We start from the raw sequence: 288,358 nt of genomic DNA on the forward strand, positions 1-288,358 counted from the left end.
TTTGAAAAAAAATTGTCAGCATTACAGTCTCACAACAGGACAAAATCATAGTAATAAATTAGAAAAATAAAGAAATAAAAGTTCAGAATAACAGTCCTCCACAATAATGTAATTAAAACAATAAATTAAAAGAAAGAGAAAATATGAGAGGTTTTCCAATCCTCACTCAATACAGTCGAGGTCCCCGAGACTGGAACTCTGCAAACATTGTACCATTATTGAAAAAAGATGTGAGGGCTAGGCTCAATAATTAGAGGCTTGTCATTCTGACTTTGATGGTGGGCAAATTATTAAAATCAAGACTGAGAGATAGAATTAGCTGTTATTTGGAAAGGCACAGATTAATCAGGGATAGTCAGCATGATTTTGTTAACGGGAGGCTGTGTCTTAGAGGCTAAATTGAATTTTTTGAGGCAGTAACATAGAGGATTTGATGAGGTCATGCAGTGAATGTTGTCGACCTGGATTTGAGGAAACTATTTGACAAGGTCTGGTATATCAGAAAAATTAAAGCCAAGTGCATACAGGGGAATGTGGCAAAATGGATCTGAAATTGGTTCAGTGACATGAAACAATGGACAATGTTTGACAATGTTTTTGCGAGTGGCAGGTGATTTGCAGCATTGTTCTTCAGGGATCAGTGTTGGATCTCTTGCTGTTGTGATATATATGTGGTACAGAGGTAACATTGACCAGGAGGCCCAGGTTCAAGTCCCACCTGTGCCAGAGGTGTGTAATTATTTCTCTGAACAGGCTGATTTAAAAAATTGTTCAGATTTAAATATGAGAGGTGTGTAACTTTTTTATTGTTCTATGTTCCTTGCTGAAATCAATGGTTTCAAAATTAGACAGAGGGGAGACTGCCTCTCCTGAGGGGAAGGGGAGAGGGGGGGAGATGGGGAGGGAAGACTGACCACTACCCCCCCGACCCATCCTGTGGGAGGCCACCGCAGAGGCCCTGCCATCTGTGGGCCTGTACACATCATCCAGATCAAGAGCAAATGCTCTGGCCTCAGACTCATAAAGACCTGTAGTGTGCATGTCAGGTGGATTAGCCACAGTTAAAATGCGGTTATGGGGATAGGGTGAAGTCTGGGTGGAATGCTCTTTGGAAGGTCAGTACAGATTCAATGAACCAAATGGCCTCTTTTCACACTGCAGGAATTCTATGATTCCTATCTGCCCAAGTATTCCAAGATCTCAATGGCCTTCCTTGTTCAGAGTAAGAGTCTAGAGTAACAAAAGAAATAGAAGCAACACTGCAACAAATAACCATATTCTTCTCTTTAGGATCTTTCAGAAAGCGATCCCAAGCTGGATTTAGTCACAAAAATATCATCAGGTTCAATGAAAGAGGCAGATCATCCAATTCTGAAAAAGGCCTTAAAGCACAAGGTAATCCTTCAGCCTAAGCTGTGCCTGCAGCTGATGAAGGCAAACATCCTGATCCAATGGGAAGGAGGCAGTGATCCCTGATTATCCAAAGTTGGAAGGATGGGAAAGCTGTGCAGTGATTCTGTACATTCAAGCTCAGCTTTGTCCCCAGGTGTGATTTTGGACTTTCCTCTCCTTTGGTGAATTTGGTTTATTCACGATGTCTCGATCTATTGCATCAGGGCATCTGATTGTGACCAGAAATGGACAGTAAGGAGGGGGACACAATCTGCACATTCCAATTGGAACTGACTCAGGAATCACAGCATCTTTTAATGAGTGGGGTGTGCAGCCAGCACTCCCACACTGCTCAATGGCTACACACGGTCTCAAAAGCATAAATATGGCCTCGATCTGATGGCTTTGTCTTGGTCATTGTAGCAGGAGTTGTACAGTCAGAGAAATCTACATGCAGCATTTCTGAAACTTTCTCTTATCACTGCAGATACGTTCAGCAAGACGTCACAGTCTGGAAAAGAAGGGATCTGACAAGGACCAAGATAAATCTAAATTCACTAAACTGACCTCAACGTCTAAGGTAATCACAGAACTGCCCAAAACTGGGGCCACGCGTGTAAGGGCTCAGCAATCCTTGAGTATTAAAGGTTGAAGGGGTGGGAGTTTATTTATAGAACATAGAAAATAGAACAATACAGCACAGAACAGGCCCTTCGGCCCACGATGTTGTGCCGAACATTTGTCCTAGCTTAAGCACCCATCCATGTACCTATCCAATTGTTGCTTAAAGGTCGCAAATGATTCTGACTCTGCCACTCCCGCACCACTCTCTGGGTAAAGAACCTACCCCTGACATCCCCCCTATACCTTCCACCCTTCACCTTAAATTTATGTCCCCTTGTAACACTCTGTTATACCCGGGGAAAAAGTTTCTGACTGTCTACTCTATCTATTCATCTGATCATCTTATAAACCTCTATCAAGTCACCCCTCATCCTTCGCCGTTCCAATGAGAAAAGGCCTAGCACTCTCAACCTATCCTCGTACCACCTATTCTCCATTCCAGGCAACATCTTGGTAAATCTTCTCTGCACCCTCTCCAAAGCTTCCACATCTTTCCTAAAGTGAGGCGACCAGAACTGCACACAGTACTCCAAATGTGGCCTAACCAAGGTCCTGTACAGCTGCAACATCACTTCACGACTCTTGAATTCAATCCCTCTGCTAATGAACGCTAATACACCATAGGCCTTCTTACAAGCTCTATCCACCTGAATGGCAACTTTCAAAGATCTATGAACATAGACCCCAAGATCCCTCTGCTCCTCCACCTTACTAAGAACCCTACCGTTAACCCTGTATTCCACATTCTTATTTGTCCTTCCAAAATGGACAACCTCACACTTGACAGGGTTGAACTCCATCTGCCACTCCTCAGCCCAGCTCTGCATCATATCTAAGTCCCTTTACAGCCGACAACAGCCCTCCTCACTATTCACAACTCCACCAATCTTTGTATCATCTGCAAATTTATTGACCCATCCTTCGTCTTCCTCTTCCAAGTCATTAATAAAAATTACAAACAGCAGAGGACCCAGAACTGATCCCTGTGGAACTCCACTTGTAACTGGGCTCCAGGCTGAATATTTACCATCTACCATCACTCTCTGACTTCGACCGGTTAGCCAGTTTTCTATCCAACTGGCCAAATTTCCCTCGGCCTCCTGACCTTCTGCATATGCCTACCATGGGGAACCTTATCAAATGCCTTACTAAAATCCATGTACACTACATCCACTGCTCTATCCTCATCCACATGCTTGGTCACCTCCTCAAAGAATTCAATAAGACTTGTAAGGCAAGACCAACCCTTCACAAATCCGTGCTGGCTGTCCCTAATCAAGCAGTGTCTTTCCAGATACTCATAAATCCTATCCCTCAGTACCCTTTCCATTTCTTTGCCTACCACCGAAGTAAGACTAACTGGCCTGTAGTTCCCGGGGTTATCCCTATTCCCTTTTTTGAACAGGGGCACAACATTCCCCACTCTCCAGTCCTCTGGTACCACCCCCGTTGACAGTGAAGATGAAAAGATCATTGCCAACGGTTCTGCAATTTCCTCTCTTGCTTCCCACATAATCCTAGGATATATCCCGTCAGGCCCGGGGGACTTGTCTATCCTCAAGTTGTTCAAAATGCCCAACAAATCTTCCTTCCTAACAAGTATCTCTTCGAGCTTACCAGTCCGTTTCACACTCTCCTCTTCAACAATACGGTCCCTCTCGTTTGTAAATACTGAAGAAAAGTACTCATTCAAGACCTCACCTATCTCTTCCGACTCAATACACTTCCGTGCATTCCCAGTGTTTCCTCCTTTACTATTAGTTGACCTATTCAGATATCTTGATCAACTGATTTGGGATCATAAAACAGAGTTGTGATCACCAACGATATGTATAGACAGCGAAATGGAAACCCTGGCTATCCAAACATTTCAGAATTGAAGGCATACAGAGGATGGGGTATCGGAGTCCTCACTTTCTCCTAGAGGATGGGGTATGCACTGCACCCCCTGGTCAATTGACTCAGACAGCTAGTTCTACTGGTTGTATTGAAGAAATGAGGAAGTGGAAATGAACTGAGACAATCATAAATCTGCAGGTGAACAATGACAGTCATTCATAAAAAGTGGTATCACCCAGTTATTGTAAAGAGATATTGCAGAGAGCACATAGATTTTCTAAGGCAGAACATGTAGGAATACAGGAAACACAGGCATTAAACACCACTATGTTACATGGCCAGGACTTCATAAAGATGTCATGCGGTTCTGTAGAACATACCATATATATGTCAGATGGTAGGAAAACTTCAACATGTAATCAGACCAGCCCCTTTGACATCTCCGCGAATTTTTGAAGAACCATTTGGTCGAATGTCAGTAAACTGTGTCAGATTATTCCCAAAAATGAAAACAAGACATCAGTTGTGGATATGACTGCCCAAATTCCAGAAGCTATTTCTTTGAATTACAAATATAGTGAGGATGGTAGTGCAAAGGTTAGTTCAGCTCTTTACTCTTTTTTTCATTCATGGGCTGTGTACATTGCTGGCTGGACACTTACGTATTGCCCACCTCTAGTTACCCTTGAGAAGATGAAAGTGAGCTGCCTTCTGGAACTGCTGCTATCCGTGTGCTGGAGATATACCTCAAATGCTGTTAAGGAGGGAGTGCCAGGATTTTGATTCAGAGACAGTGAAGGAATGGCAATATATTTCCAAGTCAGAATGATGTGTGGTTTCAGGGAGGGGATCTTCCTGAGTGTTGCTCTCGCTGCATCCACCCAGGCAAGTGGGGAGTATTTCATCTCAATCCTGACTTGTGCCTTGTAGATGGTGGACAGGCTATGGAGACAGAGGAGTGAGTTACTGACTGCAGTATTCCTAGCCTCTGACCTGCTTGTGTAGCCACTGCATTTATATGGTGTGTCCAGTTGAGGTTCTGGTCAATGATAACCTCAATGATGTTGATAGTGAGGGATTCAGTGATGATAACACCATTGAATGTCAAGGGGTAGTGGTTAGGTTGTCTCTTAGTGGAGATGGTCATTGTCTGGCATTTGTGTGGTTGAAATGTTACTTGCCATTTGTCAGCCCAAGCCTGGATGTTGACCAGATCTTACTGCATTTGAACATGGACTGCTTCAGTATCTGAGGAGTCATGAGTGGTGCTGAACATTGTGTAATCATTGGTAAACATCTCCACTCTGACCTTATGATGGATGGAAGGTCATTGATGAAGCAGCTGAAGATGATTGAGCCTAGGACACTAACCTGAGGAACCCCTGCAGAGATGTTCTGGAGGTGAGATGATTGACCTTGAACAATCATAACCAACTTCCTATGTGCTAGGTATGATTCTAACCAGTAGAGAGTTTTTCTTTGATTCCTATTGATTCCTTGATGATACATTTGGTCAAATGTAGCCTTAATGTCAAGGCCTGTCACTCTCACCTCACCTCTGGAATTCAGTTCTTCTGTCCATGTTTGAACCAAGGCTACAATGAGGTCAGGAGCTGAGTGACCCTGGTGGAACCCAAGCTGGGCGTCACTGAGCAGGTTATTAACTACCACTTAAGATACCATTTATTCAGGGTTCTAACTTTATGCCCAAAATATTCCAGGAAATCATTAGCAATTTGTGAATAAAACAATCATAGTGAATTGGGTATCATCTGTAAACATAGGGCACTTTGAAGAGATCGCACCTCTTCAAAAACCTCCAAAGGATCCATCCACATCTGGCAGAGATTTTTCTGCACATCCAAACACCTCATCTACTGTATCCATTGCTCCCAATATGGTCTCCCCTACATTGGGAAGACAGGACAGCAACTCATGGAACGCTTCAGGGTACATCTCTGGGACACTGGCACTAACCAACCCCACCGCCCTGGGCCGACCACTTCAACTCCCCCCTGCCCCCCACATTCAATTCCTGGGTCTCCTCCACCACAAGTCCAGCCTGGAGGAAGAACACCTCATCTTCCGCCTTGGGATCCTCCAACCACACGGCATCAATGTCGACTTCACCAGTTTCCTCATCTCCTCTCTCCACACCTCCTTCCAGATCTGACCCTCCAATTCGATACCGCCTTCAGGACCTGTTCTACCTTTTCATCTTCCTTCCCACCTATCCGCTCCATCCTCAACTCCAACCCATCACCATCACCCCCCTACCTGAATCTAACTATCGCCTTCCCAGTTACCTTTACCCCAGCCCCACACCCATCCTTCTATTTATCTCTCAGCCCTCTTCCCTCCCAGCCCACATTTCTGATGAAGGGCTTATGCCCGAAACATCGACTCTCCTGCTCCTCGGATGCTGCCTGACCTGCTGCGTTTTTCTAGCACCACATTTTTCAACTCTGATCTCCAGCATCTGCAGTTCTCACTTTCTCCTAACCACGTTTAAGGCACATTATCACGAATACCCACACCAGTGAGACAAAAGATTACATTTTTTTATAATTTCTTGCTTCTCACAATAGATTCTGCAAATGAATCTACGAGGTTTTGCTTATTGAATGGATTTATGGCCATGAGATTAGAGGTCCATTAAAATTAATTCAGGAGAAGTTCTTAAATCAAAATAATGAAGTCTCATTGTTGAGTTATGTGCCCATGTTTCAGGGAAGACTCATAGGAACATGTAGTGTATCACAAGAGCATTTCAAAGTTTCACAAGTGAAAATAAAAGAATAGATTATTAAACATTCAATAACTAGAATATTTCCAGCAGGAGATGAATATTGTTACTTTAGCAAAGTGAAACTCTGAAAGGAAAGTTTAGTAGTCGACACAAGCTAGCTGAGGGAATTAGTAGAGACTTATCTAATAAATACTTCTGATAGTGGGAAGAAGAATTGGTGATGCTGAAAAAAGGAATTAAGAGTCCACTGCCAAATATAATTACCTTTCTGCTTTCAAACAGAAACCTTTAGGGAAACGTTTCAGCCTTGATTTATTAAGCTATAAACCTTCATTGACATCAATTCTAAGTGTCGAGAGTGATCACGATCTAGATGAAAGGAAAAGCCTCTCCACGTTATCTGCCTCTGATGTTACCGGACAACATTCCAAAACAAAGGCCACGGCTGAGGAAGGCGAGCACCAGGGGAGTTCCCAGCAGGAACAGGTCAGTGATGTGTTAAAAGTTAAAGAGTCTTATGATAACTCATACATACACAGCACAATGGAGTTTGTTTGTACCCTGCGCGTGGTGGAGGAGTCATTTTCGTTTTTTGATGAAGGTTGAGTTATTTAGGATTTAGGGCCTTGGTTCTTCAAGCACCTTAGTATGGCCAGCAATAATGAGAGATGGCAGTTCGAGAGACTTGGATAGCATGCCCAGGAATGGGGACACAGGGCATGGGACACAGACTGCATACTGTGTTGTAATTGACCCAGGTAATACATAATATTTGCACCACTGTATCGTTATCATGAGTGAAGCAGACAGTGTCTCCTGCACTGCTTGTTCGGATGTGGGAGATACCAGATTGCAGTGGTCCCACTTCTGTCTTCATCTGTCCCCCTCCTGTGCTAGCAGCTTCTCTGCCTTTGGACAGCTCAGCTTCTCCATCTTCCTCTCACGCCCATCATTGCTCCTGTAATTTTGTCATTGTCCAGACCATATCCTTGAAACAAATTGAATTCCTTGTCAAAACTACTTCATCCTTCCCTCTCTCAGCCTCTGCACGGGTCAATGCCACAGTTTCAGTGTTTTCAACCTCCATCTTAACTCATCATCACCTCCCCTCGTTACACTCCTACTCTCTCTTATCTGTCCCTTCTATTATAAGGTCCCCTATGCATACAAATGATCATACACTCCTGCAGCTCTCTACTGACACTATCATTTCATGTGGCCCTGCTCTACAATTGTGACGATCACAGATAAAGCCAAAACTATAATTTCTGTACCTCTCGAACATATCCCTCTGCTCCCTCTCAACTCCATTTGCTTTGATGCCATTCACAAGTCATTTACAGCAGCACTAAAAATTCCCAAACATTTTTTGTACTACTCCCCTTTTACCCTCGTGTGCTCTCGGCTACATTTGCTCCTGACTGGTCCAAGCCTCGGTCTTAAAATTCTCAACCCTGCCTTTGAAACCATCGATGGCCTTTCCCAATCCTTTGTCACCTCCTGTGAGCCGCTAACCCTCCAATTCCTCTGATCTCTTCCAATGCTGGCCTTTTGCATCTCCCCAATTTCATCACTTCACCACCAGGGGCTGTGACTCCAGCTTCCCAGATCTAAGCAATGGAATCCCTTCCCTAAAGCTTTCCAAGTGTTCCTCCTTCTTAAAACCCACTTCTTTGACAAAGGTTTAGATAATCCATCCCTAGCATCTCCTCACTTGTCTCTCTGTCCAATGTGTTCGCAAATACTTCTCTGAAGGGCCCGGGGGTCACTTTACTGCAGTGAAGATGCTACACAAATGCATGTTGCTTTTGTAAAGGCAGTGTAGAGTGATCGATGAGGAGGACTGTGTTTGGCAACGCTGGGTATATCATTTTAATCTCAATACAGAAATACGTGGTACAACATCTCAGCCTGTATTTGGCAAGAATTTGGCCTCATTCGTATCAATCGCAAACTCAAAGAATGGAAGTTTGAAAGAATGGAATCACGACACCATTCTTGGCTTCTAATTTTAAAAAACCTGGCCAATGTCAGGGCCGAAAATGTGTTGCTGGAAAAGCGCAGCAGGTCAGGCAGCATCCAAGGAACAGGAGAATCAACGTTTCGGGCATAAGCCCTTCTTCAGGAATGAGGAAAGTGTGTCCAACAGACTAAGATAAAAGGTAGGGAGGAGGGACTTGGGGGAGGGGCATTGGAAATAGGTGGAAGGAGGTCAAGGTGAGGGTGATAGGCCGGAGTGGGGTGAGGTGGGGGCGGAGAGGTCAGGAAGAAGATTGCAGGTTACGAAGGCGGTGCTGAGTTCGAGGGATTTGACTGAGACAAGATGGGGGGAGGGGAAATGAGGAAACTGGAGAAATCTGAGTTCATCCCTTGTGGTTGGAGGGTTCCTAGGCGGAAGATGAGGCGCTCTTCCTCCAACCGCCATGTTGCTATGGTCTGGTGATGGAGGAGTCCAAGTGGAGTGGGAGGGGGAGTTGAAGTGTTGAGCTACGGGGTAGTTGGGTTGGTTTGTCCGGGTGTCCCAGAGGTGTTCTCTGAAACATTCTGCAAGTAGGCGGCCTGTCTCCCCAATATAGAGGAGGCCACATCGGGTGCAGCGGATGCAATAAATGATGTGTGTGGAGGTGCAGGTGAATTTGTGGCGGATATGGAAGTATCCCTTGGGGCCTTGGAGGGAAGTAAGGGGGGAGGTGTGGGCGCAAGTTTTACATTTCTTGCGGTTGCAGGGGAAGATGCCGGGATTGGAGGTTGGGTTGGTGAGGGGTGAGGACCTGACGAGGGAGTCACGGAGGGAGTGGTCTTTTCGGAATGCTGATAGGGGAGGGGAGGGAAATATATCCTTGGTGGTGGGGTCCGTTTGGAGGTGGCGGAAATTCCTTGGTGGTGGGGTCCGTGAACCCGTGAAGAGAATGGCCAGAAGGAAGATGTTGTTCATCCTAAAGGGGGGAAGCAGGAGGAGGCCATTCGGCCCCTTGAGCTCGCTTTGCCATTCAATAAGATCATGGCTGAGATTCCAGCTGAAAGTGCACTTTCCAAACGGACACCCATACCTCAATCCCCCAAAATCCAAACACTGGATCAACCTCTCTCCTGTGTATAATCAGTGAGTGAGCATCCCTTGCATCCTGGGGTAGAGATTTCAAAGATTCATCAATTATCCCCTTAGGTTAATGGAATCATGAGGGACATGGATAAGGTGAATAGCAAAGGTCTTTTCCCTTGGAAGGGGGAGTTCAAAACTAGGGGGCATATTTTTAAGGTGAGAGGGGAAAGATTTCAAAGGGACCTGAGAGGCAACTTCTTCACACAGAGAGTGGTTTGTGTGTGGAATGCACTGCCAGAAGAAGTGGTTCATGCACGTACAGTTACAATATTTAAAAGACATTTGGATAAGTACATGAATAGGAAAGGTTTAGAGGGATATGGGCCAAATGCAGGCAAATGGAATGAATTTAGTCTGGGAAATTTGGTCAGCATGGACGAGTTGGACCGAAGGGTATGTTGCCATGCTGTTTGTTTCCAAGACTCTAATTGTCCAACCCTTTATCCTGAGACTATGGCCCTCGTCCTGTAGACACCAACCAGAGTTACAGATCAAAAACATCCATCTATCAGATTCTATCTGAATCTTCCATGATTTGGTGAGGTCATCACGAGTTCTTATAAACTCTAGAGAGTTTATCCTACCAAATTTCTCCACATGGAACAACTCTCTCACCCCAGAGTACACTGCCCCTAATGCAAATATATCCTCAGACTCCAATACCAAATTAGTATTTCAGGCCTGGCCTTACCAAAGCCCTGTATATTTGCAGGAAGATGCCATAACTTAAAGTCTTGAATTCTAGCCCCTTCCCCACAATTAAGTCCAACAGACCATTTGCTCTCCTAACTATTTGCTGTGCCTACAAGTTACTGTTCTGTGTTCCATAGGCAATCCCTCTGTATGCCAACATGTGTAATTGGTTTTATAAAATAGTCTGCTTTCCTATTTGTCTTGCCAAACTGAATCATCTCGCATTTCCAATTTAATACACTAACCGTCACCACTCAGTTATCTATATCCCCTCAATCAATATGCTTCTCATAGCTTAACTTTCCACCTAAATTTGCGACATGAAATTTGAATACATTATGCATGGTCCCACTGTCTGAGGCACACAATAGACTGTAAATAGTTGAGACTCCACTACAGTTCCTTCGCAATGGTTTGTTTAAAATTGTCAACCTGAAAATGGTTTGTGCTTATTATTTTCTGTCTGTTAATCAATTCTCTGTCCTTGCTAAAATATTATGCTAACACAGTGAGCCCTGGTTTTATGTAGTAACATTCCATATAACGTATTTTTGTTTGCATTTTGAAAATTTGAATATTTTCCATGCAGTTGTTCCATTTGTCTGGCAGTTACATCCTCAAAGAAACAGTAAACCAATTACCAAACGTGATTTCTCTTTCATGTTGCTTCTGCCTAATTATACAATGATATTTTGAATGACTTGGTATCTCTATCTGTATAATGGATCCCAACAGGTTCCTGGTGACTGCTGCCAGTCCGAATTCCCCTGGAGTTTCCTGTTTTTTTTTTACCTTCTTCCATTTCTGAAAGGAATGAGTGTTACCTTTGCCGACTTAAAATTGCCTTCCAGAGAAAAAAAAAGGGAAATTTGAAAGATCACAATTCACTGTGTAGGAAATTAGTGGCACCAGTGCATATCAGTGGTACCAGTAATAGTGGCACCAGTAGATATGGCTGGTACCAGTAACACGGGCCATTACCTGCCTAACCAGTAGTCCAGTAGGGACTGCCAGTAATACTGGTTATATGCTATCTTTCCAGTTTATCCAGCGGTATTCATTGCTGCTGCACTTTTGTGTTGCAGGATCGAATGAAGGCCAACTGATGTCAATACACAACTGAAAGTACACAGTTCCTTTCTACTTTGCCTGCGTGCGACAGTGCGGGTGAAATCTTCTGGATTAGTAAACACGATTTAGCAGAATTTGAGGTTATAGCTTTCCGTATGTCCAGTCAAAATATTCAAAATAAAAGTTTAATTCAAAGCTGTGCAAATGTTATTGTGCCGGGGGGAGAGATAAATACAGGCATGGAAATACAGGCAACAATGAGATTGAAACTGACATCAATCAATGAGGAAGCCCAAAACACTCAGAGTAAAAGTTTGGGTGGCGGCAATGCAAGTTTTTTGTGTGTGAATGAGAACCAATGAGCCAGGTTTTCCTAACACTGGCCCCTTCAATCGGACTGACTTTCGCTAACCTTTTATTTTAATCAAACACGACAGAAGATTTCCGCATTTCCACCAGGAGGTACCAGTCGGGAGTCCTTCAGAAAGGCGAAGCTGCACTTGTGTTCTGATAGGTTCCCCCATACTGCCCCCATTCCCCGTTTCTAGCGGCAGCCGCCTGCCTCCTTGTGAAATGTGAAGGTCTGGGAATCTGGGAGAGCCGCTGTGACAGCTCGCGTGAAAGGGTCAGTGTGGAAGGCAGGTGTGAGGTGGGAGAGCTCCTGGGAGGTTACCTGCAATCCATTAACCTGCTGCCACCTTGACTTCTGCTGGTGGAAGCTGCTGCTGGGGACTTACCTCGGAGGTCCCTGCAGCACCGAACACAAAAAAATCATTCAGGTGAAACGTTGGGGGCTAGTGTGCCAGGTAGGTACAGTGCCAGGAGGGTAGGGGTCAGATGCCAGTGAGTAGGGTGCCAGGGGGCAAAGGGGAATGGTGGCTTGCACAGGGCAGATCGGGATTGGATGGGAGATATCAAGGCGGGCTCCTGTTTGAAGAGGGGAGTGTGGGGTCCGGACTATAGGAGGAGGGGTCACAACCAAGGTGGGTGTGGGGTCCGCTGATGGGAAGTTACCCCTGGGGCAGAGTGGGGTTTGCAACTGGGGAGGGGGGGGGGGGGGGTGGAGAGGAGAGGGAGGTGTGGTAGGTTGTGTGCAGACGCAGGGCACATGCCCAGTGAAATCTTCAATGCCAACCCTGGTAACGAAGTCTAGGTGAGGCTCATTTACAATTCAGAAATGATTCTGCTGGCCGCCAAAGTGTAGGCCCATGTGCCTGGCAGTTGTGCAGTAGCTTCACATATAAACAAGGACATCCCAGCCATGACAGAACTCGCCAGGGATGAGATGCTTCTCAAGTGATTATCCAGAATTTAAAATTGGAAGAATAAACCTTAAAGTGGGCTGGAATGAGCTAAGATAGATTTAGCAATGATCTGTTTTTTTTAAAAAAAACTAACTTCGAGTGAATAAGAGATGAAGGGGCTCAAGTTAGAAGAAAAGCAGAGGGAGATGGAATTATAAGAATTTGAATTCCAACCGATAGAGAAATGAGAGAAAATGTTGGCCATGTAACATCTCGGGGGGAAAAAGTGGATGGTCAAGGTGCAATTAGGTTTAGAAAGCAGAAAGTAATGAAGGAAAAAGGGTAGAACCAAAATGTGCTATAAAGAGACATGATTCTGTTGTAATAAGACTAGACATACCAAAACCAATGACTGGAATTTAACTGGAAGACCAATTGCAGTAATAGGGATGTTTAAGGAATCCTCAGAAAAGGGGTCATTAAGAAAAGAAATAGTTATTAAAACTGGAGCAGGAACATGAAAAGGACATGTGTCCCTATAATGCACTAAAAGAGAGAGATGGCTCAAGAGAGTCATGATGATTCCTTTTTGAAGATTGACAATGAGAATGAGACCCCTGGATGTTCTGAGTATTTCATTGCAAAACAGGAGGTATTTCTTTACAGTTTGAATCAAGGAGGTAGGCCAATAAAGGTATTGAGAGATGCAGGAGCAAGTCAGTCCATGATGCTGGTTAATGATATTATTTCGGAGAAAGTGAGGACTGCAGTAGCTGGAGTTCAGAGTCGAGAGTGTGGTGCTGGAAAAGCACAGCAGGTCAGGCACCATCTGAGGAGCAACAGAATCGACATTTCGGGTGTAAGCCCTGATTCCTGATGAAGGGCTTATGCTCGAAACGTCAATTTTCCTGCTCCTTGGATGCTGCCTGACCTACTGTGCTTTTCCAGCACCACACTCTCAACTAATTATATTATTTGTCTTCCTGAGGGGTTAATGGAGGAGAAATATTGATTGGAGTACACTGAGGTTCCAAACTAGTCTCATTATGCAGTGTTCAGTTAAAAAGTGACTTAGTAAATGGAGAAGTTATAGTTGGAGTAATGCAACAAATTCCTGTAGAAGAAGTTGCTTTTATTTTAGAAAATAGCCTGGCAGTTTGAGAACAGTTGCAACACTAAGAATGCTAGAAAACCCAGTGGGTGGGAACAAGAAACTGAAATGTTACAGGAGAGACCTCCTGGAAAGCTTTCTTTCCATTGTTAAATCAAACAAAGAATTGCAGATCTGAAACAAACAGAAACAGAAATTGTTGATGAAACTCAGTAGGTCTGGCAGCACCTGTGGAGAGAAACTGGATTTGAAATGTTAACTCGGCTTTCTTTCCACAGATGCTGCCAGACCTGCTGAGTTTCTCCTGTTTGTGTTTCAGATTTCCAGCATCTGCAGTTTTTTGTTTCCTATTTCAAAGCTCAATCCACAAAGATTGACACCAAGTGGGGAAACGGATTACATTCACGATAAACAATGACAGCGTTGAACCACATCGTAGTAGCTGGAACTCACCTATCATGATTGTGCTGAAACAGTCTGGCTCACAAAGTATCTGTATTATTACAAAATCAACATGGTACCAAAAGTGGGCTCATATCCTGTTCCAAGATTGGAGGATAGCACTAAACAAAGTGGATATGTACAATTTGTCACAAATGTCGACTTGATGTTATTGGAGGAGAGAGTGAGGTCTGCAGATGCTGGAGATCAAAGTTGAAACTTTATTGCTGGAACAGCACAGCAGGTCAGGCAGCATCCAGGGAACAGGAGATTCGACGTTTCGGGCACAGGCCCTTCTTCAGGATGTTATTGCCAAGTTTCGTTGACTGATTTGGTATGGAGTGTCATCTTTTGTAACATCAGGTGGACTTTATCAATGCAAAGTCTTGCCACTTGGAATGAAAAAATGTACAGCAACATTCCAATGATTAACCAATAACGTAATTGAAAGACAACATAAATGTATTTTCTTCATCGACATTTCATCTGTTTTTAGCCAAACTTAGGAAAAACATTTACACCACTCAACTGTTAGGCTACAAAAAGTTAAACTGTTAGGCAAAGAATCTAACAGTGAATTTGCAAAAGCAAAACTGACTTATTTGGGTCACACCATGGAACAATACCATGTACCATCTGGGAAAGTGAAAGTGAGGGCTAGTTTGGATTTTCTTGAGTCTAGAACAAAACATGAAGTTTACATTAGATCGGCATGAATGGATTTTATTGAAAGGTTGCCCAAAATCTCAGCACTATCATTGCATCTTAAATGAATCTGTTGAAAATTTGAATGGAGTGTCAGAGGTGCCTTTGAAAGCCATGCTGACAGCTGCACGTATTTTAGTCACACCAGATTATGAAAAGCCATTCAAATTAGCTGTCGATACCCATGACAGTCATGTGGGAACTGTTTTATTACAAGATGACGACATGGGGATTGAACAGCCTATCAGTTATTTCTTCAAAGAAACTGACTGCAACTCAGCAAAGCCATTCAGAGGTTGAGGAAGAGACATTGAGTCTTATTGTTGGCTTCACAACATTTTGAAATGTAGATCACCAATATAATGTTGAAGAAACTTGTTATTGATACAGATCATCACATGTTGATTTTCTTGGATAAATTTCAAAACAAGAACTTATGAATATCTCAGTGGCGTTTGGTACCCTATTGATGTGATTTTCAAATTATTCATCTGTCTAGAAAACAAAATGTTATAGTGGACAATTTATCAACAGCACTTATGAAGGACACAGTGCCCATGGACACTTGTAAAACATGCTTGCTGTGTTACTCATTGTACTCATTAATGCCAATACGTTTTTACTGTTAATGTAACATGAGGTAATATTAGGATAATTTTGAAAAATAATGAAAATACCTCTTAAGGATACATTTCATGCTTTTTTGGGCATAGGTGTGATGTAAGGTGTGTGATTTATATTTATATTTATATATTCATATAATTTATTTTAGAATTCAGATTTTCAATAAATAACTTGTGGATTTTGTTCTGCATGTATGCAGGGTTCTAATGATTAACTTATCAGTATTTTTGGAGCCACAGAAAATGAGTGTTTTTTAAGCCAGAAAATGAGTGTGTGTGTGTTTCTGGGGTATTCATGGGAATTTATTTGCACTGTGAGACTTTTACAAGCAGATAGAATAAAAAATAGAATAAATATTGAACAGCATCGGCTTTTTTCCAGTTTAAATAATCTGGGATTGATTTATTTTTGCTCCAGTAAAATATCCATAGTTTGGAACCTTTTTGTTTTCAGTTTGCAGATGTTCTAGTTGAATTTAGATGAATAAAACATTTCTCCTGAAGCAAGGAGTTAGTTTAGAAAAGGTAGAAATAGGTTACCTCCGTGTGAAAGTTTAGTTTGTAAGTTTCAGACCAGATGTGTTTGGGAAACACCCTGAAGGGCTATTTGAAACTAAGAAAATCCAAGCTCAGTTGTGTGAATATTTAAATAACAAGCTTTCAGACTCTGAAGACCAGGAACTGAAAGCAACAGTTAAGTCAAATCTATAGACATGATAGAGAAAGGAATTCACTCTGGTGTTGGAATAAAGATATACTCCTGAATTAGATAGGATTCTTTTTTACTATGTGTTTTGACATTTTTCAAATTCTGTTAAATGTAAAATAACTTAGTTTATTCTAATTGATCCTTTTTTGCGTCTACTAAATGTCAATGATCTACATCACTGCATTGTTGTTCTAGAGAAAGATCACCTTGCTAAATAATTTTTTAAAATCTATTAAGCCAAATTTCAGTCTGGAATCTGATTTGTCCAATAATAACATCAGCTCATATCACAACACTTTACGAAGCAAAGTAATGGTGACAGAAAGAGAAACTCATTCACTAGAAAGGTTTAAAATTGATAAGGAAGTGGCATTTGACATGCTGTCAGTACTTAAATTTGATAAGGCCCCAGGACTGAATAAGAAGCACCTAAAGATATTAAAGGAAGTGACAGTGGAAATTGCAGAGGCACTGGCAATATTTTTCTAATCTTCTCCACACCCACAGGTGGCTCTAGAGATCTGAAGGATTGAGAATGTAACATCCCTGTTCAAATAAGTAATTGCAGACCAGTTCATTTAACTTCAGTGGTGGAGAAACTTCTTGAAATAGTTATGCAGGATAGAATTAATAACCTGGAAAAAATGTCTTAACTAGAAAATGCTGGCAAAGATTTCTTCAGGGAAAATAGTGTTTAACTAACTTACTGAATCTTTTTTGAAAAGGTAACAGCGAGAGTTGCTGAGGGTAATGCTTTGATGTCCTATGCCTACATTTTCAAAATGCCACACAACAGATTTGTGAGAAAACTAATAGCTAAGAGTAAATGGGACAATAACGATATGGATAACAAAATTGGCTTTGGGATAGGAATCAAGGAGTAATATGAATGGATAATGTTTGGGTGGAGAAACCTTTCCAGTGGAGCTCCCATGTGGGCCCATTTTGGGACAGTGCCCTTTGCTGATATATATATAAATGACCTCGAACTTGGTATGCAGGGGCTCAATTAGCAAGTTTAAAGATGATTCAAAACTTGGGAGGCACTATAAAAGGTGAGGACAGTGCAAAAGTACAAAAGGATATTAATAAAGTTGATTAAATGGGCAGAGCCATGGCGGATGAACTTCAAAGCAGAAAAGTGAGGTGATATAAAAAACGTGGTGAGACAATACAAAATAGAGGGAACTACCCTAAAGGGTGTGCAGGAGCAGAGAGACTTGGGTACATACACATGTAAGTTACCCAATGTGACAGGACAGTTAAACTGAGCAATTAATAATGCAGATAGTATCACTGGCTTTGTTAGTGGGAGAATTGAGTACAACAGCCGGGAAGTGATGCTGAGCATCTATGAGACACTGATTAGACCTCAGCTGTCTACTGTTTCTGGACACTACACTTTTGGAAGAATGAGAGGCTTTGAAGAAAGTGCTGAAGGAGATTTTGAGAATGTTTCCAGGGATTTGAAACTTCAAGATATTTGGATAGATTGTAGAAGTTATGATAGTTTTTCTTGTAGAGGAGAAAGCGGCAAACAGATATAATAGAAATTTTCAAAATCACAAGGGAGCTCGACAAAGTTGACAAGGAGAAACTGCTCCTGCTCAAAAGGATGGAGAACCAGAGGTCACAGAGGTAAGGCAATTTGCAAAAGGAGCAAATGCAATACGAGAAAAACCTTTTTCACACTGTGACTATTTACAGTCTTGAGTGCTATGCCTGGAAATATGGTGGGGGAGGTTCAATCAAGAGGACATTGGATGACTGTTTAAATAGAAACAGTATTCATGGTTACGGGAAAGACAGGAAGGTGGCATTAAGTCACAATGCCCATTCTGAAGGCTGATGCAGCATGGCCCCCTTTCTGCACCTCAACAATTCTGATTCTGTGAAACAGCCTCTCACTGAAATTTTTACCTATTTCTTGCTAGTTAACCATCAAACTCCACTTTCCCCTACTTACCAATATTTTCACCTCCTTCCCAAAGCATTGCAACATTTGCGGCACAGACCCCTGTTCACTAAAATTTGTACTGAAATTCCCAAGTTGCAGATATTCAATGTAGATGTAGGTGACCGGGGATTTCCTAACATCCAGCAATTTGTGCTCTCAAACAGCAGTTAATTTAAAATACCTATCCTGCCATCCCTACCTAACCTGGTTTGATATTGCTAGTTATAGACAGTTTACTGACTTGACAAATTTTAGTTCAGTTCTATCACTTACAACTAAACTACAGTTTCCCAATGATACAGATTTTTCGTCAATAAGGGAATCAGAGAGAGAGGGGAAAAGGCAGGAAAGTGGAGTTTAGAATTATGGGATCAGCCATTGACTGGTAGAGCAGCTGAATGGCCTACTTATGCTCCTATATCTTATGGCAATTAATTTCTCCACAGCCTCCCAGTACCTGCACCCAACCTATCAAACTCACCACCACTTCGCCTTTTTGTTGGCCCAATGTAGTTGGTTAAATCTACATTCCTGCTACTGGAAAACTATGCTCCAAACTTATAGAATCGTACAGAAGAAGGCATCCAACTCATGCCTGCGCTGGCTCCCATACGAGCTACCCATCTAGTCACACTGTGCAGCCCAATCTCCACAGCCCTCTAAATTCATCAGTTTCAAATATATATCCCAGCTCTCTTAAAACCTCCAACAGAATCCACCTCCATACTCTCCCAGGCAGCACATTCCAAATCCTCACAACCCTGAGTAAAGACATTTCTCCTCATCTCACTCCTCGCTCTCTTGCTGACAATCTTGAAATCGTGACCCCTAGTTACTTATGTAACTAATGGAAATAGCATATACTTCTATAACCTGTCAAAATTGTTCGTAATTCTGAACAATAAAGTCATCTCTTAATCTTCTCTGCTCCAAAGAGAATAAACCCAATTTCTCTAATTTTTCCTCATATCTAAAATCCCTCATTCCTGGTATCATTCTAGTAAATATCTTTTGCACTCTCTCCAGGGCTTTAATGCCTTTTTTTTAAATAAGGTGTCCAGAACCGAACACAATATTCCAAATGTGGTCTGACCAATGATTTGCACTTCCTTGCTTTTATACACTATGTCTCGGGTTTATAAACACAAGGAACCTTTAAACCAAATAAAAACCAAAATAACTGTGGATGCTGTAAATCAGAAACAAAAACAGAAATTGCTGGAAAAACTCAGCAGGGCTGACAGCATCTGTGAAGAGAAATCAGAGTCAATGTTTCGGGTCCAGTGTCTCTTCCTCAGAACTGATGGTAGCTAAGACCTTCCTAGTGTTAATTTTCTCCCAAACAGAAGTGACACAGGGTTCTCTCAGCAGTTCTCCAATCAGTGCAGAAGACTTTGCAGCATCACTGAAACAAAATTTCACCAATGAAATAGTTCCATCTTGGATTTTTAAAATTCTTTTCCTCTGTATATATTACAGCTTTTCACAAAGCCCTTTTATTTAATATATACACTCACCACTGAATCGCCTACTTCAATTAAAAGAATAATTAATAATCACTGCCTTCCAGGGCAATACAACAACAAAAATAGGGAGGGTAGGAACTAAATTAAAATGGAGTTGGAGGGATAAATTATACACTCTAATCCCTGTATTGACCATCTCTTTCTCTAAATCTTTTGTCTTGAGATGACTTGACTTGACATAATGTGGGTTCATTAGCTTGTAGGATTCCTACTCGACTGCTGCAACATTGATTGCAGATGGCAGAGGGTTTGCAGCTTTTCCATATTTCCCTTGTGCTCAGTGTTAAATCTGGCAAGACAGCCAGTAAAGCTACAATCAGCTCATATCGACAAGAACACCAAGAAGCTGTCCCCAAACTTTCAAGCCAAAGTTCCAACAAGTCAAGGGAGCGAATGACCATGAATGACACTCGGTGCTTAGGATTCAATGGTGAGTCTAACATCTCTCTAGGTAACATGATGTAGATAGTACTCTTTGTTTCAGTGCCTGGCAAAACATTATTATATAGCGAAAAAAATTAAACTTCAAAAGTAAAGAATATTCTTCCTTCCTGCCAGTATTAATTGCTCCTCCCTTCATAGGCCAGCACTTCTCCTGAATTGAATTTTACCTAAACAGAAAATTACAAGGTAGCCCTGTCCTACTTAAAGAACAGACAATATTTAGAACTTAATGCTAATCACTAGTGGTCAGGGATTAGCAATGAGAATCATAATTTTAAAAAAACATGAAAAAAGTAATCTTTAGTTAATTTTATTTTGCTAATCCCTTCCAATAATCCTAGTTTAGTTGGTTTAGTTCAATCAGTAATCTCTAAACAATGTTCAAAGTTACAGAAAAGCCAGGCATCGAATACATTTTAGTCACATACTTTTTCTGTACTCATTATGAGGTGAAAGAGACAAAAAGAACTTCAGTACTGATTATTATTCCCTTTATTTAAAAAAGAAAGGGATAATTTGAAAACTGGTAACAGATGTAGAAAAGTGATTTTATTTCCTGAAGTAGTGGTGACAGACCGAAAGCACCCTGGGCTTTAAAATGCACAGAAGTGTATTAGGACAAGAGAAAGCAGCCGATAAAAAAACATCGCAAAGCGAAGGCAGGATCCACAAAGGGGCACGCCTGATTTCCTGATGAAGGGCTCCGGCCCAAAACGTCGACTCGCCTGCTCCTCGGATGCTGTCTGACCTGATGTGCCTTTTTAGCAACACACTCTCGACTCTGATCTCCAGCATCTACGGACCTCACTTTTTCCCACTCCCAATAACAGACAATGTGCAGATATGTATGAAAGGATGAGCCTTCTGTGGAAAGGCCGGATTTGGAACGCATTGAATATGCTCTGTATAGATAATACAGTCTGTGCCTGCAGTGCTGATGCAGAAGGTGTAGCTAGCATGATACCTCACAAGCAAGTTACCCAGCGAAGTGATGACAAAGTGGTAGCCCAGAAGACATCATTACAAAAGCCGTTCTAAAAAGAAAGACGCCCAAGATGATGGAATAGAGTTACCTGCAATACAAGATAGCTGCCAAGGAGGGGGCAGATTTTTGCTGAAAACATAAGGATACACTATGACTTAAATTTCTCTATGTAATCATTTTCTGAGATAGGGTGGTGTCTTGTGTTAGTATTTTGACTTTGACAAATCTACAGGGTGTAATGTTAATTGTAGCTTGAATCTTGAACAGAATGTAGTTTTGAATCTTGTTGAAAAGACAGAGTTGCTGGAGCTTTTTCTTTTGTACTTGTCAGGACAAAAGTAGGAATGTATAAATTTAAAAGCTTATTACAACAATTTATAGAATAGCAGTACTAATTGGCTAAGATGCTGACTTTAGCCAAGGCATGGCAATGCAGAAAATAATGTAACAGGCTTCCTAAGCTTGCAGGTGATTCATAAAATGCACAAGGCTTGAATGTATTTCATGTTTAAACAGGTAGAAAAGCAACTTTGTTACCAACTATTCCATTTAGTTATTTTACTTACGAATGCTACGCTAAATGCTTAAGCAAAGCATTCTGTTATCTTCAACTGCTTAAGATATACTTGAGACATTAAAATTACATGCATTCACCAATTACTTTGTTTGGCAACTAACTTCCTAATGGAATAAATACCTGGCTGTGGAAAATGCTCTTGTATCATTCAACTGTTGACTTTAATGGGGAGGATGGAGGCTTCCGTCATCTGTATGTTTCTGAAAAGATTGGCAGAGCAAGTGATAAATAATTGCGGTTAGTCACAGCCATGGTACAATAGCAGACTTGCAAATACCAACATTTGTCAACTGTGACTATTTAGCACAGGTTGATCATGTTGGCTGGCTAGCTCAGCAGCATGGTGCTGACAGCAAGGTTGTAGATTCAATTACCTCACTGGAAATATTGTTGGCTTCCATGCCAGACTTTAATTATAAAGTCTGCTTTCGTGGTGCAGTCCTTGTATCCCTACCTCTGGACCAGGAGCCCCAGATTCAAGTCCTCTAGAGGTGTGTAATAAGACCTCTGAATTGGTTGGTTAGAAAATATATCAATACTGAAAATCAAGTCCAACTCCAGAGAATAAAGTACAAAAATTAACATATGATACTCCCATAATTAGGAAATCTTTTACCGTCCAAGTTGCCATCTTTTGGCTGTGATATTTAACTGAAGTCCTGTCTGCCCTCTGAGGTGGGTGTGAAAGATTACATGGTACAACTCGAAAAGTGGGAGTTCTCAGAGTGGCTTGGCAGTGCACTGATTTGCCTGCTCCTCGGATGCTGCCTGACTTGCTGTGCTTTTCCAGCACCATTCTAATCTAAACTCTGATCTCCAGCATCTGCAGTGCGCACTTTCGCCTAATGGATTGAAAGGTCTGTTGCTATGCTGTTTGACTCTCGGTACTTATAGCTCAATCAACATGCCAAAAACATTATCTATCATGTTGTTTGCAACTGCTTCCTACATTCAAACTAACTGCAAGGGTTTCGAATGCAACATGTCAAAAGTGCTTCATTGGTTATAAAATGTTTTGAGGCATCCTGAGGTTCTAAAAGGCATTAAATAAACGCAACTCATTGTGGAATAGCAGCCAGATCTATTTATACAATTGGACCTTTGAGATAGTAATAATTTTAGATAATTCTCTGATTAAAAGTAGTATAGTGAACTCCTAGCACACTGACAAATGATCACAAGCAAAGAGATTGCAGTTCAAACCATTCAATCACACCAGAATACAACAAGTGTATTAGGTCATCTCTACCAGGAAAAAAATGGTTACCACAAAAAAAAATCATTTTCAACAAACCGACTGTGCTGTTCTTCTTAGGGAATGGACTAAATATATATGAGTGTAAAATTAAAATGTTTAAAAAGGTTCCTTTATCTCTCACCAAAACAAACAAAATTGACTGAAACTAGATGCTTTTGTTTTAAAAGTCAGGATCTTAAGCACTTGTCAAAAAACACAACCAGCATCATGACATGTCTCAGACATAAAGCAGAGGAGAGGCCATTTGGCCCATTGAGATTATGCTGACCTATCTATACTAATCCCACTTTCCAGCACTTGGTTCATAAACGTGAAAGTTATGACATTTCAAGTGCTCATCCTTGTCCTTTTTAAAAGGTTGAGGCTACCACTGCTCCTACCCTCCCAGGCAATGCGTTCCAAATTCCCTCTAGTGTCTGGACGGAAAAGACTTTCCTCAAATACACTCTTAAACCACTGCCTTTCACTTGAAAATCATGCCCCTCATTACCGACTCTTCATCTAAGGGTAACAGCTACTTCCTATCCAACCTGTCCATGTCCCTATACACCTCCATCAGGTCCCCTTTCAATCTCTGCTTCAAGAAAATGATTTGGATGTACCTAACTTCTTCATTGCTAAAAAAAAATATTATTCTGCTTTCACGCATCAATCACCCACAGCCAGTCATGAGTTTAGCAACACATTCCACAAGTTGTTTTATTGCATTTATACAAGTTATATATTGTGCTTACAGTAATACATTTATACAAGAAAAAGAAGTGGTCCACAGCAAGATACAAACTTCAGCATTACTTGTGTTGATCCTGGAATAAGTTTCCTTTTTAAAGTGCAACTTTCCATAAGCTATCACATTAAATCATAGCAAAATTTTAAGGCACTTTCGTTTGCAGAATAAAATGAGCAAAGCTTAAATTTACTTTTCAATTTAACAGTTTTGAAATATAAAACATAGTCGACAATTAGGTTTACATATCTCCAACAGAAGGGGCCCATTGGACACAAAGTTAACAACTGAAATATGTTATATTGAATCATTCCAGTAAATAGGCCTTCATTGAGTATCAGTGTTAAATATAAATTCCTTCAGGCTTGTGTGAAGGATTTGTCCCTTTATCTACAAATTTATGGCGTACACAGAACTTAAAAGTTGTAAATGCAAGATATTCAAGACGAAGTCAGATTGCTCTTAAGTTGAAAACAGTCTTGTAAACAAATAAAACATTTGTGTGTTTTATCTGCTTTTCAAAATTTGTTTCCTTTCACTACATATCACCAGGTGCGTGACAAATAAAATTATATTTGGCAGTAAAATGTAGAATACATCCTACTCACAAGAACCTCTGTGACACCCTGTTTATCTGGTCCGTCTTAAGCATGTATGCCCTAAATATCACAAGCTATTATCTAGTACTCTTTATCTACTGGAAGCCTACTATGATAGTTGTTATAGCTTAACCCTATTACAAATACTTAGCAACACAGTGTTGCTGCATATTAAAGTTGTTCAAATGCCTTTGATGTTTTACTGATATTCGAGAATACTCCAAATGTTAGGTTGTTTCCTAATGATTGAAGATTACAGTACTTATTCCTATACTGACTACACTTGGAAAATGAGACAAGTAAGCATTTTGAGATACATGGTGGTTGTGGAAGGTGCTATTGATGAAAGCTTTCAGCTCTGTCATAGATGTGTCTGTTTGATTAGAGGTAGGGATGTAAATATCTTTGAGGGTGACCACCCTCAAGGTGGTCTGTCCTGGACTGTGGATGTGATGGTGTTGGAGCAGCAGCAATGGTGGGTGAACAGTCTTTCTCATTTCAAGATTTCTGATTTTTTTTTGTTTTTCCAGTTTGCTGGTTGGAAGGAAAAAATATATATTGTGCAGAACCAACTGTCCTGTGACAGTAAAATGGCTTATCCACTTTCTACCACAACTGGTAAATTTGAAGAGGCCTCGGGGCAACAAGCCAGCTCATATTCATTAAGATTTTGTGGCAGAAATGAAGTAAAAGAAAGTTTAAAACAACTTGCAGCAGCATAAATACAAAGGTCAGGTGCATGCAACTGTTTGGGGAAGTGATGACCCCATCATGAGGAGGATAGACAAGGGACAGAACACCTGCTGGACAGGTGGGGGGGATGAGTCTGGGAGTACTGAGTGGGACAGGAAAGATGACATTCACCCCTTCACTGCTCCCAAAGCACTGCAGTCAACACATCTCAAAAGTCCACAAAGTGTGTATAGGAGAGCAACAGTGTGTGTAGAAAGTGAAGGAGTGAAACTGTGCATGCTTGTGCAAAAAAGAGGGAGTGAGTGTGTTGTGTGGGAAACGGCATGACTGAGTGTATGAAAGCACGTGCAGGAGAGTGTGTGTGTGCGCACAGAAGGGAATGTGCGCATACAAGCATGTGTAGATAGGAGTGAGTGGGAATATATGCTTGAGGTAGAGCTTATGTTTCTCTTCAGCTCTGTTTCTTAATCAGAGTGGCAAAAAGAATTTTATTAGTTACCTCTGCTGCCTAATACTTTCCAATGGCCAATTTTGTTATTTATTCAGTTATTAAAATTATTAATGCATTGCTTTAGACATTTTCTTCAAATGTCACATTTACTGCTATGCCAAATCTTATCTGTCTGAAATTTGCTGACCAGCCCTCCTGAATAAGACAAAAAATTGAAACATGGCTCTCCAGTTGGATAGCACCACTCTTAAATATAATTGGGGAACATATTTTAATGAGTGTAAGATAAATAAACTTTAATACTATAATATACTGCCTGGTTGCATTAGTTCGTGTACAACATGCACATGAGCTTGACCAGAAATTTGCATTGTATATTCTTTTTCAAAAATTAGTCCAATTTTGACTGCAATCTGAACCAAAGTGGAATGTTCACTCCATGGTACTTACAAGAACTACCACCAACACTGTTTAACAGCAAGAAGTCTCACATTTAATATGGATATCAGCAGAAATGTTTTAACTCAGAGGGTCACTGGACTGTAGATTTGTCTTTAGAAAGCTCTAGACTCTGGTCACTGAATTTACTTGAATCTGACAGAAATACATTTTCGATAGGCATCGCAGTCAAGGTTCTGAGGGGATGCAGATAGGAGGATGGAATGGACACAATAATCAGATCAGCCACGATCTTACTAAGTGGCAGAGTAGGCTTCAAATATTAATGGCCTACTCTAGCTGAGTGTTTATCTGAGATGCTAAATATTCTTTACTGGACAGAGAATAAGATTACATTTGAGACCAGTAAGTTTTTTGTTAGCAATCTGTTTAAAAACGTCAATAGTAACCTCAAAAAAGATAGAAAAACATTTATTCTCCGAACGAAATTCAGCATTTAACTAGGATACCAAGATACTTGGAAGACCCTGATTTCACAAAAAGAGAAAATAAAAAATCTTTTAGAAGTACTATACTAAAGGTGAACCCATCTACAAACTTCAAAAGGAAATGACTGAACTATTTATCGGTAAGACAGTTCAGTTATACATAAAGTTAAACAATCAGGAACTTATTTTACTTTGGTAAAATATAAAATGTGAATAATTCCTGCTCCTTTGACAACTGATAGCGGAAAGGCTATTTTACTGGTGTTAAACAACAGAGACACTTCAGGCCACACTTAAAGTTAGCCCCATTAGGTTATGATTACACACCCATTAGTTCAAACTTCAACCATTTAAACTGAACAGGTTACAGATAGGTTTATGCAATTTAACCCCAATTTCCTCTTTTAGCCCTAGATCTTTCTGGTGATTCTGCATTGAACTAGTTCTAAAGCCAATTTTATATCTTTCCTGAGGTTATGACAAATGCCCAAATCTCAAAAGTACAGCAGATGAGACTTCAAGTTTTATTCAAGTGAAGCCTCACTTTTGAATTCCAACCCTTGTGAAAAAGACTAACATTCCATTAGTGCTCTTTTACCTTCCAATTAATTTTTAGTTATGTGAAAATGGACACCGAAATTCCCTTCCTCCTCCACATGTAATATGCCCAATTCCAAAAATATTCTGGTGACTTTCTCAAACCCAATGTGAATGGCCTCACTTCCTCAACTAAATTCTTGTCTGCCTTATGGTTATTTGCAACTGCCCTTTTCATCCTCATCTGTACAACATATCTTGCTAATCAGGTGTAGCATCAGTATAGGTCCTGCAAACAAAACCCTTCCACCCCCAATCAAACAATCTAGTCATTACTACGAATCAACTGGGTTGAACTGGTTAAATACCTTATTTTTAAATAAAGTACTTTGCTCATGAAGATGGGTTCCACTGGAAAAATCAGCTAGTGGTATTAACCTGAAAAAAAAAATCCGCATTAATTTCAGGTTTGTGTTAAAAGGGAGGGTTTGAACCCAAAACCAAATTTCAGGACCAATTGAAATTCTCATCCTTCCACACAATATCCAATAATAGCCAGGTTTTACAGTAATTTACATCTCACATTAAGGACAGATTGAAGGCACTGTGTACACTCTTGTTAAACAATGCAAAATATAGTGTAAACACAATGTACACGTCTTTAAAGTTTGGGTCCCATTTCAAACAACAGAAGCACAAAGTACTAACACTTTGTAAACCTCTTCTTCCACTAACTTAGGAGAAAAGGTCCTCACCTAAGCAAATAGATGAGAATGCTTCAGTGTAACCTTCATTTGCACTCCTCTCTCTCAACTTCTGCTCAGTGTTTTTCTTGCTGTGCTTAGTGCCCATCTCAGCCTAATACTAAATTCCAAGAAAATTAGAAACCCAACCGGAAACTGCAAATTCAAATCTGTATTTAATCGTCTAGGGCATAGAGAGCTCACTAAAGCATCAAATCAGCATGCTCTCTAACACATTCAGCCTTAACTTTACCGTTAAACCTGTAAAGAAAATACAAAGATATGTTCAAAAATATATTTATGCACTTTTACATGCAGCCAGTTTCAAGGCAATAATCTAACATTGAACTAGAAAATAAATCCAATCTGATTGAAGGATCAATTTGGATTAAGCTGTGTAAATGTATAGTCTATTTACAGAAGAGAAGGAGATCAAGAACATTTTGTACAATGTACAAAGTTACATACATGGGTAGTAATGACAAATACCGAATTTAATACAAGATAATTTTCCACACTTTCAGTCACCTTAATGGGCAACTGGCTTAAGTTGTCTCCAATTCAAGCCCATTTTGCTTTTTTCATATGTATGAACAGGGAGAAAAGTTGGAAGATAACAAGAAAATTCAAAATTCCCAGCCACCATCTAGCTCTTGTAAGGGACTGACTGAATCATCCACCTGCGACTGTGGCACTTCTTTGGCCGGAGAACCAGACAGTGGCACTGCTGGTTGAAGCAAACTAATCAGCGTCTTCCTGGTCTGTTTCTTAACCTGTAGAGAAAGAGAGAGAGCGAGAGAGACAGAGAAAAAGAGGGAAAATTAAAGCCAATTACAGTGAGATACTCTGCAAAGGTTTGGGCTTTCAAAATGACAAAAGCAAGTCACCAATGCAAGAGATAAAGTTCTCTAGATTCAAACTTTCGCACTAAGTAAAACATTTGTCAGCATTTTCCAATGAGTGGAGGAGGAGGCTTGTACAATTACAACATTTAAAAGGTACCTAGATGGGTACATGAAGAGGAAGGGTCAAGAGAGAGATGGGCCAAATACTGGCAAATGAGACTAGATTAATTTAGGATATCTGGTCGGCATGATGAACTGAACCAAAGGGTCTGTTTCCATGCTATACATCTGACTCTCTCCAGCCCTTCAGCTTTATGAAAAAACATTACTATGAGGAAAATCCAATCATTGCTCTTTTGGAAGTGTGCAACCATGCTTCCATTTTGATACCTCCTTTGTAATGCAGAGATGTCAGTAGAAAGCAAACCATTCTCCATTTTTACTGCAGTCAGCCACAATATTTTTACACTTAAAGGTTCAGACAACCACTTTGACAGTTGCTATCAAACACAAAGTAAATCAGTTAAGTATGATGTTAGGGTGCTAGCTTGAGATTCAGCAGTGTTTAGGTCAAGTCAGAGCAGACAGAGGGGTTCTGGTGTGACAGCACGGGTTGTGGTTGGAAGGGGGGTTTTTGGGTTGTGTTGGGTCCAGTGATGAAGAGGTGCAGTGGCAGGGGGTCCATGTCTGATTGGTTCTGGCAACAGGGATTTCAAGTCAGATCTGGTCTGGTAGCAATGAGGGGGCAAGTTGGCTTGAGTGAAGCAGGTGGGGTAGTAGGTCCAGAATGGTCCAGTACAACGGCAGAGGTGATTGGGGCTGTGCTTGCATCAGATCTGATGGCAGTTTGGTTGCAGACCAGAAAAAAACAGGAGAACATGCTGGGTTAGGTGGTGTCTATTAAGGGCCAGAGTGGCAAAGGAGTGTTGGATCAGGATCTGAAGGAACGTAAGGGAGCTGAGGGAGTTCTAGATGGGGGATGACAGAGCTAAGTATGGGATCAGTTGATTAATTTCTCAAGGTTAGTCCTAATTTCATTAGAACTCTGCAAGTTCTTCAATTTAAATGGAGACTTTGCGGGTTCCACACAAAGGAATTGCCCAATGCAATCCCTTCAAAGTCTGCTAAGATGGGAATTCCGCATGCACTACTTCGATCTATGCTGGAATAACAACAGTCTGGCCAGTAGTAAATCCAAGCCAATAAGTGGTGAAGAGCAAAAAGAGTGCTTGCAATAATGAATATTGAATTGTACATCTGCTTCTGAACCACAGTAGTTAAATTCAACACAATTTATTGATATTCATAAGCCACACTCACGGCCCTCTCTTTATAAATTGTGTTTTATTCACCAGATGCATTCTTTATTATAAATTAACTAAATTATGACAAATATCTAGAAAGGTATTTATTTTGCCACAGATGGATTAGCCATGGCAAATATGTCGTTATTCTCATAGTATGGATGGGGTTGGGGGAGCAGTGGAGGAGCTGGGTGTGGGTATAATGCTCTTTCAGGGGTTAGTGTAGACTTGATGAGCTGAATGACCTCTTTCCACCCTGTAGAGATTCTATGATTATCTTTTAGTACTCTGGGATGTAGATCAATTCCAGGGAATTTATGTATTAAATCTCATTAACTTGTCTATTCATTTGCTAATATTGATGTGTTGCAGATCCTGATTTTCCCTATTTGCTTAATCCAATGGTACGTTTGAGAAATTTCTTGTGTTTTTAACATTCTTTGTCATTTCTAAAAGCCACATTACAGATTCTCCCAATTCCCCTTACTAATCATTTTAGATACCTATAGAAGTTTTTCAAGTCTATTTTTATTTCTCAATACTTTACTCTTGTCAGTTTTCCCTTTTCTTGATACTCTGTCTTCCTTTGTAGAATTCTAGAATGTTTTTGAATCCTTGAGTGTGCCATTTCTTTTGGCAATTACATAGGCTCTTTTGATCTACTGAAGCCCCTACTTTCCTCTAATATATTTTTCATTGGATTTCTGCATATGTTTGTATGCAATATGTTCTTCAAATGACAATAGTTTCCTATCTACTTTGTAGCTTTTTTTTTTATTTGCTGGTCCACCATTGTTCATTTGCACCCCCTTAGCGGCTACATTCATGGTCTCTTTTGTCCAGATTTAAAATTAGATTAAATTCCCTACAGTGTGGACAACAAGTTCACACCGACCCTCTGAACAGTAATCCACCCAGACCCATTTCCCTCTGACTGATGCACCTAACACTATGGGCAATTTAACATGGCCAATTCACCTGACCTACATATTTTTGGACTGTGGGAGGAAACCGGAGCTCCCGGAGGAAACCCACACAGACACGGGGAGAATGTGCAAACTCCACACAGTCGCCAGAGGCTGGAATTGAACATGGGACCCAGGTGCTGTGAGGCAGCAGTGTTATCCACTGAGCACCCATGCTAAACCTCATTTCTTTCAAATATCACAAGGATGTTGGGAAACTTGAAAGGGTTCAGAGAAGAATTACAAGTTGCCAATGGTTGTAAGGTTTGAGTTATACGGAGAGGCTCATATATGCTGGGACTATTTTCCCTGGAGTGTTGGAGGCTGAAAGGTGATCGCAGATGTTTATTAAGCCTTGAGGGGCAAGGATAGGATAAAATAGACAAGATCTTTTCCCTGGCGTGGTGGGAGGAAGAAAGAGTCCAGAACTAGAGAGCATAGGTTTAAGGAGAGAGGGGAAAGATATAAAAGGGACCGAAGGGGCAACTTTTTCACATGGAGGCTGGTTCGTGTATTGATTGAGCTGCCAGAGGAAATGGTGGAGACTGGTACAATTACAGCATTTGCAAGGCATCTGGATGGGTACATGAATAGGAAGGGTTTAGAGGGATTTGGGCCAAGTGCTGGCATATGGGACTAGATTAAGTTAGGATACTGGTCAGCGTGGTTGAGTTGGACCAAAGGGTCTGTTTCCATGCTGTACATCTCTATGATTCTATGACTCGATTACAAAAACTGTTATATACTGGAAATCTAAGAGCTGTCTTAACCCAGTTATATTCATCCCTCTTTTCTCTTTCTCAGGATTCAAGCCACCTCCCCTGTCTCCTTTCAACATTTTTTCAGTCCAGAATAAAGCCAGAGTCAATACTCACCTGTCTAAAAAAGGGGTGGGTCAACAACATACTTGCTGATGGCCTGGAATAGATGAGATAGTTATTATTCATTGAATACAAAATAAGATTATCATATTAGTCATTGCAAAAAACAATACGCAACAGCCAAATATGTTAAATGATGAACATACAAAATCAGAACAGAAGGAAGACTGCATGAGCCCACTGAGACTTCTTCATTATTTAATATGATCTAGATTCATTTTAGCAAGAGAAATTAACCATGATGTAGCAGACAGTTAGATATTTACAATGCAAACCGCTGTAGTGTCCACCAGTTCCTCTGGAAAGTCGCTGACAGATGGTTTAATTTACTTTACTTGAATTCAAGGGACCAGTTGCACTTGTCAGAAGGATTTGGTGCAACTGATTCTAGATACACAAGTGCAATTTTTTTTCAATTACATGATATGTTTAAATCTATGACAGTCATGGCGTTATGTGTTTGAAATCTTCAAAATCAACCCTTATCGTAACAGCAAACAGAGGCAAGAAACCTAGCTGCTGGCAAAGAATACAGGCAGATGACATCTAGCTAAAACACATCAAATGTGTATGGAAGAGAAATATTGAAATGGATTTAACCTAAATCAAAAGTTAATATACACACCGATTTCCAGGCTCTCTCTGTAGGCAGAGCTCCACAAAGCTGTGAAAGGCTGAGGAGAATGTTTTCTTCATTGAACTCCGAGATCCTTCCTTTGCGCTTGTCCTTAGCCTGCTGCAGGGTGCAACACTCTCCCCAATTCCAGAATCCACTCCGCAGCGATAATTTTTCATCATTACATCCTCTGGAGGAAAACTGAGGTCCACTAGACACAATGAGCCCTTCAGTTTCTGAAGAAGCATCTGTGAGGAATGAAATGGAAAGTTGAAAGTATTTTTCTTCTCTCTCTTTCCTCTACATCCATTGGTCAAGCCCCATCATATGTAATATAAAAGTACAATGCTCTACATTAAAACTTAATTGGTTACCTGTGTGGGCAGCATATCTTGAAAGGGAACTTGGCCTCTAGCTAACTCACACGCTGTGATACCAAGGCTGTAGATGTCAGACTTTGCATCATATCCATGCAAGTCCTAATATGGAAGAGAAGACAAGTGTATGACGCTCAAAAAGGAGCAGTAGTGGACATTACTTTGTATGCTGCAACTCATTCGAAGTGTAGATATTGAAAAGCAATTTATCATAAACCTTAATCCAGTGAAAACATGGGCTCCTGTCTGAAATAACTTCAGAGGCTGGCATTCCATCATCAAATCAACCTGTGTTTATATGTCAAGAGACCCTGACATTGACCCAATTCCCTCAGAACCAGCTCTCAGGGTGGACAGAATCTCTGACACTCCGTTTATATCTGTCAGCAGGAGCTTCCTGACTGGATCAGATTAACAGCCCCAATCAGGGAACTCATTCTATGAGGTCCACCTGACTGACCTCATTACTATCACTACACTGTCTGCACTGAATCAGTCTCCTTTGGCTTTGTTAGACATAGGAGAAAGTGAGGACTGCAGATGCTGGAGATCAGAGCTGAAAAATGTGTTGCTGGAAAAGCGCAGCAGGTCAGGCAGCATCGAAGAAGCAGGAGAATCGACGTTTCGGGCATAAGCTGAAGGCCTTATGCTCGAAACGTCGATTCTCCTGCTCCTTGGATGCTGCCTGATCTGCTGTGCTTTTCCAGCAACACATTGTTCAGCTTTGTTAGACATAGTTGGGATCATGTTCTGCTGAACTGTTTTTATCCTAATTGACTTGTTTTGATTTTACTATTGTCACATGCATGGAGATAAAGTGAAAAATATTGTTTTGCATGCTATCCAGGCAAATCATACCTTAAGTATATCATGGTAATAGAACAGAATGCAAAAGATAGGGTTACAGCAACAGAGAAGGTGCAGAGAGAGAGATCAACTTTAATATTTGAGGGAGTGAAGGTTCATAGCTCCTTGAAAGTGGAGTCGCAGGTAGATAGGATAGCGAAGAAGGCATTTGGTATGTTTTCCTTTATTGGTCAGAGTATTGAGTACAGGAGTTGGGAGGTCATGTTGCGGCTGTACAGGACATTGGTTAGGGCACTGTTGGAATATTGCGTGCAATTCTGGTCTCCTTCCTATCGGAAAGATGTTGTGAAACTTTGAAAGGGTTCAGAAAAGATTTACAAGGATGTTGCCAGGGTTGGAGGATTTGAGTTTTAGGGAGAGGTTGAATAGGCTGGGGCTGTTTTCCCTGGAGCTGAGGGATGACCTTTTAGAGTTTTATAAAATCATGAGGGGCATGTATAGGATAAATAGGCAAAGTCTTTTCCCTGGGGTCGGGGAGTCCAGAACTAGAGGACATAGGTTTAGGGTGAGAGGGGAAAGATATGAAAGAGACTTAACGGGCAACATTTTCACGCAGAGGGTGGTACGTGTATGGAATGAGCTGCCAGAGAAAGTGGTGGAGGCTAGTACAATTGCAACATTTAAAAGGCATCTAGATAGGTATATGAATAGGAAGGATTTGAAGGGATATGGGCCAGGTGCTGTCAGGTGGGACTAGATTGGGTTGGGATATCTGGTCGGCATGGACGGGTTGGACCAAAGGGTCTGTTTCTATGCTATGATTCTCTATGACTATATAGGTCCATTCAGATGTCTGATAACAACAGGGAAGAAGTTGTTCTTGAATCTGTTGGTATGTGTCTACAAACATGTTAGTAGGCAAGAGACAAAAATTAGACCATATCCATGCCAAATGTCTTTTTTTTTCAAATTGACCTCTTCAGACATGTGATGGCAAAGCTCTGGGACAGGTGGAACCTGAACGTGGGCCTTCTGGCTTGGAGGTAGAGACCATCACTGTGCACAAGAGCCCCAAAATACCAAATTTCGACGCTTTCCCCCCCCAAGTCAATACTCAAAGCTCAGTACACTACACTCACTGAAGAAACTAAAAAAAACACCACAGAATCTTTTCATAGGGCTTTACTCTCTTAGCGAGTACCTAGAGTTTTAAACTTTCTAGGTAATTCAAGATGGAGGACGGGAAAAATTTCTGACTGTAACAGCTGCTCCTTTTTTTGAGATATTTTAGGTGCTGGAGGTGATTTCCTCGAATTCCAGGAGCAGCGATTACTGTTTTATATGCTATTGCATTGTTTTGGAACTTTGGGAAAAAAAAAGTCAAATAAACAGCAGTTTTAAAAGGGAGAAGAACAGACAAAGGAAGCACATGGTGAGGACAGTGCAGGAGAGAGAGAGAGAGATAGCGAAAGAGAGAAAAAAACCTGTACAGTTACTGCCTTTGCTGTTTTGAATTCATGTATCGCTGGACATCGGAGTGTGTCTGGGGAAACTAACAAACAGTGAAATGCACAACTAATCTTGGAGGAACCTGTTTGGGCCAAGTTCACAACACAGAATCAGATAAGTTCATCATTGTTTTAACTGTGTCCAATAGAAAGGCTGCAGTAGTGAGTAGAGTGGGTTCTTTCTTAATTATATGTTTTTGGAGATAAGTCTCTTGATTAAACTTAAAATATAAGCCATAACTATTAATTTAACCTGGGGCAGTGTTTTGTAGAGGAATAAGACAGTGTTATTTTCTGGGTCTGTAGATTGTGAAGGAGCAAAAATGGCCTGTGCAGTGATATGTACGACTTGTCAGATGTGGGAGTTTAAAGAGAGTTTAAGGGTTACTGCGGATTATATCTGCCATAAATGCTGTTGGATGCAAATCTGATCAGATCGAATGGAGAGACAGTTAGAAGCGATGAGGAATTTGAAACAGCAACAGTATGTGATGGATGGCAGTTATAGGAAGGGGGGAAAGTCTCAGATACAGTCATAGAGATGGGTTAACTCCAGGAAGGGTAAGAGAGGTACGCACGTAGGGCAGGAGTCTTTTGTGGATATATCCATTTCAAACAGCTAAGCTGTTTGGAAAATGTAGGGGAGAAAGTGAGGTCTGCAGATGCTGGAGATCAGAGATGGAAATGTGTTGCTGGAAAAGCGCAGCAGGTCAGGCAGCATCGAGGGAACAGGAGAATTGACGTTTCGGGCATTAGCCTAGGGGGTGAGGGATTCTCAGAGGAACGTAGCCCGAACTGCCAAGTTTCTGGTATTGAGACTGGCTCTAATGCAATGAGGAGTACGTCGGCTTCCAAGAGATCAGTTATGTTAGGGGATTCTGTAGTCCAAGGTACAGACAGACGTTTCTGTGGCCAGCAGAGAAAAAGCAGAATGGTGTGTTGTTTCCCTGGTGCCAGAATCAAGGATGTCTCAGAGAGGGTGCAGAATGTTCTCACGGGGGAGAGGGGCCAGCAAGAGGTCATTGTCCACATTGGAACCAACAATATAGGAAAGGAAAAGGTTGAGATTCTGAAGGGAGATTACAGAGAGTTAGGCAGAAATTTAAAAAGGAGGTCCTCAAGGGTAGTAATATCTGGATTACTCCCAGTGCTACGAGTTAGTGAGGGCAGGAAGAGGAGGATAGAGCAGATGAATGCATGGCTGAGGAGCTGGTGTATGGGAGAAGGATTCACATTTTTGGATCATTGGAATCTCTTTTGGGGTAGAAGTGACCTGTACAAGGAGGACGGATTGCACCTAAATTGGAAGGGGACTAATATACTGGCAGGGAAATTTGCTAGAACTGCTCAGGAGGATTTAAACTAGTAAGGTGGGGGGGGGGGGTGCCCAGTAAGACAGTGAGGAAAGAGATTAATCTGAGACTGGTACAGTTGAGAACAGAAGTGAGTCAAACAGTCAGGGCAGGCAGGGACAAGGTAGGACTAATAAATTAAACTGCATTTATTTCAATGCAAGGAGCCTAACAGGGAAGACAGATTAACTCAGGGCATGGTTAGGAACATGGGACTGAGATATCATTGCAATTACAGAAACATGGCTCAGGGATGGGCAGGACTGGCAGCTTAATGTTCCAGGATACAAATGCTACAGGAAGGACAGAAAGGGAGGCAAGAGAGGAAGGGGAGTGACATTTTTGATAAGGGATAGCATTATAGCTGTGCTGAGGGAGGATATTCCTGGAAATACATCCAGGGAAGTTATTTGGGTGGAACTGAGAATTAAGAAAGGGATGATTACCTTATTGTATTATAGATCCCCTAATAGTCAGAGGGAAATTGAAAAACAAACTTGTGAGGAGATCTCAGACATCTGTAAGAATAGGAGCGTGGTTATGGTAGGGGATTTTAACTTTCCAAACATAGACTGGGACTACCATAGTGTTAAAGGTTTAGGTGGCGAGGAATTTAAGTGTGTACAAGAAAATTTTCTGATTCAGACTGTGGATGTACCTACTGGAGAAGGTGCAAAGCTTGACCTACACTTGGGAAATAGGGCATGGCACGGGACTGAGGTGTCAGTGAGGGAGAACTTTGGGGCCAGTGACCATAATTGTATTAGTTTTAAAATAGTGATGGAAAAGGATAGACCAGATCTAAAAGTTAAAGTTCTAGATTGGAGGAAGGCAATTAGGCAAGAACTTTCAAAAGCCGATTGGGGACAGATGTTCGCAGGTAAAGGGACGGCTGGAAAATGGGAAACATTCAGAAATGAGATAACGAGAATCCAGAGATAGTATATTCCTGTTAGGGTGAAAGGAAAGGCTGGTAGGTGTAGGGAATGCTGGATCACTAAAGAAATTGAGTGTTTGGTTTAGAAAAAGAAGGAAGCAAATGTCATGTATAGACAGGATAGATAGAGTGAATCCTTAGAAGAGTATAAAGGAAGTAGGAGTATACTTAAAAGGGAAATCAGGAGGCCAAAAAGGGGACATGAGATAGCTTTGGCAAATAGAATTAAGGAGAATCCAAAGGGTTTTTACAAATACATTAAGGACAAAAGGGTAACCTTTGTGTGGAGCTGCAGAAAATGGGGGAGATACTAAATGAATATTTTGCACCAGTATTTACTGTGGAAAAGGATATGGAAGATATAGACTGTCGGGAAATAGATGGTGACATCTTGCAAAATGTCCAGATTACAGGGGAGGAAGTGCTGGATGCCTTGAAATGGTTAAAGGTGGCTAAATCCTTAGGACCTGATCAGGTGTACCCGAGAACTCTGTGGGAAGATAGAGAAGTGAATCCGGAGGGACAGGATGTACATGTATTTGGAAAGGCGAGGACTGATTAGGGATAGTCAACATGGCTTTGTGCATGGGAAATCATGTCTCACAAATTTGATTGAGTTTTTTGAAGAAGTAACAAAGAGGATCGATGAGGGGGATCGATGAGGGCAGAGCAGTAGATGTGATCTATATGGACTTCAGTAAGGTGTTCGACAAGGTTCCCCATGGGAGACTGATTAGCAAGGTTAGATCTCATGGAATACAGGGAGAACTAGCCATTTGGACACAGAACTGGCTCAAAGGTAGAAGACAGAGGGTGATGGTGGAGGGTTGTTTTTCAGACTGGAGGCCTGTGACCAGTGGAGTGCCACAATGATCGGTGCTGAGTCCTCTACGTTTTGTGATTTACACAAATGATCTGGATGCGAGCATAAGAGGTACAGTTAGTAAGTTTGCAGATGACACCAAATTTGGAGGTGTAGTGGACAGCGAAGAGGGTTACCTCAGATTACAACAGGATCTTGATCAGATGGGCCAATGGGCTCAGACGTTTAATTCAGATAAATGCGAGGTGCTGCATTTTGGGAAAGCAAATCTTAGTAGGACTTATACACTTAATAGTAAGGTCCTAGGGAGTGTTGCTGAACAAAGAGATCTTGCAGTGCAGGTTCACAGCACTTTGAAAGTGGAGTCACAGGTAGATAGGGTAGTGAAGGCGGCGTTTGGTATGTTTTCCTTTATTGGTCAGAGTATTGAGTACAGGAGTTGGGAGGTCATGTTGCGGCTGTACAGGACATTGGTTAGGCCACTGTTGGAATATTGCGGGCAATTCTGGTCTCCTTCCTATCAGAAAGATGTTGTGAAACTTGAAAGGGTTCAGAAAAGATTTACAAGGATGTTGCCGGGTTGGAGGATTTGAGCTATAGGGAGAGGCTGAACAGGCTGGGGCTATTTTCCCTGGAGTGTCGGAGGCTGAGGGGTGACCTTATAGAGGTTTACAAAATTATGAGGGGGATGGATAGGATAAATAGGCAAAGTCTTTTCCCTGGGGTCAGGGAGTCCAGAACTAGAGGGCATAGGTTTAGGGTGAGAGGAGAAAGACATAAAAGAGACCTAAGGGGCAACTTTTTCACGCAGAGGGTGGTACGTGTATGGAATGAGCTGCCAGAGGAAGTGGTGGTGGCTGGTACAATTGCAACACTTAAGAGGCATTTGGATGGGTATATGAATAGGAAGGGTTTGGAGGGATATGGGCTGGGTGCTGGCAGGTGTGACTAGATTAGGTTGGGATATCTGGTTGGCATGGACGGGTTGGATGGGTATATGAATAGGAAGGTTTTGGAGGGATATGGGCTGGGTGCTGGCAGGTGTGACTAGATTGGGTTGGGATATCTGGTCGGCATGGACGGGTTGAACTGAAGGGTCTGTTTCCATACTGTAAGTTGTAGAGAGAGGAGGAAAACTTCTTCAAGGCAGATATCCTTGCAAGAGGATTCGCAGTAGGGTTAAAATCAACGAGGTAAAAACAATGACTGCAGATGCTGGAAACCAGATTCTGGATTAGTGGTGCTGGAAGAGCACAGCAGTTCAGGCAGCATCCAAGGAGCTTTGAAATCGACGTTTCGGGCAAAAGCCCTTCATCAGGAATAAAGGCAGTGAGTCTGAAACGTGGAGAGATAGTTGCAGTGGGAGAGGGACTCCCTGAGATATCCTCTTGCAAGGATGCCTGCCTTGAAGAAGTTTTCCTCCTCTCTCTACAAGAATCTCAGGGAGTCCCTCTCCCACTGCAACTATCTCTCCACGCTTCAGGCTCACTGCCTTTATTCCTGATGAAGGGCTTTTGCCCGAAACGTCGATTTCGAAGCTCCTTGGATGCTGCCTGAACTGCTGTGCTCTTCCAGCACCACTAATCCAGAATCTGGTTTTCAGCATCTGCAGTCATTGTTTTTACCTCCATGCTGTAAGTCTCTAATTCTCTATGACATAATACACCTTACAATAACAGTAATTTTAAAAGGTCATAACACTGTCAAGTACTTTGCAGGAAGGTGGTCTGGATAATGGGACCCACTCAAAGCCCTTCCTCCCGTTCCACTTACAGAAGAAAAACACAAAGCCAGCCAATATCAAATTCTGCAGCTCAGTGAAATGTTATTTCTCAACAAAATAAATTTGATGTACCTAAATTGGATTGCTCAAAATCCATAGCAACAGGCAGAGAATTGTGCTTAAGTATACTTGTGAAAATAAGCTGTATTATCTCAGCTTTTATTTTTATTAAGGGGTGATATAACTGAATTTTGACTAAAGAATCTGTTCGGGTAGATACAGAGACCTACTCTAATGTAGGAACGAAGAAGGGATAACACCTTAAAATTAATGTGAAGCCATTCAAGAATGATACATATTTCACACAATGTATGAAGTGATTGCAAACACTGATGAATTTCTTGGTCACGAAAAGCACTATAAAAATTCAAGCCCTTCTTATTTATATAAAACTCAAACATGCAAAACAAGCTAAATTTATAGGTTAACACATTATCACTGACATGGATAGAGGACTGGCTAACAGGAAATAAACAGTATAAAATTAGCTGGCCAATAGGATGCAAAGAGTAGGCATAAATGGCTTTTTTTGCCTGAGTGGTGTGCCATAGGGATTGGATTTGGGGAATTAACTTATAAATTACATAAGTGACTTGGATAAAGGGACTGAAGGTATGGTAGGTAAATGTGCTGACGACACAAATGTAAGTAGGAAAGTAAGTTTTGAAGAGGACATAAGGATGACACAAAAACAAATATAAGATAGATTAAGTGAATGGGGAAAAGATCTAGTAAATTGGAGCATAATATGGATAAATGTGAAATTATCCATTCCTGAAGAATGAAAGGAAGCATATTATCTAAATTATATAAGCTTGCAGAGGTCCAAGATGCAGAGGGATCTGGGTGTCCTGGTGCGTAAACTACAAAAGGATAGAATGCACGTAGAGCAAGTAATTAGAAAAGCTGAGTAAATTTTAGTGGTTATTCTAAGAGTTATGAAATGCAAACATGGGGAGGTTTTGCTTGTTATACAAGGAATTGGTGACACCACATCTGGAGTACTGGGTAGAGTATGATTTTCCCTATTTAAAGGAAGAATGCAAATGTATTGGAAGAAGTGGAAAGATTGTTGGAGTTTAGAACAGTTAACAGATGACTTGATGCAAGATGTGTTGCATGAAAATCCAGATTAGGCATTACTGTTTAAAACAAAAAAGGAATTGTCCACTTAAGACAAAGATGACACAACAATTCTTTTTGCAAAGGTTGAATGTCTGTGGAACACTTTTCCTCAAAAGACAGTGGACGCAGAGGCCTTGGATATTTTTAAGGCAGAGATAGATAGGCTTTCGATCACAAAGGACTTGGAATATCATGGCTAAGTGAGAACGAGGATTAATCAGATCAACCATGATATTGTTGAATAGTGGAGCAAATTCAGGCAATTCCTGCTCGTAACTCATCAGCTCATATATAATTCTCCCACAAATAGTTGTTAATGTCACAATAATTGGAAACGTGAAAACTGGACTTGATAAAATTTCACTAAATTTTAGGAAGTAAAATGGAAATAAGGGACATTGACAGGCTCAGGATGATTTCACAATGGAGATTCAATGGAGAGGTCTTGGCTCCTGGCTGCAGAGCTGGAGACAGACCCACATTTGCTCTCTTTGTTGAGGGCCAACACATTAACAGCTAATCAGGTAATTAACGGTCACTAGCAAGGCAGGATATCCTGTCTGTTGAGAGCTCCAGTTTGAGGCATAGGATAGGAAATAGTTCAGATGAAAGGTAAATAAGGGCAAGAAGGATTTTGCATGTTTGGGTTGTAAGGGAGATCACAGAATTATAGAATCCTTACAGTATGGAAGTAGGCTATTTGGTCCGTTGAGTCTACTTGGGCCTTCCGAAGAGCACTCCACCCAGACTCACTCCCCTAACCTACCCCTGTAACCCTATATTTCCCATGGCTAATCCATCCAGCTGCACAGCGCCAGACACTACGGGCAACTTAGCATGGCCAATCCATTTAATCTGCACATCCTTGGTTTGTGGGAGAAAACTAGTGCACTCAGAGGAAACCACGCAGTCACAGGGCGAACGTGCCTGCTCCACCTAGTCACTCGCCCAAGGCTGGAATCAAACCCATGCCCGTGACACCATGAGGCAGCAGTGCTAACCACTCAGCCATCATGCCACCCCAAATACAGATGGTGCAGAGATCAGCAGCAACAGTAGAGGACTGGGTGGTGGCTCTCGTTCCCAATGTCAAGTCCTCAATCAGCCAGTTATGCACTTTTAATGAGGCATCTCCCACCTCACCCTACCAACCCACCCCCTCTCCTTATCAACACCTACCTCCTCCACTGCATAAGCAACAGCCACAGATTTGCTTGTTATCTGCCCTGCTACTGATGGCCTATCAGTGGCAGCAGGAAGAGTCCCTTAATTGAGCATTAATTGCCCACTTATGGGCTTCAATTTGGTCCAGGGCAGCAAAGCAGTTCAATGGTGTAATCAGGGTAGAGATGGGAAGGCGGCGGATTGCCCAACCATCGCTATCCACCCAATTGGATACCCTCTCCGCCTCCAAATAAGCCTTGGAGGAAGGACATAAAATACTGCCCAGAGTAAAGAAACAGAAATCAGCCATGAACGAATTGAAGAGTGGGACAGGCTGGGGGGGACTGCATACCTTCTTCCTTTTCTTTTATTTGTGAATACAGTTATTCCAAGGAAGTTAAAAAATATTGTTTCTATTATATCACACTGTTAACTCTATTTGAAACCCAGCATCCAGATCAACAATTGCAGACATTGCATTCTAAATGGTGCAGTAATACCATTTGCAAAATACAGTGCTCAGTTAGATAAATCAATTATTCTGTATCTTTCATACAAAGTTAAGTGAGTAGTCAAGATAGTAAGTTGTGATTACACGCAAGCAGACAACTAAGCAGAAAATGTACCTGCTGGAGAACCTCAGGGCTCAGCCAAGGTAATACAGAAGCACTGAACTCTGGGAAGTCGTACACAACCTTTAACCTTTGTCCATCTGTGATCATATTGCAGAGACCATGCAGACCAGTGAGATAAATGTGACCCTCCCCAGATATTAGCATGTGGTTGGGTCTAACACATCTGTTGAAGAGAAAACAACATTTTTGGAACCTGATGAGCTTAGCTTGACTGCATCTGAAAGTATTTTCTGAAGAAACGCAGGAACACAGAAAGTGGGAGCAAGAATAAGGCATTCGACCCTTCAAGTTTGGTCTGCCATTCGTAGCTGATCATCCTACTTGGAACTCTATTTCAGTTTTCCCCTCTTATCTTTTGATCCCTTGAACCCTATAGTGATTTTAGTGTAGAATAAATGTAATACAACTCTCATAATGCCTATCAAAATTCACAGATTGGTCCATACCAGTTCTGTCTCTTGCACTTCTCAACAGAATTCAAGCCTGCACCGCACTATCCTCGAAGTTTTACATCAGCAGACTGCTTCAACAGTAACCAAAAGGAAACTATACAAACTCAGTCAGTCAATGTGAAGGATGTTTTTTGGGATTTTTAAGAAGTTTTTTGTGGGTTATGAGCACCCCTAACAAGGCCAGCATTTGTTACTGCTCCCTAATTGCCATCAAGATTATGATGAGCTGCCTTGGATGTCATGTAGTATAGATATACCTGCAGTGCTGTTATGTATGGAATGCCAAGATTTTGAATCAGTGATCATGAAGGAATAACAATGCATTCCCAAATCAGGATAGCTGTAGGAGAATGATGGTGCAGGGTAGATCTTTCCTTGTACCTTTTGCCTTTACCCTACTAGGGGTAGAGCTCTTGGGTTTGGAAAGTGTTGAAGGAGCCTTGGTGAGTTGCTGCAGTGCATAATGTTGCTGGTACATACTGCTGCCATTGTGCATCTGTGGTGAAGGGAATGAATGTTTAAATTGGTGGATGGAATGCCAGTCAAGTGATCTGCTTTGTCCTGCTGGGTAACTTGACAATTCCAAGCCTTGGACCTGCTCTTAGTCATACAGCATGGAAACAGGCCCTTGAGTTCAACTCGTCCATGCCAACCAGGTTTCCTAAATTGAACTAGCCCCATTTGCCTGCGTTTGGCCCATATCCCTAAACCTTTCCTATTCACGTACCTGTCAAAATGTCTTAAATGTTGTCATTCTACCCGCCTCTACCATTTCCTCTGGAACCTCATTCCATACATGCACCACCCTCTGTGTGAAGAAGTTGTCCCTTATGTCCCTTTTAAACCTTGCCCCCTTACCTTAAATCTATGCCCTCTAGTTTTGGATTCTCCGACTGTGAGGAAAAGATCTTGGCTATTCACCTTATCTAATCTGCTCAATTTTATAATCCTCTAAGGGTACCTCTCAGCTTCCTATGCTCCAGGGTAAAAGGTCCCAGCCTATCCAGGCTCTCCTTACAACTCAAACGACTGAATCAGTAGAGACAGACAGGTTAGATCTGACTTATTGCACAGCAATGGAAACAAATATTAAACAACTATGCTATAATACAGTACATGCAGTTTGCATTTTCAAATAAGGCAATTGTTCAAACCAGGAAGACAAGTGTTACCAATGCACCGTTACAAAAATATGTAAATGTATATTAATAGACACATGCTGTTTTTGGTCCTGGGAAAATAGCAATGCTTAAACTGCTTGAGAAAAAACATACACTTATTCTGCCTGAGGCAAGAACATTGGTTTAAATGGGATAAATTCAGATTTCATTGGCTCCTGACCCAAACTGAACATTCTCCATGATCTTATTGCTCTTATTTCTGTGACCTCCCCCCCCCCCCCCACCCCGAGTCTCTCAATCCTCCGAGATCTTTGTGCTGATGTTCAGCACTCCACCATCAGCAGATGTGCCTTCAACTAACTCCCAAGCTTTCGAATCCACTGTTTAAATCTGTGCCTTTTTCAGAGCTCTTTAAAGTGCTCCTAAAAACCTCTCTTTGACCAATCTCTTAGTCACCTGTATTAGCATGATCTTAGATGCCTTGGTGTCAAATTCTGTTTGCAAGCTACTTTAAGGTATTTTACTATGTAAAAGATATTAAATAAATGCAAATTGTCATTGATTGAGCAAGGTTAAGGCTGCTCACCACTTCTCTGCGGAGCTATTACATACCATTTGTCTACTGCATCACTTACCAGAAGCTTTTCTTTGTAATTTTAGTCTAAAAATCTTTATAATGGACATCCACAAGAACACATGATAGGGCAATTTGTATAACTGTCTCTAAAGGGTAGAAGTAACATCATAGAGATGTACAGCACGGAAACGGACTCATCCATGCCGACCAGCTATCCCAACCCAATCTAGTCCCACCTGCCAGTATCCAGCCCATATCCTTCCAAACCTTCCTATTCGTATACCCATCCAGATGCCTTTTAAATGTTGCAAATGTACTAGCGTCCACCAGCTCCTCTGGCAGCCACTCCACACACCATTGTTTCTCCTCTCACCCTAAACCTATGCCCTCTAGCTCTATTTACGCTGATCATTTTATAAACCTCCATAAGGTCACCCCTCAGCCTCCGATGCTCCAGGAAAAACAGCCCCAGCCTACTCAACCTCTCCCGATAGCTCAAATCCTCTCATCACGGCAACATCCTTGTAAATCTTCTCTGAACCCTTTCAGGTTTCACAACATGCTTCCGATAGGAAGGAGACCAGAATTGCACGCAATATTCCAACAGTGGCCTAACCAATATCCTGTACAGCCGCAACATGACCTCCCAACTCCTGTACTCAATACTCTGACCAATAAAGAAAACCATACCAAATGCCTTCTTCGCTATCCTATCTACCTGCGACTCCACTTTCAAGGAGCTATGAACCTGCACTCCAAGGTCTCTTTCTTCAGCAACACTCCCTAGGACTTTACCGTTCAGTGTATAAGTCCAGTCCTGAGTTGCCTTTCCAAAATGCAGCACCTCACATTTATCCGAATTAAACTCTCAGCCCACTGGCCCAACTAATCAAGATCCCACTGTAATCTCAAGTAACCTTCTTCCCTGTCCACTACACTCCAATTTTGGTATCATCTGCAAACTTACTAACTAGATCTTTTATGCTTGCATCCAAATCATTTATGTAAATGACAAAAAGCAGTGGGGCCAGCACCGATCCTTGTGGCACTCCACTGGTCACAGGCCTCCAGTCTGAAAAACAACCCTCCACCACCACCCTCTGTCTTCTACCTTTGAGCCAGTTCTGTATCCAAATGGCTAGTTCTCCCTGTATTCCATGAAATCTAACCTTGCTAATCAGTCTCCCATGGGGAACCTTGTCGAACACCTTACTGAAGTCCATACAGATCATATCTACAGCTCTGCCCTCATCAATCCTCTTTGTTGCTTCTTCAAAAAACTCAATCAAGTTAGTGAGACATGATTTCCCAAGCACAAAGCCATGTTGACTATCCCTAAATTGCCCACAGTGTTAGGTGCATTAGTCAGAGGGGAATGGGTGGGTTACTCTTCAGAGGACCAGTGTGGACTTGTTGGGCCAAAGGGCCTGTTTCCACACTGTAGGGAATCTAATCTAATCTATTCTAATCTAATCAGTCTATGCCTTGCCAAATATATGTACATCCTGTCCCTCAGGATTCCCTCCAACAACTTGCCCGCCACCGATGTCAAGTTCACTGGCCTATTGTTCCCTAGCTTGTCCTTACCATCCTTCTTAAACAGTGGCATCATGTTAGCCAACCTCCAGTCTTCTGGCACCTCACCTGTGACTTTCAATGAGACAAATATCTCAGCAAGAGGCCCAGCAATCACTTCCCTAGCTTCCCACAGAGTTCTAGGGTACACCTGATCAGGTCCTGGGGATTTATTCATTTTTATGCGTTTCAGGATATCCAGCACTTCCTCCTCTGTAAAATGGACATTTTTCAAGATGTTGCCATCTATTTCCCTACATTCTGTATCTTCCATGACCTTTTCCACAGTAAATACGGATGCAAAATATTCATTTAGTATCTCTCCATCTCCTGTGGCTCCACGCAAAGGCCGCCTTGCTGATTTTTGAGGAGCCCTATTCTCTCCCTAGTTACCTTTTTGTCCTTAATGTATTTGTAAAAGCCCTTTGGATTATCCTTAATTCGATTTGCCAAAGCTATCTCACGTCCCCTTTTTGCCCTCCTGATTTCCCTCTTAAGTATACTCCTACTTCCTTTATACTCTAAGGATTCACTCGATCTATCCTGTCTACACCTGACAAATGCTACCTTCTCTTTCTTAATCAAACCCTCAATTTCTTTAGTGATCCAGCATTCCCTACCTACCAGCCTTTCCTTTCACCCTAACAGGAATATACTGTCTCTGGATTCTCGTTATCTCATTTCTGAAAGTTTCCCATTTTCCAGCCGTCCCTTTACCTGCGAACATCTGCCCTCAATCAGCTATTGAAAGTTCTTGCCTAATTAGCTTCCTACAATCTAGAACTTCAACTTTTAGATCTGGTCTATCCTTTTCCATCACTATTTTAAAACTAATACAATTATGGTCACTGGCCTCGAAGTTCTCCCTCACTGACACCTCAGTCCCGTGCCATGGCCTATTTCCCAAGAGTAGGTCAAGCTTTGCACTTCTCCAGTAAGTACATCCACAGTCTTAATCAGAAAAGTTTCTTGTACACACTTAAATTCCTCGCCACCTAAACCCTTAATACTACGGTAGTCCCAGTCTATGTCTGGAAAGTTAAAATCCCTTACCATAACCACCCTCCTATTCTTACAGATGTCTGAGATCTCCTCACAAATTTGTTTCTCAATTTCCCTCTGACTATTAGGGGTTCTATAATACAATAAGGTGATCATCCCTTTCTTATTTCTCAGTTCCACCCAAATAACATCCTTGGATGTATTTCTGGGGATATCCTCCCCCAGTACAGCTGTAATGCTATCCCTTATCAAAATATGCCACTCTCCCTCCTCTCTTGCCTCCCTTTCTGTCCTTCCTGTAGCATTGGTATCCTGGAACATTAAGCTGCCAGTCTTGTCAATCCCTGAGCCACGTTTCTGTAATTGCTGTGATATCCCAGTCCCATGTTCTTAACCATGCCCTGAATTCATCTGCCTTCCCTGTTAGGCCTCTTGCATTGAAATTAATGCAGTTTAGTTTATCAGTCCTAACTTGTTCTCTGCTTTGTCCCTGCCTGCCCTGACTGTTTGACTCGCTTCTTTTTCTCAACTGTACCAATCTCAGATTGATCTCTTTCCTCACTATCTCCCTGGGTCCCATCCCCACCTTACTAGTTTAAATCCTCCCGTGCAGCTCGAGCAAATCGCCTGCCAGTATGCTAGCACCCTTCCAATTCAGGTACAATCCGTCCTTCTTGTACAGGTCACTTTCTACTCCAGAAGAGATTTCAATGATCCAAAAGTGTGAATCCTCCTCCCATGCACTTGCTCATCAGCCATGCATTCATCTGCTCTCTCCTCCTATTCCTGCCCTCACAAGCTCGTAGCACCGGGAGTAATCCAGATATTACTACTCTCAAAGACCTCCTTTTTAAACTCCTGCTTAACTCTATATTCTTCCTTCAGAATCTCATCCTTTTCCCTTCCTATGTTGTTGGTTCCAATGTGTACAATGACCTCCTGCTGCACCCTTTCCGAGACATCCTTGATCCTGGCACCAGGGAGGCAACACACCATTTTGATTTTTCGCTGCTGGCCACAGAAATGTCTGTCTGTACCTCGGACTAGAGAGCCCCCTAACACAATCGATTCCTCTTGACACAGCTTTTTCAACCATTCTAATCCACAAATGCACGCTTGAAAATGAAAATAAGATCACCATGTGGTTCGGTACCTAAAACATGCTCATGAAAAGCATAAAAAATGGTGACAGTGATGAAAGATGTGAGACAGGAGACAGGAATGAAACATTAAGACTGACCGCCTTAAATTCTAAACTTACCTGTGAATGCATCCCATTCGATGAATATAATCCAGTGCCTTCAAAACTCCATGAAAAATATGCGCAATGAGACTTTCACTCATGCCTTCAGTAAAATACATCTTTAGGAGACTGCTCGCTGAACCTACACAAATACAGAAAGGCAAGCTTACAGAAAACATATGCATGTTGATTAAATATGGCTTTTAAGTACAAAATGTAAGACATGGAAGATCGTAACAGAGGAAGCGGTGTGTCCACATTTTCTCTTACCGTAAGCTGTGAATGCCATAATGACCCATAACTCACAGCCCTGTGTGAAAACGGCTCTGTGTGGCAGAATGTTTGGGTGCCGGAGTAAGTGCCAGAGAAGAAGCTCATTCTGAAAACAAAGTGTAGATTCTTTGGGTCAAAAGCAACATGCTGGGCACTGTGGCTGTGGTCAAATGAGCACATATCATCTCTGGTTTGCAGCTTATCTGGCGACAATACAAATCATGGTCACCATTACAGTGGTTCAGTGGTTAGTAATGCTGCTTCACAGTGCCAGGGACGATTCTCACCTCGGGTGACTGTCTGTGTGAAGTTTGCACATTCTCCCCATGTCTGTGAAGGTTTCCTTCCAGGTGCTAAGGTTTCTTCCCACAGTCCAAAGATGTGCAGATTAGGGGGACTGACCATACTAAATTGCCCATAGTGTCCAGGGATGTGCAGGGTAGATGGATTAGCCATGAGACATGCATGGTTTCAGGGAAAGGGGTTTGGGTCTGGATGGGATGCTGTTCAGAGTGTTGCTGTGGACCCGATGGGCCAAATAGCCTGATTTCACACTGTAAGGATACTGTGATTCTATCAGGATAGTCTCTAACTCATTGATTGAGTAAGGAATAAGTCTGATAACAGGTAGTTATTTTGGTTTAGCTCAGGATAATGGCAATTATGATGCGAAGATTGGCTTCAACACTCTTTTATGAGGAGCAGTTTCCATACCCTGGTCACCATTCAACCATTGCCAGCTATAAAGTTGGCATGTCAGCATCTTCTAAGTAAACAGCCATTGCTCCATGATCAAATAAATCACATCACTCATTAGTGGGCCTCAGAAGTTACATCAATAGAGGTAAAATCCTGCAATTATTTAGTGAACAACTGAATGTTCAAATGGGAAATTTGAGGTTATGGATGGTTGAATTATGTGTGAAGGGGATAAATTCACCATTTGTAATTATCTTACCATGCAAAGTTTTGCATTCTATTCACCCATAACAGCAACAATAATTCCCATTTATTTTGGTCAGTTAATGCTGGAGAAGCTAGAGGCGCTCTCCTTACAGCAGAGGAGATTGAGGCAAGAGTTGATAAGGTGTGCCAATTTAGATAAGGTTTAGGTATACAAAAGCTGTTTGCATTAGCTGATGGTACAAGCACCAGGAGGCAGGTTTAAGGTCTTAGCAAGAGATACAGGGATCTTGTGAGGAAGAATTTTAAACAAAGTAAGTGGTGGTGGCCTGGCATTTGCTGCCTTTGAAGGAGGTGAAAGTGTAGAGAAAGAATTATTTCAAACAGTAACTGGATAGACACGCAAGGGAAATAAACTTGCAGGGAGTATGGGAATACTCCAGAAAGTGGCTGACTGGATTTCCATGCAGAGAATCAGCATCAACTCGGTGGGCCAAATGACCTACTTCTATGTTGTGATGACTTAATGTGACAAAGGGTCACTGGCTTCAGGGAAGAGGCAGCGGGGGACAGTTCAGAGTACTTATTCAATCTACCAAACTATTCAATAAGTTTTAAAAGATATGAGCTCAATTAGCCAATATTTAGCACACTTAAAATATATATTTTTTCTAAGCATGTCCATGATACTGACCTGCAGGGAGACTAGATTATCTTCAGAACAGGTGTCCATATTAGTGCGTTTCACAACCACCATTTTACCTGATGGGATGTGTTTAGCCAGATTCACTGTGGTTAAATTACTAAAACTCTTGCCTACCACAGAAAAACAAGAACAAAAAAAAAACAATGTGATAATCAGATTCTTAGTTTCCATTGTTGTAGTAAAACTAGAGGCAAAACACTCTGCATAGACATATGTATATTGTCCCTAGAATGATTTCACAATTCTGTGTCTTGAACTGACATATTCTGCCCAGCAGAGTACTGAGAGAATGCTGCACGATCAGAGGTACAGTTTTTTGGGTGACACTAAAGCAAGGGCCACATTCACCCACTAAGTAAAACAATCCCATGGCATAATTCAAAGGTAAGCTGCAGCATTCTTTAGTCAGGTTCTTTATTCAAAGTGGTAAGGGCATGGAATGCCCTGCCTGCCAATGTAGTTAACTCAGCCACATTAGGGAGATTTAATCAGTCCTTGGACAAGCACATGGATGATGATGGGCTAGTGTAGCGGGATGAGCTTAGATTAGTTCACAGGTCAAGGCAACATCAAGGGTCTGTTCTGCGCTGTATTGTTCTATGTTCTATTCTCACCACTATCATAGAGTCATAGAGAGGTACAGCACAGAAACAGACCCTTCGGTCCAACCCATCCATGCCGACCAGCTATCCCAACCCAATCTAGTCCCACCTGCCAGCACCCGGGCCATATCCTTCTAAACCCTTCCTATTCATATACCCATCCAGGTGCCTTTTAAATGTTGCATTTGTACCAGCCTCCACACTTCCTCTGGCAGCTCATTCCACACACCACACCACCCTCTGCATGAAAAAGTTGGCCCTTAGGTCTCTTTTATATCTTTCTTCTCTCACCCTAAACCTATGCCTTCTAGTTCTGGACTCCCCCACTCCAGGGAAAAGACTTTGTGTACTTATCCTATCTATGCCACTCATAATTTTGTAATCCTCTATGAAGTCACCCCTCAGCCTTTGATGCTCCAGGGAAAACAGCCCCAGCCTGTTCAGCCTCTCACTATAGCTCAAATCCTCCAACTCTGGCAACATCTTTGTAAATCTTCTCTGAAATCTTTCGGGTTTCTCAACATCTTTCCGATATGAAGGAGACCAGAATTGCACACAATATTCCAAACCCCTGTACTCAATACTCTCACTAATAAAGGGAAGCATACAAAACGCCGCCTTCACTATCCTATCTACCTGCGACTCCACTTTCAAGGTGCTGTGAACCTGCACTCCAAGGTCTCTTTATTCAGCAACACTTCCTAGGACCTTACCATTTAGTGTGTAAGTCCTGCTAAGATTTGCTTTCCCAAAATGCAACACCTTGCATTTATCTGAATTAAACTCCATCAGCCACCTCTCAGCCCATTGGCCCATCTGATCAAGATCCTGTTGTAATCTGAGGTAACCTTCTTCGCTGTCCACTACATCTCCAATTTTGGTGTCATCTGCAAACTTACTAACTATATCTCTTATGCTCACATCCAAGACACTTATATAAATGACGAAAAGTAGTGGACCCAGCACCAATCCTTGTGGCACTTCACTGGTCAAAGGCCTCCAGTCTGAAAAACAACCTTCCACCACCACCCCCATCTTCTACCTTTGAGCTAGTTCTGTATCCAAATGGCTAGTTCCCCCTGTATTGCATGAGATCTAACCTTGCTAACCAGTCTTCCATGGGGAACCTTGTCGAACACCTTACTGAAGTCCATGAAAGACAGAAAATGCTGCATAAACTCAGCAGGTCCGGCAGCATCTGTGAGGGAAATCAAAGTTAATGTTTTGGGTCCAGTGCCCCTTCTTCTGTTTTCCAGGGTTGGAACTCGCCTGGGTACCCTCCCAGATACCAGTCTCAGAGTTAACGTATTCAATTTAGGTCCAGTAAGACTCTTTTGTTGTCTCAAGTCTGCATACAATTGCTTGCTGGCCAGGATCTTGAAGACAATTTTAATCATTTGGACAAGCCTTGGCTTTGTTTTGGGATTTTGCTGTGGGCTGACCTCGAGTTCTTCTGATCAGGATATACTCTCTGCGAGGCTATGTACTTGCCTGCACTCACATGGTGGTCTTCAAGCTCAGTCGGACTGGCGAGGGGGTCTACTTCTATCGGAATTCCCTGCATCTCAAGTTCCACGTGCCACATTTACAGTGATAAAGCCAGCTGTAGCACTGTTTGTAGTCCAGTTGGGGTTCAGCTAGTAGGAACTTTTACATACTCACCTCATTAATCCCACATATCAAATCATCTTTTTAAGAATTAAACCAAAGTCACAAACTTCTGCAAGTCATCTTAACTTAGTCAAAAGTTCTCAAATTGCCAAGTAAAAACAATAACGTCTCAAAATTAGAGGAGGCTGAGATAGTCTGGTGCCAAAAATAACTTTACACAGTATTTTTACCTAGTTCAGACTGAAGCTCATAGTGACTGGCACAGTTGGAATATATCATGTTAGAATCTTGCAAAGGGCTCTTTGAATGTCTGGCAACTTCATTGCTCTGTGTGGAAGAAAACATTAATTAGAATGATAATGTGCTCAAGAAATGAAAAAGAAAATGACAGTGCCGTGAATTAAACATATTTTATTATTGATATTACATCCTGCATTAATTATGTCCAGGTAGGCCTTGGTGTCAGGCAGATGAGAATGGACACAAAAAATTTAACTGTCAGAGTTTGTATGCTCAAGAATTATTGAATAAACCAACATCCTGAATTGTCATAGAGTCATAGAGATGTACAGCATGGAACAGACCCTTCGGTCTAATTTCACCATTCCGACCAGATATCCCAACCCAATCTAGTCCCACCTGCCAGCAGCCGGCTCTTTTCCCTCCAAACTCTTCCTATTCATATACCCATCCAGATGCCTTTTAAATGTTGTAATTGTACCAGCCTCCACCTCTGGCAGCCCATTCCACACACGCACCCGCCTCTGCATGAAAAAATTGCTCCTTAGGTCTCTTTTATATCTTTCCCCTCTCACCCTAAACCTCTGCCCTCTAGTTCTGGACTCCCCAACCCCAGAGAAAAGACTTTGTCTATTTACCCTATCCATGTCCCTCATGATTTTATAAACCTCTATAAGGTCACCCTTCAGCCTCAGTCGCTCCAGGAAAAACAGCCTTAGCCTATTCAGCCTCTCCCTATAGCTCAAATCCTCAAACCCTAGCAACATTCTTGTAAATCTTTTCTGAACCCTTTCGTGTTTCACAACATCATTCCGATGGGAAGGAGACCAGAATTGCATGCAATATTCCAAAAGTGGCCTCACCAATGTCCAGTAACATACAACATGATCTCCCAAATAATTGCAGTGTATGTTGGACTCTTACAGCTGAACCTTCCTAGCCTGAGGTGGGTTAGGAAGCAGGACCAGAAATAAAGTTGGAAAATTAACTCTTCAGCTGGTTACTCAATGTATTCCCACCTCCAAACATCCTTATCAAATACACAGTCAATATGACAGACTAGATGCCCTGAAGCAGTGGTTATCCAATTAGGTCTATTGGTGAGCCACTTGTGGCAATTTTGATGGTGATGCCAGGATCCAGCCAAGAGCAGATTGATTCCCTGGTGAATCTGGAAAGCAACAGGAAGCAGCCTATCAGTGATAAGTTGGGGGCCATCAAAGCCGCAATTCTATCAGCCACTAGGATGTGACAACCATGGCCATTGTATGGAGGGACTGCAGCTATGCCTGATTTTTTCCAATCTTCTCTAATGCTGGGGTTTTAAGACATTCTGCCATTCTCCTGGCTGCGTGAGCAGCATCCACTTTTACCGATGAAGCTGCTGGTTAGACATCATGATTGGCCATCATTTTGAACCAACACCTTCCATAGTCCATCTGCTGATCTTAATAGGCCTGGCAAGATTGCAACCAACATCCTAATGTAGCCACTTCCAAGTTTCTGATCTACAACTCAAGCTGGTGTCAGGATTGTGGCCCAACCAGCAAAATTTAGCCCTTAGTCACTTAGTCCTGATGAAGCCCACAGTATTTTAAATGGATAACTTCCATACATTCATATCATAGAAGAGAGGTTCAGAAGGAGGCCAAGTAGCTCCTCAAACCTCTTCAGACAGGACATCAGTTTTGAAATTAACAATTGATCTAATTTCAATTTCCTTTTGTGGAAGAGAGTTCCAAACATATAGCATTGGTTGTGGGGCATGCTTCCTAAATGCATCACAAAAGGGTTCAGCTCTAATTTTCAGATGACAAATTCTGGTCTTACAAGTTTCCAATTAGTGGAAGCGATTTCTCCCAGACTGCCCTATCCATCCTACTTAATATTTTGAAAACTTCAAACAAGTTAGCCAGTCCAGAGAATGACATCATAATTTAACTAATCTCTTCTCATGTCCTAACCCTCAAGACCAAGTATCCTTCTGATAAAGTGACTCTGCATTCCAACTGCCAACATATCTGTTCGAGGTGTGGTACCAGAAACATATACAGTATTGTAAGTGTGATGTAAACTATCTTATGGCACTCCACTCACAATATCTCTGCAGCTTAAATTCAGGCAATCCCATTATTTCCAGCTATATCGCGCTTCGGCGGATCGGTGTGGACTTGTTGGGCCGAAGGGCCTGTTTCCACACTAAGTAATCTAATCTAATCTAATCTAATCTCCTGCCACTTCACCACATCAATGATATGCTCTGTTTTGGGAACTTCAACTTAACCTACCAGTCTCTCAGGAAGGACTTTGTCAAATAATGTCGAGATGTCCATATTAAAAAAAAAACTATAGATATTATGGAGAAAAAACAATAGACTGGCACTAGGTAATTATGCTCATTGAAGAGCAGATGCTAGGCATACTGGGGTCAAATAATCTCCTTCTGTACCATAACAATACTGCGATTCCCCTGCCCAATACTTTAAACATCTCTTCAAAAAGTTCTATCCAATTTGAAAAGAATGCCCTGCCCTTTATAAATCCATGCTGGTTGTCTTCAATTAGCTGTCATATTTCAATTTTTTTATTTTTTTTAGTTGAATAGTGGTTTTCCCAAATACTTTCTATCTATGCTCGGTCTTAAGTGGCAATTTACACCTATGTTCAAAAGGAGAATAATTCACCCTGTAACACTAACTCCTGCATTATAAGAATGCAGCTGTTCTTATCACAAACAGCATTGTTCTGCCTGTGTCTCTCTCTGATAATATAGTTTTTATTTTCTAGATCAGAACAGGCATTTCAAAATGGAATCCCTTCTAGATATAAATGGACTGTTGGAGGCAATGAGACTGCATTCTCAGCCTTGAACCAGTTAAGATAATTCTAGGATAATAGGTATGTCGCTAAAATACACTAAAAATATTCACGGAAAGAATACTTCGCAAAAATAACAGGCCAAAAAAGGGTTTTCAACAAACTAAAAGGCAAATCCCTCCCATTACTATCACTCACGTATGCTTTCCCACTTGCAGTACTGATTTCACTTCAAAACTGAAACATACCCAATGCAGACTTTAATGTGTCACCTACCTGGCTTCCAGCATCAATTGACTCTACTTCTGTCTTGGAAAAACAGGAACAGACCTTGAAAGAAAAAAGTGCAAACTTACAGGTTACATTCATATCATGTAATAGTAGCCTGTGTTATATTATTCAAATGCCACTTATATCATAGGTGAGGGTACAGGAGATGAATGAAATTTGCTGGGAGTATCTGATACATCAAAATAAAAACACAAAGAGTTAGAGAAAATCACACCTAATACAACTGTCACACCTAATACAACTGTTCTTCAGAACTCTGAAGAAGTCATACTGGATTCAAAATATTTAACTAAGAAACAAAGAACTTTAGGTGCTGAAGATCTGGATTAAAAACAGAAATTGCTGGATAAACTCAGCAGGTCTGGCAGCACCTGTGGAGAGAGTACATTGTTAATGTTTTGAATTCAGAGACCCTTTCTTCAGAAGGTACAGTTCAGAAGTTTCTAAAGCAATTTCTGTTTTTTGTCTCTCTGCACAGATGCTGCCAAACCTGCAAAGTTTCTCCAGCTCTGTTTTTATTTCTGTTTTACTACAGCATCTGCAGTACTTTGCTTTTATCTGATGCTCCAAATATTCAAGGATAAAGTCAGATTGACAGATGCTTGGAACAAATTTCCAATCTGGAAGACAAACCAGGATCAAAGTCAAACCACAGACTTTACGGCACAATAACAGACCATGTACCACAACTAGTATGTGTTGGTGATTCAGCTTCAAGCAAGCTTCGCCTATCCTAATTCCGCTAAACCTGTCAATATATTGTTGTTATTTTCTCCCTCATGTACTCACCTAAATTCCATTAAAAATGAATTTATGGTATTTTCAACCAATCCATGTGATAGCAAATTCCATGTGCTTCACGAATAAACACATTTTTCCTGAATTCTTTAAGAGCTTACAAACAGGTTGCAGGAGTAGGGAATTTGGCTGCTCAAGCCTGCTCCTCCACTCAATAACATCTTGGCTGATCTGACTGTACACTAAATCCCACATTCCTACCTTCCCAGATAATTCTTCACCCACCTTTTTAACAAGAATCTACCTACCTCATAAGGCAGCCCAAGTATTAATTTACTAAATCTTCTTTGATCTATTTCCAATATATTTACATCATTCCTTAAACAGGATGATGGACACTCAGTATTCTAAATGTGATCTCACCGGTGCCCTGTATATAAAACAAACATAACCTCCCTAATTTGGTATTCAATACCCCTCACAATAAGTGATAACATTCTAATAGGTTTCCTAATTATTTTTTATACCTATGCACTAAACGTTTATGATTCGTGCACTAGGACAGATTCCTATGCATCTCAGAGCTCTGCAATTTCTCACCATTTAGATAACATGCTTCTTTTAAGAAAAAAAACATTTATGCCTGTCTGCATCCTGTTCGCCAGCCAATTTTCTATCCATGCAAGCATGCTAACCCCTACCCTATGAGTTTTCATTTTCCACAAGAGCCTTTAATTTGATACCATATCACCTATGTTCTGTGCCCTACTACCATATATCCACAAGTTTCCCTTTACCAACAATATACATTATTGCCTCAAAGAACATGAATAGGATTTGTTAAGCATGACTGTCCTTTCACAAAATCATTTTGATTCTGCCTGACTACCTTGAATTTATCTAAGTACCCTGCTGCATGCTCTTTAATAAAAGCTTCAAACATTGTCCATATGACAGATATTAAGTGAACTGTGGTTTCCTGTTGTCTTCTCTCCCTTTGTGAAATAAGGAATTAATCCTAGGATGAAGTCTATCAAGATCAGGTACTTGTCAGTCTGCAATTCCAACAATTTACTAAGTAACAATTCTCTAGTATCGTAACTTTCCTGAGTTCTCTTCCTTCTATTTCCTGGTTTATAATTGCTTTTGGGCTGTTGCCTCTATAGTGAAGATCAATGTCAAATATTTGTTCAATTAATTGATTATTGCCTTATTTTCCATTATTACTTGGGCATGTTCACTTCCTACAGGACCAACACTCATTTTGTTAACTTTTCTAAAATATTTATCATAACTCTTATGATCTCTTCTTTTATTTCTGACTTTCCCTTATACTGTAATTTTTCTCTCCTTATTAATTGTTCGGTCATTTTTAAAAAAAAATTCTATCCAATCTTCTGACTTTCCTCCATTACATTATTTTCCTATAAATTCGATATTACCTTTTTAATTATCTAAGGATTGTGGATTAATCCCATGGAGATTTTCTTATTCCTTGGATTGTTTTAGAATATAAGGTTGCCATTGCAAAATCTTCGTATTTATGTTCCTTAATTTTGAACTTCTACAAGTTTAAAAATCTTCTCTATGTCTACCCTATCAAACACGCCCAAATTGAAAGGTTTCTTTTTGATTATCTCTCTGCTACCTATCTGCTCGATACTTGCATCCTTTTATTTTTAAAATCAATCCTGTATTTGTAACCAAATCTTGTATGTTGTTTTTGCATAACTTTCCTCTAATAAGCAAAATTGGAGATCCAGATTTTTAAAATACCAATCATGCCAAACTGAAGCTCTTAATTAAACTCCCAACACCTTTGTGTTGCAGAGATAATAGATTAAGAAAGGACCAAAATAACTCATTACAGTGATATCTCAAAAACCCTTTATCGTCTTTAACCTGATTATTCTTAGAACTTTCCCACATCTGGTTTCCATTTTGCTACTTGCCATATTTGCAAGTCTTTCTTGCAGATGAGAGCTCTCTTTATTTAATTTCCTAGGCCTGAATTCCTTTCCCTATTTCTGTCCTGTATGTTTCATGCGCAACAGTCCATTTTGGCTTTAGTTGTCTTTTATATCTTACCATAAACATTGGAGAATTGTGCAAAAATCTGTTACAACTTCTGAGTTCTGATATAGCGATGTAAGTGTTGTAACAATATGAACAGGCTAATGCTTTTTTTCCTTTAGATAAAAAGATGATCTAACAGAGGTATTTAACATTATGAAGATACATAGATGCCTGCTGTTTGTAGCAAGGCTTACATGACATAATGGGCTACAAAGCAAAGTGGAATAGAATAGCGGACAAATATACATCCCTCCCTGTTGCGCTCAATGCATTTTACACTCTTTCGAACAGAAGGTTAGTGAAACAATATCATCTGCCCCAACAGTTTCGGATGCACCTGTTCCCTCAGTCACCGCTGCAGATGTCAGGTCGGCCTTTTTGAGAGTTAACCCACGGAAAGCGACTAGCCCAGATGGAGTTCCTGGCCGTGCACTCAGACCTTGTGCATATCAGCTGGAGGAAGTATTTGCTGAGATCTTCAACCTTTCCTTACTACAATCTGAAGTCTTCAAGAAGACCACCATCATCCCGGTGCCAAAGAAAACTCAGCTAAAGATTGTCCAACAGGTTTATTTGAAAGTACAAGCTTTTCGGAGCACTGCGCCTTCATCAGGTCACTAGCAACCTGACAAAGGAGCAGTACTCAAATGCTTGTAATTTCAAATTAACCTGTTGGACTATAACCTGTGATTGTGTGATTTTTAACTCTGTCCACCCCAGTCCAACACCAATACCTCCACATCAAAGAAAACTCATGCAGTGTGCCTCAATGACTACTGCCTGGTGGCTCTGACCTCCACAGTTATAAAGTGCTTCAAGAGATTAGTCATGGCTCACTAAGTCTAGCCTCACAATCTGCCCTGATCCCTTGCAATTCGCCTACCATCACAACAGGTCCATGGCCATCTCTCTGGCCCTACACTCATTCCTGTAACATCTGGATAACAACATCAGATTCCTACTTATTGCCTACATCTCTGCCTTCAATACCATGAGTCCAACCAAATCAATCTACAAACTCTGAGGCCTAAGTCTCTGCTCCGCCCTCTGCAACTGGATCCTTGACTTCCTTACTGACAGACTACAATCAATGAGAACAGGCAGTGACACATCCTCCATGATAATCCTCAACACCGATGCCCCATAAGGTTGCATACTTAGCCTCTTACTATGCTTCCTATAAACTCATGACAGTGTGGTCAAATTTCATCCTAACTCCATCTGCAAGTTCACTGACGACACCACCGCTGTAGTTCAGATGTTAAACAACGATGAGACAGAATACAGGAAAGAAATAGAGTGTTTGGTGGCATGGTGTAAAGATAACAACCTGTCCCTCAACTTCAGCAAATGAAAGAGTTGGTCATTGACTTCATAAAGCAAGGTGGAGGACATGCCCCGTTTACATTTATGGTGCTGAGGTGGAGATGCTCAAAAGTGTCAAGTTCCTATGAGTGATAATCACCAACAATCTGTCCTAGTCCACCCACGTTGATGCAACAGTCAAGAAAGCACAACACCTCTACCTCCTCAGCAGGTTAAGGAAATTCGGCATGCCTGTAAAGACTCTATTGATTTTTATAGATGCTCCACAGCTCGGTATGCCAATTACTCTGCCCAGGATTGTAACGAACTAGAGAGTTGTGAACACAGCCCATTCCAACACGCAAGCTAACCTTGTCAACCATTGATCCCATCTACACTTCTTGCTGCCACGGGAAGGCAGCCAACAACATCCCACCCAGGTTATGATCTCCTACAGAGTCTTCCATCAGGCAGAAGATACAAGAGCTTAAATGCATGTACCAACAGATTCAAGAACAGCTTCTTCCCTGCTGTTATTAGATTTCTGACTGGAGCTCTCAAATTTTCAACTTATGCACTTTAGAATACTCTCACTTTATGCACCTTCTCTGCACCTGTATTATTGTGTTCTTCGCTCTGTTCTATTTCAAACACATTGTATGGTATGATCTACCTGTACTGAACACAAAACCAAAACTTTTCACTGTACAGGAGATATGTGACAAAAATAAATCAAATCAAAATCAAACATGTCTACGACTTTCCTCTTTCGTTCTCCTGTAAACAAATCTTGGCACTGTTGCCAGCCTAGTCCCTATCAGGCTTTCTTCCCTACAAGTTCTACAGTCTGAGGAAAACAAAAATCACAGCAGATCGGGCAGCATCCCTGGTGAGAAAACAAACTAATGTTTCGAGTCAAGATGACTCTTCATCAGAGAGTCAATGACAGGATAGTCTTGAAAACTCTTGACATATGGGGCAACAGTATGAACATCTCTCCTTATCAGGGACAGGAAGTACAATAGTTACCTTCAAACTTACCTCCTTATGACCAGGGATATCTCACCACTGGGTGAAATCTGGGAACACGCCAACAGCCTAGTCTTTCAGCCATGGATAAAAACTAAGGGAAGAACGTTAAGCTGCAGCAGAACTAAGAAAATATATCTATCTATCATAAAATATGTTTGACAGCAATAGAATTTATTTCTTAGTGCAAATTATCCATTTCTTCAGGCAAACTGATGAGCAATCTGTACAGCTACTATTAACTGTTCAGGGACATCATGTTGTAGCTGTACAGGATATTGCTGAGGCCATTTTTAGAATAGTGCATACAATCTTTTTTAGATTAGATTCCCTTATAGTGTGGAAACAGGCCCTTCTGCCCAACAAGTTCACACTGACCCTCTGAAGAGTAACCCACCCAGTCCCATTTCCCTCTGACTAATGCACCTAACATTATGGGCAATTTAGCGTGGCCAATTCACCTGACCTGCACATCTTTGGACTGTGGGAGGAAACCAGAGCATCCGGAGGAAACCCATGCAGACACGGGGACAAAGTGCAAACTCCACACAGACAGTCACCCGAGGTGGGAATCAAACCCTGGCGCTGTGACGCAACAGTACTAACCACTGAGCCACCGTGCCACCCTGTTCTGGTCTGCCTGCTATAGCAAAGACGTTGCTATACTTGAAAGGGTTCAGAAAAGATGTACAAGGATGTTGCTGAGGTTGGAGGATTAGAGCCATAGGAAGAGGCTAAATAGGCCAGAGTTTTATCCCTGGAGAGTCAGAAGCTGAGGGGTGACATTATACAGGTTTATATCATGAATGGCATGGATAGCGTGAATCGCCAAGTTCTTTTCCCAAGGATAGCAGAGTCCAAAACTAGAGGGCATAGATTTAAGGTGAGAGGAGAAAGATTTAAAAGGAAACTGAGAGGCAATTTTTTCCCCACACAGAAGGGGTTACATGCATTGAATGAGCCACCAGACGAAGTAGTGGAGGCAGGTATGGGTAGAATTACAACATTTAAAAGACATCTGGATGGGTACATGAATAGGAGGGGCTTAAAAGGGAGACGGGCCAAACGCTTGCAAATGGGACTAGATCTGTTTAGGATATCTGGTTGGTGTGGACGAGTTGGACGAAAGGTGCTATTTCCATACTTTATAACTCTATGACTGTGGCTTAAGTTAATAAGGCACTTTGATAAAATGGTGGACCAACTCACCAGAAAAGGCATGGAAACTCCAGATATACTCTAACTCACATTGAGCACAGTAACCCTAGAAATGAAAAATTAAGTGTGTGAAGAAAGACCCTCTGGTTGTAGATCAAGCACTGTGCAACATAATGGATGCAGGGACAATTCTCCTCAGTGGGCTGTGAAAATATACCATGCTGTGCTACTTTCGATCCTATATTTCTTCCATTTTTGACTGTCACGTGAAATCAAATAGCCACAGTAATGGCAATAAAATGAATAAAGAAAACCAGAAAGATAATTGATGTGTGATGTTGTTTAGATCTTTTGCTCCTGCTTTTAAAATGGTTAGTCTGAACATAGACTTCTAAGCAGTAAACTAGCCAACTTTAAGATGAGGTAACTGTATGGGTAAATATCACTGTTACATACTCACAGGGCACTTCCTTGAATTGTGGTGTTTGTTTTGTTTAAATTGTTTATAGTGTTCAATAGATCCCTGGATACATTAATTGTTGATATACCACAAACAGAAGCACAAAAACAAGAGCGACTTCAGGAGATCAGCGATGGCTCTGTATGTCATTTTTATAACAGGTTAAGTATTATACGCCACTCTATCCCAACCTGGTCAATCCCAGCATCTTTATCCGTTTTTGCAAAAAATTACCTGACCTCCACAGTTGCTATTATTGTGCCATTGGGAACTCTCCAAAGCTGATGAACAAAACAGCACTAAAGAATTCCATACTGAATATCTACTCCCAACTTCCCTCAGACTAATCATTTTAAAAGCAAGAGCAAAAGATCTAAACGACATCACACGCCAATACAGAAGATTGGTGGACTTGCTGCCTAAACATGCAACAAAATGTTCACTTGATCATTAGTTTCTCTCTTGGCCAGTGTTTCCCATTCATATTTCAACCACATAAAATTCTTCACATCTTTGAAGAAAATAATGTAACTGCAGGTTTCCTTTTTCTGATGTCATATTGGAGATTATAGGAAACACCATTCTGTTCACCCTTAATGTCAACTTCCAAATAAGGTGTGACTGGATCATAAATTATACTGTTTTTTTCTGGCCACCCTCCAGTCATCTGTGAACTTAAGCTCATCTGAATCTTCAATAGTGATATAACTTTTGGTTATCCATTGCACTGTGCTCATTCACAAACAGTGGCTCTCAATCAATTAATGCCTCAGTTTTAAAATTCTCATTCTTGTGCTTAATTCCCACCTTAGCTCATCACTTCCCCTAAAGTCCTTTCTGAAACTCCACTTTCCTCCAACATTCATCTCTTGCTCAACCCCAATTCACTTCAACCTAACACCGACAGAATCCCAATATTTGAAAGAATTCCTAAGTTCTCTTCTTAAGCCTTACCACCTCTTTCTCTCTCCTTTAGCCCTTCCTCACAATTTTTGCCTGATTACATTCCATGAAGCATTTGGGATTTTCATTCCAAAAAGCTTGCAACATAAGCACAAAGGTGCTTCCTTTAATACCAATATTTAAAGGCACGCTAGCAGATTGATTCTCCTTCCCAACCCTCCTGCCCTGGATTCCTGCTGCAAGTCACTCACAAACCAAAGTTTAAACTGGCTAACTTCCTAGCTTGAAGAGCTCACTACCACTAACATCCAGGGACACAGATGGATTCTTCTAAGGAGCCACCAAAAATGACACATTAATAAAAATTGATTGGTGGTAGGCTGTTTGCTATTTGAGTATATCCAAATGGCAAGTAACTTCATTATCTTCTGTGAGTCTTCTCATAAGTGAAGAGTTCATTGCAAGATCCGAATAGATATCCACAGAACTGGCAGTTCGGGCCATAGTCATTGGTTCTTGGAAGAAATTCTGTAGCTGTGCCAACCCAGGCCATAATGAAATACAGTATGTTTGGTGCAGGTTAGTCCTTAAATGCACGGTGATACAAGTTTCAATGTTTGCCTCCACATGGACCAGTCAGCTAATTTTTGCAGGCTCTTTTGTTTTAAGTGTCCTTGTATGGCTTGTACTGACCACCTTGCTGTCATTGATAAGCCAGTACCTCACAGAATATCAGCTGTAGTCATCCATACAGGAGATACAGTCTCCATTTCCAAGTGAAATTTTGGAGGGTGGTCTCCAAGCTGTCAAAGCGAGCACGATGGAAGACCCAGATGCTTGCAGTTGAGGCCTGCCGATTCTGCACAAGCAAAGTGAGATTTTCTGTTTACAAAAAGCATCCAGATCGCATTGTCCAACATTCATCCTCTGGATGAAGGAAGCATTAACCTTCCTCCATACCAGCAGGGAGAAATCCCCCCCCATTCACTGAGATGAAGACTTTACAAGCTTCCCTCCTCCTGTGCTGGGCCAAGCCTATCTACATTTCTGTACCCCAAGGGAAGAGAATGACCCACCCGCTGGCTGACTCACTCACTCGCACAGAGTCCAGGTGGAGTTCCAGCAAACGCAAACCTCTCCAACATCCACCCCGCCCCTCACACCACCGGCAGCAGATTTACTTTCAAAACCTGATCTCGTTCCAACCCATACCTCCCGCTGCTCCCCTCCCCACCGGCGGAATCCCCTTCTCCCTCATTTGCCTCCCCCGCACCCGTCGTGTGGGGGAAGAGAAAGAGCCCACCCACTTTCTTGTACCATCGCGCAGCCCGCGCCCTCTTTTAACGGCGGCACGGCTTCCTACCACGCCCCGCCCCCTTCCTCGGACACCTCCTCCCCCCAAACCGAGCAGCTCCGCCCCTCCCCCAACACCCACGGCCTGCACGGGCTCCTCCGCCCCTCCCACCATCGGCACGGGCAGCCCCACCCCGTCCCCACATCCCACCGTCATCACGGGCAGCTCCGCCCCCTCCCCACATCCCACCGTCAGCACGGGCAGCTCCGCCCCTCCCCCCACCTCTCACCGTCAGCACAGGCAGCTCCGCCCCTCCCCTACCTCCCACATACAACGCGGGCAGTTCGGCCCCTTCCCCGCCTCCCGCCATCAGCACGGACGTCGCCCACCCTCGGCCCCGCCCCCCTCCCAACTCCTCCCCCCCAAGTGCCGCGAGTAGCGGCCGTTAGGTTTCGACGGGTGGGGAGGGGGAGAACGGGTTTTGAATGTGATCGACAGTTTACTCGCCGTTCTCGTGCTCGATTGATGAATGATTCGGAGATGCTGGTGTTGGACTGGGGTGTACCAAGTTAAAAATCACACAACACCAGGTTATAGTCCAACCGGTTTAATTGGAAGCACACTAGCTTTCGGAGCGACGCTCCTTCATCAGGTGATTGTGGAGGGCTCGATCGTAACAGGATTTATAGCAAAAATTTGCAGTGTGATGTAACTGAAATTATACATTGAAAAATTGATTGTTAAGCCTTTCATCTGTTAGAATACAGTGATGGTTTCACTTCTTTCAAGTGTAAATCACAAACCCCTTTTTTTTAAAAGTTGCATTCTCGGGTTAGCTGTTAACAATGGTGATAGCGAGACAATATGTTGAAGGTTCTGGATTAGTGGTGCAGGAAGACCACAGCAGTTCAGGCAGCATCCAAGCAACTTCGAAATCGACGTTTCGGGCAAAAGCCCTTCATCAGGAATAAAGGTTGGGGTTAGCCCCCTGTGTTCTCTGTCTATGACCTGATGTTTAGATTGATTCCAATCTAAAAAGTGAGATAACAGAGTTTTACATAAATTCATGCAGATTTTGAGCTCAGAGTTCTACGTGAATGTATGTACTTTTTGAGCAAAGTGCAATGTAACTCTGAAAGTACAAAAAAATTCACCACAAAATATATGTGTGCATGTGGGTCTTTGTCAGTGTGTGTGTATCTGTCTGGGGTGGGGGTTGTGAGTGTGAGAAAGTGTGTGTGTGTGTGTGTAGTGAGTGCAGAGTGTCTTAAGTCTGTGAGGGGGTGCATGTGTGGGAGTGTGTGTGTCTATAAGGGTGTGTGTGGGTGTCTGTGTGCACGTCTGTGTGTACCTGTGTCCGTGTGTATGTGAGAGTGTGTGTGTGTGTAGTGCAATGGTGATCACCTGTAATGTGACATGAACCCAAGCTCCCGGTTGAGGCCCTCCCTATGGGTACCGAACTTAGCTATCAGCCTCTGCTCGGCCACTTTCCTCTGCTACCTGTCCCGAAGTCCACCTTGGAGGATGGTCACCCGAAGGTCCGAGGTTGAATGTCCTGGACCACTGAAGTGTTCCCCAACTGGGAGGGAACACTCCTGTCTGTTGATTGTTGTGCAGTGCCCATTCATCCGCTGTCGTAGCCTTTGCTCGGTTTCTCAACACACACTTTCTCACACTCACAACCCCCACCCCAGACAGACACACACACAGACAGACAAAGACCCACATGCACACACATATTTTGTGTGGTGAATTTTTTTGTACTTGCAGAGTTACATTGCACTTTGCTCAAAAACTACATACATTCATGTAGAACTCTGAGCTCAAAAACTGCATGAATTTATGTAAAACTCTGTTATCTCACTTTTTAGATTGGAATCAATCTAAACATCAGGTCATAGACAGAGAACACAGGGGGCTAACACCTTCAACATATTGTCTCGCTATCACCATTGTTAACAGCTAACCCGAGAATGCAACTTTAAAAAAAGGGTTTTGTGATTTACACATGAAAGAAGTGAAACTATCACTGTATTCTAACAGATGAAAGGCTTAACAGACAATCAATTCTTCAATGTATAATTTCAGTTACATCACACTGCAAATTATTGCTATAAATTCTGTGTTACGATTGAGCCCTCCACAATCACCTGATGAAGGAGCGTCGCTCCGAAAGCTAGTGTGCTTCCAATTAAACCTGTTGGACTATAACCTGGTGTTGTGTGATTTTTAGCTCAATTGATGAAGGGGAACTTGGTGGCGCCCCTCAATGAAACCTGTATCAAAAAATTGCTATAAATTCTGTCTAACAATTTTGTGCTCCACAATCACCTGATGAAGGGGCAGTGCTCCGAAGACTGGTGCTTCCAATTAAACCTGTTGCACTATAACCTGGTGTTGTGTGATTTCTAATAAAAAGGATAAATGATAAATTCCCGAATTGAATCAAATTACTATGGGAAATTTATCGGCTCATAAATTGGATTGTATCTGCCTCCGAATTTGTGAAATCGGAGCTCACACTGGTAACTTGACCCTACGGCTCCAGGGAGGCCTGAATCTCCTCCCGCCCTTGCAATTCATCGTGCCACGGCTGAGTTTGCAAACTCTTGTGCCACGCATGAGAAGCGGGCACAGGGATGGAGCCCGAAACGTTGATTTTCCCGCTCCTCGGATGCTGCCTGACCAGCTGTGCTTTTCCAGCACCACTCTAATCTTGGCGCAAGAGTGGACCATTCAACCCCTTGAAGAAATGGATGCTGGAGATTCAGAGTCGTAAAGTGGCGCTGGGAGAGCACAGCAGATCAGGCAGCACCTGAGCAGCAGGAGAGTATTTGGTTAGATTCCCTACATTGTGCAAACAGGCCCTTCGGCCCAACCAGTCCACACCGATCCTCCTAAGAGTGACCCACCTAGACCTATTTCCCTTTGACTAATGCAACTAACACTATGGGCAATTCACCTGACCTGCACATCTTTGGACTGTGGGAGGAAACCCACGCAGACACAGGGAGAATGTGCAAACTCCACACAGTCACCTCAGGCTGGAATTGAACCTGGGACCCTGGTGCTGTGAAGCAGCAGTGCTAACCACTGAGCCACCGTGCCGCCCTATTTTTTAAAGCTATCTGCAGTTCCAATCCATATTCCTGAGCACATTCCTGATGAAGGTCTTATGCCCAAAATGTCAGCTCTCCTGCTCCTACTTATCCCCACTTGGCCACCCCCTTTACCTGCAGCTCCCCCTCAAGCCCAGTCCTGAAGAAGGGTTACACTCAAAAACGTTAACTTCTGCACCTCCTGATGCTTCCTGGCTTGCTGTGTTCTTCCAGCCTCTTGCCTGTCTACATTGGATTCCAGCATCTGCAGGGTTTTTTGTGCCTTTTGGCTGATTCTCAGCTTCAAATCCACTTTACCACTAAATCCTTCAATTCCCAGAGACCAAAACCTGTCTAACTCAGCCTTAAAAACATCTAATGATGGGGGTTCCACAAACCCCACAAAGTACATAACTTGGAAGATGGTGGAAGGGTCAATAACACATGGGACATAGATTTAAGGTAAAAGGCTGAGTGGCGATTTAAGTAAGTTTTCACCCAGAGGGTGAAAGAGTGGTAAGAGGTGGACATGATCAGAACACTTAATAAATATTTAGAGGTACACATGAAACTCCATAACACACAAGGCTATGTGCCAAGTGCTGGAAATGGTGCCAAGTATATAGGTGCTTGATGGTTGGTGTGGACATGATGGCCTGAAGGACCTCTTGCTGTAAGAAATCTATGCTCTGAAGAGTCACAATCCTTTGAATGAAGATATTTCTCCTCATCTCTGTCCTAAAGGATTAGCCCTACCAGAGACTCCAGTCAGGAGAAACAAGCTCTGCCTTGTCAAGACCTTTCAGAATCCCAAATGTTTCCAAGAGATTACCAATCTTCCAAACCTCAGAGAATGTAGTCACAATTTATTACCCTCTCATCTCAGGAAACAACCATTTGCTATATTTAAAGGGAAAACTATTTGTCCTTAAATATGGAAGCCAAAAGCACATGCAATAGTCAAGATTTTTTACTTCAATTCATTCACACGATGTTGGTGTTTCTGGCTAGACCAGCATTTTTAGCCCATTCCTAAATGACCAGAGGACAGTTAAGAGTCAACCATATTGTTGTGGGTCTGGAGTCACATGTAGGCTGGCTATTTCGTTTTCCTAAAGGAAGTTAGTGAACCAGATAGGTTTTCTTACGGCAGTAAGCAGTGGTTACATGGCGAGTATTCATCTTGGTTTTTATTATTGAATTCTTTATTGAATTCAAATTTCACACCTATCATGGTGAGATTCAAACCCATGTCTCATAGCATTAACCTGGGGTTCTGGGTTTCTGGTCCAGTGACATTATTGCTACATTACCAGGTGGTCTCACCAAATCCCTGAATAATTTATCAAGACTTCCTTTTTTTGTAGAAAGGTAGAAACAATGACTGCAGATGCTGGAAACCAGATTCTGGATTAGTGGTGCTGGAAGAGCACAGCAATTCAGGCAGCATCCGAGGAGCAGTAAAATCAACGTTTCGGGCAAAAGCCCTGTGCTGCTCCTTGGATGCTGCCTGAACTGCTGTGATCTTCCAGCACCACTAATCCAGAATTCCTTTTTTTGTACACCAGCAAACCACACTGTCCAATGCCAATTAGAGATGGAAAACAAATTCTGACCTTGCCAACAACACAAACATCCCATAGTAAGAATAAAGGAATAAAAAATTACAACTGCTTCCACCAACTGGAAAGGTGTCAGGAATTGTTGTGCATGCATACTGAGCTCTCACTGTGGGATTCATTGGTCAGCTTTGATCAGTTATGTCTGAGGTTATTGGTATCTTAAATTTATCAAATAGTTCATTATTAAAAAGCTGTCTTAAAATAAACAGGATATACCATGAACATGTTAACTGATGTGCCAACAACAGCACATAAGACATTTAAACCCTGAAATGAAGTTCTTTCAAGATTGGATTGGAAGAATTAGAACATTAAATTTGCTGACAAGACCACAATTGTTGGTTGGATTTCAAACAATGACAATACAAAATACAGGAAAGAGATTGAGTGCTTAGCAGCATGGTGTAAAGTCAACAATCTCCCCATCAACGTCAACAAAACAAAGGAGCAAGTCATTGACTTCAGCAAGCAGAGTGGAGGGCACACCCTTGTCTGCATCAATGAGGGTGAGATGGAGATGGTTGAGAGCGTCAAGTTCCTGGGAGTGATGATCACCAACAATCTGTCCTGGTCCGTCCCCGTTGATGCAAAGGTCAAGAAAGCACAACAATGTCTCTACTTCCTCAGGAGGCTAAGGAAAGTTACAAGTCCATAAGGATGATTACCATTTTTATAGATGCACCATAAAAGGCATTCTATCTGCATCACAGCGTGGTATGGCGACTGCTCTTCCCAAGACCGTAAGCAACAACAGAGACTCCTCCGCCCTGGTTATAGTCTCCTCAACCCTCTTCCATCAAGCAGAAGATATATAAGTTTGAAAATATGTACAAATAGGTTCAACAACAGCTTCTTTCCCACTGTTATCAGACTTTTGAAAAGACTTCTCAAATGTTAATTCTGATTTCTCTCTCTGCACATTCTCTGTGGCTGTCACACTGCATTCTACACTCTGTTCTGCCATCCTGATACACTTTGTATGGTAATATCTGTCTGTATAGCGTGCATAACAACACTTTTCATTGTATCTTGGTATGCAGCAATAATGAATGAATGAATCAATAAAAATAGTTGACTATGTCATTGAAGTCATCAAGATTAGATTTGTCTTTCTGTACAGAAATGGAAACGAACAGTAAAACACTGTGCAGAAGCAGTTTATATTTTCAGAAAATTGTACAATGGCACAAAGCTGATAGTTACTAGTGCAATGTTACAAAAATATGTGAATGCATTCAAACAGGACTATCTTATTGCATCACAGAAAGGAGCAATGCTTACATTACTGAAGGAAAAAAGAAGCCTCTTATTCTATTCTTGAATCAAGAGAATAGGTTTTAATAGGACAAATGCACTTTTTGCTCTTTCCGTTATCTCATTTTTCATGTGTGTAATGTCCACCAGTCTTACAATCTCCCATGATCTTTGCAGTCCTCTAATTTAGCCTTTTGCACATTTATGATTTTTAATTGCTTTTCCAGAGACAAAAGGACCTTCAACTGTTTAGCTACCAAATAGTGTAAACTGAAAAGTAAACATAAGGTGCAGATGTTTGTTAGTATTTCAATCATCATGCATTGATGAAACCTTTTAAAGGAGAACACTGCCAGGTCCTTCTTCAGGCTCATTTCTCTCCTCACCCACTCTCTTAAATCCTCTTCCTCCCTTTGTCAACTTCTTCCCATGCATTTCCCCAAATATTCTGCCATATATTTAAATAGTTATAATAATATTGAGGAGTTTTGAGGATTCTCTCTAAGTTTATCAACATGTTTACAAGTTCTTCCAAAGGTCCATTAAACACTGCTCACATCTCCATGCTGAACTTGTGCCTGTGTTGATGATGCTGTCAGTTTTTCGAAATTCTGTGATCCTCTCTCCTCATAGAGATGTACAGCACAGAAACAGACCCTTCAGTCCAACTCGTCCATGCCGACCAGATATCCTAACCTAATCTCGTCCCATTTGTCAGCACTTGGCCCATATCTCTCTAAATCCTTCCTATTCATATACCCATCGGATGCCTTTTAAATGCTGTGATTGTACCAGCCTCCACCACTTCCTCTGGCAGCTCATTTCATACACGCACCATCCTCTGCATGAAATAGTTGCCCCTTACATCTCTTTTATATCTTTCTCCTCTCACCCTAAACCTATGGCCTCTAGTTCTAGACTCCCACACCCCAGGGAAAAGATCTTGTCTACTTATCCTAACCATGCCCTTCATGATTTTATAAACCTCTATAAGGTCACCCCTCAGCCTCTGACACTCCAGGGAAAATAGCCCCAGCCTATTCAGCCTCTTCCTATACCTCAAATCCTCCAACCCTGGCAACATCCTTGTAAATCTTTTCTGAACCCTCTCCTATTGAAATTCTGATGATGTTTTTTCTCTGCAGTAATGTATATCCACCAGCAGAAGACGGTATTACATTACTTTAATCAAAAGATATGGAAATAGGTTTGAGGAAGAGGTAATCTAACACTCATTCATCCTGAGAGAATAAGGTTAGTGTATGTTGTATGCAATCAGTGGCAGTGCCGACTCTATTCTGATTAGACAAGGGATTGGAGAATAAACCACCAAAAAGCAAGACATTATTGAGGCCTTTGATTCCTATTTTAGTTTACAGCACATCCCTATATTAGATCGGTTGAAGTTCAGTTGGCTCAGCCAGGAACTGGTGAGACTATTGATTCTTTAATAACTGACTTGTAATGCCTCATTCCTGATGAAGGCCATTTGCTCGAAACATCAATTCTCCTACTCCTCAGATGCTGCTTGACCGGCTGTAGTTTTCCAGTACCACTCTCTTCGACTCTGTACTGCCTCAGTGTCAATGAACAATATTGAACATTGAAAGTGGCGCTCATAAGAGGCCAAGTCATAATGATGTTACTGGATGAAATGTGATATTGTTGACCCAAAGATCATGAAGCAAGGTGCTTTATTTCACTGGCATCAGGTCATTACAAATATGAAGAAAAATTAAGATTGAATGAGAAAGTATTTATATGGCAGTATTCATTTTTATAATAGAGCCTGTAGTTTACATTGGGTTGACAAATTATTTGTCTGTCTGTCCTTCTTCTTCCCATAGAAGACACACTCAACTGCTCCAGTTGCCCTCCCTCACCTTCACCATCTGCTATAGGTCCCAGCACTGTTGCATGAGCTCCTTTGCTCAGCACCTTCCCTCACCATTACCACCTCCTGCTGGAGGGTCTTTACAGATGCTTTTTTCAGATTTTTTTAATTGTCCAAATAGCACCTTACAATGGGCAAATCAGTGCAGTTTGCTAGGCAGGCTGCACTTAACATGGAAAACAGACTTTTTAATCCAAGGGGCAGGGAAGCTTCCTGGGGTCAGAGTGCCAATTTCAGGTCATCAATCAGAGAGTTACCAATTTACTTGTAAGACACCAGAAACAATGAGAAGAGCTTACACTCATTGTTCCATGGCCAGGTTGCAGCAGGTGAACTCCATATCACTGCTAAGCCTGCCCAGGCATTAATGCTGTAGGAGAAGCCAGCAGTAGAAGAGCTCGTTCTGCGAAATAAAAATTTAAAACTAGACCACTCCAATCTGCAACTGTCCAAAAAGTAAATGATACTGAAAAATGAGATATATTCTTCTTAGTGGAACTGAAATTGTAGAATCAATTGTCGATGAAGGAACTCTCTAAAGCAAGAGATGGATATTGCAGATATTTCATTTCTTTTTAGGCAGAGACTAAAAGAGACGGAAATCGATACACAAAGATGGAGGTATCCAGTTACAAGATGACATTCTATTTTTTACAACACATTTTCAGAAAAGGGTGGAAAAGAATGAAGATGATACTTATGCTAATGACTTGTTGGAGATTGAGGCCCTTAGTCTTGCTCTTTGAAGATAGCATAAATGATGACCTTGATCAAAGCAATGTTGTTTCTTTTTGAGGGGAACCACGTCATTTAAACAATATACTGCCAGTAGAAATGATACCATAGGCGTTTCTGTGTCTAATTACTGTTTTAAATGAAAGTACTAATTCAGCAAACTCAAGTTTAGCAGAAATAATTTGTCATTATATAGCTTGTTAATTATGAACTTGATAAAGGAATTACTGTCACTGTCCTGGTGGGTCAGATACCATGGCTGAAGAAAGAGAGGTTACAAAGAAGAAACAAGATGGTACAAATGGAACAATTCCAAAGACTAGAAAATATTGCAACACAATCAGTGCTCAACAGTTGAAAATCTGTTTGGGTTCACAATCAACATCCCTTACTTTTGAGACTATAAGTACCTGCCTTTATACTGTAAACACTGAATACCCTTATCTAACAAAAAGCTAATAATATCAGTTTTGAGGCTATCAATTGACAACCCACTCAACGTGACCAGCGTTTCAGAGAGAGTTTCTGATTTTCCCTACTCTTTGAGTGAAGTTAGAAATCAGACAACACCAAGTTATACTCCAACAGGTTTATTTGAAATAACACAAGCTCTCAGAGTGCAGCCCCTTTGTCAGGTGCAGTGAGACAGCAGCGCACACAGACCCAGAGTTTATAGGCAGCGAGATCAAGGGCAGAGAGATCAAAAGAACATCCAATCGATGTGAGTGGAGTGTCAGAACATAAGTCTCTGCAAGTGACTAAGAGTGTTAGATGATGTGTAAAGTGTTTATAAAGTTAATGTCAGTGCTGTGCTGTCATGATAATCAGGTAGAGCAATAGGAATATGAAAAAGGTGACAACTCAGGTCAGACACTGAATTGTAGGTGTGACACTTTGTTCAGAATCTGTCTCAGAGTTTTAATCCGGAATTAGGCTGGTTTTATTCTGAAAACTGGAATTTATAAGACACCACATTGACTGACCGTGACTACAGAATGCTTCTGCAAATAAACAAACACCTTGGATGAAATTATTCATTTCAGCTTTCGGAATAAAACCAACCTAAATCCAGGTTAAAACCTTGAGACAGATTCTGAACAAACCTTCATACCTACAATTCAATGTCTAACCTGAGATGTCACCTTTTGTATATTTCTATTGCTTTGCTTGATTGTCATGACAGTTCAGCATTGACATTGACTTTATAAACACTTCACACATCGTCTGACATGCTTGGTCACCTGCAGACACTGATTGTCTGACAATCCACTCACACCAGTTCATAGAGTCATACTGATGTACAGCACGGAAACAGACCCTTCGGTCCAACTTGTCCATGCTGACCAGATATCCCAACCCAATTTAGTCTCACCTGCCAGCACCTGGCCTATATCTCTCCAAACCCTTCCTATTCATATACCCATCCAGATGCCTTTTAAAATGTTGCAATTGTACTAGCCTCCACCACTTCCTCTGGCAGCTCATTCCATAGACATACCACCCTCTACGTGAAAAGGTTGCCACTTACGTCTCTTTTATATCTTTCCCCTCTCACCTTAAACCTATGCCCTCTAATTATGGACTCCCCCACCCCAGCGAAAAGACTTTGTCTATTTATCCTAAACATGCCCCTCATGATTTTATAAACCTCTATAAGGTCACCCCTCAGCCTCTGACGCTCCAGGGAAAACAGCCCAGCCCGTTCAGCCTCTCCCTATAGCTCAAATCCTCCAACCTTGGCAACATGCTTGTAAGTTTTTTCTGAACCTTTTTAAGTTTCACAACATCCTTCCGATAGGAAGGAGAACAGAATTGCACACAATATTCCAAAAGTGGCCTAACCAATGTCCTGTACAGCCGCAACATGATCTCCCAACTCCTGTACTCAGGACTAATAAAGGAAAGCATACCAAACACCTTCTTTACTATCCTATCTACCTGCAACTCCACTTTCAAGGAGCTATAAACCTGCATTCCAAGGTCTCTTCATTCAGCAACACTCCCTAGGACCTTACCATTAAGTGTATAAGTCCTGCTAAGATTTGCTTTCCCAAAATGCAGCACCTCACATTTATCTAAATTAAACTAATGTGATTTTGTTTGTTTGAGTTTCTCATCTGCAACTCCTGCCCTTATATTATTTCCTGAAATTGATTTAGGACATTAAAAAAAGGGGTGTGAGAGAGAGACCCCAAAAATATATAAAGGGAAAAGACATAAAAACTGACCTACTTTCAGGTCCTACTCAAAATTCACTGTCTCTGTAATTCCTTACAAATTCAACAAGAGATGTGCACTTCTCTAATTCTCGATTGCTGAGGATTCCTGATTTTAAGAGTACAGTTTCACAAAAAAAAGTGAAACTGTACTCTTACTGTACTTAGTGAGGGGCAGAGGTTTAGCCTCCAGACTAAACCTCTGCACCTCACTGTCATCCTTTAAGGTGCTCCTTAATATCTGCTATTTTGCAAAATATTCAGCAACGCATTTGCTCATCTGCCGTTATCTGCTTACGTAGTGCAGTATCAAAAGTTGTTTCACCTTCCCAAAAGAGCTTGCAGTTAGGATTGGCTTTTCCTGCACATTTCTCTTCAACTTCTCAGTTTATAGTGACCATCAAATCCTGCACCATTTTTATTTCTGTAAGCCTGCTCACCCTGCTTTGTTTTGTTGTCCACAGATACTACCTGACCTGCTGAGTATTTCCAGATGTTGCTCTTGTTATTTCAGATTTCCAGTATCTTTTGGCAGGTATTGCTCACAGAACCAAGTGGAGAAACCGACAGGTCAGTTCAGAGCTGCTTTGAATCAAGCTGAATGTTGGTTGCAGCAGTTGGTCCCTGACCTCCAGATCAGGTCCCTTTCAGTAAGTCTTTGGACCATTGAGTAATTATAATAGAGCACAAAAGAACCAGGAGTAGGCATGACAGTCACTTGAACCTCAATCACCATTTAATATGATCATGGCTGGTCTCATCTAGGCATCGACTCCACTTTCTTGTCTTCTCCCTCAACCCTTCAACTAATTAAAAAGCTATTTCCTCCTCAAATTTATTCAACGTTCTGTACTCATCACACCCTGAGATAGTGAATTCCACAGATTCATGATCTTTCGAGAAGTTATTTTGCCTCATCCGTTGTAAATCGGTCAGGTTAGTCTCAAATTATGACCTCGCATTTGAGATTGCCTCCCAAGGGGACCAGTTGTATGATCTTTTTATCTCTCTGCTCTTAATCTCTCTGTCTATAAACTCTGGGTCTGTGTGCGCTGCTCTCTCACTGCACCTGACAAAGGGGCTGTGCTCAAAATGCTTGTGTGATTTCAAAGAAACCCGTTGGACTATAACCTGGTGTTGTGTACCCCAGTCTAATACCAGAACCTCCATATTTGAGTGAAGTTGTTCTTCCTCACATGGCCTCTGAATACTCTATCACTAATAGTAATGTTACCAATCATCCGCATCAGCATTAGGTTAAGTTTAGGTTTATTGTCACATGTCTTCACGTCAGTACAGTGAAAGTTTTACAAGTCACCACTTAAGGCGCCATCTTAGTTACAGAATCTTAATTACAGTGCAGAAAATAGGGAAAAACAAAGTGAAAAAGTTAACGCTGTAGTCCTTCTTACTAAACGTAGAAACACATTTAACAGTTCAACACCATAGTCATGCTGGACATGCACTCTTCACAAGGGCTTGACCTCCCCTGCTTTCTGCTCGACTTGCCTCTGTCCCAGGCTGCTTGTTCTCGTCACCTTGCAACCTGCTCCTGCTCTCGCCATCTTAACAGCCTGCTTCCATTCTTGCCACTGGCCACCTCAGGCTGTCTGCTCCCACACTCACCACGTGTGTCCTGGACTGCCTGCTACAGACCAATATCCATGTTCTGCAAACATTTAAAGTGTGGTACTAACGAAACCAGGCATGACCTACTGAGATAGTGTTCCTAATAATGAAAGCCAATAAATGAAAACAATCTGAAGATGGGTCTTGAAAATTTCAAGAGATGGGGCTATGACTGTTTTCCTTGGTGTCGTGTTACAGTGTAGAATTGTGATTGCAAGGCAACAATGTTGACAAACCCTTGGAAACAAATGGTCTCTGGAGTTCCTCAATCATAGCCATCGAAATTCAAACAGTCCTTAAACTTCCAAACTTAGAGAAAAATGAGCCTAATCCATGAAATTAGTCCTCATAATTAAATTTTTAGTTTTGGTATTGTTTTGATTCTAAGTATGATTTTAATGGTTTTGTTCTCAGGAATTTCATTCAAATGTATTGACAAACCTGTTATGAGTAATTAGCTGAAGCATGTTTATAGTTCAGAGATGGAAGATTATGTTGTTTCTCTTAGGTTTACTGTATACTGGTTGCTTGGTGCTACAGAGCTTGAATACTGTTGAAAATTGAGACATTGTCAAAACTTCTCATATTGTAGGCTTCAGGACAAAAGCCACAACATCAAATTTCTCAATGGTTGCTTCATTGAATCAAACAGCCTGTTCTTTCATTTGTTTATGCAGGTTAAAGCATCACCAGTCTTCTCTCTCTAAAGAAAGCGTGGCCCCGTGGTCTGGTAAGACTATGGGGGCTTTACCTGTACAGGACAGAGTTAAGTCTGCACTCGAACAGCTTGCGCATCTAAAATCCAAAACTAAATGTCTACTGTTAGATGTGATACTATGATTGGGTAGTATATGTTGAATAATCCTGAGTCTGCTTATAGCAACATGAACAACTCATTTCAGGTGATCAATTAAGCTCATAGCATGGCTCATTTAAACTTGCTAGAAGAGATGTTCATAAGCAGGGACCCTTTCTCTGCAAATAAAAAGCAAATACACGTACTGGCCTGTTTCTATGCAGTATCACTATGACTCTATGTTCATGCCTTGCACCATCTTTGAATTATCCAACAGTTTGGAGTACCTACTGTCCCCATTGCTTTCTCAATGGCAATCAGAGTCCATTTGATAACCCATGAGTATTCTTTTCTCCTATAATATAATCTATCGTGATCGTTTGAATTGTGGAATTCTTGCAGTTGTCCTGATCCATGGAAGAGAAAAGCTTCATAAATATGTCTCTTTTCATAGTAATTGTACAATGCGAGCTTGGCTTGGAGGTAGCATTTTCTCATGAGAAAGAACATTGTGAGTTATAGAGTCATAAAGATGTACAGCATGGAAAAAGACCCTTCGGTCAAACGCCAAACAGATATCCTAAATTAATCTAGTCTCATTTGCCAGCACGTAGCCCATATCCCTCCAACCCAGATGCCTTTTAAATGTTGTAATTGCAGCAGCCTCCACCACTTCCTCTGGTAGTTCATTCCATACATGCACCACCCTCTGGATGAAGAAGTTACCCCTTAGGAACCTTTTAAATGTTTTTCCCTGTCATTCTAAACCTTTGGCCTTTGGTTTTGGATTCCCCCCTCCAGGGAAAAGACTTTGTCTATTTATCCTATCCATGCTCCTCATGATTTTATAAACCTCTATAACGTCACCCCTCAGCCTCAGACACTCCAAGGAAAACAGCCCTACCCAATTCAACCTCTCCCTATAGCTCAAATCCTCCAACCCTGGCAAAATCCTTGTAAATCTTTTCTGAATCCTTTCAAGTTTTCAATAGGAAGGAGACCAGAATTACATGCAATATTCCAACAGTGGCCTAACCAATGTCCAGTACAGCCGCAACATGACCTCCCAACTCCTATATTCAATGTTCCGACCAATAAATGAAAGCATACCAAACACCTTCTTCACTATCCTACCTACTTGCGACTCCACTTTCAAGGAACTATGAACCTGCACTCCAAGGTCTCTTTGTTCAGCAACTCTCCCCAGGACCTTACGATTAAGTGTAGAATTCTGCCCTGATTTTCCTTTCCAAAATGCAGCATCTCACATTTATCTAAATTGAACTCCATTTGACACTCCTCGGCCCATTGAATCAAGATCCTGTTCTACTTGAAGGTAGCCTTCTTTGCTGTCCACTGCACCTGCAATTTTGGTTTCATCTGCAAACATACTAACTATACCTCCTATGTTCACATCCAAATCATTTATATAAATGACAAAAAACAGTGAACCTAGCACCGATTCTTGTGGCACACAACTGGTCACAGGCCTTCAGTCTGAAAAGCAACACTCCACCAGCACCCTCTGTCTTCTACCTTCGAGCCAGCTCTGTATTGAAATGGCTAGTTCTTCCTGTATTCCATGTGGTGTAACCTTGCTCACCAGTCTACCATGAGGATCCTTATCAAACGCCTTATGGAGGTCCATATGGATCACGTCCACCGCTCGGCCCTTACCAATCCTCTTTGTTACTTCTTCAAAAAACTTAATCAGATTAGTGAGACATGATTTCCCACACACAAATCCACATTGACTATCCCTAAACAGTCCTTGCCTTTCCAAGTACATGTAAATCCTGTCCCTCATGATTTCCTCCAACAATTTGCCCACTGCCGATGTCAGGCTCACCAGTCTATAATTCCCTGGATTTTCCTTACCACCTTCCTTAAATAGAGGTACCACATTAGCCAACCTCCAGTCTTCCGGCATCTCACCTGTGATTATTGATGATACAAATATCTTAGCAAGAGTCCCAGCAATCGCTTCCCTAGCTTCTCATAAAGTTTTAGGGTATATCTGCTCAGGTTCTGGGGATTTATCTATCTTTATGCGTGTTAAGACATCCAGCACCTCCTCCTCTCTAATATGGATTTGAGAATGTAAATTTTCGTAACACTGTAGTGCTTTATTGGGGAAATGCTGTATTGCCAGAGTTGACAGCAGCTCGATGAAATGCGAAACTGAAAGCATCCCTCACATCTGACTGCAGCATCATTTCAAAAAAGGACAATGTGGTGCACTAACCATCCAGCCCATCACCCACTTGTTTCTCACCCCGATCCAGCACCCATATTGTTCACTCATGAACCAGTCTTGAGTCACAGGCCCTAGGAAGTCTCTGTGGGTTTGTGGAGTTCTATGGGCCCCATTTGAGAACCATTGTTATATTAACCTGTCCATAATTTATCACTTATTGCCCATAAATGTTTACAAATAGTAGCTTGTGACTCCTGGTTTACTGAGTCTGGCATTGTTCCTCTAGTATAATGCAGCACTATGGTGCAGTGGTTAGGACTGTTGTCTCACAGCACCAGGGACTGGGTTTGATTCTCACTCTCAGGTGACTGTTTGTGTCGAGTTTGCATATTCTCCCTGTGTCTGCATGGGTTTCCTCTGGGTGCTCTGCCTTCTGCCCACAGTCCAAAGATGTGCAGGTTAGGTGGATTGACCATGCTAAATTGCACATAGTGTCCAGGGATGTGTAGGCTATATGGATTAGAAACGGAGAAACCCATGGGAAATCCAGGGTCACACAGACAGTGAGTGAGTCTGCATGAGAGGCTCTCCAGAGAGTTGGTGCAGACTTGTTGGGCTGAATGGCCTGTTTCCATACTGTAGGGATGCTTAAAAAAAAACAAAATTTCAAAAATTTCGATTGACTGTAAAGCACTTTATGGCATGAAAATTTGAAAATATATTACAAACAACATGGATCCACCCACAGATTGCTTTAAATTCTACAGTTAAGCTCCCTAACAGGTAGCCATAAATCCATACCTGGCATTTACCGTAAAAACAATCTTCAATGAGGACTTCACAATCAGCAAATAACATCCAAAGCAGATGAGGTTCTTGGATTTCTTAGGAGGAATCTTCAGTATGGCAACAGAAATACCAGCATGGTAGCCCACTAAAGATTTGGGGAAGTTACATCAGTGTCACGTTGTTGCATACTTGGAATAGGATTCACTGCCCAAAGAATGTGAAAAACATGCTCAACATATGCTTTACAATGCGAAATGCACTGGTGGGAATTGACAGAAAAAAGGGTGCTCTCCATAAATGATAAAACACAAGGTATTTCTCTCCACAGATGCTACCAGACCTCAGTTTCTCCAAATTTGTTTCAAATTACCACAACCCGCAGTTCTTTGTTTTATGATAAAACACAAGGTAACGTGCTACAAGGGCAATTTGTTTCCAAGACTCCGTTTCGAGACTATCTTTCTTCCCAAGGACAAACTCACAATGGAGCAGGCTGCCAAATAGCTACAGCCCCCATAACTGGAAAATCGGCAACACCTTTCTTTTAAACTATTGAAAAGCTTTTCGTTATCATCGCAGCGGATCAGGCTTGGCCAGAACCACGTAAAACACTGCGGATGCTGGAAATGTGAAACTGTGGCGCTGGCGGTGTCCAGACCTCAGACTGTGATGCCTGTCACCATGGGGCGGCACTATCCTCCAACCGGCCGCTGGCTCTGCCTTGGTCGTTGAATGATGACGTCCGACGTGTTGACGAAAGGCGGATGAAGGCAGGCGTCGATGGTTGATGACGACAGTGTGGGAGAGGTCGGTTGGTCGCTAAGGTCTTTCCCGGGTGTGTGGGTGTGATTTGAGTTCGGCCGCCGGCAGAGCGAGTGTGGAGACACGGTCGGGTGGGACTCGCCGGTAAGTTCGGCGGTGGGTGTCCGGACACCCTTTAACCGGTGTTTTTTTTTCTTCCTCCCTTGCCTTCCACAATCTGAATTTTGTTTTTGTCCCGCCTGGCGCCATATCCATCAGTCTTTCTGATGAAACCTCCCCACTGTCACAATCTGTCTGACTTCAAATGTGCGGTCACGGCTAGTTGCAGTATTAACGCTGCAGTTTTTTGCCGAGCTGGGATGGAGGGTGGACCAGATCGTCTCCATCTTTCCAGTAGTGTCTCCCACGGTGAGTATTAGACCCCAGGCTGTCCTCCCACTTACTGCTCTCCGTCTACTTGAGCCCACCTCCTCTAGAGGTGTGAGACAACATCGCTGAGCAGACTGCCCCGGGAAATATCTAAGACTATGCTGTCCGTCTGTTGACTCGCACCAATTTCCCATTTTCCTCTCTGACCTACGTCGGCTCCCGGCTCACACAACGCCTCGATTATGAAAATTCTCACCCTGGTTTTCATAATCTCTGACATCAACCCCTTTCCTGCCTTGAGCCTTTGGCAGCCCAACTGTCTTCACCTCCTTCTACTTTTAGCCTTTTGAGCGTCCTGGCTGTCATTTGCTCTAATAGGTGTGCCTTCACTTGCCTTGATCCTAAGCTCTCGATTTTCCTTCTGACACCTGACAGCAAATTTGTGCTGCTCAGGATTCATAAACTGATTAATGTTGCTGAGAAATTTGTGTATTGAACATAGAGTGTTTCTTATTTGTTTCTTTCCTGACAAAAGTTGCCAAAATGTGAATGTCGCATTTCCTCGGGCTGAACTTTGTATCCTGTCAGAATATGTACAGTTATTTGACATGCAAGGCCTTGAGTATTGTGTATCTTTATTCTGAGCTGAAAATGTGTTGCTGGAAAAGCGCAGCAGGTCAGGCAGCATCCAGGGAACAGGAGAATCGACGTTTCGGGCATAAGCCCTTCTTCAGGAATGAGGAAAGTTTGTCCAGCAGGCTAAGATAAAAGGTAGGGAGGAGGGACTTGGGGGAGGGGTGTCGGAAATGTGATAGGTGGAAAGAGGTCAAGGTGAGGGTGATAGGTCAGACTGGGGTGGGGGCGGAGAGGTCGGGAAGAAGATTGCAGGTTAGGAAGGCGGTGCTGAATTTGATGGATTAGACTGAGACAAGGTGGGGGGAGGGGAAATGAGGAAACTGGTGAAATCCGAATTCATCCCTTGTGGTTGGAGGGTTCCTAGGCGGAAGATGAGGCGCTCTTCCTCCAACCGTCGTTTTGTTGTGGTCTGGCGAAGGAGGAGTCCAAAGACCTGCATATCCTTGGTGGAGTGGGAGGGGGAATTGAAATGTTGAGCCACAGGGTGGTTGGGTTGGTTGGTCCGGGTGTCCCAGAGGTGTTCTCTGAAACGCTCCGCAAGTAACCGGCCTGTCTCCCCAATATAGAGGAGGCCACATCGGGTGCAGAGGATGCAATAGATGATGTGTGTGGAGGTGCAGGTGAATCTGTGGCGGATATGGAAGTTTCCTTTGGGGCCTTGGAGGGAGGTGAGGGGGGAGGTGTGGGCGCACGTCTTGCACCTCCTGCGGTTGCAGGGGAAGGTGCCGGGAGTGGAGGTTGGGTTAGTGGGGGGTGTGGACCTGACGAGGGAGTCACAGAGGGAGTGGTCTTTACGGAATGCTGATAGGGGAGGGAAATATATCCTTGGTGGTGGGGTCTGTTTGGAGGTGGCGGAAATGACGGCGGATGATGCGCTGAACATGGAGATTGGTGGGGTGGTAGGTGAGGACCAGTGGGGTTCTGTCCTGGTGGCGGTTGGAGGGGCAGGGCTCAAGGGCGGAGGAGCGGGAAGTGGAAGAGATGCGGTGGAGGGCATCGTTGTTACCCAAAGTGGTAAACCAGTTCCAAAAATGCACAACCCAGATGGCCTCCTCCTTCAAGGACTGCAATTTCCCCCCCAACATGGTAATCCTGCCCCCTGTAAAAACGCCATCCCATTCTCCCAATTCCTTCGACTCCGCCGCATCTGCTCCCAGGAGGACCAGTTCCAAAAACGCACAACCCAGATGGCCTCCTTCTTCAAGGACCGCAATTTCCCCCCCAACGTGGTAAACCACTCCCTCCGTGACTCCCTTGTCAGGTCCACACCCCCCACCAACCCAACCTCCACTCCCGGCACCTTCCCCTGCAACCGCAGGAGGTGCAAGACTTGCGCCCACACCTCCCCCCTCACCTCCCTCCAAGGCCCCAAAGGAAACTTCCATATCCGCCACAGATTCACCTGCACCTCCACACACATCATCTATTGCATCCTCTGCACCCGATGTGGCCTCCTCTATATTGGGGAGACAGGCCGGCTACTTGCGGAGCGTTTCAGAGAACACCTCTGGGACACCCGGACCAACCAACCCAACCACCCTGTGGCTCAACATTTCAATTCCCCCTCCCACTCCACCAAGGATATGCAGGTCTTTGGACTCCTCCTTCGCCAGACCACAACAAAACGACGGTTGGAGGAAGAGCGCCTCATCTTCCGCCTAGGAACCCTCCAACCACAAGGGATGAACTCGGATTTCACCAGTTTCCTCATTTCCCCTCCCCCCACCTTGTCTCAGTCTAATCCATCGAATTCAGCACCGCCTTCCTAACCTGCAATCTTCTTCCCGACCTCTCCGCCCCCACCCCAGTCTGACCTATCACCCTCACCTTGACCTCTTTCCACCTATCACATTTCCGACGCCCCCTCCCCCAAGTCCCTCCTCCCTACCTTTTATCTTAGCCAGCTGGACAAACGTTCCTCATTCCTGAAGAAGGGCTTATGCCCGAAACGTCGAATCTCCTGTTCCCTGGATGCTGCCTGACCTGCTGCGCTTTTCCAGCAACACATTTTCAGCTCTGATCTCCAGCATCTGCAGACCTCACTTTCTCCTATCTTTATTCTGACTAAGCCTAACCACCTTACAGATATTTTGCAATAAAGCATTGTTAATCTGAGTTTTCTGAAGTATTACATCAAAATCAGAAATTACGATCAGATTCTGATATGTAGTTTTCACTGTGGGAAAGTTGGGAGAAGGTGGATTTGGAGTACGGTAGAGAAGGAAATATGAGAATATGAGGCAAAAATCTAAGTTTGCACTAATCTTATGATGTTTCTCCACTCCTCTCATTGTAGATGCAGTGTTGATATATTTAAGTGTGAGTTGTTAATTGATAGTCCAATTGAAGTAAGTATTGGAAACACTGCCACCTGCAAATTCCTTGCTATTCAAGTCATTCAGTACCCTGACTTGGAAATATATTGTTATTTCTTCAGTATCGCTGGGTTAAAATTCTGGAATTCACTCCCTTATGGCATTGTGGGTTTACTTACATAAAATGGATTTCAGCGATTCAAGAAGTCAGTTCTCAACCTAATAGCAACTGGAGATGGACAATAAATGCTGGCTCAGCCAATGATGTGCTCATTCTGTGAATTATGAAAAATAAAATAAAGGTGTGCTTGATAGTGTATTCACAATGCCTAATGGGCTTCAAATAACTTCAGCCTCCCAGTAGATTTAACTGTCTGAGATTCAGAGCTTTAAGGGTCACTCATCATTGAAGTTACTCAACATGAATTTAGTTGACCAATTTTCTTGGCCATGTGCGACATGTCTGTGTTTTTTGTCTTCATATCTGGATGTTTTCTGGTTTTATTGCATTGCAAACAGATTTTTGAGTGTGCTTTCTTCCACAGTCAAGTTCCATAATAACGAGCTTGACATGACTATTTCAGTTTAAAATTTTAAGATCAGATTTGTTTGGAAACTGAAGGAGAGAGGGAAAGTATGCATGTGTGTGAAAGAGAGAAAGAACAAGCCTGGATACAGGGTATAGGACTGGGGGAGGCAAAGAGCGAGAGATGCATCTGGTTGGGTGGGTTGGATTAGAGGGTGAAAAAGGTGTTTTACGTGAAAGACAGATAAAAGACTTACATTAATACCATGTCTTTCTTGATGTGAGATTTTCCCAAAATGTTTTGCAACATTTTTTTTGCAATGCATTCATTGTTGCAGAAAATGGTATCATGATTTGGGGCATGAGGGGCCACAGCATTGATCAAATCATTGATTAGTCTATTCTTTTCCATTTCTCTTTGAAATAATGCTAGGGAAATGCTTTGCTCTCACCTGAGAGGTCAGATGAACCCTTTACATCATATCAGATCCAAAGTGTGGTACCTCTGATAGTGTAGCATCTCCAATATTGCATGGGAGTGTTAGCCTAGAGTTTATGCTTATGCCTGTAAAGTGAGGCTGGAATGCACAATTTTGTGACTCCAAGGTGAAAGTAGCAGCCACTGAGCCAATACACACTGGTTGGATAATCTATTACGGTACCTGGGATGGCAGTGTTGATGTTTCAAAACACTTGGCTGTAAAATGGTTTGTTCTGTTCTGGTGTACTTGATTGTCAGTATTCCCGTTTCGCACACTAGATCAAACTTATGAGGTGCCTGTTGTGTGCTATGTGCTATTATTTATCTGTGTAACTCAGATCTTAAATCCATATGTTTCACTTATAAATTTGAAGAAGACTGTTCAGGTGTTGAAACAATAGTAGAACTCCTGGGCCAAAATAGTTATTGAGTTTCCAACTCTCTGCAATGTCCTGGAGCCTGTTGTAATTGAAAATTAATCTTCATGCCATTGCTATAAGCAGACCAAGATAAAAGCACCTGAGTCATAGAAGTGTACCTTATTATTTTAACCTCCCTGCTTTAATAAGAGTCAAGGGAGCTTTACTCTGTATTGTACCCCAGGGTGTCCCAATCCAGGGCATTTTTGGGTATAGCAGAAGGGAGGCTTTACTTTATTTACTCTTTTAAACAAAGTAAATTGATCTTTAATCTGTATTTAATGCTGTGCTGTACCTAACCTGGAAATGTTATTGGAGACAGTGTCAAGGGAGCTTTACTTTCAATTTAAGATTAGAGGGAGCTTTACTCTGAACCTATGCCTGTGCTTTCCCTTCCCTGGAATGTTTGGGGACAGCATTGAGGGGCTTTACTGTCAGTTTAGAAAGAGCAGAGGGAGCATGACCTTCAGTATAAAAGAGTTGATGAAGGTTTACTCTACCTAACCTGACCCTGTGGTAGGAGTGTTCACTGGGAACTGTGGCTACAGCGCATTTTTTAATTTAAAAGTATCCAGACAGTCCTACTTCAGTTAAAAGAGCAGAGGCAGCTGGTTATCTTCCAGGAATCTCCAGACTCTGTAAGAATCCCTGCAGATTGGAGTGTAGCTAATGTTACTCGAATATTCAAAAAGGGACGTAGAAAGAAACCAGGAATTATAGACCTGTAAGCCTAATATTGGTAGTGGGGAAAATTCTCAAATCTATTATTGAGGACTTTACAGTGGAGCATTTGGAAAGCAATGGCAGAATCAGACAGTCAGCATGGATTTATTGAGGAGGAAGTCATGCTTGGCAAATCTGTTTGAATTCTATGATGATATAACTACTGGAGTTGACAAGGAGGAGCCAGTCGATGTGGTATATTTGGAGTTTCAGAAAGCATTTGTCAAATTCCCGGAGAAGAGATTATTGTACAAGATTAAAGTGTGTGGGATTGGAGCAAATGTATTGAGATGGATAGAAACATTACTGGCTGTAACAGGCTGCTCCTTTTTTGAGATATTTTAGGTGTTGGAGGTGATTTTCTCGAATTCCAGGAGCACCAATTGCTGTTTATATGCTGTTGCAATTGTTCTGGAACTTTGGAGAGAAAAGAAAAGTCAAAACAATGGCATTTTGAAAAGGGAGAGGAACAGACAAAGGCAGCACATGGTCAGGTCAATGCAGGAGAGAGGGAGAGAGAAAGAATCCCAGATTGCGAACTGACACAACAGTGAACCTCTGCAGTTACTGCCTTTCCTATTGAATTCATGTATCGCTGGATATCAGAGTGTGTCTTTGAAAATCAATAGTGAAATTCACAACTGATCTGGAGGAACCAGTATGGGAGAGGTCACAGCACAGAAACAGATAAGTGAATTGTTTTAAGTGTGGCCTTAAAATAAGTCTGCAGTAGCAAGTAGAATGGGTTCTTTCTTGATGATATGTCTCTTGAATAAACTTAAAAATATAAGCCATAAGTATTAAGTTAGCCTGAAGCAGTGTTTTGTAGAGGAATAAGACGGTGCTACTTTCTGGGTTAGCAGATTGGAAGAAGCGAAAATGGCCCTTAGTAGGGTGATATGCTGTTCTTGTTGGATATGGGAGTTTAGGGAGAGTTTACGTGTTACTGAGGATTATATCTCCAATATATGCCATTAGTTGCAAATCCTATCAGATCGAATGGATCGGTTGGAGCGACAGTTAGAGGCAATAAGGAATTTACAAGACCAAGGGGGTGTGAGGGATGGCAGTTATTGGAAGGGAGAAAAATCGCAGATACAGTCACATAGATAGTTTAACTCCAGGAAAGGTAAGAGAGGTAGGCAGGTAGTGCAGGAGTCTTCTGTGGCTATCCTCATTTCCAACAAGAAAACTGTTTTGGATTCTCAGGGGAATGTGGCACAAATTGATAAATTTCTGGGATTGAGACTGGCTCTAATGCAATGAGGGGTACGTTGATTCCAAGAGATCGATTGAGTTAGGGGACTCTCCAGTTCGAGGCACAGACAGACGTTTCTGTGGTTAGCAGTGAAAAATCAGAATTGTTGCCTCCCTGGTGCCTGGATCAAGGATGTCTCTGAGACGGTGCAGAATGTTCTCAAAGGGAAGAGGGCCCAGCAGGAGGTCATTGTCCACATTGGAACCAGCGACATAGGAAAGGAAAAGGGTGAGATTCTGAAGGAAGAATAGAGAGTTAAGCAGGAATTTAAAAAGGAGATCCTTGAGAGTAGTAATATCTGGATTACTCCTGGTGCTATGAGCTAGTGACAGTAGGAATAGGAGGATAGAGCAGATGAATGCATGGCTGAGGAGTTGGTGTATGGGAGAAGGATTCACACTTTTGGATCATTGGAATCTCTTTTGGTGTAGAAAGTGACCTGCACAAGAAGGATGGATTGTACCTGAATTGGAAGGGGACTAATATACTGGCAGGGAGATTTGCTAGAGCTGCTGGGGAGGATTTAAGCTCGTAAGGTGGAGGGGTGGGACCCAGGGAGATAGTGAGGAAAGAGATTAATTTGAGACAGGTACAGTTGAGCAAAGAAGTGAGTCAAACAGTCAGGGTAGGCAGGGACAAAGCAGAGAACAAGGTAAGACTGATAAATTAAACTGCATTTATTGCAATGCAAGAGGCCGAACAGGGAAGGCCGATGAATTCTAGGCATGGTTAGGAACATGGGCTGAGATATCACAACAATTACAGAAACATGGCTCAGGGATGGACAGGACTGGCAAGAAATCTAATCTAATCTAATCTAATCTAAACTTTGAAAAGCTGACTGGGGACAGATGTTCACAGGTAAAGGGTCAGCTAGAAAATGGGAAGCTGTCAGAAATGAGATAACGAGAGTCCAGAGACATGTTCATGGTAGGTGTAGGGAATGCTGAGTGTCTAAAGAAATTGAGGGTTTGGTTAAGAAAAAGAAGGGAGCATATGTCAGGTATAGACAGGATAGATCGAGTGAATCCTTAGAGTCTAACGTATACTTAATTATACTTAAAAGGGAAATCAGGAGGGCAAAAGGGGGACATGAGATAACTTTGGCCAATAGGTTTGAGCAGAATCCAAAGGGTTTTTACAAATACATTTAAGAACAAAAGGGTAACTCGAGAGAGAATAGGGCCCCTCAAAGATCAGCAAGGCAGCCTTTGTGTGGGGAGACAGGAGATAGGCGAAATACTAAATGAGTATTTTGCATCAGTGTTTACTGTGGAAAAGGACATGGAAGATATAGAATGTAGGAAAATAGATGGTGACAGCTTGAAAAATGTCCATTTTACAGAGAAGAAAGTGCTGGATGTCGTACAACAGATAAAGGTGGATAAATCCCCAGGACCTAATCAGGTGTACCCTTAAACTCTGTGGGAAGCTAGAAAAGTGATTGCAGGGCCTTTTGCTGAGATATTTGTATCATCGATAGTCACAGGTACGGTGCTGCAAGACTGGAAGTTGACTAATGCGGTGCCATTTTTTTAAGAAAGGTGGTAACGACAAGCCAGGGAACTATAGATTGGTGAGCCTGACGTCTGTGGCAGGCATGTTGTTGGAGGGAATCCTGAGGGACAGAATGTTCATGTATTTGGAAAGGTAAGGACAGATTGGGGTAGTCAACATGGCTTTGTGCATGGGAAATCATAGTTGAAAAGTGTGGTGCTGGAAAAACACAGGAAGGGCTTATGCCTGAAACGTCGATTCTTCTGCTCCTTGGATGCTGCCTGGCCTGCTGTGTTTTTCCAGCACCACACTTTTCAACTCTGGTCTCCAGCATCTGCAGTCCTTACGTTTTCCCGCATAGGAAATCATGTCTCACAAACTTGATTGAGTTTTTTGAAGAAGTAACAAAGAGGATTGATGAGGGCAGAGTGGCAGATGTGATTTATATGGACTTCAATAAGGCATTCAACAAGGTTCCCCGTGCGAAACTGGTTAGCAAGGTTAGATCTCATGGAATACAGGGAGAACTAGCCATTTGGATACAGAATTGGCTCAAACATTGATCAGAGGGTGGTGGTGGAGAGTTGTTTTCAGACTGGAGGCCTGTGACCAGTGGAGTGCTACAAGGATCGGTGCTGGGTCCACTAGTTTTGTCATTTATACAAGTGATTTGGATGTGAGCATAAGTATAGTTAGTAAGTTTGCAGATGACACCAACATTGAGGTGTAGTGGACAACGAAGGTTATCTGAGATTACAATGGGATCATGATCAAATGGTCCAATGGCCTGAGGAGTGGCATATGGAGTTTAATTTAGATAAATGCGCGGTGCTGCATTTTGGGAAAGCAAATCTTAGCAGGACTTCTACACCTTAATGGTAAGGTCCTAGGGAGTGTCGCTGAACAAAGAGACCTTGGAGTGCAGGTTCATAGCTCCTTGAAAGTGGAGTTGCAGGTAGATATCATAGTGAAGAAGGCGTTTGGTATGCTTTCCTTTATTGGTCAGAGTATTGAGTACAGGAGTTGGGAGATCATGTTGCGGCTGTACAGGACATTGATTAGGCCACTTTTGGAATATTGTGTGCAGTTCTGGTCTCCTTCCTATCGGACAGATGTTGTGGAACTTGAAAGGGTTCAGAAAAGATTTATAAGGATGTTGCCAGGGTTTGAGGATTTGAGCTATAAGGAGAGGCTGAATAGGCTGGGGCTGTTTCCCTGGAGTGTCGGAGGCTGAGGGGTGACCGTATAGAGGTTTATAAAATCATGAGGGGCATGGATAGGGGAAATAGACAAAGTCTTTTCCCTGGAGTGGGGGAGTCCATAACTAGAGGTTTAGGGGAAAGATATAAAAGAGACCTAATGGGCAACATTTTCACGCAGAGGATGGTACGTGTATGGAATAAGCTGCCAGAGGAAGTAGTGTAGCCTGGTATAATTGCATCATTTAAAAGGGACCTGGATGGGTATATGAATAGAAATGGTTTGGAAGGATATGGGCTGGGTGCTGGCAGGTGGGACTGGATTGGGTTGGGATATCTGGTCGGCATGGTTGGGTTGGACGAAGGATCTGTTTCCATGCTGTACATCTCTGATTCTAAAACTGATTGGCAGAGAGGAAACAGTGTAGGAACTAATGGGTCCTTTTCACATTGGCAGGCAGTAACAAGTCGGATGTCACAGGGATCGGTGCTCGGACTCCAGCTATTCGCCATATATATTAATGATTTGGATGAGGGAATAAAATGTAACATGTCAAAGTTTGCAGATGATATCAAGTTGAGTGGGAGGCTGAACTAAGACAAGGATGGAGAGGTCCTTCAGCATGATCTGCACCAGTTGGGTGAGTGGGCAAATCAATGGAAAATGCAGTATAATTTGGATAAGTGTAAGATTTTGTAAGCAAAAACATGAAGGCAAATTAATACCTGAATGGGTGTAAATTGGGAGAGGGGAGTGTGCAGTGAGACCTGGGTGACCTTGTGCACCAGTTGCTGAAGCCTGCAGGTGCAGCAGGCGGTAAAGAAGGCAAATGGTATGTTGGACTGCATTGCAAGGGGTTTTGAGTACAGGGGCAGAGATGTGTTGCTGCAGTTATATTGGGCCTTGGTGAGGCCAAACCTAGAATATTGTGGGCAGTTTTGGTCTCCTTTTCAGAGGAAGGCTGCTTTTGTTTTCGAGGGAGTGCATTGAAGATTTACCAGGTTGATTCTGGGGATGGCGGGACTGATGTATGAGGAGAGATTGACTAGGTTAGGATTGATTTTGCTGGAGTTCAGACAAGGGAGGGGGGGGAATCTCATACAGACTTAAAGAAGTCTAACAGTACTTTCGCAGAAAGGATATTGCCTATGATGAGTGCATCCAGAACCAGGTGTCACAGTCTGAGGATTCAGGGTGGACAATTTCTGACAGCGAAAAGGAGACATTTCTTCATCCAAAGAGTGGTGAGCCTGTAGAATTCATTACTGCATGAAGTAGTTGATACCAAAGCTTTGAATGTATTCAAGAGGAGGCTAGATATAGTACTTGGGCAAATGGGATCCAAGGTTATGGGGAGAAAGTAGGATTAGACTACAGGTACTGAGTTGGATGATCAGCCATGATCATGATGAATGGCAGAGCAGGCTTGAAGGGCCAAATGGTCTCCTGATGCTCTTATCTTCTGTTTCTATGTTTTTGTTTAGCCCTATGCTGTAACTGCCTAGGCATTTGGCGACGGTCTCAAGGGAACCTTACTTTCATTTCAAAAGAGTTGAGGGAACTTCTGGTTTACTTTGGGCTTGAGGGTTAGAGGGATCTTGATCTTCAATCCTGTGCTGTCCCTGTCCTGTTTATTTCTTGTCTGAAAGAGTAGAATGAGCTTTACTTTGTATTTAACCCCATGCTATCCCTGTCCCAGGAGGGTTTGTGGATGGTTTCGAGGGAATTTTTCTTTCTCTTCACTTCCTGTTTTAAAAATGTCGAGGCAGCCTTTCCCTCAGCTCAAAAGAGTAGAGTAGCTTTACTTTTAGTTTGAAAGAGCAGGGAAACCGTTCTCTTTATCTAGGCTGTGCTGTACCTGGTCTAGGATTGTTTAATGGAGATAGTGACAAGGGACATTTACTTCCTGTTAAAGAGTAGAGGTCTTCATATAAAGCCCTTTGGCTCATCAAGTTTGCACTGGTCAAAAACTTCTCGTGCCATTTCCAGCATTTGGCCTGTACGCCAATATGTGAATAAAATGCTGTTGGACAGTCAGGAATCATCCATTTGAGTCAGGAGAGTCTGCTTTTCATTTGCAATTCTGGTGGTATTGTGTAGATCAATGGTAGCAGCATAGGAGAAGACCATGGAAAATTGGGATATCTTGTGGTGAAACTTCTAGAAAACATCAATTTATTGGCTATTGTAGAGATGATGTTAGTTTAGCATGTGAGTAAGCTCATGCTTCTTTGTGTGACGAGTAAGGATGAATGCAGGAGAATCCAAAATTATGACCACTACCATCTAGAAAGCCAAACAGCAGAGCATCATCATCTACAAATTCCCCTCTAAGCCATTCACCATCCTTACTTGGAAATATATCACCAGTGCATAATGGGCAGCACGGTGACACAGTGGTTAGCACTGCTGCGTCATGGTGCCAGAGACCCGCGTTCAATTCCCGCCTCAGGCAACTGACTGTGTGGAGATTGCACATTCTCCCCGTGTCTGCGTGGGTTTCCTCCCACAGTCCAAAAATGTACAGGTTAGGTGAATTGGCCGTGCTAAATTGCACCTTAGTGTTAGGTGAAGGGGTAAATATAGGGGAATGGGTCTGGGTGGGTTGCTCTTCGAAGGGCCTGTTTCCACACTAAGTAATCTAGTCTAATCATTCCTTCACTATTACAGGTGTTGGTGTACCCATGCATCAACAGCCCCTGTCCTTAGAGGCCACAGGTTTGGAAAGTGCTTTTGGAGGAGCCTTGGTGAGTTACTGCCAAGCGTCTTATGGTACACATGGCTACCACCATACATCTGTAGTAAAGGGATTGAATGTTGAAGGTGGTGGATAGTTTGCCAGTCAGCTGGGCTGTTTTATCTCTGATGTACTTGAGTTTCTTTCTATTGTTGGAGCTGCACTAACCCACCACACTCCTGACTTCTGCCTTGAAGGTGTATTTAAAAAAAGCTTCAGGAATCAGGAGTAGCAGTTAAGCTTCTTGTCAATTAAGACTGCCAAAATGTTGATGATTGGGATTTCAACAGTAATAATGCTATTTAATCGAGAGGAGGTGGTGAGACCTATTGTTGTGAGATGGCTGTTTGCTGAAACGTGTACTGTGTGAATCTTACAAGAGTTGTATCCCTTGCCTGATTGTGTAGCCCTTGTTGCAAATGACCACCGACAGGCTTATTACTTGAGGATTCTGAGAGCTGCTTTAGATGGTTGGCCATGATGTGGAGATGCTAATGTTGGACTGGGGTAGACAAAGTTACAAATCACACAATACCAGGTTATAGTCCAACAGGTTTATTTAGAAGCAGTAAGTTTTGGAGCGCTGTTCCATTATCAGGTAGTTGTAGAGCCAGATCATAAGACACAGAATGTATAGCAAAAGATTATAGTTTCATACAGCTTAAATGATATATTGAACATAACTAGATTGCTGTTAAGTCTTTCATCCTTTAGAATGGGTTGCAGGTTTCAGTTCATTATTAATGTAAACCCCCAGAACTACTTTTAAGTCTCATTCTCAAGCTAACTTAAGGTTTTGTATAAAAAAAAGTGGCATCTCAGTTCAGATAATATATTAAAGGTGTGAGGTAAAAGTCTGTCTGTACCCCAATCATGAGTCAGACTCGTTCTATTTCCAAAGTAGGACTTTATAAAATGTACATTGTACACTGTCTCTCTCACACGCACAAGCATAAATACACACACACACTCTTACATATTCACACACTCACGCAAACCTCTCTCATACAAACACACACATACACCCCTCACAACCACCTACGCATCCTCTCACAGGCTTATACTCCGTCACACTCTCACACACACTTTACCAAGCATGCACACGCTCAAATACACACACTCTCATGTGTGCACTTGTGCACTCCCACACTCTCATGCACAAGCACGCGCGCACACAAATCTATAGGGTGAATTTGCATTTTCAGAATTATATTTGCAGATACATTTATTTTGCTCAAAAAGTGCACAGTCTACAGGCAGCCAATCTATATAACATTATATAAATTCCTACCTTGAAAATAGAACCAGCCTGACTCAAGTTTGGGATACAGACAGACTCTAACCTCACACATTGTCTGAGCTGAGATGCCGTCTTTTTTAAATATAAAACCTAAAGTTATCTCAAGAATGTGACGTAAAGTTCTGGGATCTACATATTAATGAACCTGAAACCTGCAATCCGTTCTAAAAGATGAAAGACTTAACAGCAATTGAGGTTTGTTCAATATATCATCTTAGCTGTATGATCGTGTAATCTTTTGTTATAAATTCTGTGTTTTATAATCTAGCTTCACAGTTACCTGATGAAGTAGCAATGCTCTGAAAGCTAGTGCTTCCAAATAAATCTAGACTATAATCTGGTGTTATGTGATTTTTAACTTAGACGGTTGGATAATTATTCCAGCAGTCAATAATAGTTTGTACTGTTTATAATGGCCGTGAAATCATCTCTTCCTGTCTGTCTATTTTTATCTTAATCATTTCCATCCTGCACAGAGATTTCATCCTGCGAAGCTGTATAATGCAGTGGAAAAAATGTATTCTAATGATGCCAGACTATAGGCTTGTATGGATCAGTTAACACACTCTATTTTGTATGAGCCTTTCACCAACTCCCTTCTATGTTCATTCCATCTAAAAGGTAATAGACTAACAGAATTGTTACAATGCAGAAGGATGCCATATCTCTTATTCTATCTGCACTAGCTCCCTGAGCATTTTGACTCTGCGCCAACCTCCTGCCTTTTCCCTATAAACCTGCATATTGGATGATGAGTTAGATAGAAATAATGCTATCGTGAATGCCTTTATTTAACTTATCTCCACCACACTTTTATAGGCAGTGTATTCCTTACCCAGACCACCTACTGTTTTTTTCTAAAAAAAAACTCCCCCCAACATTTGATTCTTTTGCAAAACCGTTTTTAAAACATCCTCTAGGTTCTTGATCCTTTTCTGAGAAGAAACAGTTTTTTGCTATCTACCCAGTTCAGACCCTCATGATTTTGCATGCTTCTATTGGATATCCCCGTCACATTCTCTACTCCAAGAAAAACGGTCTCAGCTTCTCCACTCTGTCCTGTTAACTGGAATTTCTCATCTCTGGAACTATTAGTTCATTGAATCCGTAGTTAGGAAGGCAAATGCAGTGATGGCATTTATTTTGAGAGGACTTGAATATAAAAATAGGGATGTACTTCTGAGGCTCTATAAGGCACTGGTCAGAACACATTTGGAGTATTTTGATCCCAGGATATCACAAGAAGGCTGTAATGCCCCTGGAGTGAGTTCAGAGGAGGTTCACAAGATGGTCCTAGGAATGAAAAGCTTAGCAAATGAATGTTTGAGGACTCTGGGTTTATACTCGATGGAGTTTAGGAGGATGAGGGGTGATCTAATTGAGACATACAGAATACTGAATGGCCTAGACAAAGTAGATGTTGGGAAGATGTTTTCATTGGTAGGTGAGACTAGGAACCGAGAGCATAGCCTTAGAGTAAAGGGAAGACCTTACAGAACAGAGATAAGGCAAAACGACATCAGCCAGAGAGTGGTGAATCTAAGGAATTCATTGCCACAGAAGGCTGTGGATGGCTGATCACTGAGGATGTTTAAGACTGTGATAGATAGGTTCTTGAGGATCAAGGGTTCTGGGGAGAAAGCGGGAGAAGGGAGTTGAGAAACTTATCAGCCATGATTCAATGGCAGAGCAGAGTCGATGGACTGAATGGCCCGATTTCTACTCCTATATCTCATGGTCTTATTATTATAAACCTTTTTTGCAGTCTCTCCAATGTGTCCAAATCCTTCCTGTAGTGTGGTGTCCAGTACTAAATGCAAAAATCTAGCTGACATCTAAAAAGTGTCCTTTATAATTTAATAATAACCTTGCATTTGTAGTAGCTCTATTTGTGAAGCCAACTCACTCTACTTATTCTGACATCTTTAATGACTTGTGCACATATACACCCAGGTGCCTCTGCTCCTGCGCACCTTTTAGAATAGTACCCTTGTTTTGTATTGTATTACCACGATCTTTATATTTCTCTGTACTCCTATTTCTCTGCATTGAATGTCATCTGCCATCTCTCACTCCATCAACTTGTCAATGTCCTTTTGAAATTCTAAACTATCCTCAGCACAGGTTTAAGAGCCTCCCAAGTTTTGTCACCTGCAAACTTTGAAATTGTTCCCTACACCCCATGATCTAGATTTTTTTTGTATATCAGGAAAAGCAAAGGTCTCAATATAGATTGCTGGAGAACTTCGCTAAAACATGAAAAATAACCATTACTCCGTTACCTAACCTCAGACAATTTTGTATTCCTGTTGCTACTGCCCCTTTTATTCCATGATCTATAACTTTCCTCAAATCTGTGCAGCACTATCAAATGCCTTTTGGAAGTTCATATACACCACATTAACATCCTTACCATCATCAACTCTCCTTTTAAAAATATACTTTATTCATAAAAATTATCTTTATGGACATAAAGTGTTAAAACTGTTATGTACGTTCTTGGCAGAGGGAAAAACAAATGCATCAGAATTTGACATTCTTCAAAATTTCCCTGCAGTTGCAGCAAAGGAATTTCCTGCTCCAGGATATTAATCGAGCAATAACAAATCCATGCTGATTCTTTCAAAGAACTCTTTTTTCATGTGACTATCAATTCTATGCTGAAAATTTTATTTCTAAAAGGTTTCCCCCACTGCGGTTAAAATGACGACTGGTCTGCAATTACTGGTCCTATCTTTACAACCTTTTCTTGACAAGGATGTATATTTACATAACTCCAGTCTTCCTATACCACCCCTTATCTAGGGAGGATCAAAAGATTATTGGCAAAGCCTGTGCAATTTCTGCGCTTGTTTCCATCAGCATCCTGAGATGCATTTAATTCACTTCCTATACCTTCTCAGATTTAAGTACCAACAGCTTAAACAATACCCCCTCCTTATCAATTTTAAATCTTTTTGAGTTTGAGTTTCCTTCTCTGTGGACTACTTTGGAGCTTTCCTTTTGTGTTAGCTGCTTATATTTTTGTCATAATCCATCTTTGCTTCTCGTGCTTGATTTTCACCTCACTTCAGAAACTTTTATGTTCAGCTTGGTTTTCAATTATATTTACTACCTGACACCTGTTATAAGCGCTTTTTTTTCTCTTTGTTAACTTCCAACTCCTTTCTTATTCAGGATTTGTTTGTCCTTACTTTTCCCTATTGAGGGATCTACCATGGCTGGATTCAAACCCCCTCTTCGCCCATTGTTCCATTATTGTTTTCCTGCCAACCTGGTTACTAGTCGATTAGGCTTACCTCTGTTCTTACCTGAATGAAATTGGTTCTTTGCCAGGTGATCATTCTTAAGGTTTTTGCGAAGATTTGTAGCTCAGGTTGTGGGTGCAGTTGTTGGTTCGCTCACCGAGCTGGTCGGTTGTCATGCAAGCATTTCGTCACCATGCTAACCAACATCATCAGTGCAACTTCCGTAAAGCATTGTTGTTTTGCTCCGCTCGGTATTTATATGATCCAGTCTGTTAAGGTGGGTGGTGTCACTTCCTGTTTTGTTCTGCAATAGTTTGTATGTGGGGTCTATTTCTACATGCTTTTTGATGGCATTTCTGGTTGAAAGCCAGGCCTCTAGGAATTCCTGTGCATGTCTCTAGTTAGCTTGTCCTAGGATGGTTACATTGTCCCAGTCAAATTGATGGCCTTCTTTGTCTGCTTGTGTTGAGATGAGGGGGAGTTGGTTGTGCCATTTTGCTGCTGGTTGGTGTTTGCGTATCCGGATTGCTAGTTGTCTGCCGGTCTGTTTGATATAGTGTTTCTGGCAATCGCTACGCGGATTTTGTATAGCATGTTGGTCCTGTTAGCTTGCTTTCTTTCCGTGGATATTGTTTGACCAGCTGTGATTTCCAATATTTTTAGTTTTCAGTCGAGCCCGAGGCAATGTTGAATTGACGTACAGAAGAGGAGTAATCAGTCAGAGTTGGAATATCAGTTACTGCACAGATCTACTGAGAGGAAATTAGATCACCATGAACATAACTTGAGACATTTCTACAGACTGAATGGAATAGCAAGATCATCCCAGCTTTTGTTTGAATAAATCTTTCATGAGATCTATATTTATTCAGTGGTGTGTACACCTCAGATGGCTAAGCAAACTGTTGTGACATTTTAAGTTCTGCAAAGGTGAAGTCACAGGGATAAAATCACTTAGCACCAACCACCCTTACCATTAGCAGTAGTTTCTGGATCAACAGACCATCTTCAGCGCTACCCTTATTACATTGCAGACTGGTGTCACATTGTCAGTGATTACTGGAGTTTAATTTAGATAAATAAGATGTTGCATTTTACTAAAGCAAATCGGGCCAGGTCTTATACACTTAATAGTAGGGCCCAAGGCTTATGCCCGAAATGTCGATTCTCCTGTTCCCTGGATGCTGCCTGACCTGCTGCGCTGTTCCAGCAACACATTTTCAGCCCAAAGGAATGTTATGCAATAAAGAGACCTTGGGGTACAGGTTTGCAGTTCCTTGAAGGTGGAGTCACAGTTGGACAGCGCAGTGAAGAAGGCGTTTGGTGCACTTGCCTTTATTGGTCAGTGCATCAATTATAGACGTTGGGTTGTCATGTTACAGCTGTACAGGACATTGCATAGGCCACTTTTGGAATACTGCATTCAATTCTGGTCTCCCTGCTGTAGGAAAGATGTTGTTAAATGTGAAAGGGTGCAGAAAAGATTTACACAGATGTTGCAGGGCTTGTGCTGTAGGCAGACGCTGAATAGATTGGGGCTAACTTTCCTAGAGCGGCAGAGGCTGAGGGGTGATCTTATCGAGGTTTATAAAAATCATGAGGGGCATGCATAGGGTGAATAGTTAGGTCTTTTTCCCAGGATAGAGGAGTCCTAAACTAGACAGCATAGATTTAAGATGAAAGGACAGATTTAAAAGGGAGCTAAGGGGCAACTTTTTAGCAGAGAAGGTGGTGCGTGTATGTAATGAGCTGCCAGAGGGAGGTGGTGGAGGCTGGTATAATTACAATGTTAAAATGCATCTGGATGGGCATATGAATAGGAAGAGTTTGTGGATATCAGCCAAATGTTGGCAAGTGGGAGTAGATTTATTTCGGATATGTGGTCAGCATGGACAGGTTAAACCAAAGGGTCTGTTTCCCTGCTTTACTCTGATTCTCTGATCAGACTCAGCTTCAGCTGCTGCCAGTGTGATTGTTTGTTGTTTCAGTAATGACTTTTTGTTCTCAACAGCTTTGGTTGATGTTTGCCTGCCCAGTTTTTTTAGAAACAGATTATTACTAAGTACATAGCTGATTAGGTTTGCTTACACTAGCATCCAGTTTTAAATGGAACTACTTAGGTAGCTATTATACTGAGATGGACTTTCCCAGTAATTCTAGCTGTCACCTTCTTTGTAACCTTTGGTATCTTACTTTCAGTATGTTTTGATCAGAACTGTTAGGGTTGTCTCTGTGCATATGTTTTCGATTTTCAGGTGCCACTTTCCAATCTATTCAACTTTACCTTGAATTAAAGGAAATTCTAGGAGCATGCTGGAATTGCCTTCCTCAAAATGTGTCACACATCTGGAAGGATGATTGAAGAAAGGAATTTGAAATAATTGGTATAATTTTAAAGGATATGCAGGAGCAGACGGATGTTTGAGGGCACCAGAGCAAGCTGTGTTTGTGTTTAAAACAAAAATGGTTGTAATCCACCCTTTTCTGTTTTGATTGTCAGTAGACTAACTTTTGCAGTGCGTATAAGGGGTTGGGTGTGGAACAGGGTTGGCAGGAGAGCCAAATTTGACATTTATTCATTCTCATGGTGAAGTTGCCACTGGTGATCAGTCATACAACTTTATAAAAGAAACATTTGCATTTACATAGCAATGTGAAATATGCCAAAACACTTTTAAATCAATGCTTTTTTTTTGTGAGTAGCATAGCCAATCGTCAATTTGCCCACATGAATTGATAGTAACCAGATTGGCTGTTAGAATTGTTGGTTAAAGGAAAACTATTGGTCCGGGCACCAGGGAGACCTTACTGCTGCCACTTTGAAATAATGCCATGGGATCTTGTATATCCTCCAGAGTAGATAGATAAGGCCAAGGTTTAACATCTCGTCCAAAGGACAGGAGAGCACACTCTCTCTTCAGTACTGAAATGAGAGCAGGAAGTGCTGAAATACCCAGAGGCTCAGTCAACAGCTGGGATGACAGAAACAAAGTTAACGTTTTAGATGAAGGACCTTTCATCAGAACTTGGGAAAGTAAGAAATATAGTAGGTTTTCAGCAAGATGGCTGCTGGGGTAAGAACAAAAGGAAGCTCTGTGATAGGTAAAAGACAAGAGAATGACAGAAAAGTTGATATTCTAGTGTGAAATGGAATAGTGATGGGGCAGGCAAAGAAGCAAAAGATGTGCTGAGAACAAATGAACTGCCAATGGGAAGCAAAATTGAGAGGGGCTAAAACTTACAAAGAAAAGGAAGCAAAATGTAGTTATGATCCAAAATTATTGAATTTGTTGTTGAGTAGATTTAAAGTGCCTTGTCAAAAATGAGGTCCTGTTCCTCAAGCCTATGTTGAGCTTCACTAGAATAGGCCAATGGCAAAAATGTCAGCTTGAGAGTAAAGTACAGAAATAAAATGAAGCTCATGTTTGTGCTCGCAGACTGAATGGAGATGTTCTACAATAAGCTTAGATTAATGTAAAATCCATGCCTAGGTTTTGGTGTTCACAGTTCAAATCTGACTTCCATTATCTCAGCAGTTGACTCATTCAGTTATGATATTAAATCTAAGTTCCTTGTGTCCAGTCATGGATCAATATAGTCCCACGGGGCCATAGGGCTGCGCTCTCAGAGAGAGACCACTGGTGGTGGTTTTAATGCCTCCGGTGAGAGGTGAGGTTAAGGAGAGTCCCTCATGGTAATACAAGAATTGGACCAACACCCATAATTTTAATAAGGAAGGGTGGAAACAGTTATCTCTGGTGTTCTGGTTAATATTTGCTCCAAATACAGTAGTTTAAAAACACAGATTATTGTTTTGTAGCATTTTATTGTACTGAAAATGGCCACTGCATTGTTACATACAACAGTGTGTGCATTTGCAGTGTATTTAATAGTATGCCAATTTGGGAAGTTGTGAAAGCACTGTAGAGAGGAATATTTTTGTTTTGGTAAGTTGAGTTTCAATTGAATATTTACTTCAAGAAACAATAACTTGTATTCCATTGGAAAAGAGCAGGGGAGTGGTATTAGATAGTTCTTTCAAAAGGGCAGCACAGATGAGCTTTCAAGCTCTGAAGGAGGCTAATATGCTGTCAATGTAACAAACAGTTTAGTAAGAAACAAAATTTCAAACTGTAAAAGAAAACTCGCAAATGTTTTTAGTTTTATTCGTTCATGGGATGAGGGTTTTGCTGGCTCGGCAAGCATTTATTGCCCATCACTAATTGCTGTGGTTCTGGAGTCACATGCAGTCCAAGATAGCAGTTTCCCTTCCTGTAGGACATTAGTGAACCAGATGGGCTTTTCCTAACTAGCAATTTCATGGTTATCATTAGACTTTTCTTGAATTCAGATTCCACCATCTACCATTGAAGCATTCGAACCGGAGTCCCCAGCACATTACCAGGATCTCTGGGTTAACAGTCCAGCAATTACTACCATTAGGCTATTGCCTCCCGTGTCTATTCCTGCTTTATTAATTCACTGGCTACTATTAGTACTTTTTACCTAACTTGAGGAATAACACAGTATACTTTCACTTTGGAATAAAAATTCTCTTGAATGTTAATTCCTTCAAATTGTTTCAAAGCATGTCGCTCATGAATTGAAATCAAACAAACTGGTCACTAAAAAGATAATTTAAATTTTATAAGCAAAAAATGCTGAATACACTGGAGCAACTCAGTCACTATCTGTGGAGGAAGCAACTTGTTGTTTTTACATGCAAGACCTTCTCCGAGCAGAAACAAACAAGCATTTAAAAATGAACAAAAGCAAAGATGGAGTGCATACAAGGGAAAGTGCTGAAATGGAAAATTGGAGATGGCTAAGTGACCAAAGTGATATTAATAAAAGGTAATATGAAGCATACTAAAAGAGATTGAAGATGCTTTAAACATGGGATCTGAGAATAGATGTGGTAGTGGAAAGCAAGCTCTAAAAAGGAAACTGAAGTGACGCACAACTCAGCAGCCTGAGAAGTTGATAGCAAGAGTGCTTTTGTGGAAGGTTAAATTTCTTTTTTTTAATAAAAATGAAATTTAACCAAAGTTGGTATAGTTTCTAGTTTTCTTTGAAATCAGCTGGTATACTGTGTTGTCCTGTTTCTGTAGTGTTGGGAGTTCAGGAAATGAAATTGGGCTGCTGATGAACAGGAACTTGCAGCATCTGCTTAACCATAATGCAGGCAAAGGAGCAGGATTGCTTGTTTTTATTGAATAAAAACCTATTTTTATAGTGACATCCATGTGCTGTTCAAAATGGAGAGGATTGCATAATCCTTCTGTCAGTCACTACTGTAACTGACTGCTGTTGATTTTACATATTTACACCTGCTATTATGAAAGTAACATTCACTTGCCAGTGGAAGAACTTCTTAAACGTCTGCAGTGATTTTGGCCATGAGCTCAGTTTGCTGTTGTTGAGAAACTCTTTAAACAGTAATGACTGCTAATGACTCTGTTTACTGAATGAAGAGTGTTTGGTATTGGTTCTGTCACCTTCCATCTAATGCTGTTGATAATTGCTTTGGGAAAAGAAATTCCTCTTATTTTATATCCATTATATTAGCAGTAAATGTTAACATATCAGTTCTCAAAGTAAATTTAATTTTTGAATTTAAGTGATGCCATATTTGCTGATGCAGTAGTTGCAGTATGCTGCAACTGTAAGCAAATCCTAATGTGCGGGGGGCAAAATTCTTGTGTGCTTATCAAATTTCTACAAGAAGGTTGTGTCTGTTATTTATGGCAAAGATATTATAATTGACATCAATGCAGGAGTTCATCAGGGCAGTTATTTTCTACTGAACCTATTCAGAAATGTTGTTATATAAACCAGAGCAGATAAACTTGCATCTATGCCTTCTGGCCCAGAGGTGGCTATACTACCACTGTGTCACAAGAGCCCTAATATTATGACACCTCTCTGGAGCAGGTAGGACTTGAAGCTGGCTCAGAGAAAGGAACACTACCCTGAATATTACTTTAATCTTCTTGAGGATTGGGAAAATCAAATTGGCAGAGTTAGCCAGAAAGAAAGAATTAATTGTGTATTTGGGACAGTTTCCTGGATCCTACCACGGATCAACCTATTTTGGATCTGGTAATATGTAATGAAGCACATTTAATAAATGATCTGAGTAATAGATTTATTGCCTTTTGTTTTTTGAAAGTGCATGGTAGCCCATGTCAAAATCCAATCTTTGTTTCCTTTTTTCTCTCAGCAAAGATTGTATGAGACAGATTGAGAACCCTTTGTGTGTACTTATAGGCAAATGTTTTACGAATAAAGTTTTATTTTTGCAACAAAAAACACTAGAGATAGTAGATCCATGGGTTGTAATTTTCCAAGAATCTTTAAATTCTGGAGAAGTCTCATAGTAGAAAACTGCCAATGCAACACTCTTATTCAAACATGGAGGGAGACAAAAAGCAGGTTAACAATGGGTCAGTTGGATTAATGTCTTTCATTAGGAAAATGTTAGCCTATTATAAATAATTTAATAGCAGAGCATTTCGTAATGCATAATCTAATCGGGCAGAATCAGCATGACATCATGAGAGGAAGTCATGGCTGACAAATATGAGAATTCTTTACTAGTAGATCTAGTATATATATAGATTTCCAGAAGTTGTTTGCTAAGAAATTGAATGTTAAACTAATTAATAAGATAAATGCAAATGACATTGAGGATCGTATGGAAGTATGGGTAGTGGTCTCTTCTGGTGCAGTGACAGTGTCCCCACATCTGAGCCAGAAGGCCTGATTCAAGTCTCACCTACTTCAGGGAAGCATTATAACCTGCTTAAAGACACTGATTAAAAGTACCTATAAGCATGATAGAGAATTAGCTAACTAATAGATAACAAAGTTGGCTAAAGGGGACATTTTCAGGATTGCAATCTGTAACTAATGGATCGCCACACGGATCAGTGCTGGGACTGTAGTTATTTACAATATATATTAATCCCCATAGATAATAGAAGTGAATGTACTATCACCAAGTTTACAGATGACACAAAGTAGTTGTGAAGGCAAGTAAGTGAGGATGAGACAAAGTCTGCAGAGGTATATAGATAGATGAGGTGAGTGGACAAAAATAGAAAAAGTGGATTGATTAAATGTAATGTGGGAAAATGTGAAGACAAAAGAGCTGAATTTATTTAAATGGAGAGATACTGCAGAAAGCTACTGACTAGAGGGATTTGGGAGTTCTTGTGCATGAATCACTAAAAGCTAGAATATAGGTTCAGTAGCTAATAGGAAAGGCAAATGGACTGTTGGCCTCTTTATCTCAAAGGCGATGGAGTATAAAAATAAGGCAGCCTTCCTAAAATTATGTAATGCACTAGTCTGATCACAGCTGGAATATTGAGAACAGGCTTTGGCCCCTTATCTAAGAAGGTTCTCTAGACTGATCCTGGTCACAGATGGATTTTCTTTTGAAGTGAAGTTGAATTGTAAAGAGAAGACCTTGTTGAAATGTGTACAATTCTTGGGGAATTTGACAAGATACATTCCCCTTGGAACAGTCCAGAACCAGAGGCATAATTTCAGAGTAAGGTGTTGCCTATTTAAGATAACTGAAACAGAATTTATTCTTTCAGAGGGTAGTGAATCTATGGAATTTCTTGTTGTAAAAGTTGTGTCAGTAAGTATATTCAAGGTTGAGATAGACAGATGTTTAATCATTAAGGGAATTGAGGGTTATTGGAATAAGGCAGGATGGTGGAGTTAAGGATTATCCAATCAGCTATGATCTCGCTGAATGGTGAAGGGAACTCTGTGCCGAAAGGCCTACTTCTGATCTATGTCTTATGTAAAATTCTAGTCTCTATCATTTTGGAAGGTCCTGAAGATTAGGTAATTTGGGTAACAAAAAAAAATCTAATCTTGTGTATCTAGGCTACGTACTTAATATAACTTTGAGTACTGGTATGAGTCATTTTCTCAATTGAATTTGCAATTTAGTAAACGGTTTACTTGGAACTTTGCCCAGTATTGGCTGGCAGCTTGTGTATTGCACTGATTAATCCCAGTCTTCCTTTTCACTCACTCATAATGAAAATGTTGCCGAATTATTCAGGCCAACATCTCATTGAGCAACTGTTCAGTCAGTAGTACACTGATTAATGTCACAATGCTTGTAGCCTCAGTTCTATTGCACATTATTGCATCTGTGGGGATTTGCAAAATCGCAGGGTGTATTTCTGTAGCAGGCACATGACTAAAGAGGAGGAGAGACTCGCTTTTTATTATCTGTTTATCTTAAAATTTTTATCTTTCTTTTTACCCATTCGCTATCTCATTGTATATTATATCTGTATAGGAGAGATTAAGCAATCCTGCCCTGACTCAGCATTGCTAATTATGTTCTTTTTCCCTCTGACCTGTTTCCTTTCTTTCTAAACTCCAAACTGTTGTCTGTCTTGAGCAAACTATCAGGACTTTGTGTAATTCCAGAAAAATGTCCTGGTGAATCCACTGCGGTCACTCAAGAGTCCACACTGTAGAAAAAAGGGGCAAAAATATTTACCATCCTACTTTTGCTAAGTTTCATCCCTAGGTTTTTATTTTGTCATTTTTAAAAATTTTGTATTCTTTCCTTAAAAGTGATTCTTAATAAATTGTAAACTGGGTGTGGCTTCCTTTATTTTCATTGCAACTTTTTTTTTTCTTCATATGCTATCCTCTTGTGTTGATTTGTTTGCAAGTACTGCTGCAGATGGTGTTCTGGTATGCTGTTGAGCTTAACTGATTTTGTTTCATGGCTGTTCTGCCTTTTGTATCGGAATAGAATAGGTCTATGTTCTTTGGTTACAAAAATGAGAGGTGAGATATATATTCAAAAACCTCAAGGGGCTTCGCAGGTTCATGCTGTAATAATTTCCTTTTGCACTGTGTGTCAAACAGGGGATTGTGGCTCTTGGAGTAAAGGGTCAATCATTTAGGGCTGAGAAGTAGAGAAATTCATTTCAAGTAGTTATAAATCCTTGGAATTTGAGAAAACTAGCTGCTCAGCCAGCAAGTAGATTAAAAACTGAGATTGGGGAATCAAGGAATATGGGATTAGAGTGGGAAAGCGGATTTACTATAAAAGATCAGCCATTATCATAGTGAATGGTGGACTACGCTCAAGGTATAATGGCCTACTTATTTTTTCTGATCTTTTTGGCTGTCCACACAGCCTTTTTTTAAAAATTAAAGTCATGCTGATTGAGAGCTAGATGTTGGTGAGAGTGCCTGGAAGAATGCCCCTTGCTTTAATTAAGAACTGTAATGTATCTTTAAGTTCTATCTGTGAGAATAAGTGGAGCTTCAATTTAATGCCTTGTATGCAAGACAGTACCTCTAACAGTGCAAGACACTCTTAGTACTCCAGGAAAGAGTATTTTTTTTTACTGAGGTAATGTACTGCAGACCTTGGGGTTAGACTTCAAGTCGCACCTTTCTGGCTTGAATGTTGGAGTGCTGTCACTGAGCATGGCTGACAGTTAAAATGTAGGTTATCTTAACAAGTGGATAGTAAAGGAATTTGTTTTAGCAGTACAGCTGTATCCTGTCTTGATGAACTTTTGCAGTAGAAGTATAGTTGATGCAGGCTAAATAATAGTGAGTAGAAAGGTATATAGTTAGGAATGTGGTGGTTGACATAAGTATTTCAGATATCCTGTTGAAGTACTCCCTGGGACTGAAGAAATGAAATATTTGAATACTTCTAATGGGCATGTTTTGGATATACTCCAAAAGCTCAGCTTGCAGGATAACTACTGGTCTGAGTCCATGTTGGCTGCAAATGCGATTATAGATGTACTGCAGAGTTGCTCCTGAATTTCTAATTACAGTTCAGGATGTGGATTTTGAAATTGCTATTATTTAAAACCATAAGGATAGATGTTCATAGATTTGTTCGTTCCATTAAGGAAGACTTTATACTGATAAAGAGAGGGAGTGGAGGAATTCTAAGCAGTGTAAATGGAAGGATTGATGGGAAGGCTTCTGAATGTGACGTAAGCATGTCAATTAGAAAAGAAGGACAAGGCAGAATCAGAGTATGTAGTAACTCTGAAGATCTAAACTGCATTTATTTTAATGCAAGGAATCTTACAGGTAAGGCTATGAACTTAAGGTATGTTTAAGAACATGGGATTGGGATGTCATAGCCATTACAGAAACTTGACTGAGAGATGGACAAAACTGGCAGCTTAATGTTCCAGGTTTTAACTAGGGAAGATATTTCTTACAAATAAGAAAGAAAAGATCACTTTGAAATTGGACTATAGGCCCCCAATAGTAACAGGGAAATTGAGAAACAAACATGGAGGGAGATCTCAGATATATGTAAGCATAATAAAGTTGTAATAATGGGGCATTTTAATTTTCTTATTACTATAGTAACCCTGGTCAATGTTAAAGGTTTGGATGGTGGAGTTTGTCAAATGTCTTCAAGAAAATTTTCTTTATCAATATGCGAATGCTCCTACTAGAGAAGGAGCAAAAGTAGACTTACTTTTTGGGCAGGAATGCGGGGCAGGTGACTGAAGTGCTAGTAGGGGAACACTTTGGGTCTAGCCATCATAATTCTATTAGTTTCAAAATGGTTATGGGAAAGGATAAGCCTTTCATAATTTCCTTAATTGGAGTAAGGAAATTTTTTTTAATGGTATGAGACAAGATCTTCTAAAAATTGATTGGAGTAGACAGTTTGCAGTTACGAGAACATCTGACATGTGGGGGGTGTTCAAGAGTGTGATGATGAGAGTCCGGAGGTGTTATGTTTCTGTTAGAGTGAAGGGTAAAGCTGGTAAGATGGAGAAACAATGGTTGAACAAAGATTATTAAGGTTCGAGTCAAGAAAAAAAAGAGAATCTTACTTTAGATTTAGGCAACTTGGTTCAATTGAATAGCTTGATCAACGTAGGGACATTCTTAAGAAAGAAATCAAGAAGACAAAGAGGGGATATGAGAGAGCATTGGCAGATAAGGATAATCCAAAGAGGTTCTACAAATACATTAAGAGCAAGAGAGTAACCTGAGAAAGATCAAGGAGGTCATCTTTGTATTGAACCCCCGGAGATGGAAGAGATACTAAATAAGTATTTCTTGTCAGTTTTTACTGTGAAAAAAGAAATGCAGGGAAATAAACTTTGATGTTTTAAAAACAGTTCACATTACAGAAGAGGAAGCTGGGGAGGCCTTAAAGAATATGAAGGTGGATAAATGTCTAGTCCTGATCTGAACATTGTGATCTGAACATTATTTGCATCATCTATAGCTATGGGTGAGGTGCCTGATGACTGGAGGGTGGCTAATTTTGTATCTTTTTGTTTAAGAAAGGTTATAAGGAGAAACAGGGAACTGTACACCTGTGTGTCTGACTTCGGGTGTGAGTAAATTGTTGGAGGTGATTATAAAACAGGATTTATGGACATTTAGAGAGGAAAAATTGATTAGGGATAGTTAACATTGTTTTTTGCAAAGAAAATTGTGTCTCAAAAACTTGATTGAGTTTTTTGAGGAAGTTACCAAAACGATTGATGTTGGCAGTGCAATAGATGTTGTTTATTTGGATTTTAGTAAAGCCCTTGGCAAGATTCTTCATGGTAATCTAATTAGTAAAGTTAGATCACATGGGATTCAGGGTGAACTTGCCAATTGGATACATAATTGGTTGAATGGGATGAGACAGAGGGTTGCTTTTCGGATTGGAGGCCTGTGACCAGCAGCGATCCAAAGGGATCATTTCTGGGTCCTCTTTTGTTTATCATTTGTGTAAATGATTTGGATGAGAATATAGAAGGCATGGCTAGTAAGTTTGTGAATGACACCAAAATTGGTGTCATTGTAGAAGAAGGTTTTCGAAGATTACAAAGACACCTTGATCAAATTGGTCGATGGGCTGCAAAATGACACATATAATTCAACCTGGATAAATGCGAGATATTGAATTTTGGTACAACAGACAAGAGTAGGGCTTAAACAATTAATGGTAGGGCCTTGTGTAATGAAGTAGAACAGAGGGATCTATGGCTGAAAATGTGTTGCTGGAAAAGCGCAGCAGGTCAGGCAGCATCCAAGGAGCAGGAGAATTGATGTTTCGGGCATGAACCCTTCTTTCCTGAAGAAGGGCTCATGCCCGAAATGTCGATTCTCCTCCTTGGATGCTGCCTGACCTGCTGCGCTTTTCCAGCAACACATTTTCAGCTCTGATCTCCAGCATCTGCAGTCCTCACTTTCTCCTAGAGGGATCTATGGATCCAGTACATAATTCTTTGAAGTTTGCATCACATATAGACAGGGTAGTTAAAAAGGCGTTTGGCACGCCTTCCTTCGTTGCTCAGTCCTTTGAGTATACGAGTTGGCAAGTCCTGTTGAGTTGTGTAGGACATTGGTGAGGCCTTTTCTGGGATACCATGTCCTGTTCTGGTCACCCAATTACAGGAAGGATATTATTAAGCTGGAGATGGTTCAGTAGAGATCTACCAAGATTTTGCAAGGTATGGAAGGTTTGAATGAGAAAGAAAGGCTGGAAATGTTTTCACTGGAGCATAGAAGGTTGATAGAGTTAACTATCTATACCCGTTATTAAAGTTGTCTTTTAAAGTTGTTTTTTTTTTCTAGAATGGGGGATTTCAGAATCGGGGCACATATTTAGGGTGAGAGGAGAGGGATTTAAAAAAGACATGAGGGGCACATCGTTTTACACAGAGGGTGGTTTGCATGTGGAATGAACTTCCTGAGGAAGTGATGGATGTTTAAAAGACATTAGAATAGTTTGGAGGGATATGGGTCAGGAGCTGGCAAGTGGGACTGGTTTAGTTTGGGATTATGTTCGGCATGGACAGGTTGGATCCAAGGGTCTGTTTCTGTGCTGTATGACTCTGTGTCAAGGTATTGTACAATGCTACATGTGCAGTAAGTCCAGCTTGGTATCATCAGTTTAAGATGTGCTCAAGGACTACACTGCACCTCTTGTGTGTTTTGTAAACTTATGCAAAAGGTTCCTCCATTTTTCTGTAGGATGAACCGTCATCCACACAGATAAAATAGGAGTGGAACTCTGGATTTGTGTATATGCTTAATAGACTAAAATCAACATCCCAAACTTCTCTTTGGTTCTGTTTCTTTGATTTATGATATAATTCTCTTTTTTTATGACCTTTTATAAAGTATAGTAAGTAATTCTGGTGTTAGCTTACAGCATTAACTAACACCCAGACCTATCAGATTGCTCCGGGAGATCCAGAAATTCATATTAAGTGCAATCCTTTTTGTTTTGGCCACAGGTTGGATCTGACTAAAAGAGGTAGCATGCTCGTTCTCCTTTGAGTGGTCTGTAAAGCTCAAGCTCGGACTTTAGCTTTCCCAGCACCATCTTGGCAGAATAAGATGTGATCGACAACGAAGACTTTAATGTGAATCCGAATCTACACAGCAGTATTGGCGATTCCACAGGATGGTATGCTGTCTTCACCAGAGCAGTGAATTTGCTGCCCTAGTGCAAAGTGTTTGCAACTTTCAAGAGAGAATTTTCCAGAATGTCTATGGATAAGTGATGCCAGAAAAAAATCCCATGAATGTGAATCAAAAAGAGACAGGAAGCATCACTGGTAAGAACAGAAACAAAATTCTGCAGTTGAAGAGATGAAACCTGAGTTTGAGATTTAATTGTAATATGGGACTTGGATGTAATTGCATGTTACTGAACTCAGCAGCCTGCTAGTTACAGGCTTGATTCTGACCTAATTAGATGAGTCAGGGCATCAATGAGATGTTAATTTGCCTGTCAGGGAAGTATTCTTAATGTGAAGCTAATAGTTTGCTGGTGTAGTGCTAAAGCATAACTGAAGTTTTGATATAACTTCTTTTTAATTAAATAGAGTATAAAAGATTATTTGATTCTAAGTCTCTGGTTTGAATACAATATAATTTTCTTGCTGCGTCTGTACAAGAATTAGGTATCAGATTTGACTCCACGGCACTGAATTTCTATTAATGTAAATTAAGCAAATGCATTGATACAATTCTCTGATTGTGTTTTGGTGTTGCTTGAGAAATTGAGGCGTCATGTATTTTTATAAATACGTACTTTACCTTAAAGTGAACAAAGCTATGTCACAGCGCGTTGAAAGAAGGATAGGAGGTTTTTGAAAGACTGGAGAGAGGTATGTAGGCAGAGGGTTTAAAGGTGAATCTGAGACTCGTGAAACTGAAGCACTTGAACAGAATGTGTAAAATAGCGTTGATTAAAGAATAAGTGCAGGGACACTGGGAAAGTTACAGCCAATGAGGAACATGTGGAAAGAGGACAAAAGTTTTGAAATTGGTACTGTTGGGAAACCTATAAAGGCTGACTAGGATAGATGTGATGGGAATTGATGGTGGGGGGCGTGCTGTGTACAAGCTGCAGTTTGAAAGAGACAAGCATTAGGAGTGAATCATCCACTAAATTGGATGTGTCCAGGTTTGAGTAGCCCAGTGCATGGGGAAATGTTTCAGTGTCTGCAGGTCAAATGCAGATGGATAACATTACCAAAATAGACTCATGATGGATTAGCAGCTATGTGTGGGAGCCAAATAAAGATGGCTTTGATTTTTGCCAATATGGAATTGAAATTGAATTTCTTGCCCATCTAGAACTTGATTGTGAAATGGAAGTAGACTAGGAAAAGAGATGGAACAACATGTTTTGCATTTCTAATTGTTCCTAGTTAATCAATTGGAAACAACTTTGTTCCAGGAGGCACTCCTGATTTTTGGAGTGCTTGATTCCAATGATAAAATGGGTGTAGGTGGAGAAGTTATTGACGGAGATTGACTGAGCCTGTTGGGCTAGTTAGTAAAAGGAGCCAGGGAAATGGAGCAAAGGAGATGTGGTACAGGTGGATGGAGAGGGTATCCAATGCAATATGATGGTAAATGGGAGGAGGCGGCAAGTACTAGATAGGAAAGTGATTTAACACTGACAAGATCTAACTAGTGGAGTGCCTGACAAATTGCCCATGTAGCATCTACACTTAACAGAAAGAAGAGTTTCTTTAATTTAAAAAAAAACTTTTGCAGCTGAAATCTTAGTTTGAGAATTAAATAATTTGATACTGCAGCCACGCCATTTCACCATTACTCCATCGTCTGATTTGTATTTTGTAATTACTCATGGGATCTCTGGTATGTAACATATTTGAAATAGGCAAAGCAAGGATAATACACATTGAAACTCTGAAATGTGGTCAGTGGCCCTTGTATAACCTTTGAACTCTTGCAATAAAGTCTTTAAAACCTTTTAGATGTGTTAAATTTGCTTAATGTTTTTGTGGGATGTTCTTGTTTTTTTTTGTTGGTCTGGACATGTGGAAAGGGCTGTTGAACCACTTCATTCAGATACAAATTAACATGAATTTCAGCTTTGTATGTGGCTGCTGGAGTTTAATGGTATAAATTGATGTAACCAGTGAATCCAGCATGCTGGAACACCAGTGGCATGTAAGCAAATAACTTACTGGAAGCAGATTAAGCTTTTAATATTCTGTAGTAGACCCAACTAAATTTCAAACCGTTGTCAAAATTTGGGGAGCCAAAATCACCATCTCATAGGTGCTTTCAAGGAGATAAACGATGAAGTTTAAAAAGTGCTTGCATATAGACAGTTCATGCATTCAGCTCGAAAGCAATATGCCATTTGTACCCAAGCAATTGCTGCTCGAACAAGGAAGTGCAAGGCTGTGACTCTGAAACAATCTGGCTGCTAAGTTTCCACAACCGGTTTGTGATCCAAGAAATCTGCTTACTCCCTCAAGCATAACCAAAGTGGAGAGACTTAAACTTATTGGCAAAGGAGCAAATGGACAAAAAAGTGATGCAGTTTTGTCAGTCGCTCATAACTGAAATGCACTACCTGAAAGTCTGGAGTCAAATCCTAAAGGACCTTTTTAAAAACCAATAAGAGGGGTGCTTGAAGAGGATTAATTTGCAGGTTATGGGAACAAAGCTTTGTGTGAGACTAAACTGGACTGTGTATTTAAACAGCTGACACAAGCCTGACTGGCCTAATGAAACTTGCAACGCTGAGGGAGCTCAAGGATTATATTGATGGGGTAAAATTAAGTAACCAGTGTTGAAGGAGGCTAGCGTGGGTAAACATCATGACTGGTGAAAACACACTTGCTAACAGTAGAATGCATAGGGTGGGTCTAGTTTACAGTGTGACTGAGTCACATTTAATTCCAGCTGGTCACACCCAGGGGTTGCTTTGATCGATTTATTTATTATGTGATGCAATCAAATCTATCCTTGGCTACCCATCAGTAAATACTGGTACCTACCCCCTAGAGAATTGAGCAGATGTATTCCTCTTTTTATCAAAAATGACACATGCTCTTCAGTGTTAGCTTGAATTTTACACTGAAGTGATTCTCTCTGAGAAGGATTAGTGGCCATATAGAAATCAGTGTTGTGTGTATAGATTCTGATCAGTGTCATTTAAATAACTGTCATGTTGCAGTCTCTGTTCATTGAAGCTAAGATTCATCTAACTGGCCTGAAAGGAATTATTTTGAATGTGGATTAATGAAATGCACTTTTTTTTTTAAAGCTATAGCTCTTTAAAGCATCTTATTTGGGCTGACTTTGGATCAGAGAGGAGGAAACTCAGTTAAAAATAACCCATAATATGGAATATTGGGAGAGTTTTCAGAATTTCATATCTAAATATTGTGCCTGAACTTTAGTAATTTTCAATGACAGTTTCCACTTCTCCATTCCATAGGGACATTACTACACTGTATACAAGCTCAATGAATATGATTTCAATAATTTGCTCAGTTTTAAAAAGTCACTGCAGCAATATAGAGAGATTTGCGTATTGTCTGGTTTGATTTTCCATAGCCAGAATAAGTATGTTACCAAGAGAAATTACCATTCTCAATGTTGACCAACACCTGCATTGCAGCTATGTTTATTAGCATGTTCGACACAGTCAGAGTCACAGAGGTCTACAACACAGAAAAAAGCCCTTTGGCTCATCAAGTCTGTTCCAGTCAAGAATAACCACCTAACCATTCTAACTCTAACCCCATTTTCCAGCATTGGCATTGGAAGTGTACATTTACAAACTACTAAAATGTTATGAGAGTTTTTGAAAGAGAAAAATTTCTTGGTGTGTTTTTTGTTTAGAAATCAAATAGTGCTACCTTTCAGTTGAAGCAACATTTAAAACCATTTTTAACATTTTGAAATTTTGAAGTAACATTGACTTGTTTTCACCTTGTGCATCCATCAATTCTACACGTGTTTGAGGTTCCTCCTACTTAATGCTTACTTTGTCTCCATATATTCTGCAATTCTTTTCATCCTCACGTACATAACCTACCTATATAATGTATCTCAACCATGACAAGTGGTAGTGAGTTCCTCATCCTTTCCACGGTGGATATAGAAAGGCCTCCTGAAGTGATTATGTATTATATACGGTTTACCCTTGAGTTGAAACATCTCCATATCTATTCCATTCAACCTTATCATTATTTTAAAGGCTTTTATGAGGTCACTCTTCACTCTCTTCTCCTTTTGAAGAGAAAAGAGTCCATTTGTTCAATCTTTTCCATAAGGAAGTGGAATTTGAAACAGGCGAGCAATCTTTCTGATTCAGGTAAGACTTTGAGCAAGCTATTTACTGCTGTTTACATATTGGAGCTCGGTGGAGGTCTCTGCTCCATAACTTAACCAGGAAGATGTTTGCTCATGTAAGTGTCAGATTGAGAAGGTCTTTGAACAACTTTTAAAATCTGTGAGAAAAATCCAATTAGTGTCTGATGTGCTTTTACTTCACATGAGGGAGTATTATGGGAAAATTCTGAAATGCTAGAATCATTTAGAAGGTGATGAAACTTATTTGGATGTTCCTGTTACTTAACACAATTGGTGTATGCGTGTCTATCTTGTATAATTTTCTCCAAGGTTTGCTACATGTTTTGTCAGTGACACCATGTTATGACTGTGACAGGGAAAATGTGCTAATACTGAAGCCCAACTACTCCATCAGTCACACCATTAGCAGAAGTATGCTGATTTCGTTTGCCAATATGACCATTACTCCTATTTTTGAAGAGAATAGAAGAAATGTTCACCAAACTTCTTTAATAAACTCAGAATGCTCCTTGAATCATAAACAAAATTTAATCTAAGTGAGTAACATCTAAGCTATGATCGGAGTTAAAACTGTGTCCCCTTAATTTCAACACACACCCTCACAACACAAAAGGTAACCGTTTCTGCAGAATGATGGTTTTTGAGAACAAAGCAAAACAGGAGAAAAACCCAGTTAGCCAGGTGTATAGGAGCAAAGGGTAGGATGTCATTACTTCTCATATCCACATGATTTGCCAGTGGCAAAGTTGAATTGCTGACATATATTGACAGATGGTTGAAGTCTAGGTCTGACTGCAGTCATCCAGGATTTGAAAATTGGAGAATTTTCATTGGAAAATTTGGTCACAGTTCAGCTTTTCAGATCTTACAAGGTAGTCAGAAATACTGGTAATTGGAAATTTTATCAAGTTTTCAGGATTTCTAAAGGGATTGGTGTAGCATCTGCACACTTCAAAACCACCCTAGGTCATAATGTAGAATTCTAAGTTTAGAGATGGTTGCTAACCAATCATTTGCTTGAGGCCTCTAGTCGCTTGAAAGCCAAAATGTTCATGTTAAAGCAATAAACCCTTCCCCTTATCTCCTTAAGCTTTGACTCTCCTCTCCAAAGTCATTGTTTTTCTTTCAGTTCACAACAGATGACTTCAAATGCACAAACTTGTGACCTGCGAGGGCTCTTGTGCTGCAGTGGTAATGTACCTGCCTCTGAGCCAGGAGATCTCTGAGAAGTTGTTTTAAAAAAAATTAAATTGGTGACCTGAGTCCTTGATAGCTGATCTGAAAATGTCAAAACTGTGCCATATTTTCAACTTTTATTCACAAAATTCTTAAGTATAAATGTGTATTCCCAACACTTGCACTATGTCTTGATTGGTACCGATTGTATTCTTGTCAGAAAATGGTCAGAAATGGTGGGAAACCTAAGGTTTGAGTCTGAGGAACTTGAAATAATCAGTGTTTAGTAAGGGAAAAATCTACTGGAGAAATTAATGAGACCAACACCCCAACAATTATGAGCTGTCTTTTCAAATGCTAGGAGTACAGATATCCCCCACTTTTCGAACATTCACTTTACTCAATTTTGCTTTTACGAAAGACTTACATTAGTACCTGTTTTTGTGAATCTGAAGAGGATTTCCACTTTTACAAAAAATGGCGACACTTTTTCCCATATAAATTATGCACCTTCGCTTTACGCCATTTTCGGCTACTGAGAGGTTTCATGGGAACGCTGTACTTTTGGCTAGCAGGGGCTACTTGTACACATAAAAAGATCGCATGAATTGATAGTAATCTTCCAGAATTCCTTAAACTAGTCCCAGTGGATTGAAAGGTGGAAAGTGTAACACTGCTGTTGACAAAAGATGGAGAGAAAACAGAATTACCAGTCATTGAAAATGCTGGAATCCTTTTTGAAGTAATTGGTAACAGGCACTTAGAAAATAATTTGATTAGAGTCAACATCTTTTCATGAAAAGTGAAATGTTTAAGAAATCTATTGCAGTTCTTTGAGGATCTAATTGGTTGCGAGTTTTGAGAAGATTTGTAGCTCAAATTGAGATTCTGGATGTAGGTTTGCTCGCTGAGCTGGAATGTTCATTTTCAGACGTTTTGTCACCATACTGGGTAACATCTTCAGTGGGCCTTCAGTTGAAGCACTGGTGGTATAGCTCATTTTCTATTTGTGTTTGGGTTTCCTTGGGTTGGCGATGTCATTTCCTGCAGTGATATAATTTCCTCTGCTGATGTCATTTCTTGTTCTTTTTCTCAGGGGGTGATAGGGTCTAATTCGGTGTGTTTGTTGATAGAGTTTCGGTTGGAATGCCATGCTTGTGGGAATTCTCGTGCATGCCTCTGTTTGGCTTTTCCTGGGATGGATGTGTTGTCCCAGTCAAAGTGGTGTCTTTTCTCATCTGTATGTAGGGATACTAGTGAGAGTGGGTCTTGTCTTTTTGTGGCTAGAAACACTGACTACGTTATTAGAAGAACCCAAAGACACATATACCAAACACCACCGACTTCTTCAGCAAGGACAATATCGTCAAGCTAAAGGACTTGTGCCTTACCACCCACTTCACTTTCAACAACAAAATCTACAGGCAAACCAACAACACCCATGGGACCTCCAATATCAGAGTTCTTAGCAGAGACAGTAATGCAGAACTTGAACAAACTGCTCTGCCAGCCAACCAACCAACCCAAACTTTGGGCTCACTACGTGGATAACACCCATGTCATCAGTAAACAAAACAAGTTAGAAGAAACCTTCAAGACCATCAATAATACCCTTACTGGCTTAAAATTCATTAAAGAGGAGGGAAACAACAACAAACTGCCATTCCTCGATGTCACAGCAGAGCAAACAGCCAATAGGGCACTTCAAACCAGCATCTCCAGGAAAACAACACATACGGACCAAATATTGAACTACAGAAGCAATCATGCCAACATCCACAAACAAAGATGCATTAGAACATTATTTCATTGAGCCACCACACACTGCAACACAGAGGAAATATGAAGAGCAGAGGAAAATCACCTACACAGTGTATTCAAAAAGAACGGGTACCCAATGAACGCAGTCTGCCAATTTCTCTGCGACAAACCCAAACAAGCAGACAAAACCCATCCAGAAATCATAGCCACTCTCCCCTACATCAAAAACATCTCAGAAATGACTGCCAGACTACTCAGACCCCATGTTAGTCCACAAACCACCAACACACTAAAACAGCAGCTAATGAACTTGAAAGACCCATACAGACAACAAGCAAAACTAATGTCATTTACAAAATACCGTGCAAGGACTGTAGCAAACACTACATTGGACAGACAGGCAGAAAACTAGCCACCAGGATACGTGATTATCAACTAGCCACAAAAAGACACAACCCACTCTCACTAGTATCCTTACGTACGGATGAGGAAGGACACCACTTTGACTTGGACAACACATCCATCCTATGACAAGCCAAACAGAGACATGGATGAGAATTCCTAGAAGCATGGCATTCCAACCAGATCTCTATCAACCAACACATTGACTTGGATCCCATTTACCAACCCCTGAGAAAAAGTACAGGAAATGACATCACCACAAGAAATGGCATCGCCGACTCAAGGAGACTCAAACACACAAACAGAAAGTGGGCTATACCACCAGTACTTCATTTGGAGGCTCACTGAAGATGTTACCTAGTATGGTGACGAAACATCTGAAAATGAACCTTCCAGCTCAACGAGCAAACCTACATCCAGATCTAATTGATAGTTTAGCTAAAGATAACCCAGTGGAAGTAGCTTATTTGGATTTTCAAAAGACATTTGATAAGGTGCTATATGGATGTTTATCATACAACGTTGATGCTTATTGACCTGGAGGAATGTATTGATATTTATTGAGGATTGGCTAATGGTTGGAAAACAGTTGGAAGAAATGAGTCATTTTCAAGTTAACGGGCGGTTAATTGTGAGGTGCGACAAGGATCAGCATTGGAACCTCAGCTGTTAATGAGTTTAATATTAACAAGTTTGTTCAAGGATAATTGCAATGTATCCTGTTTTGATGATGTGGAGCTCAGTGGCAACAAATGGTGTGCCAAAAACAGAATCTGCAAAAGGATATAAGGTGACAGATTTAGATAATAGGATATTCACATTGGACCAAAAGAATAGAAGCCAGCTTATTTTTAAATGGTAACAGTTGAGAGGTGTTGAGTGCACAGAGAAATCACACGCTTTTAAACCATCTTTAATGTGCAGGAAAGGTCTGGGTCAGGGTTTACATCAGGACCCAGTAAACAAGGCTTCTGACTATGGGGATGTGGGCTGGGGGCTTGTGGGTCAGGAGCAAAACTGGGATCTCTGATTTCTGCCCCTGGCTCTGCATGCTTGTCCAGCAAGCAACTGAGCAGGCAAATTGTTAGCCCTTATGGCAAGCAGTTTACTTTTACCAGAGTAAGGAAGTCTTGCTGCAATTGTTCAGAGCTTAATATGACTGCACGCAGTACTCCGGTGTGTACAACACAATTGTGATTCTGATCTGACGACTGTGAAGTGGTGATCCTAATAAAGTATTTCTGTTCCTGTTACCAGATGTGTGCAGCAGTGAGGATTTGCCTGAAGTGGAACTTGTGAGCCTGATTGAAGATCAGCTGGCCAGGTACCACCTGCGGGCAGACTCCCTCTATCACTATCAGAACAAGGACTGGGAGCAGGTTCCTGAATACCCTGGCCATGCTTCCAGCGAGTTATCTCCTGCCCAGGCAGAGGAGACCTTCCGCTACATGGGTAGGTGATTCAATCATTGGAACCTTTTCATTTGAATGATTCATTATCCCAGAGTTTATGGGCTGTCATGAAGTGAAGAAACTCACAGCTGACCTTGAAAGAATCTTGCTGTGATATCTCTGACAAGCACTTCACCTATCGGTATGTACTGACAGTGCAGTTGATTGCAGTTCTTCACTGCAGCTCTAGTCCAAGATCCAATATCAGGATGTCCAAGCAGCCAATCACATTAAAAGATTTTAACAGACACAAATGAGGGCATGAAAATAAAACAACACAAAATAAAATCACTTCTTAAAAACAAAAATTACAAAAAAACATTAAAATTTGGGACATACACCTGAGGTGAAGGTAGAAGCTGAAATAGCACAAACTAATTGATCAGTTAACAGCATTCCAAGACACATTCTTTGTTCATCAGACTTAATCAAATTGCAGTTAAATGTCCAGCTACGCATGATTGCTATTTGAAACCCTTTTAAAAGTGTTCATTGTGGGTGCAGGATAGCTGAAATGATTTGTGTTTGCAGTCTTTGGTTGTGTCCCACAATACAACCTGTGACAAACTTTAGGCTTTTGACACTAATTTGTTCATATGCAAAATCCTTCAGTTATGTCAGTTTCTGAAAAGTAATGAGGGTTCATTGTCAACCAAAACTGGTTCATTCCCTCAGTTCAAAAAGCAAATGATCTGGCGATCTGCCCAAGATTGTGCTTATGCAAATGCCTGCCCCTTTTACAGAGCACAGCATCAGTTTTTGACCTCGAGTGAATTTTATTTACTAACTAGGAGCTTTATAACTGGGTGCAAGCAGGAAATACAGGATGTCTTGCAATGAGTGTGGCATCGAGGAGTGCCAGCAAAACTGGAATCAACAGCTATCAGGGCAAACTTTCTGTTGATTGAAGTCATATTCTGCATAGAATGATGGTTGTGGTTGTTCAAGGTCAGTCATCTCTGCAGGAGTTCATCAGAGTAATGTCCTAGGCCCAATCATCTTCAGCTGCTTCATCACTGACCTTCCCTCCAGCATAAGGTCAGAAGTGGGGATATTTGCCAATTATTTATGATGTCCCATACCATTTGTGACTCCTCTGGACAATATCCATGCTTGGACTGACATGGCAAGTAATGACCATCTCCAATAAGAGACAATTTAGCCACCACCCTTTGATATTCAAAGAAATTACCATCACTGTTGCTATCACTGAATTCCCCACTATTAACATATTTGGGGTTACCATTGCGCAGAAACTTAATTGGACTTAACACATAAATACAGTGGCTACAAGAGTAGATCAGAGAGGCTAGGAATTCTGTGGTGAGTAACGCATGAACTGACTCCCCAAAGCCGGTCCATCATCTACAAGGCACAAGTCGGGAATACTCCCACTTGCCTGGATAGATGCAGCTCCAACAACACTCGAGGAACATGAAATCATCCAGGACAAAGCAGCCAGTTGATCGTCACCATGTCCACAAACATCCACTCCCTCCACCACGAATGCTCAGGAGCAAAGGTGTGTCCTATCTGCAAGATGCACTGCAGAAATTCATTTAAGATCCTTAAATGGCACCTTCCAATCTCATAACCACTTGCATTCAAAAGGGCAAGGGGAGCAGATACCTGGGAACACAACCACATCCCAGTTCCCCTTCAAGCCATCAGTCGCCACTCATCATTCTGACTTGGAAATGTGTTGCCATTCCTTCACTTGCTGGGTCAAAATCCTGGAATTCCCTCCCTAAAGGGCATTGTGGGTCAACTTATTGTGTGGACTGCAGTGGTTCAAGAAGGCAGCTCACCACGACCCTTTTCAAGGGCAACTTGGAATGACCAATAAATGCTGGCCAGCCAGCAATGCCTATATCCTGTGAATGAATTTAAAAAAAAATGCACAAGCATTTAAAACACTGTCAAACCACTGTGTGATGAAAGACAAAGCTGGTTATCACCCACTCTCACTTGGCATAAAAGTGAGCTGCTGCCTATTTATGGAGCGATTTTGTTTTTGAGACTTTAGAAGTCAGCTTATACACTGGCATCTACAATAAGTATTACAATCCAATGTTAAAAATCACACAACACCAGGTTATAGTCCAACAGGTTTAATTGGAAGCACACTAGCTTTCGGAGCGACGCTCCTTCATCAGGTGATCGTGACTATCGTGAATGTGATTTTTAACTTTGTACACTCCAGTCCAATACCGGCATCTCCAAATCATATTACAATCCAGGTTGGGATGATAGAAGTGTGGCAGCAAACTCCCAAAACCAGCAGTATGGTGAGATCGGTTTACCTCATAGGGTTGTTGTAGGACAAATGCAATACCATGGATTTTTAATGCCGACTTGAGAGGTAATGTGGGGCCCCATTTTAAGATTTAATCTGGAACACTGCATCTTATGCAATGCAACACCTGCTTAGAATGTCAGCCCAGATCCTTTTGTTCGTGGTGAGGACAAGCATTGATACTTAGCAGCTGAGGGGATGCTTTGCATCCAATTCAAATGTCTTGACACTGTTCCTTGATCAATGTGGGCTGTTCCTGTTGATATTTAAACAAGCGTTTGTTTCATCAAGAAATGACCGAGCTTGTACGGAATTGATTCGTGACTTGAATGCGATAATGTAGTGTTTAGTGTTTGACTGTTGCATAGAATTAAAAGATGCTTTTTGCAATCCCAACAATTGCCTATCCAGACTGGCTGTGTGAACGTGCCTGCAATATAAATGTCAGAAGGTAGAGATTTCAGAATTGTGAATGTCATGGAATATGTTAAGGATAAATTCCATCTGTTTGCATATAACTAATCTTTTTATTTTGTATATGCACTTGGAATTTTCAATACTCTTGGTAAATCTCCAATTCTTGCAAGTCTTCCTCGCCACCTCCAATATTCTCTCTTCGATTTGTTAATCACCTTTTAACCAGGAATTATGTTTTGCCATATTGTTAACTTTTTTTGTGGCAAAGTCAGTTTGCTGTGGAACTAAAGTTTGGCCATTGATTTTTATCAACCAACTGATTGAATTTTCTTTATAAAGAATTTTGCTGCCGATAGTAGGGTTCTGCAGTCACATAAAGTCATTAGACTCTGAATGGTAAGGAAATGCACATCAAGTCCTTTTTGTATGTATCTGAAGATAGGCCCAGGTCTGTCTTCCTCTGATGTGGAGGAGCCGGTGTTGGACTGGGCTAAACAAAGTTTAAAAATCACACAACACCAGGTTATTGTCCAACACGTTTATTTGAAAGTACAAGCATTCGAACCTGGTGTTGTGTGGTTTTTAACTTTTTCCTCCTCTGGTTTGAGGTCATATTATGATGTGAGGAGAAAGTGAGGTCTGCAGATGCTGGAGATCAAAGTTGAAACTTTATTGCTGGAACAGCACAGCAGGTCAGGCAGCATCCAGGGAACAGGAGATTCGACGTTTCGGGCACAGGCCCTTCTTCAGGAATGCCATATTATGATGTGGCATTCACACATCCTGTCAATCTCCAGTCTGTATGTGCACTTGCTAGGGCATGAGCAATTGAAAACTCATGAAAGCTGCTAAATAGCTAGTGATCCTGGGGTAAGACTTTCAGGAGAAATTTCTCACAATAACCCCTTTCCATTAAATGGAGATACATTAAAGAAAAAAAACAATGTTTATGACCCATTCTTTCCCATCACTTTGTGAGTTATTGTCTTAGAAACGATCTGCATTCTGGCACTCTGTCCTGTTCCAGGGGTGGGGAGAGTGATGAGCACACACCTCTAGAGAGGTGTCGTAGTGGTAATGTTACTAGATTAATAATCTTGAGTCATCAGCACTAATATTCTGCAAATGTACTCTTTAATTGTACACTTTTTTTACTGAATTTAAATTTAAACAAAAACTGGAATTGAAAGCTGGTCTAACTATGGCCATGTAACCATTGCCACTTGTTATAAATATATCCATTTGATTCACGAATGTCCTTTCAGGATGGAAATCTGCAATCCTGTGTGATCTGGCTACAGATGACTCCAGACTCTTAGCCATGTGGTTGACTCTGAAATGGCCTGGCAAGCTACTCTGTTCAAGGGCATATAGAGATGGTCAATTGAATGCTGCCCCAGCCAGCGGCACCCACATCCCTTGAACAAATTTGAAAAAAGGCTCAAAATCTGGCAGCCATTACTGTTTCCCAGACCACACTGTTAATCACTCTGACCTCCAGTCTCCACAGTCCGTGGGATGAAGTATCCATTTGAATGAAGGAGGTATTTCACATTAATGTGGTCATAGCATGGATTGCAAGGCCTTAACAACAGTTGCATTTTTGAAGCTGCTGCAGGAATGGAGAAATGACCCATTTTAAGGTATCCTCTACCAACCGCCAACCACCACCAACAATCATCACCAGGCCTCTCAGTTGCCTGGAGGACCTGCTATTGGAACTCAGGAGCTACAATGAGGTAAGCTCCAAGGGCCAAGAGGAAGTCAGCGAGCTCTACAGACTAGATACTGCACACCAAGTGAATTGAGAGCATCATGATGCAATGACTGGTGAATGGTGGCAGCCCCATGCTAATTGGCCCAGTGTTCCGTTAAATAGCGATGCTCCAGGCTACACATCATTCAGCTCCATACATATCTGTCTCTGCTGCCCGTCAATGGCAGGCACCTTCTCAGTACGGGCAATGGGTTTCTACCTTCTAACTTGTTGCAAAAGGCTATGGATTTTAGTCAGTTGGTTTCCCTGAAAAGAGTCGTCTTGGTGTGCTGATTTGGTAGCCCTGGTAAGGTTCAGACAAAGTGAGGAACTCGTGCAATGTGGGAAAGGAGGGGTACTTTTTGTAATGGCTCAATTGCTTTCCTGCTGAACCCACAAGGATTCCCTGCTGGAATTGCATTGTACCTGGGGAGAGGGCGAGGTTACACCAGGATCCTGACCCAACACCATTTTGTGGGACTTTCACAGTTTGCATTTTTCAAAACCCAGATTCATTGGGCTTGTGCATGCTACATATTTAGGGTGCACTCATAAGATCTGCATGGTGCTGTACTGTCTAATGTTGAAAACTTTTGCTTCTTAATATTTAACAATTATCTGTGCTGTTTCAACAGACTTCATCAGAGTCTCACCTTGTAGACAAGACTTGCATTTATGTAGGGCTTATCATAATTTCAGAATATCTCCTTGTTTTTATAGCCAAGGAAATACCATTTTTTTAAAAGCCATTGTTGCAAAGATAGGGAATGTTGCAACCAGTTTGCACTCAGTTGGATCCCATGGACAACCATGTGATAGTACCCAGAAAGTCTGTGTGTGATATTTTTTTTAATGGATAGATAGGAAAGCAGGAGGCCTTCACAGGTATTTTTTGTATTTTTTTAGATTACTTAGTGTGGAAACAGGCCCTTCGGCCCAACAAGTCCATACTGACCCTCCAAAGAGCAACCCACCCAGACCCATTTCCTCTACTTTTACCCATTCTACTAATGCTATGGGCAATTTAGCATTGCCAATTCACCTAACCTGCACATCTTTGGTCTGTGGGAGGAAACCGGAGCACCCGGAGGAAACCCACGCTGACACTGGGAGACACACACACAGTTGCCCGAGGCAGGAATTGAACCGGGTCTTTGGCTCTGTCAGGCAGTAGTGCTAACCACTGTGCCACCGTGCCGCCCCGTTTGTCGGGGATCCTTTTATATCTACCTAAGGAGGAAGGCAGAGCCTTGGATTAATATCCCATCTGAACAATGGCCATTCTGACAGTTTTGTGCTTTCCCTGAAGAGTCTGCATATATCAGCCATTTGTGTGGAATTCCATTATGGAACCTTCGAACAGAGCAGTAGCTCACTTTGCCACAGCTCTTTACAAAAAGATTAGTTGCATATTTGGTTTGAGAGTTGTTCTCAAGGTAGACATTATCTTTGAACTGTCATCCACAGCAACATTGTATCTTTATTTATAGTCTACCGCAGACCACTCTGATGATAATGGATGGACCCATTTCATTCCAAGATAGGTTAGGCAGCCTAGTGATGCGAACAAGAACAAAGAACAATACAGCACAGGAACAAGCCCTGCACCCCTCCAAGCCTACGCCACCACATTTTGCCCTTCCATACAAAAACAGTCTTCACTTACAGGATCCGTATCCCTCTATTCCTTTCCGAATCATGCATTTGTCTAGGTGCTTCTTGAATGCTGCTATTGTGTCTGCTTCCACCATCTCCTCTGGCAACGTGTTTCAGGTACTCACCATCCTTTGTGTGAAAAACTTGTCTTGCACATCTTCTTTAAGCTAGCACCCCCAGCCCTGCACTAGAACCTGTCCCCCCTAGTATTTGAGCCCTCCATCCTGGGAAAAAGCCTCATGCAAAAGTTAACCTTTATACAAGGAAAGTTTAGGTTCTTGATTTCTCAACAGTGCTTTCTTTAATCTCTTTTCCTAATAATTATTTACTTGGAACTTAGCAATTTTTGAAGTGGTCCTTTTTTATTTTCCTGCCTAGGGATAGGATGGAATGTGGGGGAATCTTCTATCTAACGCTGATCCGTGTACAACCTGATGCAGTAGTCTTCATTTCAATACAGAGAGTTGTATTTCTATCATGTTTACCTTTAACTGGTTACTGTTCAAATGTTAGTTAATTTTTAACTCCCAATCTCTTAGATTATGTGCAGCTTCCTGTGTCCTTCACACACACCCCTCCGCCCACAGGGAAGCAGACTATAAACATGCTTGTAGTGCCTATAAATACGCAGCAGTTCAAATGGCTTTGAGCTGTGGTATGATTTTAAGATGCTCTCGTCCTTTGTTGCATTGTTTAGCAGCACATGCCCACTAGCGATGGGTTGTGAAAGATCGAGACATGTGAGGCAATGTTAGTTAGCTAGCGTTGGATTGTAAAGATTTGTGATGTGAGGGATCTTGCCAACATGGAGCATCCGGATCAAATTGATGCTTGCAAGAATTGCAATGAAGAATATCTGGCAATGCTGGTAAAGAAAGGTGAGGCTAAATAATTAGTTCTGTCCTAGATGTAGAAAGCTAAATCAATTTCTAAAAATTGTTTGCCTTTTAGGATAATTATGGCAATGTTAAGAGTAGTCAAAGGATGTGTGATTAACATTTTTGCTGCTTAACTTAGACAGCATACTAGATTATGAATGATTCTCTGTCTTAACTGAACTCGCACTTTGAGCATATTCTGGCAGCCTCCCAGCTTTAAATTCTTCAGCGGCTGCAATGTACTCTGTTATTCTAAGGTGACCTTGGTGGCTTTCACTCTGTTTAACCCAGCAGAGTGACATTGTGGTTGGTCGGCCCTGGTTTTGAAACTTGCCTACATTGTGCATCACTTTCCAGATTTCTCTTAATTAGCTCAAGAATTCACTGCTAGGATCATGTTCAAATAACGTCCAAAATCGGTGAGTGGTGAAAGAAATAGACCTGATAAGGGTTTAAGGTGAATAGGTTGAAAGGGATGTTTTAATTTTAGTCTACATTGTAGTAGTAAAATATCCTACAAAACGTGGTTTTATGAATGAATGAAACAGATGTTATAGTGAACAATGGGTTATGAATGAATGGGAATCCAGTATTAATGAATATGGCAAGCTGGTGAGTGAGTTAGTAAAGATAACCTCTCTCACAACATGGGAGTATGTATTCTTTCAATTAGTGATTCCTATTAAACAAGATTGACATTCCTTCACACCTGAGAATCCCAAGAACAGGAAATTGCAGTCTCTAACACTTTGAGCATGTTAAACATTCCAAGACTCCTTTTGACACATCTTTCAGACCTTTGACTTCTGATATCTAGAAGTGATGTGGAAGTGCCGGTGTTGGACTGCGGTGGATAATGTTGGAAATCAGACAACACCAGGTTATGGTCCAACAGGGTTTATTTGAAAGCACAAACTTTCAGCGCACTGTTTCTTTGTCAGATAGCTAGTGGGGCAGGATCATAGAACACAGAATTTATAGTGTAAGATCAAAGTGTCATATATCTGATGCAATATATTGAACAACCTAGACAGCTGCTAAGTCTTTAATCACTTAGAATGGGGATGCAAGTTTGTATTGATTAAAACGTAAATCCCAGAACTACTTTCAAGTTACAGTCCTGAGATAACTTAAGATTTTATGAGTGAATTAAAAAAAAGGGACATTTCAGCTCAGACAAAACATTAAAGGTGTGAGATTAGAGTCTGTCTGTATCCCAACCTTGTGTCACACTGGTTCTATTTTCAAAGTAAGAATTTATAAAATGTCACATTGACTGATTACCTATAGATTGTGGGCCATTTGAACAAAATAGAAGTGGATAGAGAAGTGCTTCGAGCTGTTGACAGCTTAATACAGTCCAGCTTCTGTGACAGGCACAGAAATTCCTGTTATCACCTATCCCCAAAAGAAGCCACTTGTGATTAAAGTTTTCACTCTTATTTTGTATATTGTTAATAGGGGAAACAAAAAACTTGGCCAAAGAGAAATTTCATTAAGTATCTTAAAGGAAGAAAGTGGAGCGTTGGAGAGTGTGAGGAGGACAATCCGAAGCTTAGTGGCTAGGCAACTGAAAGTGAAAGAATTTAAAATTGTGTAGAGTTTTATAGGTTTGTGAGACTCCTGTGCCCAAAATGACTGATTGCCCTGTTACATGCATGGTGATAGGCATAAGAAACAGGAGTAGGCCCCTCAAGCCTGTTTCACTCTTCAAGAGGATCATGGCTGATCAAACAGTCCTTACATCCTCTTTCATCATAACCCTTGATCAAGAATCTACACATATACAGGGACTCTGTGAAAAGGAGTTCCAAAGACACTCAACTCTGAGAGAAGAAATTCCTTCTCATTCTCAGTCTTAAATTGGCACTTCTTATTCTGAGATTATACCTTCTGGTCCTAGACTCTCCCAGGAGTGGAAAAATCCTTTCTGCATTTAATCCATCGAGCCCCTTAAGAATCTGACATGTTTCAATGATGTTTCAAACTCTTCAGAAAACCCATTTTATAAGCATTTTCAAATATTAATTCCAAGTAATTGAAAATCTTAATGTATTCATCTTGAATACACATTCACGATCATTTAAAATTATATACAATCTTTTATTTTGGCATAAAAACTGAAAATAATGAGAATCTCACTGAGCGCAAAGAAGTGAGAATCCAGAGAAAGTATATTCCTGTCAGGGTGAAAGGAAAGGCTGGTAGGTATAGGGAATGCTGGATGACTAAAGAAGTTGAGGGTTCGGTTAAGAAAAAGAAGGAAGCATATGTAAGGTATAGACAGGATAGATCGAGTGAATCCTTAGAGTACAAAGGAAGTAGGAGTATACTTAAGAGGGAAATCAGGAGGGCAAAAACGGGACATGGCAAATAGAATTAAGGAGAATCCAAAGAGTTTTTACAAATGCATTAAGGACAAAAGGGTAACTAGGGAGAGAATAGGGCCCCTCAAAGATCAGCAAGGCGGCCTTTGTGTGGAGCCACACAAAATGGGGGAGATACTAAATGAGTATTTTGCATCAGTATTTACTGTGGAAAATGATATGGAAGATATAGACTGTAGGGAAATAGATGGTGATATCTTGAAAAATGTCCATATTACAGAGGAGGAAGTGCTGGATGTCTTGAAATGGGTAAAGGTGGATAAATCCCCAGGACCTGATCAGGTGTACCCTAGAACTCTGGGAAGCTAGAGAAGTGATTGCTGGGCCTCTTGCTGAGATATTTGTATCGTCAATAGTCACAGGAGATGTGCTGGAGGTTGGCTAATGTGTGCCACTGTTTAAGGAGGGTGGTAAGGACAAGCCAGGGATCTATAGACCAGTGAGCCTGACGTCGGTGGTGGGCAAGTTGTTCGAGGGAATCCTGAGGGACAGGATGTACATGTATTTGGAAAGGCAAGGACTGATTAGGGTTAGTCAACATGGTTTTATGCGTGGGAAATCATGTCTCACAAACTTGATTGAGTTTTTTGAAGAAGTAACAAAGAGGATTGATGAGGGCAGAGCGGTAGATGTGATCTATATGGCCTTCAGTAAGGCATTCGACAAGATTCCCCATGGGAGACTGGTTAGCAAGGTTAGATCTCACGGAATTCAGGAAGAAATAGCCATTTGGATACAGAACTGGCTCAAAGGTTGAAGACAGAGGGTTGTTTTTCAGACTGGAGGCCTGTGACCAGTGGAGTGCCACAAGAATCGGTGCTGGGTCCTCTACCTTTTGTCATTTACATAAATGATTTGGATGTGAGCATAAGAGGTATGGTTGGTAAGTTTTCGGATGACACCAAAATTGGAGGTGTAGTGGACAGTGAAGAGGGTTACCTCAGATTACAACAGGATCTTGACCAGATGGGCCAATGGGCTGAGAAGTGACAGATACACTTTAATTGAGATAAAAGGTGCTGCATTTTGGGAAAGCAAATCTTAGCAGGACTTATAAACTTAATGGTAAGTTCCTAGGGAATGTTGCTGAACAAAGAGACCTTGGAGTGTAGATTCATAGCTCCTTGAAAGTGGAGTCGCAGGTAGATAGGATAGTGAAGAAGGCGTTTGGTATGCTTTCCTTTATTGGTCAGAGTATGGAGTACAGGAGTTGGAAAGTCATGTTGCGGCTGTACAGAACATTGGTTACGCCACTGTTGGAATATTGCGTGCAATTCTGGTCGTCTTCCTATCGGAAAGATGTTGTGAAACTTGAAAGGGTTCAGAAAAGATTTACAAGGATGTTGCCAGGGTTGGAGGATTTGAGCTATGGGGAGAGGATGAACAGGCTGGGGCTGTTTTTCCTGGAGGCTGAGGGGTGACCTTATAGAGGTTTACAAAATTATGAGGGGCATGGACAGGGTAAACTGGCAAAGTCTTTTCCTTGGGGTCTGGGAGTCCATAACTAGTGGGCATAGATTTAGGGTGAGAGGGGAAAAATATGAAAGAGACCTAAGGGGCAACATTTTCACGCAGAGGGTGGTACATGTATGGAATGAGCTGCCAGAGGAAGTGGTGGAGGCTGATACAATTGCAACATTTAAGAGGCATTTGGATGGGTATATGAATAGGAAGGGTTTGGAGGGATATGGGCTGGGTGCTGGCAGGTGGGACTAGATTGGGTTGGGATATCTGGTCAGCATGGATGGGTTGGACCAAAGGGTCTGTTTCCATGCTGTACGTCTCTATGACTCTATGACTCTCAGTGCAGTGCTGTGCCCTATTATAACGCAATAGTAATTTCTCAAAAGTCGCATTTTGGCTAACCTGCTTCATATAGCTTTAGACTCAGACTCTGAATTGTCCAATTACTTTACAAATTGCATGTTGATTTCGGATCATCGAGCATTTTTCATTATACAATCAATGTAGGCGTTGATACAGGTACATAGTACACACAATATTTAGTATTTGATCTTTGTTCAGAGTCCTACAGGTTTAGCAATACAAGTGTGAACAAACTTGATATGAGGATGTTGTTTGTTTACAGGACGAGGTCAAAGACCTTGTTTCATGATATTATAGATAAAAGAGCCTATTTAGTATTTGAATCAAGTTCTCGGGTGATGTACTGGATTGTAAGCCTGGCCGTATCAGGTTTGGCTGGACCTTAATGGAGTTGTATTTATATTGCACTAAGTCTGCTGAACCATCATTTTCGATGGCTGCAGTCACCTGCCGACTCTAACTGAAAATTCCCATCCTCATGTTAGCATACCTGCCTTGATCCCATCCTTCTGTACTTTTGTTAACCTGCTGCACAACGTCAATCCTGTCTGAATTTTCTCTTCCTCCAATTCTCAACTTGCGCATTCCAGCCCTTTGAAACGTTACCACTGCGTACCGCATCTCCATCTCTCCTTAAAACCCACCCCTTTATTCTGGTCATTCGATCTATTAGATCCTCCTTTTGGATTTAGGTCCATATTTTATTTGCTGTCTAAGGCAGTCTTGCACTGTTTCTGCATTCAAGGCTGTATTTAAATGTGAGTTATTGTTAGTCTTGTTCCAAAGGTGTAATAGAGTTTGTTTTGACTTATTAAGTTAATGAGTTCAAAGACTTTGGAAATTCCAAGGCCCAGCATAAACTATGGTCTGTATTTGTTTTTGAAATTTGAACTTCATTTTCTGTTTTTAAAGCATCCAGGCTTGCATCCAAAAATTCAAATAACATTCATTGTAAACTTCTACATCGAAGAAGCAAAATACTCAGACTTATCTTTATTTTAATCTGGGTGCTGACCCAAACAAGCAAACGAAGACTTGTGTTTATATAGTGCCTCTCACAACTTCAGGATGTTGCTGAAGTGCTTAAAGAATGCTACAAGCAAAATCACACCAATAGCAATGAAGGAAATGAATAGAAAAAAGTTTTTGTTTCTTTGTGATATTGTCTGTTAACTGTTGGCCAAGATACTGGGGAGAGCAAATCCTCCTCCTCTTTGAAAAGTGATATCATTGGGATCCTTTAGGTCCACTTGGTGTTTTGTTTAAAATACGGTCTGCCTAACAGTGCAGCACCAGAACTATCAGCCTGGATTTTGTACTCAAGACTTTGGAGCAAGCCTTGAACCCACAAACTACTGTCTTGGAGATGAGAATGCTACTGATTGAGCCGCAGCTGACCATTACGATGTTTAGCATTCTCCAGACAAAGCTACTGTGGGCGGCACGGTGGCACAGCAGTTAGCACTGCTGCCTCACAGCGCCGGAGACCCGGGTTCAATTCCTGGCTCAGGCGACTGACTGTGTGGAGTTTGCACGTTCTCCCCGTGTCTGCGTGGGTTTCCTCCGGGTGCTCCGGTTTCCTCCCACAGTCCCAAGATGTGCAGGTCAGGTGAATTGGCCATGCTAAATTGCCTGTAGTGTTAGGTAAGGGGTAAATGTAGGGGTTTGGGTGGGTTGCGCTTTGGCGGGGCGGTGTGGACTTGTTGGGCCGAAGGGCCTGTTTCCACACTAAGTAATCTAATCTAATCTATTGAGAAATATGTGTGTTTGCCTCCTTAAACTGCATGCTTTAATTTCTTAGGGACACGTCCGCTTGTGTCTTCCCAGAAAACAAGCAGTTAAACTAGCAAAATGATGAATTAATGAACTAATATCACTGCACAATCGCTGTCGTATCCCCTCGTGACACTTTGTATGAACATTGCTGGAATTTAGCCAGTTGGAATCCTGCATGCCCCTCTGATATTGACAAGTCTAGAAATATTGAGTATCTAATAAAAAGGGTAATCAAAAGAAGCTTGGGGCCAATTAGGGATCAACAAAGGGAAAAATCATACACTATAAGAGCCTAATTCAGGAGTTCATGGAGGTGATTTTTTATTTTAAAAGTTGTCTAGAATCTGGCCAGTCCACAATAACCAGTACACAATGCAGAGCTGTGAATACATAAGCCAAATGGAGTGGTTTGAAATGTCAGGTTGGCTATATTTGATAACAATCTTACCTCTGAGCTACAATGTCATTTTGAGTCACATTCCAGAGTCTTGAGCGCACAGCCCAAGCTGACACTATATGTGATATTCTGAGGAGGTGCTGTATTTCATGCGCAATGTTAAATCAAGGCAGCTTCTGTAAGGTAAACATGAAATAATCCATCATATATTTTAAAGAACAGGGAAATTTTTCTTTGATGTCTTGGCAGATATTTAGCCTGTTGAAATAGACTCTATGTATTTAAAGCAGGGATGTTAAATTTCTGCTAGATTGATACTTGGACAAACAAACTGAAACCAGTTTGTAAACAACAACAGCTAGTTCAACCTTGCACTCATCTTACAGGATTTGGGACTTCAGTATTGTTGAAGGTCATGAGTACAAAGTCGAGATGATTAAATTTAAGTGCAATATGTTTAATTATAAATCCACTGGACCTATCTCTCTCTTTCAGTTCTTCCCAATTCCCCTCAAGCTGTTTGCTCAATGTTCATGAGTGAAGTTGCTATTGGCCATGGATCGTTAAGCTGAATGATATCAGCCCCAAGTAATGAATTACTGTTCTATTCTTTCCAATGTCTCCAGCTCAATTCCTACTTGTATTTCCTATTTATATTGGGGGTGAAGGTCCTTGGGGTGAATATTCAGAGAGTTTCTGTTGCAGTGGTACTGACTCTTATCACATTCATCCTCTATAGCCGTACCCAGTTCAACCCACCAGGGCTTAGCATCTGTTTAGAAACTAGCAACGTGTTCTTAATCAGCCCCTCATCAGGTACAACAGAGCAGTGTGAAAATGTAGGGATGTTGCATAAATATAGGTTAGATATAGAGAACTTAGATACTTTACTTCACATGACTTGTTCTCAATTCTTGACAAAGCATATCTTAATTCTGCAAAGGGCAGACAGAATAAATAGGGAGTAACTTTTCAACAGCAGGAGGGTGCAGATTTAAAAGTATAATTAATTTTTTTTATGGTGGCACTTTTTTTGTGTTAATGTAACATCTGTAAAGCTCTGTTCTGCAAATAGAATTACGTTCTCCTTTTTTTTCCTCTTGTTTGTTTTAACCCAAAGTTGTCTATTTTTCTAATTTCTACCTCCCCAGTTCTCAGTTCCAACAGAGTGGATCAGATGACCAGGACATACAATGACACCGATATGGTTACGCACCTACTGGCTGAGGTGAGCTATGCTTTAGCTGCAATAACATTACCTTAAGTAAGTCATTGTAAAGGGAAATGTTTATAAATCAAAAAAGGAGCATTAGCATCTGCTATGCCAGTAGTGTCCTATAGTATGTAGCGCTGAAACTGAGACACAGACTGGTGTAAATTTGACACCTCATCTCTTTTACAATCAATATTTGAAATTTTCACAGTTAGAATCATTCTGCAGTGGAAGCAATTTAGCTTATTGTAGTTACAATGGCTTTTTGAAAACCTACTCCCAATCAGTCATCTTTGCTCCTCTTCCATCATTCTGTAGATTTATCTCCATCAAATTTATATCCATTTCCTTTTTGAAAAATACTTTTGAATCATCTTCCAGGCAGTGGGTTACAGGTTATCATAATTAACTGAGTAATAAGTAATTATCTTCTCTCTTCTGAGTCTTCAGCCAATTACCTTAAATATGTGGTCTCAAATTATGGGCCCTGCTGCCAGTAGAAATGGTTTCTCCCTTTATCTCTATCATAATCTCTTTCTAAATACTCCCTCTAAGTTTATTCCCTGAGTTTGAACATCTTTTCCTAGTTGAAAAGATGCCTGTACTTCTCTTCATGTTGCGTTCTTACTCGCACCTTCAACTGATTATTTGAACATCACAGAGATTGTGATAATCAAGTAAACTTCCAGTATTTGAGGTTTACAATTTTTGCCAGTTAAGTCAAGAGTGCCAGTTCATAAGATGCTGGTTATAACAAAGTTTGCTGTATTTGTTGGGATAGATGGTAGATTTGTGGAGTTGAAGAAATGAATTGAATGTGCAAACATAAGAATGTGATGCTTCAAGATATGAACTCATTACACCTATGAAAATGTCATTTTGCATTTGTTTTTATTTGGCAGAGAGATCGCGATTTGGAATTGGCTGCCCGAATAGGTCAGTCCTTATTGCATAGGAACCGGGTATTGACGGAGAGAAATGAGCTCTTGGAAGAACAGTTGGTTCAGGCTTACGATCAAGTGAGTGGTCACTTTCAAATCACTTAAGTGTGCTTAAGTGTGAAATCAAACACCATTATTTCACCTTTAGGGAAGGAAATGTGTTCTTTTTTCAACCTAGCCCACAAGTGACTCTAGTCCAATGCTAATGCCCTTTGAAGTGGTTTAGCATGCCCCTCAGTCGAAAGGGCAATGCCAGTCTTTCAGCTCCACATCCCAGAATTAATAGATAAAACAATAAAAATCTCACGTTTTAAAAAAGAACTGAATCAAATGCTTGAGTAGACTTTATAACGTGGTATTAATTTAAACATATAGCCTTTGAAGTCAGAAAGTTTTCATTTGAGTCCAGAATGATTCTTCGGGTCACAAGAGGAATCATATTGATCTCATAACGTTAATTCTATTTCTCTTCACAGATGCCACCAGAGCTGTTCAGTTTCTCCAGTACATTGTTTTTATTTCAAATCTTCACACCTAAAATACTGTACTTCTTTCCTTTTGAAATCCATTGTTTTGATGGCAGAAAGGGTGTTGGTAGCTCTGGTATAGACTGCTCTGGATATCTGCTCCCAAGTTTTTCCAATTGATGTTGGAATATTAATGTACATCCTGTGGGAAATCAGCATCTCCCAGTTTGTGGATGCTGCAATGCAGTGCAGCATTCCTGCAGAGGAAATGCATTCACAGCATGCAGTGGTTGTTCAGGGAGCAAAAAAATCATTAACAGCTGCAGTCAGTGGCTTGCATTAAATATGATTTGGAGATGCCGGTGTTGGACTGGGGTGTACAAAGTTACAAATCTCACAACACCAGGTTATAGTCCAACAGGTTTAATTAGAAGCACACTAGCTTTCGGAGCGACACTCCTTCATCAACCTGATACGCTCTTCATATGTTTTGTTTATGTTTTTGAAACATGGTTAAAGTGCCTAGTTTTGTTCACAAAGCAGCTGGTATTTACTGATTTGCAGTAGCTCCCAGTCCAAGACAGTCTTGAATTTTTAAAATTCTCATTTTGATTGTTAGCATACTACTATGGCCTTAGTTTTGTCTGTTTCTGTAATCTTGGCAATTCTTCTGTGAGATCTCTGTATTCATCCAATTCTGGACTTCTGCACATTCCTGATTTTCATTATCCTCCTGCCTACCCCCTGGTGTTTATAGGAGTGCCTTCACCTTTCTCGGCCCCAATGTCTGGTAGTCCCTCTCTAAATATCTCTCGCTCCTCCGTTTAAAATGTTCTTTAAAACTGATCTTGGGTTACATATCCTAGTATCCCCTTCATTGGATTGTTGTCAGTTTATGTTTGATTCGGTGATTTTAGATGCTTGGCTGCTTTAAAGATGCTAGTCGAACAAAAACAGAAATTCTGGAAGTACTCAGTGGTGAGGCAGTATCTATGCCGAGAAAAACAGAGCTATTGTTACAAATCGAAAGCCCCTGGTTGTGAAGAAAGATTATTGATCTAAAACAGTAATTCTTCTTCTCTCCACTGCCTCCGATGCTGCCTAACCTGCTTGCATCCGATCAGCATTTCCTTAGTTTTGTTTTAGTCCAAATTTGCAGTATTTTGCTACTGTACTAGAATTGTTCATTTTGTGCATTACACACAAACTTTCAACTTCTTTAAGTCAAGTAAACATACAAGTGCCACTACACATTGTTTGAAGGTAGGTGATGGCATGTACTTTTTCTTCAGCATCCATAACATCCAAGTGTGCCTGACCTTTTACACAGGTATAATGTGAGGCATGAATGTCAAACTATAAAGGGGTGAAGATGTAAGAAGGAGTGACTTAAAGCTTTGTAAAAGAGGCTATTTTTGGATTCCAGGTAATCCAAGATGGAGGACGGGAAAAAATTGTGACTTTTTAATTGAGATATTTTCGGTGTTGGAGCTGATTTCCTGATTCTTGAAGCAGTAATTACTATTTTGTAAGCTGTTGCATTGTTTTGGAACTTGTGGGGGAAAAAGATGAAAACAACATTTCTTTTAAAAAAAGAGGAAGAGAGAGGGAGGGCGGGTACTACACGGGAGGTGGGAAAAACCAAGCAGTGAACTTAGACAGCTGACTCCCTCTTGCTGTTAGTTTCCCCAAGATAGGGAAGTTCAGAACTAGAGGGCATAGGTTTAAGGTGAGAGGGGTAGGATTTTAAAGGGATTAGATTAGATTAGATTATTTACAGTGTGGAAACAGGCCCTTCTGCCCAACAAGTCCACACCGCCCCGCCGAAGTGCAACCCACCCATACCCTTGCATTTACCCCTTACCTAACACTACGGGCAATTTAGCATGGCCAATTCACCTGACCTAAGGGGCAATATTTTCAGAGGTGGTGTGTGTATGGAATTAGCTGCCAGAGGAAGTGGTGGAGGATGATACAATTACAATATTTAAAAGGCATCTGGATGGGTATATGAATAGGAAGGGTTTAGAGGGATATGGGCCAAATGCTGGCAAATGGGACTAGATCAGTTTAGGATATCTGGTCGACATGGATGAGTTGGGCTGAAGGGTCTGTTTCCATGCTGTACATCTCTGTGACTGAGTTGAACAGATGATGGGAATGTGGGATCTGGTTGTTGAAAACACAGAATTTGTAGTGTACCTTTCCAAAGCAAATTATCTCCAATGAAATACTCTTTTGGTGAAGTCACAATCATAATTTGTGAAACTCAGCAGCCAATTTGCATTGAGCAAGGTACCACAGACAGCAATGTGATAATGATCCAGCAACCTGTTTTAGGTGAAGAGCAGCTCTGAAAGCAGAATACTGGGAACAATTCCCCAACTCTCTTCCTCTACCGATGAATGTTGCCCTTCAGATTCACTGGTATTCTGTATTTTCCAATTATCCGTCATTTAGATCATGTTCTTTCTGTTAGGTTAACCAACTGCAGCATGAGCTGACCAAGAAGGATGACCTCCTGCGAGTGGTGGCCAATGCTTCAGAGGAGAGTGAATCTGACTCCAGCTGCTCTACACCACTCCGCCAAAATGAGTCATTTCACCTGTCGCACAGCTTGATGCAACTGGATGCTTTGCAGATTAAACTGCGAGAACTGGAGGATGAAAACCTCTCTCTTCGGTCTGAGGTTGGTGTTGTGACAGAACCCTGAATTTAGAATAACACAGGTATACCATACACCAGACACATCATAAGCCTAGTTGTATATTTCTGTTTTGCTTGTGAGAGACATTTGACATGCAAGTGATCATATTAGAAGGATATGCTGGTCGGTTTAGAAAGATATGCAGGTAGGGTGGGTAGGAGGCTCGTGCAGCACACCAATTGCCCTGAATGGCTTTTTCCTAACATTGTGTAATTCTGTGTATTTCATTGGGCTGGTATCATTCTGGTAACCATATGTAATTTACACTTTTTAAACTCCAAGCTACCAACTAAGATCAAATTTGTCTATTTGAATACAATCCTAAAACAACTGCAGTGTAAAGAAGGCCATTCGGTCTGTGTAGACTGTCTTAGAAGCTACACTGGTTTGCAAGTGGTAGATGTCTGCATTCACGTCTGAGACAAGTGGGCACAGAGGAAGGAGTCTTGAGTGGACCGGTGCTGTGTGTGTTGATGTGAAATTGCCAAGGCACCCTGGCTTGGACAGCGTCGAATCATGGAATCTCTACAGTTTGGAAAGCAGGCCATTTGGCCCATCAAGTCACTCCAAAGAGCATCCAATCCAGACTGACCTCCCTATCCTATCCCTGTAACCTACATTTCCCATGGCTAACCCACCTAGCCTGCACATCCCTGGACATTATGGGCAATTTAGTACGGCCAATCTACCTAACGTGCACATCTTTGGACAGTAGGAGGAAACCTGAGCACCTGGAAGAAACCCATGCAAACACAAGTGGAATGTGTAAACTCTACACAGACAGTTGCCTGAGGCTGGAATCAAACCCAGATCCCTGGCATTGAGAGGCAGCAGTGCTAATTACTGAGCCGCTGTGCTGCTCTGTCAATTTATTTGGCATTTATTTGACACACATAGGATTTAAACTTTTATATTTTCATCAACATTTTAGCTCGTACCTTATATAGAGTTATCTCAAGATTGTTTACTAGCAAAGTGCATTTGCAGTAACAGACAAGCCCTAATTTAGTTTTGTATTTGCATTTTTTTTCCTCATATAAAGTAATGGAAAACATGAGACTGCACCAATTCCAAACAGGTCATTTGACTATGATGTTCCATGGAAAGAAAGTGTGCATGTCTGTAGTGCCTTTCATCAGGAAAAGGCAAAGTGGTCCATACTCAATAGAGTGTTTTTTAAAATTCTGTCACAGGCAAGGTCTGTGTTCCCTAGAGTTTAGAAGTAATCTCAAAATGATAGATGCTAAGAAGCATTTTGCTCTGACTGAAGAGTATAAAACGTGGGGATCATTTTAGAATAAGGGATTGACCATTTAAGACTGAAATGAGAGTAAATCTCTTTATTTGAAAGAGTTATGGCGTTTGCTACCACAGAGGACCATGGACACATTTCAAGACAGAGATGGAGAATCTTTGGATACTAGAAAAATCAAGGAATTAAGGGTTAATTAGAGAAGATGAGGTGGAAGATCAGCTTTAGTTGAACCTTTTACTTGGCCTTAACGAGGTGTGGGCTTCGCTCCTTTGACTGGTATTTATTGCCCATCCATAGTTGCCCTTGAGAAGGTGGTGGTGTGCCAGGCCTTGAACTGCAGTCCATGGGATGTAGGTATACCTGCAGTGCAGTCAGGAAGGCAATCCCAGAATTTTGATGTAGCAACTGTAAAAGAACAGTGATACAGTTTCACATTCCAAGGTGTGTGGCTTAAAAAGAAGTTGCTGGTAGTGCTCCCAATCATATATTGCTCCTGTCCTCCTTGATGTTGGAGGTTATGGGTTTGGAAGGTACTGTTGAAGGAGGTTTGGTGAGTTACTGCAGTGCATTTTATAGGTGGTATACACTGCCACCACTCTGCCTTTCTGGTGGAAGGAGTGAACTGTTAAGGTGGTGGGTTGGATGCTACTTGTTTTGCCAAGCTGCTTTAATGTTTTTGGAGCTACGCTCGTCCAGGTAAGCAGAGAGTTCAACACACTCTTGAATTGTGCATTATAGATGGTAGACAGGTTTTTGAGAACCAGAAGGTAAGTTACTTGTTGTAGAATTCCCAGCTTCTGATCTGCTGTTGAAGCTGCAATATTTATATGGCTGGTCTAGTTTCTGCTCATCAGTAAAGTCTAGAGTATTGGTAATGGGAGAATTCAGCAATGACAATGCCATTGAATATCAAGGAGATAATCAGCTGATCGGTTGTCGTTTGGCTTTCATTAGCCCAGTCTTGGATATTGACCAGGTCGAGAGTCTCAAACGATGCTGAGTTGTATTGAACTGTGGAGCAGGGTCGAAGGGCTGAATGAATTATTCCTTTTTCAAATCTATTGTTCTTATGAGGAGAGTTTACCTTTTGTTCAGCATCTTTTTATGGATTCAACGTTCTATCTGGGGAACTCGAAGCAGAGTTGGGACCTTGTGTCCCATCTTTGCACACAGTAGTTTTGTTTTCCTTTCACCCAATACTAAAACCTAAATACTGCAACAACACCCGAAAATGGTGCTTTTATATAAACATTAACATCAGTGAAACATTGCAGAAGTAAAAAAAAATGAAGAAAACTGGTTTGATCACATTGGCAACTGATTGGGTAGTATGAACTGGTTTGGTGTTGCGCTGAAAATATCTATGACTACTTAACTTTTGGATTTCTGCCCGTGAACCAAATTATATACTATTGCTGAATAAACAATTTTCAAAGAGTTCCATAAGGCTACCACAATCAAGGTTTGGACAATTTAAACTTGCTGTTCAGAATTAAATTAAACTTTCAGAACTGTGTGGGCCCAGAGGTAATATGACCTTGGTGAAAAGAGTCACTATGTAGGACAGCTGCAATTGGTAATATTAATGCTAAGTAGCGTGACCAAGTCTAGGCATTTAGGCACTAGATAGCACCAATGCTGCTAATCTAACTTGCACCAGTTAACTCAACCTAGGCTAGTGGTATGGGATTCTGGGAGCATACAACCTGGATTAGCACCCTGAGGTTGTACAAAGAGCCACCTTGATTAGCAGCACATTGCTCATGAGTATGACCAAGAACAGTGGTGCATAGAATCCCTCTAGTGTGGAAGCAAGCCACTCGGCCCATTGAGTCCACACCGACCCTTCGAAGAGCATCCCACCCAGATTCACCTCCCTACCCTATTCTTGTAACCATGCATTTCCCATGGTTCATCTATCTAGCCTGCACATCCCTGGACAATATAGGCAATTTAGCATGGCCAATCCACATAACCAACGATGCACATCTTTGGACTGTGGGAGGAAACTGAAACATCCGCAGGAAACCAACACAGACGCAGGCGAATGTGCAAACTCCACAGACAGCCCCCAAGAGTAGAATTGAACCGGGTGCCTGGTGCTTTGAGGCAGCAGTGCTAACCACTGAGCCACCGTGTCACCCAATGTAGATGCCTGGAATTGTCACCGAGATTAGCAGCAGGTCACTTGTTAGTGTGAATCAAATATCACTTTTCTCTTTGGATTTTCTTGGTGCCAGTCTCTGAGTTCTCCACTGAAATTCCTTAACAGCAGAGCTGATAGTGGCTGAGGTCCTGTTCAAGGTTAATGACTGTTCGATATTGCACCTATAATTTTCATTCCTGGAACTGAGATTTTAAAACTTATCATAAAACTATTGTTTAATTTGCAATGTTGTTAATGAATATTTACACTTAATCCTTAACATGCTCAGTCACAGTGCCAAATACTAGGTCTGTTACCTTGAAATTAGCTGCACACAGAGATATAACACATCCCTTAAAGGATCAGATTAAGGTTTATGACAGGTGGGACAAAATGACGCACCAGTTAATGTGTTGACCCTGGTTTAAACTTAGTCTAATCTACTATAATAAAAGTACCCTCTCTGATAATACAACTGATATGGAACATACTTGGAAAATTCTGCCTGTTTTTAAAGCATGAGTGTTTCAGGAATAAAACTGCCACAGTTTGTCTGTTCCATTTACGTCCTGATGATGGTTAGAGAGGAAAATGGCACATTCACATCAGTTTGTTAGGTGGGAATTTGATTTCAGCAGGTAGACAGTGAAAGAGTGTGTTATTGGAATAATATAGGAGCTGTACCTGCAACCAAGGGCCTGGTGTCAACCCTATTCTAAGTTTCATGCAAATAAATATATTTCTATTTACAGTTGAGCATCTGTTTAATTCTGTGCTATCTTTCTGACATCAATATTGAACTGTAAGCATGCGAGTGCCACCAGTCCCTTATAAACATTGGGAGCTGTCGGAGGACCTGATGCTGGAAAGTACCAACTGCAGTATGCTATGAAGAAATAATTTGTCTATGTCCTTACTTTGTCTGATTGCTGTCTGTTTCTTCGTTCCAAAGGCTTGTCACCTGAAGACAGAAACGATCAACTATGAAGAGAAGGAACAGCAGTTGGTCAATGACTGCGTGAAGGAGTTAAGTAAGTACAATTAAAGGAAAAGGGAGACTTGCATTTATGTAATGACTAAGAATTCAATCGAGGTTAGAAACACTATTTCTGACCGTGATCAGACATTTAAAAAAAAAAATACAAATACATTTAGATGACTTTGGAATGTCCTAGATGGGCACTTCTAGTTATGAAACAGGAGAGACTGTCCAGAAATCCTTGCAGCTAGCAGGGGAGAAAATCAGAGTTGAAAGCTCTTTTGCAGCAGTAAAATGTGGTGTTCTGCAATTTTAAACATTCAGTGCAGCCAGCAACTACTGTTAAAGGCCAAGCATATGAGAGAGTTGGGGTAGAATGCCACATGGCTGAAAGGGGTTGATTGTCAGGAAATAAAAGCATGTCCAGGGTAGGTCAAGAGATCTGATTCAGGCTGAGAGTAGGGACTTGGGGTTGAGAATTGCTGCAGGATCTGGAAGAATGGCAGCATGTCAAGGTGGGAGTGCGTCTCGTCGGATTGAGGACGTGTCTGACTATGGCAGTGCAGCGGTGAGATGTTGAGTTGGTAGGGGTCAGTGATGAGTCAAGTTTCAGTTTAATAGATAGCCAAATTTTTAATACTCTAACTTTTCCTGGTAATTACTAAGCTGAAGTAAGTCTGGACTATCTGATGTTTCCCACTTTCTTAGTGGGTTACAGACATGGGAATATCCTGTCGGAATTTTCAATTTCATGGGCATTTTCAATGGAGTCAGTGACATAGGAATTTCTGTATGGGTTCAATGTTCAACTACACTCGATACTGCTGCAATGAATATCTTGTCATTGGAATAGTTGGTCAGTGACTTTCACAATCTGATGTTAGAATGACAGCCAGTGAAGTGCTTTAGACTAGTCACCACTGTTATACTCGCCCATTTTTCTTTAAAATTATGCTACGAGATCTTTTACATCCAACCTGTTCTTGTAGATGAATGTAAGAGGATTTTCAAAACTTAGCACTAGTCTCTCAGTTGGATATGTAGGAAATCTGTCAATCATTTGATTTGAATTAAGTTATCCACAATCTTCTCTTATTGAAGCAACTTTTCAGGTATTAATTCTTAAACTTTCCCAATTTTACATTTAAGGTATCACTTGATAGGTGCCTTCTCTGTCTTGGCAGTCCACACTAAAGTGCCAGCTAGAATTTTGTTAAGAGTTAAATTGAATACCAGAGGATGTTTGCAGTCTGTACTCCAGACTGTCATGTCCAACTGAAAATCATGCCTTCTGTGTAAAAGAATTGTCTGTCATTTTATTGCAGCAAATTCTGAATCTGCAACCATGATTTTTAAATCTGGTGATGTTAGTCTTTAAAGCCATACAGAAAGATTGTAAATCTTTAACCTCTCTCTGGGAGTTCATGTCCTGTGGTAAAGCACCGGTCAGTGCAGTGCTTAGTCATATAGATCACAAGGTCCTTTGGTTCAGTTCTTTTTGTATGTTGTATCATTTTGTCCTTCATCTGGTGGTGTTCTGTAATGCCTTCTGTGTTTGCCCTTTTAAGGCAGATTTGGGAGGTTCTGTTGGAAGAAGCCCAGTATCTGCAGTACCTCACAGAATTCGTGTTGATTGGAATGATCGGTCACATTCACGCATTCACTATCACTTTGTCTTCTTAACTTACCTCATCCTGCCATTTCGCTTTTTGTTTTTTCTTTTCTGAAGAAGAAACAAATATCCAGATTTCCAACCTGGCAGACGAACTCTCCAGAAAAAATGATGACATCGCACGTCACCAGGAGGAGATCACCAACTTGCTCAGTCAAATTGTGGAGCTGCAGCTTAAAGTCAAAGAGGCAAGTGTGAAATTCTTGTGAACTGTGGCATAAATTTTAACAGAAATTCTATCAACAAGGCTGGTGTGGAGGCCTGCCTACCACTTGGGTTTTGTTTCGATTTCAAAACATGTCATGGATCTTGATGCTTCTTTTCCCAGTGTGCCATTGAAAAAGAGGAACTTAAACAGCATTTGCAGGCATCCAAAGATGCCCAAAGACAGCTCACGGCAGAAGTGAGTATTCCACTTTTTAGCCCTATGCCAATTTTAATGTTTTTACAGTAGTGGTGCATTTTCATGTTTAAGGTTGCACCTGCTCTAACCTCAGACAAGCCATTCTGACTCTGGTGAAGTGAACATAGGATAAAATGTAGGAACAGAAGTAGACCATTTGTCATCGAGTCTGCTCTGCTATTCAGTGAGATTGTGACTGATTTAATAATCTAGGAGAAAGTGAGGACTGCAGATGCTGGAGATCAGAGCTGAAAAATGTGTTGCTGGAAAAGTGCAGCAGGTCAGGCAGCATCCAAGGAGCAGGAGAATTGACATTTTGGACATAAGCCCTTCATTCCTGAAGAAGGGCTTATGCCCGACATGTCAGTTCTCCTGCTCCTTGGATGCTGCCTGACCTGCTGTGCTTTTCCAGCAACACATTTTTCAGCACTGATCTAATAATCCTCAATTCTGCTTTTCTATCTTGTCCCAATAACACTCGATTCTCATTATAAATCTGCCCATCTCGGCCTTGAGTATGCTTAACAATTGTGCCTCAGTACTTTTCCATATCCAGTCATTCAGTCTTAATAATAGTGTCCATTTGGTGCTCAGTTATGGCAGATATTGCTTATACTTGTGTACAGTGGGATTGATTTAAGAGAACTATATTTCTACTTAAATCAAATTTCAGGGTAGAATGGACCAATCTATCCCACTAGGCGAACTAATCTACTAGGCATGTAACAGTGGAGTTAATGATATTCCTAGTTTTCTCCAGTTAAAAGTTAGACTTAGATTTTATAACTCCAAAATCAATCTAGAAGCTATGTGGAAGGTGTGAAAATGATTCACAAGGCTGAGACCAGAACTATCCAGGTGCAAGACTGAACAGGCTGAGGCTCTTTCCTAAAGAGAAGGTTGTAGGGTTGCTAGGATAAATGTTTTGATTTTTAGAGGAGTATAGAAATGTGAACCATAACAATAAGACAGTCACCAATAAATTTGATGAGGAATTTCAGAATAAAGTTCTCAACACTGGAGTGGAGTGCGTGAAACTTTATTACAGGGAGGAGTTGAAGTAAATGGTTTAGATGCATTCATGGGGAAGCTACACAAACACGAGGGAAAAGGAAGAGAAAGAGATGCTGGTTGTCTGAGGTGAGGAAAATGAGTGGAAGTTTGCGTGGAGTACAACTATTGGCATTGACTATTTGGGCTGAAAGATCACTTTCTTGTAATAGCTAAAGAACATCTTACAGTGCATTTCACATTTGATCTTTATTACTAACCTAATGTATGAAGGTCTTTTCAGCATATAGAACATAGAACAATACAGCACAGAACAGGCCCTTCGGCCCTCGATGTTGTGCCGAACATTTGTCCTAGCTTAAGCACCCATCTATGTACCTATCCAATTGCCGCTTAAAGGTCACCAATGATTCTGACAATGATGTCCCTTTGCAGCCGACAACAGCCCTCCTCACTATCCACAACTCCACCAATCTTCGTATCATCTGCAAATTTACTGACCCACCCTTCGACTCCCTCTTCCAAGTCATTAATAAAAATTACGAACAGCAGAGGACCCAGAACCGATCCCTGCGGAACTCCACTTGTAACTGGGCTCCAGGCTGAATATTTACCATCTACCAGCACTCTGACTTCGACCGGTTAGCCAGTTTTCTATCCAACTGGCCAAATTTCCCTCTATACCATGCCTCCTGACTTTCCGCATAAGCCTACCATGGGGAACCTTATCAAATGCCTTACTAAAATCCATGTACACTACATCCACTGCTCTACCCTCATCCACATGCTTGGTCACCTCCTCAAAGAATTCAGTAAGACTTGTAAGGCAAGACCTACCCTTCACAAATCCGTGCTGGCTGTCCCTAATCAAGCAGTGTCTTTCCAGATACTCATAAATCCTATCCCTCAGTACTCTTTCCATTACTTTGCCTACCACCGAATTAAGACTAACTGGCCTGTAATTCTCAGGGTTATCCCTATTCCCTTTTTTGAACAGGGGCACAACATTCGCCACTCTCCAGTCCCCTGGTACCACCCCCGTTGACAGTGAAGATGAAAAGATCATTGCCAACGGCTCTGCAATTTCCTCTCTTGCTTCCCACATAATCCTAGGATATATCCCGTCAGGCGCGGGGGACTTGTCTATCCTCAAGTTGTTCAAAATGCCCAACACATCTTCCTTCCTAACAAGTATCTCTTCGAGCTTACCAGTCCGTTTCACACTCTCCTCTTCAACAATACGGTCCCTCTCGTTTGTAAATACTGAAGAAAAGTACTCATTCAAGACCTCTCCTATCTCTTCCGACTCAATACACAGTCTCCCACTACTGTCCTTGATCGGACCTACCCTCGTTCTCGTCATTCTCATGTTTCTCACATACGCATAAAAGGCCTTGGGGTTATCCTTGATCCTATCCGCCAAAGATTTTTCATGCCCTCTCTTAGCTCTCCTAATCCCTTTCTTCAGCTCCCTTCTGGCTATCCTGTATCCCTCCAATGCTCTGTCTGAACCTTGTTTCCTCAACCTTATGTAAGCCTCCTTCTTCCTCTTTACAAGAATTCAACCTCCCTCGTCAATCAAGGTTCCCTCACACGACCATCTCTTTCCTGCCTGACAGGTACATACATATCAAGGACACGTCGTATCTGTTCCTTGAAAAAGTTCCACATTTCCACGACATCCTTCCCTGACGGCCTATGCTCCCAATTTATGCTCCTCAGATCCTGTCTTACAGCATCGTATTTACCCTTCCTCCAATTGTAAAACCTGCCCTGTTGCACACACCTATCTCTCTCCATAACCAAGGTGAAAGTCACAGAATTGTGGTCACCATCACCAAAATGTTCACCCACTAACAAGCCCATCACTTGTCCCAGTTCGTTACCAAGTACCAAATCCAATATGGCCTCCCCTCTGGTCGGACAATCTACATACTGAGTTAGAAAAGCTTCCTGGACACACTGCACAAACACCGCCCCATCCAATCTACTGATCTAAAGAGCTTCCAAATCAATATTTGGGAAGTTGAAATCGCCCATGACTACTACCCTGTGGCTTCTGTACCTTTCCAAAATCTGTTTCCCAATCTGTTTCTCCACATCTCTGCTGCTATTGGGGGGCCTATAGTAAACACCCAACAAGGTGACTGCTCCTTTCCTATTTCTGACTTCAGCCCATACTACCTCCAAAGGCAGATTCCCCTCGAACTGCCTTTCTGCAGCCGTTATACCATTTCTAATTAGCAACGCCACCCCCCCCCCCTCCTTTTTTACCACCCTCCCTAATCTTACTGAAACATCTGTAACCAGGAACCTCCAACAACCATTCCTGTCCCTCTTCTATCCACGTTTCCTTAATGGCCACAACATCGTAGTCCCAGGTACTGATCCACGCCTTAAGTTCACCACCTTATTTCTGATACTCCTTGCGTTAAAGTATACACACTTGAACCCATCTCTGTGTCCGCAAGTATTCCCTGTCAGTGCTACCTTCTCCACAGCCTCCCTACATTCTTGGACATCCTGACAAACAGCTAACCTGACAAACAGCTAACCTAATTGCTGGACTACAAGACCGGATCCCATCCCCCTGTCAAATTAGTTTAAACCCCCCCGAAGATAGCTAGCAAACCAACCTCCCAGGATATTGGTGCCCTTCTGGTTCAGGTGCAACCCATCCTGCTTGTACTGGTCCCACCTTCCCCAGAATGCAGTCCAATCGTCCAAATACCTGAAGCCCTCCCTCCTACACCATCCTTGCAGCCACGTGTTCAACTGCACTCTCTCCCTATTCCTTGCCTCACTGTCACATGGCACCGGCTACAACACACCCACTCAAATATCAATCACTTACCTTCCCGACCAGCTCTGCGCTCCAACTTCACTTCCGCCCAGCTCGCGCCGCGCTCTGCTGTGAAAAGACCATTGTTCTATCTTTAATAAAGAGTATTACATACATAAATGGTGGTCCCCTGTATCAGTTCACGTTTAAATTAGTCAGTCCCTACTTTGATTGCACTGTTGTTGTGCAGTACTGGATCATTCTCAAAAAATCTTGGTCCCTAGATTTGATTAAAATTTCTCTGAGTTGCACTTGAATTTACAAGGTTCTGACTCTGAGGCAAGAATACTATCCACTGAGTGTGAACTAGTCAGAAAAACACCTTCCGTCACAATATAGAGGGAATTGATGTGCAATTTGGAGAAATCTCCAACAGCAGAACTGTGTGTGTGAATGGCTATCGTTAAGGAATTGATTTATACCTTTTTCCTAATTCACTGTCTAATCCACCTGATTTCTGATCTTGCATTTTAAGATGCCATCATATAAAATAGCCAAGTTGCAAAATGTCTCAACACTAAAGTTGTGTTGTTGGTTTGCTGCTGCCCCTTGTCTTTATTGCCATAGTTAAGGTAGACTGAATGGATGTCACTCCCCATTCCTCCTGTCACACAGCTGAGAATGTACTGTATTGGTTGCACTCTCACATTCTGGAAAGGGAGGGTTGGTCACGTTGCCTGATGTGACAGAATGTGTTGTTTCCAAAGTTTGTGGATTGTTCTTTCACACTTTAATCTTGCCCCTGTTCACTGCAGCTACTCGAAGTGCAAGATCGGAATGCTGAGTGTTTAGGAATGTTGCATGAATCCCAAGAGGAACTAAAAGAATTGCGGAACAAATCAACATCATCCTCACTTCAGCGGCCCCAGTCCTACAGCATGTTCCCAATGGTATGGAGTCATCGCTTCAAATCCACACTTTTTTTTTTAAACAGTCAATGCATTAAAATCTCACTATTTAAATCATGGGTATTGACTTTAGAGTAAAAGATCTGGACAATCTTTCCAGGTTTCCACTGTTGGCTTGCACACCAGCCCCATGCATATAGCAATGTAACAACTTTGACTTTTATAATAATGCATGGTCTGATGTTATACAAGACTTTGATATTCATATTGGAGTTACAGTACATATTTAATGCTCCTGATATTTTTTTCTTTAAAATTTTACAACTCTCCAAGGCTTCTTCAACAGCACCTGGCTAACCTTTATATCTCAAAGGTTGAGGGCAACAGTTGCATGGGACTATCAGCACGTGCAAGTTCCCTACAGACACGAACCATGCTGACATGGAACTGTGTCATTATTCCTTCACTTTCTCTGGATCCAAATCCTAAACACACTCTATAACAGTGTTGGGGGTGTACTCACACCCTATGGACTGCACGCATTCAAGAAGGCAGCTCCCCATCAACTCAGGCAATTGAGGAAGGGCATTAAATGCAGGCCTAGCCAGCATTGCCCAAATCAAGGGAAAGAATTGGGGGAGAAAAAGTAGGTTTGGAAACTGAATATGCAATGTGTTATCTTTACAGGACTCCATAGCTGCTGAGATCGAGGGAAGCATGCGGCGGGAGCTAAATCTGGAAGAGTCAACCATTCAAGACCAAAGGTAAATGGAAATAGTTCATCTGCTCCATTATTATTCCAACTGCACTTTGAATGGACAAAGTTTTGTTTGAACAGAACTTAAGCATCACAAATCTAAGAATGGTTCTCCTTCCCATCCTTCCTTGTTTGTGGAATACAGGAACAGGTTTAGGTCGCTTAATCCCTCTGATGTTCCACCATTCAATTACATCATGACTAATCTGTATTTTAACTCCATCTTTGGTTCCATATTCTTTGATACCATCACCTGATTTAAATGGTTCACCTCGTGCATCTTTGTGTTTTTGCCTCAGGAATCAACATAAGCGGGTTTTCCATACCGTCAGAAGTATCAATGAAACTATACAATCCCACAAGTTGGCATCCCCTCTGGGATCTATTCCAGGATCTGGTTGCTCATCTGTTGTCATGACAGTGAAACCGCACCAATCTGTCATGGGGACAACTGATACAAAGCTGACAAAGAACACTGCAAGTGAACAGGGTGCTCACTGGTAAGTAGCAAACAATAATAAACTGTCCTTTGACTGGCCAAAGTTAGTGAGCAGGTCAGCTAAAGGAAAAACATATATTGCTTTTATGTGCTGGGAGTCTGGTATTTCAGCACAATGCCTGAAGAATTATTTAATGCTCTCTATCAAGCTCAACAAACTGAATCATAGCACAAACTGTAGCTGAACTGCATTCTGTTCCCATTGTGTGTTATTGCTAGCTCAGTTATTAGCGACCTTGCATTTTAGCTCTTTTGCACTAGCATTGGTGCACTTATTAACTTGTGGCTTTATGTAGAGAGAGAATGAAATTCATATGAAATAAAAACAAAGTGATGGGGAAACTCAGCAGATATGGCAGCAACTGTGCAGAAAGAAACAGGGTTAACATTCAGTTTCCAATATAGAGTCATAGAGATGTACAGCATGGAAACAGACCCTTCGGTCCAACCCATCCATACCGACCAGATATCCCAACCCAATCAAGTCCCACCTGTCAGCAACCGGCCCATATCCCTCCAAACCCTTCTTATTCATATAACCATCCAAATGCCTCTTAAACATTGCAATTGTACCAGTCTCCACCACTTCCTCTGGCAGCTCATTCCATACACGTACCACCCTCTGCATGAAAATGTTGCCCCTTAGGTCTCTTTTACATCTTTCCCCTCCCACCCTAAACCTAGACCCTCTAGTTCTGGACTCCCCGACCCCAGGGAAAAGACTTTGCCTGTTTACCCTATCCATGCCCCTCATAATTTTGTAACCCTCTATAAGGTCACCCCTCAGCCTCCGACGCTCCAGGGAAAACAGCCCCAGCCTGTTCAGTCTCTCCCCATAGCTCAAATCCTCCAACCCTGGCAACATCCTTGTAAATCTTTTCTGAACCCTTTCAAGTTTCACAACATCTTTCCGATAGGAAGGAGACCAGAATTGCACGCAATATTCCAACAGTGGCCTAACCAATGTTCTGTACAGCCACACCATGACCTCCCAACTCCTGTACTCAATAGACTGACCAATAAAGGAAAGCATACCAAATGCCTTCACTATCCTATCTACCTGTGACTCCACTTTCAAGGAGCTATGAACCTGCACTCCAAGGTCTCTTTGTTCAGCAACACTCCCTAGGACCTTACCATTAAGTGTATAAGTCCTGCTAAGATTTGCTTTCCCAAAATGCAGCACCTCGCATATATCTGAATTAAACTCTCTCTGCCACTTCTCAGCCCATTGGCCCATCTGGTCAAGATCCTGTTGTAATCTGAGGTAACCCTCTTCGCTGTCCACTACTCCTCCAATTTTGGTGTCATCTGCAAACTTACTAACTATACCTCTTATGCTCGCATCCAAATAATTTATGTAAATGACAAAAGGTAGAGGACCCAGCACCGATCCTTGTGGCACTCCACTGGTCACAGGCCTCCAGTCTGAAAAACAACCCTCCACCTCACCCTCTGTCTTCTACTTTTGAGCCAGTTCTGTATCCAAATGGCTAGTTCTCCCTGTATTCCGTGAGATCTAACCTTGCTAATCAGTCTTCCATGGGGAACCTTGTCAAGCACCTTACCGAAGTCCATATAGATCACATCTGCTCTGCCTTCATCAATCCTCTTTGTTACTTGTTCAAAAAACTTAATTAAGTTTGTGAGACATGATTTCCCACCACAAAGCCACGTTGACTAACCCTAATCAGTCCTTGCCTTTCCAAATACGTGTACGTCCTGTCCCTCAGGATTCCTTCCAACAACTTGCCCACCACCGAGGTCAGGCTCACCAGTCTATAGTTCCCTGGCTTGTCCTTACCGCCCTTCTTAAACAGTGGCACCACATTTGACAACCTCCAGTCTTCCGGCACCTCACCTGTGACTGAAGGGGGGCTGGAAAATGTTGACAAAGGGGGAGGAGTAGCAAGTGAAATGGGGATGGTGAGGGTGCCAAGAATAACGACCAAGAGTGTTAATGGCAGTAGAGGAGATACACAGGTGCAAAATGGGAGTCAATGCTTACCTTGAGTAAAATAGGTCAGCTATGCTGAGAGTGAACCCAAGCAAACAAGACATGAAGGTGAGGTGGTGTATTTAAATTGGAGGACAGCATTAATTGTCTGGTTGTTGAACTCAATGCTGAGGCCTGAAGGCTATAAAGTGCCTTCGTGAAAAATCAGTGCTGATCCTCTGGGTTGCATGGACTTCGCTGGAACACTGTAGCTGGATGAGTACAGAGATGTTAGCATGAGGGCAAAGTGATTGACTGAATCTTGAGGGTCTGTGTATTTCTTATGGACAAAGCGGGGGTGTAGTCACTCAGTCTACCTTTGGTTTTGCCTACGTAGAGGAATCAGCATTGTGACCAGCCTAGTCTGGATTGAAAGAAGTACAAATAAATTACTGCTTGGACCTTGGACATTGAGGAGGTAAAAGGGCTGGAGTTGCATCTTCGATTGTATGGGAAAGTGAGTAAGTGTTAGGAGTGATAGAAGAGTGAACCAAGGTCCATGGAGGAAATGCTGAGAGGAGAGGAGAATATAGTTAGAATCTGAAGAGTCTCATGTTTGTAGCAGATTTTATAGACTTGTTTCCAATAAAGTAACGGCATCCATATGATGAATGTAAGCAAAAGGGAAGAGTGAACTCAATTGTACAAAATGCATTCAAAACTATTACTTGTTCATTTAAACAAAAGACAATAAACATTGCTTGTGCTTGTCAGTTGATTAATATATAAACTGGCATGTCTAGAATCAGGCTATTCAGCCAACTGATCTAGCCAATAATTATTCTTTGCGAGCTCATTCTACATAACCTTTATCCTATCAAAACCTCTTTCACTTCCTAACTTCTGCTAAACTACATCTTTGGTCTTCATGATCTGCTCCATGTGATAAGGAACTCCACATTACAATCCACCTCTAGGGAAATAAGTTAATTCTGAATTCACATTTAATATAAATGACTATCTTACATTTGTGGCCTCCACTCTTGATTGCTTCCACAAATGGTAATATTTTCTCTACCTCTGCCCTACCCAACCTTTCCACGACCATTTGATATCACAGGGATAATATTGAGGTGGTTAGTTCAGGTTCCCTTAATTCTGACATTGTAGCAAAGCAGCTGACAATGGCACAAAGCCCAGTACTAAATTGTCAGTGGGATTAAAGAATCCCTTAGTAGATAGAATGATATGGTTTGTTTGATTTACACCAATTTTCAGAGTTAGATTGATCCTTTTCAGATGGCTGAGTAAATTTATTCCTCCCAAGCCGCTACCTTTGTTTACATGGATACTTTTATTTTGGTTTTTGATGGTATTTTGAAACAGGATAGTTGTTACTGAGACATCTAATGCTCAACTGACAGTCTAATACTTTAGGTGTAAGATGTCACTGGATTGATTTAATCAAGATGTTGTTATAGCTTGTGAAATATGTTCCGATTAAATAAAAATATGCGTACGCTCCTCCATGAATTTCAAGTTGACATGGAATTGCACGTTTCTGGCTGCACGTTGCCAGTTAATTCACCATAACCTGTTGCTCGTGCTCTTATTTCTCTCTCAGCAATCTTTCAAAGACCGGGAAGCCTGGTACCCCTGGGGGCAAAGACTTGGCCGCTGCCCTGCGCCGGCTTTCCTTACGGCAGGAGAATTACCTGAGTGAGAAAATGTTCTTTGAAGATGAGCGGGATCGGAAGCTGTTGGCCCTGGCAGCAGGGGAGGAGAGTGGATCCGCTACACCAGCGGAGAGTATGGTCTCCACAGGGACCAATGTCACAGATCTCACAGAGATGTCCTGTATTTCAGGAGTGTCCAGCTGTTTCCGCACATTCCTACCTGAGAAGCTACAGATAGTCAAGCCAATAGAAGGTGAGGGCAGAGACTAATCGACGGTCAGTCTTTATTATTAATTGCATTTGCCATTAATTTGAGCAGAACACCCAGAACCACATGGAGAGGTTTTAGCATATTAGCAGCTATGAAATGGTGTAGAGAAGGATCTGATGAAGATTGGTCCTTGGCCAACCCACAGTTCCAGTGGCCCAGTTCCACTATTGGGTTATGAGGCAATCAAACCTTGACTGTAAACATTAAGATTTATTGTATTTGGTATACAGCCTTGATCTAGTCAATGTTTGGATAAACCTCACCCTTTTAATAACTGATTCCTAAAGTTAAACACAATTATGTTTAGATAATTAACTTATTTCAAAACATTCATCTTAAGACTATGTACAGAGCAATGTATGTGGTCCTACATTCATAAACTCCCACAGAAAGAATTTCCTTGGAATCAGGAGCTTTGTCTATTCATGCAGTTCATGGTACCTCCTCTTGAAGGTGACCAGAGTTTTGAATTATAATTTGCTTTGTATCTGAATTTTAATACATTCTAAAACCTGTTGTTTTGTTCTTGTTGAGTTTAACTGTTTTATGGCTCTTAGGTGATCAAACAGATTGCTGAACCAAGCTCTTGCAAAGCCTGGTCAATTGCTGTTCCATTATCTAAAGATCTTTTCTGTTACAGTGCCATCAGTGTTCTTGCAAGCATTTGCTATCATATCTTATAAGTCAACACACATCATTTAAACATAATTACTATATAGTTGTTCAGTCTTTTAAGTTGTAAAAATGTATCTGTATTTTTACCACCCGAGACTTTTTTTTATTATTGATGGTGCATTTATCTGGTTAACCATGTAGATTCCTCTTTTTGATTTTTGAAAAATTGTCTTTTCATCCCACCCGGTAGGTTCTATGACTTTGCACCAGTGGCAACAGTTAGCACAGCCCAACTTGGGTACAATTTTAGACCCACGACCTGGCGTCCTCACTAAAGGCTTTGAGCCACTGTCAGAAGATGACGTGCATCACCTGTCTGATCTGGAAGAGGACAGCGAGGAGGGGATCACCTTTAGAGCGCAGCTTACCTCTACGCCCGAGGGAACAAAGGAGAAAGAGGAAAGTGAAGATAATGAGAAGCAGCTATCAAAGAGGCAGGAGAAACCACCAGATATTTTTCTGCCAATGACCAGCCTCTCTCCTCAGGAAGCAACAGCTGGTGAGTTATGCTTCATAATAACTGGTGAACCAATAAACTGGAACCTTGTGCAACAGGAGCAGATGAGCAAGAATTGGACAGTAATTGACATGATTGTTTTGGGGAGGTTGTACATGTTATCTCTCCTCCTTTCTCATATTGGAGAAGATTTTCCTTTGTTTTGTAAAAGAGGAATTTATACAAATTGCCTCTAGAGCCTCCAATCGTACTAATATTCCTTCAAAAATTGAGCTACTACCAGAGTCAATCATAATACTGTCTAATTTAGTTGTATATTCAGTCAGCCTGGCATATTTGTGTCTGTCACCAGTTTATTCCACATATAATACATAAATATGCACTTTTGAGTTTTAACCAAAGAAATTGCATATAATGATCTTAGAACCAATATATCAGCTCAATAAATCACTCTAAATTTGCTCCAAATCTCACATTTTACACCTTATTTCATGCAGTGTGATAAATGACGTTTCATGTTAAATGGCACTAATTTAGCTAAATACTCCTTCTAGCATATTCTGTATACTTGACCACAGTCCCTAAAGTTTCAGACGTAGGCTGCAGTTTTCCCCACACAGGTGCTTAACACCAATATCCCTTATCCAATCGAATAAAATAATCCCCATTAACAAACTAATGCTAACATTCATATTGCTATATGAAGAGTATAACCCTTTCATTACAAGAGGAGCTGACTTTTTTATTTCAGTTCCAGTTAGAAGTTATGCACGAGGAAACATGATGTTTGGTTCGCGTCCTTCTAACATTCTAACCATGTAATTGTTGTGGTAGGATGAACTGAAAGTTAGGAACTATGAACAATTATAAAAGGTATGCTGGAAGGACGATATATAACTAAATTGGTGCCAAAATAACATGACGTAAGTCATTTATCACTTTAAATGAGAAAAAGGGCATAAAAACCGAGCTTTCGAGCAAATTATTTAGAATTCAATTCAGGTTGGATTTGTCTGGAGATTTGGACTCTTTCAACCAAACAATTCACAAGTGGCCAACTGAATTAAGTGTAGGTTGATGCGTATAAGCATTGATGTAAGTAATTTTTGGAAAAGAAGCCCATGAAAAGTTTGAACGTCGTCATGTTGGAAATCTGCATCATTGCTGGTATGAACATCTTTCCCCTTTCCCTCAATATTTAGTGCGGAATCCTGGCAAATGTCTGTCACAAACCAACTCTACTTTCACCTTCACTACCTGCCGGATCCTCCATCCCACAGATGTTGCTCAAGTCACAACAAGGTGAGTCGTTCGCCCACACAGATGTTTTCCAATAGAACTGCCATCTCCATTCATCAGCAGCCCTGTTTAATACTGTTTTTTGAAATGGTATGAACTTGAGAGGATAAAATTTGCCAGGTTTCCAATTATAGGATCTTGTGTCACTATGCCATTCAGTCCCCAGTTTGAAAGATGCCATTCAGTCCCCATTTTGCATTTTCATGCTTTAAAGTCCAATTAGAACCACTCCCTGCCCTTTCCTACAGAAAGGATTTGTATATATATGCTTGGAAAGTTATTATTGAATCTTCTTGCACCACGCTTTCACACAGCGCGTACTGATCATAGCAACTCGCTGCATTAGAATATATCTCACCTTCCCTCTGTTTCTATTTGTAGATCTGGTTATCGATTCTCCTGCTACTGAAATCATTTCCTCCCTATTTACTCTATCCAATCTCTTAAATTTGAACACATGCCATTATGCGCTCTCCTCTTAAGGAGAACAATCCCTGTGACAAGGCAAAACATTATGAATCTTGAATGAGGTGATGCCTTTTTTTTTTGAAGGCAGGAAGAAATTAAACAAAATCAAAGTAATGCACAGATGTTGAAATACTTAGAGTGGCAGCACTAGTAGAGAGAGATTATAGGAAAGTTGTCGTTACCCTTAAGAGGGTACAGAAGAGACTTACAATGATGTTGCCTAAATTTTAGTGTGAGAGGATGTTAGGTATGCTTAGGGTTGTTTTCTTTGGAATAGAGCTGGCTGACTGACATACTCAAATTAGTGAATTTAATATTAGGGTCACACACTGTGTTCAAGGTTAAGAAGGTGGGGCCTTCATGGTAGCTTCAGCGGATGCAGGATTTGAGTCCATGCTATTGGCATCATTCTGCTCTGCAATTGAATCATCTGAACTGACCAGTCCCAGAGAGGCCTAGATCTGCTGGGCTGTGCTGTTTATAACCAGGAGACTCCAACTTAGTGGTTCAGAGGGAATCTAAGATCACGTGTTTTCACAGTGATGGTGGTGGGAATCTGGAACTGACTATCTGAATGGGTAGTAGAAACCTTCATAACATTTAGGAAGTTCTTCACTAGGGTTTTGAAGAGCTGTAACCTAATATGGCTATGGACCAAAAGCAGTAAAATGAGATTGGACTGGGTTGGCACACACCCTGCCCCAAGTGATGTTTGGCAAGAGGGTTAGGTGGGATGCTTGGATACTGTCTTCTTCTCTTGCCAGAGGAAGTGGTACATGAAGATACATTTAAAAGACATTTGGACAGGTATATGAATAGGAAAGGTGTAGAGGGATATGGGCCAAACCCAGGCAAGTGGAACTAGTTTAGTTTGAGAGACTTGGTTGGCATGGACCGAAGGTTATGTTTCAATGCTGTGTGACTCTATGGCTACTTGTCAGCTAGTACAGACATGATAGATTGAATGTCCTCTTTCCATAATCAAGAAATACAATCTGTGTACATCCAGGTTGAGTTGAATTAAGTTAAAAATCACACAACACCAGGTTATAGTCCAACAGGTTCAATTGGAAGCACACTAGCTTTCGGAGCGACGCTCCTTCATCAGGTGGTTGTGGAGGGCTCGATCGTAACACAGAATTTATAGCAAAAGTTTACAGTGTGACGTAACTGAAATTATATACTGAAAAATACCTTGATTGTTTAAGTCTCTCATCTGTTAGAATGACGATGTCATTTTCACTTCTTTCGAATGTAAATCACAAAACTTTTTTTAAAAGTTACATTCTCAGGTCAACTTTATCTGGGCTGACACCAATTGTTAATGTGTTGAAGGTGTTCGGCCCCTGTGTGCCGTTGTCTGTGCCATAATGTTTAGACTGATTCAAATCTAAAAAATGAGTTAACAGAGTCTTACATGGATTCATGCATGTTATATTGTAAAGCTGATGAATCATTTAGACTCAAAACATTAGCTTGCTCTCTCTCCATGGATGCTGTCTGACCCACCGAGGTCTCCAGCATTTGTTGTTTTCAGTACAGATTCCAACATCTGCAATAATTTGCTCCTCCATCAAAACAGACCAGTTGGGCTGAATGGCCTTTCTTCTGTGTAGTGAAGGTAAACACAAATATTGGAAGACAACATTTGGAGAGAATACTTTCTCTCTAAACCAAAGAATTTTACATAAACTTCCCGATTTTGAAAATCTGTCTGAGACAGAATGTCGTGTAGTGATCAGACTTAACATGGACAGTTTTGTGATTGGTGATAGTGCTGTGCAGTGGAAATATCCATATTTTATTTAGAGTGAATAATTTGGGCACAAGGAGATGAGATCCTGCTCTAAGTGAAATACCTCTGTTGTGTAGTTGATGTGAACATTTGTCTGACTTATCTCTCTCACTTTGTTCCAGTTTCACGTATGCTGCAGTGCCAAACATAGGGGGCTCATCCATCAACATCACCAATTCCAGCAGTCCCAGTGTTACTTGCCGCCTGAGCATCGGTGAATCCTTCATGAAGACGAGGGAGTCAACTACTACTCTGAGCAGTACCAGCAGCCTGACCAAACTGCTGCACGATCGCGGGATCTCTGCTGGCATTTATCATTGTCCCCTTTTGAAAAGTCCACCTGTGGTTCGCCCGAAGACGTTAGCTGTACCCTGTACCCCACCAAACTCCCCCTCCTGCTCTCCGTGCCCGTCGCCCTTGCCCTTTGACTCGCGGAGTGCCATTGACAACTTCCTGGCTTCGCGGCCAGCTGAGACAGTGCTCCAGGAGGTTTACTGCTTGAAGCCTGGGCGGAGCCGTACAGATTCCGCTCCCATCAGTCTGAACTTGGTCAAGAAGCTGCAAAGGATGGGAATTGCCCAAGTGGTCAAGCCCAAGAGCGCTCAAGGGCACGATGACAGTGTAGAGGGCAGGAGCAGGCAATGCAGGCCTGAGTCGGCAGTGTTCATGGGGACTGGCAGCAATCTTCTGGGAGGTTTAAGGCGGAACCAGAGCCTCCCCAGTGTGATTGGTGGACTTGGCATGCCAGTACCAAAAATGGGCAACTTAACCGAAGACAAGACTGAAAGCAAGTCCAATTTACCGGCACAGTGATGGCTGATGAGGTATCACTGGTGTCAATGTTTGCTCCCCTTCCCCACTGGAAGAAGTGATTTTTTTTTTGTTGGAAGACCCCTTGAAAGTCTCAGGATGGTGTGTGTAAGTGAGTGAGCGAGCAGAGGGTGAGAGAGCTGAGGAAGGAAATGGGAATGGTTTAAGAGATGAGAGGTAAATGAAGGGAACTGATTATAATGAGATGGGGAAAGAGAAGTGTGGTGAAATCGTGCATGTTTTTTGAGGTTTTGCAAACAGAATGATGAAAAAGAGCCAGCTTCACACTAATTGATTGAAGTAACTTTGCGGGTTAAGCACAATTCATCAACTTTCATTCTTTTTCACAAGGGAATTATATCATCATACCACAAAATGCCAGAAGCACAGAACAAAGCATTAAAGCACAATCCAGAAAGCTTTATCTGGGTGAAGCACAGTTTTACTAGCAATTTATAGCACTGTTAAATGACTGTGAATGAGTACAATTGAGAAACCCAAACTATCGCTATCTAATAATCGTGCTTTATTCCTTTATTATCCACACCTTGCACTGCACTACCTGTTTGCGATGACTAGCGTTTTAAAATCACATGTATTTTGGCATTTTAGAAATCAGTCATCACACCAGAACCTGTTATGCCATGAAATGTAAATAATCCTTTCAGCTATGGCCTGCATGCTCCTTAATAGTTTGCTTTTGTAATTTCACTTATTAACCCTTATCAAATGCTCTGGGATGGTTTAGGTTTTCTGAAACCTCTTTCACATGAGTCCTGGCACACTTTTTGTTTTGCCCGAAAATAGAAAGGTTTTTAACCTCAAGAGTATTGCATGCGTCTCTTTTGAGATTCCCCTGTAATCAATTCTGTCATCGTCACATTGTCAAACTCGAAAAGCTGTGCTAATCTATTATATACTCAATTAGATATTGGGTGCCCTTGGCATTTTTGCAGTGTGAGTGCCAGACTGCACAATGCATGGCCTTGGCAACATGAGGAATGAAGGCCATGTGTATTAAATGAAGTGTTATCTAGGAGTGACTTAGGACTTTGTAATGGGTGCCAGTTTGGGTGGGTGAGGGTGGGGTGCAGTTGCTGAGCTTTATACTTTTTATTGAGTTGTTTCAGTTATTTTATTGTTTTCATATAAATCTATAAGGTGTCCATTTTTTTCTTGCACTGTTTGCTAATCTATTGTCATTGTAATATGACACAGGCAACTGAGTTTAGTTTTAAAATTTTCAAGGTTCTGCAAAACTTTCGTTGGGATTGCTAGCAATGCAAGTGAAACTTGAGCTGGTTACACTTCAGATTGAAACGGGTTTACTCTGTATTTCTCTGTACTGTGCAGTTTTGGCCTGTTTGGTTTTGAGTGGAATGGAAGGGACAGCCTGTGTTGTTAAACACAGGACTGAGTGGCGTGATGAGTTCCATCTTTTGAGTTTTTAAGGCTTCAGATGTCATAAACTTTACAAAATGAGGATGGGAAATCCACTGCAGCCAAAAGGCATATGGTTTTATTTAATTTTGTCATTTCAAAAACAACAAATCCGCATGGTAGAGTAAATGGAGTGAGGGGAAAATTTTAGTCCAAGTTGACTGAACAGAATTATGGTTCCTGTTGTCATGGCTCAAGTAGGTTCAGACTTTAATAGAATTCTCAATGTTATTGGCATGGTGCAGCCTGGTTCTGTTTTATTCAATATATAACTGCATTTTGATTGCTCTGCAATCAGGAATTTTTGTTCTCTTTCTCTCACACTCGAGAGAACCCCGCTTCTCTTAATCACAATATAGGCTAGTCAGGGGAAGTAGTGATATTGTCTTGACTACATGTAAGGTGAGGGTTGCCTACTCTTTTTACACACATTCCAGGAGATTTGCCACATGTCTTCCACTAGTTCCAACCCTCTGCTCGACGTATACTTCCTCTTGTTAGTATTTACAATGCTCTGTCACCCAATTAGATATTTCTCTATTGATTCTTCACCTAAAAAGAACAGTTTGCCCACCTCTTTATAACCTAAAGTCCAATGTGTTCAAAAACATTTTTTTAAATAAATGCTTCTATGGTATCCTGATTTGCTTGTAGCATTGTCCTGGAGAGTTGGCAACTCCTACAGAGATTTTGTGTTAATTTTTCCAATTAGATTTTGTGTAGGTTCATTATAATCTGCAAAGCTGCAGTAATGAGGGGAAAGAAAAGCCAAGTCCTGCTTTTTTTCTGAACACAACTCGATGGTACATCCAGTATTGGTTCAGTACATGTGGATTCCCTGGAATTCTTTCCAACCTGAGCATGAGAGACACATAACTTCATTTGGTAAAATACACTATTTTGCACTTTAAAAATAACTTGCACTTTTTGGTTTGTAATCCTAAATAATATAAAGATAGGGAAACATGAAAATTTAATGCAGAGCAAGCTTTAAATTCTTTTTGCCATTAAAGTTCCTTCATCTTTCAAAGATTTGAGGTTTACCTTTTGCTTATGGATTTTGCTGATTAAGTGAGTTAGAGGGAATTGTACAATCCACTAATCTCCAGTGTGGACTATAATCTGTGCAATGCTCAATTGGGTTGAACTGCACAAACCCAGGGATCCCTGCTCATCTGTGACTTGTGTATTAGAGATGGCACAGTCATTACTTGCAACCACCAGTTATCAAAGAACAGTAAGTAGGAAAATGAAGACGACATACTTTCAGATACAGAAAGTCTGCATCGGAGCACAGGAAATATTAAACTGGAGATACCAAAATTAATTAATTAACAGTTGCTAGTTTAGAAACACATCACAATATCAGCTCCAGGTGTCTTGTGTTTCAAACATGTATGTATTTTTACATAGAGATGAATCTAAAATGGATGTGCAATCCATTCCCTTCTGAGACTTGTTGCATCTGAGGAGGACATGAGAGCTTCCATCAACTTGGGAACCATTAGGCAGTTGACGTGATTCTGCAGAATTCAGAGTAAGATGCATTGGACAGGGTGAGACAGGAAAAGTAGTTTCAAGCATGTTGGTAGGAAGCGAGTGCATGGGAATGTATCGCAGTGAACTTTGCCCCAAGTTGATCAGAGTACAGAATGTGGAATTCCTTCTGATAAATGTCCTAATTTGTAGCTGTGTCTATTGCCCCTGTATCTGTAGCTGTGATGGACCATCTCCTGGTTGAACTGTTGGTCAGTGGCTGCACAGAAATGATTAAATGAGACTTGGAGCAGATATTCCTTTGCTTCGTGCTCATTATATATTGCCTAGTTTTGCCTAGGCTTTGTATAAAGCTTGTGATTAATGGGACCACAACCTAATTACTGATAAACTAAGTAATTAGATACTGAAAGCTTCGGTTTCAACCTGCAAAGTTTGTAAATGCATATTCTATTTAAATACAGAATTTTGACTGGAAATTGGTGATAATCGTTACTTGTATGCAAGTGAAATGGTGTGTACATTTCAAATGCAATTATTTCTGCAAAGGAAATACCAACTGAAAGCAGGAGGCTGTTGTTTATAGAGCATTGTCTCAAATTTGATCTGCTCTCCACACAGCAATATCTTGTATTTAGTTTCAATGCTATCTTCAGTAAGAGCAAGTCACTGATGCCCAAGCGGCCCGAGGATCCCCGCTAAGTTAGGAAACAGGGGAAAAAACATTTATTTGTACAGGGCTCAATTGAGTCAATATTCAGATGCCTGTATTATTGCTTCTGGCCTTGCATGCTTCATTTTTTTTATAATTAATAAATATCTATTTGCAGGATTGAGACTGTATAGACTGACCAAAGGTGAGGTAGCTGTGTGAGGGAGGTAGAACATGTCCTAACACCTTGCCTCTCTTTCTTTTGGGGAGTCAGGCCTTGAACTGGATTGTCTGTCTATTTCTGGGCTATGCAGAGAAGGGAGTTTGTCCCACCTGATGTGTTTGGATCTCCGGGCAGCGTGCAATGGGAGCAGTTAGTCTTTACTGAACGTAAGCCATCCTCAACCATCTATTATTGCATTTCATTTGCCAGTCTCTGGGAAAATCTTGCACTAAAATTTTATTTTGGGTGGAGGGGGCATTAATCTTGTCCCAGTATATGACTAGCTTTGTTTGCTTCCTTGGTTATTAAATTTAACTTCAATATTTAATGTGTCCCACCCCTGTGTTATAGCAACAGTGAAATAGAAGAGATGAGTCATGTTGGTACCTGGCTGGATTTAGTTTAATGTCTCAGTCCTTGCAGTTTATATTCTAGAATTACTCAAGAAAAATTGCAACTTTGTTATGCATTATTTAATATTGTAATAATTGATGTAACTACAAAGTTACATGGGATTTCTGAGTCACTTCAATTCCCAAATAAAAACATTTTTGTAAATCCCCCTATTTGTTTTCTTCTGTCACTTACTTTCATGATATCAGTCCCAGCTTTGGGCTGACCTGAAGTCCTGGATGTGAAAGACACATGAACTGGATTTCTCAAGTCTCATGTGGTCTGGTCGCTCGAGTGGCAACAGAATTATTGAGAGAAGGCAGCTTCACAATGAATGTATTACAGGAAACAAATCACATTTTACTTCGAGGAGCAGCAAGAGTTTTGCCCAAATGCAAAAAGATGGCGCTACAACTGATATTATAAATAAAAGCACCGACCATTGGGAGCAAACGGCATTGTACCTGTGAAAATGTCAACCAGAATTCATTTAATTATTAATAGAACAGGATCACTGGACTTAACCTTTCTATTCACTGATAAATGAATTATAAATGTCAAAACTAATCCATACACTGGGCTACGTTTATAACGTATTATCAAACCTTTGGGGTGGGTTGACTTAGAATCAACACAAGGGGAAGAGTTTGGCAGCAGTGAGACTTGATAGATTTGGTCATTTAAGGACTAATCTAAATCATGTAAAGGTCAAATGGACAAAGATGGTGAGTTCGTAGCTTCTTACAACAGTACATCCTGGAGCTGACAAGAGAAGGGTGTCCTAGACCTGGTATTGTGCAATGAAGTGGGATTAATGAATGATCTCATAATGAAGGCATCCCTAGATTAGTAGCGACCATAATATAATTTCATGTTCAGTTTGAGAGAGAGGAGAGGAGATGAGAGACTACTTTAAGTGTAATTGCTGGCAATTACGAGGACTTGGAAACAGAACTGGCTGAAGTGAATTAGCAAATCAGATTAAAGTATAGGTTAATGGAGATGCAGCAGCACTTGGTTTAAGGGGATATTTCAGAACACACTGTGTAGATAGTGTTCAAGGGACAGACCCACCATCTGCAGTTAACCAGAAATTTTAAAGATGGTATCAAACTTCTTTCTTCTAAACAAAAAAGGCATATAACTCTGTAAAAATAAATGGCTTGTCTGAAGATTAGACAATATTTTCAAAAAAATAGATTGAAGGAAAAAAAATGAGAAAGCTAGCCATTGTTAAGAGAATCACCAGGACAATGAGGAGTAAGTTATTCAGCCCCCAGGCCTGCCCACCATTCTACAATATAATGGCTAGTCTGCCTGGGAGCCAACTCCTCCTAAGTGCCAACTCTATTTTAAAAAAAATCTATTCACCTTTTTTAATACTTTGATCTAACCTCCATAGTTGATGCAGAGAATTCTAAACATTCACTGTTCTCAGAGAAGAAATTCCTTCACATCAGTTAAGAGTGGCATGTTATTACATAACTCTATCCTCTAATTTGAGATCCCACCACGAGTAAAGACATCTCAACATTGACTCTGACGAGCCCATTCAGAGTTTTGTCCATTTCAATAAAATCATTCACACTCTTCTCAACTCTAATCAATAAAGGCCTAACCAGTTTAACTGATTTTAAGTCAACCTCTTTATCAGCCTAGTAAGTTTCTTCTGAGCAGCCTCAATGCCAGGATATCTTTTCTTAAATATGGGGACTAGTACACAGAAGTCCAGGTGCGGCATCACCAATAGCTTGAATTCCCAATCTTTAAACTTTAACACATCCCACCCCGGCCAGAGTAATAAAGGCCAACATTTCATTTGCCTTAATACTTACTGCTGTCACATGCACAAGAATCCAGACCCCTCCATGTTACCCTTTTTTTTGGGAGTCTCTCTCCATACTGTTTTGATTCTTCCTACCAATGTGCGTTTCTACATTAAATCCCATCTGCCAAAATTTTGCCTACTCATGCAACCTATCTATCTCTATCACCACATGCCCTTCCTGTCTATTTTATGTCAGCAGTATTTGGATACATCACACACTGTCCCTTCTTCCATGTCCTAAATATTGATAGAACATAACTGAGGACCTAGGAACGATCATTGTGCCAGTCCATTAGTTACGTCTTTCCAACCTGAAAACGACCCATTAATCCTGACTATTCGTGTTAACCAACCCTCAATCTGTGCTAATTCAATACCTTCCTTCAATACCATAAGCTCCTATCTTGTACAGTAGGCATTTGTGCAGCACCTTAGATCATAGAACAATAAAGTGCAGAACAGGCCCTTCGGCCCTCGATATTGTGCCAAATGTGGACTTTTCTAGCTCGTCCCCCTACACTATCCCAAAATCATCCATGAGCTTATCTAAGGATTGTTTAAATCTCCCTAATGTGGCTGAGTTGACTACCTTGGTAGGAAGGGCATTCCACGCACTTACCACTCTGTGTAAAGAACTTGCCTCTGACATCTGTCTTAAATCTATCATCCCTCAATTTGTAGTTATACCAGACTGAATATTTTCCATCAACCACTACTCGCTGCCTTCTTTCAGAAAGCGAGTTTCTAATCCAATCTACTAAATCACCCTCAATTCCATGCCTCTGTATTTTCTCCAACAGCCTACCATGTGGAACCTTATGAAAGGCTTTACTGACGTCCATGTCAACTGCCCTACCCTCATCTACATGCTTGCTCACCTTCTGAAAAAACTCAATGAGGTTTGTGAGACACAACCTGCCCTGCCCTTGACGAAACCATGTTGATTATCTGAAATCAAATTGTTGCTTGCTAGATGATTATAAATCTGATCTCTTATAATCCTTTCCACAACCTTTCCTACAACAGAAGTAAGTCTCACTGGTCTATAATTACCTGGGTAATCTCTGCTGCCCTTCTTGAATAAGGGCACAACATTTGCAATCCTCCAGTCCTCAGGTACTAAACCCATATACAATGACGACTCAAGTATCAAAGCCAAAGGCTCTGCTATCTCCTCCCTAACTTCCCAGAGAATTCTCGGATAAATCCCATCCGGCCCAGGGGACTTGTCGACTTTCACTCCATCTAGAATTGATAACACCTGAGAGTAACTAACCTCAATCCTTTCTAGTCTAATATCTCATACCTCATTTTTCTCCTCTACAATATTCTCCTTTTCCTGAGTAAACACCGATGAGAAATGTTCATTTAGCACCTTTCCGATCTCTACAGGCACCACACTCAACTTGCCACCTTATTTGCCTTCTCAAAATTCAAATGCACTACATCAACTGGCTCCTCTCTTATCAACTCTATTATAACCTCAAAGAACTCGAGCAAATTTGTCAAACATGTTCTCTCTTTCATAAGACTCTGTTGACAGCTTTTCTAAATATCCTGCTGCTTCATCCTTAATGTACTTGAAGTTTCCAATGACTTGATGTTATGTTCGAATACTGAGGGGCCCTGCAAAGAGTGGATGTGGATGAAATGTTTCCACTTGTAGGATAGACGAGGAGCCAAAGGCAGTCTCGATGAAGAGACAAATCTTTAGAACTGATATAGAGGAATTTCTTCAGCCAGAACGCAGTGGACCGCATTACCACAGAGAGCTGTGGAGGCCAAGTTGTTGAGTCTGTTTAAGACTGAGATTGATAGGTTCTTAATTAGTAAGGAGATCAAAGGTTACAGGGAGAAGGCATGAGAATGGGGTTAAGAAACATATCAGTGATGTGTGAATGGTGGAGCTAAATGGGTTCATTCTGCTCCAATATCTTATGGTTTTACAATCTAACTGCCTTATAGTTTTCTGCCTTCTGTTGGCCTTCCTTCTTAAACATGGGAGTCACATGATCAGTTTTTTTTCAATCTGCTGGAATCCAGACCGATCTGGAAGATGTTGACCAATCTCTGCAGCCAGTACCTTTAAAACCTTTGGATGTAGGTCCTAGTGACCTGTCTGTATTCAGTCCCAATAGTTTGTCAAATACTATGTCCTGGTCGTGAGAGACTTCTCCTTCCATTAGCACCTTGCTCATTAGATACCTTTGGGATCTTTATAGTGTCCTACATTGTGAAGAGTGATGCAAAATAATGGTTTAAATCTCACCTTACCCTGTTCCACATTGTCCATGTTCCAGTCACATCCTCCAAGATTCCCTCACTCACTTTAGCTCCTTTTTACACATCTGTGGGAGGTTGTGCTTGTTTATTTTTATATATATTTGCCCATTTATTTTCATAATGAATTTTCTTCCTCTTTATTGGCTTTCTAGTCACCCACTGCTGGTTCCAAACCCTAATCTTCTGGCCTACCTCTAGTTTTTATTGTTTTGTATACCTTTGGTTTTGATTGGATACTTTCCTTGACTGCCTTTATAAACTAGGGGTGGTTCAACCTTCTCAGAATCCTTTCTGACAGGTATAAATTTTTCCATGTGTTTTGAAATATCTGCTAAAATGTCTGCCATAGCTCATCCACAGACTTTCCCAAAGCGCTTTAGACACTCCACACCCCTGTAATTACCCTGATTTAAGTTGAGGACACTCATTTGAGATGAGTTGTTCCCACTCAAACAATTTTGAGATTCTACCAGGTTACCATACAAAGGCTACGTTATTGAAGAGGGGACATCAGAGTCCATCGATCACACCACCAGAAACAGCATTAGTGAGTGCGCAACTGGATTGGGAGCAGAACATCCCTGGTTACAGAGGAAGTATTAAGTACCATTGTGTCATTTTAAAACAGTTAATTTTGAGTTTTGGTTACAGTTATCATCGATTTTATACCAGCTGATGCTAGGGAAGAAACTTCACCTGATTGCCCAGGGCAGCTTCTCTGTCAATACAAAAATTCCAGCACAGTTTATAATTCTGAACTTAATTGCTAACCCCGAGAGCATCCCAGTGTGGACCTGTTGGCCTGAAGGGCCTGTTTCCACACTGTAGGGATTCTATTCTATGATTCTAATCTAAGATCCTTAACTTCAAGAACTCCCATCCACAACTTCTTTCCCTTGCTAGTTCAATACTTTTTAACTATTTTCTTTTTTAAAAATGAGTGTTGGTTTTATAAAGTGAGTCTGGAGAATCATTAATGGAAAATAAGGAAACGGCAAACAAATTGAACAGGTATGCATCGGTCTTCTTTCTAAAGCATGTAAGTAACATCCCAGAATCAGTAATAAATCAGGAAAATCACAGCCAAAGAAGTGGTACTGAGCAAACAAAGAGCGAGCTTTGGAGCTCTGGACTAACAACTCCCTGTGGACTTCATCCTAACGTCTTTCCAAAACAATTGCTCGTGTGATTGTTAATATGTTGTTTTCAATTTTGTAAAGCTCTTCATTTGGATAAAGTTCTATTCAACTGGAAGATAGCAAATGTCACTCCTTTATTCGAACATCAAGTTTGACAGAAAGCAGGAAACTACAGGTTCGTTCGCTTAGCATCTACTATAAGGAAAATGTTAGAAGACAGTATTAAAGAAGTTTTAGTAGCGCACATGACAAAGCTCAAAGAAGTTGGAACTGTCAACATGATCTTGTGGAAGAGAATTCATGTTTCACCAAAGTATTGGAGCTCTTTAAGGCAGTCATGTGTACTGTGGATAAAGGGGAATCGGTGGATGTACTGTACTTAGATTTCTAGAAAGCTTTTGAGAAAATACCAAATCACAGGCTTTTGTAGAAAATAAAAGCTCGTACTGCAGAGGGCAGTACAATGGCATGGGTAGAAGATCATCTGGTGAGCAGGAAACAGACAGTAGGTGTAAACAGGTCTTTTACAAGCTGGCAAACCAACCTTCAGGGAGCAATGCCCAGCCCTCATTGTTTACAATTATTACAAATGACAGATGAAGGGACTGGAGACCTGGTGAGAAAATTTGTCAACACAATGATAGATTGCAAAGTACGTTGTGAAGGGGACATGAGGGTATTAAAAATAATATGGATACGCTAAGTGAGCAGGCAAAGGTGTGGCAAATGGAGGAAATGCAGAAAAACATGTAAATATCCATGTTGGAAGGAAGGATGAAGAATAAACAGATTATCTAAATGGTGAGAGATTGTAGAGCTGAGATGCAGAGCCCTGATTGCAGGGACAACAAGTAATTAGCAAAGATAACAGAACGTTATCATTTAGTGCAAATGGAATTGAATATTAACGTAGGGAGGTTATGTTCAGTTATACAGAGCACTGGTGAGACTTCATTTGGAGTACTGTGTACGGTATTGGTCACATTATTGAAGGAAGAATGTAAGTACATTGGAAGCAGTTGAGAGACGACTTGCCTGACTGATATTTGGAATGGGCAGGTTGTCTAATGAGGAAATGCTAGACTTGTACCTGCAGGAGTTTAGAAGAGGTGAGTTGATTGAAGCATGAAGATCCTGAATGGTCTTGATAGGTTGATGTGGCAAGGGTGTTTCCTCTTATGGGTCAATCAACAATCCCATTTAAAACTGCAGTGAGGCAAAACAAAAATTGTGAGGGTTGTAAGGGAGTTCCAAAGACTTAAAAATATTCAAACTGCTTTCATCACCTCTTAAGGCGGAGGTAGATGGATTCTTGTTAATCAAGGGGATGAAAGGTTTTTAGGATAGGCAGGAACGTGGAAGTGAGTTTACTATCAGATCTGATGAATGGTCTTTGACTGCTCTTCATTTGTACTACGGGGAGAAAGATCATCACTTCTCAACTTCAGTATTGAAGGTCACTCCGTTAATAAAATGTATTTTTTTCCCCACTCTGAGAGGGGAAAGGAAGATTTGTTTGTAGATTGAGAGTAGCAACACAATGCTGACAACAGCTGAGCTAACACAAACTGTGAAACAGGATGCTGTGGTTCTGTTCGCCGAGCTGGAAGTTTTTGTTGCAAACGTTTCGTCCCCTGGCTAGGCGACATCATCAGTGCTTGGGAGCCTCCTGCGAAGCGCTTCTTTGATGTTTCCTCCGGTGTTTATAGTGGTCTGTCCCTGCCGCTTCCGGTTGTCAGTTTTAACTGTCCGCTGTAGTGGTTGGTATATTGGGTCCAGGTCGATGTTTTTGTTGATGGAGTTTGTGGATGAATGCCATGCCTCTAGGAATTCCCTGGCTGTTCTCTGTCTGGCTTGCCCTATGATAGTAGTGTTGTCCCAGTCGAATTCATGTTGCTTGTTGTCTGCGTGTGTGGCTACCAAGGATAGCTGGTCGTGTCATTTCGTGGCTAGTTGATGTTCATGTATGCTGATTGCTAGCTGTCTTCCTGTTTGTCCTATATAGTGTTTAGTGCAGTCCTTGCATGGTATTTTGTACACTACATTCGTCTTGCTCATGTTGGGTATCGGGTCCTTCGTTCTGATGAGTTGTTGTCTGAGCGTGGCTGTGAAACAGGATGGCCAAAAAAGCTGCACACGGCAGCTAACTATAGGGATCCCTACATGGTGATAGGCCCTACAATCACTCACCATGTTAGATATAGAGCAAAGCCAGAAACAAAATGATTTGGCTGAAAGAATGGACGGTACTTTGGATTAACCGAACACTTGTGAAACGATGGAGATGGGCAGGAGGGGGAAGAGGGTGTTAGTGCTGACGCAGGCTATACATGTATGTGCTGGAATGGGAAAGCAGCCCATTCTCAATGTGCTCCTCCACCACCAAGTTCACACACCCAAGTTGGGAGGCTGATCATTGACAGCTCCACTGCAGCCACGCCTGTCTCTGAGCTTATGAATCCAACTTGTGATTCTGGTAAAACAAGGAACAACTCTCGAAAAAGCAAGATTAGCAGATGCCTTCTTTTTGCGGTGGGGGGCGGGGGGTGAATTTTTACAAACTGTCAGATCATCTCTTCCTTGAAGCTGTTTCTGTGTTTTGCAATTGAAGTGATGCAACACTGTCCTCTGCTGGATGATGCACATTACTACACACAGAAAGAAGGGGAATATCCACAAGAGGACAGCATTTGGGTAGAACTGACAGAAACATTAAGCCAACCAGAAAGTTTGACGTTGAGATAATAAAGTGAGCAAGTGTTCAGTGATCTCTTGGAAAAAAAATGTGTAAGCACTTTGAAATATGTTTCAGACTTTATCAAAACCTCCTATAACTAAAGCCACTCACCACCCCGACATAGAAATATATTGCCGTTCAAAATTCTGGAAGTCCCTCCCTATCAGCAGTGTTGGTCTTGTTCCTGAAGACAGCTCACCACCACCTTCTCAAAGGCAACTAGGATTGGATAATAATACTGCCGAGGCCAACAATGCCCACAAGCCTTGGAATGTATAAGAAAAATAGGCAAAAAATTAAGAGAATTAAAATAAATTATTTTTCATGTCCTTGTTGAAAACTAAAAGTTCATGGAAAAACTCCACTTTGCCCTCTCTCTGAAAGAGGTCTCCCCTTAGTTAAGTACTTGTCAAACCTTATCCCACTTAACTACTGAAGATGGGTCACTGGACCTGAAATGTTAACTCTATTTTCTCTCTGTAGATGCTGTCAGACCCACTGAATCTTTCCAGCAATTTCTGTTTTTGTTTCTGATTTCCAGCATCTATAGTTCTTTGGATTTTTTTTCCCCATCCCCCACTGAGCAATGATTTGGAGATGAAAAGGCCGGAGACTGGGGATGAGGGGGGGAAAGGGGTGCAGAGGTTTGTCAGACTCATGGCAGCGTGGTACAGATCTCCACGTGAGTTTGAGATTCGAGCTCTCGACCCCACTTTGGGAAGCCCAGCTTTAGACAATTTCCCCACAGAGCAAAAGAGACCATTCAGCCCATCCTCTGATCCTCCAAAGAGCACCTCACCTACACTCACCCCATCATTGTAACTCTGCATTTCCCATGGCTAACCCACCTAACGTACACATCTCTGACACTCTGGGGCAATTTAGTATCTGGATTAGTGGTGCTGGAAGAGCACAGCAGTTCAGCATCCGAGCAACAGTAAAATCGACGTTTCGGGCAAAAGCCATAGCCAATCCAGCTAACCTGCACATCTTTGTACTGCAGGAGGAAACCGGAGCACCAGGAGAAAACCCATGCAGACACGGGAAGACGGTGCAAACTCCACACAGGCAGTCACTCGAGGGTGGAGTCAAACCCGGGTCTCTGGCACTGTGAGGCAGCAGTGCTAACCACTGAGCCACCATGCTGCCCATCTCCTGAAATGCTCTCAGTCAGGAGCATGGATGGGGATTATTAAAGCGCAATTGTGGATTAGGGTTCAGTATTTTTAAACTTGCTTGTCAACATGGAGAAAGTTTGACAAATAGCAACTTCAACAACTGTGACAGAAAGCACCAACCAATGTAACAACAACATTTACACTTAAACCCAAAACATTCAGCAGTGAGACAGAGGGCAAGTCAGTACAACTGGAAATTTGGTTCAAAGTGAGAAACTATTGTGGGTTCAGAGATCCTTTCAATAACATTTACTGCAACATGTCAAGTCTCCAGAGCACGGGTGAGTGGGAGAGGATGACAAGGCAGGGGTCAAGAGGTCGACCTGCGGTGAGAACAGTGGCAGAGTAACATCATGAACCATCTCTGACTTAAAAATAGTCTATGATTGATACTAGTCTAAATATAGATTATAATAAAGTGTAAAGAGTGGAGACAGGAGAGTAAGTAGTTCATAATTTAAATATAATACAATAGTGACGGATGATGTATTGCTGCTGCAGCATGTTGGAGCTGCTGGACATCAAGGTGACCCAAGCGAATACCTCTGGAGTAAATTTTAGCTGTTTGAGGAACATTAGATCCATGTTGGAGAGCTGCAATCTAAACTACAGGCATTGTGCCCCATCAAGGAGGGGGAATATTAGCAGTGCTCGAAGAGGTGATCAAATTAGGTAATTCATGTTTGGTCTCTGATCATGGACATGTGGCAACATGATAGGAAGGTATGGTCACCTGGGGTTACTATTAGAAGAGTCTTGGCTAATGCAATTCAATGACAGGTTTCTCACCAATGGGCCCTCCCTTACTCAAACCTCCAAGGGTCCGAAGGGGCTCGTGAGGCTGGAAGTGGCGGGCACAGCCACCTGGAGTGTGTCCCTGAGAGGAGATTACCACAGGGCATGGGTGGGGTTCTCTTCTGGCTGGGTGCCCTTTGGCACTGTCCCATCACCTTGTAAGGAGGGGCACCTGGAAGGGTATTAATTTAGTTAAACCTTCAGTGCTGACAGGCATGATTTCTCTGAGACCTTGGTAGACTTGGGAACATTTCTCTGCGGATATTGTAGAGATGCTAATGGTACCTGCAAGACAGAAGAGAAAGACGACTTCATGGCCAATGGTTAGAGGTGGTGTGCAGTGAATGAAAGAGACAGTGGGGTGACTGTGAATGCTGTAGCGGAATGAAGAATGGGAGCAGTGCCAGCGAGTGTGTGTGTGGCACTTATCCTGGCAGAGTGGAGAAGCTCATTGACCTTTTTAGGGTTGTTCCTCTGCACTGATATGGGTGGTGACCTGTGACCAGGCTGGCATAGCCTCCTCTGCCAGTCCTTCAGCAAGAGGATGCCCCCTCCTTTGAACCATGCCATCCACTAGGATCCCCAGTGTCTCTGTCACAGAATCACAGTGCCATCCTTGCCTTCTCAGACAGTTTCATCAACGAGCAGGGCAGCTTCACAATGCCAATGCTTGCCAGGGTGCACTTCTAAAGATGGCACCGGCACGTCGGTGGATATCCGGTGGGTGATCCAGGAACCACAGATGGTAAGATGGGACCAGAATTTATTCACTTGGGGGATCTGGGTGTCACTGACTGGCAATTTATTACCCGTCCCTAACCATCCTTGAGGAGGTGGTGGTAAGCTTCCTTCTTGAACCCCTGCAGCCCATGTTCTGTAGAGGGATAGAGAGGGCTGTAGGAGCTGGTGGAGGGATCTTGGGGGGGGGGGGGGGGGCGGGGGTTGAGTATGAGTTAATGAGCTGAGTCTGGTAAAGTACAGTGAGAAAAATCAGAGTCTCATGGTGAGAATTTGCCCAAAAAACCCAACAGGTACTTGGCTATAAAAATGTAAGGTTCATCCTGTGATGTTTTCCCTATTGAGTTTGTTGTTAAATTTTGGATGTTGGGGCCCTTATATGTCAGTCTTTACATTGTAATTGGAAGTTCATGCTACCTATTAACAACTCCAGGAGGAGGAAATTTTGACATATTCACTATAAAAGCATAAGCAAATTCAACAACTTCACCATGCAAAAAAAAAAACACATCAGCGATTACACAAGTTCCAAATCAGAAAACACCAACAAATATAATAAGAAATTACAGTCTATTATAAAGGATGTAGTAGAGCATTTAGAAACTTAATCAAACAGGGTCAGCACTTGAGGTAACAAACAGAATAGATGAAGGGGAACCAGTGGATGTAATACATTTGGATATTCAGAAAGTGTTCTGATAAGATACTGCAATTCGGCTACTTAGGAAGAGCCCATGGCATTGAGATAGCTTATTAGCATGGATAGACTGTTGGCTAACTCATAGAACTAAGAATTGGGATAAGGGGGGCAATTTATAACTAGCAGAGTGCCACAGGGATCAGTGCTGGGGCCACAATTATTTACAATTTATATATTAATAACTTGAATGAGGAAAGTGAATTTGTTCTAGCCAAGTTTGCAGATGACATAAAAATAGGTGGGAAGGCAGAGTCTACAGAGGGATATAGAGAGGTTGAGTAAGTGGGGTTGGTGGGGGGGATGGGATGGAATCCTTAGCAGATGACATATATGTGGAAAATGGAAGTGTGTGTGTTTTGGCAGGAAGAATAGAGAAGCTGAATATTATTTAAATGGTTAAAGACTGCAAAAAGCTACCAAACAGAGGTGTCTGGGTTTCCTCATCCATGAATCATGAAAAGCTAGTATCCAAATTCAACAGTTTAAAAATAAATGAAGGCAAATGGAATGTTGACCTTTATTTTGAAGGAAGAGAAGTATAAAGGGAGGGAGGTTTTGCTAAATATACAAGGCACTAGTCAGACCATAGCTGGAATACTGTGAACAGTTTTGATGCTCTCATCTAAGGAAAGATATAATGGGTACTGGAGACAGTCCAGAGTTGGTTCACTCAGCTAAGACAGTGTTAAGTATAGGATGCTGAGACAGATTCTTAATCAGTAACGGAATCGAGGGTTATGGGGAAAAGGCAGGAAGGTGGGGTTGAGGATTATCAGATCAGCCATGATCTCACATGAATGGTGGACTTAATGGGCTAAATTGCCTACTTTCTGCTCTGAGGTCTCAGCTTCGTCTTTGGAAAGAACTAAGAAATGCAACAACAATCTCATCATCGAAAAGCACCAAACAGTAAGACATTGCAAAATACCAAGAAATTGCTTTTTTTGGCAATCCTCCTAGATCACATTTCTTCACATGTGACCACACAGTGTGTGGGATCTTGCCGTGCCCACATGGCCTGCATCTCCCCCTACACTACACCAATGACCACACAGTGTGTGGGATCTTGCCGTGCCCACATGGCCTGCATCTCCCCCTACACTACACCAATGACCACACAGTGTGTGGGATCTTGCCGTGCCCACATGGCCTGCATCTCCCCCTACACTACACCAATGACCACACAGTGTGTGGGATCTTGCCGTGCCCACATGGCCTGCATCTTCCCCTACACTACACCAATGACCACACCACAAAAATAAAAGCTTGAGTGAAGACCACGGTCGGAGAGGAGGGTGGAGTGGACAGGTGGACAGGTAGGACAGTTCAAAAGAGTGGTCCCGGGTGGGAAGTTTGGATCTGGGATAAGGTGGGGGGGGGGGGGGGGCGGCGGGGGAAAGGGGAGAATGAGGATACCGGTGAAATTGACATTGATGCCATGTGGTTGGACGGTCTCAAGGTGGAAGATTAGGCGTTCTTCCTCCAGGCATCAGGTAGAGAGGATTTGGTAGTGGAGGTGCCCAGGACTTGCGAGTCCTTGGCAGAGTGGGCAAGGAAGTGTTCTGCCACGGAGTGGTAGACTATACCTCCTTACACCCTGCCTCCTGTAAAAACGCTATCCCTTACTCCCACTTCCTCCGCCTCCACTGCATCTGCTGCCAGGAGGACTGATTTCACCATAGAACATCCCAGATGGCTTCCTTCTTCAAGGACTGTAATTTCCCCTCTGATGTGGTCAACAATGCCCTCCAGCACATCTCCTCCACTTCCTGCATCTCCACCCTTGAAGCCCACACCTCGAACTGCAACAAGGACAGAAACCACCTGGTCCCTCACCTTCCACCCCACCAACTTCAGTATACATTGCATCATCGTCCCCATTTCTGCCACTTACAAACGGACCCCACCACCAGACAGATATTTCCCTCCCTCCCCATCTGCATTCTGTAAAGACCATTCCTTCTGCGACTCTTCTCAGGTCCATGCCCCCAACAACCCATTCTCCTCTCTCAGCACCTTCCCCTGCCACTGCAAGAATTGCAAATCCTGTACCCACACCACCCCCACATCACCTGCATCCAAGACCCCAAAGGATCCTTCCACATCCAGCAGAGATTTTCCTGCACATCCAAACAATGTGGTCTCTTCTACATCATGGAGACAGGATGTCAATTTGAGGAACCTTTCAGAGAACATCTCTGGTTCACATGCACTAAACAACCCCAACACTCTGTGGCCAAATGTTAACGCACCCTCCCACTCCACCAAGGACATGCAGATCATGAGCCTCCTCCGCTGCCAGATTCTAGCCACCCGACACCTGGAGGAAGAACACCTCATCTTCCGCCTTGGGATCCTCCAACCACATGGCATCAATGTTGATTTCACCAGTTTCCTCATCTCCCCTCGTCCCATCTTATCTCAGATTCAACCCTCCAACCCAGCACCACCTTCTTGAACCGGCCTATCTGCCCAGCTTCCTTCCCTTCTATTCTCTCCATCCTTTGCTCCCACCTATCACCATCACCCCCCCCCCCCCCTGATCTACCTATCACATCCCTAGATATCAGCCCCTCCCATTTATCTCTCAGACCCCTTGGGGCCACCCCCCCTCAACATTCCTGATGAAGGACTTATGCCCGAAACGTTGACTCTCCTGCTCCTCGGATACTGCCTGACCGGCTGTGTTTTCCCAGTGCCACACTCTTTCTCCCCACAGATGCTACCAGACCTGCTGAGTTTCACCAGCAATTTCTGTTTTTGTTTCATAAGAAAGGGACAGGAAGCAATACTTGACAAAGGTGTTAAGCTGTTGGGGGGGGGGGGGGGGGGGGGGGGGGGTTAGGGGGTTGGGATTTGCAGATTTACCTGATCTGAGCTCTGAAAGGTCTTTCACGGCTGAGGGCTGTTAAAATGATCTGCTGTAGTAGATTAGATTAGATGATTAGATTGCTGACAATGTGGAAACAGGCCCTTCGGCCCAACATGTCCACACCGACCCTCCGAAGAGCAACCCACCCAGACCCATTCCCCTACATTTACCCCTTCACCTAACACTACAGGCAATTTAGCATGGCCAATTCACCTAACCTGCACATTTTTGGACTGTGGGAGGAAACCGGAGCACCTGGAGGAAAAACACGCAGTCTGTCTAGGGCAGGAATTGAACCTGGGTCTCTGGCGCCGTGAGGCAGCAGTGCTAACCACTGTGCCACCGTGCCACCCAGTAGGGCTTGAACAAAACATGATAATGAACCAAAGAAATTGAACTGTGAACGAATGACACCCAGATTCTGAGTCCTCCCATGTGAAATGACCGGACTGAAGGCTGTGAATCCCCTGGCCTTCAGCAGGATTCTGCTCGACAACTGAATCAAGGGAAAGATTTCATGATCTCCCTCTCCATCTCCCTCCCCACCCTCGGAATAGTCCACAGGCTCCATTGTGACTCATGCTGAAAACAATGAGCACCGTGACAACCTTGGTCCAAGTTTCACGGTCACTGGTTACAAAGAATGGGGAGCATTCTGCAGTTGCCATGGTGACCATTTGCTTTTTAGAGCTCCACTCTATTTTGCCCTTTTTTGACCACCAATGATTTGAGAATCTGCCTCCGACTGAATAGAGTGATAGTGCTGGACAGAGAATCCACACATCCTGCATTCATCCGAAATCGCTGCAGGTTCGCCATCTCGGAGGTCAGTTTTCCTTCGCATTCAGGTTTGTACTGGGTCTTGTATCTGAAACAATTAGCATTCCCCTGGGACACTCTCCCACAATAGAAATTAAGTAATTATTCTTATATGGTTGAGCTTAGATCTGAATAATGAGGGACATGTAGAGACCCCCCAAGGTCTATTGAGCCTGACACACTCAATTCTAATAGCTCCACAACACACATGTACGCGCGCACACACACAGCCCGCAACCACCTCCCACTAGAAACAGAGGGTCCTCAAGTGCAGGAATGCTTCAATCCTTACCAGCATAATTATATTGAGTCAATTAAGCTTGGCACATTTTCTGTTTCAATGTCTTTAACTCAGAGCATCATTGCCCAAAGATACTCAGCATTTGGTGAAACAGTAACAGCATTCACATATTCAGGTGAGATTTTAAATGTCTCAGGATTTGAGTGAATGAGGAGGTGGGTGGATGAGTTAATTGTATGGGTAGGTGAATAGGTGAGTGAGTGTTTGGTTGGGTTAATTATATGGGTGAGTGAGTGTGTGGTGCATGGGTGTTAGTTGGGTTAATTGTATGGTGAGTGAGTGACGGGTGGGTGAGTGAGGGTGAGTGAGTGGTGACTGGGCTGAGTAAGCAGGAGCTTGCACCAGCGAGTGAAGGGAGAGTGAGAATGGTTGGTTGGTTGGATGTGGGGAATCAGGAATATGTATGTGGGTAGCAGGGTTGAGTTGCGAGGGAACCAGGGTGTGCAGTTGGTGAGGGGGTGGAGGGTATCGTATGGATTGCAGTGCTCAGGTTGGTTACATAGGCCGATCTCTTTGTTAGATCAGGTGTAAACATTTTCATCCGACTCAAGACGCTGATCCTGAGTGCAGTATCAGAAACATTTGTGGAGGGTCCCGGGGCAACACAGATCAGAACAACAGAAGATCAAAGGACAATTTTTTTTTTAAAGTTTCCAGGACAATTTTAACATGCGTTTGACAGGTGTTTCACAGGGCGCTAACACACACTTCTCAACATTACACACAACTGCAAGCATCGGGATATTGTGTTTATCAATAATGTCATCGAGGGCAGCACCTCACTGGGAAACAGGATGGGACAGGTAGAGAGGGAATTGTCAGAGGCTACAGACAGGCTGAGAAGGATTTACCCTTGTCATAGTCACATCAATGTCATTCGAGACCTTGACGACAGGTGTTTTGGTGAGGAGTGTGGGATGCTGATTGGAAGGATTCCGACATGGAGTTCTGGGAGTGATGAGCTCAAATGTGGGAGGCGTTAGGGCCTGAGGAGAGGACATTGTGAACAGGCTCTGGCCCACGTGGGTGGGATGAAAGAGGGGAGAGGAACAAGAAAAAGGCATCTCAGAAAATTCCACCTTATGGACCAGGCCGAGGGAGGTAGCCAGCAAAACAAGTCTCAATTGTGGAGACTAAGAATTACATGAGCTGGTGGAGGGGGTTGGAAATGCTGAGGTTCTCAAATGAGGAATAGGGAGATGGAAGCAATATCATCAATGATAGCTAGACAGCTGGGAGACTCTGTGGGATCAACATGGGCGGTGGGGGCAGGAGGTGTTCAGACAGAGTGAAGAATGACAGGATTGTGCTAACTTGACTGGCAGTGAGAGGGTGAATGAGAGACTTGTGGTTGCTGCTTATGAAGAAACAGTGTGGAGTGATATGTTGAGCTGGTGTTCGCCAAGAAAGTCACAGAGGAAAGTTCCCGAAGGCCCATTTCAGGGGCAGCCAAACTGTCAGCTAAGAGCAGGAAGGTGCCAGAGTTCTGACAGATTGAGGGCAGGGGTTTGGGAATACAGGGGTAGTGGGAGGCAAGGAACAAAAGCAGGCACAGTGCTCAACAACAGGAGAAAGGAGTCTGAGAAGGACAGAGTGAAAATAGGCGAGGAAACTAACAAAGTGGAACCGCAAGGGCTGGGTTTAAATCTGGAAGAGGAGAAAGTGGAGAGACTGGTTAAGCTGCAGTTGTCAGGACGTGTAGAACGGGGAAGACAGGGAAGGCCTTGAGAGACTACACAAATTTTACAGTGGGTCAAAGTTGCTCACTACCACCTCACAATGAAGTGTATGCTGGGACAGAGATGATCTTATTTCCCAAACCAGATGGTCAACAGAGAAGATAAAATACTGAACTGAAAAGGTTAGAGTTCTTATTTAAAGCAGTAGGTTATTAACGTGCTCCATCGTTTAATTTTTCAGACTGGATCTGACATTATGAACGAATTGTGTGATTCTCTACCGCCTAAGACTGGGTAAGGTGGGAAGATCTGGTCATAATCTCTTCAGAAAGATTTTTGCCTGGTCAAGTCACAACTTAGGGAGGGAGGGGCCATTTGAGATGAGGAGGAATCTCTTCACTCTCATGAGGCATGTGAGCCTTTGGATATCTGCAGGCCAGAGAGTTACGAATGGTCAATAATTAACTGTACTCAGGACATGGATCAGTAGAGCTTTGTTTAATAAAGGGAACCATGGGCTCTGGGATGAGATGGAAAAGTGGATACAGAAGGTTAGCTGTAAGCGTATTGACTGGCAGAACAGCTGACTGTGGGAGCAAATTACTACAGATGCTGGAGTCTGTACTGAAAACAAAAAAAATGCTGGAAATCACAGCTGGTCAGGGAGCATCCCTGGAGAGACAGACAGAGAGAGAGAGAGAGCAAGCTAATGTTGCAAGTCTACATAACTGTTCATCAGAGCTGACTTGAAATGTTAGCTTGCTCTCTCTCCAAGGGTGCTGTCTGACCCGCTGTGATGTCCAGCAGTTTTTGGTTTCAGCCAACAGTAGGCATGAGGCTTACTCCTGCTCCTGTTTCTTATTTCTTGGAGTAACCATTCCTACAGAGTCTTTGTGACTAATGGGAGGAGTGAAGTTATTTAATCAGCGCAGACATGTGGAATATTTGATTCTCAAACTTCACCCAGTGGTTTCACACACTGACCACAGAGCTGGAGTCAAAGCTGGGAGGTACTTTAGGAAGAGTGCAAGAGGGACACTTTCAGTTCCTTATTAATGCAAAACATGACAGTATCTGCATTTCTACAAAACAGTGACGGTAATAAAACTGCACACAAAAAAATGGCTTACTTGAAGCTATGTGCACATTACTAGAGTCATAGAGATGTACAGCATGGAAACAGACCTTTCGTTCCAACGCATACACACTGACCAGATTTCCTCAATTAATCTAGTCTCATTTGCCAGCATTTGGCCCATATCCATCCAAACCCTTCATATTTATACACCCATCCAGATGCCTTTTAAATGTTGTAATTGTACCAGTCTCCACCACTTCCTATGGCAGCTCATTCCATACACGCACCACCCTCTACATTAAAACGTTGCCTCTTAGGTCCCTTCTAAATCTTTTCCCTCTCACCTTAAACCTAGACCCTCTAGTTCTGGACTCCCCACAACTCAGGGAAAACTCCTAGTCTACTTACCCTATCCATGCCCCTCATGATTTTATAAACCTCTATAAGGTCACCCCTCAACCTCCGACGCTCCAGGGAAAACAGCTCCAGCCTTTTAAGCCTCTCCCGATAGCTCAAATCCTCCAACCCTGGCAACATCCTTGTAAATCTTTTCTGAGCCCTTTCAAGATTGACAACATCCTTCTGATAGGAAGGAGACCAGAACTGCACACAATATTCCAAAAGTGCCCTTACCAATGTCATGTACAGCCACAACATGACCTCCCAACTCCTATACTCAATACTCTGATCAATAAAGGAAAGCACATCCAATGCCTTCTTCACTACCCTATCTGCCTGTAAAATGCAGAGAAAATCAGATATTCCCTCTGTCTGCTGTAAAAATAATTTCTTCTTGGGGATTATGTCATATTTAAGAACTATTGCCTATCTTGAAAATTTGGACATTACTCTATCTCAAAGACACATACGTATGAATTCGACAGAGTGCCAGATTTTGCTGTGGTTTCATTCCTGGGAATTGGAGTAGTTGGTCAGTAGCTTATAGGATGCTCCAACTATGTCCGAACAGATTGATTTAAAATAGGGTGAGTTATCTCAGTTGACTAACTGGCTGGCTGGTTTGTGATGCCAACAGCACAGGTTCATTCCTGTTTCGGGTAAGGTCACTGTCAAAGCCCTACTCTCTCAACTTCAACTGGAGCTATGGTGACCCCAATCCCACTCGCTAATGAAACCAATCTCACTTTGCCATGTTGAATTGGAGCAGAAGTGCTTAGTTCAGCTTTTCAAGGTCATTGGAGGTGTCCATTAGGAATGTTAAATAAAAACAGAAAGAACTGCGGACGCTGTAGATCAAAACAAAAACAGAAATTGCTGGAAAAGCTCAGCAGGTCTGGCAGAACCTGAGAGGAGAAATCAGAGTTAACGTTTTGGGTTAAGTAACCCTCCCTCAGAACCTTCCCCAGTTCACTCTGATTTCTCTCTACAGATGCTGCCAGACGTGCTGAGCTGTTCCAGTAATTACCGTTTTGATTTCCATTAAGAATATATTATGATCACAGGTGATGGAAGAACTGAACCAGTCACATCCCTGGATGGAATCTAACTTGATAGGTTTTTTTTTGCTTTTTTTTAAAAAAAGAAAAGTTAATAAAATAGCTGCCAGTCACTGAAATAGTTAGTGAAACGTGTTTAACAACAGAACAGAAGTTTATTACACAAAAGACAAAAATATTAACAAAAAGCCCAAACTACCTAGTTGTAGAAGATAGTTTAGAAAAGTTGTAATATGGAAAGCAAAGCACAATAAAGTGTCCATTATTTGGTTCACCATTCTCCAGAATTGTCATACAGAGGAAGTTTCCTCACCCCCAGGACTGGTTGATTGGTCACCTCTCTCTCCTTCCAATCAAACCTTGAAGATGGTATTTATAAGCAATCCTGTCCACTACCAGCAGTCATGTACCCCCCCAAACTGGGCAGATTACTGAAACACTTTCCCGACAGTAGCCATTTAGAGATTCAAATCCCGAGAAAGTACATCCCATCTCTCAGCTCTTGAGGATAATACTTCACTGATTTCTGACTGTTTCGTTCCTGTGGAGCATGGGGACAATTCAATGAGTCCTTTCCAACTCCACTGACAGGACTGCTTTACAAATCTGACAGCCTAAATCTTCTCAGTTCTAATGGCCTGCAGATTTCTGACCAAACTCTCCTGGTTTGCAAGTTTGACAGCTACCCATTTGCTGTGGTAAATGTATTTTATCTGACCTGTTTTATATTCCCGCAAGGAGAATATAAACTAGCTAAACTAGCTTCTGACCTCAGTCACGGCTCTTCCAAACCACCTTAAAAATTATCAGTCTCTGGGTTTTTTAAAAATAAAAATCAGCCCTCGATTATTCTGACCTGAAAATAAGCCTTCGATGTTAACCACCTCTTGTAAACCACCAACATATAAGCAAGTGTTCAGCAATACTCCAGATGGGTCTACATATATTTGCTGCCTGAGACAGAGTCAGTGTTTCAAATCCAATACAGTCAGACTTTTCTTCAGAACGTAACTCTGTTTCTCTCTCCACAGTAACAGCCAGTCTTGTTGAGTTTCTCCAGCATTCTCTGTCTTTGTTCCAGAAGGTTGCATTTCACAGCTTCCCTTTTCGTTGCTTCGTCTCCAGCACGACAGAAAACGCCGTGGAAATATGTAAAAGATGTGGGAGAGGCATGACGTTCCCAGAATTGTACAAGGTAAGAGATCAGTTATGCACACAGACCCACAAATCTGTGGTGTGGCAGGCTGCAGGAGGTTCCATGTGTTAATGGTGAATGGTGACAATTAAGTTCAGCACTTCAGTACCTGGCCAGAGAGGAATTCGTGAGCTCATACAGCATGGTCAACTCATCCATGCCAACCAAGCTTTCCCAACTAAACAGTCCCACTTGCCTGCATTTGGCCAATATCCTGCTAAACCTTTCCTATTTGTTACCTGTTCAAAGGTCTTTTCAAATGTACCTGTACTTACCACTTCCTCTGGCAGCTCATTCCACATACGAATCACTGTGTGAAATGTTACCCCTCCAGTTCCTTTCAAATTTTTCTCCCCCCTCCTTAAAAATATGTCCCTAGCTTTGAACTCCCCAAAATCTAGGAAAAAGACCTTTGCTATTCACCTTATCTATGCCACTCATGATTTTATAAACCTCTATGAAGGTCACCCCCTCAACCTCCTACACTCCAGTGAAAAATGTCCCATCCTATCCAGCCTCTCCTTATAACTCAAACCCTCCATTCTCTGCAACATCCTGGATGCCTTCTTAACCACCCTGTCTACTTGCAAAAGAACGTTCAAAGAACCATGTACCTGAAACCTTAGGTCTGTCTGTTAGACAACACTACCCAGGACCCCGCCATTACTTGTGTAAGTCCTGCCCATGTTTGTTTTACCAAAATGCAATACCCTGCATTTACCCAAATTAAACTCCTTCTCTGCCACTCAGCCCATTGGCCTAATTAAATCAAGATCCCGTTGTAGTCTTAGATAACTCTCTTCACTGCTGTCTATACCTTTATCATCAATTTTGGTGTCATCGGCAAACTTACAAACCATGCCTCCTAAATGCTCATCCAAATCATTTCTATAAGTGACAACAGTGGACCCAGCACCAATCCCTGCAGAGCACTGCTGGTCACAGTCCTCGAATCCAAAAAACAACCCTCCACCACCATCCTCTTTCTCCTACCATCAAGCCAATTTTGCATCCAATTGGTAAGCTCTCCCTTAATCCTATGTGATCAAACTTTACTAATCAGTCTACCAGGCAGAACCTCGTCAAAGGCTTTACTAAAGTTTATGTAGATATTTGCGGCTCTATCCTGATCATTCATTTTGGCTATGTCCTCAAAAAACTCAAATCAATTTTGTGAGCTATGATTTCTCACGCTCAAAGCCTTGCTAACTATCCCTGATCAGTTCTTGCCTCTCCAAATGCTTTTAAATCCTATCTCTCAGAATCCCTCCAATAACTTACCAGCACTGAGGTCAGACTCACGGGTCTGTGGTTCCCACGGCTTCTCCTTACAGACTTTCTTAAATAAAAGGCATAACATTAGCCATCCTCTAGTCCCCCAGCACCTCACTTGTGGCTGTAGATGATACAAATGTCTCTGCTGGGGGCCCCGTAATTTCTTGCCTAACTTCCCATAACATAAACTTTATCAGGTCCCGGAGACCTATCCACCTTCGTAATTTTTGAGACCCCCAGTACCACCTCTTCTGTAATGTGGACTCTTTTCAAGACATCAATATTTATTTTTCCCGAGCTCCCTAGCTTCCATGCCTTTCTCCACAGTAAATACTAGCATGAAATATTCATTTAGTGTCTCTCCCCTTTCCTGTGGTTCCACATAGAGATGACCTCGTTGATCCTTAAGGGGCTGTATTGTCTCCCTAGTTACTGTTTTGTTTTTAATGTACTTGAAGAATCTGTTTGGATTGTCCATAACCTTACCTGTCAAGGAGATCTCTTATCCCCCTTTTGCCCTCCTGATTTCCCTCACGATATGCCCCTACACCTCTTATACTCTTTAAAAATTCTCAAAATTTGAATGAGGAAAATCAGAAAAAAATACAAGATAACCAACATTAGCAAGAGAACAATATGATAAGACTGTGCCACCCAGTTAAAAAGAGACAGGGTTTTATTTTTCCAAGTGTCACAAGATTTGGAACTCTCCTGGAAAAGTGATGGGAGCAGAGTTGTTAAATATTTTTAGGACAGAGGTGGATAGGTGCTCTAGTACTTGTCTTAAATAAACAGAATGATGGCAATATTTGTCTTAATATCCCTGTAAAAATGTCTAATCAGTCAAGCCCAGGTTATTTGGAAGTGTTGCTGAGACTGAGGTCAAAATGGAGCTTCACTTTTTGAGTTCAGGCCCTCTGTGCGTTACATTGATGAAACATGGTCAGTTTGAACCGATGTTTTAAGTCAGCAGATACACAACAATGTTCATTTTACACAGAAAGGGGAAGCAATCGTCATTGCACCAGGATATGAGTTATCACGTACTAAAAGTAACATTGCTGTCCACCTGTGTGATGAATTCTTCAATCGGATTCAATCTCCGAAGCCACTTGTTTCAAGGTAACCTCACTATAAATTATTGAACTTCTTATTGTGGAAGGAGATGGGGAGAAAGAGAGTAAGTTGTGGGGTTTGATTTGTAACATGCATTGAAAAATATATGCAAACTGTTGTGCTGCGAAATAGCTCAATCTAGGCTATCTTCAAACAACTGCATCTCTTAAGCAATTCATTTCCTACAGCTTGCTTTGCCTTGTGGTATATAGCCTGTTCTAGTCTCCTGTACTGTACTCCTTGCTGTACCTGTCGCGGTCTCCCTGTTCCTACTCCTTGCTTTACCTGTCACAGTCTCTCTGTACTGTACACCTTGCTGTACCTGTCCTGGTCTCCCTGTACTGTACACCTTGCTGTACCTATCCCAGACTCCCTGTACTGTACACCTTGTTGTACCTGTCCCAGTCTCCCTGTACTGTACACCTTGTTGTACCTGTCCCAGTCTCCCTGTACTGTACACCTTACTGTACCTGTCCCAGTCTCCCTTTGTTTGCTTTATGTTTCCATCTCCATTTGCTTGCTATATCTGTCTAAGCTCTGCACTTGCACTTACTAATTATTGGAGTTCAATTCATACGATGTGTTAACTTGCCCTGTCTTAAGCAGGCTATGTTTCATTCATCGTGTTTTAAATGATGGTCTTTAAGGTTCTGTGAAGAGGATCCAGAGTGTCTCTGGTTTCTGTAGCTGGTGGTTTGATGTTATTTCCATTGCAGAATCTCGATATTGCAGAGGATTAGAGTTTATAACTAGTACTCTAGATTTACTTTCCACCATTAATTCTTTGTTTTTGAATTAACTTTTCAGGCCTCCATCTGAAAGCCAGACGTGAGTGTTTGTATGGAGAACAACTCTGACTCAACAAATTAAATTCCGTTAATCAATCTCCTCTTCCACCAGATTCTGAAATTATTTTAAAAAGATGTCTATAGTTTTGGGTATGAAATTGACTTGTGAGTCAAAGGCTGATAAGGAGGAGGGAATAAATATTTTTCTCACTGGACAGAAGAATGCAATGGGTTTCCCAAAGATTGGTATTAATACAAATGCTTTGCTTATAAATGATCTTGCTTTCTGTATATAGAGTACAGTTTCAAAATTCCTGAATAATTCAGAACATCACAGTACAGGAATTAAGTTGTAATAGTAGTGGATATTAGGAGGACATAGAGAGATTGATGACCTGGGCAATAAATGGCAAATGCCAATATATGTGTGTAACTAGAGCAGTGATATAGAATCACAGGATCCATACAGAGAGGGAAAAGACCATTCAGCCCATTGAATCCACACCGACCCTCCAAAGCGCATCTCACCCAGATCCATTCCCCTACCTTATACCCATGCATTTCTCACAGCTAATCCACCCAACCTACACATCCCTGGATACTATGGGACAACTTATCATGGCCAGTTCACTTAACCTGCACATTTTTGGACTGTGGGAAGGAACCAGAGAACCTGGAGGAAACCCACACAAACACGGGGAGAATGTGCAAACTCCACACATACAGTTGCCTGAGGCAAGAATCGAACCTGGGCCCCTGACACTGACAGGGAGCGGTACTAGCCACTGTACCATTAAGAAGAGCAGTATAATCAAACTGCTCCTATTTTCAGAGGAATGTAGGAATAGAGGCTCCTGGGATTGGGATGGGGACTGCTGTGTATTCCCAAATCTTTGACAGTGGCAGACCACATGATTACAAAAGCACACAGATCACTAAGTGTTTTAAAGGGCTTTTAAGAATAAAAACAAGGAAGTCACACTAAACTTAAATAAGCGTCTGATGGATCTCAGCCCAGTTGTGGTCCTGGCACATTAGGAAGCATGTCATGGATTTGGAGAGTTAAGAGTTTTTTCCCCTCTGGCAAGTGGATCAGACTGTTCAGATATAAAATAATTTGCAAAGAATTAGTGGAGAAACAAGAAGAAACTTCCTGACAGAGTTAATAAGACCTGGAATGCAAGAGCTGAAATGGATATAGAAACAGACTCCACAGGAATGTTTGAAAGGTAACTAGTTAAGTACCTGGAGAAGGCTAATTTGATAATTTATAAAGAAGCTGGAGTGAGCAACTAAGTTGGCTAGCTCTTTCAAAATGTCATTCTAGTTATGATGAATTGAATGACCTCCTTACGACTCACAAAGCGATCAACAATTCAACTACTCCAATGATAGCCAGTTCGACCTCACCATCCTTTCTGTCGATCTCTCCCCTTTCTCTGGGTTAGCTAACATCCAGCCCTCCATGCCAACTTAACTACCTAGGCCCTGAATTCTTGAATTCCTTCTTTCAACCTCTAGCCTCATCTCCTAATTTTAAGACAGTCTTTAACTCCTCCCTATTTGACCGAACCATTCCAAGATCTCCTTCTACTGCTCAGTTTATTTTTTGAACCTGATTCTGCAGCTATGAAACATCTCGAGTTGTTTTACTACTGGAAGAGAGTTATACCACAATGAGATTCTATTAACAATTGGTAAAGAACAAGCCAACTTTGCTTCCAGCAATGAGTTGAGGCCCATTTCAGCTGCACTCAGCTTCCTCAGTGTAGACCAAGGACTAAATGATGCCCGAGCCAACTTGTTGCATTGTTTCTCTCTCTCTTTCTCTCAGGTTTTCATTCACTTCATGCCCTGAGCCATTGACCTCCAACAGGTCAATTAGTCCACATTTTCTTGGCACTACACTGTGTACGTTGTGGTCAAAGTGGGATCCACCTGAACAGTGCCTTAATGTGGTTGAGGGCTTTTGTCCCTCTCTTATGTGTAGCTCAGATTCTACTTGGACCTAAAATTTCTGATTAAACTGCCTTGAAATCCGCAGCCTTGATTAAATATACGAATCTTGTACTTTCCAGGGAGCAGCTGGTCACCGACCTGCAGACGCAGATCACCGAGCTGGTGAACTTACTGGAACAGGAAAGTCTCAAGCAAATGAGCATTGTAAAGAGGGTGAGTTAAAGAGGTCCTCCACCTCGATGTGAACATAAGGACCAGACTCCGCTGTGCCTCAGTTCAGAGGCAAGGATGGCAGTGCTGAAGCATGAAATACTCACCATGTTATACAGACTCTATGGACTGTAATGTAATTGTTTAAAGGGATTTTGTCAATTGGTAAAAGTAAGAGTCAGTCTTTTCTAGAGAAGGGATAAGAGCCAGATCCACTTAACTATGGATGGACGAGCGTTTGACCCACTTCCGATTTAGGATTTCCATTTCCATATTCTGGGCAGTCCTAGGAAGTAGAGGATAGATCTCCACATTTGAATGCTTGTTTGACATGGAGTGGGATAATTTCTTGTGGGCAAAGGCTCTCATAACATGGATTGGGAATCCTCAATCCATACGGGGCTAATTACTCTCTGTCGACAAAGTAATTTTAGCTAAAGTCTGCAAAGGACCATGGGCATTTCTCTCCAAGCTGGAGGAGTACCACTCCACATCAGGCATGGAACAAGGAGAGGAAGCCAGCCTCCATGAGCTGCCACAGCCAGTTTGAGAATTGGACCTGCTCGTGGCATCATTCTGTATTACAATCTAGTCATCTAGCCAACATAGCTAATTGACACATGGAAGGTCAATCACCAGTGTAGCTTGTCAGACTATTAACCAGTCTGTAAATCCTTCCACTGCTTCATTCTCCTCTTCAGGTGTGTGGAGGTATGGAAATTAAGTATTACTTAACAGTATCTCCGCTGTTAACTCTACCAAGGTGTCATAATGAAGGATAATCTGTTGCAATTATTTGATACCCATTTGCCATCCTGATCAAATTGGTACAAAATCTGAGAGAAACACAATGGTTAGAACATGAAATTCACTACCACAGACTGAGGTGAACAGCAATGATACCTGTAAGGGAAGCTAAGTATGTACACAAGGGTAAAAGGAACACATGGTTACCTCTCCAGTCTGGAAACCTATTGTTCAGAAGCACTAGTTGCCAGTGTATGTTTTGAGCAGCCACTTTCTTTTATGCCCTTCCAACCATTTGTGAAATAAAGCAACACATGAAATCTTCTGTTGCCCCAATATCATGTGGGCATTAGTGAATGACTAATTCAATTCTGTAAAGCCAAAAATTCCAAAATCCAGTTGATTGGTCCCAAAGACTCCAAACTGGAGATGTTACAGCCTATAAGGATATGCTGATAATCATCTGTATTACCATCATTCAATTTGCCTCCATCAACACCCTGGAAAACACTATTGATTGGAAACCTAACCAAGCTAATCCCGTAAATATTGTACCTGTATGAACAGGTCAAATACTGTGTATTCTGTGGTAAGTACCTCACTCCCTGCCAAAGCCTTTTCACCATCTCCAAAGTCTCAAGCATAAGAGAATACTTTCCATCTTTCTCACTGAGCACTAAACACAAAAAGAAGCTTGGCACATTCTAAGACACAGCAGCTCAAGAGATTGGCATCACCTCCATCATTGGCACACCATGGCTGGGTACATACCAGCTACCAAATAAACCTGAGCAACTCAACAGAACCGTCCAAACCCATGATCTCTACCACCAATAAGAATAAGGCCAGTGGGCAACATTTTAGCACCATCATCTGGAAGTTCCCTTCAAGTGACACACCACAATGACCTGGACTACGTGATCATTTCTTCATTGTCACAGGGTCAAACTTATCCGCACAGATTACATGGTCTAAGGATGCATTGACAGGGTGGGATGATGTTGGGTTGGGGAACTGGCCTGCAGTATAAATCTCAGCATAGGCCAGTCAGGCTGAATGGGCTGTTTATGTGCTGAAAATTGTATATAATGAACATCAGCATATAATTCATGTTGGATTGGTACTGAAGCAGTTAAGCTTCCAGTACACTGAAACATAGTTACTTACTGCAGAATGTACATCAAAACCCATCTGTGGAGTTAAATGATTTCTATGGGTCACGTATGTGCTACATGACTTGGTAGCAGCACTATAGTCTGGGTCCTCACCCATTTGACCATCCCCTGGCCCTGATTGGAATAGCATATGTGAGTAAAGACAATATCAGACCAAGGGAGGTGACACCAGCCATTTTAGGAGAGTAAGTGAACTGGTGGGTTAGAACTCAGGAAAGAACAAACAGCCTAGTCTTTTCTACAGAAAGCTGACTGAATAGAGACCTTTAGAATTATGCAGGAGTTTGGTTTAATTAACCTGTGCAGATGTGTTATAACACACCTCTGAAACAGTGGAACTTGAGCCCAGAGGCAGGGAGAAGTTTGGTAGAGCACATATAGAGATGTTTCCAGATGTGCGAAATCCGTAGTAGGTGGCAATAAATTTAATACTTAACAATCAACTCCAATAAAGAACTCAGTTGGTAGTTGAAATGTGGGACTCAGGAGTAGTGCAGGTGAATAGCAAAATTTCCTGTAAAGGGAAACTAGATCAACAGGTGAAGGAGAAATGAACTGAAAAAAGTGCTAACAGGCTGTGATGAAGTAGATGCAGATGGAACTTTACATGGAACAGAAACAGTGGAATAGACCTGATCAGCTGAGTGGTCTGTACGTTCATTGTAATTCCATATCACTTTGAATCCCTATTTTCCCATATAACTCAATTTGTTCCTACCCAGAGAGTCATTTAGATTTATTCCAAAAGCCATCTCTCAAATTTTTCTTGCTGTAATTAATCAAAAATGAATATGAAACCACTTGTTGAAGCATTGTGTAGCGTGCTGCGTGAATGCGGGAGAAACATGAAGTATTCAACAAGTTAATGCATATTCAGTTTCAGGCCGAGAATAAAGAAGCCAGCTTGATGATGCAGAAAAAACACGAGGAGGATTTGAGGTAAGACCATTAACTGCATACAGTGAGGTTGTGATGCTGATTTTAAACATGCTTCAGCAATGCAATCAAGACTTACAGTTGTGTAGTTATACCGTATATGGGAAATAGGAAATAGAACATAACAGCGCAGTACAACATGAGAGCCCTTCAGCTCTCAAAGTTGCACTGCCCTGTGAAACCAATCTGAAGCCCATCTAACGTATACTATTCCATTCTCATCTATATGCCTATCCAATGACCATTTAAATGCCTGCAAAGTTGGTGAGTCTACAACTGTTGCAGGCACTGCATTCCACGTCCCTACTACTCTGAGTAAAGAAACTACCTTTGACATCTGTCCTATATCTTTCAACCCTCAATTTGAAGCTATGCCCCCTCATGCTAGCCACCACCATCCTAGGAAAATGGCTCTCACTGTCCACCCGATCTAACCCTCTGATGACCTTATATGTCTCAATTAAGTTACCTCTCAACCTTCTTCTCTTGCGTTATATCTAACCTAGAAGCATTAAGGTTGAAATAAAAGGTGATTTGGCTGGTCCATTATTCAGTGAGATCTGTGCTGCATTTACTGGATTGTCCACTCCACTGCATACACTCTTGAAGACGACTGAATAATGGTGGCAGAAGCTGGAGTTGTCTTTCTAGGCTGAAGTGTGACTTGCCTTGGTGAATTGGGACAATCCCAGCAAGCAAAACACATCCAGGTTTCTGACTCAGTGGTGGGGAGATGGGTAGAAAGGAGTCAATTCTTCCTAATGCAGGTTTACTTTAATTTCAGAAAGATTTTGGAGATGCATGCTCTCGAAATCGAGGAGATGCAGAACAACTTTGCTGAGATCCTGGAGGCAGAGACAGGGAAAGCAAAGAAGAAATATCGTACGTCCAATCCAACAATACAGGAGTGGATCCATTTAGAATCCCTTCAATTCTGGTCTTTAAATCTCTTTCAAAGTTAATGAAAAATACATATGGACAAATTAGCCTTAATCATAAAAAGGGTGTTGTTGATCCTAATTTGAAACCCCGTCCTCTGGTAATTTTATTTGCTCTTTTAGTTTTCGTCAGTTGTATTTCAGAATGTCATGTGCTCCTACTTGGATGACTGAGCTTTCCATTAGAGTTTCTTGGTAGGATTTGAGTGTACTCTGTGTGGATTGAGGGATATAGTATCACTGATTGTTCCTCACTGTTGACTCCAGCTCTGCAATTAAGCCTGCCTCCTTAGCAGGGCAGTACAGTTTCTATTTATGCCACAAAGTGTTTGTATGCATTTTCGTGAGAAGCTTTAGTTAACACCCTCGACCATCCACATTACTGTGTGATATTATCATGAGTAAAGTCATGATATGAAATAAAAAAACACATTGCAGTGGAATTTGTTCATTAATTCAGTTAGTCATTGCCTCATGGCTATGCTTTCTGTATCTGTTTTATGGTACATGGAAGAACCAGTACTGGACTGGCCTATGGTTCATTCCAGAACTAGACTGATTTGCTCTGTGACCTCGAGTGAAAGAAGATCTTCTCTCCTTTTGTTCCGTAGATGAGCTGAAGGATCAGTTTCAAAGTTTACAGGCTGCATTTATATCCTTTAAGGTAAACTGTTAAGTTCTGTTAACATGTATTAACAAATAATAATATGCTGTAAGCATGGTCCTTTCATATGTCCATGACAAGTCGGGAGCTGATATGCAGACAATCTCTATAGCTCCAGCTGCAGTACAAACACTTTATGCACATTACCAAAAAATGTCTCGACTAAATTGTGGATTAAGACCTCAAACCCCAAAAATGAGGAAGTTATTGCTTGGTTCCAGCGACTTGCATTTGCTATAAATTAATAAATAACATACAATATTTAAATTGATATAGAGTCCTCCCATGTTAAAATGTCTCTGTGCTGAGGGCAACCAATTACCTTTGGAGTGCAGTATAAGGACTAGGAGCAGGAGTGGATCATTCATTATATATCTAAGTATAGCTTCCTTGCCAACTCACGATAGCAACATTTTTTCCTAACGTTGCACTCACCGTCCACATGTCCCCTGCCTGCTTCTTCCCATGAAACAAATAACACAGCCCCTTTGAAGAAGGAAAAGTTTTGAGATGGAGTAGGGCTGAAGTTCTAATGCAGCCTTTTTCTCTCTCACACAAGCCCTAGGAAGGTGACTTAAATCTTGGCTTAATAACCTTCAAATTCCTGCATGATCCCTCTACTATCTAATACTAAGCATCCTGCAGTTTTCACTTCTCTCCATGTTAGAGTCCTCCTCCTTTCACTGCCACTGTCCTGCTTAGTTCCCTCCAACATCAGCACTTTAAAGCTTGTTTCCTCTAATGTGCTTTGCATTTTCCAACCAACTTTCCCCTTTTGTTTAGTATCCACTATTCTGCAATTTTCAATATAAAGTGCTAAATGATGTGCCACCACATATAAAGTGGCATAGAGCTGCAAGTTAGTGCTAAATTGCTTATTTCACTAAGTATCAGTATTCTACATCACCACTTACTAAATCATTTCAACAGAATATGAATGGGAGGAACAAGTCATACCAATAATTGAAATATTTCCCTTTTATGGGTGAGGTCTACATGTATAGTGATCATTGTGTGGAACAGTCTTTGGGCCAGAGGGTCTCTGCCTGTTAAATTTATGCTGCCACCATCATACTTAAAAAAAACAAGTTTTTAGGTGATAGCAGCTAATCCACTGTATATTAACACATTAAACTGAGACAACATAAGGCCAGAAATGGGAAGGTTTGCTGATGATCACAGTGTTCAGCTCCATTCACAATTCCTCAGATACTGAGGAAGCAGACCATACCCATATGCAGAAAGACCTGGACAATATCTAACTTTAGAATTATAAATAAGAAAGTGCCATGCAATTATTATCTTCTATTGAGTGGCACCACCATTATTTAATTTCCTAGCATCAATAATCCTGCTAGCTATCATATACTAGAAACAGCCAGAACCCAGTCACATATAATCTGTTTTGTGCGCTAATCAAAAATTACAGCAAGTAACTCATCTTCTGTCTCCCAAAACTGTTACAATATGCAATGAACCCCTCTGTTAAATAAACCAAACACCTAGAAAAGCTCACCTTGCCTCATAACTTGTTAAAATATGAGTGACAGAGAACTCCCAATTCCACTATTTAAAGAAAATAATATCAATGTATTCTTTAACTCTAAAAATGAACTTTGAACAACATTTCACAACTCTAAGCCACCCTTTCTCTTACTGCTTATTATCTGCCTCCAACTCTATAATAATATGCTGTTCCAATAAAACATCAACTTAATTTCAAAACCATACAGTAGTTGTCATCTCCAGTGTCTGTCTTCTTCTGGCTGAAGATCTCCCTGGGTCATTGTCCTGCTTTGTACTGTGAATATGTTTCATACGAAAAGGTACCTTTGGTAGAGTTTGTTTCAAATGGCAGTTACTCTGTCTGACTTTCAAAATGACTGCCTTTTTTATACCCCAACATTGGATTATCTCATTGGTTCAATGTTGGCAAAAACAACAAATTCAAACTTGATTGGTTTTAGTATCCTGGGGCATAATTTAAACTGACTGGTTAAATTCAAATTGTCAAAACTGCAACAAACACAAGTAACTATTTCATAGCCAAATGTTACATATTTTCAATTTTCCAGTGCACTCAGGTGCTTGTAAGCTCTGAGTGCAAAATAGCATTGACTCTCAAAGGTACAGTACACATCTTCAACTTCATAACAAAACATTTCCACCATCACAAAGGCCCAAGTCTCACATGCTAAAGGAATGCTTTCCACCTTCCAAGATGAGCGCAGCTCCAAAACTCAAAAGAAGCTTAGCACCTTCCAGAACACATTTCTTCACTGTCACAAAGCCTGAATCCTGGAATTCACTAGTTAACTGCATAGAAATTTAGAGCTTAGGAACTGCTCCACTATTCAATGAGGTCAGGTTGATCCAATTATGGTCTTAGTTACACTTTCTTGTCTGTGCTCCATTACCTCTAACACGTTTGCCTATCAAAACCACCCTTCAATATATTCAATAAACCAATATCCCCTGCTTTCTAGGGAACAGCATTCTTTTCAGAATGTACTTTCATATTGTGGAATCCAATTGTTCTAAACCATAAGATTGCAACACCTTCAAGCACAATTAGAAAAGGCAAGCTTTGTCATTGATCATATTAATTAATAATTTTTAAGAAAAGCCCATTCAGCCTCTCAAGCCCATTCCTTGATTCACTAACAGCACTTAAATCATACAATTGTTGTAAAAACCCATCTGGCTCACTAATGTCCTTCAGGGAAGGAAACTGCCATCCTTGCCTGGTCTGGCTCACATTTGATTGCAGACCCATAGCAATGTGGTTGACTTGTAATTGCCCTCTGGACAATTAAGGATAGACATTAAATGTTGCTCTAGTCAGTGATGCCCACATCCTATGAATGAATAACAAATTATTTCATATTACAAATGGAAATTAAACAAATAATACATAAGGTCTTTTCATACGGGGTGACTTTAAAATACCATACAAATACAATATAGTCTCTCCAAGTAAACAAGAATTCTTTTGTGACGTAGGAATCCATCACTGAAGAAATGAATGAAAGGTTAGCACAGAAGGAACGTGAACTCAAGGAGAAGCACAGCATGGAAATGAAAAGGGAACTGGCTTTACAGAGTAAGTGGCTCAACAAAAAACTCTTAACATATGGGTATTTTCCTTAAACCTATTCAGAGAATTTACTACACACATCCGGAGCAAGTGCTGCTCGAACGCAGCCCTCCTGGTCCAGAGTAGGGACACCCTTAAAAAGAGAACCCTTCACGATAACCTTAGTCCATGTAGGAATTGAACACACGTTGTTAGCCTCATGCTACATTGCAAACCAGCTGTTTAGCCAACTGAGCTAAACCAATATACCTGAGGAGTTGGGATGAAGGCAATGCTATGCTTGTTTTTGTTTTGAACATTGAAAGAAAGTGACAAGACAGACAGGAAATACTGGAAACACAATAGTTCTGCTAGTACCTCCTGGAGAGAAAAGAGAGACAGAAAGCAAAAAATAACCTAAAACTTAATTTTGACATTTTAAAAATCTCAAGCAATTAGTATCTTAAGGATTAAGAAACTGTGCTTTGACATTTTCCATTCTAGAATTGAGTGGCAGTAACTAACAGTGAAAATGTTGTTGCAAAGGTAGTTATAGAATCATAGAGATGTACAGCGCAGAACAGACCCTTCAGTCCAACATGTCCATGCCGACCAGATATCCTAAATTAACCTAGTCCCAGCAAGTTTTGAGAAGATTTGCATCTCAGGTTGAGGTTCTGGATGTAAGTTTCCCCGCTGAGCTAGAAGGTTTATTTTCAGACATTTCATCACCATACTAGGTAACATCATCAGTGAGCCTCCGGTGAAGCACTGGGTCGTATGGCCCGCTTTTTATTTATGTGTTCAGGTTTCCTTGGGTTGGCGATGCCATTTCCTATGGTAATGTCATTTCCTGTTCTTTTTTTCCCAGGGGCTGGTAATTGGTAAATAATCAATGCTTTGACCAATAAAGGAACACTTTCTTCACTATCCTAACTTCTTGAGACTCCACTTTCAAGGAACTATGAAAACAAAACTCTGAAAACAAATCTTCCAGCTCAGCGAGCAAACTTACATCTAAATCTAGTCCCATTTGCCAGCACTTGCCCCACATCCCTCTAAACCCTTCCTATTCATATACCCATCCAGTTGCCTTTTAAATGTTGTAATTGGACCAGCCTCCACCACTTACCTGGCAGCTCATTTCATACACGCACCACCCTGTGTGAAAAAGTTGACCCTTACGTCCCTTTTAAATCTTTCCCCTCACACCTTAAACCTATGCCCTCTATTTCTGGACTCCCCACCCCAGGGAAAAGACCACATCTATTTACCCTATCCATGTCCCTCATGATTTTATAAACCTCTACAAGGTCACCCCTCAGCCTCTGATGCTCCAGGGAAAACAGCCCCAGTCTATTCAGCCCCAAACCCTCCAACCCTGGCAACATCCTTGTAAACCTTTCTGAACCCTTTCAAGTTGCACAACATCCTTCCAGTAGGAGGGAGGGACCAGAATTGCGCACAATATTCCAAAGGTGGCCTAACCAATGTCCTGTACAGCCACAACATGACCCCCCCAACTCCTATAATCAATGCTCTGACCAATAAAGGAACACTTTCTTCACTATCCTATCTACTTGAGACTCCACTTTCAAGGAACTATGAACATTCCCCAGAATCTTACCATTAAGTGTATAGGTGTAAAATGCAGCACCTCACATTTAGAGATTACTTACAGTGTGGAAACAGGCCCTTTGGCCCAACAAGTCCACACCAACCATCCGAAGGGCAACCCACCCAGACCCATTCCCCTAAATTTATCCCTTCACCTAACACTACGGGCAATTTAGCATGGCCAATTCGCCTAACCTGCACATTTTTTTGGACTGTGGGAGGAAACCGGACCACCCGGAGGAAACCCGCGCAGACAGAGAATGTGCAAACTCCACACAGTTAGTCGCCCGAGGTGGGAATTGAACCCGGGTCTCTGACGCTGTGAGGCAGCAGTGCTAACCACTGTGCCATCATGCCGCCCACCTAAATTAAACTCCATTTGCCACTCCTCGGCCCATTCGCCCATGTGATCAACATCCTGTCGTATTCTGAGGTAACATTTATTGCTGTCCACTACACCGCCAATTTTGGTGTCAACCGCAAACTTACTAACTATACCTCCTATGTTCACAATCTAAATCATTTATGTAAATGACAAAAAACAGTGGTCCCAGCACTGACCCTTGTAGCACACTGCTGGTCACAGGCCTCCAGTCTGAAAGACAACCATTCACCACCACCTTCCACCTTCGAGGCAGTTCTGTATCCAAGTGGCTAGTTGTGATCTAACCTTGCTAACCAGTCTACTATGAGAAACTTATTCGAACGCCTTACTGAAGTCCTGTAGATAATATGCACCGCTCTGGCCTCCTCAATTATCTTTGTTACTTCTTCAAAAAAGTCAATCAAGTTAGTGAGACATGGTTTGCCATGCACAAAGCCATGCTGACTATCTCTCCTTGCCTACCTGAATCCTGAGAGACAGGATTTACAATAACAATGACAACTTTCTGTTATGTGTTTGGTTTGTATCGACTGAAGTACAGGAACCTCAAGCTGCTCAGCAATTTGCAGCTAGACAGTGAGATGTCATTTCCATGAAGTTAAAATGAGAGATGCACCTTGGATTTCCATGTTTTTAACCTTGATCTGCCCTTGTTTAATAATTTGCATTACTGAGCACCATTAACATCACCATTCTCTAGGCAGTAAACATAGAAACATAGAAAGTAGGAGCAGGAGGAGGCCATTCAGCCCTTCAAGCCTACTCCGCCATTCATCATGCTCATGGCTGCTTTCTCCCCATAACCTTTGATCCCATTCGCCCCCAAATACTATATCCAGCCGCCTCCTGCATATATTCAGTGTTTTGGCATCAATTATTCCCTATGGCAATGAATTCCACAGGCTCACCACTCTTTGGTGAAGAAATGTCTTCTCATCTTCATCCTAAATGGTCCAGCCCGAATCCTCAGACTGAGGGCCCTGGTTTTGCACACACCCAGAATTAGGAACACCCTCCCTGCATCTATCCTGTCTAGTCCTGTTAGAGTTTTATAAGTCTCTATGAGATTACCCCTCACTTGTCTGAATTCTAGCGAAAACAATCCTAACCTAGTCAATCTCTCCTCATACATCAATCCCGCCATCCCCAGAATCAGCCTGGTAAACCTTTGCTGCATTCCCTCAACAGCAAGAGCATCCTTCCTCAGAAAAGGAGACCAAAACTGCACATGATATTCTAGGTTTGGCCTCACCAAGGTCCTGGATAAGTGCAGCAAGACATCCCTGCTCCTGTACTAGAAACCCATTGCAATGAAGGCCAACATATCATTTGTTTTATTTATCGCCTGCATGCTTACTTTCACAGGCCAAAGTCTCATCCTTGTGAATCAACACAAAAAGAGTATCCTATCTTAGCCACTCTGCTGGAAATTGTTTAATCAACTTGTGTAGAAATGTTATGGCACGCCTCTGAATTAGGTGGGATTTGAACTTGGACAACCTAGCTCAGAGGTACGGGGAATACCACTGTGCCACAAAAGCCCATCCAGCCATGTGGCTGGGGAATCAAGGAAGTGAACAGGATCTAGATGTGCCTCTTTCAACTACTCACGTTATACATTAATGATCTGGATGAAGGAACTGAGCGCAGTATTGCTAGGTTTGCAGATGACACAAGCATATGTGGAGGGGTAGGCAATGCTGAACAAGTGGGGAGGCTGAAGAATGACTTGGGCAGGCTAGGAGACTGGGCAAAGAAATGGCAGATGGAATACAATGCGAAAATGTGTGAGGTTATACATTTTGATCGGAATAGAGGCATAGACTACAGAGGAACCTTGATTATCCTAATATTGGATTGTCTGGCAAGAACGCAAAGTCCCGATGCTTGGCTAAACTATGTAATTCGGTGTTCGATTATCTGGAATATGATTAACCGAATGAAACACTCCCCGCCTGTGTCCTTTGGATAATCGAGGTTCCTCTGTATTTTCTAAACTGAGAAAGGTTTTGGAAATCTGAAGCACAAAGGGACTTAGGAGTGCTGCTTCAGGATTCTCTTAAGATTAACCTGCAAGTGCAGTTGTCTTCCTAGCTGCCAAGTGAAATGTTAGTCTTCATTCTGAAAGGTCTAGAATACAAGAGCAGGGAGGTACTGCTAAGGCTGTATAAGGCTTTGGTCAGACCACATTTCGAATACCGTGAACAGTTTTAGATTAGATTCCCTACAGTATGGAAACAGGCCCTTCGGCCGAACAAGTCTACACTGACCCTCCAAAGAGTAACCCACCCACACCCTGTATTTACCCTTGACTAATGCACCTAAGACTATGGGCAATTTAGCATGGCCAATTCACCTAACCTGCACATCTTTAGACTGTGGGAGGAAACCGGAGCACCCAGAGGAAACCCACACAGACACGGGGAAAATGTGCAAATTCCATACAGACAGTTGCCCGAGGCAGGAATCGAACTCAGGTCCCTGGTGCTGTGAGGCAGCAGTGCTAATCACTGAGCCACTGTGCCGCCCCATATCCAAGAATGGATGTGCTGGCATTGGGAGAGGTTCAGAGAAGGCTCACAAGAATTTACCAGGGATGAAGGGCTTGTCATATCAAAAGCAGTTGAGATCTCTGGGTCTGTACTCGATGACGTTTAGCAGGATGAGGGGGGGTGGGGATCTAATTAAAATTTACAGAATAGTGAGAGACTTGAGTAGGAAGAAAATGGATATGTTTCTACTAGTAGGAGAGACTAAGACCAAAGGGCACAGACTCAAACCCTTTACAGCAGAGATGAGGAGGAATTTCTTCAACCAAAAGTGGTTAATCTGTGGAACTCATTGCCCTAGGGGGCTGTAGTTGTTGTGTCACTGAGTGTACTTAAGGCAGAGATAGACAGGTTCTTGATTGGTAAGGGGATCAAGGGTTATGGGGAGAGAGCGAGAGAAACATATCAGCCATGATTGAATGACAGAGAAGACTCTGTGGACAGAATGGCCCAATTCTGTTCCTATATCTTATGGTCTGAAATCTCCTATACCTTAGACCCTGAATAAATTGCCCCTTTGACATTGTCATGACTGTGCCACTGCATGAAAAAAAAAACTGCGAAAGGGCCCTGTACTTAATATAAATCATCCGCAATTTAGAGAATATGTTGGTTTGGATCTGCAACCATCTGAAATATAGGAAAATGTGCATGACGACAGGCTAACAACATTAACATCTCAAAGTAAAAAAGTAGGAAAAGTAGACAACACAAAGCAGTCGTTATACAGTGTAATATTCAACAATGACAGTCTTTGAATGAAAGGTCTATTCTGACCAACAGGGCACGCTCTGGAACGTAAATGTGATGACGAGAAGCAGTCAATAGTCGACAATTATGAAGAGCAGATTAACACCATTATCAGTAGGCACAAAGGGGAGATGGATGTGAGTAGAATTTCTAATACTGTGCCAACTAGGATAAGTGAAGCGTCACTTTTTGATTATTCTCCATGATTTGAAAATAAGAATTACTTTGAATGGTGGGGAGGGAATGTCTAAAGGTGAGATGTACTTGCATGAAAATGACTGGAGGGACCAGTAAATCCTTTCACAGCTGTTGGTACTACAGCTACAATATCCACAACATGCACTTATAATTTGTTTTAAAAATGAATGTGTTGAACATGGTACCTTCACACTTCTGAGGATTTGAGTCCAATCCTTCTGGTCTAGAGGCAAGGAAACTACCAGTATGCCAGAAGAGCCATAACTTACATTTATGAGACAACACCCCCCCCCCCCCCCCCCGGCCCTCAACAGAACAAAACAGCCCAAGGCGTTTCACTGTAATTTCTATCTCGCCAAATCTGATACCAAAACACATAATGGGAGAAGTGACCAAAAGTTTGGTCAAAAAGTTTAAGTTGCTTAAATTAACATTAAGGAGGAAAGACAGAGGCAAAGAGAGACTCAGAGGTTTCAGAAGGGAATTTCAGAGCTCGAAGCCACCAATGGTGGGTGGTGAAAATGAGGGATTCTCCAAGAGTCTGGAATTGCAAACCTTCTGCAGGCTTGTTAACATAGAGAGGTGAAAGGCCATTAGAGGATTGAAGGATCATAATCATAATTTAATCAAGCAAGGTCAATATGGTTCCACGAAAGGAAAATCATGTCTGACTACTTCATTAAAGTTTTTCGAAGAAGTCTCAGAGTGGATAAAGGGGAACGAGTAGATGTGTTGTACTTGGACTTCTAGAAGGTGTTTGACAAGATCTCACAAAAGGTCATGTCATAAGCTAACAGTCCACGGTGCTGGATGTAGTACATTGCTGTTGACTAATGGGCAGAAACAGCAAGTGAGCTTAAGGGGTCCATTTCCAGGTTGGTGACCTGTGACCAGCTGGTTCCACAGGGATGGGTGCTGAGACCACAACTGTTTACAATATATATTAATGACTTGGAGGAAGGAAGTCAAATTTGCAGATAACACTAAAATAGGTGGAAAGGCAGATTGTGAGAGGGATACAAACAAATAACAGAGGGATAGTGATTGGTTAACTAAGTGAGCAAAAAGATGACAAATGGAGAATAATGCGGGAAATGTGAAGTTGTTCATTTTGGAAGGGAGATGAAATGAACACAATATTATTTAAATGGAGAAAAAGACTGCAGAAGTGACACAAAGGCACTTGTAGTATTTGCGACCAAAACACAGAAATCTAGCACACAGGTACACTCAGGAAGGTGAATGGAATGTTGTTCTTTATTTCAAGGAGGTTGGAGCATGAGTAGGGAAATCTGACTGCAACTATACAAGATTCTGGTGAGACCACATCTGCTGTACTGTGGGAAGTTTTGGTTGCCTTATCTAAGGAAACGTATCATTTCATTGGAGGTAGTTCAAAGAGGATTCACTGGTATCATCTCTGATATGGAGGGATTGTCTTATGAGCAAAGACTAAAGGTGCTGAGACTCTACTCAATGAAATTTAGAGGAAAGGAGAGGTGATCTCATTGTAAGTTGTAGATTCTTAAGGGACTTGACAGAGGAAATGCTGAGGGGATGTTTCCTCTCGTGGGTGGGTCTAGGTCTTTGGAACTTCCTGCTACAGGGAGATGTAGGAACAGAGTGCTTGTGTATATTTAAGGTGAGACAGACATGCTCTTGATCTGTAGGGAAATCAAGGTTACGGGAATAATACAGTAAAGTGGATGTGAGGAATGTCCAATCCAGCAGAGAAAAGAAATGGAAGTGGTCACTCTATTATTGACTTCTCATGCTGGCTGAGATAAAGTTTACATCAGGCCACTCTTGGAAGCTTGTTTCTATTGCTTTATATTAAAAGGGTTATCTCAACATCCTGATAATATGAAGTATGAGTGTGTTGCCAAGATTGTACTGTGTGACTTTGCACCCACAAAGAGATGAATTAATTTTTAAAAAAATTCTTCCTTGGTGCAAACTGCCTCTCCCCCTTACTTTTAATCTTCTCCCTTTATCACCTCAAGGCTTTTTGGAGTTAATATCCAGGCAGCGGAACATGAGAAACACTAGTCAGATTGCTTAATTGCAATGCTCATGACTGGATAACCTATCTCATAGCCAGCACATTATCCTTAAACCCCCATGAGAAACATACCCCTTTGATCATAATATTTCCTTTGCCCCCACCCAAAGAAATTGGGCTCAGCAGGATTTGTAATCTTTTCTCTGTCAAAGATTTATGGGTTTGAGATGGAATCCAGTGAATCCTTCTGTCCTGTGCTGTGAAGAAGGTCATTTGCCAGCCCCATCATTACCACAGGAGTGGTGACTGTTAATACAAATGGTAATGATTGCAACAGCTAATAAATGGATCATGTTATTTGAATGTGAGAGGTAACAGTAAGTTCAATTCTGCTAGAGCTCCATGCCCACTCTCCACCAGGGGTTGGGGTGGGGGGTCTCTGATCAACAATCAGAAAAAGGACCGCCTTGTTGATTGCTCTAAACCCCATCCCACTAGCACCACTTGGTTTTTCCTGACCACATTGATACTGAAGCTAAGATTATTGCTCCCTTCCTGCACTTGCAGACACGACTTGGACCATCTGACTCAACACAGACTTAGTGACTTCCTGTTTTAGATAACCCCGTACCATGAAGTTGTCATAGTCCCAGAAGAACATATGGCTGCTCTCTCATTAGATGTATGTTTGAGAGAGAGCGAGTGCGAGACAGCGAGCACGCGAGAGACAGACAGAGAGATAGAGCGCAAGCGCGAAACAGAGACCGCGCACGAGAGAAAGAGAGTTTAACCAAAGCATCACCACGCCTCAGGTAAGGGTAAGAGGTTCAGAAGTTGGGACCTTCCCGGTGACCTTATGACTTCTCAAAATTTTAAAAACAGTTGCAACTAATTCTAATTGTTAAGTTTATCTCTACCTCAAAGTAGCCCAACAAAGTCTTCTTGATCCAACAAGATAATTGCAGCACTATATAAGTAATGGATACTTTTGACATGTTCCCATTAAATTAGCTGCAGTCCAGATTCAGATTTCCCAGTTTGCAAGATGCAGAAACAAAAGCTTTATTTTAGCAAATGGCCTACCTCAGATTGTGAGGTGGAATCTAATACTATGTCTCTGCTTTCTCAGAATGCTGCAGAGCAGTATAGTGCCATTATGGAAACGGTTGAGGAGCTGAGAAATGCAAAGCTACAGATCGAGGTATAAACGTGTTACACAAGAACAGACAACGATCACCTCTAACAAGCAAGTTATCTGCCCTGATCATCAAAATCAGCACAATCCCACCATTCACATGCTCACTGGGGAGGTGTCTTTTCTTTTTGTTTGGTGGTCGAGGGGAGGGGAAGGGTGGGGGCAACCAGGAGTCAAAGTGCTTTTTTTTGTTGAGGGGTCCCGATCAAATATTCTCCAAGGTCAACTTTGCAATTTTTAGGGGTTATCGTTTGGTTGTCAGTGGTGCCTTTTTCACTCTAACTACGTTATTAGGTGATGAAGTCACATGGTAAGATCACCTTCTGTATTAATGCTGGATGACTGGAGGATGTGGACTCTCACAGAAGCAATATTAGGAGAATTCATTAACATCCTCACTAACCATTACCACTCCATTAAACATAAAGCCACAATTCATTGGTGAAGCAGCCATTTTCTACACGCTGCTGTATTTAAATTAGCACTCAGGCTTAGGTTAGCAACACGTGGTTTATCACAAAATAACTTGTACGAACTTCCACGGCAAAAAGCCATCACCCTAAAGATGCTTTCTGGAGACTGGTCTGGTCATCACAGCTAAATGTTAGTTTCAGAGTGCTTTAAATGTAATCTTGGAGTCAAAAGTATGACTACAAACAGAAGCTAGATGCCTTGAAAAGAATGGCTATTTTCTTAACTGCATCTGTCACTCCCCTCTAAGTATCTCCATTACTTTCAAGTCTCAACTCAGGAGAAAGTGAGGGTTGCAGATCAGAGTCGAGAGTGTGGTGCTAGAAAAGCACAGGTCAGGCAGCATCTGAAGAGCAGGAGATTCAACGTTTCAGAATTCATCAGGAATTCCTGATGAACGGCTTATGCCTGAAACGTTGATTCTCCTGCTCCTCCAATGCTGACTGACCTGCTGTGCTTTTCCAGCGCCACACTCCATTCTCGATTCAGGCATGCTAAACCCCAAATCCTCATTATGGACAGAAACAGTGATGGTTTTAAATTTTGATTTGGTTTAAAAGTCTATTAAAAGTCCATTAACCTTACCATAGAGTGGGTTTTGTAGGAAAAGAGCATTCACTTGGACTAAATAATGGAGGCAGACAGAAAGGGCACATTCACACCCTCGAAAGCAGCTTGGAATATTGCAAACAGAATGTTCCCATTGGCAATGGACTCAGACCCTGGATGCATACAACTCTTGCTTATTCCTTGTTCTGGGAACAGCCAGAGAATGGGCACTTCATTTTCACACTTACTTTGTTTTGAGGGGTGGAGCCAAAGAGAAAGATTTCTACTTATTGCAGCATTCCAGTTTCCAAATTACAGGGAGACACCGTCCCTGTAAATGATTGGCTCAAGAGCTGTATTCTCATGGGACTGGGAACAATCCGCCTGTAAAATTCTCAGACAGGAACCGTCATGCAGGAGAAGGGAATCTTAAAAAGTGGGAAATAACTTACATTGGTCAAAGAGGTAATAACATTTGGCCTGTCATTGTTTCATAGGATCTGCTGCAGCAGCTGGAAAAGAAGAATGAAGAAATACAGAATCAGTCTGAGTATCTGAGCTTTCTTGAGACACAGCTGGCATATGATGTAAGCTGGTATTCTGCCATCTTCTGAAAGCGGTTCCAGCCCTGAGCTCTTAGGGCTGGTTTATGGCATGTGGATTCTTGATATATGTTTGTCGAAAGCTGGTGACAGGAATGACAATAGCTTCATTGTAAAAGCAAGTGTGGCGGCTTTGTATGTTTGCTGGTTGGCTGGCCTCAGTCAAAATAGCATAGGCACGAGCCACATGGAGATATAAAAGTGACTGAGGCTCCAGGGCAGTACTGCCTGCATGGTTAGAGGGTCCTCTGTCTGCCTGATCAAGTGTGTATCAAGAATTACATCAGATTATTTGAAAGGGATCAAGTTCTCCAGCGTCTTGGTCAAATATCTCTTAGTCGACTGAACCTGTTTGGGGCGGGGGGGAGGGGGGGTGGAGATTAACTAGCCATATGTGGGATCTTGCTGTGTAAACTAGAGTTGCTGTATTTGCCTACTTAACTACCATGGTAGAGATCTACCACACTGAAAAACGGCTCTTCCATCCATCATGTCCATGCCAGTCCAAAGTAACCGCCTAACATTTCCAATCCCACATTCAGCAGTTAGCCTATAAGCCTGGCCTGCCTGGCATCACAAGTGCACATCTAAATACTCGAATGTTATAAAGGTTTCTGCCTCTACTACACTTACAGTGAGCGAGATCCAGATTTCCCACCACCGTCTGGATGAAAACGTTTTTTTCCTCACATCTCCTCTAGACCTTCTGCCCCTTATCTTAAATCTACATCCCCTCGTCATTGATCCCTCTTTCAAGGGGAGAGTCTCTTTACTCCCAAGAGAAAATATTCTGAATTGTGACTGAGAACTGTAGTGACTCCTCAAATTGTTTAACTTCCAGTACAGAGAAGTAGCTGCACATTCAAGAGCCTTTGAAAGCTCAATGTCTTTACTGCAAACAAATCATTTGATCCTGAAGTAGAGAAGGATAAATCAGATATTTATAGGTCTAATTTCAGTCATGCTAACTCTTAGGATCCAGAATTCAAGCTGGCAATTTATAGAAGAACATAAGGACTCGGAGCAGGAGTAGGCCATCTGGCCCTCGGGCCTGCTCCTTCTTGTGGCCTCAGCTCCACTTTCCCGCCCGCTCGCCAGAATCCTCGATGTGTTTACTGTTCAAAGATCTGTCTTTGCCTTAAAAACATTCACCGAGGTAGCCTCAACTGCTTCTCTGGGCAGGGAGTTCCACAGATTCATAACCCTTTAGGTGAAGAAGCTCCTCCTCAACTCAGTCCTAAACCTGCTCCCCCTTATTTTGAGGCTATGCTCCCCTAGCTCTTGTTTCACCCACCAATGGAAACAACCTCCCTGCTTCTATCTGATCTATTCCCTTCATAATTTCTATAAGATTTCCCCATTCCCCCCTCCCCCATATTCTGAGTATATTCCCAGTCTACTCAATCTCTCCACAGAAGCCAACCCTCTCAACTCCGGATTCAACCTCCTCTGGCCTTTGGTGCCAGTGCATCCCTTCTCAAGTAAGGAGACCAAATCTGTACACAGTATAGTACTCCGGGTGTGGACTCACCAGCACCCTGTACTGCAGCATAACCTCCCTGGTTGGGTTCATTTCAGCCTGGGAGCAGGATCTGTTGGTGGCTAGTCCTGTTTGACAAGCCAGCAGTCAGAGGAATAATTGATCAGATGGGGAGAATGGAAGTTATGTGGTGAATATGCAGTCTCCTTTGATAAGGGCCAAACAGGAAGCTCATAGCAAAAATTCAGATATCTATTACATGAGAAATGATCAAGGAATTAATAGAAAGTTGTGTGGAAAGGGGGAAAAAAAAATAGGGTTAATTGTTCCTCCAATTAGACAAAGACTACAAGAAAATAATAGAGCATTTTTAAACTGGAGATATGAGACAGGAGAGAGAAGGACAGGGAATCATAATTGTCTTGTTGGAATACAGTTCCACAAATGGCATGTGCCTCAGGTGTTCCATGTAGCAAGGTTTTGTTTTTTAACCAAAGGGGCCAATTTCATTGACAGACCAATGTACATCTGTTTTAACTCTCCCTGGGAGAGCAAACAGGTTCCTTCTCAGTTTGGATATGGCTCTTACAGAATCGACATCCATCACCACCTCTTTTTGGCCAGTCACTGTATCCACAACTTGTTGTAAATATGGTGTCTACTGTCTTGAAGGAAAATGTTTTGAGATGGATTTCTTTCCCAATTATGTTGATTTCTATTCCAGCGAGCTAGGTTGGCTGAGATTGAAGGAACTTACAAGTTAAACATTGGCTCCATGAAGAGGAAATACGTGACGTCCATGAAAGCTTTAGAAGATCAGAACCTTGATCTAAAGTAAGCAGCAAATTTGTGCCCTGCACTTTTCTCAGTAAGAGCACAACAGCATGGCTGTTGGAAGTCTGCTGGAGAAAGTTGGCAGGTTTGGCAATGTATATGGAGAGAGAAAAACAAGGTTAAATGTTTTGAGTCCAGGTTACTGCCAGACCTGTTGAATTTATCCAGTATTTTTTCTTCTTCTTCCTGCATTTCCGTGCTGCTGGTTTCACAAAAGCTCTCAGAAACTTAAAGTTCACTCCATATGTTTCATTTTTTAGCAAGTTTTATTTAGGTAGTTGTATTTCTTTGTTTATCATCATGTATATGCATTTCTCCTTTGGGGATTGAGTGGAAGGTAAGATTAGGGGGCTGATTATTGACCTGGCTAACCACATCACGAAGACTCCTTCTGTGACAAACATTTCCTGCTGTGAGACTTGAATTCAGAGCTTTTGGTTCTTAGACACTACCCACTGAGTTTGTTTCAGTGTGAGAAATTTGTGTCAGAAACTAGAGTTTCAAATTTAAATAAAGGCATTACAGAAGTATGTAATGAGTACAAACTAAAGTAGAAAGGGAAGTAAATTAAACTGGAGCAGAAATTTCAGGACATGTTTCGTAAATCTGAAAGGTATACTCCTTTGAGAAAGAAAGATTGCCATGAGATTGAGTTACCATCCAGGGATAACTAAGGAAGTCAAGGATGGAATCAAATTGATAGAAAGTGCATAAATGCTGAAAAGGTTGGTGTTAGCCCAGAAGATTGGGATATTTTATAACCAGCAAATCTAAACATAGAAATTGGAGCATTAATGAAAACTTCACCACTAAGTATATAAATAGGCATAAAAACCTCTACAGGTGCACGAAAAGGAAAATAATAGCTAAAGCAAACATCAGTCTCTAACAAGGATGAGAATTGGGGAATAGAGAAATGGCAGAGTGTTCAAAAAATTATTTTGTATCTACCTTCACCGAAGAAGACACAAAAAACACCTCAAGAGTGAAAAATAAATGCAGTGAGCAAAAGGTAGGGAGGAACTTAAAACAATCACCAGAAAATGTAATGGGTTGACTGTCTGTACCCCAGCATTGTAAATGAAATGGTTGCAGAGATGGTAGATGAATTTGTTGTAATTTTCCAAAACTCTCTAGGTTCTGAAAAAGTTCAGTGGATTGGAAAAATTCAAAGCTAATTCAAGAAAGGAGGGAGATAAAAAGCAGGAAACTATAGGCTAATTAGCCGAATGTGTCATTACGAAAATGCTAGCATTGATTATTGAGGAGGTATATCAGGGTCTTTACATAACCATAGTACCTAATAATAATAGTCAGGCTAAGAAGACATGGTTTGTGAAAGGGAAATCATGAGTGACAAATTTATAGGAGTTACCTGAGGATATAACACACATTTGCATAAAGAGGTACCAATAGATGTAGTGCATTTGGACTAAGTAAAGCGTTCAATAAGGTGCACCATAAAAGGTTATTGAACAATGTCATGATTCCAGCTGATGGTAATACTGGGCAAGTCATTCTTAAGTTTAATTTTTGAAGAGGGTTAACGTGGCAGGTAGTTACGGAACATATTTGCACAAGGCAGGCAGTGTTCTATAACAAAAGAACATGGCTTTATTGTACAAAAACTAAAAAACAAATAAAGCTAAATGTATGACAGTTTAACAGTTTTCACATAATCCACAAAACAAACTTTCCCTAGCAATATCCTTTACAGATATTCAATTCCAACAAAGTGTTACTTCTTAACTCTAATTCCTTACTTACCTAACTGTTTCAGGTTCAGTTGCGGAGAAATTCCTTTCAAGCTCTGATGACTGAGTTCTGACAGTTGGAAACATCTACATAAAGTTTCACTAGCTTAGACACTTCACAAATTAAAACCCCTTTGCTGCGTGAAACCGTTCTCCCGAATTGTTCTGAGGAAGGGTCACTGGATCTGAAATGTTAACTCTGATTTCTCTCCACATATGCTGCCAGACTTGCTGAGCTTTTCCAGCAATTTCTATTCTTGCTCCTGAACTGGAACCTGACTCTGTACTGAACTCAAATCAATAGTGGCTTCTGTCATAAGAATTGAACTTTGTAAGCACTTCACCAGTTCGCAGCACAGGGCATTCAACTAAAATCACATGCTTTCTTGAAACTGATGTAGACAATTTACAATTGTAAATGACTTTAATTCTAGCTTCTCACCACTGAGGAAATACATTTGCTTTTCGTGAATCAGATGATCTTGCACTGAACCTCAACATCTTGGCTCAATCATGCTAATTTGTGGTCAATGCAATGGTCATAGAAACAACTGGAAAAGTACAGGAATATATGTGACACATGGTACTCCGTGCATTCAATGGTGGCTAACATTCAATGGGCATTTTATGCAGTGGCCAGGGTTATACCTTAAAGATGTTTGGAAAGTCACTGGAAAGCAGTGTACATAGTTCGCTGTGCTATGCTACATAGATATTTATATAGCATTCAATCAGTAAAACAACAAGTATCTTTTTTGCTTATCCATTAAGTAAGCTGTATTTATAGTCTCTAAAACACTGACATACCATACTCCAGTTTCCTTGTGTTCACCAGAGGTATATGTGACAAAACCCCCTCCCAACTTACTTCTTGCACGTGTCAATAATTTCTCCAAATGTGTGCTACGATGTTGTAAAACATGGCAATTTTCAAAGCTGTATCAATTTGGCTCTGGTAAAAGCTGTCATGCAAAGCAAACACTGTGGAGCCCTACCATTCTGCAGTCACTGTAATCCATTAATATTGTTATTAGACAATGGGGGAGGAAATGGCCTAGTGGCATTATCACTGGGCTGTTAATCCAGAGACCCAGATAAATTTTAGATTAGATTAGATTACTTACAGTGTGGAAACAGGCCCTTCGGCCCAACAAGTCCACACCGACCTGCCGAAGCGCAACCCACCCATATCCCTACATTTACCCCTAACCTAACACTACAGGTAATTTAGCATGGCCAATTCACCTGACCTGCACATCTTTGGACTGTGGGAGGAAACCGGAGCACCCGGAGGAAACACACGCAGACATGGGGAGAACGTGCAAACTCCACACAGTCAATCGCCTGAGGCGGGAAATGAACCCAGGACTCTGGCGCTGTGAGGCAGCAGTGCTAACCACCGTGCCGCCAATAATGTTCTAGGGACCTGGGTTCGAATCCCGCCACGATAGATGGTGGAATTAAAAGTCTAATGATGACCACCAATTCATTGTCGATTGTTGTAAAAACCCATCTGGTTCACTAATGTCCCTTTAGGGAAGGAAACTGCCATCCTTGCCCGATCTGACCTACATGTGACTCCAGACCCACATCAATGTGATTAACTGTCAACTGCCCTTTGGGCAATTAGGGATGGGCAATAAATGCTGGTCTAGCCAACTATGCCCTCATCCTGCAAATGAATATAAACATAGACATGGCATGTAATAGCTGCCTGTGAACATAGACAAGGTACTATTTGGCTCAGAAGCCTCTTGCACCATTTAGATTATGATTGATTTCTACGATCCTGTCTGAAAACACATTTCCAGTTTCAAACAATGGAGCCATGGTACTTACAATTTAAACAAACTGAACAGTGAACTAAGAAATCACTGAGCGACCTACACAGCAGGAACAAGCAGACCTGCTCAGTTATGACCAAAGCACTGATTCCAGGCTAGATCCCACATTTGCTGTTTTTGGGCTAGGTACATTTTGTCAATATGACATTAGACCAGGGTTCCACCTGAGAGCTGCAGATCCCTCTGATATTTCCAGAAATTTTGCTCAAAATTTCAGGCACCCCTGATGATACGTTTGAAGCCATTCTGGTCAATTAATTTGTGACCCACTGTAGATTAAAAGAGTTAATAAGGAAGGTTCCTAGGTCTCTCAACCCGTAGCTAAGGCTAAGACTAACTGTATCATGATGTTTTGCGTCAGCCATGGCTCAGTTGACACTGCTTATGAGTCAAAAGATTCTGGGCACAAAGTACACTCCAGGGTTTGCACTTGCATGCAACAATGAGGGAGATTCACTGTTAGAGATGTTGTTTTCAAATGAGGCCGCAAAATAAAGTTTTCATTTATTCTCTTGGGTGAATATTAAGAATCTCATGGTGCTATTTGTAAAAGAATTGAGTAAGCCTCCGGGTATGCTGTCTAAGATGTATCCCTTAACTAACAGCACTAAGTCATCTTAGTTTTATTGCTGCTTATGGTATTAGCCAAGACCAAATTAACGACACATTGCCTACATTACAACAGAAACCACTCTTCAACAGTACCTGATGCAGGCAAAGCAATTTAGGAGGACCTGAGGTTGTGAATAAAACCGTACAAATGTAAATCTTCCCTTTCTTCACCATAGAACGTTTGTTTGAATGTAGTGCAGTATTAATATAAATTACATAAAATCCAGACATAAATACCTTTACTTACTGACAATTGATTCTTGGTGTATACTTTCCACACTGGGCTTTGAAGTACAATAACGTTTTGTATTCTCCTGCAAATAGAAATATTTAGTATTTCAAACAACATTGTTTTAATTCTACAGCTAAGCAGAATAATAATAATTAATATAACACTTGTGCGGATTACCAATGAAAACATTTGAGGTCAGTTTCATGTCTCAATGGGCAGATCGAAGAACACAGATAAGTTACAGAAAAATCCCTCATTAGTTACTATAAAACAATACTTAATAGGAACATGTCTAAAAGGGTTACTAATTTAGTTGGTAGATGTGGCTGCATGTTTGTAGAAAATACACATCATAAAATTAGTCAAATTAACTAACCATGATTTCTGTCTCCTCATCTTTCTTCAGACAATTGTTTGCTATAAAGGCTGAAGAACTTTGTGCCCTTCGGGCAATGATTGAAGAGAGAGAGAGAATAGAACAGCTTGAAAGAATGAATTCCCAGCAATAACAAAGAGTCTTTGCAACTAGCAGTCCAGCCAATATGGACATATTACAGCTAGCATCTCTTCCAGCATCAAACCAGGGGACTAGAATTTGTCTACGTGCATCATGCACAGAGGAAGCTGGGATTTGGAATTGTGGAGCAGAAAGCAGTGAGGAGCTTCCTTGATTTTTTTTTCAAGAAAATAATAAATTAGCTTGAATAGAGAGGGTCTGGCAGCATTCATTTGTTTTGTCAACAGAATAAACTGGGACTTTGCTGCTCACCACTTGTTACGGGATGTCAGTTTCCAAAACATCTGGCCCCCAGATGCGTCTGTTCTTCAGATATAAATGCTGAAACATTTGGCTGTAATGACAAGAGGGAACTTCCAAGTTAAACATAAGTCACTCCTTCTTTCTCACATTTCACCAGGGTGTTTCTGTACATTCTGCTTGACATATCAGCAATTTCAAGTGAATAGAAAATAAATAATTTGAGGTATGCATGTAGCACTAATTGATTCAGATAGAGAAAAATCTACACAATAGTAACAAGTAATAACAGATAATGATCAACATTACATTACAGCAAAACAGAATGCATGATGATGCCAAAAAAAGGATTACATCCGGATGTAAAATAAATGAAACTTAAAGGAATATAACTCAGAATTATTTTCCTATGTATCCTCATGGGGGATACAAGTGATCACAAATTTTCACAAACAGATCAGATTTTTAAGTAGTAAGAGAATCTCTCTGGAAAGCAAAACGATATGACCAAAATTCTAGAATCATGGAATCCCTAGAGTGTGGAATAAAGCCATTTAGCCCATTGAGTCCATACTGATCCTCCAAAGAGCATCCCACCCAGACAAGCCCGCCCCCCTCCAATATCCCCGTAACCCACATCTATCCTGCCTAATCCACCTAGCCTGCACATGCCTGGTCACTATGGGCAATTTGGCATAGACAATCCACCCAAACTACACATCTTTGGACTGTGAGAGGAAAATCTCCACACTGTCGCCTCAGAGTGGAATCGAACCTAGGTCCCTGGTGCTGTGGAGGCAGCGCTGTTAACCACTGAGTCACTGCATTGCCCTTCTACGTCTAGTTACTATTAAAAAATGGAATAATATCAAAGCAATAGAAAACGAAGGAAATGGGGATGTGTTTTTTGAGACAAGTGATAAGTAGTTGGGTAATGCACAAAATTAAAGGGGAAGTTAAAACAAATACAGACAAATGAAAATTTGTGGATAATCACCAAGAGACATCTACAATTCATTGGTTTATTAGGAGGGAAAAACAACTGATAGCAACTGATAAAATTAAGAGTAGCAGTGAAGAAAATACACCAACAGATTTATAAGTAGAATAGATGTAAGTATTGAGAAAACACCAAGATGTTGGCTGATATCAGGAACCATGAACGTTGAAGAGCTATGATCATAACATTGTAAGACATGACAACTGAAGATGGATGATCTAAGAATTAGAATTCCTACAGTGTGGAAATAGGCCCTTTGGCCCAAGTCCACACCGCCCCTCCGAAGAGTATCCCACCCAGATCCATTACCCTAAACTTCCCCTGACTAATACACCTAACCTATACATCCCTCAACACTATGGACAATTTAGCATTGCCAATTCACCTAACCTAATCCAGGTTCCACAATCAAAGCATGCATTCCAAAAGCTGTAGCTATTACATCCAAGCTCAAGGAAGCAAGCATCAAACTGACAGTGCACCAGACTCGAGAGCCTATCAATCTTGTATCCTCAACACACTCCTCTACGGTAGGGAGGGTAAAACTGGTCAGGCTTTTCTCTGACACCTGTTTCTGATATATTGTTAACATTTCTTGGCAAGGATTTTTTTTAAAATTACCAACTCTAAGAACATGCTTATTCCATGAGCACATACTCATTAAGCCTAGAGCATCTGCTCTAACCTTGGCCATGTTCACTGGATGGATAATGGCCATTTATCTAAAGAGCCTCCTTTGTATGATGAATTGGGCACTGAGTCACAGTCTGATGAACATCCATCCCTCTACTACAAGGAAATCTGCATGTGAAATGTGAAGATGTCAGGCATTGGCACTACCAGCTGTGACCTCTGGAGGCTGGCTGTTGGAAAGGACTTTAGAAGAGGTGAACGGAAATGAAAACCTCAGCTGGTGAAGAGAGTCCAGAGAATCCCAAACCTGCTCAGTCCCGTCAAATATGGCAGAGACTACGCGCAGGTTCATAACGCCTTGAAAGTGGAGTTGCAGGTAGATAGGATAGTGAAGGTGGCGTTTGGTATGCTTTCCTTTATTGGCCAGAGCATTGAGTATAGGAGTTGGGAGGTCATGTTGCGACTGTACAGGATATTTGTTAGGCCACTTTTGGAACAGTGTGTGCAATTCTGGTCTCCTTCCTATTGGAAGGATGTTGTGAAACTTGAAAGGGTTCAGAAAAGATTTACAAGGATGTTGCCAAGGTTGGAGGGTTTGAGCTATAGAGAGAGGTTGAATAGGCTGGGGCTGTTCTCCCTGGAGCATCAGAGGCTGAGGGGTGACCTTATAGAGGTTTATAAAATCATTAGGGGCATGGATAGGACAATTGGACAAAGTCCTTTCCCTGGGATGGGCAAGCCCAGAACTATAGGGCATAGGTTTAGGGTGAGAGAGAAAAGATATAAAAGGGAACTAAGGGGCAACTTTTTCACACAGAGGGTGGTGCATGTATGAAATGAGCTGCCAGAGGACGTGGTGGAGGCTAGTACAATTGCAACATTTAAAAGGCATCTGGATAGGAATATCAATAAGAAGGGTTTAAGAGGGATATGGGCCAAGAGCTGGCAAATAGGACAAGATTGGGTTGGGATATCTGGTCAGTATGGATGAGTTGGACTGAAGGGTCTGTTTCTGTACTGTACATCTCTATGACTCTACAACTACCATGCAATAACTCTTATCTGACCACAGCAGTGAAAAACATTGTCTCTTGAGTTGGAAGCTGCCAGGTTAAGTCTGTGGAGTAACTGGAAGCTAGAATTCCCAACTATATTCCACAGAGGTTGCCAGTGAGAAGCAACCAATGAGGGTTCCGAGAGAAGTTGGCTCATCACCATGATGGAGAAGGGGCTCACAGAGACCAGAGTAAATTTAAAAAAAACAAGAGCATGGGCATTTTTGGGTTCTATTTTGAGTAGCAGCCTTACGCTGCCCTTGTTGTGGCAGAGGTGTGGGGGGAGGTGGGGTGGTGGTGGGGGGGGGGAAGATCGTGGACTATCACACATCTCCTGCTGGAATGTGCCTTTGTGAAGGAGATCTGGAGAAAGATGCAGTGGCTTTTGTCACGGTTCATCCCGAGCAGCTCTGTGTCTCAGGACTCTGTAGTCTATGGGCTGTTTCCTGGGACACACACAGAGACAAGCATCAAGTGAGAATAGGACCCCTTAATCACCAAAGTGGATACGTATATGTAGAACTGCATGAGATGGGTGAGGTCCTCAGTGAATATTTGCCTCTGTGTTAACCATGGAGAAAGATATGAGGACTTGGAAACTTGGGGAAGTTAGTGGTGATATCTTGGGGAAGTCCATATCACAGTACAGGAAGTGTTGGACGTATCAGAATGTATGAAGGTGGATTCTGGGCAGCACGGCGGCTCAGTTGTTAGCATTGCTGCCTCACAGTGCCAGGGACCCAGGTACAATTCCAGGCTCAGGCAACTGTCTGTGTGGAGTTTGCATATTCCCCCCGCATCTGCATGCATGCCCTCTGTGTGTTCCGGTTTCCTCCCACAATCCAAAGATGTGCAGGTTAGGTGAACTGGCTATACTGAATTGCCAGTGATGTTCGGGAATGTGTAGGTTGGGTGCATTGGTCATGGGAGATATAGAATTGGTGGGGGTGGGGAAATAGACCTGGGTGGAATGCTCTTCGGAGGGTTGGTGTGGACTTGGTGCTGGCCTGTTTCCACACTGTAGGGATTCTAGGATTTTATGATTAATCTCCTGCTCCTGACAGATATATCCAAGAACACTGCAAGAGGCTAGAGAAGTAATTGCAGGTGGCCCAGGCTGACATTTTTGCATCATTGTTAGCCAGGGTTGAGGTCCCAGAAGACTGAAGGTAGCAAATGTTGTGCCCTTAGTCAAGAAGGGCTGCAAAGAAAAACCTGGGAACTATAGATCAGTAAGTCTAGTATCTGTGAGAAGATTTTGAGATAAGATATACATGCATTTGGAAAGACAGGGTTTGATTAGTAATCAGCATGGTTTTGTGTGTGGGAGATCATGTCTCACAAATTTGTTAGAGTTCTTTGATGAAGTGACCAGGAAGGTTGACGAGGGCAGGATGGCAGACATAGTCTAGATGGATTTCAGTAAGGTCTTTGATAAGGTTCCACATGGTAGGCTGCTCTGGAAGGTTCGATCGCATGGAATCCAGGAGGAACTGGCAAATTGGATACACAGTTGGATTCATGGATGGAAGCAGAAGGTAATAGTGGAATGCTGCTTGTTGGACTGGAGGCCTGTGACCAGTGGAGTGCCTCAGGCGTCGGTGCTGGACCCATTGCTGTTCGTCATCTATATCAATGATTCGGATGAGAATGTACAAGGCGTAATTAGTAAGTTTGCTGATGACACTAAAATAGGCAGCATTGTGGACAGTGAGGAAGGTTCTCAGAAACTGCAGCAGGATCTGGATCAGCTGGGGAAGTGGGCCAAGAAAAGGCAAATGGAGGTTAATATAAATAAGTGAGGTCTTGCATCTCAGAAAGTCAAATCAAGGTAAGGGTTTCATGGTGAATGGTAGGGCCTTAAGGAGTGGAGTTGGACAGAGGGACCTTGGAGTTCAGGTTCACAGTTCTCTGAAAGTGGAGTCACAGGTAGGCAGGCGAAAGTGAGGACTGAAAATGCTGGAGATTAGAGTCGAGAGTGTGCTGCTGGAAAAGCATAGCCAGTCAGGCAATATCCAAGGAGCAGGAAAATCACCATTTCAAGCAAAAGCCCTTCGTCAGGAATGAGGCTGGGAGCCGAAGGGGCTGAGAGATAAATGGGAGGGCGCGTGTGGCTGGAGTGGGGGGGGTGAAGGTAGCTGAGAGTGCAATAAGTAGATGGAGGTCGGGGTAATGGTGATGGGTCAGAGAGGATGGTATTGCAGATAGATGGGAAGGGAGATGAAGAACAGGTAAAGCTCTGATGGATGTGGAAGGCTCCTTTGCGGCCTTGGATGGAGGTGAGGAGGAAGTGTGGGCAAGTTTTGCAATTTCTGCGGTGGCAGGAGGGGAGGGTTGACCTGAGAAGAGAGTCGCAGAGGGGAATGATCTTTCCGGAATGTGGATAGGGGTGGGCAGGGATGTTTGAAGGTATCGTAAATGGCAGAGGATGATGCAATGTATGCGGAGGTTGGTGGGGTGGAAGGTGAAGGCCAGGGAGGTTCTGTCATTGCTGCAATTGGAGGGGTGGAGATCGAGGGTAGAGGTGCGGCAAGTGGATGAGATGCGCTGAAGGGCATCATTAACCACGTGGGAGGGGAAATTGCAGTCTTTAAAGGTGGCCATCTGGTGAGTTCTGTGGTGGAACTGGCCATCCTGGGAATAGATGCGGTGGAGGCGGAGGAATTGGGAATAAGGGATAGCCTTTTTACAGGAGGCAGGGTGGGAGAAGGTGCAATCCAGGTAGCTGTGGGAGTCAGGTTTGTAGAAGATGTCAGTGTTCAGTCAGTCACTGTTGATGGAGATGGAGAGGTCCAGGAAAGGGATGGAGGTGTCCGAGATGGTTCAAGTGAACCCAAGGTCGGGGTGGAATGTGTTGAAGTTGATAAACTGCTCAACGTCCTCGTGGGAGCATGAGGTGGCACCGATGCAGTCATCAATGTAGCGGAGGAAAAGGTGGGGAATGGTGCTGGTGTAACTGTGAAAGATGAACTGTTCTACGTAACCGACAAAGAGACAGGCATACCTGGGGCCCATGCAGATGCCCATGGCTACTCCTTTCATCTGGAGGAAGTGAGAGGATTCAAAGGAGAAACTATTGAGGGCGAGGACCAGTTCAGCCAAATGAATGAGTATGTTAGTTGAAGGGTATTGGTGGGGACATCAGAAGAGGTAGAAATGGAGGGCTTGGAGGCCAACAGCCATAGCGGATGGAAGTGTATAGGGACTGGATGTTCATGTGAAGATGAAACATTGGGGGTCAGGGAAACACAGGTAGACAGGGCAGTGAAGGCAGCTTTTGGCACAGATGCCTTCATCAGTCAGGGCATTGAGTATAGAAGCTGGGAAGTTATGTTGCAGATGTACAGGATGTTGGTGAGGCCGCACTTGGGAGTAGTGTGTTCAGTTTTGGTCACCTTGCTATAGGAAAGATGTTATTAAACTGTAAACAGTGCAGAAGAAACTTACAAAGGTGTTGCCTGGACTCAATGGTCTAAGTTATAGGGTGGGGTTAGACAAGCAAAGATGTTTTCCTTCATGTGTAGGAGTCTGAGAGGGGATCTTACAGAAGTGTATAACATCATGAGAGGCATGGATAGGGTAAGTGCACTCAGTCTTTTTCCCAGGGTTGGGTAATTGAGGTCCAGAGGGCACTAGCTTAAGGTTAGAGAGGAAAGAATAAAAGAAAACCTCAAGGGCAATTTTACTTTTTACACAGAGGGTAGTATGCATGTAGAATGAGCTGCCAGTGGAAGTGGTTGAAGCGCGGGTACATTAACAACATTGAAAAGGTATTTTAACAATACATGGAAAGGAAAGGTTTAGAAGGATATGGGCTAAGTGCAAGGAAATGGGGTTACAGTGGATGGCCATTTTGGTCAGCATGGACAGGTTTGGGCCTATCACTGTGCCTGGAGGACCATCAACCTGGTGAAAGATGCTCTTTGACTTGTCAGAAACTTGTTGGTCTTTCAGATCAAGGAGTTGACCTAGTCTGAATGTTGCAGACTGGCACATTCCAAGGTCGAGAACAATGTGCTGTGGGACGCACTAAACCTTGAGGTAATTGCCGTTAGGGCACACAGTTAGGAAAGGGCTTATGCCCAAAACGTCGATTCTCCTGTTCCTTGGATGCTGCCTGACCTGCTGTGCTTTTCCAGGAACACATTTTCAGCTCTGATCTCCAGCATCTCCAGTCCTCACTTTCTCCACACAGTTAGGAAAGACCACTATCAGAGGTCTTGCTGCCAAAATTAAATCAAGATATTGGATTCTCCCGATGCCTCAAATATATGCAAATATAATCTTGTACAAGAAAGGAATAACTCTAGTTTTTTTGCTAGATAGAGTCAATCTCAAAATGCTTGTTTGTTTCTTCATATGCTACTGTACAGAACCGAACTGCTTTAGCAAGTATGCATACAAAGATATTTTTATGTCTAAAATATATTTTTGAAATTAAAATAAAAAAGCAGCCTTACCTTAATCATGGACTATCGTGGCATCTGCACTTCACGACATCACAAATTCAAAAGTCAAGCTTTGGACAGGACTTCGGACCGGTAAGTAGTGGTTAGCTGATTTCCATTATCTTCAGTTCCCATTAACTCTTTTCATAACCATAAGTTTCTGGAGCAGTGGCATTAGGCTAGTGGTTCAGTTGTACAATACTGGGATTTATAATAATACCCAGACTATTGTTTAAAAAAGTATTTTTAGTAAGTGAGAATCTAACACCAGGGACCATCTAGTTAGCTCCAAAATATTTTAACAGAGATTTAATTTTTATTAAATAGCTTCAAGAGAGTAAAAAATGGCAGTCAGGAGGGTAGTCTTCTTCTCCTGCAGAATGTGGGAAAGCAGAGGCAGTTTGAATGTCCCTGACAACTACATCTGCAGGCAGTATGTCCAATTGCAGCTCCTGTCAGGCCACATGGATTGGTTGGATTGACAGCTGGACACACTTCAGAGGATGCAATACATCAGAGGCAGGAGTTTTTGAGATGTGGTCACACCCACGATTCAGGCTGATAGACAGGCAACAACTAGAAGGGTTAGGCAGACAATGGAGGAGTCCCCTGTAGCACCACAACTAGCTCTGCTGTACAGCAGAGAGGGTCAAAGTGCAGCAGTAATTGAGGACTCAATAGTCAGGGATAGACAGGTGTTTCTGTGGCCAAAAGCAAGAGTCCAGGGTAGTGTGCTGCCATCTTGGTGGCAGGGTCAAGGATGTATGCGAGTGAGCAGAGGGCATTCTCAAAAGGGAGCGCAAGAAGCCAGAGGTCATGGTCCATGTTGGTAGTAACGACATAAGTAGGAAGAAGAGTGTCGAGGTCCTGCAAAGGGAGTTTGGGGAGTTAGACAGTAAGTTGAAAGCCAGGACCTCTGGATTATAATCATGGGATTACTCCCTGTGCCATGTGCCAGTGCAACTAGGAACAGGAGGATATTACTGTTAAAAACATGGCTAAAAAGCTGGCATAGAAATGAGGGCTTCAGGTATATGCATCATTGGGATATCTTCCAGGGAGGGTGGGACTGTACAAGGAGGACAGGTTGCACCTAAACTGGAGAAGCACGAATATCCTGGTAGGGAGGTGTGCTAGTGGCACCAGGGAGGGTTTAAACTGGTGTGGCAGGGGGATAGGAAACAGAGCAGTAGGTAAGCAACTGTCCTGGCATATCTCGATGGTTTTGTTGAAGCAATATATAAATAGCCCAACTGGATTTTTTCTGTTTTCTTTTGTTTGAAGTTTTTTTTCTTGACTTGAGATCTGTGATCAGTAATGTTCTGCAGGGATCAGTGCTGAGACCCATGTCATTTGTTATTGGAGGAGAATGTAGGTAGTCTGATAAGTAAGTTTGTTGATGACACAAAGATTGGGGGATAGTGAAGAGGACTGCCAGAGGATACAACATAATATAGACAGGCTGGAGACTTCGAAGGAAAACGGCAGATTGCATACAATTTGGACAAATGTTAAGTGATGCATTTTGGAAGGTCTAATGCAAGATGGTAGCATACAATAGAAGGTGGAACCCTCAGAAGCATTAACATAGAGGGATCTAAGCATACACATTCACAGATCTCTGAACGTGGCAACACAAATCGATAAGGTGGTCAAGAAGGCATACAGCATGCTCGTCTTAATCGTTCAGGACAGAGGCAAGTCATGTTGCAACTGTATGGAACTTTAGTTAGGTCACAGTTCTGGTTGCTACACTACCAGGTGGATGTGGAGGCTTTGCAGGGTACAGAAAAGGTTTATCACAATGTTGCCTGGTTTGGAGTGTGTTGGCTATGAGGAGAGATTGGACACACTTGATTCGTTTTCACTTGAACATTGGAAGCTGAGGAGCGAGCTGATAAAAGTTTATGAAATTATGAAAGGGAATGGATAGTCAGAGTCTTTTTCTCAGGGTAGAAATGACAATTACAGTTTTAAGGTAAAGGGGGAAAAGTTTAAAGGAGCTATGAGAGGCAAGTTTGTTTTTTAAACACAGAGAATGGTAAGTGCCTGGAATGCACTGCCAGAGGTGGTGCCAGAAATGGATACAATAGCAATTTTTAAGAGGTATCTTGACAGATACATGAACGGGCAGGGAATAGAGGGACATGGGTCACATAGAGGAGAAAGGTTCAGTTATGGGAAAAGTGAAGGGGAATGGTACCAAGCAGATAGACATTTCAAAGAGCCAGCATAGACATGTAGAGGCTTCCTTCTGTGCTGTTTGACACTCTAAACTCTGGCAGATTTTTACATGATTGAGGTAGCTGGGACCAATAACAGACCTGTTCCAATAATACTGCTGCAACTATCATTGTCCATCTATGCATAGGCCAGAGATCAAGTCTGCCTCCTATGTCATAGATGTTCAGTGGATGAATATGCTACATAAGAGAAAGTCCAGGCTTGTTTATCAATTCTTTTTGGTTGCCATCAGCACTGAATCTTGCTGACCTGAACCAACATTTACATATGATAAAAGAACTTGCATTTATATAAAGCCTTTCAGAGTGTCCCAAAGAAACTTTTAAATTTTTAATTTGTTAAAGAATGCACTTCTTCAAAAGTCTGTCCACGAAATCGGTTTTCCAGCAGGTGTCACCACATTCCTTCGGTCCTGGTTTTTGGCTCATCCTCAATTTCAGTGCTCCACCACTGACATTCTTTTAGCTATTAGACCTGAATCTTTAGAATTCCTTCTGCATCTTTCTCCTCTAAGATGCATCACTGAGCACACTTCTTTGGTGCTGTTTTTGGCACCTAACCCAATATCTCACTTGTTTTCGTGGCGAGCGCTGTTTGATAACACATGTGGAGTATTTTGGGATGCTTAGCAATATCAGAGGTGCTAAATACATGAAAATTGATGGTCTTACCACTGCTCAATGGCTATTCAGTCAAACAACCCTTCAATATCTAGTGAGCTTCAAAACTACCTCGAAGGTCTCAACTACCTAGAATTTGATGTACCATCATCAGGTGAATAAATAAATCATATCAACAGACTCTAGCTTTATCCAAAGTGTTTGAAGGACTGTAATAGGCAATTTCTGAGCTTGGTACATCCTGAAAAATGCCTACACTCTTCTAATGGTACACTGGAACATTTTCTGCACATTGCATAATTCATATAAAGATCTATCTGGATCAGGAATGTATGGCCAGTAATAAAGTCAAAGCAAAGATAGGAATACCACAATCACAAAAGCTGTTTTGTATAAATTCTTTAATCAATTTATAGAGATTTACATAACTTATTGCACTTGTTTATGTTTGATAAAAATAAACCAATTCCATCTTAGGAAAATTCATAAAGGAGAGCTTCCCACTTCCCCGAAAATATATTAGAAGAATGACTTGATAAACAAATTAGTTGCTCACACTGTAGGAGCTTATTCTGCAGCAGTTTGTTGAAGTATTTTTCCATTAGGTTCTGGAGCCCTCGAGCACCAGACTTGCAGCCTCACTAGTACTTGCAAGTGTTTCTCTCTTTCTTAAACCACAGGCTGGGAGAAAGATGAAAAGTGCGATTCCTTCAAACCAAAATTTCAATTATTCCATTCTAATACATGATTTGCTTTTCTTTCTGTCTTTCTTACACTAGGTTGCAACAGTCTCTGTTCCAGTCCCAAATTCTAATGAATGGGACTGAATTATTTACAACACAATGTTTAATTTTACTGAAATTTTTGCAGGAATTCTTAGTCTCTGATAACTTTGGCGAAAATTCAGTGCAAACACCAGCATTGGAGTGGGAGATGCTCTACAATAAATTCCCCACATCCCCCTCTTGTGGCAGTATATAGTCAAAAAAAAAGTCGTCTAAACAGTAACGACAACTTCATGTTGCATTTCAAGACTATAGAATAAATCAATTCAAACCATTCACATGTATATTGATCAGCTCCTGAAATAACGAGGATCTGCTATAGACTGCCTAGTTATTTACCTTCATTAATAGAATTCGCTTTTTAATACTAAATCATCCACCTGGTGTACTCACCTGTCCTCTGCCTTTACATTTACTTTATCTACTGGAAGCAAGTGGAGTTGTAGGGAAGAAATTTAGTTTAAGGTTATCTTGGGATTACTTAATAATTACAGGACCCAATCAGTAACCGAAAGAGTTTACGTTTTCCAGTCAGTGGTTTGTCAGATGCTGCATTGACTGAAAACAGACAGCCTTGTGTTGCACCTAATTTGAAAACGAAATAAATCATTTCCAAGGCTACTGATGGGCTAGTGCACTGGTAAATCCAACCCAGAATCACTGCCTGAGGTGAGACAGAAGCTGAAACCTGTTTTATGACGATAAAGGTTAATGAGGTGGGCCATTTGGAAGAAGAATCTGCAATCAATGTACTGATACCTTTATATCCAAACAAACAGTGGAAAATTATATTTTACAACATACACCAACCCTCTAGTTATACTTGGCATCTACTGGCACAAATAAGTGCAGGACAAGGCACTAACTTTAAACAAATTGTTGGAGGGGATAAAGAGCCCCAAAAGGACTGAAATAAACTTCATTTAAAAACTGCAACAAATTAGAGCTATGCCAATTACTAATAAGAAAAAACAGCTGAACTGATCACTTTTAAAAGTATTTAAGGACACTGCATACATCTGGTCCACTTTTACTGAAAGAAATATAAAGTTAATGGTTATCAGCCTCGAAGCCACCTTGTCATCTGTGTTCCTGCTTGCCCATACTAACACATGTGAAATAATCTAGTTCTTCTAAACCAAACCATTGCACAGTGCTGGTAACAGACTGCTCCAAAAACAAGCAATGCTTTCTATACGTCTCGCGAAAATTAGCTTTCAAATCCTCCTGTGCTGCTTCTCACCCTTCCTCGCCACAATGAAACCATCTGCTTCCTTCTGGCTTAATGATGCCTATTACTTGTATGCAGACCTGAAGGCTTTTTGGCTCAATTTGATCTTATTTGTTTTTTTTCTAACAATTTGGGCAATAACAAGGAATACGTATAATGCATAAGTTACCATATTATGTTACAGCATATGTAAAATCTGTAAGACACATCCACGTCCTGCAGAGTAAAGATACAGATAATGTGCCAACATTATATCCTGCTTAGCATTTATACTAGTTCCACAATTTGTGCTGACATTCTTCACTCAGCCACTGATAACTGGAACTTAACCACATTTTAGAGAAGGCATTTTGCAATCTGTTCCATTTGGAGAAATATAATTCTAAACGGTTTCTAATATTTTTAGACAGGGAAATATGCGCAGATCTCTGTAACATTTACAAATTTCACGAGAATGTTTCACAATATTGCACAGTGATTTTCTAATTGTTGTCCTTTATTTGTGATTACCCCAATCTCACTGTCCTGAGAAGCCCAGTGCAGATAAAAGATTGCAACACATCATATTATTCAGTGTCCTGCGCAAAGATGCTCTGTTTGTCATATTGTATCAGCTATAAACTATGGTATTCTGTTAGATGGGATCAGTTAACTACTTACAATTTTCTTAATCTAATTGTCTTCTTAATCTGGTGCAACTCAATGTCAGGAGCATGCTAAGGACTATACTTATACGAGCAGAATAACCAGATATTGAACGAAATGTAAAGTCTTAAATTAACTTATCATAATTGTCTGTCCCATTAGTCATGTAGAAACTACTCGAGTGCCCTACAGTTAGTCAATCCTATCAATTAAAAGCTCTCTGTTGATTAAGGCATCAGATAGCCTAGAGTAACCTGCAAAGTAACTAGCTCAAAATAAGTAGTTTTCTAGTCGTTGTGACAATTAAAGGAAACAAAGACCCTGTTGGAGATATTACCCCACTGGCAACGCAGGCTCATACATAAAATTTTTTATTCCTTTCCATAGATGTATACGTTCTGAATGTACCTCAATTTGCACCATTTCTGTGTGCATGTTAAAAAGTCAAGTTCTCTCTGACCTGGGAACTCCTGAGGTTACAAATGTTTATGTGAGGGACACAGTCCTTGCCAGCAAGTCAGGTTCTCACTGAAAATCAGACCATAAAATCCACTAACTGTGATGCTTCTCCACCTGTCCGGTGTTAAAAATATCCTTTATGTCACAACCAACCAACTTTTTATGTGATAAAAGCCTCCACATTGGTATAAGATCTACAATGGATTTTATGGTCTAATCAACAAATCAATCACCCCTGAACAAGTGAGAGGGATAATTTCACAAAAGCACATTAGCAGAACATTACATAAAGCATGGTCAGCTGCAACACTGGGATTCCTTAATGTAAACAAGCACCAGTTGCTGGTGTGTCAGAAGCTTTGAACTATATCTTGGGAATGGATTCCCATTTATTGCATAGGTATTTTTCAAAAAAAAATAGTTCTGAATACTTGCAAGAAGAAAATCAATTTCTTTTCAAATATTGATTTAGGCAGTTATTGACAAAACAAAAATCAAAGGCCAGCTGGAGAAGATTCTCCTCTTAATTCTGATGGTGTTCTGTCAGGTTTCTCCTCCCAGTTCGAGACAGAAGGAAACCTCATCAGGGCACACCAAACTGGAGTGAAGAATCTGACAGCCCTTACCGATTAATCCTCAAACATAATTCTATAACTGAGACCACCAGCTACCTTCACTCCTGCATACAGTAGGTGGTGAATCTCTCTGTTCATTCATTACTCTTACTCAGCTCTGCACCTCTGACACTCACTGCAAGAGCTCATCAGCTCTTTCAGGTACCCTCTTCCAGATTCCATAGCTGTTATCTGAAGTCTGCTACACTGATGGACAAGGCCACCTCCGGTTTGCGGGTACGAGCACGAACTGCTTGTTTCTCAGGATTTTCTGAGGCATCTCCACCCTGGACAGTAGCTTGATGACTGCAAAGGAAAAAAGTTATTGTTGGCTGCATGTTAAGATGATTAAGCTCTGTACTTGAGTTTATAATTCTTAATATTTCAAGCTTGATAACCCTTCTATAAGATGCACTGGGAAGTGCTAATGTTGACACATAAATAAAGTTAAGGGCACAGACACTGTTTTAAAACAATTTAATTAAATGAGTCTTTCCTATTCAAACCTTCCACTGCTGCATGTCACAAACACTAGATTGTTACTACACACATTGATCTTCTACAACATACTGATATTGGACGTTTGAAGGATTATTAGAAATCAACTATCTCTTTATCATAATCTCTTTTCTTGCATCCCAATGTTCTCCTTTAGTTATGGATCATGTAAATAAATTGCTCATTTGTTCTGGGTTTATTAAAAAAAACTGCTGCTTTATGTTTTGCTTAGTAGAGAGGAGGCACTCCTCTCAAGTGGCACGGTGGGCTCAGTGGTTAACACTGCTGCCTCACAGTGCCAGAGACTCGGATTCAATTCCCGCCTCAGGTGACTGTCTGTGTGGAGTTTGCACATTCTCCCCATGTCTGCATGGGTTTCCTCCGGGTACTCCAGTTTCCTCCCACTGTCCTAAAATGTGCAGGTTAGGTGAACTGACCATGCTAAATTGCCCGTAGTGTTGGGTGAAGGGGTAAATGTAGGGGAATGGGTCTGGGTGGGTTGCGCTTTGGCGGGTCGGTGGGACTTGTTTCCACACTAAGTAATTTAATCTAATCAAATGGTAACTAAACATTTCCAGCCGGACTGAACAATACTGTACAACGTCATAAAGATAACTTCACAGAGAATAAAATCAATTTAACAATTGATTCAGTCTTTATATCTCAGGATTGAAGTCAATGTTCATGTACAAATATGTATGCATAAATTGGGAACATTCATAGGTAAAGCGGTCCTTTGAACCTGCTCCACTTCCAATAAGGTTACTGCTGATTGGTGAAGGTTACAAATTTCATATTTGTATCTAACCCGATAACTTTCCATTTTCTTGCCTACCTACAATCCAGCTCCACCTTGAGAATATTCAATCATCCTGCCTCCACGGCTTTCTGAGCCAGCGTTTCAAAGTCACATGACTCAGAAAATTTCTCGTCACCTCTGTCCTAAATCACTAACTCATGAATACTGTGCCGAGTTCTGACTTAGCCCACATGAGAAAATATTATCACGCAGAACCTGTCAAGACTGCTCAGGAACTTGTACTCTTCAAACAAGTTACCCTCACTTTTCTAAACTCAAATGAAAACAAGCTCAGTCTGTCCAATGTTTCATTGTGAGAAACCACTCATTCCAGGTAGCAACCTTCTCTAAGCTGCCTTTAACACACTTACCTCCTTCCTTAAATAAGGGCACCAAAACTGCCAAGATGTGAGATGTGGAAGTGCAGGTCTTGGTTTGGAATGGACAAAGTTAAAAATCACACGACACTAGGTTATAATCCAACAGGTTTATGACATTCGTGAAGCAGTCGCACCAATGCTCCACGTAACTGAAACACAACTTCTTTATTTTTATGTTAAATTCATCTTGTAATAAATAAAGCATTTCATTAGACTTAATTATTAGGTATACTTTCATACTGACATTTTGTGATGTACACACTAGAACATCTAGAAATTCTGCAGTCAATGTCTGTTGAAGTAATATTCATCTTTTATTCTTCCTATTAAAGTTAACATCCTATTTCCACATTATACTCAATCTGCCAGATTTTTGCCCACTCACTCAACTGTTCACATCCACCTGTATTCTCCTTATGCTCTCTTGAAATGATTTAAATAGAGTTCTTGTTCTGGACTGCAGGACTCTAATCTCTGAAGATTGCATACAATTAATATAGGGGTAAAGGCAGTCCAGAAATGGCTTTATTGGGTATAAATGCTTTAAGGAAACAGATAAATTAGCATGTCAGCATCTCATCCTCTTCCAGCAAAAACACAAAACCAGCATTTCTTACAAAGTGAGAGTTTGGTTGAATTGTACAGACTACTGGATCAACAAAGATAACCAGAAACCCATAGCATAAATCAGAGATGATTTGATATGCTACAATAGATTTCTAAGAGCAGATAAGCTTTTGTCGAAATAATACTGGGAGTGGCCTAGCAATTTTAAATCTTAGCAAATAAGTTACCGTGTGTCTTTACTATTGCCTTCTAGTTTGAGTTTTTCCTTCCCAATGTCATCAGCCACAGTGCTGAAGTCCTTATTTTTGTCGATTAATAAGTTCTGTAGGAATAAAATGTTTAGAATTATCTACTGAAGTGTAAGAAAGGAAAGACCCCAACACAATTTGATCAATTTTCATTTCATTTTTCAACACATGAACCATTCCTCTTTTAAAGCTTGGAAGCTTTTTGGAATTCCCTAATCCTACCCAAATTTGACATTTTGCAAATTGAATTGCTTTTTATTATCTAAAAGAATATCTGCAGTAATTTCTGCACATTTGCGGCAGGAAAAACAAGCTCAAAAAGTCCTGAATAATTTTAGACAAATGGAATTCAAACATAAGGGAAGTTTTCCTAAAACTTGTGAAGACTACACTTGGCAGAATTCTGGCCTTTGCATTACAAAAAAAAAGTACAGCACCGGAGAAGTTCCAAAAAGCTTTATAAGGACGATGCCAGAACCTAAAGGATGCAGGAAGGCTGAACAGGTTGGGGTTCTTTTCACAGATGGAGCATAAACATTGCATATAACTGTTCACATGCTGCAAAATTCAATATAAAGACAGATGGCGACGAGATGACCAATACTGGTCAACTTCAGGCTCACCTTAACACCAATGATATCTCCATCTTTCAGATAATAAGGAGCCCCGTGAAGGCTCTGCTGTTTCTTTTTCTTCTTCTTCTTTGAGACTTGCTGAGTCTAAAGAGAAACAATGTTGTTTAGAACACAAGACGTGGTAAGCTATAAAGTGCTCAAGCTCCTTTGTAGCAATAATGCCATGATCAGACTCAGCAGGGGAGACTCGATGGGCCAAATGGCCTAATTCTGCCCACATAGCTTATAAACTTCCCAACTCATGCTGTCAATAAGGTTAAAAATATCAATGTTATAAGAAAAGGAGCATATTCCTTGACGTTCTGGCCAACATTTGATCCATACCAACATCATAAAAACAGATTTTCGCATATTGTCTCATTGCTTTTGGTGGAGTTTGCTGTGTGCACGTTGGCAGCCATTACAACAGTGGTGACACTTTCAACAGTACATAATTACAAATAAAATATTCGGGGACATGCATATAGAGGCTTTCATGACCTATAAATCCAAGCTTTTATTCAAACTTTAAGATCAAATTTCAGTAAATATTTTATTAGTAAAAGAAAACAAATCTGTTCACAGCATCTGAAAACATGAACTTTTATGCTGCATATTCCACCTCAACAACAGATGATCTTCAGAAGTAACTATACAATCACCTATTAGCTTCTTTGTCTAATGTAATGACATTAGAGAATAATCAGCTACTCTCTAAAGTTAAGCACTGATTTTAGGAAGCTGTAAAACAACAAGAAATCAAGGTAATGAACCAACAGAAGCTGGAACAAGATGCAAGTAAAAAGTAATAATGACTCCACTTTAAGTGTGCTATCAAATTACAAAGAGTATCCAATTGAGCTGCCTGTGCTCAACTGCCCAGGGAAGTATATAGCAAGACCAATTATCAACTGCTGCAGACATTGGTTTTCCCAAATAGCAAGGTAAATGAGGGATGGTGATGCATTTCATTGGATTTTTAAGTTGGACTGCAGTGGGTCAAATTGATATCTTTCAACTGACCACACTGCTTGCGTCATGCTGCTGTGTTAGTGATCAAGGTCAATATAGCTTGACTGTGTAATGACACAATTATAAATGACACTATAACCAACTTATTAAGAGTTTATATTTGCATGGCACCTTTTGTATAACAAAGTCTTCCAAAATGCTTTGATGGAAGAATGGTGATCACTGAACAGCACATGGAGAAAAATGTTAGGCAATATTAAAGAAGGGATCTTGATGAAATGGGTCAATGGGCTGAAAAATGGCAGATGGACGTGGTCATGGATATGTTCGCTAAGCTGGGAAATTGACCTGCAGATGTTTCGTGCCCTGTCTAGGTGACATCGCCAATGCTTTGGAGCCTCCTGTGAAGTGCTGCTGTACTGCCTTCTGGAATTTATTTGGCTCCATTCCTGCTGCTTCTGGTTGTTCATTGTAGCGGTCAGTATATTAGGTCTAGGTCAACGTGTTTGTTGATGGAGTCCGTGGTTGAGTGCCATGCTTCTAGAAATTCTCTGGCTGTCCTCTGTTTAGCTTGTCCTATGATCATTGTATTGATCCAGTCAAATTTGTGGTCCTTGTCATGTGTGTGGGGATACTAGGGACAGCTGGTCATGGCGTTTAGTGGCTAGTTGGTATTCATGGATGTGGAGTGCTAGTTATCTGCCTGTTTGTCTTATGTAGTGTTTGGTGCAATCTTTGCATGAAATCCTGTAAAGTACATGATGGGTATTGCGTCTGTTGTTCTGGTGAGTTGTTGTCTGAGTGTGCATGTCGGTTTATGGGCTCTCATAACTCCCAGTGGGCAGAGAAGCCTGGCTGTCAGTTCCGAGACGTTTATGTAAGGTAGCGTGGTTAGGTTGTGGCATGTCCTCATCGCGTTGTTTGTCTGTTTGGCATCTGTGGGTGAAGTTGCGAGGATATCCGTTCTTGGCAAATATTCTGTAGAGGTGTTCTTCTCTTCGCAGGTTGGGAGTGCCGCAGTGTGTTGCAGCCCTTTTGAACAGGGTCCTAATTCTGTTTCTTTTGTGTATGCTCGGGTGGTTGCTGTTGTAGTTCAGGACCTAGTCGGTGTGTGTGATTTTCCTGTACACTCTTGTAGTGCATTCACCATTGTGTTCTTTCTATCATCACATCCAGGAATGGGAGTTGATTGTTGGTTTCCTCCTTTCTCGTAAATCTGATCCCTGTGAGCACGGTGTTGATAATCTGGTGTGTGTTCTTGACCTCTGTTCTCTTAATTATTATAAAAATGCCATTCACGTATCTGATCAGGAGTTTGGGTTGGATTTGTGGGAGGGCTGTTTGTTCCAGTCTTTGTATCACTGCTTCTGCTACGAGCCCAGGGATAGGTGAGCCCATAGGTGTTCCATTGACCTGTTCATATATTTGGTTGTTGAACGTGAAGTGTGTCGTCAAGCACAGGTCTAGTAGTTTGAGCATGCAGACTTTGTGAGAGGTTCCCCGTCGTACTGTCTGCTCCATTTGTCCCGCAGGTTGGCTACTGTCTCTCTGACTGGAGTTTTGTCAATTGAACTGATCATTGCCATTACATCAAATGAGACCATTGCTTCTCCTTGTCTATGTTTATGTTCTTGACGTTGTTGCGGAATTCCGGTGATGATTGTGTGGATTCACTGATAAGATGCTTTCATTTTTATTGAAGTTTCTTTTGCCAGTTTACACAATGGAGTTCTAGGGAGTGCCACAGGGGGTCTAAGCAGTATGTCTGGTTTGTGTACTTTGGGTAATCAGTAAACCCTTGGCGTGTTGTTGCTTTCTGGATTCATCCTTTGGAAGTCAATCCTGGTTATCAGCTGGTTTTTTTGTAGGTTCTGTAGTGTCTTGATTATTCTATTGGTTAGCTGCTGCATGGGGTCAGATTCACTCTGTAGGTAGGTGTCAGTGTCTGCCAGTAGTTTCTCTCTTTCCGAATATATTCAGTCTTGTCCGTAATAACCATCATTCTGCCCTTGTCCACTGTGATTATGTTCTTGTCCTTTTTGAGTGTGTTAGGGCTTCTCTCTCTTTGATGTTGGGGTTGTTCATTTGTCTTTTCTTTGTGAGTAAGGGTACATTGGTTTGTCTCACTGCTAGCTGTGTTTCTTCAATTAGTCCATTAGTTCTGAGCGTACGTTCTAGTGCAGCTGGGAATTCTGTTGTTTTTGCATCCCTGTGGTTGTAGTTGAGTCCCTTGGCTAGTACGACTTTTTCGGTGTCTGTAAACTGTCTGTAGGAAAGGTTCCTTAGCCAAGTGTCTTCTCTGTTGTTGGTTAGCTTAGTAATTTTGTCTTGTACTGCTATTCTCTTTCTGTATTGGTTCTGTTCTGTCCTATGGTGATGACCTGTTCGATTGCTATGGTCCACTTCTGATTGGTTGTGTTTGAAACTAATGATTTTTGGCAGGCAATTTCTTGTATCTGTGTAGTCTCTTGTGTGCACTTGTAATCATAACCTGGATCATCCTGCGACTGTTTTGTCTGACTGTTTCCCTGGCTTGTGGGTTATTGATTAATGGTCTGCACAATGCAAAGACTATATAAAACACCATCTAGGACAAACAAGCAGACAACCAGTAATGTGCATTCATGAACACCAACTAGCCACTAAATGCCACAAATCATATCTCATGAACTTGATTGAGTTTTCTGAAGAAGTAACAAAGAGGATTGATGAGGGCAGAGCAGTAGACATGACCTATATGGACTTCGGTAAGGTGATGGACAAGGTTCCCCATGGGAGACTGGTTAGCAAGGTTAGTTCTCACGGAATAGAGGGAGAACTAGCCACTTGGATACAGAACTAGCTCAAAGGTAGAAGACAGAGGGTGGTGACTGTTTTTCAGATTGGAGGCCTGTGACCAGTGGAGTGCCACAAGGATCGGTATTAGGTCCACTACTTTTCGTCATTTTATATAAATGATTTGGATGCGAGCTTAAAAGGTATAGTTAGCAAGTTTGTAGATGACACCAACATTGGAGGTGTAGTGGACAGTGATAAAAATTACCTTGGATTACAATAGAATCTTGAACAGATGAGCCTATGGGCTGAGGAGTGGCAGATGGAGTTTAATTTAGATAAATGTGAGGTGCTGCATTTTGGGAAAGCAAATCTTAGCACGTCTTATACACTTAATGGTAAAGTCTTATGAAGTGTTGTTGAACAAAGAGACCTTGGACTGCAGGTTCATAGCGCCTTGAAAGCAGAGTCACAGGTAGATAGGATAGTGAAGGCGGCTTTTGGTATGCTTTCCTTTATTGGTCAGAGTATTGAGTACAGGAATTGGGAGGTCATCTTGCAGCTTTACAGGACATTGGTTAGGCCACTTTTGGAATATTGCGTGCATTTCTGGTCTCCTTCCTATCGGAAAGCCACACACACACACATGACAAGCGCCACAAATTCGACTGGGACAACACAATCGTAGAACAAGCTAAACAAAGGACAGCCAGAGAATTTCTAGACGCATGGCACTCATCCACGGACTCCATTTACCAGCACATTAACCTGCACCCAATATACCGGCCACAATAACGAACAAGCAGAAGCAGCAGGAACCGAGCCAAATAAATTCCAGAATGCACAGCAGCGCTTCACAGGAGGTTCCAAAGCATTGAAAATGTCACCTAGATAGGGGACGAAACATCGGCAAATCAACTTCCCAGCTCAGTGAACATACCCACAACTACACCAACCGAGGTACAAATCTTTATGCAAACCTTAAATGGCAGACGGAGTTCAATCTGGTACAACAAACAAGGTTACCACTTATACAATTGATGGTAGTGCCTAGGATACTGTTGTAAAACAGAAGAACCTAGGGATGCAGAAACATAACTCTGTGACGCTTGCTTGGCATGCTTGACTTCATTGCTCAGTCCTTTGAGTATAGCAGTTGGGAAGTTATGTTCAGGCTGCACTGGACATTAGTGAGGCCTCTTCTGGAATACTGTGTCCATTTCTGGTCACCCAGTTAAAGGAAGGTGAATGGCAAGTGACTTCCCAATGACAGGTGTAATTCAAGATGAGGGGACATATTTTTAAGGTGAGAGAGTAGAAAGATTTAAACAAGACACAGGGCTTTTTTTTTAAAACACAGAAGATGGTTTGTGCTTGGAATGAATTTCCAGAGAAAGTGGAGGATGCAGGTACAGTTACAATGTTTAAAAGACATGAGAATGTATACATGAATGAGAAATGTTTGTAAGGATAAGGGCCAAGTACAGACAGGTGGGACTTGCTTAGTTTGGGACTTCAACTGGCATGGACTAGTTGGAGCGATGGGTCTGTTTCCGTGCTGTAAAGTCCTGACTATATTATGAAGCTGGAGAGGGTTCAGAACAGATTTATCAGGACATTGCTGGATATGGAAAGTTTGAGTTATAAAGAAAAGCTGGATAGCCTGGGACTTTTCCAATGGAGCATAGGACGTTGAGAGGTGACCTGATAGAAGTTTATAAAATAAGAGGTACACATAGAGTTAACGGTAATTGTCTTTTCCCGAGGTGGGGGATTTCAAGACTAGGGGGCACATTTTTGAGGTGAGAGGCGAGAGGTTTGGAAAAGACATGGGAGGCAATCTTTTTTTTAAAAACAGAAGGTGGTTTGCTTGTGGAATGATCGTCCTGAGGATGTGGTATATATGGGTACAATTACAACGTTTAACAAACATTTGGATAGGAGCATGAATAGGAAAGGTTTGAAGGGATATGGGCAAGAAGCAGGCAACTGGCTCTAGTTTAGTTCGGGATTATGTTCGGCATGGACTAGTTAGACTGAAGGGTCTGTTTCCTGCATTTACTTTAGCTAACCCACCCAGTCTGCACCTAACCCTGGACACAACTAGGCTATTTAGCATGACAATCCCACCTAATCTGCACATCTATGGACTTTTTTTGGATTATCAGTTGATACAGATATTTAACTCATGAAAGGTCTGGATAGAGAAGATATGAAAAACTATTTACACCTGTGGAAGGAATAACTGGGTATAGAAATTTATGATAAACGGCAAAGAAAGCAATGGAAGCATGAGGGAAAGGTTTTGTTGACACATCAGCAAGTAGGGAAGATCTGGAATGCAATGCCTGAAAATGTGGTGGGGGCAGATTAAGTCAAGGCATTCAAGAGTGAGAAGCAGTTTTATCTGTAAAAGAAAAATGTACAGGATTATGGGGGAATGGTACTAGCTGCAGCACTCCTGTTAACTTTACTTTCATCTGAGGTTCTTGCATGGCAGCAACTTCTGGTGCTAGATGTCATTGCCATGAATGATAATCGGCACACCAATCCATCACGCATGGACCCTTGGAGCGCTCACACAGCTTACAGGGAATGACGACTGCACTGTTTATGGGTGCCATTGCAGATACAATTGGAACAATTCCGTGATGTTTCGCAACTTTGAAAAGTAGGGAACATAGAACATAGAACATAGAAGAATACAGCGCAGTACAGGCCCTTTGGCCCTCGATGTTGCGCCGATCCAAGCCCACCTAACCTATACTAACCCACTATCCTCCATATACCTATCCAATGCCCGCTTAAATGCCCATAAAGAGGGAGAGTCCACCACTGCTACTGGCAGGGCATTCCATGAACTTACGACTCGCTGAGTGAAGAACCTACCCCTAACTTCAGTCCTATATCTACCCCCCCTTAATTTAAAGCTATAAATTAGGGAAGAGAAGTTTAAAAAAAATGATTTCAAGGGATCAATGGCTGGCCTCTGCCACTGACATAAGAACACAGAAAAAGAAGTAGGCGAATCAGCTGCTCATGCCATTCCCCCATTAAATGAGATCATGGCTGTTGTCTGGCCCAACTCCATATACTTGCCTTTGTCCTCTATCATTTAACATCTTTGCTCAACAAAATATTTATCTACCTCAGATTTAAAATTAACAACTGATCCAGTATCCACAGCTGTTTGTGGATGAGAATTCCAAACAACTGTGTTGAAGTGCTTCCTAACAGATGATGGACCTGGGGCAGGGAAAGCCCCAGCTGAGAGTTGAAACAATGTGAATAAACTGAAGTCATTTACGCAAGCAAAGCTTGTGAACATGGGAGGTGGTTTAAAAAAAACAAGAGTTGCTAGCTTGCGCAGGGCAGAGTTGGGAGTCTGATAGGGTGAGCTTTGGAGAAATAGATGACTTGAGATTATTACGAGAAGCATGTGAAAGTGTAATTGAGACTGTGGTAGGAGGAAATGGGCAACTTTGCATCGAAATGTATTCCTAGTAATGGATCAGGTAGGAGTATGGATTCGCTGGTGGAATAGGACATTGAGATTGACACACCTGCTGATTCAACCGGAGCAGGGCAGCCAAGGAGAGGCAGATAAGAAATCTGTGCCAAAATGTTTGGGAGGAGCACAGTACATCCCATTCAAGGTTGAACTTTACAAGACTTGATATTCAATACCACATACGACAATGGAAGAAATGATAAATGGCTTCTCTCATTAGTGTACATCTAGATGTTAACTCCATGTTTGAGGAAGAATTGGCTAACAATAGAGCCCTGGGGAATGCCTTAGAGAACACAGAATAGATGCTGATGAAATTATTTACACTCAATTTCTGGCAGAAATGGACCACTACTGGTTACTAAGCATGCAGGCACACATGTCATACTATGTAAAAGTGCATTATTTTATTCTACTAAGCTAACGCTCTTACATCTATAGACACCAATTAGTACAAGAGTCTTTCTGCTTACCCAACTGGTCATAGGCATCCACTCAAACTGATCTGGAAAATATTTGGCAATTTCAATCTGTTCCGGTGGCAATGAATAGTGCTGTACAATTTTCTGTTTAAGGGTGCGAACTGTGCATTCCTTGGATATGTCCCAAACAAATTCCTCAGCTGGGTAATACATCCTTTCACCAGGGACTGCCATCTTCAGCCGCAACAGCAACTCAGTAGACCTGAACCAAAGATTCATCAAAAGGTACTGAATCTACTCTGTTACTGCACAAACATATGCATAATTTTTGTTTTTACTAAATTCACTCTTGGGAAATGGAAATCACTGGCATTTATTGACCATCTCTAGTTGTCTTTGAGAAGGAAGCATTCAACCATCTTGAAAACTGCTAATTGTGTCATAAAGGCGCACTCTCAGAATTCCAGGTTTGCGATCCACTGCCCACAAAAGAATAATAATTGTCTTCATCTGGATGATCTTTTAATGGTTAGCAATGGATCGAGAATTCTGAATTTGAGATTTACAAGGACAATTTCCGACAGTTAACACTGGACTTGTTGAGAGAAATATTGGTGAACATTTCAGTAATTCAAGAAATTAGGTAGCGAGGCAAGTACAGCAAAGGAGCACAGTTCTCCTCCTCCAAGCTAGGTGTCTGCATCTCTACATATTAATCGAAATACAGCTGCAAGAACAGTTGTGTAAAATGCCTGGGTTTATTAACCATCTTTCAGATGAAAAATTAAATCAAGGACTCATCTATCTACTTGGAGAAAGTCAGGACTGCAGATGCTGGAGATCAGAGCTTAAAAATGTGTTGCTGGAAAAGCGCAGCAGGAGAATCGACATTTCGGGCATAAGCCCTTCTTCAGCCCTTTTCCAGCAACACATTTTTAAGCCCATCTGTCTACTTGAATGGATTTGAAATACCCATAGCATTACTTTGAAAAGCAGAGAGAATTATTTGCAGCACTTTAACCAAACTTTATCCCTCAAAAAATATTTAAATAGTTTAGCTGGTCATTATCTTGTTGCTATTTGTATAAACTTACTGTACCCAAACTGACTGCCAGGTTTTCTATGTTAAAACAACCACTACATTTCAAAAGCACCTTGAACAATGATAAATGCCACACAGAAGAAAGTTTTTTTCTGCCCCATTTTGGGGGTCCAAATTACAACCTATGGGCTGATGCAGTCAGTTCTCCAGCAACAAAATCCTCAGGCCAGTCAAATCCTGTTCACGTTGACATTTCTCGCTCTCTGGTTCATCTATTCCAATTTTATAGACCTGCAAGTTTGGAAAGGACACTACTAGAGTGCTGCTGCCTTATTACTGGATAAATTAAATTTAGATTACCAAGACAAGTAGGCTGCAATTTATAAAGAAATAATGGAAGCATTGATTAAACTTCAAACATGATACACACAATTTAACCCAGTCTTTATTTGTCTTCAGCAACGCAGTAAGCAAGAATAAAGTGAATTTTAAATCATTAGACGAGAAAAGTAGCAGCTGGCATTTTCTTTTTTGTGCAGAAACCTGCTCATGAGACAATGAAAATGGCCACTGTTCACTATACAAAAGAATCTGGTGGAGTTAATGCATCTCTGCAACACTCTCAAATTATCAACGAAAAATGCCAATATTGTCCAAACGAAAAGCTGAAACTAAACAATAAGTATACTTACATTAGATTCTCTTCTGCTTGCAGTAGTTGAATTCCAATCTCTGCACTAGACCCCAGTTTAAATTTGCTGCAGAGACAAAAATAAAACTCAGGAATGAACCCAGACATGCTTCTCAATATAACAAATCTCAAGTGTCAAATTTGTCCAGTACTTAAATTTATAGGAGCAGAATGTAGAACATCAGCAGGACATATAGGATCAATGTGCAAAGATGGAGAAACAGAAAGATTTTACAGCACTGAGGTCTATTGTGCCTATGCTCTTTGGTCTTAACACACCTCCCAGCTGTTGTACTATAGATCTGTGGTTATGGAACCTCAAGTGCAGATCTAGCTGCTTGTCAAACGAGAATCGCTGCCTATTAAAGAGAGAGAGAGAGCCAAATCTACACCATTCTCAAGGTGAAAAACATTCCTTCTCAGATTCTTCCACTCATTATTTAAAATCTGATTATTAACATCCCATTGCAAATGTAAATGGTAAAATTATGTTTAGCTTCTTCCGTCTCAATGTGACTAAATATAGAGATTTGGAGGCATAATTGTTTCATGTGCAAGAATCCCCAACCTCTCAGGCTGTTATGGCCAGTAAATGCAGTCACATTTACAGAGCTAATAATTAAACAAACAGATTCCCTATGAAGATCCAGAAATTGTAGTCCAAGATATAGAGAATGTCCTGGCATAAAACAAGTTCAAATACTAATCATTCGGCCTGATAAATTATGACAGCATGATTATCTGTGAGAGAGTTTCTCCATCCTTTAGATTGAAGTTTACAAGTACAAGTGAGCCAGCTCATTCACTTTAATGTTAACTGCAGGAAAACTGTCTGTAGCGGATGTCCTGTCACAAAATTTGAACAGGTTTAGGGTAATTATCAACTGACTATCTCCTGCAGCTGCAGCAGGTATTTACCCACAGAGCCAGCAGCTGGAATCTACCTGAGCTGTTGCTGCTGGTTCCGTAGGATTTTGACAGGACATTTATTCTCCACCAGCCAGACTCTGAGGAATTCCATTGAAGGAACAGAGAGACCCTGCAGCAGAGGCAAGGTCAAAACCTGCAGGAGGGAACAGAAAACACAGTAAGCAAAAATACCCAGAGCTGTACATTTTTGGGAACTGGCTCCTGCACACAAATGCACAGTGAATCAGCAATATGATTTATTGCTTATTTTTTGTGCTTTATATACGCAAGTCTCCATCCATACCCTTCTGCAGTTTCATTTTACTTTCGTAATTCATTGCTTGAACTTTTTTTTGGCTAAGTGCACTCTTTTCGTAAGCATTATGCTAGTGGAGAATGGCACATTTATTCCAGTGACTATCTTAATGTTCCTAAGTGAATTACACTGAAAGACTTTAGATTGTGGGGTTCAGAAAAGAACATACACTATGACCTGAAGAGGCAATCTGCATCTTGTTTCCTGTAACTGAGATTCCAGCACCAATTCCCAGCAATAGAGAAAGCAAAAGGCTACAGTTGTGAAGGATTATAATTTTAAATCAGGACTTTTGTTGGCGCTGTGAATGTTGGTGCAACCTTGCCAACAATTCATTGGAAAAAAAAAGGAGAACTGCTGAGAATTACTGGGACCGTATACTTACAAATTAAAATATGCAACACAGGGAGATTTTGACTGCGTGGAGAAATCTTTTTTCTCTAAGAAGGGATCAGGACAGTGGGAGTTAGTACTGGGGAGAGCTTGTCAGCCTAACAGATTTGGAAAACAGGCAGCTAAGAACAATATGAAATCTGAGGATCAACAAAATTCCAGGAGCACCAGAGGGAAAAAACCTACAGTGGAAGAATGGTGAAGTATGGCAAAGGAAGGACTAGCCCGTTGGATACAAAATTGGCTCAAAGTTAGGAGACAGATTGGGGTGGTTGAAGGTTGCTTTTTTGAACCAGAGGCCTGTGACCAGCTGTATGCCACAGATCAGTGCTAGGTCCACTGCTTTTTGTCATTTATAAAAACGATTTAGACGCAAATATAGGAGGTACGGTTCGTATGTTTTCAGATGACAGCAAAATTGTTGGTGCAGCGAACAGCAAAAATGGTTATCTCAGAGTACAATGGGACCATGATCAGATGGGCCAATGAGTCAATTTAATTTAGATAAATGTGAGGCGCTACATTTTGGTAGGGCATATTAGGACAGGACTTAGACACCTAATGGTAAAGTTCTAGGGAATGTGGCCAAACAAAAAGATCTTGGAGTACAGGTTCATAGTTTTTTGAGTCGTAAGTAGACAGGATGGTGAAGACGATATTTGGTATGCTTGCCTTTGTTGGTCAGTGCACTGAGTATAGGAGTTGGGAGGTCATGTTGCAGCTGTACAGGACATTGGTTAGGCCACTTTTGGAATACTGCGCTCAATTCTGGTCTCCCTGCTTTAAGAAAGATATTGCTAAACTTGAAATGGTTCAGAAAGGGTTTACAAGAATGTTGCCAGGGTTGGAGGGTTTGATCTATAGGGAAAGCTGAATAGACTGGGGCTATTTTCCTTGGAGAATCAGAGGCTCATGGGTGACTTTCTAGAAGTCTATAAAATCATGAGGGGCATGGATAGGGTGAGTAGTCAAGATCTTTTCCCCAGGATAGAGGAGTCCAAAGCTAGAGGGCTTTGTTTAAGATAACAGGGAAAATATTTAAAATGGACTTAAGAATCAACTTTTTCACGTAAAAGATGGTTCATGTATGGAATGAACTGCCAGAGGTGGTGGTGGAGGCTGGTACAATTACAACATTTAAAAGGCATCTGGATGGGTATATGAATAGGAAGGATTTAGAGGGGTATAGGTCAAGAGCTGGGAAATGGGGCGAGATTAACTTAGGATATCTGGTCGGCATGGATGAGTAGGACTGAAGGGTCCATTTCTGTGCTGTACATCTCTATGAATCTATGATAACAGGAAATTCCATTCTTAGATAGGCATAAAGGAAAATATGCCAACCTGGCTGGGCAAATTCCCAAATAAGTTGTCTCCTGAGAACAATGGTGAAGGATCTTAACTAAGGTGAATGATGTCAACATGGTGCAGTGGGAACCTGACTATGGTGATTCACAATGACATTTTCTTCACTAACAGCTTGTTGGAATTAAGGACGAGAAAGGGAAAGATTATGCCTTGTTTCTAATATCATAAGTTGCAGTTCCTTATCTTTTGAAACTACATTCTTTTAAAAATCTTACATGAATGTTTCAGAGTCCTCATGCTGTGGAAATCTGATTTTTTTCCATCTTTTGGTGCAAGAATGTTGCAGATTTTGTTTAAAAATTAGAATAATGTTATCTCTAGTTACAATCAATATTTACATTTATTTGGAAAGTTTGCTGTAAAAGGAAAATGACAACATAATTCACAAGAACTTTTTCTTAAATATGAGCTGCTTTGTTTTACTTTACCTGCTCTGTATATGTTTTGTTAGTTATATCAGAACTTGAGTATTTCTGAAAAAAACATTCTGTCTAAGCTTCTAGTCTTGCACTAATCAGGGCTGCTCAGAAATGTGGTGCTGGAAAAGCACAGCCGATCAGGCAACATCCAAGCAGCATGAGAGTCGACATTTCGGGCATAAACCATTCATCGGCTTACACCCAAAACATCGACTCTCCTGCTGCTCAGATGCTGCCTGACCGGCTGTGCTTTTCCAGCACCAAACTCTTCAACTCTGATCGCCAACATTGGCAATCCTCACTTCTTCCTGTTCAAAATAAATATCAATGAAAAGAGAAAATATTTATAATATTTTTAGCATGACAGGCTGGTTGGTAAACAAACCCAGTTAAACATTTAAATAGCAACTATTGAGGTTAACTAATCTAATAAATTATGATAGTTAGAGTCAGCGTAGTCTATGGTTATTATTTAAACGATGAAAGTGAATCCAAATATAGTTATTAGTCTATCACGTATAAAAATTACCAGTTCTAAATATTTTAAATGGCTTGTGATTTGAATGGAAATTTTAGGGTAATTCTGCTGGTTACTGTACTGGGATATTTTGGATTCAGAAACACAAAGAATTTTTTTAAAAATTCAGCTTAATCTGAAATGTTACCATTGCAATAAGAACATTTTAAAAACTACTTATGTACTAATTGTTTCTGATGTTTCAACAGATTTTCAATTTCTAAAGTTAAAAAAAAATTCTGCAAGTTTTCAAAAGGCATTTCAAAGGTGTATTCGGAAAACAAAGTAAAATGGCACTTGATTCAAAACGAAGCATTTTCCACTGATCTCTGTTTTCAACTCACCAACGATCAACTACTTCACCATTGGAAGTAAATTTATATATGGCATATTATTAAATTTGAAGTTGCTAAACTGACCAGAAAATTTTATTTTGATAAATCAAACTCTTAGGTTCTAATGGCTTTTGTCTTGAGTGGATGGCTGTGGCTTTCTCTACCTCAGATATATTGAGGGTGTAACAAAAGATCCAGCAGTTTAAAGAATTCTGCAGTGTCAGAAGACATAATGGCCTGACATTTTCAGACTCTCTGGGGACAGGCTGGGAGTCAGTAAAAATCGCAAAATGCTGCAGAGAGGTCAGGAAGGGGCTGTGCATGTCTTCTCACACCATACCATTTCACCAGTAATGGGAACTTGCTGGCTCAGACACTGCCTCAGGAGGCCAAGGGGGCCACTTAAGTCATTAATTGCCAGTTCCATGTGCACTTTGCCTGCATCAATAGGATCAGATGTCGAGTGGGGAGACCACCAGGAGAAAGCTATTGGGCGAGTGTGGTGACATCCTTATAGACACTCCATGCCACTGGTACTCCGTGTTTCTCCAACTCTGGTCTGCCTACCTGGCATCAGTATCTCCAACCTCACTTACCCATCTTTCAGGTGTTTGGAGTAGGGGCTGATAAATCACCAAGTGTGGCCATTTTTGTTTTGAAACCAAAACTTCTAATAATGAATTCATGAGTTATTGAGAAAGGGTAATCACATTCTCATTAAAGGAAACTGGGAAAACCAGTCCAGATCATCTAGTTTATTGCCGTGCAAAAGGGAAGAATGTTTTGAGAAAGTAAAATTCAATCTTGACAAAACTAGCTACTCAAATAATGCTGCTCTTTGGATCTTTGAAGTAATAAAGTGACTCAATATATTTGGCTATTCGGGAAATGAATTATCTATCACAAACAAAATGTGATGTTCCAATCAAGTAGAAAATGTTTAATCTAAGTTTTCTATCATTAGAACAACAAAGTTCTACCAGGGCTCACTAAGATAGCTTGGTAATTAATAAGAGGGTTTTAATAGACTGAGGAAAAGTTGTCAAAGATGGAAGACAGAACCATTAAAAATCACACCAAACGGAAATTTTTCTAAAATTGTTTTCATGGTTGACTTGGAGTAAGTCATTTTTGCAAAATACACTAAAAAGGTTGCAATTTGGTATCAATATATTTCCAAATTTGGACTTGAATTTATAAGTGAGAAGTACACTTCTTGCTAGTGTTCTCAACGATATTTATACTCTTATTGTTATGACCTTTTTTAAAAAAAATTGTATTTAATGGCCTAAGCACCTAGCTGAGACATTGGAATTGTGAAGGGAGATGAACAAGATCCAGACACTCGCCCAATCCACCTGCCCTGATCTTTTGATAAGATTACCCAAAAACCTAAGAATAGTTTGTTATCAGATATCATTTGTGGCATGATAATGGATTACTGATACATCTGTGTGCAAATGTAATTTTCTTTAACTAGTGTTGTACTTCATCACAACAAATTTGCACTGAGGGTAGCAATGTAAGAATATAGTTTTGGGAGGATATTTTGAGGAATGTCGGCATTGCAAGAATTAGATAATCTTAGCTTTCTCTTCCAAAAAGCTTAGCTTTGAATAAGTGTAATGCTTTGGACTTTCTGCTGACTGAACCAAGTTACAAATGGCCTTGCTACTGTTTAAAAAAAAAGCAAGAAAATGGAGAGTACAGAATAAATACTATCAATAGTTTTTATTTCACCTCTGCCTTTTTGGGAATGTTCAAATTTTTGTTACTCATTAAAACATAACCAACTATAATTCCCTTTCATTAATTTTCAGCATTAAGCTTTTGCTTTTCTATAGTTTAATATTATGGATATTTAGATTAGTTTGACTACTCTGTTAGAATTAGGAATACGGTGTTCAAAACTAGAATTTAATTAATCGGGACTCACTGATCTCAATGTCCTGCGTTATGCCATTACTGTGGAAGCAGAAAATGCATGTCCTGAAGCTAAAAAGCAATTATGGAGGTCTAGAGCCTGTGTCTGGATTCAAAGATTGCCAAGCCAACTATAGGGTAGATACAGAAGACACTTAAGTAATGGATTTTCTACTCTGGAAGTATTTGGAGTACTTCCTCGAACATTCGAGTTGCACAAGTGAAGAGGAGCCAGCATGGACACCTGTCCAGGTGCAGACATGTATTAAGAGGAGAAGGAATGATAAATGAATCATACCTTCTACTCAAAAACGATAACAAATAACATTCTCAACTGTTACTTATTATCTGCTGCTCTAAGACTATCATGCATTAAGTCTCACTTATGATAAGAAAGAATTTAACTGTTACCTGCAATATGGAATTAACCACACACACACATTTCAAATTTACAGTCATAGAGATGTACAGCATGGAAACAGACCCTTCAGTCCAACACGTCCATGCTGACCAGATATCCCAACACAATCTAGCCCCACCTGCCAGCACCCGGCCCATATCCCTCCAAACCCTTCCTATTCATATATCTATCTAAATGCCTCTTAAAAGTTGCAATTGTACCAGACTCAACCACTTCCTCTGGCAGCTCATTCCATACATGTGCCACCCTCTGCGTGAAAAGGTTGCCCCTTAGGTCTCTTTTATATCTTTCCCCTCTCACCCTTAACCTATGCCCTCTAGTTCTGGACACCCCAACCCTAGGGAAAAGACTTTGCCTATTTACCCTATCCATGCCCCTCATAATCTTGTGAACCTCTATAAGGTCACCCCTCAGCCTCTAACGCTCCAGGAAAAACAGCCCAAGCCTGTTCAACCTCTCCCTATAGTTCAAATCTTCCAACCCTGGCAACATCGTTGTAAATCTTTTCTGAACCCTTTCAAGTTTCACAACATCTTTCCGATAGGAAGGAGACCAGAAATGCACGCAATATTCCAACAGTTACCTAACCAGTGTCCTGTACAGCCGCAACATGACCTCCCAACTCCTGTACTCAATACTCTGACCAATAAAGGAAAGCATACCAAACGCCTTCTTCACTATCCTACCAACCTACGACTCAGCTTTCAAGGAACTATGAACTTGCACTCCAAGGTCTCTTTGCTCAGCAACACTCCCTAGGACCTTACTATTAAGTGTATAAGTCCTGCTAAGATTTGCTTTCCCAAAATGTAGCACCTCGCATTTATCTGAATTAAACTCCCTCTGCCACTTCTCAGCCCACTGGCCATCTGGTCAAGATCCTGTCCTAATCTGAGGTAACCCTCTTCGCTATCCACTACACCTCCAATTTTGGTGTCATCTGCAATCTTACTAACTGTACCTCTTATGCTCACATCCAAATCATTTATGTAAATGACAAAAAGTAGAGGACCCAGCACCGATCCTTGTGACACTCCACTGGTCACAGGCCTCCAATCTAAAAAACAACCCTCTACCACCACCCTCTGTCTTCTACCTTTGAGCCAGTTCTGTATCCAAATGGCTAGTTCTCCCTGTATTCCATGAGATCTAACTTGCTAATCAGTCTCCCATGGGGAACCTTGTCAAATGCCTTACTGAAGTCCACATAGATCACATCTACTGCTCTGCCTTCATCAATCCTCTTTGTTACTTTCTCAAAAAACTGAATCAAGTTTGTGAGACATGATTTCCCACGCACAAAGCCATGTTGACTATCCCTAATCAGTCCTCGTCTTTCCAAATACGTGTACATCCAGTCCCTCAGGATTCCCTCCAACAACCTGCCCACCACCGAGGTCAGGCTCACCGGTCTATAGTTCCTTGGCTTGTCTTTACTGCCCTTCTTTAAACAGTGGCACCACATTTGCCAACCTCCAGTCTTCCGGCACCTCACCTGTGACCATCGATGATACGAATATCTCAGCAAGAGGCCCAGCAATCACTTCTCTAGGTTCCCACAGAGTTCTCGGGTACACCTGATCAGGTCCCGGGGATTTATCCACCTTTAACCATTTCAAGACATCCAGCACTTCCGCCTCTGTAATCTGGACATTTTGCAAGATGTCACCATCTATTTCCCTGCAGTCTATATCTTCCATATCCTTTTCCACAGTAAATACTGATGCAAAATACTCAGGTATCTCCCCCATTTTCTGCGTCTCCACACAAAGGCCACCTTGCTGATCTTTGAGGGGCCCTGTTCTTTCCCTAGTTACCCTTTTGTCCTTAATATATTTGTAAAAACCCTTTGGATTCTCGTTAATTCTATTTGTCAAAGCTATCTCATGTCCCCGTTTTGCCCTCCTGATTTCCCTCAAGTATACTCCAACTTCCTTTATACTCTTCTAAGGATTCACTTGATCTATCCTGTCTACACCTGACATATGCTTCCTTCTTTTTCTTAACCAAACCCTCAATTTCTTTAGTCATCCTGAATTCCCTATACCTACCAGCCTTCCCTTTCACCCTGACAGGAATATACTTTCTCTGGATTCTTGTTATCTCATTTGAAGGCTCCTAATTTTCCAGCCGTACCTTTACCTGCGAATATCTGCCTCCAATCAGCTTTTGAAAGTTCTTGCCTAATACCGTCAAAATTGGTCTTTCTCCAATTTAGAACTTCAACTCTTAGATCTGGTGTATCCTTTTCCACCACTATTTTAAAACAAATAGAATTATGGTCGCTAGCCCCAAAGTGCTCCCCCCCACTGACACCTCAGTCACCTGTCCTGCCTTATTTCCCAAGAGTAGGTCAAGTTTTGCACCTTCTCTAGTAGGTATATCCACATACTGAATCAGAAAATTGTCTTGTATGCACTTAAATTCCTCTCCACTTAAAACCTTCTTATAGATACTGTTGTAGAAGCCTGGATAAATTGCTGTTGTTCAATTTTTGATAAAAATTGCAACTATTTTAGTGGTGGATTGATTTGATGTTTAAGGTGATGCACGAGCTGCCAATTAAGCAGATTTATGACATAGGTCAGTATTGACTGCTAGCTCAAGATTATCTTCATAGAATCCCCACAGTATGAAACTGGCTATTCATCCCAACAAGCCCACATCAATCATCTGAACAGCATCCCACCTCTCCCATCCTATTCCCGTAACCCTGCATTCCCCATTGCCAATCCACCTAACTTGCACATCCCTGGACACAATGAACAATTTAGCATGGTTAATCTACTTAACCTACACATCTTTAGACAGTGGGAGGAAACAGGAGCACCTAGAGGGAAGCCACGCAGACATGGGGAGAATTTGTAAACTCAATACAAACAGTCACCCAAAGGTGGGAGCGAACCCAGGCCCCTGGCACTGTTAGGCAGCTGTGCCAAGCACTGAGCCACACTGCCACATCCTTGTCCTGGATGTGTGCTGGCATCCTGATCACAACTCTGAAAAATGGAAACCTGAAGCAAACACAGAACGTTGGAGAAACTCACGGAGTTTGGTATGACATTTCTTCAGAACTCTGCCAGTGATGCCCATGTTCCAACAGTAAATTAAAAAAATGACTTTCTGAAGAACATTCATAGCTCTACAAGCTAGACACACCACAGATATTTTCAACCAATACACAGGAAAACCAAAATGAAACACAATAAGGACTTGACTTACCTGAGTTTTTAAGTCCTCTAGACTAGCTTCCCCTGATATCTCAATATTGCCAATGTATTCCAATTCAGTGCCCATATACTGTCGCAATGAAAAATCTGCAATACAAGAATTTCAAGGATATATCATAATTCATCCTAGCATACGATAGAATCGCCAACAGATTAATGGCAAGCAACCTTCACACAGGTATTGACTATCGTCAGTATAAGTCAGTCTAACCATCACTCTTTGGTGCTCAATGGCACTACCATTACAGAATCTCACATTACCAACATTCTGGGGATTACTATTGACCAGAGACTTTCTGGTAGACAAGAGTAGGCTGGCAGTTAGGAATTCTGCAGTCATTAATTCACTTCCTGTCTCCCCAAAGCCTGTCCACCATCTACAAGGCACATGTCAGGATTGTGATGGAATACTCTCCACTTGCCTGTATGGGCGCAACTCCAACAGCACTCTAGAAGCTTGACACCATCTAAGATGAAGCAGTCTTCTTGACTGACCACCCCATCCATCACCTTAATCATTCACTCTATTCACTACTGATGTACAGTGCCAACTGTTTATACCATCCAGTCTGCAGTAATTCAACAAGTCCCCTGCCACAGTACCTTCTAAACCCATGATCAAGTACCATGTAGCAGGTCAAGAGTACAGTATGTGAGCCCGTATTATACGCAGAAAAAATACATAGGAACACCATCATCTGCAAGTTCCCCTCCAAGATGCACATCACCCTGACATGAAACTATACTGCTGTTTGGTCACTATCACTGGATCAAAACCCTGCAATTCCCTTTTTAAAAGCATCTTGGATGTCCCTATATCTCAAGGACAGCAGTGACTCAAAGCAGCTCAATACCACCTTTTTCAGGGCTTAGCCAATGATGCCACATCCCATAAACAAGTAAAATTTAAGAAGAGATACACATGACAATGTCTCAAGGAATAAACCGCAATATAAATTAATTCAAAGTAAGAAGTGAAGTATGTAATCGAACACTTCAATATTATTCCATCAATATCTCAACTGTATACCCCAAGAGGACTGTGAGGAAGACATTCGCAATTCCCCGTAAAGTCATTGATAAGTGAGCAGGGCCATCAGTCCTACCCAATATTAGGACTTGAAAAATTCCAAACTTTAGCAGCACAACGCTTGAGCCATCCTGTGTTGATCCATGAATGAAATAGTCATTGCAATTGCAGTTCAACATTCTGGTTACATCGAAATTGTCCAGTTGGCAAAATCTGAACAGTGCTTTTCCTGCCCATAAATACTAGCTCCCATATAATGCTGTCATTGGACAACACAACAAAATTGTTAATGATAAAGTTACTGTCCTTCATACCGATATTTCAGTCACGAGCTTTAGTAGTTAAGGATCGAGATAATATAAATGTTATTTGATTCTGCTGAGAAAGGGCAGCTCCTGGCACATTATAAACATGGTTTAAAATAGGATAGAGGACTTTGCAAATCCCAGTCCTCTCATTAGGAAGAGCCCAGTGTAAAGGTCATGATCTAGTCCACCAGCCAGTCTATCATTTCTAGTGATTTAATAATAGATTATTGAGGGCTTTTGGAGTAAGTACGTGACATGCAGACAAGTCAAATACAAGAACATTCCCAAAAAAAGTATCAACATTTAACAGATACAGCAAAATTGCAGTAAAGAATTACAATTAATTTTACATGGCTGATTAAATTAATAAATTACATTCAACAAACAAACACACAATGGGGAGACAGAACACTGTGTCAGAGTTGCGGTCTGTGGGAGTTTCAGGACCGGAAAGTGGTCCAGTGCAATCACATCTGTCGCAAAGGTCTGTAACTACAGAAACTCCAACTCAGCGTTACCGATTTGGAGGTTGCAATGTATCAAGGTGAGAGAAGAGATTTCTGGACACTAGCTCCAGAAAGTATCACATCCCCTCGGATAGGGAAGTCCCAATCTATGTGTAGTAAGGCGCAATAAGAGATCACAAGTGAGGAGAAAAGGGGTCAAACAATATTGCATTAGAGGGGCCTCAGCATTTGCAATGATTTAAGAAGATTGCACTACTTGCCTGTGTGGACAAAAGCAAGTCTTTGTGACCATTGGTAGTACCAATGCCATTGGTAGAACAAAGTTCTGCTTAGATAGCACAGGAACTAGGTACCAAATTGAAGAGCTTCAAGGGTAATTTTTAAATTACTACTTAAGTCATGGTGGACTAGATCATGACCTTTACACTGGGCTCAAAATCCCATAAACAAGTAAAATTTAAGAAGAGATACACATGACAAAAGGTGGTATTGAGCTGCTTAAGTCATGAGCCAATTGATAGAGGGGCCATACATTTAGTGAAATGAATCTGTGACTCAAAGACTGTTGTGGATGAAGTGGGTTCCTATTTGTGGGAAATTGGCATCAGTGCAATGGGAAGCGGGGCCAGTACTGTTGGGATGCTCCCATAAGGAGGTTGAGCAATTTATCAACTTCACCAACACATTCCACCCCAACCTTAAATTCACCTGGACCATCTGTGACACCTCTCTCCATCTCCATTAATGACGACCGACTTGACACTGACATTTTTTACAAACCCACCGACTCCCACAGCTACCTGGATTACACCTCTTCCCACCCTACCTCCTGCAAAAATGCCATTCTGTATTCCCAATTCCTCCGCCTCCGCCGTATCGGCTCCCAGAAGGACCAGTTCCACCACAGAACACACCAGATAGCTTCCTTCTTGAGACACCACAATTTCCCTTCCCCACCTGGTTAAAGAAGCCCTCCAAAGCATCTTGTCCACATCCCGCCCTTCCGCCCTCGAACCCCACCCCTCCAACCGTAACAAGGACAGAACCCCCCTGGTGTTGACCTTCCACCCTACCAACCTTCGCATAAACCACATCATCCGACGACATTTTCGCCACCTCCAAACGGACCCTACCACCAGGCATATATTTCCCTCCCCACCCCTTTCCACAAAGACCGTTCACTCCGTGACTATCTGGTCAAGACCATGCTCCCCAACAGCCCACCCTCCCTTCCTGGCACCCTCCCCTGCCACAGCAGGAATTGCAAAAGCTGCACCCATACCTGCTCCCTCACCTCCATCCAAGGCCCAAAAGGAGCCTTCCAGATCCATCAAAGTTTCACCTGCACATCCACCAATATCATTTATTGTATCCGTTGCTCCCGATGCGGTCTCCTCTACACTGGGGAGACTGGATACCTCCTAGCTTGAGGGAACATCTCCGGGACACCCGCACCAATCAACCCCACCACCCTGTGGCCCAACATTTCAAGTCCCCCTCCCACCCTGCCGAGGACATGCAGGTCCTGGGCCTCCTCCACCGCCACTCCCTCACAATCAGACGCCTGAAGGAAGAACGCCTCATCTTCTGCCTTGGAACACTTCAACCCCATGGCATCAATGTGGATTTCACCAGATTCCTCATTTCCCCTTCCCCCACCTCACCCCAGCTCCAACCTTCCAGCTCAGCACCGACCTCATGATCTGTCCTACCTGCCTATCTTCCTTTCCACCTATCCACTCCACCCTCCTCTCTGACCTATCACCTTCATCCCCACCCCCATTCACCCATTGTACTCTTTGCTACCTTCCCCCACCCCCATCACATTTATCTCTCCACTCTGCAGACACCCTGCCTCTATTCCTGATGAAGGGCTTTTGCCAGAGACGTCGACTTTTGCCCAAGACTTCAGGATGCTGCCTGACCTGCTGTGCTTTTCCAGCACCACTCTAATCTAGACTGTTGGGACTAATGTTTTAGCAAACATAATAATGCTAATAGACAATGTTTTACACTAAAAAATGGAGGAGGGATCAAGCTTGGGTAGATGTAACAAATCAATGGATAGTCAATGCAGGAGAGTAAAATAGTTATGTGAGAAATTAAGGTCAGAAAGTGGCAGGAAAGGAAAATTAAAAAAAAACTAACAATATACCGACTAAAAGATTACGTGACAAAGATAACAGATGAGAAAAATCACATTGACAATGTCAGCCTTGATGAGGAGTTCAAAGAACACAGAATAATTTCCTAAGAGCACCACATTCTGCAACCTATAGAGAGCAAGTTATACTAGACTTGTTATTATATCATGTGATTGGATTAATTAATGACATCAGCATAAAGGCATCCTGAGATGATTGACTGAAATTTACATCTCGTTTGAAGAGTGAGTCTAAGTATAGAACTTTCCATTTAAATTAGGACAACTGTATGGGCACAAAAGCTTTTCAGCTGAAGTGAACTAGGATACACAGTCAGCATTTCCCTTTGAACATTTCCCTTGTTTCGCTTCAAACTTACTACATTATTGGGGCCAGAAATCCTGTTGTTCACCAGGACTCGTGTGAAACCTTTTAAGAAACAGTACTGCAGTACCTTACCTAAGATCATCTGGAGTAAGCAGGAATCTGGTTTTGAGATTCTAAGAAGATTAACAATAATCCTACCAAAAAGAGCAGGTTTAAAGGCTGAATGGCATATTCATGTTCCTTGTTTGTAAGTTTGTAATACTGAGCAAACAGATGGAGCCACAGGCTACTAAGTTCCCAGGTCTTGATGGACCTCATCCCAGAATCTTAAAAGAGATGGCTAATGAGTGGATGCATCTATGGAATGAGGAAGCTGGTGCAATTACAACACTTAAAAGGCATCTGGATGGATATATGAATAGGAAGGGTTTAGTGGGATATTGGCCAAATGCTGGCAAATAGGACTAGACTAGGTTTGGATATATGTTCAACATGGATGAGTTGGACCGAAGGGTCTATTTCCGTGCTCTATGACTCTAATGAATGAGTAAATGCATTGGTATCAATTTTACTAAATTCCATCAATTCTAGAAAGATTCCATCAGACTAGAAAAACATAAATACAACTCCTCTATTCGAGATGGCAGAGAAGCAGAAACAGGAAACAACAGGCCAAATAGCTTGCTATCAGTCATATGAATCAATCATTAAGTAGGTGAAGACTGAGCTTTTTGGAAAAACTCAGGGTAATCTGAGCCAACATGGTTTTGAGAAAGGAAAAAGCACGTTTACCCAATTTAGTGGAATTCTTTGAAGGAGTAACTAGCGTTAAGGATAAAGGGGAGCCTGTAGATGTACTGCACTTAGATTTCCAGAAGGCATTTGAGAAGGCGTCACATGATAGGCTTTTGGGCAAAGTAGGAGCTCAGTGGTAACACACAAACATGGACAGAAGATTTGCTGACTGGCAGCAAACAGTATGCATACAAATGAGGCTTTGCCTGATTCACAGGATGTGATGAGTCGAATCCTGCATGAATCTTTGCCAGAATTTAGGAAACAGAACTAGGAAACACTATTTTTAGGGGACACTTTTGTAGGACAGAGATCAGGAGAACGTTTTCTCTCAGGAAGCTGAGAGACTTTGGAACTCTGCCTCAGAAGGTGCTGGAGGCAAAGTCATAAAATATTAAGGTAGAGGTGGACAAGTTCTTGTTAGGTAAGGGAATCAAACGTTATTGGGGGTGGATAGGGTTGTGGAATTTAAAACTCTCATTCAGCTATGATTGTATTAAATGGTAGAGCAGGCTCAAGGGACAGAATGGACCAATCTGCTTCTACTTTGTATGTTTGTTTCAAAAGAAAAGGGAAATATAATCTGAATAGTTTTTGCCATGCAGATAGGGAATAAAAACAGAAGTAGGCAGACATGCCTTCAGAACTGTTACACTAAGGTTTTGGCGTAATGCCAAGATATAATTTTTCTAGTTAATCTTAACTAAGTTTTCCATTCATTAATAACAGAGGCATTTTAGAAGTGTTCATGGGCAAAAGGTAAGAGTATCCTCACTTAAAGTCAAGGGTACGGTCCTGAGAATTCCAAAGGAATCAATGTTAAAAATGAAGTTCTGTTTTGTGAGGGCAACCCTTAGCAGGAAAATACATATTCCTGCACCCTCTAAACGGAAATACAAATCTTTAAATGCTTAATTGGTAACTCCTAATTGGTAAGCGGCTCAGGTAGCAGCTCTAGTGGAGAAGTTGGGATGTGGAGGGTGGAATGTCCCTCGCCACAGGACACTATGTACCATGGGGAGAGACTGCGAGTTGGAGACAGAAAGGTCATGCAAAATGGTGGCAATCAGGTCAAGTACTGTAATATACTCCGGTAAACAACATTATAACAAGTCGTGCACTTTCTAGGCCTTCTAACTCACTGACGTTAAAGCAAAATAGTGAAAACGAGGCCACTTTAAAGGTGGAATACCTATATACTAAAACATTTCACACACCCAGCTGAAGCAATTCCAACCCCCAAAAAAAAATCCTGTTACAGCTTCACAGGAAACAATCTAATCCAGCTTTTTCTAAAAAAAAACTCAATCATTCTGAAAAACTCCAGAAATTGGTGACATCAAAAATGTAACTGAGCCATATTACATCCTAACTCACAATCAATTTCAAAATACCACAATTTCCTCTACCTTGTTCACCTACCTCTGGCAGTTGACTCGATATTTAAATCACAGAGTCTATTTGCAATGTTTTCCTGCTCTTCTCGAAAGCACCCTCTATTTTCAGAGTCCAGTGGAGGCTGGTACAGCCAGACAGGTAACATCAGGAATCCCTGTGAGAGATACACCAAGAAACTGAAAAAGCACAAAAAGGACACAAAAGAGACTTTTATTTTTCAATCAGACTCTGGCAGTGAAAGCAATCTACTGCCTGTAGGCCAAGTCATGTAGCAGAAATCTGCTGTTTCACTCATGATATAAATCTTTCTCCGACAATAAGCATGATGCAGGCACATCTGGGGTTGTTCTCCTTATAACAAAGGGAGATTTAATAGAAGCATTCAGAATTATTAAAGACTTCGACAGAATAACTAAGGAGAAACTGTACCCACATAAGGGACATCGGTAACCAGAGGAAACACATTCAAGATAATTAGCAAAGGGATCAGTCATGGATGACGCGATCTGAAATGCACCATCTGGAAAATTGGTGGAAGTGCAATCAGTATGAACTCGAATATATTCACTAAAAAAGAAATTCAAAATAGGAGACGAGGGAGAAGCAGATGGAAATAACTGGATGCCTTTTCACAGAGGGGCAGACATAGGGTTGATGGGCTGAAAGGTCTCCATCTGTGCTTTACAATTTATTCCATTGAGCTGACACTGAAAAGATAGTTTACTTTTCACATAAAAATCAGGAGTGGAATTGTGCAGTGCTTTCTGATTAATTGTATTACAGTGAAAGTTTTACCTTTGGTGGAAGCCTTCCCTCCATGATGACCAGTGTCTCTCCATTTGTTATCTTCATATATGCCAATGTGGCTTCCTACAAATACCAACATGAAAAAAAAAACAGTTGTACGATGTTAAGCTTCCCTCCCTCTTCAGTCAATTTTCTCCTGACTCCTTACCCTGAAAGCAATGAATGCACCTCTAAGCAACAGTCACTAGGTGCTAGCGTCACTAGCTTACACAGCCATTTGAGAGAGTGTTGAGAATATGCTACAAAATATTGTCATCCTCACACGTGCTAAGATTTATAATCATAGCAATAAAACATTTTCAGCTGAGACCATGAAGAATAAAGTTTACCATCCCAACTGAAATCAATTTATTGAACAAAGAAACATAGAAAAAAAACAGAAGTTGCTGAGAAAGCTCAGCAGGTCTGGCAGCATCTGTGAAGAGAAATCAAAGTTAATGTTCCAGATCTGATGACCCTTCCACAGAAACACAGAAGTTGCGACTTACACTGTCCTCATCTTCTATATAGAAATAGGAGTCAGCCATTCATCCCCTTAAGCCTGTCCTCTCATTTATTAGCTTTTGACTAATCTGCTACTTGATTTCATCCATCTGTCTTAGTTCCATACCCTCAAAATCCAAGCCCAATGAAAGTCCATCTTCAATTCAGCTTTAATTCTATTATTTTCAATTGGCTCTCAGCCTCATCAGCCTTGTTCTATTTGGGGGAAGAGGTATGCAGAAGAAAGACAGCTTCACATTTTCATTTTCATGTACAATCTTTTTGAAAACCAATATCAGTTGTAAGAATGTAATGGAATCTTTTAATTCCTTCAGTTAGTGATGTGGATATCAATGGAAAAACCATTTTTCTTATCCATCCTAACTGCCCTCAAGAAGCTGATATTGAGTCATCCCTTGAACTATCGCAGTTCATGTCACAAAGAAACAGTGTTAACAGCAAGAGGATTCCAGGATTTTGATCGATTGACAATGAAGGAACAGTGATAAAATTCCAAGTCAGCAAGTTGTACAAATTAGAGGGGGTCTTGAAGATACTGGTGTTGCCTTGCATCTTCTGACCTTATTCTTCTAGATCATTGAGACAATGGGTTTGGGAGGTGCGACAGTGTATCGTGCAGATGAGACACACTATGGCTGTGATGCACCTGTGTGAACAATACTTCTGGTAACATAAGGCATCTACCAAGTTGAAAGAGTCTTGTATTTGAAGGTTCATCTGAGTCCCACCTCTTTCAAATTTCATCCCGCGTCCTCAAGAAATTGAACAATTAAAGGAGGAAGAAGATGGACCTTCAATGTAAATCACTTATTGTCCCCTCCTTCCGAACATGTTTGTTTATTCATGAAGGAATCTTTGTCAATTACGCATGTTAAATATTGCAAAATTTTCCACAGGATAACAGTACATGTTGAAATTCTATATCTTAAAACCATTAACATCTTACAAGTAATTTCATTAAAATGCACTATGTCAAACAAAAATATCTATTATGCCTGTATAATTTGTCCTTTTTTATGAAATCAAACACTACATTCTTGTGCTACCGTACATGCGGACACTCTGCACTGAGAATTACCATAGTTATGCAATCAGCCAGTAGATGGTACACAACCACCAGCTAGGGAAGAATCCTTAAATTTCCAGCTGAGCAGCATAGCTAAGTATAAGGATATAAACTTTCAAGTAAACTCTAGTCCCAGAATATGACATTGTTTGCCTGTCTGATATAATATAAAACATGTTTTTGGCGTCACATCCGTTGGAGTTTAAATGCTAACATGTGATTTAGAAGACATAAGATATCCATGCATTTGATTTTGTCTGAAATCTAACAAGTTACTGTAATGTAATACATACTGTGTAATTACATGAGTTGGTCTAACTCCAATTGATTAGTAGGGTGAAGATGGCACCGTTATCAGCACAATCAAAGACAAATGAGGGAGGACTGTCTAGTGTACATGTGCGGCAAAGCTAATTTCCACCTCATTAACTTACTTCATCTTTCAAAACCTCCCCGGCATCATAGCACCAGTCAGTTTTCCTCAAATGCCAACACTCTCCTGTGGATAAATAGCAAGAGTTTAATAGAAGACACAGAAGCAGCCATGAAAACTTTTTGTAGTACTGTCAATTGTTCCAGAGGCTGTAAGCATTCACTGAATGTGCGCTTCCTGATATTTCTTCAGAAAATTATGCTTTTACTGCTACAAGTACTCTTTGTAACTAATATATTAATACACTAATTTTGCTAAATCCTTTACTGGAGGTTGCTATTTTAGCAATGAATATACATTTAAAGAGGACTTTCTAACATACCTGTTAATCCAGCTTTCTCCAACATCAGCTTCAAACACTAGAACAAAAGACATATCATTAAGTTTAGGGATTTAAAATTTGAAGCAGTAGAATAGCAGGAGCCAAGATGAACCGTTAGGTCAACACAATGAACAGCTTAGACTTGGTGCAACAAAGGTTTGAATGGCTTCAGTTTGTAGAAGATGGGATGGCCCCAGGAGTTAACTGTCAATTGCTTCAAGGACAGTACAATCCAGTTTGTAAGACACCAGTCAGAAGGTCTCATTCTGAAACACATTAATCAAACAATAACGAAAAGTAAAGGAACTACTTGGATTCAATAATGTTGTGTTGGTCTTGAGTCCTCTCATATGGATGTTTAAAGAATGGAATTGTTTAGTTTACTTTAGTTTACTAAACAATTTCTCTGCAGCACCCAGCCCAGACTGGTGGAATGAAAATTTCCTCCTACTACTAATTACAACAATCCTGCATGAAATGAGTTAGACATTCTCAATTCCTTGTCACTTGGTAACAGACCCCAGCATGAAATTGTTCATAAGCTGTCACTATTTGGAAATCTGTCACAGAAATGGGAATCATCTCACCAGTGCATTCCGAGCTTGGTCACAGTAAATAGAGACAGGTTATTACTTATTAAATTGCAAATTCACTTCAAATACACTCCATTTCCCAATAAAAACCTCTGTGGTCTTCCCTTTAGGAAACAGCAGGGGTGAAGAGAGATAAATACAACAGCACTTTAAAAAGGAGGAAGGGAGACAAAAGGTTGAGACCCCATGGTCAGTAGTGGTGACAATAGTTGTGAAAACATGTTCCAGAACAGGCAACTTTCCTAGCAAAGCTATTCTAATAAATCTTGGGGAGATGGCAGCATATCACAGTAATGTCACTGGATTAGTAATCTAATACCCCGGATAATGTTCAAATCTCACCATTGCAGATGATGAAATCGAAAATTCAATAAAAATTCTGGAATAAAAAGCTAGTTTGTCATATAAAACTAATTAATACTCATTACTACCTCAAATAAAATCTTCTATCCTGTGAAGGAAATATGTCGTCCTTACATTGTCTGGCCTACATAAGACCGTAAGATATAGAAGCAGAATTAGGCCATTCGGCCCAAAGTCTTCTCCACCATTCGATTATGGTTGAAATGTTTCTCAGACCCATTTGCCTGCCCTCTTCCCATAACCCTTGATTCTCTTACTAATCAAGAACCTATGTCCTGTCTTGAAAACACTCAATGACTTGGCCTCCTTCCCTCGGTGGCAATGAGCTCCATAGATTCATCACCATTTGGCTGAAGAAATTCCTCCTCACTTCAATTCTAAAGGGTCATTCCTTCACTTTGAAGCTATGGCTTTGGGTCCTATTCTCTCCTATCAGTGGAAATATCTTTTCCATGTCCATTCTATCCAGGCTTCTCTGTATTTTGTAATTTTCAGTCAGATTCACTCTCATCCTTCTAATCATCGAATACAGACCAATAGTCCTCAACAGCTCCTCATTTAACATAGTCCTTCATCCCCAGGATCATTCTTGTAAGCCCCAATACTAGCACATCCTTCCTCAGACACAGGGCCCAAAACTGCCCACAATATTCTAAATGCAGTCTGATCACGGCCTTGTACAGCTTCAGGCATACATCTCTGCTCTTGTATTCTCGCCCTCTTGAAATGAATGTTAACATTGCATTTGTCTTCCTAAATGTCAACTGAATCTGCATGTTAACCTTAAGACAAACGTGAACAAAACTCCCAACTCCCTTTGTGTTTCAGATTTCCAAACCCTTTCTCCGTTTAGAAAATAGTCTATGCCTCTGCTCTTCCTACCAAAGCGCATAACCTCATATATTCCAACCTTGTATTCTATGTGCATCTTCTTTGCAACTCTCTTAGCCTATCCAAATCCGTCTGCAGCTTCCTCAACAGTGCCCGTCCAGTCATGCAGCTTTGTGTCATCTGCAAACTTAGCAACAATGCTCTCAGTTCCTTCATCCAAATCATTAACGTTTAATGTAAATAGTTGTGGTCCCAACACAGATGCCTGCGGAGCTATACTAGTCATCTGCTGCCATCCTTTATTCTTCTGCTTTTTGCCAGTCAGCCAATCCTCTATTCATGCCAGTACCTTGCCTGTAACAGGTTAGGGTCTATCTTAGCAGCCTCCTGTGTCAAAGGCCTTCTGGAAATCCAAATAGACCATGTGCACTGAGTCTCCTTTGTCTAACTTGTTTGATCTCAGAATTCTAATGGATTTATCAGGCATAACATCCCCTTGATAAAGCCATGCTGACTCAGCCCTATTTTACCACACACTTCCAAGTACTCTGCAAATTCATCTACAATAATGGACTTTAAAATCTTACCAATGACCAAAATTAGGCCAACTGGCCAATAGTTTCCTGATTCTACATGTGACTCCAGACCACTGCAAAGAGATGAGCTTGACTCCTAACTGCAATTAGGGATAAGCAATAAACGCTGGGATGCCCACATCCCATGAACCTAGAATAACTGAGATCCACCTGCATGAAATTTGTCCAGGAATGTCCTGACCATAAACCCTGGACAAGGCCATACTAGTTAATTACTACCACATTAGTGCTCTCTCAGTTTAATGCAAAATGACAGAAGGTACTGTTAACACTGCTAAAATGTAGCACTTACTCAGCAATAACCTCTTCATGAACATTCAGTAAATTTCCAAAGCTCCAGGCCTCACCTCACCTTGAACCCAACTGGAGAGGTGAAAGCGATGGCCCTTGACATCAAGCAGTAATATTCCCAATGTAGTATGAAGGAACTTCGCAAAATTGAAGGAAATGGGAAGTTGAGGAAAACTCGCCACTTCTTGGAGTCAAACCAAGCAGAAGGAAGATAATTGGAGCTATTGAAAGCCAATCATTTCAGCTCTGGGACATTACTGCAGGAGTTCCTCAGGGTAGTCTCCTTAACCTAACCATCTTCAGCTGAGAGACCTATTAATCTAGCATAAAGTCAGAAGACAGCTTGTTCACTAATGACTAAATACTAATCGCGACCCTTCATAGAAGTCTGCCCATTGCAGCAATACTTAACAGTCTTATTGTTGACAAAAACAACCATGCTAAACAGAGGCGAGCAATGGGCACTTCTAATAAACATGAACCTTGCTATTTCCCATTACATTCAATGGCATCACTTTGTCGAATCTCTCAATATCAACATCCTAGGGCAACCATCAGCCAAAACCTGAACTGGACCAGCCATATACACACAGTGGCTACAAGAGCAAGTCAGAAGCTGGAAACTCTGTGGTGAGTAACCCCACCTCCTGATTCCCCAAAACACGTCCACCATCTGTAAGGCATAAATCAGGAGTGTAATGAAATACATACCACTTGCTGGGATGAGGACAGTTTCAACAATACACAAGCAGCTTATCATCATCCAGGACAGGTAAAGCAGCATAACTAGTATTTCATCCATTATCTTAACATTCAAAGTTTTCATTGCTGACATATCTACAAGGTGAACTGCAGCAACTTGCCATGGCTATTCTGACTGCACCTTTAAACCTACTATCTTGCAGAATAAAGACAGCAGATTTATGTGAACACCATCACCTAAAAGTTCTGCTTCAAGGCTTAAATCATCTGACTCGGAACTATATCACAGGAGTTGCAATGTTCTGGAATTCCCTATCTAACAAGTTTGTTGGTCTACGAGCATGATATGGACCACAGCATTTAAAAAAAGACAGCACACCCCCAACATCTCCTAATAAATTAGGGATGCTCACAAAAGAGTGCAGAATATGGAATTTAGCCTTCATGCAGGCTCCACCTTTTATAGAATAGTGTAACATTAGTGAACACATCACTTTACCAAAATTGCAGAAAATCTCATCATGTTCGTCGACCCAATTATTTACCTCTCTGACAGAGATGCTCTGTTCTACCACTATTTCCATTTCAGGGGTCATATGAAGACTGTCCCCAACAGAGAAGTACAAGAACAGCTAAATAGAAGAATTAAAAACAAAAATCAATTAGAAATGATACGAAAGTATTTTTCCATCAACAGTCAAGAGTCTAAGAACTTGCTGTCAGAAAATACACATTATTACAAATTTTGTGAGATTGCTATGCTCTGGGACTCTAAGGAAATTGGTAGAATGAAATGGGTATATAACCTGCCTGAATTCAGCCCAACCACAAGGCTCAATAGCTTCGATGTTGGTTGCTTATGTTGATATAAGTGGTAGAACATGTAAGACATTGATACTGGTGGACAAGGTCAATAGTATCTGTGCTAACTGTATGAAATAAACTGTTAGACTTCTGACGACAGGCATTAGGAAAGTAGGACTTCACAAATACTTATATGTTAAGTGCTCGATTTAATTCTAAAATTGTGAATGGGGCTGGGTTCTTAAGAATATCCAATTAGCTTATCTACATGGACACAATATCTTTGTGGTTTACATAACCATGGGGATGGATCTTAAAAAGAATAGAAGTCAACAGGAAATACTTGAGATTGTAGACGGCAGATTTCTGATGGTACGCATGAATCTCCTAGTAAGGTCAGTGTGGAAGAATCGGCAGGGGTGGAGAGAGAAAGACACGGGTAATAGCACAATGGGGGAAAATTGGAGGGGGGGGGGAAAGAGAAGGGAGGGGGGTGAGAGAAGGGGGTGGGGCAGGGGGACGAGGGCGGGGCAGGGGGGGGGATGAACAACAATAGACAAACAGAGGCAGACTAAAGGAATTCTGTCTTTACTATTCAATACTTAGAAGATAGATAGAAACTTGAGCCAAACAGAAGAAACAATGTTTCTGAAGCTTTAACTGAGATCAGAAAATTGTCCTAGTTTTAGCCGGAGGGAGAAACTTTCACAGCAACCTCACCATAGAAGTCAGCACTGAGATTAGAATTAATAACTGGAGAAGGAAAAAGGAAGAGAACGATTGGGAGCAGAGAAGAACTTTGAACTTGTTTCAGGAGAATAAAGTGTCCATTTAGAGAGCAGAGAAAAGTACAACTGTGGTAATAGTTCTAGCGGTCCCATGGGATATTTTGTGGAGTTTCAGTGTAGATTGCTGACAAACATTATGTTAGCTAACGTTGGTTTCAACTGGTTGATATAGTAAGAGTCTTAAAACTTGAAATCTTGTGATGTGAACTTTTCAATGGGTCACTAAAACTCAAGTATGTTTTAAAGTCATTTTAAAGACTGTAACAAGATGCTGCTGGATGTTTGAGGACTGACAACACTTTCTGTTTCTTTATAGTTGCAAAATATTTCAACAACATATAGCCATAAATAAGTCAGGGCAAAGATACAATGCTGACAGATTAAATTCAAGAACAAAAGAAAGAACTGATACTTAATTAAGAATATACTCTTAGCAGTGACAGTTTAAATTTATGAAACAGCATCATCTAAAACATGCAGAAGACAGCCTTGACCTTTCTCCTTACCTGTGTACCTTTTGGAGTATGGCCAGGAAAAAGTGCCAAACTGCTTCCTGTTTTTAGTCCAATGCCCTTCACAGTCAAATCCTCACAGACTATAAATTAAAGAAAATGCACATATCAGGATGTAAACTGATATCTTACAATTGCGGCAGTATAGTGGAGGAGAGACACCACCACCAATGAGAAATCTGGCATTAATTCAGGACACCAGAGATATTCCTAAAATCAGATGGTGAATGGCTTACTATATTTCAGGCAGTAATCACCCACCTGGAGGGAGTAGCTTTCCAGTTCTGTCAATTGGTCTCAAACAGGTTCCATCTACTGTAAAATAAAGAAGTAGCAGTTGTCAATACACATACTAAAAGCTGACCTTTTAATTGATTTATTTGGAAAAACTTCTATTTATCTCTGTACTCCCCTACTGCTGAATGTGGAACTGAAGCATACAGATCAACAAGGTTCAAAGATACTTAGTCTGCAATAAATTATGGAAAACAGCAAGAATTTGCATTTCTATTATACCTTTTCAACTTAAGGAGGACCCAAAGCAATGTACAACTATTAAGTGCTATTGTTATGATTCCTGACACCCAGATAGCCAAATTTATTTTACAATCTGGCTAGGAACCAGTAGCACAATTTAAGCAAAGTGAGAGATCCATGGGATATGCAAAGAGAATAAAGCCATAAGATTGCAATGTTTTGAACAAATAACAATAAAATTTGCTATATTAGAACACTAAAATACTTACAATATGTGTATGTCTTCTCTTCAAACACTGACAATTAACAGGTAACTCAAATAAGTAATCATAGTATCATCATAGGATCATGGAGACCCTACAGTGTAGAAAAAGGTCATTTGGCCCAACAAGTCCACAATGAACCTCCAAAGACTATCCCACCCAGACCCATTCCCCTACTCTATATTTCCCCTGACTAATGCACCTAACCTACACATCTCTGAACACTATGGCAACTTACCATGGCCAATTCACCTAACCTGCACATCTTTGGATTGTGGGAGGAAACCGAAGCACCCAGAGGAATATCCAAGCAGACACACGGAGAATATGCAAACTCCGCATAGCTTGAGGCTGGAATCAAACCTGGTTCCCTGGCGCTGTGAGGCAGCAGTGTTAACCACTGAGCCACCGTAAATCGACAATGATTCAACAACTCACATCTAATAGCAAACGTGATCAAATCAGATCCCACGGAATTTTCAGAATTCCCTAAGATGTTACTGACATATTGGCTCATCAAATCTCATTAAACTTCACAAACTATCATAAGTCCTTACTTTTGCTGATATAGCTTTCAAACCCCCTCTCAAGATCTTTTCCATCACAGGTTGCCTCAATAGTTTTTCCCATTTTGGTTGATCACGGTGGCACAGTGGTTAGCACTGCTGCCTCTCAGTGCCAGAGACCCGGTTATTCAATTCCCGCCTCAGGCAACGGTCTGTGTGGAGTTTGCACATTCTCCCTGTGTCTGCGTGGGTTTCCTCCGGGTGCTTCAGCTTCCTCCCACAGTTCAAAAATGTGCAGGTTAGGCGAATTGGCCATGCTAAATTGCCCGTTGTATTAGGTGAAGGAGTAAATGTAGGGGAATGGGTCTGGGTAGGTTGCTCTTCGGAGGGTCAGTGTGGACTTGTTGGGCCGAAGGGCCTGCTTCCACACTGTAAGTAATCTAAGCTAATCTAACCTTCCTTTGTTGGGTGTACATTCCTTTGGTCTCAAAAACTGTGCTCCCTCGCAGGCACAACTCTCGTTTTGCACAAACTGAGAGGTTCACCAAGCCAATACAACTCCAAGGTTTTTCTGAGCTCTAATCTCACTCAGTTTCATCCAGTATACACTGCTTGTGAGCTTTTCAAACTGCACTCTCAGCTTTGCTAAATTTTTAATGGCACATGGCTTGTTCTGGAGCTTCTCTTCTTCCACAGCTCCCTTGACATCCCTGAGCTCTCACTAAACAGAGCTACTCGACTACTGCAGGACTTGAGTCATCATTACACAAAACTTATACAATCAGAAGCACAAATAACACATAGCCTACAATTGCTCCAACTAACGACAGAATTACTACCTGTCCCCTCTGACCTCACCTTCAGAGACACCTGAGTGACCTATTGAAAGCCTTGCATTTGGCCCCTCGCCTATTGCTGGCCACACAGCAATTCTCGGAACTGAATAAGCTCTCAATGCTGCAGTTCACAGAGGGCTAGCTTCTGAGTACAAAAATGCTCACAAAAAGAACAATTCATAGTTTCATAGTAATAGAAACAGGAGTAGGCCATTTGGCCCGTCATTCATTAAGATCATGGCTGATCTATCCATCATCTCAGCTCCTCCTACCTGCATTATCCCCATTACCCTTAATTTCCCCCATCATGCAAAAATTCATCCAACTGTGTCTTAAGTATATTTAATGAAGCTGCCTCTCCTGCTTCCTTGGGCAGAGAATTCCATAGATTCACTACCCTCTGGGAAAAGCAGTTCCTCCTCATCTCTGTCCTAAATCTACTCCCCCTAATCTTGAGGCTATGTCCCCAGTCCTAGTCTCACCCAACAGTGGAAACAACTTGCCTGCCTCTCTCTTACCCATCCTTTTCATAATTTTATATATTTCTGTATGAGATCCCCTCTCATTCGTCTAGTGAGTACAGTCCCAGGCAGCTCAACCTCTCCTTATAGGATAACCCTCTCATCTCCGGAATCAATCTGGTGAACCTCCTCTGCACTGCCTCCAAAGCCAGTATACCCTTCCTCAAGTAAGGAAACCAGAACTGCGTACCAATACTCCAGGTGCAGCCTCACCAACACCTTGTATAATTACAGCAGAACCTCCCTGCTCTTAAAATCAATCCCTCTAGCAATGAAAGCCAATATTCCGTTTGCCTTCCTGATTACCTGTTGTACCTGCAAAACAACTTTTAGTGATTCATGTATGAGCATTCCTAAATCCCTTTGCACAACAGCATGCTACAATCTTTCACAATTTAAATAATACTCTGATTTGCAAAGTAGATAACCTCACATTTACCACACCACATCACATTCGTCACAGTCCAGAAAGCAGGATAATGGATAAGATATTGGAGCCAATCTTTATGCAATCACAATCAGTTAATGAAACATTAAATGCATATACCTCAAAGCTCAACCACTCTCATTTTCACAATCACTTACTTGCTCAAACAAAATCCCATACTGAAAAAAAGTCCTACTTTTATGTAGGAAACACTGGAGTCAATGAACACTGGGGAAAAACACACTAGTGGATTTGATGCCAAAATCAGATTAATCACAATATTATTTTTGATGAGATGCTACGCAGTCCATTGCCAAAGAGGAGAAAATTCATTCATGAGGTAGTGATGTTGGACAGGCTGTCTGTACAAAAGTAGACAAGGCACTGGGATCAGATAAGGTGTAACCAGAATACTGAGGGAACCGGAATAAAGTGTGCAAGGGCACTAACAATAATTTTCTACTTCCTTAGACTCAGAATGGTACCACAGGACTAGGGAATTGCAAATGTGATGTTCTTATTGAAAAAAAGGATGAGCAACAGAACTGCAGACCACTCAATTTAACTTAGGTGGTTGGAAAGCTTCAATAATAATAATTTGGGACAAAATTAATAGTCACATGAACTAATGCAGGTTAATTTAAAAATTCATGCTGGCTCTCCTGAAGTGAAAATCATGTTGAACCAAGTTGCAGCATCTCCTCTACTGTGATATGGACTGTTCCCAAGATATCACCACTAACTTCCACAAGTTTCCACGCTAAATACAGAGAAGAAATATTCGTTGATGACCTCTGCCATCTCCTGCGGTTCTACACATACATGTCCATTTTCCTCCTTGAGGGGCCCTATTCTTAGCGAGCTTTGAGAAGATTTGTAGCTCAGGTTGAGGTTCTGGGCGTAGGTTTGATTGTTGAGCTGGAAGGTTCATTTCCAGATGTTTCGTCACTCTACTAGGTAACATCTTCAGTGGGCCTCCACGCAAAGCACTGTACATTAACGTTGGTGAAAAAACTAGACCTGCAGAAGAAACTAGACAAACTTACACTAAATAACAACACTGACAACGCAGAAGCATGGATAAAAAAAACTTATCTGACCAACCCTTAACAGACACAGAAAAAGACGTCTTAGTAAGAGGATTAAATTACAACTGCCAGGATGCAGACTAGAAAGATTTCTTAGCAGCATTAGAAACAATACTAAAAGACAACCAACTCAGAGGAAACCCAGCAAATCATACAGGTAGTCACACCAACATTAAGCAGAAAAAAGGAAGGAAACACACTCAATACACAAGAAAGGAAGGCACTAGAAAGACTAAAAAAGATAAAAACATTATTATCCTACCTGCTTGACAGTCATTCTAAATCGAAGAGACTACATTGAAAAAAGCGAACACACTACTTACAGATACCAAACACTTACCAACAAGTAATGATAGACCCGACCCCATAACTAGAGAACCGAATCACAGCCTTACTCAAAATCTTCATAAATCTGGAGACATAAATAAGACCGACGTCCAAAAAATGAAACTAAATGGATCCAACACACCAGGCTTCTACGGATTACCCAAAATTCACAAACCAGGAGTCTCACTCAGACCCATAGTCTCACTATCTGGAACACCAACTTACAGATGAGCCAAGGAGCGACACTGAAGACTAAAACACTTAGTTGAAGACTCACGCCACTCCATCCACTCCACCCAAGAATTCCTGAAGACCAAAGGCATTAAGATAGAACAGGATGAAATAATTTTCTTCTTTGATATAACAGCCCTGTTTACATCAATTAACATTAACCTGGCCAAGGAAACACTGACTACACTATTAGAAGACCCAAAGGCACATACACCAAACACCACCAACTTCTTCAGCAAGGACAATATCGTCAAGCTAGTGGACCTACGCCTTACCACCCACTTCACCTTCAACAACAAAACCTATAGACAAACCAACGGAACACCCATAGGATCTCCAACATCGGGGTTCTTAGCAGAGGCAGTAATGCAGAGACTTGAACAAACAGCTCTTCCAACCATCCAACTCAAGCTTTGGGTCTACTATGTGGATGGCACCTTTGTCGTCACTAAACAAAACAAATTAGAGGAAACCTTCAAGACCATCAATAATACCCTTACTGCCATAAAACTCACTAAAGAGGAGGAAAATAACAACAAACTGCCACTCCTAGATGTCACAGTAGAGCGAACAGCCAATGGACAACTTCAAACCAGTGTCTACAGGAAAACAACACATACGGACCAAATATTGAACTACAGAAGCAATCATCCCAACATCCACAAACAAGCTGCATCAGAACATTATTTCAACGAGCCACCAAACACTGCAGCACAGAGGAACTATGCAGAGCAGAAGAAAATCATCTATACCGTGTATTCAAAAAGAATGGGTACCCAATGAACACAGTCCGCCAATTTCTCAGCAACAAACCCAAATAAGCAGACAAAACACGTCCAGAAACCCTAGCCACTCTCCTCTACATCAAATGACTGCCGACTATTCAGACCCCTTGGCACCATGGTAGCCCACAAACCCACCAACACACGAAAACAGCAGCTAATGAACTTGAAAGACCCTATACAGACAACAAGCAAAACTAATGTAATTTACAAAATACTGTGCAAGAACTGTAACAAACACTATATTGGACAAACAGGCAGAAAACTAGCCACCAGGATACATGAACATCAACTAGCCACAAAACAACATGATCCTCTCCCACTAGTATCCTTACATACAGATAAGAAAGGACACCACTTCAACTGGGACAACACATCCATCCTAGGACAAGCCAAACAGTGACACTCAGGAGAATTCCTAGAAGCATGGCACTCCAACTGGAACTCTATCAACAAACACAAACACAGAGTTAGACGCCATCTAACACCCCCTGAGAAAAAGAACAGGAAATGACAAAACCAGAAGAAATGACTTCATCAACCCAAAGAAACCCAAACATATAAATAGAAAGCAGGAATCATGTACATTGCTTCGCCTGGAGGCCCACTGAAGATGTTACCTAGTAGGGTGACGAATCGTCTGGAAATGAACCTTCCAGCTCAGCGACCAAACTTACATCCAGGGCCCTATTCTCTTTCTAGTTATTCTTTTTCCTTTAATGTACTTAAATACTCTCTTTGGATTCACCCTAATCTTCTCAGCCAAGGCTATCTCATGCCCCCTTTTTGCCCTCCTGATTTCCTCCTTCAGTAAACTCCTGTACTCCCTGTATACCTCCAGAGATTCCCTTAATCCCAGCTGCCTGTACCTGAGATATGCCTCCTTTTTTCTGGTCAAAGCCTCAATATCTCTCGTTATCTATGGGCTCCCTATTCCTGCCAACCTTGCCCTTCACCCTCACAGGAACATAAAGACCTTGAACTCTCACTAACTCACTTTTAAAGGCCTCCCACATGCCGGAGGTCCCTTTCCCTGCAAACAAACTATTCCAATCAACCCCTGCAAGCTCCTGTCTAATTCCAACAAAATTTGCCTTGCCCCAATTTAGAACTTGAACCTGTGGACCAGTTTTGTCCCCCTCCCTAACTATTTAAAAATTAATAGAACTGTGGTCACTGGGCACAAAGTACTCCCCCACTATCACCTGTCCTGCCCTATTTCCCCAAGAGTAAGTCAAGTTTTGCCCCTTCCTGAGTAGGATCCTCTATATATTGCTTGAGGAAACATTCCTGAACACACTTAAGAAATTCCACCCCGTTTAAGCCCTTAACACTCTGGCAGTCCCAGCCTATGTTAGGAAAATTAAAATCCCCTCCGATGACACCCTATTGCTCCTGCAAGTCTCTCTAATCTCCCTGCACATTTGTTCCTCTAATTCCCATTGACTATCTGGGGCCTATAGTAGAACCACAATAACGTCACCATCCCCTTCTTACTTCTTAGCTGTATCCACAAAGCCTCACTTGATGATCCTTCAGTTAGTTCACCTCTGACCACTGCTGCAATACTGGCCTTAAATCAAAAAATACATCCAGCTCCACTCTTTGTACTGCTGGGAATACGTATTTATATTTCAAGACTACCTGGACATGTTCGCGATTGAAGGTTTTGGGGGGCGGGGGTGCGATTTATTGGAAATGAAGCCAGTAATTTAACATGTACTGTAATCCACCTGCTATTTTTAGTGGAAATCAAGCAACTTTGAAGAAGAAGCTAAGCAGCATTTTCAAGAAGATAAGAAACATTTTATTTTAATTACAGGGAAAACATAACTCCAACAAGATCCACGAAACATTCTGGAAATGAAAATCTGTTCTACAGATCCAAGAGTCAGAATGTAGAGAGGTCATCCTGGAAACTGCAGGATCTCTCCTGAAATAATTTTTTAAAAGGCAGCCCTCAATAAGTTACCAATCTGGCAAAACCTGAATTAGGGGACTGTGACCAATTTTCAACAACTCAATCTCAAGTTCATTGAAATCAGAACCGGACATCCGTCATCTATCTATGGTTGACAGCAATTCAGCCTTGTTAACAGGAAATTCAGCAGAGATAAAAAGTCAACAAATTTTATCTTTAATTTCATGATTCTTGGCTGACAAGAGTTTTTTTCTTTTATGTTTGCCTTTTTTTTTAAAAGGAAGAAACCATCATCTCTGCAGAGGTTCTCCATTTTGTGTGGTATGAACGTATCTATGAGTGGGATGAAGGGGGCATATTATTAATGTCAGATCATAGCTTGTCTAAACCAAAGTTCATCACTTGCTTTCACAATAAGCTTTGTTCACAATGAACAGCTTATTTTCAGCTCATTTAGGAAGTCTGAAAGACATTACTTCTGATAGTAGCACTAAAGACAAGCAATTGAATATTTTTGTACTTGGATCAACATTTACATTAATGGTGCGACTGGAGAAGTAGTAGACCCTCATGATGAATGTACTCCTCCTATCACAATCATTAACAGTACAACGAATCAACACAAGAAACACTTAGGACTATTTTCAGCTGGCCTCCAATGGTAAAATAAGTTCTCTCAGGATCAGGGGTGATAAGAAAATTGCCATTACCTATAAAGATATATTTTACCTTGTTCATCTTTCAACTTTAGCTTCTCAATGGCATTTGCTTTGATTTCCGAAACCAGCTGCAATATAAATGAAAAATTCATAGACATGATCGAAGAAATTACATGCCTAAAACAAAAGCCTGCAGTGTATAGTACCTTCAAAACTGTAAAACCCAAGGCACGGGAGGGTTATCAGTGAACATGTGACACCAAATCACACAAGGCCATATTAGAACAAATTAATAAAATTGATCAAAAGATGCAGCTTTAAAGAATAATTTTAAAAGCAAGATATGGAGGGCTTTGTGCCATAGAGTCATAGAGATGCACAGCACGGAAACAGACCTTTTGGTTCAATTCGTCCATGCTGACCAGATACCCAAAATTAATCTAGTCCCATTTGCAGAAGTGGGGGAGGCTGGTACAATTACAGCATTTAAAAGGCATTTGGATGGATATATGAATAGGAAGGGTTTAGAGGAAGATGGACCAAGTGCTGGCAAATGAGGCTAGATTAGGTTAGGCTATCTGGTCGGCATGGACGAGTTGGACCGAAAGATCAGTTTCCATACTGTACATCTCTATGACTAGCACTTGGCCCACATCCCTCTAAACCTTTCCTAATCATATAACCATCCAGCTGCCTTTTAAATGTTCTAATTGTACCAGCCGCCTCCACTTCTTCTGACAGCTCATTCCATACATGCACCACCCTTTGCATGATTAAGTTGCCCCTTAGATCCATTTTAAATCTTTCCTCCCTTATTCTAAACCTATGCCCTCTAGTTCTGGATTCCCCCAACCCAGGAAAAAAAAACTTGTTTATTTACCCTATCCATGTCCCTCATACCTTTAAAACCTCTATAAGGTCATCCCCTCAGCTTCTGACGCTCCAGGGAAAACAGCCCAAACCCTCCAACCCTGGCAACATCCTTGTAAATCTTTTCTGGACCCTTTCAAGTTTCACAACATCCTAAAGGAACGAGACCAGAATTGCACACAATATTCCAAAGGTGGCCTAACCATTACATTTAATTCAGAAACAGCATACTAGATTTACTTGATTGAGTTTGTTCACCTAGGTATCACTTGTACAGTAGCATTAAATAAAACAAATACAATGGTAACTTTGCAACAAATTTTACTTCAAGCAAATTAGCTATTTGGGCACAGGCAACAGAATATCAAATTACAATTCTTTTTAAAGAAAATCAAAAATGAACCTATTTAAATGTACAGTCTAGTAATAAGGAAATCTTCCCTACTTCAGATGTAGCTGTGCACTGCAAACTGATTAAGTTACTACTGATGGGCTCATTATTAAAACTAGGCTATATACAATGTATGGTGTCTTAGTCATGGCTGCCACTTGTAATCCTCACTTGCAAATGTACAAAGGGCATGTTTCTCAGTTTCAAAAGATGGCTAATGAACTCTTGCTTGAAACAACACATTTGGTGAAAACAGTATTAAGATCAATTTTGACTGAGATACTGGAAGGCGGATACCTAGGAAAGACAAAGCTGACTAATACTGAGGAACAATACTCAGATAGGTCTTTGGTCGATAGCAATTTAAGCATGTTCCTGAAAAGCTGTTTACTGGCTTTCCCATACTAGAAGAGTCTCCCATTCTGAATTGTGGAAACAAAGAGTATCATAGTCACGTTTTTATATTGAAAAAAATTGAAATTGCTGGGAAAGCTCAGCAGGTCTGGCAGCATCTGTGAAGAAAAATCAGTGTTAATAGTTCGGGTTTGGTGACCCTTCGGATGGTAGCTAGGAAAATGGGAGTTTATATGCAGAAAATGGGGAGGTGGGGAGAGTGGATAAGGAAATATGATAGGTGGGGATGGAGCCAGAAGAGAGAGAACATCAGTTAGACAGACAAAGGAGCGGTTAACAAACTGGCTAGGCGGGTGAATAATAGTTAATGGGGACTTTTAGTGGCTAACAATGGCTGGTGTGTAACAGCAGACTGTGTGATACCAAGACCAGATTTTGGGGGGTATGGATAAGGACATGCGAGAGCTCAAGCCCTAAAATTATTGAACTCAATATTGAGTCCGGAGGGCTAAAGGATCCCCAGGCAGAAAATGAGGTGTTGTTCTTCCAGTTTGCACTGAGCATCGCTGGAGCACTGCAGCAAGCCTGAGACAGAGATGTTGGCCTGTGTTAAGTGGCAGGCAACTGGAAACTCAGGGTCTATTTTGGGAACAGAATGCTGGTCTTCAGTGAAACGGTCACCCAGTCTACACTTTATTTTCCCAGTATAGAGCAGACCACATTGTGAGCAGCAAATGCAGTAGACTGGATTGTGAGAAGTGCAGGTAAAGTGCTGCTTCATCTGGAAGATGTGTTTGAGCCCTTGGATACTGAGGAGGAAGTAAATGGATAGGTGTTACACCTTCTGCGGTTGCAGCAGAAGGTGCCATGAGGCTGCAGGGGGGTGTTGGGAATTAAGAAGAATGGACCAGAGTGTCCCAGAGGAAATGGTACTTGCAGAAGGCTGACAAGGGACAGGAGGGGAATGTGCATCTGGTGGTGGCATCTTGCTGGCATTGGTAAAAATGGCAGCTAATGATCCTCTGAATGTGGATGCTGGTGGGATGCTAGATGAGGAGAAGGGGAAAAGAATTGTTGGGGAAGGAAGAGAAGGGCTCAGGGTTGAAGTGCAGGAGACAGGCAAGACCCAGTTGAGGGCCCTGTCAACGATGGTGTTGAGGAATCCTCGGTTGAGAAAAGTGGACATTTTCAAGACTCCCTTGTTGCAGTTGGTATCATTGAAACGTATGCGATGGAAATGGAGGAATTGGGAGAATACAGTCTTCACAAGAAGCAGGGTGCGAGCATGTTTAGTGCAGGTAACTGTGGGAATCCATGGGTTTATAGTGGCTATTGGTGGTCAGTCTAGCCCCAGAAATAGAAACAGAGATGTCGAGGAAGGGAAAGGAGGAGTCAGAAATGGAATAAGGTGAAGGCAAGAGCAGGGTGGAAATTGGAAGTGAAATCAATAAATGTTTCCAATTTTGGACGAGAGCAGGGAGGCAGCACCAATGATATCATCAATATACTGGAGAAAGAGTTGGGGGTGGGGGCCAGATTAGGACTGGAATAAAATTTATACAGGCTTGAGGGCTTTCTTCTGAGAAAGCCCTCAAGCCCTCTGAGAAATAATTTGAATGCTTCAGTCTGTTTTGCCTTTTCATCTTGTCAGCCTCAGAGGGCAAGAACAATAGGTACACCTGACTGAGCAAAAATCTCAATTCCTTCACTAGCAACAGGTCAAAATTCTGGACCTCTTTACCTACCCGGGATGTGAGAGTACCTTCGCCATAAGGACTGCAGTGGCTCAATAAGACAGTCCACTTCCACTTTTTCAAATGTGACTAGGGGTGGGGAATAAATGCTGATCCCAGTTTCGCTGGCCAAACACCAAAAAATAATGCTTTTTTAAAAAGATATGATCCTCAAGGCAGCAATCCAAACTGACTCACCCACTATGGAGCCAAGGCTGCCATTTCTTTTCCCTACTCTAATTGCTTGATCGTTAATTTGATGTGTCACACACATTTAAGGAAATTTTCTTTTCAGAAGTTCTCGTTATCAAAATGCTGCTAAATGGAAGCAGCTTGGATCAGTACACAGAATGCTACTTACAGTCTCCATGGTGACTGGAATGGTCACTGTTTTTCCTGCAATCTGCGAGAATTTCTCACCACAGTAATTCTTGACCTGCAGCCAGCTGCGGTCAGCTACAGTTATTGGCATACCATTCGATGAAAGAACACTATAAGGCAGTGGTAAAAATAGAGACTCATTCAGGTTTATTTTATAGACATTCATACACAAAAGAATCAGCTATTGTTCAGTTATTTTCTTGTGTACCAATTACAATTTTATGAAAACACCACCGTTAGTTATCCAACTTCCGAAATATCTTCAGCAACACTTTTGAATTGCGCTGAATATTTTACTCCTTTCAAGTTTGACTACCATCTGTATCCAGTGTATCCTGTTATACAAGAGAGGCTGCAAAACTACTCGAAATTCCCACATCACCCCATAGATCACTCACACGGACAATCAAGTCAGAGAAAAGTTGCCCACATGAATAATGGAATAAAATAATGTGAAATGCTCTTCCAAACTGAGGCTGATAATATGCTCACCAACAACAAGTGAAGCAGACAGAGAACTTATGATTAAAGGAGCAGAGAACTGGCTAAGTGCTGGCAGTGAAGGCACCACCAGGGAGTGTGGAAGCAAGACCCAGGAGCTGCGAGTTAGGTGCTAAAAGCCAGGGGCTGAGGACTGTTGCCAAGGGCCAGGACCAGGAACAGGAACAGCCATTTTGTTGACATTAGGAGGAGGAAGTGGAGGGCTATTTTCCCCTGAAATGATCCACTGGGTTTGGGAGGGATTAATGATGAGGAAGTAAGTGCAAAGGGTTAGAGGAGACAGGAAGGTCGCAAGAGATCTGGATGGAGGAAGGGAGGCTGGAACTGTCTTCTGGCTTAGACTTCAAAGTAACACTCTTCATTACATATTAATACCAAATACTGCTATGCATGCTTATCACAGATGTACTTAGTCCAAACTCATAGTTGCATTAGGCAAGGACAATGCCACCTTCTTCATGTGCTCATGTCAATGTGCACATGAGACTTCCAATGCAGACTGCTAAATTCCCAGCAAGTGTATTATGATCTATCTCCACCTATTTGGTGCCATTTAATACTATAACATCATTACAGGGTCCTCTGCCTGTTCACAGCACCAGCAATACACGTGCTACTTGAATGATCCATCTGGGTGGGACAACTAGTTAATAGTTGAAAACAGTTGGATCATACATAAGATCATAAGACATAGCAGCAGAATTAGGCCAATGTTCTGGGGACAGGGGTTTAAATCTCACCATAGCAGATGTTGAAATCTAAATTCAATTAAAATTTTGGAATAAAAAGCTAGTCCGACTGTCAATCATCATGAAAACTTCATTAAAGGCCATTAATAACCTCAAATAAAATTTCATACTTAGTGAAAGAAATCTGTCATCGTTGCAGGATCTGGTATACGTAACACAATAAGATGTAGGAATAGAATTCAGCTCATCAGTTCTGCTCTGCCATTCGATCATGGCTGCTTCGTTTCTCAACCCTATTCTGTCATCTCCCTGTAATTCTTGATCCTGTTACCAACCAAGAACTTATCTACTTCTGTCTTAAACACACTCAATGACTTGGCCACTACACCCCCTGTGGCAATGGGTTCCACAGATTCATCACCCTCTGGCTGAAAAAATTCCTCATGTCCATTCTCTCGGAGGCTGTGTCCTGGGGTCCTAGGGGAACTGCTTCTCCACATCCACACTATCCAGGCTATTTTCCAGCCCTCTGGGGCCCTCCCTGACTCCAGTGATTCCTGAAAGATCACTACCACTGCCTCTACAATCTCCTCAGCTATCTCCTTCAGGACTCTGGGGTGTAGTCCGTCTGCTGCAGATGATTTATCCACCTTCTGATCTTCAGCTTTTCTCGCAATCTTCTCCTTAGTGATGGCTACTATACTCACCTCTGCTCCCAGCTCTCCTGAAGTTCTATTTTGCTGCTGATATATTCCACTGTGAAAACTGATGCAAAGTTCAGTTCCTCTGCCATTTCTTTGTTCCCCATTACAACTTCACCAGCCTCATTTTCCAGTAGTTCAATGTCTCTTGCCTGTCACTTATCTTATGGATATATTTAAAAAAAAAACTTTTGCAATCTTCTTTTATATTACCTACTATTCCTTCCCTCACTTATTGCTTTTTTATTTATCCCCAGCAAAGGCTTCCCAATTCTCTGGTTTCCTGCTAATCATCATGACATTGTATGCTTTTTCCTTTGCTTTTCTGCCGTCCCTAACTTCTCTTGTCAGTCATGGTTGTCTTGTCCTCCCTTAGTATCATCATCTTCCTTTGGATGAACTTCTGCTGTGCCTCCCAATTGCCCCCAGAAACTCCTGCCTCATTACACATCACCAAATCCAGAATTTCCTGTTCCCTCATAGGGTTCGGCACAAGCTGCTATATAAAAAAAACTATTGCATTGATATTCCACTTATTCCTTTTCTTGAGAGCTTGATTTTCCCAGTCCACCTGCATTTGAAGAACCCCATGATCAGTGTAATTGTGCCTTTCTTACATTCCTTTCCTATTTCTTGATTTACTTTCTTCCCCACATCTAGACAATTCCTATCAGGTCTTTTTTTCCTTTGTGGTTCCTCACGATTACCCACACAGATTCTACACCTTCTAACTCCATACCACTTCCTGCTTTCATTTAACTTCATTTTTACTAACAAGGCCTGTTCTTTTGATAGAATGCGTATCCTTGATTATTTAGCTTCCAGCCCTGATCGCCTTGTGACCATTTGTCTGTGATTCCCACAAGATCGTACCTGCCAATTTCAATCTGCACCAAAGCTCATTTATCACGTTCCCAATAAAACGTGCATTTAAGAAAAAACCCCCACAGTCCAGCGCTGACCGCCTCCTCTTCTCATGGTCTGCCCCTCATCTGCTGTGGTGGTTTAGATTCCTGATCCTTTCCATACTCTGTCCTATTACTTGTTCTGGAAACTTTCATAAAGCTCTGCTGAGCCTTCTCTTCGCTCTCCCACACCTCCAATCACCTTTACTGTTCTCCATAAATTTTCCATGCAACTGAACCAACCCCAACCCTCACTTCCACACAGCCCACATTGTGCGATCCGCCAGGACTCTGGTCCCAGCTTGATTCAGGTTCTATTGTGTCAGCGCAATTCCTTCCTTCCCCAGTACTGCGTCAAATGCCCCACAAATTCAAACCCATTGCTCCCACAACAATCTCTGAGCTACACATTTATCTCTTTAATCTTGTTGACCCTGTGCCAATTTGTTCATGGCTCAGGTAGCAATCCAAAGATTACCTTCTGGGTTCTGCTTCTTTAGTTTGGCCCCTAGTTGCTCATATTCCCTCAGCAGATTCCTTTTCATCTTTATACCCATATCATTGGTTTGGATGTGGATCATGACAACTGGATCTTCTCTCCTATTCCCACTCCATGTTCCTCAACATCCGACATGAGATAACCTGAATATGGCACCAGATGGGCAACACAGCCATCGGGTCTCTCGATCCTGACCAAAGAGAACAGTGTTTACTCCCCTAACTATACTATCCTGATTACAACTACATTTCTCTTTTCACCCCCCTCTTGAATGGCTCCCTGTACCATGGTGCTATGGTCAATTTGCTCATCCTCCCTACAGCCCTCATTCTCATCCATACAGGGACTAAGAATCTTAAACCTGCCAGACCAACTCAAGGACCAAGGTTTCTTCAGCACTATCTCCTGTATCCCTCTACCTGCCTCACTGGTAGTCACACCCTCCTGTCCCTGGCCACTGGTCAAATTTGAGGTAATCAATCGAGGAGGTGTGACTGCGTCCTGAAGCACAGCATCCAGGTGACTCTCCCTCTGCCTGATGTGTCACAGTGTGCAAAGATCAGACTCCATCTCATCAACTCTGAGCTGCAGTTCCTCAAGCAACCAACATTTGCTACAGATGTGGTCAATACGAACCATAATGGGATCCACAGGCTCCCACATAATTCAGTTACAACACATTGCCTAGCCTGATACAGAATCATGGTGCACTGAAGGGGGCTGTTTGGTCTATCATATCTGTAACAGCTTTCTGGTATCTTTTGGACCTTTCTTTCCCCACAACCCTGCAAATTTCTCCCTTCAACTATTTTATCCCAACTACCAACTCAATTATTTTCTGATTATAATTTTAAACAGGACAGGACCTTGCTTTTGTTCTTATCAAACAGAGTCTTCAGGATTGAATCCTCAACTTCTGTCAAAAGGGAAAATAACATCAACTGAAATATGCTGTACAAGCTCTTTATAGTGGATTCACACCAAATGGTAATTAATGTTCTGTCTTAGTTTTCAGAATGTGCAGCAATTAGGAACATACTGCCTAATCAATATGCAAGGCAAGCATAAGGGAAATTAAAGGAGAACATTATTAGGAGTTAATCATTTTTGTTTTTACATAAAGAGCCAGGCAATACTACAGAGTGAAAAAAAAAAAGAACTGACAATAATGAAGCTTTAAAGCAGACCAACAATTCAGCAATCACTCACCTCAGGTTGCAACACTTCTGGTCTGATACTAATATAGTATCACCATCTTTCAACCTTAGATCCGCAAGGGTCTTGTGGCCATCCTCAGCATCATATGCAATCCAGTTTGTGGACCCTTTATTCTCCAAATTCTTTTTGTAATAAACTGTCAGCTCCTCTGGAGAAATCCCCGTCGACAGAGCTAGACTGTTTCGTGCAGAAGCCAGCAACGTGTTCCGTGTGAACACCTTTTGCATCTCTATGAACTGCACCATCTCGGTTTCTGATTTGCTCTTCAGTGTGGGACACAATATTTTAAGCATCATAGGTTCGAACTCCTCACCAACATGTATCACCACTCCACAAACCTGACAATAGAACAGATGTAACAAGTTGCTCGCTATTCACTTGCCTAACTTAATTATGTATCTATAATCTCTCTAAATGTAAAAAAGCATCATCAGGTAAGAAATAAACAAGCAACAGAACCATTTGATTTGGGGAACTTAAACAAGGTGAAATGAAACAAAAAGGTGAGCAACCAAGTGCAACAGAAAGTAACAACGGAAATATGCATGGTAGAAACACACTGCAGCAAGTGTTACTTAGCCCTGACACATTCATGTGCAAGATGGAGCAACACAGTGGCTCTGTGGTTAGCACAGCTACCTCACAGCACCAGGGACCCAGGTTTGATTCCGCCCTCGGGTGACTGTGTGGAGTTTGTACGTTCTCCCTGCGTCTGCATTGTTTTCCTCTGGGGGCTCCGATTTCCTCCCAAGTCCAAAGATGTGCAGGTCAGGTGAATTGGCCATGCTAAATTGTCTATAGTGTTAGGTGCATTAGTCAGAGGGAAATAGGTCTGGGCAAGTTACTCTTCGGACGGTAGGTGTGGACTTGTTGGGTCAAGTGGCCTGTTTCCACACTGTCGGAAATCTAATCTAATCTAATCTAAGATATTACACACAATTACATAAATATACATACTGGCACAAATCTCGCACCTATTATGCAGTTGTCACACTCCAGACAATACATTCTGAAGTTTACAAACTGTTGCATCTGCTGTTTGGTTCAGGAGGAGCTACAAATATATAAATTTACCCAGTTGTAGAAGGGCCATATTATAGTAACTATCCTCTAGGTGTCAGACATGACTCTGCAGAACATGATCTCTCCACTAAAGATTGTGGATTCAAGCCCTCATCAGAGATTTATATACAAAATCTGATGAAATACTGCATGGCCATCTGGACTGTCTTTTGGATGAGACATTAAATGAAGACTACAGTTTGCCCCTAATCTGGATGAAAATGGCCACTTGGACCCAAGAGAAGCAGAGTCAGGAGTTAATTCAACGTCAGGACTGACAGAGGCCTCAAATAATATTCCCAACAAAAATTATCACATTGCAGTTTACAGGATTCTGTTGTACACAATTAAAAATCACACAACACCAGGTTATAGTCCAACAGGTTTATTTGGAAGTACTAGTTTCGGAGGGCTTCTCCATCAGGTAGCACTCCGAAAGCTAGTGCTTACAAATAAACTTGTTGGACTGTAACCTGGTGTTGTGAGATTTTTACCTTTGTCCACCCCGATTCAACACCAGCATCTCCACATCACACTTCAAATTACACACTTCAAAAATACTTCAGTGGAAGTGCAGCACTTGGGCATGTTATGGGATTTGAATAAATGCTAAATGTTAAGTTTTTCATTTCCAATCTGTGAAAAACATTATGGGAATATATTTTCTAGTTGGAATGAAAGATTAAGAATTATCACTATCACACAGTAACAGGATACTATCACAAGAAATTATATTCTGCATTTATCTAACACTGCACCTGGAAGGTATTCATTATATTCTTTTTGACTTCTACATGACCTGTTATTCTACTCCATATTCAGACGTGAAAGGCAAAGTTGTTTTTGTTCTCTTCCTCACTACTGTTAGTAATAACTCTGAAATTAGTAAGAGGAATAATCTTAATGATAATCTGAAGAGGAAAAATCCATGCATATCAGAATCAAATAATCCCTATAATGTGGAAGCAGGCTGTTCAGCCCATCATGTTCATACCAACCCTCCGAAGAGCATCCCCATCCTATTCCCATGGCTAATCCACCTAGTTTGCCCATCCCTGGACACTATGGGCAATTTAGCATGGCCAATCCACCTAACCTGCACATCTTTGGCCTGTGGGCAAAACTGGAGGACCCAGAGGAAACCCACGCGGACACAGGGAGAACATACAAACACCACATAGGCAATTGCCCAAGGCTGGAATTGAACACGGATCTCCGACACTGTGAGAAGAGCTAATCAATGAGCCATCATGCTGCCCATGCACCCAGTCATCACAAGTGAGATTCTACCCAAATTTCTTTTGTTGTGATTGCAGTTTCTTCAGCATAAGGAGCACATTTTCTATCAAGTCATTCACCTTCCCAACAGAATCCATAGCATGCATATGTGGAGAGGATTGTGAAGGTGTTAAAGCCTACACATTTGACTGTCTGGTTTAATATTGTCTTATATAACATGTGTGCAATTTCACTTCATAAAGTTCTTGTGAAGCACCTGTAATTTTGTTTCATCATGATAAAAGGGACGCAAATACAAATTGGTGGTTTGTGTGTGCATGTGTATGCGTTGGTGAGTTATATGGGGTGAAAGTCAGAGAAATGGAGCATGTGCATACAACTTGTATTCATGCAGCATCTTTAACATGAAGTATACCTGTGAAGTGGAGATGCTGGTGTTGGACTGGTGTGAACCAAGTCAGAAGTCACACCACACCAGATTATAGTCCGACAGGTTTATTTATAATCACAAGCTTTCGGAGTGCTGCTCCTTTGTCAGCTTGAAATTTTAAATAAAAGTGATGGACTGGTGTCATGTGACTTCTGATTATGACTTATTTAGTGTTTTTCCAATAAAGACAAGAAACAGACTCAAAAATAGGGCAAATGAAGTGAATGTGTAAAAATTTAAGACATTTATGGAGAGAGAAATCGGTAGGGGTGAACAGCAGTACCACAAATGCTGGGGTAAAGGAGTGAATGTGTATGAAATGACAAAATCAGAGGAATAATATAGGAACAGGTGAGTGTTGCACATGGAAAAGTATCAAAGTTGGAGCACATTGCAGAGAAAGGGTGGGACAAGTCCATGAAGGAGACAACTATTTTAAATTGACTTGATTTATCTATTTATCTAGTCATTCTTTTACAGGAATAAAAGAATGACTAGGGTAGGAATAGGTCCAGTCAAGGATAGTAGTGGGAAGTTGCATGTGGAGGCTGAAGAGATTGGGGAGACACTGAATGAATACTTTTCGTCAGTATTCACTCAGGAACAGGGATTTGTTGCGGATG

The 288,358-nt window shown here is 41.5% G+C and overlaps 4 protein-coding genes across 22 annotated transcripts in view; 2 read left to right on the forward strand and 2 right to left on the reverse strand.

Moving 5' to 3' along the window:
- Positions 1–23,726: 23,726 nt before the first annotated feature.
- stradb (STE20 related adaptor beta) lies at positions 23,727–99,030 on the reverse strand. 9 transcript variants are annotated; one of them, XM_043693264.2, is made up of 12 exons: positions 65,200–65,218; positions 62,581–62,635; positions 56,209–56,262; positions 53,106–53,202; positions 50,651–50,772; positions 49,051–49,159; positions 48,799–48,922; positions 42,802–42,973; positions 32,674–32,778; positions 32,309–32,547; positions 31,678–31,720; positions 23,727–28,461 (listed from the first exon to the last, which is right to left on the reverse strand). In XM_043693264.2, the coding sequence occupies exons 2-12, from the start codon at positions 62,590–62,592 to the stop codon at positions 28,315–28,317; spliced, it is 1,224 nt and encodes a 407-aa protein (XP_043549199.2). In that variant the 5' UTR covers positions 62,593–62,635; positions 65,200–65,218; the 3' UTR covers positions 23,727–28,314. The 9 variants fall into 9 exon arrangements, with proteins under 9 accessions (XP_043549199.2, XP_043549202.2, XP_043549198.2 ...); XM_043693267.2 differs by lacking the exon at positions 65,200–65,218 and adding an exon at positions 64,989–65,020; XM_043693263.2 differs by lacking the exon at positions 65,200–65,218 and adding an exon at positions 64,614–64,954.
- On the forward strand, positions 82,232–166,218 carry LOC122551412 (trafficking kinesin-binding protein 2). 2 transcript variants are annotated; one of them, XM_043693258.2, is made up of 16 exons: positions 82,232–82,322; positions 112,174–112,497; positions 121,130–121,324; positions 135,865–135,941; positions 136,829–136,945; positions 139,814–140,023; positions 144,395–144,473; positions 146,151–146,281; positions 146,422–146,496; positions 151,105–151,239; positions 151,885–151,961; positions 152,254–152,454; positions 156,014–156,318; positions 157,202–157,510; positions 158,671–158,770; positions 161,153–166,218. In XM_043693258.2, the coding sequence occupies exons 2-16, from the start codon at positions 112,443–112,445 to the stop codon at positions 161,841–161,843; spliced, it is 2,757 nt and encodes a 918-aa protein (XP_043549193.2). In that variant the 5' UTR covers positions 82,232–82,322; positions 112,174–112,442; the 3' UTR covers positions 161,844–166,218. The 2 variants fall into 2 exon arrangements, with proteins under 2 accessions (XP_043549193.2, XP_043549195.2); XM_043693260.2 differs by lacking the exons at positions 82,232–82,322; positions 112,174–112,497; positions 121,130–121,324 and adding an exon at positions 128,115–128,326.
- A 14,780-nt stretch (positions 166,219–180,998) lies between these two features.
- On the forward strand, positions 180,999–217,585 carry LOC122551414 (flagellum-associated coiled-coil domain-containing protein 1-like). Of its 10 annotated transcripts, none has more exons than XM_087988605.1 (15): positions 180,999–181,141; positions 183,356–183,408; positions 186,775–186,844; positions 189,120–189,241; positions 190,043–190,063; positions 192,102–192,195; positions 194,998–195,053; positions 195,835–195,932; positions 196,600–196,652; positions 199,656–199,755; positions 205,063–205,166; positions 208,359–208,430; positions 209,942–210,031; positions 212,251–212,360; positions 217,209–217,585. In XM_087988605.1, the coding sequence occupies exons 2-15, from the start codon at positions 183,371–183,373 to the stop codon at positions 217,309–217,311; spliced, it is 1,131 nt and encodes a 376-aa protein (XP_087844731.1). In that variant the 5' UTR covers positions 180,999–181,141; positions 183,356–183,370; the 3' UTR covers positions 217,312–217,585. The 10 variants fall into 10 exon arrangements, with proteins under 10 accessions (XP_087844731.1, XP_087844733.1, XP_087844737.1 ...); XM_087988607.1 differs by having other exon boundaries at positions 180,999–181,163; positions 186,681–186,844; positions 194,992–195,053; positions 217,209–217,581; XM_087988611.1 differs by having other exon boundaries at positions 180,999–181,163; positions 186,731–186,844; positions 194,992–195,053; positions 217,209–217,581.
- Positions 217,586–227,942: 10,357 nt separating this feature from the next.
- usp40 (ubiquitin specific peptidase 40) overlaps positions 227,943–288,358 on the reverse strand; it is a 135,769-nt gene continuing 75,353 nt past the window's right edge. Inside the window, exons 16-32 of the mRNA XM_087988867.1 lie at positions 284,996–285,342; positions 280,472–280,601; positions 276,833–276,890; positions 268,986–269,039; positions 268,719–268,807; positions 267,166–267,252; positions 263,245–263,281; positions 262,924–262,988; positions 260,908–260,982; positions 260,137–260,266; positions 253,636–253,730; positions 244,757–244,875; positions 243,814–243,879; positions 242,131–242,341; positions 234,409–234,504; positions 233,765–233,859; positions 227,943–231,599 (exon numbers count right to left, since the gene is read on the reverse strand). Coding sequence (XP_087844993.1) covers positions 231,482–231,599; positions 233,765–233,859; positions 234,409–234,504; positions 242,131–242,341; positions 243,814–243,879; positions 244,757–244,875; positions 253,636–253,730; positions 260,137–260,266; positions 260,908–260,982; positions 262,924–262,988; positions 263,245–263,281; positions 267,166–267,252; positions 268,719–268,807; positions 268,986–269,039; positions 276,833–276,890; positions 280,472–280,601; positions 284,996–285,342 — 1,872 coding nt within the window. The 3' untranslated portion in view covers positions 227,943–231,481. The remainder of the gene's footprint in view (positions 231,600–233,764; positions 233,860–234,408; positions 234,505–242,130; positions 242,342–243,813; positions 243,880–244,756; positions 244,876–253,635; positions 253,731–260,136; positions 260,267–260,907; positions 260,983–262,923; positions 262,989–263,244; positions 263,282–267,165; positions 267,253–268,718; positions 268,808–268,985; positions 269,040–276,832; positions 276,891–280,471; positions 280,602–284,995; positions 285,343–288,358) is intronic.

This window comes from Chiloscyllium plagiosum, unplaced genomic scaffold (assembly GCF_037043375.1).
Source record: "Chiloscyllium plagiosum isolate Xiang-an unplaced genomic scaffold, Cpla_swu_hap1 HiC_scaffold_7, whole genome shotgun sequence".
NCBI classification, from domain to species: Eukaryota; Metazoa; Chordata; class Chondrichthyes; order Orectolobiformes; family Hemiscylliidae; genus Chiloscyllium; species Chiloscyllium plagiosum.

Coding starts and splice junctions, on each gene's coding strand:
- LOC122551414 (XM_087988603.1), top strand. CDS start 183,371: ATGAACGAATTGTGTGATTCTCTACCGCCTAAGACTGG. Junction 190,064..192,101: donor CCTCCATCTGAAAGCCAGAC/GTGAGTGTTTGT, acceptor TGTACTTTCCAG/GGAGCAGCTGGTCACCGACC. Junction 192,196..194,991: donor AAATGAGCATTGTAAAGAGG/GTGAGTTAAAGA, acceptor ATGCATATTCAG/TTTCAGGCCGAGAATAAAGA.
- stradb (XM_043693261.2), bottom strand. CDS start 81,485: ATGTTATTTGCTGATTGTGAAGTCCTCATTGAAGATTGTTTTTACGGT. Junction 32,779..42,801: donor GCCCTGAGGTTCTCCAGCAG/GTACATTTTCTG, acceptor CTTCCATATTAG/GACTTGCATGGATATGATGC. Junction 28,462..31,677: donor CCCACCCCTTTTTTAGACAG/GTGAGTATTGAC, acceptor CTTTCTCTACAG/GTTAAGAAACAGACCAGGAA.
- LOC122551412 (XM_043693258.2), top strand. CDS start 112,443: ATGCCAGAAAAAAATCCCATGAATGTGAATCAAAAAGAGACAGGAAGC. Junction 121,325..135,864: donor GGAGACCTTCCGCTACATGG/GTAGGTGATTCA, acceptor CTACCTCCCCAG/TTCTCAGTTCCAACAGAGTG. Junction 151,240..151,884: donor CCTACAGCATGTTCCCAATG/GTATGGAGTCAT, acceptor TTATCTTTACAG/GACTCCATAGCTGCTGAGAT.